Source organism: Capra hircus, chromosome 26 (assembly GCF_001704415.2).
Source record: "Capra hircus breed San Clemente chromosome 26, ASM170441v1, whole genome shotgun sequence".
In the NCBI taxonomy this organism is placed as follows: Eukaryota; Metazoa; Chordata; class Mammalia; order Artiodactyla; family Bovidae; genus Capra; species Capra hircus.
Window position 1 is genome coordinate 14,219,437 of NC_030833.1, and position 288,358 is coordinate 14,507,794.

The 288,358-nt window shown below is 45.0% G+C and overlaps 4 protein-coding genes across 4 annotated transcripts; 2 read left to right on the forward strand and 2 right to left on the reverse strand.

Moving 5' to 3' along the window:
* On the forward strand, positions 71,448 to 148,783 carry PDZD8 (PDZ domain containing 8). The gene is made up of 5 exons (XM_013975244.2): positions 71,448 to 72,588; positions 98,866 to 98,991; positions 113,376 to 113,478; positions 141,516 to 141,678; positions 145,845 to 148,783. Exons 1-5 carry the CDS (start codon positions 71,717 to 71,719, stop codon positions 148,037 to 148,039), a joined length of 3,459 nt encoding a protein of 1,152 aa, XP_013830698.2. The 5' UTR covers positions 71,448 to 71,716; the 3' UTR covers positions 148,040 to 148,783.
* SLC18A2 (solute carrier family 18 member A2) lies at positions 150,702 to 195,689 on the reverse strand. Its single transcript, XM_018041342.1, has 16 exons — positions 195,618 to 195,689; positions 195,016 to 195,151; positions 193,122 to 193,473; positions 183,973 to 184,031; positions 183,588 to 183,671; positions 183,211 to 183,303; positions 182,208 to 182,297; positions 182,055 to 182,098; positions 181,925 to 181,985; positions 175,080 to 175,175; positions 163,498 to 163,576; positions 163,253 to 163,304; positions 162,315 to 162,378; positions 160,085 to 160,204; positions 159,830 to 159,963; positions 150,702 to 154,023 (listed from the first exon to the last, which is right to left on the reverse strand). Exons 2-16 carry the CDS (start codon positions 195,134 to 195,136, stop codon positions 153,919 to 153,921), a joined length of 1,554 nt encoding a protein of 517 aa, XP_017896831.1. The 5' UTR covers positions 195,137 to 195,151; positions 195,618 to 195,689; the 3' UTR covers positions 150,702 to 153,918.
* On the reverse strand, positions 220,796 to 232,727 carry KCNK18 (potassium two pore domain channel subfamily K member 18). The gene is made up of 3 exons (XM_005698618.2): positions 232,508 to 232,727; positions 229,997 to 230,125; positions 220,796 to 221,589 (listed from the first exon to the last, which is right to left on the reverse strand). The coding sequence occupies exons 1-3, from the start codon at positions 232,725 to 232,727 to the stop codon at positions 220,796 to 220,798; spliced, it is 1,143 nt and encodes a 380-aa protein (XP_005698675.2).
* On the forward strand, positions 283,655 to 287,716 carry VAX1 (ventral anterior homeobox 1). The gene is made up of 3 exons (XM_018041137.1): positions 283,655 to 283,895; positions 285,049 to 285,236; positions 287,141 to 287,716. The coding sequence occupies exons 1-3, from the start codon at positions 283,655 to 283,657 to the stop codon at positions 287,714 to 287,716; spliced, it is 1,005 nt and encodes a 334-aa protein (XP_017896626.1).

Genomic DNA, 288,358 nt, shown 5'->3' on the forward strand with positions numbered 1-288,358 from the left:
CAGCGATGCTCTCCAGGTTATTCCTGATTTGATGCAGGAAGGTGCTGTTGTTTGCAAGTGTTTTTTCTGCCGGCCAAGCCCTGCCTTGTGATGCTCCTGCAGATCCAGCATGAGTGGCAGACAGTTTAATAAGGCTTATTAAAAAACAAAAACAAATCAGCTTATTCTCAGTGTGAAATGAGACGTGCGCGGCCTTAATCCCCTGTGGTCACTCTGAGCTTTGCAGCTAGCCACCTGTCCTAGTCCCCGCAGACCTCCTCAGTGAAGGTTACGTCCCCTTTCCAATGACGTGGGGCAGAAATCCAGTAATGCATTCAGCACAGTGAAAACTTAATCCCAAATATCATTTTTACTCGTCTGAGGAAAGTTAACCTGCTGAAGATTCAATTCAACAAACACTGCCTCCGAATTGAGGTCATCCATTTCCTTAATTGTAACACTGCTGCTTCTGACACAAGGTCTGATCAACACCCAGGTCAGGGCTCTCGGATGGATTTTACTCATCACGTTTTCTGCTTCCCTCTGAGCAAGTGAAGCCAAGATGGAGTCAGGATTGGCAGTGTCTTCTTGCTGATGCCAAGCAGAGCTCCCCAAACACATGGGCATTTATGGAACAGGAGGGGTCACAGGCCTAGGGGTATCAAATGACATGCCCCTTTGGGAGGGCTAGGAGCCTCTTCAGCAGGGGGGCTCCTGGGCCTCATGGGAGAAATGGGGAAGGGCTGTGGCACCTGGAAGGAAGGTCCCTGCACTACCGGAGCAGGGTGCTGTGGTTGTCAGGGTAATCCAGAAAATGAAACCAATAAGATGTGCATATACATAGAAAGGGGCATCCCAGGTGGCTCAGTGGTAAGGAATCCACCTGCCAAAGCAGGTCTCTCAGGAGATGTGGGTTCAGTCCCAGGGTTGGGAAGATCCTCTGAAGAAGGAAGTGGCAACCCACTCCAGTATTCTTACCTGTAAAATCCCAAGGACAGAGGAGCCTCACGGGCTACTGTCCAGGGGTTTGCACAGAGCTGGACATGACTGAGCAACAGCACACACAGATACATAGAAGGATTTATTCTACAAAATTGGCTCACATGACATGGAGGCTGGCAAGTCCCAGGATCTGCAGGGTGAGTTAGCAAGCTGGAGACCGAGGAGAGCAAATGGTGTAGCTCCAGTCTGAGTCTGCAGGCTTGAGAAGCAGAAGAGCCAATGGTATAAGTCCCGTCCCAAGAGCTGGCGGGCTCAAGTGCCAGGAAGAACCAGTACTTCAGTTCCTCTCAGAAGGTAGGGAAAAGCCACCGTCTCAGTCAGCAAGCAGTCAGACAAGAGGAATTCCATCTTACTCAGGAGACGGTCTGCCTTTTTGTTCTCTTCAGGCCTTCAACTGATTGGATGTGGCCTACCCATATAAGAAGAGCAATCTGCTTTATTTAAGCTATTGATTTACATGTTAGCCTTATCCAGAAACAACCTCACAAAAAAAAAAAAACACATAGAATAATGTATTACCAAATATCCAGGTGCCCTGGGGCCCAGGCAAGTTGACACTTGGAATTACTCAACACAGATACTCACAGAAAAAGGGAGACAAATCAAGTGGAAAAGATGGTGCTCACTCAGAAGCAAGGGAGAGCAGAGAAACTGGCTGCCCCAGGCCCCAGGTCAGGCTGGTGGTTGTGCCAGGGCTGGGGGTTCCCCTTTTGTGAGTCCTTCCTGGTCCTGCAGCAGTGGGGAGCATGCCGTAGAGGTAGGCTAGCTTTGAAAGGCCTGTGGGGCCTGGACCATTAGAAAGCCAGGCTTTTGGACAGTTATCTGGGGCCAAGGAGGACCTGGCCCCTTACATCTTAGACCAGGATGTCTCCCCTCTGATTACATTTCTGCAGGTTTATTGATTAAAGTTGAGTCTCCTACAACCAACAATGAAAGGAAAGGGCCTTCATCAAGGAGAAAAGGAAGGAAATAGAATTCAGAGAACTGGCCCAGGACCCTTGCAACACCTGGCAAGTACATCACCTCATTGAGCCATGAAGAAGGACGTGGTGGCCCTCCTATAATTAATCACAGTTCATTATGATGTCATAGTCAACATAACCAAGTGCTTATGATAAACCTGACTCTGAGCTTTATGGTCTTGACTCATTCAATCTGTTAATGACATTAACTGGAACAACTCCAAAAGGTGGGAGGAAGAAAGTGAGGCCCATAGGCATGTGCTGACATGGGGTCACACAGCTGCTGAGGGGAGAGCTGGGACTTGAACCCACATAGTCCTTCCATAATTATCTACTCCACTACCCACCTCCTCACTTGAGTGGATTCTGCCATGTGGGGTCTCCCAGGTTTAGGTTATGACCTGGGCACTGGAGAAACTGAACTGAGAATCAGCTGGGCACAGGCCCAACAGCACGGCTGAGTGGAGTGAAAAGCAAGCTTGCTGGGGTGAAGGAAGACCAGACCAGCTTCCTACCTAGATCCCTCTGTCTCCTGTCTTTCTCTCATCATGGCCACAGGCAGCCTCTGGAAGAGCATTACCAGAAAATCAGGAAAGAAACAGCCCCCTGTTAAAGAGAAACCCAAAGGCCCCAGATGACATCACCTGTACTAAAGCCTCTGCCGACAGGCCTGACAACTATAGTTTTGCCCTTCCCCAGGAAGGTAATGGCACTAAGCCAGTCTGGAATTTCCTGGTCAGCACCAGTGAGATCATCTATCATGGGGCGATCTCCATTTCCCCCACCAAGGGATGAAGAGGTAACTTGCATGATAGACCTTCGTCTCCTGCCTCTGCCCCCAAGAAGGTGGCCTTGTCTGAGACCATCCTTTCTTGTCTTTTGTGGAAGAGCTTCTTTGCCTTACCCTCCTCCTGCCTATAAAAACCATCCATTTTGTGTAATTCCTCTGAGCATCCCCTACTCACTAGGTGGGATGCTGCTGCATTCTTGAATCATTGAGTAAAACCAATTAGATCTTCAGTTTTACTCATTTGAATATTTTATTTTTAACACACTCAAACAAGGCTACCCTGGAGGAGGACATGGCAACCCACTTCAGTTTTCAAGCCTGGAGAATCCCCATGGATAGAGGAGCCTGGTGGGCTACAGTCCATAGGGTCACAAAGAGTCAGACATAACTGAAGTAACTGAGCATCCCCACACGCAAAGCAAAGCTAAGGGGGAGATGGCAGCTCCACAGACAGCAGTAGGGGTCCCCCCACCTACAGGGAGAGCTGACATTCTGGAAGAGCAAGACCAGCAGGCTGTTCCTGTCTGAGGGCCCGTCAGCCTCCTGTGCCCCTTCCAGGCTCCCCCACTACATCTGTAAACCCCCTGCTGACAGCACCTCTGTCTCCTCTCAACACACAGCAGACGATCCACCATCCCAGCTGCCCCTGGGCTCCAAACAACCATGACAGTGCTTCCCAAGCCAGCCTCAGGCCTCTCCTTATCCCTGAGGAAAACAGCTAAGTCTGCCCTTCGAGTCCAGAACAAGCTCTGAATTTTAATTCTGGATTTAATTCCATGTGGGTTGAGCCAGGAGCCATTCGGAGACGGATTAGCAGCCCTGACACTGAGCCTCTCATCTTTGGGAAAAGCGGCATAAATCAACACCCACTAAGCCCAGCCCTGTGGAGGTCTCCCTGTGACCCCCAGGAGTGCTTTTGGGAATGATCCCTCTGGGCCAGTTCACCATCTTTTTAGGATCACTCTGCCCAGCCCAGAGCAGGACTCAGCAACATGACAGGAAGCTGACCAGAGGGGAAGGACACAGCAGAAATAAGAGGTGTAATGCCAATCCCACAGATTCCTGGGGTGGGGGGATTTCCTCCTCATAACCCTTGATGGACGCCACACACACCAACACTGGGAGGACAGAAGGGAGCCGGAGGAACTGGGGCTGGTATTAGAGTCCGCAGAGAAACAGCACTAATTGGAGATGTGCGTGTAGTCTAAAGGCCTGCAAATCAAGAGACATGTATGTACACCTGATGGTGAATGTTCCAGTCTGAAAGCCAGCAGACTGAAGACCCAGGAAGAGCTGATGCTTCAGATCCTGTCCAAAAGCAGGGGAAGGCTGATGTCCATGCTCAACAGTCAGGCAGGAGGAGTTCTCTCTCACTTGCAGAAGAGTCAGTCTTTCATTTTACCCAGGTCTTTGACTATTTAGATGAGGCCCACCCACTGTAGGAGGGTAATCTGCTTTCCAGCATCTGTGGATTCAGATGTTTATCTCACTCAAAACCACCCTCACAGACACAACTGAAATAATTAATGTTTGACCACATATCTGGGCAACCTGTTGCCCAGTCAAGTTGACACATAAAATTAACCATCACAGGGCTCAATGTAGAAAAAGAGAGGATACTTAGCATAAAAACAGTTAAGCGCTATGCAAGAGAAGTCACCTTTGACTGAGGAAAGGCCTGATTGTCTTTAAGGTTCCCCACTCTGAGGTCAGAGCAGGTACAAAGCCAAGTGGGATTGATTGACTGCAGGACTGAAGAGGGACCCTGAGGAGAATCCCTGGGAGGAGCCCAGAGTAAGGGAATATGCAAAATATGTCCCACCTGGTCCTTCTGTAAATCCAAAACAGACTCCTACCTTCTGTCTCTAACTTAAAATTATTTATGCTGGCATTTTGTCTTACAAATAAATGTTGTAACACAAATCATTCATTCAGTCTCTCTAACAATTACCAGCTCATTTGTGAGTGATTTTTTCATTTGTTCTGGCTGCCACTAGCTGGGAGGTCCCTGTCTGAGGTCCCTGTCCCTCTGCCATGATTGACAGTGCCTGCATGTGTATCCGACTCTTTTGTGACCCCATGGGCTGTAGCCAGCAAGCCTCCTCTGTCCATGGAATTTTTCAGGCAAGTATACTGGAATGGGTTGCCATTTCCTACTCCAGGGAATCTTCCTGACCCAGGGTTCAAACCTGTGTCTCCTGCATTGGCAGGCAGATTCTTTACCATTGAGCTGCTGGGGAAGTTCCCAATTGACTATCTAGACTGCATCAATGTCTTTTTTGTTTTGTTTTTCAGAGAAAACTTTTATTTAAATACATTGTAAATATAGTGTGAGGTTTCCCTGGTGGCTGCAATACAGGAGACCTGGGTTCGATCCCTAGGTCGGGGAGTTCCTCTGGAGAAGGGAATGGCTATTCAATCCAGGATTCTTGCCTGGAGAATTTCATGGACAGAGCAGCCTGGCGGGCTACAGTCTATGGAAGCCGCAAAGAGCTGGGCACGACTGAGTGACTAACACACACAAGCGTAGCCTGAGTAGATGGTATATGAAAGTTGAAAAATCTCCAGTGCTACCCAGACCTTCAGCCTCCATGTGTCCTTTACCTCCCCGACATGGGCGGGAGGAGTGGGCAATGTTCAGATGCTGCCTCCACCCGGCCCTGGTGGACTTAAACAAACCTCAGAGTTGCCTAACTTCCCCTGACATATTCTTAGCTCTGCATTCACCTCCTGAATGTTTCTGAAATCTGTAGCTTATGCATCCCTCACGTTTCAAAGCCTTGAGTATAAAGTGCATAAGAGAGAAGGAAAGACTGCATCAAATTCTTCCAGGGATGTCGCCATCAGGGTGATGGTCACGAGGTCCCTGGCCCCTGGTGTCCTCTTACAGCCGGTGAAGCATGGCCTTGTGCCCACATGTCATGGCTAGGAACACACACACCTACCCCGTCGTCTGGAGGGGGAGAGCCTCTGCCACTGTGGCTGCCTGCCTTGCCGCCTGCTCTCTTACGCTGCTCTGGGGCAGTGGGCTGGCACGGCACTTACCCTCACTGCCCCCATCCACTTGGTGCCATCAAGGGCTGCCAGCCTACTCTCCAGTGTCTGGCCACCTGGTAACCTCTAGGCTGCCAGGGCCAATATCTGCCAGGGACTACAATGATGCTTTGTAGTCTCGTGAACTAGTACTTTTTAACCATCTGGTAGAGAAGGCAATGGCACCCCACTCCAGTACTCTTGCCTGGAAAACCATAAGGACGGAGGAGCCTGGTAGGCTGCAGTCCATGGGGATGCTAGGAGTCGGACACGACTGAGTAGCTTCACTTTCACTTTTCACTTTAATGCATTGGAGAAGGAAATGGCAACCCACTCCAGTGTTCTTGCCTGGAGAATCCCAGGGACGGCGAAGCCTGGTGGGCTGCCATCTATGGGGTCGCACAGAGTTGGACACGACTGAAGCGACTTAGCAGCAGCAGCAGCAGCATGAGAGGATTTCAGTATTTTAATCACCATGAGGAAATAACAGTGTGTCCTTAGCAAATCACAATCCTGAGTCAGAAGGACCTAGGGGCCATGAGAAAGAGGGGATGGGGATAGAGGGGCAACCAATGAGGAGGGGTTTCTCTATAGGCTAGACAGGAGCAGCTGAGGGAGGCAGCCCAGGAATCTAGTGTTAAGGCCCCAGTGTCCCTGAGGAGATGGAGAATGAGCTGAAAAGAGAAGCTAGAAGTATAGGTCTGCTTTGAACATCTGAACTTTGTTCCCTTAACCACTCAATGGTAAAAACTAAGGGTGAAGTGCTGGGTAGATGTACCATGGACCATGTACCCACACCATGCCAGGCTCTGTGGAAGGCATGCCCCTAATAGTTTTCTTTACATTTTTCAAAGAAACTATCTCTTTAAAGAACATATTGCATATTGTCTCACATTTTACATGAGGATAGTGAAGCTCGGAGAGTCGACTATTTATCTATTCATTCACCCTACAAATGAACATACCAAATACTGTGCCTCGCACTAGGTAAGGACTGACCCAAACACACATGGGCCCTGCCTTCATGGAGCTTACAGTCTGGTGAGGAAGACCCACATTAAAGAAATGAAGTGAAGATTTCTCAGTCGTGTCCGACTCTCTGCAACCCCATGGACTGTACTGTCCATGGAATTCTCCAGGCCAGAATCCTGGAGTGGGTAGCCTTTACCTTCTCCAGGAGATCTTGCCAACCCAGAAATTGAACCCAGGCCTCCCACATTGCAGGCAGATTCTTTACCAGCTGAGCCAGAAGGGAAGCCCATATTAAAAAATGAGCCCACAAATAAATATATGATTATATGTCACTGTAAAGTATAGTTAAAAAAAGGCCAAAGGTACCATGAGAGTGAATGATGTGGGGACCTAATGCAAACAGACCACTCAAAGAGAACTTCCATCTGCAGGAGCCCTCCATGACCCAGGCAGTGAGCTGCAGAACCAGGATTCTAACGCACAGCCTCGTTCTTCCCAGTGGTTCCCCATCACTAAGCAAATGGGAAGAGAGGGGCTGATCAATCTCCCCTTTGATATCTACAAGTCTTGGACATATCGTTGGCTGCTGTGGCCTAAGTTTCTCACTTCTACCTTCCCATCATCTATCTTACCTATCTCTCTTGATGTATGGGGTTGGGATAAGTCAGACATGGGAAGCTAGTGATGGGACCACTTAAATAAATATTGACCAGTAGCAAGAAGCTTAGAGGCCCATTCCTGACTTTGCCGCTTACCAAGGATGAGACTCAGACACTTTGCTTTGTCCAGACTCTAAGGGGTCATGCAATGATCATGGTTACCTTTCACTAAGCACCTACCACACGTCAGAAGCTGAATAGCTGCTTTCAGTGAGCACTGTCCTCTGTGGTTGCCTGAATTATCAATGCTGATTCTTCATTCCTCCCTGCACTCATGCCCTTGCCTTGGGCCAATTGTGGGCAGACTGTGCTTCCTGATCCCTGTCACCAAGCTCAGCCACGTGACTTACTTTAGACAGTGGCATGTTAGTAGAAAAGATGCAAGCAAGGACTTGAAATGTGCTTGAGCAGTCTTTTTCTTGTGTCTCTGCTCTGGCTATGAGAAGAGATTCCCCTAGGCAGCTGTTGCCACCTCAGCCTGGGCCTGCAGTAAGATTCATGGAGGAGACTGGAGTTATCCAGACACACAGCTTGAGCCAGAGCTGCCCAGCCTAGCCCAGCTCCAGCAGCTGGTCCCAGCCAACCCTTGGAAACATTAGAAGTAAACATTTTGTTATTGGATGTCACTGAGATGTACTGGTTGATTGTTACGCAGCAATAGCTAGCTAGCTGACACAGTATTTAAACCTCACAACAACTCTGTGAAGTTTTGTTTGCTATCATTTTCGAGATGGATAAACTAGAATTGAGGTTTATTCTTTGGCCTATGTCATAAAATTAGCATGTAGCAGAGTTGGGATTTAAAGCTAGGACTTTCTGGGGCTAAAGTCCTCCAAAAGGTTTGTATTGGTGCTGCTTCAATAAAACCTTTGCATTGATACTGATTCTGTGATAATCTGAATTTGGATGTGATGTACTGGACAACTGGCCCCTAGAGCCTGGAGCTGCTCAGTTGCACAAGTTTATTCTAGTTGTTTTATAGACTTATCAGCGATGCTATCCTAATTCATAAAAATCTAAGTGCCTGTTTAATAGCAGGTTTTGTGGTCCTGGGCTGTCCCTGGTATGCACGAGACCCCGGTTCAATTCCTGGGTCGGGAAGATCCACTGGAGAAGGGATAGTCTGCCCACTCCAGTATTTTTGGGCTTCCTTGGTGGCTCAGCTAGTAAAGAATCCACCCACAATGAGGGAGACTTGGATTCGATCCCTGGGTTAGGAAGATCCCCTGGAGAAGGGAACGGCTACCCACTCCAGTATTCTAGCCTGGAGAATTCCAACGACTGTATGGTCCATGGGGTTGCAAAAGAGTCAGACACGACTGAGCAACTTTCACTTCACTTTGTGGTATTACAGCAGGTTTTGTGGTATTAAAATTCAGTAGAAAGCAGGAGCAATTTTTAGAATAAAACTTAAGTGTCTTGGAAAGGGAGAAAGAGAAATGAAGGAGATGGATTGTATTTAAGAAGATAAAAATCCCAGTGAGGGAAAGAAGGAAAAAGAGATGATTACTATTATTCATTTCAAGAGGCTGGAGTGGAGCTAACACTCCAACCAGGAGATCCATGAGAAGGTGCTTGTGGTTATCATCAGGCAAGTGACAATGGTAACTTGAGCGAGGGTGAAAGGGTTAAGTGAGCTCCTGGAGAATGAACACACATGATGTGGCAAGCGTCCTAAAGCCACACTGTGAGGGACCTGGGCAAGTAGCCAACCTAAGGTCAATGGCATCCTCCAAGTTCCTCCTCCCCATCCAAACTTAAGAGCTACACAGCCCAACTCTAGGTCAGGGCTGGTTTCCGGTTAACTGGGCACCTCATCTCTTCTTCAGCCTGGGTTGGGGTCCCCAGTTAGCTGGAGTCCCCAGCAGGATCCCACGTCCTCATAGCAGGAGGGCAGCTGTGTGACCTGGGCTGAGGTGCGTCCCCACTCCCCACTCTGCCTGGGCCTGTTCCAGTCTCACAGGGAGGGTAGATTGCAGACCTGGGTCAAAGCTGAAAAGATGCTGGAGAAGCTTCCAGTTTTCATAGAGGCCAAGGTGGGGATGGGGAACAACGTGGAGGAATCCAGGCTTGAACTGCTTTGGATCAGAGACTGACCTTCTGTCTGCAGGGCATGAAATGAAAGCCAGGAAGGGGGTTGATTTATCTACCACAGGATGAACCAGACTTCTGCTCTTCACCCGGTCAGATTCAACTCACAAGGAAGGCCTCTGTCAGGGATCAGAAGCCTTTGTCAGGCAGTCTGTGGTGGTAGCTGACATCTGCTTCCTGCTCCCTTAAAACTCAGCAGTGGAAACTTGGGCAAATAAAGGACAACCATGTGGGTCACCGAAAAATACCAGGACCCCAGCCTCACTGCCTCCTGTATCCCTGGACTTGGTTCCAGAGGCCAGTTCTGCCAAGGGTGGAGAAGCCTTTCCCTGCTTAAGCATCTGGGTCATGGCTTTGCTAAATGTTTGTTTCTGAGCAGGCTGACTTCCTTAGGCAGTGACTAAGCTTCAAAGTCATAAAACCCGGTACTAAACCTGTCAGTGAGGCTGTCAACTGGGCCAGGATGCAGACAGTAGGTGTTGTTTGCAGCCAGGCAAGGCCCCATACTTCCAGTTCCTCCAAGTGCCCCAGGCAGTCCCTGTCTGACCTGCTCTGAAATCCACAGGCTCTCCAGGTCCTTTATGATGGGCCAGGAGGTCCAGCTGGCATCTACCTCAGATGCAGAACAGGGCTGTGCCTGGGTAGAAAGACGGGCCAAGATCAGTGTGACTTAGATGACCTACACTGAGTCATTCTCTGAAACCCTTTCTGAATCTGTGGTCAGAGAACCCTGGGATGTGACGGAGGGGGCTGTCTCCCAAGGGGTTTCCAACCCAGCTCATTGCAGCACCATGCACTTCCTGTGGATGGTTTTCACACACAGTGGTCGTGAAACCCACAATCTGGAGACTGACCTCAGCTCAGCTCAGCCACATGACTTGGGCAGGAGGCATCTTTGCTCTAAGCCTCAGTGTTTTTCAGCCATAAAGTGGGAACTAAAGACACTAAAGATAGTATCACCTGTCCAGCCTGCTCCACAGGCATTTGGAAAAGCTCAAGAGGAATAATATACTCAGAGGATTTGAATAAGGGCAGAGTGCCCCATAACAATGAAGAATAACAAGTCTTGAGTTCAACCCAGCAGACCTTTACCAAGTGCCTCTTCTCTGCCAGACGATGTCTGGGCATCAGAGATCAGAGACGAGGGAGGAGGATACAATTCCTGCCCCCATGGGCTTAGCACTCTGCTGTATGCTCGAGGGAGACAAAAATGTCTCCTAATGGTAGATTCCCAGATGGTGCTAGTGGTAAAGAACTCTCCTGCCAACGCAGGAGACTGAAGAGATGCAGGTTCAATCCTTGGCTTAGAAAGATCCCCTGGAGAAGGAAATGGCAACCCACTCCCGTATTCTTGCCTGGAGAAATCCATGGACAAAGGAGCCTTGTGGGCTACAGTCCATGGGGTCACAGAGTCGGACATGATTGAGCACACACACACAATGGTAGCACTCATTTATTTTAGTAATAACAGCTCATTCACTGAGCACTTGCTGTGGCCCAGGCTTGAGTTAAATACCTCACGTACATGTAATCCCTGGACAACTAGGCAAGGAAAGCATGGCTATTTTCATTTTACAGATGAGGAAACTGAAGTTCAGTGGAGTGCAGTCATTTGCCCAAGGTCACTCAGCTAAGCAGTGATTTCAAAATCTCTCTTCCCAAATGTGCATTCTTCTCTCCTGGACTCAGCCACCATGCACTAGTTTCCTTCTGCAACCTTTAGCAACAGGACTAAAGAGCTTTGAGCTTTATTGTATCAGTGTAGACAAGGATGTGGGTATAGAGTCTCTATATCAATAGAGCACCAGTGTGGAATGGATGCTTTTGAGCTGTGGTGTTGGAGAAGGCTCTTTTGAGTCCCTTGGACTGCAAGAGATCAAACCAGTCCATCCTAAAGGAAATCAGTCCTGAATATTCATTGGAAGGACTAAGGCTAAAGCTGAAATGCCAATACTTTGGCCACCTGATGTGAAGAACTGACTCTTTGGAGAAGACCCTGATGCTGGGAAAGATTGAAGGCAGGAGGAGAAGGGGACGACGGAGGATGAGGTGATTGGATGGCATCACTTGACTCGATGGACATGAGTTTGAACAAGCTCTGGGAGTTGGTGATGGACAGGAAAACCTGGCACGCTGCAATCCAAATCTGAATCACAGAGAGTCAGACACAACTGAGTGACTGAACTGAACTGAACTGGAAGCATCTTGTCTGTCTTCCTATTTAGACTGGACCCATCTCCCAGCAGGTGAGCAGCCTCTCTGTGCAGTGGGCCCACAAGTAGCAGTCACAGCATGCCCGGGCCCAAACTTCTGCTTATTTAAAAGCAAGCAAAAAAAAAAAAAAAAGAAAAAAGAAAAAAAAGAAAAAATAAAAGCAAGCAGATTGTCCCAAGCCAGGCCTCCTTTTCCTGCAGCAGAACCTTGGGCAAGCTGTCTCACTGACCTAGTGTTCTCTGTGACATGAGAGGAGAGTGACACCTGCTTTGAGGTGCTTTCATGGAGGTGACAGAGAAGACGCCACTACTAAGCCAGTGGATCCTGGAGAGCCTTCACCGCCCGCTCCTCCCCCACTCCTTACTGCCCCCGCCCCTCCATTTCCGGTCCCAGGCCCTCGAGGTAGACGCTGCGCTCAGGCTTCCGGGCAGGCCAGGCTCCAGCTCTGGAATCTTCTCCCACTTCTCAGAGGGCTCAGCCCAGCAGAGGTTGGCGGGTTTTTTTTTCTTGTCAGGATGAGAGGATTGTGGTGACTGGCTCGGGCACTCGGGAAGGTGGGGAGCGTTTCCCACAACACAGGCTGTCTTAGATGTGGCTCCAAACAGACATCTGGGCCAAACACCCATTTTCAATCAGCAAGCGTGGGGTGGGCTCCAGCTGGTCTGAAGGCTCAGAGAACAGAGAGAGAAAACTGCCCCCAGGGGCTCCCCAAGGCCAGGCGAGACACAGGCTCACGTCCATGCTATAAAGGGCTGCACGTGTTTCCATGATGTCTTCGGGAGCTCTGGGGGCCCAGCAGTGAGGCTGGGGATTCCTGCAGGGAGGAGAGAGATCAGGGCTGGCTTCCTGGATGGGCAACCCCATCGTCGGAACTGAAGATGCATTCAGGGGGAGGCAGGTGGAAGGAGAAGTGAAAGCAGTGGTGTGGAGTTTACAGGTTCAAGGAGCTCCCAGGCCTACCCTTCAGGAGTAGCAGCCCTTCCCTACCACAGCAGCCTACAATAGCCATGGGCAGTACCTAAGCAGAGGACTGTGTGCAATCTCTCAGTCCTGGCCAACTCTGGGACTCCATGAACTGTAGCCTGCCAGGCTCATCTGTCCATGGGACTCTCCAGGCAAGAATACTGGAGTGAGTTACCAGTTCCTTCTCCAAGGGATCTTCCCAACCCAGGAATCGAACCCAAGTCTTCTAGGTCTCCTGCCCTGGCAAACGGATTCTTTACTCCTGCACCATCAAGACATCTGCCTGGTCTCCCTGGGGCTCCAACCTTTAAACTTGCCTTTGCCAGCAGTCACAGGCTCACTCTGCTATTCAGCATAGCTAGCTCCGAAGGGTAGGATTAGATCAGAGGAGGAAGCTTTGTGGATATTTCACTTTAACCACATCTAGTTGAATTTGTTGTCATGCAAATATAGGATTTTAAATACATTTGGAGAGATCAGTCCTGGGTGTTGTTTGAAAGGAATGATGCTAAAGCTGAAACTCCAGTACTTTGGCCACCTCATGAGAAGTGTTGACTCATTGGAAAAGACTCTGATGCTGGGAGGGACTGAGGGCAGGAGGAAAAGGGGACGGCAGAGGATAAAATAGCTGGATGTCATCACCGACTCGATGGACGTGAGTTTGAGTGAACTCCGGGAGATGGTGATGGACAGGGAGGCCTGGCATGCTGCAATTCATGGGGTCGCAAAGAGTTGGACACGATTGAGCGACTGAACTGGACTGAACTGAAAATAAAAGTGGGGATTGGTGGAGAGCAGAGGTAGGTGGATTGGAAAAGAGAACTTTCCATGGCTTGTTTGCAATGAGAGATTCTGGTTGACCCATCCCAGACAGGGCCTGGGCAGAGTAGGGGAGAGAATGGTGCCAAGCTCTTGCCTTCTTCTTCCCTTCCTGCTCCCAAACACTGGGTTTGGTATCCACAGGCTGAACCCACCCTTACCCTTTCAAATCTTGCTCACTCTGTCCATTAAACTTATTCAGAGACAGCACTTAGACTCTCACGCCAAAGCTGATCTGAACCCAGACCTGGGGTGAAGCCTCAAATGGCCACCATTTGATTATTTTTCCATGTAGCTCATGGTCTTGCTTTGACACTATTTTTACCAATACATATAAAGAGATTTAATGTGTGACACTTAGATATACACCCAAAAGTTTAAAATTTAACATAAGTACCACCTGTATGCCCACCAGCCAGGTTAAGAAACAAACTTTTTACCGATAGAATTGAAACTTATCACACTCTCTCCTCCCTCTCTTCAAAAAAATCTGAATTTGGGGTCCATCCTGTATATCTATTGGGATTAAATTTGGCTACAAATCAGAGAAACCCCAAAACAGCTGCTTAAGCAGGATAGCAGTTTATTCACCTTTATAAAAAGAGAACTGGAGAAAACCAGTTCGAGGGTGCTGTGGGAGCTGCATGATACTCAAGGACCAACTGTGCTGTGTGCCAACATCCACAGCACGATTTCCACTTCCTGGACTGTGATAGCTGCAAAGATCCAGCCATTGCATCTACTTTCAAGCGAACAAGAAGGAGAAGGGAAGGAAAGAAGGTGACTTCTTAAAACTGCTTACTATGATTATCACATATCCCATTGCCCAGAACTTGGTCACAAGGCAACACTCAGTTGCAAGAGAAGGTGGAAGATGTACAGTAGTTTCATTCCAGCTAGCCCTGTGCCCAGTTAAAAATCAGGAGTCTCCTTATAAGGAGGAAGCAGAGTGAGATTGTGAGACACCCAGTGGTCTCTGCCACATCACATTCTTAATCAGAATACCATTTTAGCACCTTGAAATGTTGAAGATGCCCGCTTTTGTTTTTGTTTTTGTTTTTTTGGTAAAGAAAAGGCAAATATGAATAATAAAGCGCAATGAGTTTTCACAAATGGATCAAGATATAGAATGTTCCCAAAAGCCCAGAAAGCCCCCATTAAAAAAGAACTCAATTAGAAAATAAAACGCCAGGTTAGGAGCTAGCTCTTTCTGTGTTGGCTCACGAGAATTTCGTTTGCATTACTCCTTGGTCTTACAGTGGAGTATTCCTACTTTCCCTTCTGGAAGTCTGCCTCCTGATGAACAAGCTGAAGTTGCACTTCCCTTAAGAGAAATCCTGACCCACAGGGGCTATGTCCATGGATTTGGTTCTAAGCTGCGTTAGCTACAGAGAACTTTTATTGTGCAACTATTACGTGTCAGTGGATGTACTGAATGAAGATGCCACTTTTTAATTTAATTTAATTTATTTATGTTTGGCTGCTCTGGGTCTTCATTGCTGCACATGGGTTTTCTCTCGTTGTGGTAAGCGGGTGTTACTTTCTAGTTGTGGTGCGTGGGCTTCTCACTGAGTTGGCTGCTCTTTTGTGGGGCATGGGCCCGAGGGTGTGCGGGCAACTTTAGTAGTTGTGGCATGTGAGCTGGTAGTTTTTGGCACCCGGGCTTAGTTGCTCTGAAGCATGTGGGCGCTTCCTGGACTGGGGATCAAACCCTTGTCCTCTGTACTGGCAGGCAGATTCTTAACCACTGGACCAATAAGGAAGCCCAAGATGCTGCTTTTGATGCTGTCCACACTCCTGGATCTCCCACTGCCCAGGGTATGTGATGTCACCTGGGATAATATTGTGATGATTAAAAGAGAAAAAAGTGGCCCAAGTGGTCTGTAAATATGAAACGACTTAAAGACATTGCCACAGGCTTGCTGTTGGTCCTTTTCCAACGGGATCTGAGCTGTGAGCCCTCTGCTTCATGGAGCACAGCCTTCCTCTAGGTTTCTGGAACTCTCAGGCTGCCTACGTGCTCAACTTCCATGCTGCCTTCTTCCCTCCCTCCCTTTCATACTGTGCCAGCCCATAATAGACTTAGTTCTTTTAATCTTGCTTCATCAATCATTTCTGTAAGTCAAGTCCCTGAAAATGTTTCCCCTGAACTCCCTCCAAACCGTATCTAAAACATTTACCTTCTGGTAAATGCATCATAGCCAATTCAGTCTGCCACTGCGGTCGTCCTTAGAGAAAGAGGATGTGGAAACTGCAGAGGAGGAGAAAAGGCAGGCGCTGGCTCTCTGTGGACTGCTGTGTCTCTCTTTTATCGAGATGCTGAAACAGCATTGAAAAGCCCTGCATGTAATCTACATTTTGGTCTTTACCATAGCAGTATAATCTGGTGGTTAAGGGTTTGGACTCTAGCTTGAGTGCCTGGGTTAATATCCTGGCTTCATCACTTGTTTGCTGTGGCCAAGTCACTTAACTTCTTGGAGCTCTGACTTCCTCAGCTATAAAATGGGAATGATGAGTGTTTACCTCACTAGGCAGTTATGAAAATTAAATGAGATAATACATACATGGTATTTAACAAGTGCTCCAGAGCTGTTAGCTGTTGATTTATCCTGTGGCCCACCCAATATCCAGTCTCTCCTTGTCATTATTAGCAGAACGCCGATCTTATGCTGGGTGCCAATACACCTTGGTTTTAAAAAATGATGATACTAATGTTTCCTGGCTTCCTTTGCACCCAGTACTCATGTGAGACTGTTCTTGCCAAGGTGACATCAGCTGGAATCTCCAGTAATGCACCTGGGGAAACTTTTTAAAAGGAGCAGACTGAATTGGCAAATGTTGATCTGCCCTTCTTCCCTTTCACCTTTTTCATGTTAAAAATGTGAGTGTGATGTCTGGAGCTTCAGCAGGCATTTTCTAACCATGAGCCAACTTTGAGGATGGGAGCCATATGCTCAGAATAAAGGAATAGAAAAATAAAGGAATCTGGAACTCTTCTCCCACATGATGCTAGGGAGCTACCATACTAGTCGTGGAGTGCCTGCCTTCAGACTTCTCATTACCGAATGAATGAACAACCCTCCCAATCTGCTTAAACTTTTACTTATCAGGTTCCTGTGGTGGCTCAGAAGATAAAGAAACTGCCTGCAATGCAAGAGACCTGGGTTAGATCCCTGGGTTGGGAAGATCCCCTGGAGAAGGGAATGTTTACCCACTCCAGTATTCTTGCCTGGAGAAATTCACGGACAGAGGAACCTGGCAGATGACAGTCCATGAGGTCTCAAAGTGTCGGACATGACTGAGTGACTAACACTTTATTACTAGCAACCATGCACAACTCCTAGATACTACAGGCATTAGGCTTCTTCTGATGAGGAACAACTCCAATTAGAGCTGGGCAGGAGAGCATGAAGTGGTTTCCACACTGCATGCCACAGAAGCCGGGCAGTTCCGTGGATCCCGCTTCTTAGACTGGAGATTGGGAGCGGGGGCATAGGGGACCCCATTGCTTCTTCCTACCCCATCTTTTTTTTTTTCCAACTGTCATTTCAATGTGCTGGAGGGAAAGAGGAGACCCACTTAGCTTTCATTTAAAGAACACATTTCAGGGCAAAAAAAGTAAAAGGTTTAGAAACCAATGTTCTTTTCCAACCCCCTCATTTTACACACGAGTGATCTGAGGCCCCAAAAGGGAGGTCACTTGCCCAGTCAAGCTCAGCCAGGCAGAGCCAAGAGGAGAACCCAGGTTTTCTGCTCTTTCCGGGTGCCCTGCCAAGTGCTGGAACTGCCACAAAAAAAAAAAAAAAAAGAAAAAGAAAAAAACAAGCAGATCCAAAGAATTTACAATGTCTGACGAAGCCCCAACCCTCTGAGCCCTGATCAGCTGCCGGCTTGGGACAATGGACAGACCTCTCCAGTTTGAACTAATGAGGGCTGGGAATGCCCTTTCAACGATCTAGGCAGCCAGTGTGCCCTCCTGCTGAGAAAAATTTGGACCTGTTTCCTCTTCTAAGTAATTCATTAATTGTTTGTTTATTTTTTTTTTTAACACACACACTGGATGCAAAGGAGGTAAATGGATGGTGTGAAATCCTCAGGACATGGGGTTCTTTGTCCCCGTTCCTGTAGTTCTCCTTTTCAAAATGGTGGCTTGATCAATTCAAGATCAATGGCTGCTAAGTTGCAGCTGTAAACAGCACCTCTTTCAAGGTCAATTAGAGAGCAGCCCAGTGTTCTACAGCAGGAGGTTGGCTGTGGGAGGAGCAGCCTGGAGGGCCTGGGAGCACGGAGACTGCTATACCTGGCTGGAGGCCATGTCCTTGCAGGGTTTCCCAATTCAGGCACACTTGATCTACTCAGTAGAAAATAAATGACCGCTTGGGTGGAACTGGTGGCTCAGTAGTCAAGAATCTGCCTGCCAAGCAGGAGATTTCGATTCCTGAGTTGGGAAGTTCCCCTGGAGAAGGAAATGGCAACCCACTCCAGTACTTTTGCCTGGGAAATTCCATGGACAGAGGAGCCTGGTGGGCTGCAGTCCATGGGGTCACAACAGAGTCAGATACCACTTAGCAACTGAATGACAACACTGGGTGGTATAGTAACAATTCAGAATATCTCATTCTAGGACTTTAACTAGAAACTCTTTTCCTTCTCCCTCCAGGCCATCCAACCATCCATCTACCTAGCCAGTATATATTGAGCACCTTCTCATGGTCTAGCACTGGTCCTGAAGAAGACAGACAAGGTCCTCATTTGCAGCTAATTTTGTGGGCTACGGGGAGAGACTGAAAACCAGCACGTTAACAAGCAAACAAACAACAGAGCCTGTGGAAGCTGCCCAGAGGAGGCCACAGGGTGCCTCCTCTAGGGCAGCCAGGACAGTGCAGCTCTCCCCCCTCTCCCCCGGAACCAGCAGTTCAGGCAACCCAAGTTTGATCCCTGGGTCAGGAGGGTCCCCTGGAGAAGGGAATGGCGACCCACTCTAGTATTCCTGCCTGGAGAATCCCATGGACAGAGGAGTGGGCAGGCTACAGTCCATGAGGTCACAAGAGTCGAACATGACTTACCAAATAAACCACCACCATAACTGTCTTATAACTATCATATTATGCAGTCTTCAGTTCAGGCCAATTCAATTCAGTCGCGCAGTCGTGTCCAACTCTTTGTGACCCCATGAATCGCAGCACGCCAGGCCTCCATGTCCATCACCATCACCATCTCCCGGAGTTCACTCAAACTCACGTCCATCAAGTCAGTGATGCCATCCAGCCATCTCATCCTCTGTCGTCCCCTTTTCCTTCTGCCCCCAATTCCTCCCAGCATCAGAGTCTTTTCCAATGAGTCAACTCTTCGCATGAGGTGGCCAAAGTACTGGAGTTTCAGCTTTAGCATCATTCCTTCCAAAGAACACCCAGGGCTGATCTCCTTTAGAATGGTTGCATCTCCTTGCAGTCCAAGGGACTCTCAAGAGTATTCTCCAACACCACAGTTCAAAAGCATCAGTTCTTTGGCGCTCAACTTTCTTCACAGTCCAACTCTCACATCCAACATGACCACTGGGAAAACCATAGCCTTGACTAGATGGACCTTTGTTGGCAAAGTAATGTCTCTGCTTTTGAATATGCTATTAGGTTGGTCATAACTTTCCTTCCAGGGAGTAAGCATCTTTTAATTTCATTGCTGCAGTCACCATCTGCAGTGATTTTGGAGCCCAGAAAAATAAAGTCAGCCACTGTTTGCACCGTTTCCCCACCTATCTGCCATGAAGTGATGGGACCAGATGCCATGATCTTAGTTTTCTGAATGTTGAGCTTTAAGATAACTTTTTCACTCTCTTCTTTCACTTTAATCAAGAGGCTCTTTAGTGCTTCTTCACTTTCTGCCATAAGGGTGGTGTCATCTGCATATCTGAGGTTATTGATATTTCTCCCAGCAATCTTGATTCCAGCTTGTGCTTCCTCCAGCCCAGCATTTCTCATGATGTACTCTGCATATAAGTTAAATAAGCAGGGTGACAATGTACAACCTTGATGTACTCCTTTTCCTATTTGGAACCAGTCTGTTGTTCCATGTCCAGTTCTAACTGTTGCTTCCTAATCTGCATACAGATTTCTCAAGAGGCAGGTCAGGTGGTCTAGTATGCCCATCTCTTTCAGAATTTTCCACAGTTTATTGTGGTCCACACATTCAAAGGCCTTGGCATAGTCAATAAAGCAAAAATAAATGATTTTCTGAAACTCTCTTGCTTTTCTGATGATCCATTGGATGTTAGCAATTTGATCTCTGGTTCCTCTGCCTTTTTTAAAACCAGCTTGAACATCTGGAAGTTCATGGTTCACATATTGCTGAAGCCTGGCTTGCAGAATTTTAAGCATTACTTTACTACCATGTGAGATGAGTGCAATTGTGCAGTAGTTTGAGCATTCTTTGGCATTGCCTTTCTTTGGGATTGGAATGAAAACTGACCTTTTCCAGTCCTGTGGCCACTGCTGAGTTTTCCAAATTTGCTGGCATATTGAGTGCAGCACTTTCACAGCATCATCTTTCAGGATTTGAAATAGCTCAGCTGGAATTCCATCACCTCCACTGGCTTTGTTCGTAGTGATGCTTTCTAAGGCCCACTTGACTTCACATTCCAGGATGTCTGGCTCTAGGTAAGTGATCACACCATCATGATTATCTGGGTCATGAAGATCTTTTTTGTACAGTTCTTCTGTGTATTCTTGCCACCTCTTCTTAATATCTTCTGCTTCTGTTAGGTCCCTACCATTTCTGTCCTTTATCGAACCCATCTTTGCATGAAATGTTCCCTTGGTATCTCTAATTTTCTTGAAGAGATCTCTAGTCTTTCCCATTCTATTGTTTTCCTCTATTTCTTTGCATTGATTGCTGAGGAAGGCTTTCTCATCTCTCCTTGTGATTCTTCTCCTCCACCACCCCTGCCTCTTTCAGCAAGCCCTTAATTTACTAAAGCTCATTTTCCTAACCTATAAATCAGCGATAACACTATCTTACTCATGGAATTGTTATGAGGATTTTTTTTTAAGTGATGCTGAGCACATTTCTGGCATGGAGTAAGAGGCTCCATGGATGGTGGCTGAATCTGCCTTGAGGCAGGGAGTCTCACTAAGAGTTCAGGAGGGTGGATTGAGGCACAGGCACTGAGGGTCTTCCCTAGGCGGGGAGCCTTGGGGATGAGAACAAGGGTTGGGAACGATGTTGAAGTGCAAAGATAGGTGGGCCTGCACCACTACCTAGGCAGGAGTGGGAACAGCGATTCAATGGGGCAAGAAACTGGGAGAAGCTTGGGAGACTTGCTGAGAGGTGCCATTGACAAGACTGGGGACCCCAGAGATGCTCAGTTTGGGGATGCCAGTGGACTACCGGGTAGGCCTCAGGAGACATCTGGATAACTGGGAGTTAGCCACATGGTGGTAGTCATGGCAACAATGGCTGGCAGGCTCCTGAAGGAGACATCTGCTGTTTCTCACTGTCCAGCACATGCACACATACCTCTTCTAAGAGCTGCTCCCCCTTCATGCCCATTAGGGGCATCTGGCAGGACCGCTGAGCCCTGCCCCACAATATACGAGGATACCTAACACAATCCTAGCACACAACTCGCTTGGCCACGTGACTGCTCCAGTGATGAGGATATGACCCAACACAGGGTGCTCAGAGCCCTGCCTCGGGACAGTTAAGTTGCAGTTGGAGGAGAAGGGCTTGGTTTTTTAGTCCCAGAGTGGGAAGAAATTGAGGGCTGCTGGGTACCAGCCTCTGTGGTGTGTGAAAAAGTTAATTTTAAGGAGAGAATAAGCCAAGCAGAGTTGAAAAATAAAGAATTCTGACAGCAGCATGCTCTTGATTCCAGTTCACCCAAATCCACAAAGCTGCTGTGCTTCCTTGAGTTCTTTGAGCTACTCCAGGCATGTAAGTCTCTAAATTCCCTCTTTGTCCAACTTGGCTTAAGTTGGGTTTCTGTCACTTGCAACCCAGAGTTTTTTGGCAACCTCTCTTCTCAAAGGCAGAAAGATTACATAGCTGTGGCTTTTAACACTTTACTATTCATGGACCCATTTGAGAAGCAGCTGAAAGCTACAGATGCATGCACAAAAATGTTATCTACAATCTAAGGTCCCAGTGTGGGGTGTTAGAACCTCTGGGATACAGGAAACAGCAGAGAACCTAGGCTGACCATTGAGGGGCAGTTCCTTTCAGAAGGCCAGGGGAGAGACTAAGGCCAGAGGAGAAGCAAGAATGTAAGATGGAAGGAAAACCATGAAGGGGCATCATGGTGGAAGCCAAGGATGGAGTGGTCCAAGAGGGAGGTTGCTACCAGTGACTGATGGAGGCCATGAAAGGCCATGAAATTTGGAAGCAACTGAGTGGATAGTGACTGCAGCCATGAAACTAAAAGACGCTTACTCCTTGAAAGAAAAGTTATGACCAACCTAGATAGCATATTCAAAAGCAGAGACATTACTTTGCCAACAAAGGCCCCTCTAGTCAAGGCTATGGTTTTTCCAGTGGTCATGTATGGATGTCAGAGTTGGACTGTGAAGAAAGCTGAGTGCCAAAGAATTGATGCTTTTGAACTGTGGTGTTGGAGAAGACTCTTGAGAGTCCCTTGGACTGCAAGGAGATCCAACCAGTCCATTCTAAAGGAGATCAGTCCTGGGTGTTCTTTGGAAGGAATGATGCTAAAGCTGAAACTCCAGTACCTTGGCCACCTCATGCAAAGAGTTGACTCACTGGAAAAGACTCTGATGCTGGGAGGAATTGGGGGCAGGAGGAGAAGGGGACAACAGAGAATGAGATGGCTGGATGGCATCACCGACTTGATGGACGTGAGTTTGAGTGAACTCCAGGAGTTGGTGATGGACAGGGAAGCCTGGCGTGCTGCGATTCATGGGGTCACAAAGAGTCGGACACGACTGAGCAACTGAACTGAACTGAACTGAGCTGAGTGGATGTTACAGGGAGCTCAGCAAGTGAAGCATGGGGAAGGTTCATGGAAGCCAGGTTGGGAGATATGTAAGAATGAATGACACTTGGAAACACTATGAAGTGAAAGTCACTCAGTCGTGTCCGACTCTTTGCAACCCCATGGACTGTAGCCCGCCAGGCTCCTCTGTCCATGGAATTCTCCAGGCAAGAATACTGGAGTGGGTTATCATTCACTTCTCCAGGGGGTCTTCCAAACCAAGGAGTCGAACTGGGGTCTCCTGCAAGGCAGGTGGATTCTTTACCACCTGAGCTACCAGGGAATTTGGTGAAATGAGCCAGATACAAATGGCCACGTGTTCTATGATTACGTTTATATGAACTGTCCAGGCTAGTATAGGTGGATCCAGAGACAGAAGTTTAGCGGTTGCCGGAGACTGAGGAAGGGAGGACTTGGGAGTGACTGCTGATGGGTATAGGGTTTCTTTTTAGGGTAATGATAATGTTCTAGAATTAGATAGTGCTGATGGCTTCACACTATAGTGAACACACTAAAACCACTGAATTGTACACTTTAAAAGAGTGACTATTGTGGTATGTGAATCATATCTGAGTTTTTTTTTTTTTAAGGAGTGGGTAAAAAAGGATGGGAAACAGCAAGAGTAGAGCCTCCTCCAAGGAGCTCAGCATGGAATCCAGGAGAGCTGGGTAGCGCATGCACACAGGTAGCAGGACCAAAGAAATGGTTTTTCAGGAAGAGAAATCCTGACTGCGGCGAGAAAGTGAGTACGGAAGGCAAGATATGACGTGGGCATGCTCAGTCGCTCAGTCGTGTCCTGCTCTTTGCGACCCCATGGACCGTAGCCCGCCAGGCTCCTCTGTCCGTGGGATTTCCCAGGCAAGAATGCTGGAGTGGGTTGCCACTTCTTTCTCCGGGGGGGATCATCCCTACTCAGGGATCAAACCTGTGTCTCCTGCATCTCCTGCGTTAGCAGGCAGATTCTTTACCACTGAGCTACCCATTAAGCCCATGCAAAATAGGACACACACACACACACACACACACACACACACACAGACACACACACACACAGACACACACACAGACACACAGACACACAGACACAGACACACAGACACACACACACAGACACACAGACACACACACACACACACACACACACCCCCCACACACACACACACACAGACACACACACACACACACACACACACACACACACACACACACACACACACACACACACACACACACACACACACACACACACACACACACACACACACACACACACACACACCACACACACACACACACACACACACACACACACACACACACACACACACACACACACACACACACACACACACACACACACACCAAATGTTCCTGACTTAATCCCTGGAACCTGGAAATGTTACCTATCATGACAAAGGGGAATTAGGCTTCAAATGGAATTAAAGTTGGTAATGTGCTAACCTGAAAATTGAAAGATTATCCTGGATTATATGGATGGGACCAAAGTGATCACAAGGGTCCTTAAATGTAGAAGGAGGCAGAAAGAACAGTGAGTGATTCAATGGGAGAAAGACATAACCAGCTACTGCTGGCTTTGCAGGTGGACGAAGAGGGGGCCATGAGTCAAGGAATATGAGCAACTTCTAGAAGCCAGAAAAGATAAAGGAAATGGATTCTCCCCCAGACCCTCCAGAATGAAGAGCAGCCTGGCTGACACCTAGATTTTGGCCCAGTGAGACCTGTATAAGACATCTGACCTAAGAACTCTAAGATACATTCACATTGTTTAAGTTTGGGGTACTTTGTTGTTAATATTAGCCACAGAAAACTAATACTGTAAGATATTCCAGTAACAGAGATGATTAAAGTCAAGTCAAGTGGATGTGAGATGGTGGTGATATAGGAAGAATCTGCTGAGAGTCACCTGACATGTGAAACCCCAAGCTGGCACTTAACTGACAGAAAGAGAGAGAGAGAAATCAACCCTGGCCAACCTAAGAGAAAATACCAAATCCTTACTGAAAGTATTGTGCTAAGTCTCTCAGTCGTGTCTGATTCTGCAGCCCTGTGGATTGAAGCTGTCAGGCTCCTTTGTCCATGGTATTCCTCCGGGCAAGAATACTGGAGCGGGTTGCCATTTTTCTCCTCCAGGGGATCTTCCTGACCCAGGGATGAAAGCCTACCGCTAGCACCATCTGGGAAGCCATTGCTTAGAAAATTAAAGAAGAAGCAGAAAAAGAGGCAAGACCAAGTTAACAGAGAACACAGTCACGGTCATGCCACAAGAAAAGCTTGACTGAGACATCACCCTTGGCACCAGGGGACACTCCCGGTCACAGTCATTACACCAGCAACAGCGGCTACCAGCCGGAACAGCCTCTGCCTCTTTGGGTCACTCGAGATTCCAGGTCCCAGGGGAGAGAGCCAGTGGCGAGCACAGTTAAGTGCTGCCCCCTAGTGGACAAGAACGAAGAGACGCCCTCTGCTGGGCTTGGCCTTCCTCAGGGAACTGGAGACTCCGCCTCCCACCTTAACCCATCCTGTGGGAGAATGTCTCCTGGTACCAAACAGTTTCACACGCTGCTGCTGCTGCTGCTGCTGCTGCTGCTGCTGCTGCTGCTGCTAAGTCGCTTCAGTCGTGTCCGACTCTGTGCGACCCCATAGACGGCAGCCCGCTAGATCCCCTTGAAAAGGTCTAAGGTCCCTTGACTTCAGATAATTACCGTGGATGGGGGAATTCCTTGGCAGTCCAAGGGTTAGGACTTGGCACTTTGACTTGGCGTGCGTTCAGTCCCTGGTCGGGGAACCAAGATCCCGGAAGCGGTGCGAGGCAGTAAACATAGATCGAAATAAATGGATAGATAATTACTATGGAATGTTCCTGCTGGAAAAGACTTTTGAGATCTATAATGCAGCACTCCTCTTTGGGAAGCTCAGAGGAACTGGTCCCCAGCGGAGTTGGAGCTAGAACACAACCTCCCAGCTCCCTTTCCAGTGGTTCTCTGCCCCCACTGCACTATCCTGCAGCCTGCAACTAGCCTGCTCCAGGGTAGCTCCAGAGAGGAGGCGGGTGTTGCCATGGCAACCGAAAATCACAGCTTTTCCAAGACTGGATGGCTTTCTTGAACTGTCATACTTTTCTAAGCAGAGATGAGTAGTATTTCTATGTGGTTTACTCCTTCTACCTTTGTTAACATAACTTTCAAGTGATTACATTAACAGTTCAGCAAAACATCCCTTTGCCTGGTTCTGTATATTCTTTCCGAGAATCTGATTGCCCCAGGGACAGACAGGTTACAGAGCACCACTCAAGGGCCTCTGGGCAACAGGGGGCCACAGTGCCTGGAGTGAGAGGACGAAGAGGAAGCAAGAGGGAACCTGGGCAGGCAGGGAGGGAGCTGGGACTTCTAGTGAATTCATTACTTTTCAGCAAGCTGGCCAGGCAGCACTGCATCTTGGCTGGACAGGGCAATTAAACAGCTTCCCAAGCTCCTAATGAGTCGCTTTATTGAGATTTAAGCTGCCCTCGGAGTTTCCCAAGGGAATTTATTCTCAAAAGTGGCCTCCCCTGGATGCACCTGGTCCACTTCCACTGGGTTTGGCCAATTGGTTGGAAACCGGGAATTCTGGGTTCAGAGCCACAGCCTGTAATTTGCAAAGGGTGATCAGTTTGCACAGTTCAGCCCTAACTCCAGCACTCATAATCATGCCTGCCAAAGACTCTTCCCCTTGTGGGGGCAGCTCAGGGGTCTGCTTTCTCATAAACCTCTTCTAAGATGCCCATAGAGGGTCTACCATGCTTTGCACCTAGTTCACCAGGAGTTGGACACAGCCCCAAAGGCAGGATTTATGATTGACTTGGAGCCAAAGCTCTGTCCTAGAGCAGAAGCTAAACCAACCAGGCTCTCTCCTAGGGCACTGAGAGCTGCAGAAAATTGTTACTAAATATGAGCATGAGCAGTGGAACGATTTGCTGAGAGGAGGGGAATGATGTTGGAGGGAGAGGAGTCTTCCTGAGGCATGGCTGCTTGAGGAGGTGGAGCATTTCAGTTTCTGTTGTAATCTGGAACAACCTGAGTGCATCTCTGATCCTGTGACCCAAAAGATCCTCTTTCACCCAGTCACACACACATAGAGAACCAGGTGGACAATGGTTCACTTCCATCTGACTGACTCAAGCCAGAAATACTCCGCCTTTGACTCACACTAAGACACATGTGTGTCTAGTTGCTCAGTTGTGTCCAACTTTTTGTGACCCCAGGATTGTAGCCCAAAAGGCTCCTCTGTCCATGGGGATTCTGCAGGCAAGAATACTGGAGTGGGTAGCCATTCCCTTCTTCAGGGGATCTTCCCAACCCAGGGATTGAACTCAGGTCTCTGGCATTGCAGGCAGATTCTTTACCATCTGAGCCACCAGGGAAGCCCCGAGAAGACATATGGGACCTAGAAAAAGCCAAGAACTGTCCTCAGTTTCTCACTTTAGTTTTACCATGAAACATGGGCAGGGTCAAAATAGCCCCCTTTGAAACAGAGTGATCTTGTACATGTTTGGTTTCACCAAATTATGATTTGTGTGTTCATGGGTCCATCTCTCCCAAGAGGCTGCGCTTATGGATTGAAACTGGGTCTTACTCATCTCTGGAAGCCTAGTGTCAATGTCCCAGTTACATACTGCTACATAACTATCCCAAAACTTACTTAAAATAACACTCGTTTCACATCATGATTTTGTGAATCAGGAATTTATACAGGAGTCATCTTGGTGATTCTTTTGTTATACACAGTCTCCACTGGGGTGACTCAGTGACATTCAGCTGGCCACTAGCTGGGCTGGAGAGTCCAAGACGGCTTCCCATATCACTGGTGCTGCAGTGGGATGGCTGGAAGATTGGGCTCAGCTGGGACCCTCTCTCTAGTCCCAGAAGTGTAATCAAAAGCAAACACTTCAAGAAGACATAGGCTGAAAGAGGCTCTGAAGACCTATCCTTAGAAGTCCCCGAATATCATTTCAGCTGCATCTTATTAGTCAAGCACATCAGTAAGAGCAGGCCAGATGCTAGAAGGAAATTTGATTCTATTTCTTGTTGAGGGACAGCATTCGTGAACTGGAAGGGAAGACATTGGTGGTCATCCTCCTTATACATAATCTACCACAGCCTAGTACAGTAATTGCCAATAAATATTAATGGATAAATGAATTAATATGAAAACAGATTAGCCCTACTTAGTTCACACAGATGATGGAGTGGTTCAATGAATACAAAGCACATGAAAATGCTTTCCAAACCATCAAGTGCTACAAAGAAATAAAGGTTTGTCTTAGGAGAAAACTACGAAGCTTACTCTATTTACAAATGAGTGTTTGCAGGGTTCTCTCTGGGCTCTCCCTTCCCACGCAGAGTTTCATGACAGACATCACTAATCAACCACAGCTCTTGTCCACTGATGCTGTACACAGTCTCAGAATCCTTCTCAACTCAACACTCCAGTCACCCAATACAAATTGGTCAAAGTTATCATGGGAGTTGAAACCTCTTTACTATCAATTTTCTTGCCTAAGTTCCTACTGCTAACCCACCCCCAAAGAGTCCAGGCCCTTAGTTTCTTAAAACATACACACAAACTGCTCCCTTTTTAAATAGAAAAACATAAAGTTTAAGTCCTGAAGAAGGTGAAATAGCAGACACCATCACCTTCCAAAATTGGTTTTGTAATGGAAATTGAAACTGATTGATGGCAGTGAGCTCTGCCACTGTGAACTCTTTTAAAATAAATAACTGCATGTAAGAATAGTCATAAGACATTTCAAAAAGGAGAGAATTTGTCTACCTTGACAAATTTTCCCACATGGAAACTGCGTTTCAAGGTGAGGCAAGGCAAACCTTGCGCATCTGGATGAATGCAAGCTGAGCTGCCTGACCACCATCTGCCTCCATGCTCATCACCCACCCACTGATCCCCCTCACACCCACCCTGCTGGCTGTTCAGCCTTTCGGAAAATACATTTTGATGACTCAGCTAAAGTCATTGAGGAAAGATATAAAAATCCACAAAACAGCCTCTGGTTCTAACATGGCTTTCTGCCGTGTGATTGTTGATCCTGCAAGGCCAGCAGCAGGTCATGCCTCCCATGGGGTGAGTGGTCCTGAAAACTGCTTCTCTTCCCTCCCCAGCCTCCAGTCCTGCCCTGCTCTCAAGCAAGAAAACAAAAGGCTGAAAATCACTGATAGAATTTGGGGAGGCCAACTAGACAGCTGTAGGTCACAGGATTTGGAATAAGGAGACGGATTCTGGTCTCTGGGAGGTTGGGCTTCCAATGGCTCAGCAGATAAAGAATCCACCTGCAACAATGGGGACATGGGTTCCATCCCTGGGTCAGGAAGATCCTCTTGAGAAGGAAATGGCAACCCACTGTAGTATTCTTGCCAGGAGTATCCTGGGACAGAAGAGCCTGGTAGGCTACGGACCATGGGGTCACAAAAAGTCAGACCCGACTGAAGCAGCTGAGCATAGCACAGCTCACTTATTAATCGCAGGTCAGCTTTACATCCCTGAGCCCATCTGCTCATCTGTGCAATGGGGGCTATACTAAGACTGGCCTCGAGGGAGCTGGACAGTTCAAAGGCAGTGACAGATGGGAGCCGGGAGCCCTTTCTACACAACTGGGCCAGGAGCCACCAGCAGGATATGGAACCACAAATCGAAGAGTCAGCTTTCCATGTCAGCATCCCGGCTTTCCCAAATGTGGAAAATTGAGGTCTGTAAAGCTGCCCTCCCCTACAGAGAAGGAATCAGGCCAGTGACTGGGATGATGCTTCATGGAGCTACGTTCCATGTCCTCTGCTTAGAAACAACCCAAGTAGAGGAGTCCTAGCTGACCCTGCTGGAACCACACCTCGAGCTTCTTCGTGAAGTGTTCCCAAGGAGTCCTCTAAAGTAGGCATGAGGTGTTATTATTCTTGTGTTACAAATGAGGCAACAAGGCAGAGAGAGGTTAAGGAGCTTACCCGAGTTTCCCCAGATGGTAGACTTGGGATTTAAACCTACAGAATCCAGCTCCAGTGGCTTTAACCTCTAGGCTACACTACCTCCCCCAGAAGATGAGGGTGACTGGAAAGAAGTTGGGACCCAGCAGCTCACTCAGAAAGGGTCTCTTTCCCTCCACTTCTTATACTTTGGGAGCAGACTTTTTATTCTTATACTGCAGGGAAAATAAATGAGCCAGAGTCCCAGCAAAAAACACAGTTGACATCAAGCATCCTGTACAGTTAAAAAAAAAGCAGAAGGGATGATGTCATTTACCTAAATGTTTTAAAACATACAGAAAACATGATATTTTTTCTAGAGATTCAGACATACACAGCAGCACTGAGACATTCCTTAGAATGATAAACATCATCTGTAAGATTTACCTTGGGGGCAGGAGCATATTGGGTAGGGGTACCCAAAAGGCTCCAAATATATCTATAATTCTGCAAATCATTTTCAGTGATGGGAACATGAACATTCAGTAAATCCATATACTTTTCTGAATGTTTGAAATATTTCCTAATTTAAAAAATAACTTTCTGCCTTAGAATATTAACATCTCAATATTAACATCTGATTCATTTGTTGCCCCTTACGTTGTATATCAGCTCCCATTTCTTTGTCAGCTGATGATCAGATTGCCTTGAGCATCTGCTAATAATAACATTAATAACAACAGTAACTAACACTTATTGAGAGCTTAGTATGTACCAATACGTGCTTCCCTGGTGGCTCAAACAGTAAAGAATCTGCCTGCAGTGCAGGAGACCTGAGTTCAATCCCTGCAGAACTTCTGGAGTCAGGAAGTTCTCCTGGAGAATGGAACAGCTACCTCACTCCAGTATTCTTGCCTGGAGAATCCCATGGACAGAGGATCCAGGTGGGCTACAGTCCATGGGGTTGGCAAGATTCAAACACAACTGAGCAATTAATACACACACACACACACACACACACACACACACGCGTACCAATTTTGTTAAACACTTTTTAAATATCAACTCAGTATTCCCAGTGACTTTGTAAGGTAGGAACTGTTATTAGCCCCATTTCATAGGTGAGGAAGCTCAGGCTTAAAGGAATTGGAGCATGTCTATGGTTCCTCAGATAATATGCTACAGAGCTGAGATTTGAATCCATTACTGCCTGACTCCATAGCCCGATTTTGAACAAAACTCAGGTGCTAGGGGAGGGGAGAGGCAAGTAGGAAGAATGACGTGACCCCCAATTTCAAGGGGTTTCCGGTCCACAGTGGACGCCATGATGTCCTCATTTCCCTGAGTCACTGGAGGCGCTGCTAGCCGCACCCCTCAGCTGAGCCCCTCTCCAGGACTTGCCCTGGGCTGAAGAGAGACAAGTGGCCCAAGGTCACGCCTTCTTCTGGGACCAGCTGCCTCCAATGACTCAATGAGGGGGTGGAAACGCCCAGTCTTTGCCCAGCTCTGAAAGCGCTCCCATGGTAGCGCTCCTGGAGGTTGGCTGAGACCAAGGTTGCAGGGCTGCAGTTCATCTTCCCCCTCTGCCCACTCCTGCACCTGTTACTCCCCCATGAGCCTGGGCATGAGAGCATCTCCAGTAAACTTCTCGTGTGCAAGAGCCTGCTTCTCAGGGAACTGGCCTGGGACCCCATCTGACAAGAGAAGAAAGGACGCAGGGACAATTCCATACCACACTGAAAATATCCCAGGGAGAGGTCTAGAAGGGCACGAGGAACTACAGAGCCTTCCTGGAGGAGATGAAGATTCAGCTGAACTTTGAAAGATAGGGAGAATGAGAATATTTCTATTTGGCCATAGAAAGGAATGAAGTTCTGACACGCTACGATACCCAGAAACCTTGGGAACATTATGCTAAGTGAAAGAAGCCAGTCACAAAAGACCACATGTACCATTCCATTTATATGAAATGTCTGGAACAGGGAAATCTATTCAGAAAGGAAATAGACTATGGGTTGTCTAGGGCTGGTAGCCTGGGGCTGAGGGGACTGGGGAAGTGATGGCTAAAGCTTATCGGGTTCTTTTTAAGGTGATGAAAATGTTCTAAAATTAACTGTGAAACATTGCACATACCTGTGAATACACTAAAAACGATTTTACCTTACACTTTTGGTGGATTGTGTGGTATGTGAATTGTATCTCAATAAAGCTGTTTTTTCTTTTCTTTTTTAAGAGGAGAATCTGGAGGAGAGTGGGAGAATCGCAGATGGGCAAAACCACAGGCAAATACATGGAGACTTACATGAATGTGTGTGGGTGTGTGTAGGTGTGATGAGAAACAGCAAAAAAACAAAGGTGGCAGGAGGCGGTGGCCAAATAAGGAAGGTCAGAAGTCCCTCCAGAGAGGAAGTTCGTTTTGGAAGGTCTGGGAGTAGTGAGATGAACATGCTACCTTCCCCTCCTTCTACATTTTGTGACTGCTTTGTAACATTTTTTTTCCTTCCATTTTATTCAGACTACACGTTGCCATAATTTTAATTTAAAGAATCTCATAGGTCTCCAAGTCTTCTGATTTCTCCATCTCAAAGGCAGCCACTAAGGAGATCAGCCCTGGGATTTCTTTGGAAGGAATGATGCTGAAGCTGAAACTCCAATACTCTGGCCACCTCATGCGAAGAGTTGACTCACTGGAAAAGACTCTGATGCTGGGAGGGATTGGGGGCAGGAGGAGAAGGGGACGACAGAGGATGAGATGGCTGGATGGCATCACTGATTTTATGGACGTGAGTCAGTGAACTCCAGGAGTTGGTGATGGACAGGGAGGCCTGGCATGCTGCAGTTCATGGGGCTGCAAAGAGTCGGACATGACTGAGTGACTGAACTGAACTGAAATTCTTTGCTTGGTGATATTTTTGCTACATCTGAAGTTGTACCATCCTGGGAAAGGAAATTAACCAGCCAACAGAGATGTCTTCAGCTTTGCTTGGAATCTCAGTTGCTCTCTCTCCTGCTAGATCAGGTCCAGAACAGCTAAGCCAAACAACTTAGAGGGGGAATCCAAGAACAGCAGCCTTCAGAGATGGGGCTGCAGAAACCCAACTGTTTAATTAAAATATGAAGTCACGGTACACTTAGCTTTTGATCAACGTGCCTCTCCTATTCCATTTTAAATCCCAGTGCTGGTGGCTCTGCCCGGCTTGGGAAGAGGTTCTGCCATCTGGTGTAGATCAGTACTGACATCCAGTGGTCGCAGAGAATTCTCTGCCTGAAGCTCTCCATCTCTGTCTTCCCAGAATCCAGCGGGTGCTCACCCAAGGAAAGGAGGAGCTCTGGAAGCTGACAGCTACCAATACGTGCTGTTAACTTGGCAAATGGTGTGATCTGTAGCCAGAGGCCAAGCAACTCAGTCCAAAGCCTTGTCAGTTTACAAGATGCCCAGGGGTTATCTGAATGACGACCCTAGTGTCATAGGGAGAAAATGGGGCCATCACCGGCAATGCAGTAAGACCATACAAAGTTAAAATGTTAAAGAGCCACAGGGCCTTGAAAAACACACTGGCTTTTAAGAAAGCTTGGTTCAAGGGACTTCCCTGGTGGTCCAGTGGCTAAGACTTTACACTCTCAATGCAGAGCACCTGGGTTCAATCCCTGGTCAGGGAATTAGATCCCACATGCCACAGCTAAGAGTTCAAATGCTGCAGCTAAAGATCCTGCAGGGCACAGGGAAGATCGAAGGTCCCACATGCCGCAGGTAAGACCCAGCACAGCCAAGGAAAAAAACCTTGGTTCAAGACCTGCTGCTCTGTGTCACCTTGAGCAAGCCCCTTGAACTGTCTGTGCTTCGGCTTCCTCACCTTCAAAGTTGGGCTGGTGCTACCTTCTTAGCCAGCTTCATAGTTCTGTGGTAAGTGTCAGATGAGAATGTTTGCAAAGCATTTTGTAAGCTGCGAAATGCTGTGCAGCTGGGGCTTCTAGGATGAAATGGTGATGGACAGAGTAGGGCAAACAGGAGCTGGTAAATACATGTTGAGAAGTGACTCTGGAGGTTTGGACAAATGACAAATAACACTTCCAATTTCCAATTTCACTGATGCTTTGGAGACTCAGCCTTGGACCGCCAGGGTGACCTCATCAGAAAAGGGCATTCTACATTTTCCCCTGGACTCAGGTCTCTGAGAGTTGAGTAACTTCAGAGCCCAGCTAACTTCAAAAATCATATATCAAACAGGTTTTTAAAAATAGAATCATAACCCAAAGGAAAAACACAAAGCACCATTTCTTCTAATGTCGAAGGGAGCTACTGTTAACGCTAATTGCACTAGTAGACTACACCCTTGTACATTTCTTTTTTATTTTTTCTCTTGTTTTTCCATTTGTATTAGGACTAGGGTTTTGGCAAGGAAGACTAGTCTTGCAAAGTGGCTCTAAATGAAGTTATGAGATGACCAGAGATAGCGAAATGGGTTGTGCATAGGAGAGAAAATGTGGGGAGGTGACTTTGGAGACTCAAAGACCATTGTTCTGACTCTTTCAATGCCACCAGATTTCATAAATTACCAGAGCGGAATTTTTTAAAGCTTAGCCCAGTCTTTCTACTTGAGCTTAATTTGAAAGAACTATAAACCAATTATCCCCTGCTTCCTTGAGGTATCAGAGGGTGTCGAAGCCAAAGAAATAATTATGTTGCTGTGCAAGTCTATCTGTCAAGGAAAAAAATTCTATTCTTGCCCTGCACGTGCTGTGTGCTAAGTTGCTTCAGTTGCAACCTTATGGACTATAGCCCACCAGGCTCCTCTGTCCACGGAATTCTCCAAGCAAGGATACTGGAGTGGGTTGCCATGCCCTCCTCCAGGGGATCTTCCTGACCCAGAGATCAAACCCTGTCTCCTCCTGCTTTGCAGGTGGATTCTTTACCACTGAGCCACCCAGGAAGTCCATTCTATCCCTAGAAGGGTTGCTTTGTTCCGTTTTGTTTTTTTACAGCTTATAGAATTATAGGAAGGGCTGGAAAAGTATAATTTCCAGTCACACAGCAGAATCAGGCCACAGGGAGCAGGTGCCTCTTCTGTTACCAGGAAACCACTTACTGAGCTGGGCGGACTGGAAGCTTCCCTCCCTTTTTTTTGGTGCCTGGCAAAATCTATTGCCGTGACTGTAGATCCAATTCATTGGAATGAGGCAGGTGCAGTTCCTTGAAAAGGGGGAGCAAAGCTGAGAAAGAGAATAAGGGATGCTGACAAGTCATGATAAAAATGTCCATGACACCTCACAGAGCAATTGTGCAGATAAACTGATAATGGGTACAGAGCTCCCACAACATGGCATTGTTTAAAGCCTCCTATGGGATGCTTCCTGTCGTTTGTAGGCAGAGCCACTGGCAAAGCTCAGAAGCCAAGTGGCTGGGTGACCAACCCAGGACTGAGATTCAGGCGTGATTGGTTTGTAACTTGTGACCAAGGCTGAGTCATAAAACCTCACCAAGTTCAGTCCTATAAGAATTAAATGATGATATGTGCCTGCCATAATGTCTAAGGCTTTAGTACCTTCCTTCCAACAATTAGAATCATTATGGAAGAAGGATTTAGAAGCCCAATGGTGAAAGTCAGATTTCTAAAGATGTCAGCAGCTGGGCAAACTGAATGGGACACAATTGTCTAAGGTGGAGGGGGGGGAAACACTGATGCCAAATCAGCCTTAACCTGGAAAAGTTTTAAGTTACTATCATCCATAGCAAAGAAATGCCAAAGGAAGTGTGAGTTCAGATGGGCATTTTTTTCCTTACTCACGCCATTGTTCAGTTAATAACCTTTTTTTTTTTAAGCTGAGTCTGATATCAGTTCTTTGGGTTGCAGAGACCAAAACTGGGTAGGCAGTGTGCATGGGGATTTCTTCAACTGTTTATCCACATCCTTCATTGGCCATAGGCCCATCACTGCATGCTGGGTGTACAACCTAACAAGACAGGTTTATTAGCATGGTGCCTCATGCCCCAGGTCTTCTAGGACTGGCCCCATTTCAAATAGCCTGCCCTGCTCTCTTCAGGAGCTCACTCACTCACTCTGCATCCCATTTTGCTTTCTTCATAGCACTTCTCTTTCTTCAAAGTGTCCCTGTGTGTTCATTTCTTGGTTGACTTATTTATTTTTCTGTTGCCCCCAGTAGGACATCAGCTGCATAAGAATAGCCCTCATCTCCCCAGCTCATTACAACATCACCAGCTCTCCAAACAGAACTGGCTCAGGGGGGTGACTCAGCAATATTTATTGAACGGTACTGAACTGAATCAAATGACTGAAGAATTGTCAGACCAGGTGGTCTGTTTTTCGTTTCCCAAGAGATAGTCACAGCACTTAAATTTGGAACTTCAGTCCCATTTGGGCCTCCATTTTATAGATGAGGAAACATCCACAGAGGGTGAGTGGTTTGTTTGACATCAAGTGACAGAAAGGAACAGCATCAGGGCTCCCAGTCCAGTGCTCCTTCTACCCTAGAAACACATGGATGGTTAGATGCAGCCTAGCAGATCAGAGCATCGATGAGGAGCTACTGAGGTCAGAAGCAGTTAGGGAACACCAGAAGTTGTGCTTTGTTTATTTGTTTGGTTCTGAAAGCTCTCTCTGGGAGCCTAATGTAATTTCAATATAGATACTTCCAATTTATAGAACTCTCTTCTGACATCATCTCCTACAGATGCTATGATCTTTCTTAAGATCCAGATAGGGTTTTAAGGACAACCAGCTCTAAGCCTGTGAGTCAGGCTTTCTGTTTCTGTGAGTCAGGACACTTTGGGTTGCAAATACCAGAAATGCAACCAAAGTAGCTCAGACAAAAAGGTTTCTCATCCAACCACGGAAAGAGCAGCAGCAGGGCTACAGGAATGACTGAAGCCAGGAACTCCAGCACCACCTTTCCTCCGCCCGTTGAGTTAATCTCATGCAGCCCGGTTTTCTCCATGAGCTGAGAACACGCTCACTCATCTATCTCACATCTCGATGCTCCCACCTCCAAAGAGTTCCAAATTTTTTATCTTTTTTCCACTTTTTTAAAACTTTTTGTTCTGAATTGGGGTATAGCTGATTAACAATGTTGTGACAGTTTCAGGTGAACAGCGAAGAGGCTCAGCCATACATGTACATGTATCCATTCTCCCACAAACTCCCCTCCCATCCAGGCTGCTGCATAATGCTGAGCAGAGTTCCCTGTGCTCTACAGTAGTCCTTGTTGGTTACCCATTTTAAATATGGTAGCGTGTGCGTGTTCCTCCCAGGCTCCCTAACTCTCCCTTCCCCCATCCTCTCCCGGCCCCACCCCTGGAAACCGTAAGTTGGTTCTCTTAAGTTTGTGAGTCTCTTCCTGTTTTGTAAGTTCTTTTTTTTTTTTTTTTGACTTTTTTTAAAAATTTTAATTGGAGGCTAATTACTTTATAATATTGTGGTGGTTTTTGCCACACATTCACATGAATCAGCCATGGGTGTATATGTGTTCCCCATCCTGACCCTCCCTCCCACATCTCTCCCCATTCCATCCCTCAGGGTCGTCCCAGTACACCAGCCTTGAGCACCCTGTCTTATGTTCTAAATGGTTCCAAGTTTTTGAATTCCCAGGTAAGAACTCTGATCGGTCTAATCTGAGTCAGGTGCCAGCACTAAGCTAATCAATTGCTTGGTGTGGCATAGGATGAGACCGCTCAGCCCAGACTTGGTCCTATTTCTGTGAGTTTCCTTCAGGGTTGTGATCTACATATCCCCATCATGGGTATCTACCACAGTTTGGTGCTTGACGATTTTGACTACCATGTTGCCTCTTCAGTTACTTCATAGCACTAAATGGTTCGTGCCCTTCATAAGTTAAAACAAAATAAAACCCTCCAACTTGCTGCACTAAGTTTTAAGACACAAATGGGTTGACTGACTCTCAAGTCCCTGCCAGCTTCTACCCGTGAGTGGTTTCTGGATGACAGTTGCTCTATTGTCCCAACATTCTCCCCAAATGTGAACATCCCTCTGCTGTATCTCCTAGAACCAGAAAACCAGGTACCCAGGAAGAAAAGTTATGACCAACCTAGATAGCATATTCAAAAGCAGAGACATTACTTTGCCGATTAAGGTCCGTCTAGTCAAGGCTATGGTTTTCCCAGTAGTCGTGTATGGATATGAGAGTTGGACTGTGAAGAAGGCTGAGTGCCGAAGAATTGATGCTTTTGAACTGTGGTGTTAGAGAAGACTCTTGAGAGTCCCTTGGACTGCAAGGAGATCCAACCAGTCCATTCTGAAGGAGATCAGCCCTGGGATTTCTTTGGAAGGAATGATGCTAAAGCTGAAACTCCAGTACTTTGGCCACCTCATGCGAAGAGTTGACTCATTGGAAAAGACTCTGATGCTGGGAGGGATTGGGGGCAGGAGGAGAAGGGGACGGCAGAGGATGAGACTGCTGGATGGCATCACTGACTCGATGGACATGAGTCTGAATGAACTCCGGGAGTTTGTGATGGACAGGGAGGCCTGGCGTGCTTCGATTCATGGGGTTGCAAAGAGTCGGACACAACTGAGTGACTGAGCTGAGCTGAGCTGAGCTGAGAGAACCTAATGGGGCTGGAGAATAAGCCTGGTTGAAGAGGATGAAACTCTGTTGCACTGTGACCAGCAGGAAGAAACTCACGGCTTACAAGGGCAGAATTGGGCCGAAACCAGGTCTTCTAGCTCTCCGCCACTAGCCTGCCATCCCTGAGAGCCTGAAACCTCTGAGGCCTCACTGTCCTACAAGTGGACAATTGGGTGTGCCCTGCCCATGTCTCCCTGCAGAGATGTGGGTGTCCCCCTCCTGGTGGAGCCTAGGGGCTCCTGAAGACACAGGTCTGTGTGGATATGAGAGTCACACATCTAAAAGGCTCCAGCCCCACAATGGTGCTCTGCCCTTTGCCCTGTGACAAAGAGACAGTGAAAACCAAGGAAGCCAGCAGCACTTCCCATCCACAGGGATTAGCGCTCCTAGAAGTTACTGCTGAATCTTAAAATGAAAAGCAGTGCAAGCAACCTGATGCCTCTGATGGTGGCTCTCAGGCTCAGAAGACCTTCTGGATCGTAGAAGAAAACTGGGGGTCTGAGTCTGGTGCCTCTGTAGCAGGATTTCGAGGTTTGGAAATGGATCCAGTGCTTCTCACCCCTCTCACGTGCCTGCATTTTACGAAGTCGTGCCTGAGATGCCTCTCTTGGGTGTATTTCTTTGGGATGTGGCCCTGAACTTGGTTTAAGAAGTGGACAGCAGTTAACTGGGTGGCAATTACCTGCCATTTAGATGCAGACAAGATGTGGGGATACACGCAGGAGGAATAAGGCCTTCTAAGGACCAGGGAGGAGGTGATGCTGGAGCTAGGACTTCAATAGCCAAGTAGAGGCATGGAGAGAGAGCATGGAGAAGGTATAGAGCATGGGACATTCTGGAAGATTCTTGACTAGGATATAGGATGTGAGGTGAAGGGTAAGCTTATGATCATAAATGTTTTCTGACACATTTAAGCTGTACCTTCTAAGAACTGAACAAGCACAGACCACCTTCCAGGTGAGCTAACCATGACCAGAAAGAGGAGGGGACTTGTGAACCATACATGCCCAGAGCAGAGCACAGTTTGGGTTTCTCTGCCACCCCCAGCGGACACTGGCCCACTCACTTACCGGCTTCCTTACCACAGGCAGCTGCTGGGAGAAGGAGAAAGATAAGAACAGGGAAGGGCAACATGCACATGGTCCACTCAAGACCCGCCCAACCCAGGAGGTGACTGACAGCAGTATGCAGGCTGGCCATGATCCATCAGCCCCAAGTTAGAGCTGCTGGTGCCAGGTCAGTATTAGAAGGAGGGCGGTGTTGGCCCAGGAGACACCATGCTTTGCCATCAAGGCTTGAAGTGCAGGGTTCAGGACCTCAGAAGGTTTATCACACCTGGACCAGAGGAAGCCCCTCCTTCATAGGCAGAGAGATTCCCCATGGAGGAAGAGTGATGGTTTGGTCAGAGTTTCCACCTGCCAATGCAAGAGACCCAGGAGACTCAGGTTCAGTCCCTGGGTTGGGAAGATCCCCTGGAGAAGGGAATGGCAACCCACTCTAGTATTCATGCCTGGAGAATCCCATGGACAGAGAAGCCTGGCGGGCTACAGTCCATTGAGTCTCAAAGAGTCGGACACTGGAGCAACTTCACGTGTATGCATGCAAGCACTCGGGCAGCCCAGAGAGTCACCTGGCTGCTTCCTCAGCTCCTAGGAGCCACAGGGGCCCCAAAAGAAGCAGGCACAAAATCAACAGGAGTTGGTTATAACAGCTGCGCCCTCCTGTCTGCTCTCTCTCCCTCCCCCTCCCTTTAGTAAAAGACAACTCTCCTGGTTGGTTTCTGGTTGCCTGTCATTGTTCCTGACTTGTCATCAATCTCAAGGTGTGCTGGGATGCTTCATATTTACTTGGAGTTGCTTGCTTAGGCATGCTGAATCGGCAATCCTATTAGCGGAATTTTTCTTTTCATTGTGTTTGTGAAATGAAATAAAATAAACAGGCCCTGTCTCTAGGGAGCTGTGCCTGCCTCATTTCTCTGAACACTGCCAAGCTCTGGGGAGATCCTGTGAGGGCTTTCAATGCAGCCAAGGGTACACCTTTACCTTTGGTACTAAGAAGGCCTGGGAGGAAGGGTGGCTGGCTCCTCCAGCCAGGAAGAGAATGGTGGTGAAGAAGAGAGTCCTGACTGGCCACAGTGAAGGGGTCCTGCAACTGATCATGGCCCATGGCTGCGGTGCCGGACAGGGCAGGTAAGGTAGGGAGATGGGTCCTAGTCCCAGTTCTGCCCTTCCGACCTGGGAGCCTTGCATGCTAAGTCATTTCAGTCGTGTCTGACTCTTTGCAACCCTATGGACTGTAGCCTGCCAGGCTCCTCTGTCCTTGGAATTTTCCAAGCAAGAATACTCCAGTGGGTCACCATTTCCTTCTCCAGGGGATCTTCCCGACCCAGGGATCGAACCCATGTTTCTTCCATCTCCTGCACTGGCAGGCAGGTTCTTTACCACTAGCGCCACCTGGGAAGCCCTGGGAGCCTTAAGCATATAAGTCAAGCTCTGAGTGTCACTTCATTCATTTGCAAAGTGGGGAGAACAAGTCCTGCCTCATAAAGATTAAATGAAATCTCCTACACGTAATGCCTTGGCACAATGCCTGGTGCAGACACATCTGGTGAATATTTCCATCCTTCCTTTTGGGGCATTGCATTCTATAGGGCTGTACGTTAGAGAGTGCTTTCTGATGGTGCAGGGAGAGGAGGGGACATTTTGATGGGTCCTTTGGAGGGAATAATAAAGGTATGGGAAAGGCTCTGAGAACCTGAAATATACATATGATTAATGAGACAAGAGAGCAGTGAGCTCTCCTGAAAGCTCCAAGGAAGTGATTTATTGCCCAGAAGCAGCGGTGCTCCAGCACCACAAATTGGGGAGCACTTTTCTGGGCCACAGACCTTGACCATGCACTCGCCATGCTCCACATGAATAGTGTTTGTGTCAGAGAATCCCAGGGATGGGGGAGCCTGGTGGGCTGCTGTCTATGGGGTCACACAGGGTTGGACATGACTGAAGCGACGCAGCAGCAGCAGCAGCAGCAGCAGAATTTAAAAGAAGTTCTTTCCTAGCTGGCCTTTGGGGCTGCCTGCTCCATCACTGTGAGCACAGGCTCTGTGCAAAATGCAACCCTCTTGCTTCATGCTGGAAAGAGACAGAGGGGAGGGACCTCCCCACTCAGTGAAAGGTTGAAAGTGAAAGTCGCTCAGTTGTGTTCAACTCTTTGAGAGGCCATGGCTGTACAATCCATAGAATTCTCCAGGCCAGAATACTGGAGTGGGTAGCCTTTCCCTTCTCCAAGGGATCTTCCCAACTCAGGAATCAAACCCAGGTCTCCCACATTGCAGGCGGATTCTTTACCAGCTGAGCCACAAGGGAAGTCCAAGAACACTAGAGGGGGTAGCCTATTCTTTCTCCAGTGGATCTTCCCGACCCAGGAATTGAACCAGAGTCTCCTGCATTGCAGGTGGATTCTTTACTAACTGATTTATCAGGGAAACCCTCAGTGCAAGGTTAGGACACATTTTAAGCAATTTTCATAGAAAAAGAAAACCCTCCTGTAAACTCCCACTTGTAGGGAAATCTTGGTCCAGTATTGCAAAGGGATTTTACTTGATCAGTAAAAACATCATGTTGAAAAAAGATTGTGAAAAAAAGCAGAGTACAAAGTTGTACTACATGCTGTATGATCCAAGGTATGTTGAAATGCATTAAAAAATTTTTTTAAAGATGAAAACACCTTCTTGTGTCTAGCCAGTGGATGATGATTTTTTTTTGTCTTCTGCCTACTTTTTTTTTTAAGTCAGTTTTTAATTCATTACAATATTGCTTTTGTTTTATGCTTTGGTTTGTTGGCCAGGAAGTATGTGGGATCTTAGTTCCCCAACCAGGGATTGAACTTGAACCCCTGCACTGTGAAGTGAAGTCTTAATCACTGGACCACCAGGGAAGTTCCCTTCCTACTTTTCTGGGTTTTACTAATTTTTCCATGAGCATGTTGTTGTTGTTGTTTTAAATTTTTTGGCTATGCCACGTGGCATGTGGGATCTTAGTTCCTCAACCAGGGATCAACCCCTATCCCCTTGCAATGAAAGTGCAGAATCTTATCCACTGGACTACCAGAGAAGACCACAGCATGTAACTTTATAAAGATGATAAGGATGAGGGGAGAAAGGAAGAGGAGGAGGTGAGAAACCTTGAAAGGTCTCTCAAGCCTTTGTGTATTGCTGGTTTCCATTTAAAATCACACTTTCCCTCTCTGGATACCCAGAAGTCACTGGGGAGGTGGAGGCAGCATGGCAATAAGCCCATGGGCCTCAGGACAGAATTGACAGCTACAGGACCCAAGGCCACTTCCCAGGCCTGCCCAGTGCTGACAGCCTAGGGAATTACCTTAGTCGATAAAGAATCTGCCTGCAATACAGGAGACCTGGGTTCGGTCCCTGGGTTGGGAAGATCTCCTGGAGAAAGAAATGGCAACCCACTCCAGTATTCTTGCCTGGAGAATCCCATATGACAGAGGAACCTGGCAGGCTATAGTCCGTGGGGTCCCAAGAGTTGGACACGACTTAGCAACTAAACCACCACCATGTTGACTTACCTAGCATCTCACATGCTAGAGAAAGAAAAGGTCAATGAGGCCGGTTGTTCTCCAAAGGCCATCTTATACACAAGTGTTGTGTTTGTTGTTCAGTCATGTCTGACTCGGCAACCTCATGGACTATAGCCCACCAGGCTCCTCTGTCCATGGCTTTCCCAGGCAAGAATATTGGAGTGGGTTGCCATTTCCTTTTCTAGGGAATCTTCTCAACCCAGGGACTGAACCCGGATCTTCTGCCTTGCAGGCAAATCCTTTACTGTCTGAGCCTTGTACACAAGCTTAGTACGTAAAACAGGTTACAAAGGAGCCAGACAGCTATTTAAAAGGAAGGAAGGGAAGCAAGGAGGGAAGGAGGGAAAGATAGGGAGGCTCCACCCATCCCCACCTCCATCCCCTGGTCTATGAGGCCCCTCTTTTGATTTTTGTGGAAAGCAAACAGAGCTTGAAAACCTTGTAAGATGGGCTTGGGTTCAACGGGCCCATCATGTGGAGAATAGAGACTTGAAGAACGTGGGAGAGGAGGGAGGAGTCTATTTCTAAGGAATTGAGAAATATGTTTTTTGCTGAAAATCCATTTCCAATCAAGCAGGTCCATCCAGCTCTGTTTTGCTGCTGCTGCTGCTGCTAAGTCGCTTCAGTCGTGTCCGACTCTGTGCGGCCCCATAGACGGCAGCCATCAGGCTCCCCCGTCCCTGGGATTCTCCAGGCAAGAACACTGGAGTGGGTTGCCATTTCCTTCTCCAATGCATGAGAGTGAAAAGTGAAAGTGAATTCGCTCTGACTCTTCGAGACCCCATGGATTGCAGCCTACCAGGCTCCTCCATCCATGAGATTTTCCAGGCAAGAGTACTGGAGTGAGGTGCCATCGTCTTCTCCAAGCTCTGTTTTAGAAACAGGCAATAAAGATGTATTTACCAAACAATTCTGTCTCCTGGGAAAAGGGTAAGGTTTCATATGTGAATACATTTAAGTCTGAATTATCTACTTGCTTCATGAGCCCTACAATTTATGAGATTGAATAAAATCATGATTACTAGCAGTTCATCCAGGCTTACAACAAGTTGTTTCCAATAAGTTATGTGCTGGGCTTCCAGAGTGGGGAAAATATCCTTTTGGATTTCCTTCTACTAATACCTAATTGTCTCCTGGAAAACAGATTGCTGTGGGTGTTATTGATAGTTTCTTTTTTTAAATGAAAGGTGAGTTTGTGTATTATTGGAACTCATTTGCAAATATGATCTAAAATATCAGTATTAAAGGCAAGAAATGTATTTTTCTGCATTTGGACTGTCTCCGCACCTTTTTGAGGTCTAGATCCTGGTGAATGGGAAGCTCTGGGCAGCCTTCAAACACATCTGCCTTCTCAGTCTGTTCAGCCACTGGGGCGCTGAGTGTTTTCTTTCTTCTGTCTTTAAAGAGAGGCAGCCAGAGGCCACAGGCAACATTCTCAAAAGTGCTGGTGTGAGTGAGGGTATATGTGGGCGGATGCTCAAAGGGTCACTCTGAGTGCGTTTCTGGTCTGTCATGTGCTATGTACCAAGGGGACTCAGCTGAGAGGAATCACAAGAAAGGGTCTGCAGAGGGGCCAGCCTTGCATGTGCCCCAGAGAAGGCAAATACCTCCACAAGGACCCTTCACTGGGTTCACATCTGAGACTAGGGAGCCCTAAGTACAGGCTCTGGTGAACAACTGCCACCCCACCAGCTACTTCCAGGGTGACCTTGGGCAAGTTTTGCCTCCTCCCTGGGTCTGTGCTCTCACCTGTAAAATAGAGATAATCCCAGTAGCTTGTTGTGAAGACTTTTTACATAATTCCATTGGCATTACGATTATATAAGAAAATGCCCATAACTTTTAGAGAGACTCACAAAATATACAGAAAGGAAACAGCATGAGATCAGAGGTTTTAAAAAACTGAGTAAAAATATAGTGGGGGATGATTCCACATACATCAAGCTCAAGAAAGGGCAGAATGAATTTATGATGATAAAAATGAGAATGAGAATTGAAATGAAAATGAAAGAAAAGCAATGAAAACTGAGAAATGGAAAAGAGCACCAGGACGCCTTCTGGAGTGCTGGAAATATTTTATAATCGATTTCACTGATAATTGCTTAGATGGCAAAACTCACCAACCTGCAAATGGTTCAGAAAGACGATGACGATGACGATGACAATATGTGTATAAAGTACGATAAAGCTAATGTGGTAAAATTTTAACATGTAGGAAGTCACATTAAAGAGTATATGGGAATTCTTCATGTTATTTTTGTAACTTTCTACAATTATGAAATCGTTTCAAAATAATAAAAGTTCAAATAAAAAAAAAACCACATACGTGTACACTAAATATATCTGAATCTCACTAAATAGGAATTACATATCAAAGAAAAATTTTAAAGGAGGATTAGGAAGTATACACAACAAGGTCTTTAAATGTTGAGTCTGAGTGATAGGTGTATGGAGGTTCGTTGTACTAATCCTTTCTACTTTGGTATATGTTTGACTATTTTATTACATTAAAAAAATTAAGAACAGTCAAAATATCTGTCAAGCTCCTGGACTTGTGCCTGGCAGAGGGAGGCTTCCACCTCTGAGAATGGCCACCCTGTATATTCTTGCAGGGTTATGGGGAATCACACATCTGCTGTTACTGGCATTGCCTGTGACCATGTTGGACAAACAATGCGTCTGAAGCTGGTTTTCTCTGCTCTTCAGCTAAAGAAACAAATAACCAGACTACGTTGGGGATACATGTCCTTTCCTAACACCCACCGGGGTGAATCTCTTTGCCTGAGAGTCTTCCTCCTGCAGAAGCCACATTCACTCAGCTGCAGCCACAGCCAAGCCACAGGGAAGTCAGGGAGGACAAAGGCGGAGTCATGTAAACACCTTGTAAAACAAGCAGGAACCACTCAGGATCAAATTTCAGTTCTGCAAGGTAAACATTTGCCTTGGTAGAGACAGAGGGAAAAAGTGAGGGCTGATGACCTTTAAAGTGAAGCAAGCACATCTCTTAAGGAAGTCTCAGTTTTTATGAGGACAGGAGATTTGGGTACTTTCCCATCACAGATGACCTACGTGACCTTGGATGAGTCACCTCCCTCTCCCTGGGCCTCTTTCTTCCACCTCCGAATGAGCATTTGGACCAAAGTCTTTGACTACAATCCAGCTTTGTGATTCTTTATTAAAACATAGACCCAGGACTCTAGGTCAAGGAATGAGCAGCAACCCACCCATGGAATCTACCAGAAGTCTTTGCACGTTTCCCAAACCCAGACGGGAGACAAGTGAGGATGCAAACAGGACAGAGATTGTGGGAAAGATACCTGGTATGGTTAAATCATCTGAATTTTCCAGAGAAGCTGAAAATCTAGATGTTTATGTCTGATTTTCAAATGATAGTAATGATTTCAAATTTTTTTGTCAGTGCAGTGCTAGGCTACCAAAAATATCCATGAGCAGAATTGAGTCCCTTGCTGCTCAAGCGTGCTTTGGTGTGATGTCATAGCCTCCTGGCTGCAGGCTGGAGATAGGGTCTCTGATCTTATCAACATTAGGATTTGGTGTCTCCCTAGCTCTCAGAGATGATCACCTCAAAGCTGAACAAAAATTTTAATAAATATTTCAAACATTTTTTACCATAATCTACAGTAAAAAATCTATGCTCCATCAGTGGTGACACACAATTGCACCGAAATATATAAAGCTGAAAGAAAAGATTAGCAAAATAAGAGCGACCCCCCCCCCCACTACAAGTAATGCCCTCTGATATTTTCTATTCTATTTTTATCCTACTTTATTTTTTTAAATGCTGGTGGCAACCCACTAAACTGAGTTCAGGGTCATGTTAGAAAAACGTGGCTTTAAAATTCAGTTAATTTTCATTTAATTCTCCCTGTCACCTTATGAGGTAGGAATTATTGTCATCCCCATTTTACAGGAGAAAAATGAATCTCAGGCTTCACACACCAGATCTGATTTTTTTTTTTTATTTTATTACTAAAAAAAAAAAGAGAATGAGAGGAATTAGGAGACTCCAAAGGGCAAAGTCAGAGAAGAAGAAGTCCCAGAGATTAAGTAATCAAGAAGGACCTCGGGGAGAGGGGGAACATATGTATGCCTATGGCTGATTCAGGATATGTGGCAGAAACCAACACAATATTGTAAAGCAATGCAGTCTCTAATTAAAAGTAAATAAATTTTGAAAAATTTTTGAAAAGGGGGATCTTAGAGAAATAGAAAAATCAAGCAGAAAGAATAAGCTCTATGCTGTGGGGCATGCAACATAAAGGCTCCCCTTTGTCTACCCTGTGAAATCTGCCGTAAAATCTGGATGGCTCTTCACACCGTGGGTGAGTGATTTCTACCAGGAGGAACCAGATTTGTCATCCAGGTGACCCCAGAGGACTCAAAGAGGATGAGGAAGTTGTTAATCCCTAAAGTCACATTCATGAACTTGAAACTCCCGTTCTCCAGACTTGTAAGGAAGGGTAATTGGTGGGAGAAGGGGTAGGATTTCACATCCAGATCTATCTGACAATCAAGGCTGGCCTGGGAAACCTTGTCACTCACCTCTGCTACTTCCCAATTCATCATTAGTGAACTGACAAAAGCTCCGTATCTTCTCCATAGGTGATGATCAGAGAGGACAAGAGACAGAAGCCTAGCTTAGGGATGTCAGTGGGAGAGGTTTGGTGTTTTAAGACACTGATGAACTTTGCTCCTAATTGGACCAGTCAGCTAAGCCTGATAAAACTGCATCTAATCAAGCTTTGCAGCCATCTGGTCTGGAGCAGAGAGCCTGGCAGCTTTCTACACAGCCCGGCACAGTCCAGCATGGCCTGGCCTGCACTTGTAGCATGTCTGGGCTGCATTCTAGGATGGCTGAGTCTATCCCCATCTCTCTGCGTCTTTTCCTTGAGTCTTCCGCTTCCAGACTCCTAAAGAGAACCAGTGGAGTTGTGTCTGTTTATATAACCCAGAGGCAACGATTTCAAGCATTTGCATTGGGTGACTTTCTGCTTTCTCTAAAGTGTTTGGTGCAAGCCCAGTTGTTGAGTAATGTTTAAAGGCAAGGAGTCCTAGATTAGCATCACAAAAGTCAATTAACAAGTCAATTTCTTCCCTTGGTTTGTATTTGTATATTATTAATGAACTACAAAGCCTGCCAGTGCAGTAAATTAGCCTAGGTAACTGGGGATCAGAGTACAAACATTTTTTTCCCTTAATGGCCCCAAACTTTTATCTCATACTGAGAAAACTATATGCAAGTACAGTTAGAGCTCCTTGTTCTGGCAGCCGCTGTGGAAGCACATTGGAGCAGCTCTGATAAATATTGATGTCTGTTTATCCAAATGCCACAGACCATGCTGGCAAGTCGCCACCCCCTCCCACCCTTGCATGGCCCTAACTGGCAGGACTCATTATGCAAGGAGGAGACATAGGAGCTTCAGCTGCCTTTGCTGAAGGACTTTGAGCCTTTGTTTTCTGAACATGCACGTACACACACACACTCACAAATTAGGGGAACTAGTTGTCCTGATCTACCAAGGTCAAGAATAAGACACACAAAACAACAACGAAAGAAGCCTATGTCCTATCTTTAATGGAAGGGCAGAAATATATTCTCTCATGTAAAAAAAGAATGGTAATTGGAAGATTCTGCCTCACTGAAATAACTAGCTTAGGAATGTGTGAATCCTGCCCAAAAGTGGCACTTTGTTACAAAATCAATGCCTTTAAGAACTGAATTGTGCTGCATGTGTGTGTGAGTGTGTGTGTGTGTGTGTGTGCGTGCTCAGTCCCTCAGTCATGTCCAACTCTTTGAGATCCCATGGACTTTAGCCCTCCAGGCTCCTCTGTCCCTGGGATTCTCTAGGCACGAATACTGAAGTGGGTTGCCATGCCCTCCTCCAGGGATCTTTCTGACCCAGGGAACAAGCCCACATCTCTTGCATCTCTTTCACTGGCAGGGTTCTTTATCACTCCACCACCTGTACCAGAGCAGTAACATGGAGATGTTAGTAACCACCCACTCGGTATGTCACAACTGAGCAACGACTCTGTACAACAGTGTGAACCATATCCTTCATCCAGTCTCCTCTCATCTATTACTAAGCAACATGATTCAGCTTCAAAATGTTTGGTACTAAACAGAGTGTAAATTAATAAGGTCTGTGTATTCATTCAGAGAAGGCAATGGCACCCCACTTCAGTACTCTTGCCTGGAAAATCCCACGGACAGAAGAGCCTGGTAGGCTTCAGTCCATGGGGTCTCGAAGAGTCGGACACGACTGAGTGACTTCACTTTCACTTTTCACTTTCATGCATTGGAGAAGGAAATGGCAACCCACTCCAGTGTTCTTGCCTGGAGAATCCCAGGGACAGGGGAGCCTGGTGGACTGCCGTCTACAGGGTTGCACACAGTCGGACACGACTGAAGCGACTTAGCAGCAGTAGTAGAAGTATTCATTCCTTTAATGAATATTTATTGAATGCTTATCATGTGACTGCCAGGTGCCAGGCACAGAACAAAAAGTGAAAGACAGAGTCCCTCAAAGAGCCTGATAGCTAGCTAGGGAAGCAGACAGATAGGAAAACACTATAAAGTGGACCACAAGAGAGGCGTAGCCCAGGCTCCCGGGACAGGTGGGGAGAGGGCCATCAGGAGTGGCCAGTGAAGTTCAACGTCCAGGGGAGAAGGTAGACGCTCCTACTAACGTCGCCAGCATTGATTCCTTCTAGGGTGATAAACTGACTCCTCCAGGTAGCCTTCTCAGACAAGCACATCATCAAATAGAAAAATCTCAAGGGGACATCTCCCCATGCCCTAGGAATCCTACCTCCCTTTGTTGTTGTTGTTCAGTTACTAAGTTGTATCCAAGTCTTTGCGACCCCACAAAATGCAGCATGCCTTTCCCTCACCATCTCCCGGAGTTTGCTCAAATTCATATCCACTGAGTCAGTGATGCCATCTAACCGTCTCATCCTCTGTCATCACCTTCTCCTCCTGCCCTCAATCTTTCCCAGCATCAGGGTCTTTTCCAATGAGCTGGCTCTTCACATCAGGTGGCCAAAGTATTGGAGCTTTAGCTTCAGCATCAGTCCTTCCAATGAATATTCAGGGTTGATTTCCTTTAGAGACAAAATAAGACAAAACAGTTCCTCATTTCAGAATAAATTTTCTTTCTGACAAAATCTGTTTTCTGTCTGCCTAAAGCACCTTTATTTATTTTTTTAACCTTTTTATTTTGTATTGGGGTATAGCCAAGTGAAAATACTGTGACAGTTTCAGGTGAACAGTGAAGGAACTCAGCCATACATGGACATGTATTCATTCTCCCTCAAACTCCCCTCCCATCCAGGCTTGCCTAGTCTTCTTTAGACTGAGCTCCTTGACACACTTTAGGGGATGTCGACCCTGAGGGAGCCCTGGGGGGTCAGGCCAGGGATGCCAGAGGCTCTAGTGAGAGTTACCTGGAGTCAGAGGCCTGCTGGAAAGCCGCATGCAACCTCTTGTATCTGTGGATGTGCAGAAAAGCAGCACATGACTGCCTGATGTCTCATTCCTTCACACGTCAGTCGGTCTGTGTGTGTGTGAATGTCTCTACCTCTTATGACTTTCTACCTGGATGGCATAATGAGTATCCACATGCATTCCCTCTACCTGAAATACCCCTCATCTCCCCACCTCTATCAGCTTCATCTAGTTACACACCAACACACCTTCAGATCTCAGGGAAATGTGCCTTCTTCAGAGATGACTTCCCTGACTCCTCAGGCTAATGCCCAAGTTATTCATACTCTCTGTGCCAAGCCCTCTCCTCCATGACCTTAGCTGTAGCTTGCAATGATGCATTCATCTGGGTCATTTTCTTTTATCTCTGCCTGCCTCTCCCATGGTCACAGGCTCCATGTGGGAAGCACAGAGTCCAGCTTATTCCTCTTTGTAATCCCAGCTCTTACCTGGTGCAGGTTCAACCCCTATGTCAAGAAGATCCCCTGGAGAAGGAAATGCAAACCCCTCCACTATTCTTGCCTGGAAAATCCCATGGATAGAGGAGCCTGGTGGGCTACAGTCCATGGGGTCGCAAAGAGTCGGACACAACTGAGCGACTGAGCATGCATACATGCACAACCTAGCTCTATTTCTGTGCATATTATGCACTCAGAAAATTCTCCTTGGTTATTCAATGAATTTCAAGTAATGAGATTCTCTCCCAGAACTTGTTTCTCCTGTTTTGCCACACCACTGCTTGGCTTGGATTTCTGTTTGGTTTGAGGCTTTGTTTTGTGGATCAAAGGCATTATAGGCAAAAGCAAAGTCCTTCCACCTCTAAATATCTCCTGTGCCAGCTGGCCAAAAGGAGCCCTTCAAAGGAAGAATGCAAAAATAGTAAATAGGAATTTTAAAAAATTAAGATCTGAGTTCAAACAAGCCAAATATTTTGCCAAGAGTAGCATACACCGGTTGTTTCAGAAGGCTATCATAGACACAAATCAATAATGTTTTCCTTCCAGTAGATTAACTTCATGTTTAAAACAAGAATCTAATGGATAGCTCTTTGCTTTCTCCCCTCTATGATATGATGCGGTTATACCATAGCGAGGAGTTTGAGGACACAGAAGGTTAGAAAGCTAAGGACATTGTCTAAAGCAGGAAAGAAGACTTGGAAAGAAGGTCAGATTCTACCTGACCTGTCAAGTGGGATAGAATTGTTTATGCACTTGAAATGTGATGTGCAGACAAGTCACGTTGAAGGTGACTGTGTTGGCTGCACATATAAAGAACCAGAGAAGGCCAGCCTGCTGACAGGGAGGATGACAAGAGGTCAAGTGTCCATGAACAAGACAGCCACCCCATTCCCACCTTCCTGAATCCTGATCTTTGTCCCTTTTGAAGCCAGCCTGAACTTTCCATCCTTGGAATCCATGATACTCCTTGTGTCTCCTGAGAAAATGCCCGCTCCTCACATTTCTTGGTGTCAAAGTTAATTGGAGTGAGTAAGTGAGTGAGTGAAGTTGCTCAGTTGTGTCTGACTCTTTGTGACCCTGTGGACTGTAGCCTACCAGGCTCCTCCATCCATGGGATTCTCTAGGCAAGAATACTGGAGTGGGTTGCCATTTCCTTCTCCAGAGGATCTTCCCAACCCGGGGATCAAATCCAGGTCTCCGGCATTGTAGGCAGACGCTTTACCCTCTGAGCTTTGAGTGTGTTTCTGTTCCTTATGTATTAGTTTCCTGTGACTGCTGTAACAAATTACCACAAACTGGGTGACTTAGAACAACAGAAATTATTCTCTCACAGTTCTAGAGGTTAGAAGTCTGAAGTTAAGGTGTCAAGATGGCCAGACCCCTTCAGGCGCCTCTAGGGGGAGAATCCTTTGCTTTTTCCAGTTTCTGGTGGCTCCTGGCATTCCTTGGCTTGTAGCCACATCACTCCAATCTCTGCCTCCATTTTCACATGAACTTCTTTTCTGCCTCTCTCCCCATTTGTCACTTCTAAAGACGTTTGCCATTGGATTAAGAGCCCGCTTGGTTAATTCATGATCATCTCATCTCAAGATCTTTAACTTAATTACATCTGCAAAGATCCCTTTCCAAATGAAATCACGTGTATAGTCACTGTGGGTTAGGACTTGGACATAGCTTTTTGAGGGTCGCCATTCAGCTCATTATACCTTGCAACCCACTGAGCCCAGGGGTGAGTTGACCAAACATTCCTGATTAGGCTTGCAAAGTGTCAGTGACCAGTTGATGTATAGCCCACAACACAAACTGTTATAGATTCTAAAGAATGAATAAATGAAATAAAAGGCAATTTGTATTTTTTTTTTTGATAGGGGAAGTGCTTTTTGACCAGTTGTTCTTGAATATTCTGGGATGGAGTCAAGCCTTGGTCTGTCATATCTGAACTCACTGTCTTCTCTAGACCCTTCTGGATTTGTATTGATGATAATATAGTGTGGTGAATTGAGCACGTGCTAGGTATCAGACACTGTATTTGACTCTTTATGGGGCAACACCATGATCTTCTGAGGGTGGTTTTCATATCCCCAGGAGTCACACTCAAATTGGTCTGGTGCAAAGTCAGCATTTTCATCACCAGGAAGACCTTTTGGAGATTTGGCACCTTTGAGGGCTGTGGATATTAGAGAAAAGAGAAGGACCTAGTATGGGCAGCCCCTACTATGTGTCAGCTTCCCAGGTGGCACTAGCTAAAGAACCTGCCTGCCAATGTAGGAGACACAAGAGATGAAGGCTTGATCCTTGGGTCAGGAAGATCTCCTGGACGAGGGCATGACAACCCCACTCCAATATTCATGCCTGGAGAATCCCATGGACAAGAGAACCTAGTGGACTAGAGTCCATAGGGTCGCAAACAGTTGGACATGACTGAGGTGACCTAGCATACACACATTACCACGTGTCAAGCACTGCCTTTGGGTCATCACAGTTATCTCCTTTGATCTTTATAGATCCTCCATGAGAGAGATGGTACAGAAATTCACAGGAGGCCAATCAGGCTAACCAGGTCTTTCCCTGGACATAACCTGCTGAAGTCAGTAGGACAAAGTCCCATGTGCTCCTGCTCATCAGTGCCCAGGAGTTATCAGCCCCTACAGATCTATTTCTACCAACCTAAGGAAACACAACACAGGTAGACACCAGAGTGGTAGTTGTAAATTGAAGATGAGAAAGCACTTCCTGAATTAGAATACTCTTCTCGCTGCAGAAGCTGCTAATATCACCTCTCAAGTTGTGGGCTTGGATGAGAAGTGAAGCAGCGTTCAAGGTCATGCCCCAAAGGGACGGCTTCTCCTGGTACATGTTTTGTCTTGGTAGTTTTCTACCCCAACCCCAGGGAAAAATTTATTTCCAAAAGCCTATTCTCATAGTTTCCCTCTTTCTCCTTATTGTCAGTGGAATTTTTCCCAACACACGGTGCAGATCAAGATCATCACTGACCTCCCCCTTTATTCCTACTCACTAGCTCTACGCACACAGTCACCTAAGCCAGCCACCAGGACATCATCCTGAGCTCTCTCATGCCCAATCCGTCATCAAGTCCTGCTAGTGCTAAAGAACCTGCCTGCCAATGTAGGAGACATGGGAGATGAAGGTCGATCCCTGGTTTGGGAAGATCCCCTGGAGCAGGGAATAGCAACCCGCTCAAGTATTCTTGTCTGGAAAATCCCATGGACAAGATGAGCCTGGAGGGCTACAGTCCATGGGATCACAAAGAATCAGACACAACTGAGTGACTAATGCTTTCACTTTTCACGTTTTTGCTTACATATGACCTCTGAACATGAACAGTAGGGGAAGGGAATAATACAAGGCCTTTTGCAGTGGTTTTGTGGTTAAAATTAGTATGAAGTTCCTTGAAGGATCTTTTGCAGAGTAGAGAGTAGTTTCAAAGTAGAAGTTTCCTAACCTTCATAATACATTGGGAACATGTGTCAGATTTGTTCATTAGACAACATGGAGTATTAAGTGTTGGAGTAGGAATTTTTCCTTGGTGAAAGACATTTTGGTTCCTTTTCTTTAAGAATGAGACCCCACCCAAACCTACCCCCAGAGACCTTTGAGGTCACTAAAGAACGTGGAAGAAGAAAGTCTGCCCAGCTAAGCGATTTTATGGAAAAAATCTTACACTTGTCAGTCGAAGTCTTAATTACTCTCACTGTGATGGGAATAACCATAAAAAGTCATGTGGTCTAAACTGGACAGGATAGATGGTTTTGAATTGTCTTCAGTCCAAAGATATTTCGGTCTGAGCCAGGAAGTGAGACACTGAGGGTAAAAACGTCTGAAACCCATGAGCACCTTCCACCTATTGATCAAAGGTATTAGAGGATGTAATGAGTCCAAGCATGGTTTGAGGAAAGTAGCTTTAGCACAAATGAAAGCAGAATTTCCTGGGGCTGAATGAGCATCTCGGTCAATGTCTCTAGAGTTCCAAGAAAAGAGAAGTTTTGACAGTTTACCTGATCAATGCATTCTGGTCCTCAAATGGATTTCTTTTAAATATGTGTGTATAAAGCCTGATCAGGCTCTTAATAAACCATCTATTACTTGTCAATGAATCCAGTAACTGTCTAAGCTCCTGTTCAGTATGTATAAGAAACACGCCCACACATGTGACTGATAGTGTCAATAGTTGTACAATATCAGCGTGTGCTCATCTACCCACAGGAGTACGCATAAACCAAATGCATCCAAATCATTCATTCAACACACTTTGAATTCCTGGGCTAGAGTTACAAACACAGATAGAATGTAATCCTCCCTGCCTTCAAGAAGCACAGTCATGTGGGAGTGACAGGTATGTCAGCAAAATAAAAGTCCCTGTGGAGTGACTGAGTCAAGGATAGAAGTTTGTCCTGAGAAAAGGGAGGTCTGGAGGCAGGGGTGTCAGAAGGCTCGGAGAAGGAATTTCAAGAAAAAAGAGGGAAGCTGGCAGGAAGACAAGGGCATGCCATTATGAGAGAACTGCTTGTGCAAAGGCCCTGAGGTATAAAGTCGTAGTACTCAGGGGACTGCCGATGGTTAGGTATGCTGAGTATTGAAACAGGGATGTACGACAAAGGTGAAGAAATATAGGGAGAGATCTGATCTTTTTCAAAATCAATATTTTTATTGATGTACAGTTGATTTACAATGTTATATTAATTTTTGCTGTACAGCAAAATGATTATTATACATATATACATTCCTTTTCCATCAAAATCACAGAATTTTGAATACAGCTTCCCTGTGCTATACAATAGAACCTTGTTGCTTATCCACTATATATACATACATATACACATATCATCTGCTGCGTCTGTTAATCCCAAATTCCCGGTCCATCCCTCTCCCACCCCACTTCCCTTTGGCAACCTCTAGTCTATTTTCAATGTCCCTGATTCTGTTTCATAGACAGATTCATTTGTGCCATATTTTAGATTTCACATATAAGTGATATCATATGGTTTTGTGTTTCTCTTTCTTCACCTCGTATGATAATCCCTAGTTGCATCCCTGTTGCTGCCAATGGCATTATTTCATTCGTTCCTGTGGCTGAGTAGTAGTCCATTGTATATATGTAGCACACTTTCATTATCTATTACTAACCTCAATAGACATTTAGAGGTCTTTGGTATTGCGAATAGTGCTGCTATGAACATAGAACTGCATGTATCTTTTTGAGTTACAGTTTTGTCTGGATATATGCCCAGGAGCAGGATTGCTGGATCATATGGTAATTCTATTTTTAATTTTCTGAGGAACCACCATACCGTTTTCCACAATGGCTGCACCAACTTAAGTCTAAACAGTGTAGGAGGGTTCCCTTTTGTCCACACCAGGAGAGGTCAGATTTTTCACTCACTGCTTCAGATAGCATTGCAGACTCTACCATCTGAGCCACCAGGGAAGCCTCAGATAGCATTCTGTTCAGTTCAGTTCAGTTCAGTCTCTCAGTCGTGTCTGACTCTTTGTGACCCCATGAATTGCAGCACGCCAGGCCTCCCTATCAGATAGCATTACTGAATACCTATTACTTACCAGGCAGGTACTTCTTGATACATCACTAAACAAGACAGATGCAGTTCCTGAGCTCATGGAGTTTATGTTCTGATGGGCTGAGACAGGATAAACAAGCTAATAAACTTAATTTCACATAGTGATGAGTGCTGTGAAGGCAATAATCAGGAGGCGAGACAGAGTAATGGGTTTGGAAAGCAGCTTAGAAAACATGGTCTGGAAAGGCTATTCTGAGATGAAGGCTGTTAAATGAGGCCAAAGATGAAAAGGCCAGAAATGAGGACTAAGGACCCTAGCCTTTCCCTTCTCCAGGGGATCTTCCTAACCCAAGGATCAAACTGGGGTCTCCGGCATTGCAGGTGGATTCTTTACCGACTGAGCTATGAGGGAAGCCCCAGAAATGAGGACTAAGGACCCAAATGTGGAGGTTCTTATCATTTAGGGGACAGAGAAAGGAAGAAGAGGCAGCAAAGGAAACCAAAAGAAATAATCAGAGATTAAAGACAGGAGTTGGGAGAGGACAGCGTAATGGAATCCAAGGGAAAAACAGACTACAAGAAGAGGAAAGGCCTTCACTCCATCCTTCTCCCTTCACTTAGTTTTTTAAAAATAGATGGTTATCAGATTCCCAGGCAAAGACGGTGTATTAAGCCAAGCATCTGGTTTTCCTCCTCTTAAAAATCTCACTTAAAACTATATTAAAGAAAAAGTTTCTAATACCTAAATCCACAAGGACAGAGAAAGTTGGCTAAGAGACAATATCAAAATTCTGCAAAGCAGATGTGTGTGTGTGCTAAGTCACTTCAGTCATGTCTGACTCTGAGACCATATGAATTGTAGCCCACCAGGCTCCTCCGTCCATGGGATTCTCCAGGCAAGAATGCTGGAGTGGGTTGCCAGTGGGTCCTCCAGGGGACCTTCCTGACCCAGAGATCAAACAGGCATCGTTTATGTCTCCTGCATTGGCAGGTGGGTTCTTTACCACTAGCACCACCTGGGAAGCCCAGAGAGCAGACAGAGGAGTGTTAATTGACTTGACAAACACAAGGAAGCCAAATTCTAAATTGGCAATGGGGAATGTGGAGAAAATTCAAAAGACTTAGGAAATGGTGGCACCACATACCTTTAGAAATGAAAGTAAAGGTGGGAGATTAAAATTAGTTAAAACTGGGAGGACTTAGTTGAAAGCTGTGTGAGAAATAATTCCCTCCTCCCACTCCACATCACTACTCCTCTCTCACCCTGGCAGAGACTGGGATTATAATATTTGGAGAGAGTAAAACACAGCTGAGGGCATGAGTGCTATAGTAAAATAACTTAAAATTTGTAAATGGATGCAGCTGATCTCTGAATTCCTCCTGATTTCTGCCCTTACACAGTTCCCAGAACCCTGACATTCTGGTCTGTATCTTTAACCCAGGAGAATCAAAGAACATTCTCTAAGGAATCTAACTTGCCTGAGAGGAAATATCTAATGATACAGCATGAGAAATTACTCTAAGGGTGGCTGATTCAGATCATTCTACAGACAGTTCAAAATCTAGAAGCAGACTAACATACACAAAGTTCCTATCAGCTACCTGGCCCACCTCTCTTAAGTATATGCAACAAGCAGGATCACCTGACTCCTGAGAAATAAACACTCACATTTATGGTCAACTGATTATTGAAAAGGGCACAAGACAGTACAGTGGAGGAAAGGACAAAGTGTTTCCTACAGATGATTTGGGACAATTGGATATCTACATGAAAAAGAATGAAGCTGGACCCCTACCTCACACCATACACAAAAGTCTACTCAAGGTGGATTATGTACTACATACACGTAAGAGCTAAAACTATAATTCCTACAATAAAATATAGGGGCAAGTCTTCATGACCTTGGGTTAGGCAATGATTTCTTAAGTAATGATGCAAACTGCACAAGAAAACAGATAAATTTGACTTCATCCAAATTGAAAACTTTTATACGTCAATCAATGGACACTATCAAGGAAAAGTGAAAGTGAAAGTCGCTCAGTCGTGTCCAACTCTTTGCAACCCCATGGACTGTATAGTCCATGGAATTCTCCAGGCCAAAATACTGGAGTGGGTAGTGTTCCCTTCTCCAGGGGATCTTCCCAACCCAGGGACTGAACCCAGGTTTCCCACATTGCAGGCAGATTCTTTACCAGCTGAGCCACAAGGGAAGCCCAAGAATATTGGATTGGATAGCCTGTCCCTTCTCCAGCGGATCTTCCCAACCCAGGAATTGAACCAGGGTCTCCTGCGCTTCAGGCAGATTCTTTACCAGCTGAGCTATGAGGGAAGCCCAATCATCAGGGAAATGAAAAGACAACTCACAGAATGGGAGAAAATATTTGCAAATCATATATCTGAGAAGGCACTTATATCCAGAAATACAAAGAACTCTTGTAAATTAATAATAAACGACAAGTACCCCAATTTAAAAATAGACAAAGGATTTGAAAAGATATTTCTCCAAAGAAGATCATCATTAGATGTGAGGGAAATGCACATGAAAACCATAAAGAGATCCTACCTCACACTCACTAGGACGGCTAAAATCAAGAAAACAAGCAATGGCAAGCAAGTGGAGAAATTAGAACCCATATGCACTGCTGGTGGAATGTTAAATGGTGCAACTGCTTTGAAAAACAGCCTAGTAGTTTCTCAAAAGGTTAAACATAGAGCTACCATAAAATCCAGCAACTGTAGTCATAAGTATATATTCAAGAGAAATGGAAACATATGTCCACACAAGTATTTGTACACACTGTTTCATAGCAACATTATTTGTCATAGCCAAAAAAGCAGAGAAACCTAAATGTCTAACATCTGCTAAATGCATAAATAAATTGTATATTCATGCAAGGGAATATTATTTGGTCCTAAAAAAGAATAAAATACTCATAAATGCTATAGCATGGATGAATCTTAAAGGGATTATGCTGAATGCAAGTTGTTGTTATTCAGTCACTGATTCACTCCCAACTCTTTGTGACTCCATGGACTGCAACGTGCCAGGCTCCTCTGTCCTCCACTATCTCCCAGAGTTTGCGCAAATTCATGTCCATTGAGTCAGTGATGTTATCTAATCATCTCATCTTCTGCTGCCCTCTTCTCCTTTCACTTTCAATCTTTCCCAGCATCAGGGTCTTTTCCAATGAGTCAGCTCTTCACATCAGGTGGCCAAAGTGTAGCCAGGGACAAAAAAATCACATATTGTGTCCTTTCTTTTACATGACATATCCAGATTAAGCACACAGAGAGAAGATGATTCGTGGTTGCCTGGGGTTGGAGTGAGAGGAAAAGAAGAGTGATTGTTAATGGGCATGAGGTTCCTTCTTCAGGTAACAAAAATGTTCGAAAATTAGATTACGGTGATGGCATCACAACTCGAATATATTAAAACTAATCAACTGCACAGTTTAAACGGATGAATCTTACGGTATGTAAAAAATATTTCAACAAACCTATTAAAAATCTCACTAATCATAAAGATATCAACAAAATATAAAACGTAAAGATATGCCAATATCTTCCTAGTACTATAGTATGTTTCCCCAGCTTGTTACTCAAAACCCTCTTGGCACTTTTTCAACTTGTAATAACCTTGTAAAGCCGGTTGGTCTTCAAAAGATGAAGCAATTCAAAGTTTTGTAATTAGAGGGAAGAAGTACTTCTAAGTTCAGAGGTCAGGTTTTTACTCAATAGGAAAGGGTAGGTCAGAAAATATTGTTTTACAACATCTTAAAACTAACTTTTAACACATGCTTATTAACTGTTTGCATGGTGTTGATAAGCTTTATTTGTCTTTCTGAAGAATCTGAGGAGTAAGGAGAATAAAGATGCTTAGCTAGGGGTCCCACTGAATTTTTCTTCACTAATGTTGATTATTTGGTTCTCTGGATGTGAGATAGTAGGCAGCAAAGAGCCAGTATGTCAAGGTGGTCACCAGGTTGGAATCCAGACAAGTGAACCTGGATTCGTTTTCTTCCTTTGCCGCTTAGTGGCTGTGTGACCTTCTGCAAGTTGCTTAGCCTCTCTGTGCTTCCATTTCCTCTCTGTAAAATAGGAATTCTATCTCCATCCCATGAACAGAGGAGCCTGGTGGACCCCAGTCCATGGGGTCGTAAAGAGTCAGACATGACTGAAGCAACTTAGCACGCACGCGTCCTGATTCAGTTTTTATTTGAGGGCCTAGCCCATTGCAGTTACCTTTGTTTTTAAAAAGCTTTTAACAGGCGCTTATGAGCACTATATCTTGGTTACTTTGTCCTGATTTTAAAAATAGTGTTGGCATTTTCTGCAGATCAGTATCTTATTCCTGTTTCATTAGCTCTGTTTTATTTTGATGTGTTTATTGAGTTACTTGTCCAAGCTCTTCCTTGAAACTCTGCTATCAATCAGGAAATAAAGAATTAAAGCATTTGATTGCCGTGTATTTTGTTACTGAACAGTGGTGGCTCTACTGCTGCTTAGCTAAAAAATAGAGTATAGAGGGGGTGGGGGGCAGTAAGGGGCAGTAAGGGCAGGCGGCACTATACAAATTTCCTTTTAAAGGTCCCAGGTGGCAGCATTCATAAAGAACTCGCCTGCCAATGCAGGAGATGCAAGAGACACAAGTTCGATCTCTGGATTGGAGGATCCCTTGGAGTAGGAAATGGCAACCCACTCTAGTACTCTTGCTTGGGAAATCCTATGGACAGAGGAGCCTGGCAGGCTATAGTCCACGGGTTCACAACGAATTGGACATATAATGAACATATATACATTATGCATTCACTCCAGAAATTCTCTGGGGGTTGAGTAGGAATCTTTGTAACAATGCAAATATTTCTTGGCCATCAATAGCACATAAACAATAATAATAAAGTTCAGTTGTCCTTGATATTTTGCCAACTTTTAGCCACATAAAAACTAGAATGTGCAAATTTTTTTTAAAGCTTTGCCATTGTGAATCCATATTCATAATGCAGAAAGAGAAGACGAATCCTGTTTAACAGCCTGATTTATAATTTTCAAACATTTTCAGTATTCCTACTCTAGCCCTGAGTCCACATATTTTAAGACTGGGCCCCATTGCTTCAATCAGATAATCAGATGATTCTTTTCCTGAAGTTTAGCTAGTAATAACTTACTGACACTAAGCATGTGTCAGACTTCCTATTAAGCACTCTCCACATATTACCTTATTAAACCCTCTTAATAGTCTTGTGTCACCAGTAATTTTATTATCCTTGCTTTACAGAGAGGACTCTGAGGTTTGTAGAGTTTAAGTGACTTGCTCAAGGTCATATAACCTCTAAGTCCTGGAGCTGGGATCTGACTCCACGAGGCCAGAGTAGCTCTGGGAAGGGGTAGTTAGGAGAGGCAACCTTGATGTACAGTGCCGTGGGGAGCTTGGACAGAGGAAGGTGATGTGGGAGGGTCAAGGTATAGGGAGAAAGGGCTGCAAGGACATGTTCCATTGGACTTTGCAGTCAGACCGGAGATTTGAGGTCCCCTCCAGGGAGCATCCCCAAGCACCAAGGACTAACAGATATTTGAACAGGTGGGCAGGAGTGCCAGTGTTGCCAGCTTTTCATATTCTCCTGACTTTAACATACACAGGGAAGAACAATGTCCCATGTAACTGTGTTACTCTTAGACGCTCGTTCTGAGGTCTGATTTCTTCTTTCCTTCCTTTCTCTCCCTCTCTCCCACTGTCTCCTCTGTCTCTGTCTCTCTCTTTCAGGAAATACACACTGAGTTAACACTATGCACTAAGAACTATGCCTGGTTCAGGACAAAACAGACAGAACCTCACCCTTATGTCCAGCGGAGAGACAGAGAGCAAACTAACGAGAAAAGACTGAAAACCGCCATGATGATCCAAAATGCCGCAAAGGAGAGGTAGGTGCTCTGGAAAAGTGGGAACTAGGGGAATCTGGCCCAGTCTCAGGGCAAAGTGAAGGTTGCTCAGTCGTGTCTGCTCAGGCCAGAATACTGGAGTGGGAAGCCTTTCCCTTCTCCAGGGGATCTTCCCAACCCAGGGATGGAACCCAGGTCTCCTGCATTGCGGGGAGATTCTTTACCAGCTGAGCCACAAAGGAAGTAGGGACGAATTCCCTGAGGCAGTGACATGTCAGCAATGACCTAGGTGGTAGTAGGGGTTAACCATACAAAGGCTCGGGAGAATGTTTCAGGCTGGGAGCCCTTTAAGGAAAGAGCCCTGTGGATTAGAGCATGAAGATTCTGAGAGGAGGCTAGTGAGGCTGGATTGCGAATAGAGGGCAAAGTTCCAGATCTTCCAGACCAGGAAGTAGGCAAATTATGGCCCCCTGCTTAGTTTTGTAAATATAGCTTTCTTGGAATACAGCGACATTTGTTTTTCTACCGCCTGTGGCTGTATTTGGCTACAATGGCAGAGTTGAGTAGTTACAATAGACAACTCATGGCCCACGAAATCTAAAATATTTCCTTTCTGCTCCTTTACAGAAAAAGTTTGCAGACCCCTGATCCAGGGGGTGTTTCCAAATGAAACCAGTGCTGGGCAGACAAAAAAAATATCCAGTGACATAACTAGGCCTGCTATATCTATGCTGGCCAGGCCAGTACCAACATGCTTTGTAGAGGAAGCCGCTTCTGCTCCTGTGGCCAGAGCGGAGTAGACCAGAGATCGGTCCCAGAGCAGCCTGCAACAACATCAGTTGAACAAAAGAGAGGCTGAACAACACTGAGATGACTCAGCACAAATGCGGGGTGAGGGGGCTTGGGGAGCTAACCAATCAGACCTTCTCTTTTGGAAATATAAGTGCCGAGTCAGCAAAATAAGGAGGGCTATTTGCACTCAGATTGTCAAGGCCAACATTACTTAGAAAAGAGTCTTGGTTTCTAAATATGTAGCTCACCCTACATCCCAGGGTATAAACAGGAATCCACACAGTAAATACCTCCTTGACCACACTTGACTCTTCCTCCTAAGGAATTTGCCTGTCTTGATCACTATAGTCTGATGCCCTGGGAATATCTTCCTCTGCCTTTTCAAGAGAAAATGTTTCTGTTTTTGAGTTTTATTTATTTTATTAATTCGATTGCGCTGGGTCTTAATTTGGGCACACAGGATATTTAGTTGCAACATGTGGCATCTAGCTTCCTGACCAGGGGTTGAACCCCAACCCCTCTGCATTGGGAGCTCAGAGGCTTAGACACTAGACTACCAGGGAAGTCCCTATCTTTGAATTTTAGACAGCAAGAAACGAGCTACTTTTCTGGCAAGGAATATAGTCAAAAGAAAGACTCCCTTATTGAAAGAGAATTTAAACACTTCAGTAGGTGGTTAGGAAAATGTAACCATGTTATGCCCAAGTTGCGAAATCTCCCAAAGACCACCCGGGAGCCGATATCCGATGCAAAAGCAAGAGAGTTTTTATTACCAAGCTCAAGCTGGGGCTCCCACCGTTACTGACCCAGCAGCTAAGGAGAGGAGCCCCGAGTTTTGGGTTACACTGCTTATATAGGGAATATTCAGGTGAAAGGGTAACAAAGGGGGTGTTCAGGCTGAAGGACTACTGATTGGTTACCTCCCTCTTCCACTTTTAAGGACTCTAACAATCATACTGGACACAATTGGATAATCCAGAATAATATCCCTCTCTTAAAGGAAGCTGAATAGCAACCTTAGTTCCATCTGCAACATTAATTCCTTTTTGTTGTATGACATAACTTATGGAAGGGTCCTGTTGATCATGGCATCTGGTCCCATCACTTCATGGGAAATAGATGGGGAAACAGTGGAAACAGCGTCAGACTTAATTTTTCTGGGCTCCAAAATCACTGCAGATGGTGACTGCAGCCATGAAATTAAAAGACGCTTACTCCTTGGAAGAAAAGTTATGACCAACCTAGATAGCATATTCAAAAGCAGAGACATTACTTTGCCGATTAAGGTCCGTCTAGTCAAGGCTATGGTTTTTCCAGTAGTCGTGTATGGATGTGAGAGTTGGACTGTGAAGAAGGCTGAACACCAAAGAATTGATGCTTTTGAACTATGGTGTTGGAGAAGACTCTTGAGAGTCCCTTGGACTGCAAGGAGATCCAACCAGTCCATTCTGAAGGAGATCAGCCCTGGGATTTCTTTGGAAGGAATGATGCTAAAGCTGAAACTCCAGTACTTTGGCCACCTCATGCAAAGAGTTGACTCATTGGAAAAGACTCTGATGCTGGGAGGGATTGGGGGCAGGAGGAAAAGGGGACAACAGAGGATGAGATGGTTGGATGGCATCACTGACTCAATGGACATGAGTCTGAGTGAACTCCGGGAGTTGGTGATGGACAGGGAGGCCTGGCGTGCTGCAATTCATGGGGTCCCAAAGAGTCGGACATGACTGAGCGACTGAACTGAACTGAACTGGGGATTAGGATGTGGACATCTTTGAGGGGGTCACTATTCTGCCCACCAAGGCACCACTGGTGGTTTTGAGCACTTGAGTGAAACAATCAGACTTATGCTTTAATGCACAGGGGCATCTGTGTTTGAACTGACATCAGGGTGGCCAGGGAAGAAAGAGAGCGGCCAGTGAAGAGTCTGCTCTGAAAATCCAGGCCCAATATGGTGCCTGAACCAGGATGTTGAATTGGTAAAATTTCAAATATATATTGAAGATAGAACCAACAAGATTGATCAACAGAGCAGATGTAGATATATGCAAAAGAAAGGTGTCAAGGACAACATGGAGCTTTTGGCTTGAGTACCTGGAAGAACAGAGGCACCATTAATAGAGGGCTGCCTGAAGAACCAGTAGTGGTGAATATTAGCTTAGTTTTGCACAGTATTAATATGTGAAGCCATGTGGTTGAACTAGATCACCTAAGGAGTGAATCACTCACCTAGAGCCAGACATCCTGGAATGTGAAGTCAAGTGGGCCTTAGGAAGCATCACTACGAACAAAGCTAGTGGAGGTGATGGAATTCCAGTGGAGCTATTTCAAATCCTGAAAGATAATGCTGTGAAAGTGCTGTACTCAATATGCCAACAAATTTGGAAAACTCAGCAGTGGCCACAGGACTGGAAAAGGTCAGTTTTCATGCCAATCCCAAAGAAAGGCAATGCCAAAGAATGCTCAAACTACTGCACAATTGCACTCATCTCACATGGTAGTAAAGTAATGCTTAAAATTCTCCAAGCCAGGCTTCAGCAATACATGAACCGTGAACTTCCAGATGTTCAAGCTGGTTTTAAAAAAAGCAGAGGAGCCAGAGATCAAATTGCCAACATCTGCTGGATCATTGAAAAAGCAAGAGAGTTCCAGAAAAACATCTATTTCTGCTTTATTGACTATGCCAAAGCCTTTGACTGTGTGGATCACAAGAAACTGTGGAAAATTCTGAAAGAGATGGGAATACCAGACCACCTGACCTGCCTCTTGAGAAACCTGTTTGCAGATCAGGAAGCAACAGTTAGAACTGGACATGGAATAACAGACTGGTTCCAAATAGGAAAAGGAGTACGTCAAGGCTGTACATTGTCACTCTGCTTATTTAACTTATATGCAGAGTACATCATGAGAAACACTGGGCTGGAGGAAGCACAAGCTGGAATCAAGATTGCTGGGAGAAATATCAATAACCTCAGATATGGGGATGACACCACCCTTACGGCAGAAAGTGAAGAAGAACTAAAGAGCTTCTTGACGAAAGTGAAAGAGGAAAGTGAAAAAGTTATCTTAAAGCTCAACATTCAGAAAACTAAGATCATGGCATCCGGTCCCATCACTTCATGGCAAATAGATGGGGAAACAGTGGAAACAGTGGCTGACTTTATTTTTGGGGGCTCCAAAATCGCTGCAGATGGTGATTGCAGCAATGAAATGAAAAGATGCTTACTCCTTGGAAGGAAAGTTATGACCAACCTAGATAGCATATTGAAAAGCAGAGACAGTACTTTGCTAACAAAGGTCCGTCTAGTCAAGGCTATGGTTTTTCCAGTAGTCGTGTATGGATGTGAGAGTTGGACTGTGAAGAAAGCTGAGTGCTGAAGTATTGATGCTTTTGAACCCTGGTGTTAGAGAAGACTCTTGAGATTCCCTTGTACTGCAAGGAGATCCAACCAGTCCATCCTAAAGGAGATCAGTCCTGGGTGTTCACTGGAAGGACTGATGCTGAAGCTGAAACTCCAATACTTTGGCCACCTGATGCAAAGAACTGATTCATCTGAAAAGATCCTGATGCTGGGAAAGATTGAGGGCAGGAGGAGAAGGGGATGACAGAGGATGAGATGGTTGGATGGCATCATCAACTCGATGGTCATGGGTTTGGGTGAACTCCAGGAGTTGGTGATGGACAGGGAGGCCTGGCGTGCTGTGGTTCATGGGGTCCCAAAGAGACAGAGACGACTGAGCTACTGAACTGACTGGCTGAAGGAGCGGATATAAAAACAAAAGAGGTGAATGTGCCCTGGGACCCCATTGTTGCATTGATTCCCAGCAGTAGATCTGGATCCGCCAGTAGATCTCAGGGGCTTACAAACTTCAAGCCTCTTGCAGTTGCAGCCTATCATTCTCCCCCACAGTTACCTTCCTCTGCTTTGCAGGGGAGTACAGCCAGGAGCAGTGTCTCTCCTCTCAGTCTAATGGGGCATTCTGGTAACAGCGCTGCCTCTTCTCTAGCCTTTTCCTTCAAACAAGTGGTCTCAAAGTTTCAGAAAAACAGGGGTAGCTCTCTCTCACCAAAAGTGGAGAGGCTGACATGTGAATATATTCATTCATTTAATAAATATCAGTTGAGCACTTACTACATTCCAAGCTCTACATTGACTGGGAAACAGTGTGGTTTATAAGACACATTGTACAAGTGATGACAAAAAGACATGATGAACCTATATCAGGATTGAATCCCATGGGTTCGCAAAAGAGTTGAACACAACTTAGCAACTCAACAACAACAGAGACCTGAGAAATAGCTAGATAGCTTAAAGGATATATTTCTCTAAAGCAGAAGAGGTCCAGAGGTGGGACTGCAAGGTTGTATACAGGTTCAGTATCATCAGTGTTCCAAGATTCTTCTTTCTGTTTAATTATCTTCAATGCATTCTAAATCTATGGTTTTCTCCATATCTTGTGATATTTGCATTATTTTATATCATTTTTATAAATGGTTAGTAGGTTACTCACAAGTCTCCATATTCACATGCTTTGGCTTTCTCATCTTATTTGTTCCCTCACCAAGAGGAATTCAGAATTTAACAGCAGAAGTGGTTCATACCTCTATCTGGCTGGTGAGAATGCTGGTCTTATTTGTACCCCATCTTCCAGTATTCAACTGCCTTTCCCCTTGAAATGGATACTTCCCAGGAAGGCTGGTGGGGCAGATACATTCCAATGACATCATTTGAAACTCATTAAAAGGTCAGCAGGCTGGCTAAGTACTTCTTCCTTCAAAAATATACTCAGAATCATAAATGTTGAGAGCTGGGGGTCAAAGGTTCTCAGACTTTTGAGTTTCTGTGAACTAGCATTAATATTTTTAAAAGGTTGCTGAATTACTATTCTTCCAGAGAATGCCATTAAAAATAACAAGCTTCTAGGAACACAGTATCACCTCCCACAATGCACAGGACATCCCTCATAACAAAGAATTTTCCAGCTCCAAATGACAATAGTGCCCAGGTTCAGAAACCCTGGGTTAGCTGCCCTTAATGAAAGGCAAAAGAAGAGAAGCCCCCAACCTGGCAGACATCTGCATTGGCAGACTCTGTTGAAATGTGGGAGTGGGTTGGCCAGATGGGCTATGATGAGGTCAGCTAGACAGGGGGTGGACTGGCTATCCCAGGCCTGGGCAGGGTGGAGGGACAGGGCCAACGCTTATGGACATCTTGATTTTAAAATGGGATAAGGCACATAAAATCTGTAGCACTAAGCCTGACACATGGGCTTTCCTGATGGCTCAGCAGTAAAGAAACTGCCTGCAATGCAAGAGACACCCGTTCAATCCCTGGGTTGGGAAGATCCCCTGGAGAAGGAAATGGCAACCCATTCCATCATTCTTGCCTGGCAAGTCCCATAAACAGAGGAGCCTGGCAGGCTACAGTCCGTGGGGTAGCTACGATTAGAACATGACTGAGCATGAGCACGAATGAATGAACCTTAGGGGACAAACTCTGCTGGGCGCCTGATCAACCCTACATAATGGACTGAGAAGATTTGAGGTTCTCAGAGGTGATCTGAGGAGTAAGGATGAAGTAGGAGGGCAGAACAGGGAAGAGCCTGCAAGATGGAGTCTGAAACCGAGACTCCCAGGAAAATCATCAACTTGTGTGTGGGGGAGGGAAGTGGGCGAAGAATATTTTAAGATGCATAATGCATTAACGCACAATTTGAAGTATCTCAGTAATGTGAAGATTACTCAATCTTCCACCTCACCTCCAGCTTCTGTGATGTTTAATACAATGTGAATGTGTTATTGGCTCAGTCCTGTCTGACTCTTTGTGACCCCATGGACTGTAGCTCACCAGGCACTTCTTGTCCATGAAACTACCCAGGCAGGAATACTGCAGTGGGTTGACATTTCCTTCTCCAGGGGATCTTTCCTACCCAGGGATCGAACCCAGGTCCTCTGCATCGCAGGCAGATTCTTTACCCTCTGAGTCATCAGGGAAGCCTTACTACAATGGTGCAGGAGTATTACAAAGGTTTTTGGTGGATATTAAGGGTCTACATTTCCCACTGGGGTTGAAACAGTGTAGAACTGAGACAGTAGCCCAGAAGCAGAGGCAGGAGCCAGAGGTGATCACAGGAAAAGAGGCTGCTTGGAGCTCCCAAATATCCCTGCAGGGTTCTGGACTTCCACAGGATGTGGAATATGGTTTTGAGCCTAGTTCTCTCATCAGGATTACATTTTCATAGTAAAGGAGCCATTCTGGTCTCATACTTGGGCATGCTGCTGCTGCTGCTAAGTAGCTTCAGTCGTGTCTGACTCTGTGGGACCCCATAGATGGCAGCTTACCAGGCTCCTCAGTCCCTGGGATTCTCCAGGCAAGAACACTGGAGTGTGTTGCCATTTCCTTCTCCAATGCATGAAAGTGAAAAGTGAAAGGGAGGTCGCTCAGCTGTGTTAGACTCTTAGCAACCCCATGGACTGCAGCCTACCAGGCTCCTCCGTCCATGGGATTTTCCAGGCAAGAATACTGGAGTCGGTTGCCATTGCCTTCTCTGACTTGGGCATGAGTAAGTAAGATGAGATCAGCTTGGTTCCAAAGTTCTATACCTGCATCAGCTGGGTCAGAATTCTGTTTTCATTCTAGACTTGCCCAGACTCAGGACAGTCACTGGCTTGGGGATCTTCCAGGACTAGAGAGGAGCCCTGCCCTGGCCCCTTAAGGCTATCCAGAACCAACGAGACTTTTAGGTATGGAGTATTCTGACCTTTAGTTCAGAAAACTAAGATCATGGCATCTGGTCCCATAACTTCATGGCAAATAGATGGGTAAACAGTGGAAACAGTGACAGACTATTTTGGGGGGCTCCAAAATCACTGCAGATGGTGACTGCAGCCATGAAATTAAAAGATGCTTGCTCCTTGGAAGAAAAGCATGACCAACCTAGACAGCTTAAAAAGCAGAGACATTACTTTGCTAACAAAGTCCATCTAGTCAAAGCTATGGTTTTTCCAGTAGTCATGTATGGATGTGAGAGTTGGACTATAAAGAAAGCTGAGTGCCGAAGAATTGATGCCTTTGAACTGTGGTGTCGGAGAAGACTCTTGAGAGTCCCTTGGACTGCAAGGAGATCCAACCAGTCCATCCTAAAGGAAATCAGTCCTGAATATTCATTGGAAGGACTGATGCTGAAGCTGAAACTCCAATACTTTGGCCACCTGATGCAAAGAACTTGACTCATTTGAAAAGACCCTGATTCTGGCAAAGATTGAAGGCAGGAGGAGAAGGGGACAACAGAGGATTAGATGGTTGGATGGCATCACAGACTCGATGGACATGAGTTTGAGTAAACTCCGGGAGTTGGTGATGAACAGGGAGGCGTGGCATGCTGCAGTCCATAGGGTCCCAAAGAGTCGGACACGACTGAGCGACTGAACTGAACTGAACTGAACTGATCTGATCCGTGTGGGAGTAGGGGCAGATCTTTGTGTTGTCCCTGTGGTTGGAGCACAAAAGCATTTATGATGTAACCAGACGGCAGGGGGAGTAACACTGTTGCTGGGCAACCTGGCTTCATTAACTCTATGGCTTTCCTCAAGGGGCTACCCTGTGCAAAATTTCCTAAAGTCTTTCCTCATCTCCCCCTCCCTCTTTCCCAACTCCCCCTTCCTGTGCCCCAGGGAACCAAACAGCCCCCTTCCAACTCTAGCAATCTTGTTATCCTAGTGCAGAGTGGTGACCGAGGACTTAGGGTTTAGTTTTAGACAAACCAGGATCCATTGTGTAACCCAGCAACTTCCTTTGCCTCTGTGCCAGCGTTTGCATTTGTAAAACGGATGCTGGCTAACTAAAACTGGTGGCTAACTAAAACTGTCTCTTAAATGAACTAAATGTGGCAATACACTCAGGGGCTTAACGCACTCCAAGAGCTTGACGGTGACTATTCATCTTCCAATCATCTAGCAAGTTCATCTCACTCCTCATTCATTCCTTGTAGCGGTTCTTTTCTGGCCTTCTGGTTTAAATCTCAAATATCTATCTAGGTTAGTTCGCATCTGAAGCTTTTTTTTTTTGTTTGTCCCTCCTTCCCAGGGCCCACCCTCTGCGGACGCAGAGCGTCTGTTGGTCAGGCTGATGGTCGGTTACGGCAGTCTCCGAGGCAATGCAATCTTGTCCTCGGCTTGGAAAGTCTCCGAACCGCTAGCTCAGATCTTCTGCGGCGCGGCCCTGCATGGAAAGCCGCCAGCCCATTCTCAGGGGCGCGAGTGGAAGAATCACACTGCAGCAGAGGTAACAGACAGGGACCGAGGCCATTGAAGGGGGATGGGCGCATTAGAAGATAACGGGATGACCGGGATCAAGAACACGCCGCCACGCCCTCTCCGCCCGGCCTCTTCTCCTCCAGCCGGTGGCCCCCGTTATCCCCCTAGATCCGGACAGCGGCTTCCGAAGTGACAGCCACGTGGACTGCCGGGGACTAGAATGTTGCCGTGGGGGGCGGGGCTGGAAGGGCGCCTGAGAGGTGAAGAAGGACCCGCGTACGCATGCTCGGGCGCCGGCTGCCAGGCGACGCCGCCGGGAGCGAGTACGCTCCTGACGTCACGCGCCGCTCGTCCAATGAGCGGCGGTCGGAGGGAGGCGCCGTTCCGCCCCCTCCCGCCTCCGCCGCCGCCTCCGCCGCCACCACGGCAGCCGCCTCCGGGAGTGTCTGAGGGGGCGCGGGGCCGCCGCAGGCTCGGGCGCCGCATCGCGCGGTCCGGAGCCGCGGGACGAGGCCCAGCGTGCCGCTTGCTCCGACCCCCGCCGCCCGATGTCCTCAAGATGGAGGCAGCGGGGAGGGCGGCGTGAAGAAAGCGGCGCTGTGGGCGCTGGGGCAAGGGCCCGGGCGTCCCGGGCGGAGGCGGAGGCGGCGGCGGCGGCGGGATGGGGCTGCTTCTCATGATCCTGGCGTCGGCCGTGCTGGGCTCCTTCCTCACGCTCCTCACCCAGTTCCTGCTACTCTACCGCAAACAGCCCGAGCCGCCGCCGGACGAGGCCGCCCGCGCGGCCGACGGCTTCCGCTACATCAAGCCGGTGCCGGGCCTGCCCCTGAGAGAGTACCTTTATGGCGGCGGCGGCGGGGCTGAGGAGCCCTCTGGCGGGCCTCCCGAGGGCGGGGCGACCCCTGCCCCGGAGACCCCCGCCCCGCCGACGCGGGAGACCTGCTACTTCCTCAACGCCATCATCCTGTTCTTGTTCCGGGAGCTGCGGGACACCGCACTGGCCCGCCGCTGGGTCACCAAGAAGATCAAGGTGGAGTTCGAGGAGCTGCTGCAGACCAAGACGGCTGGGCGCCTGCTGGAGGGACTGAGCCTGCGGGAGGTGTTCCTGGGCGAGACCGTGCCCTTCATCAAGACCATCCGGCTCCTCCGGCCCGTGGCGCCCTCGGCCACCGGGGAGCCCGACGGCCCCGAGGGGGAGGCGCTGCCCCCCGCCACCACCCCCGAGGAGCTGGCCTTCGAAGCGGAGGTGGAGTACAACGGGGGCTTCCACCTGGCCATCGACGTGGACTTGGTCTTCGGCAAGTCCGCTTACCTGTTCGTCAAGCTCTCACGGGTAGTGGGGAGGCTGCGCTTCGTCCTCACCCGCGTGCCCTTCACCCACTGGTTCTTCTCCTTCGTGGAGGACCCGTTGATCGACTTCGAGGTGCGCTCCCAGTTCGAAGGGCGGCCCCTGCCCCAGCTCACCTCCTTCATCGTCAACCAGCTCAAGAAGATCATCAAGCGCAAGCACACCCTCCCGAGTTACAAGATCAGGTGAGAGGAAGGTTGCGGGGGAAGGTCGCCCGGGCGCTAGGGCCCCCTGGCTGCTGGGACCCTGAGCCTGGCAGGGCACTGCCTCCGTCGTTGGGTGGGAAGGGCAAAGACTTATACAGCCCCTGCTTTCCAGGGCTCTTCCCCACCCTGGACGGGGCCCTCGATTAAGTGCCCAAATTCTTTGCTTCCGAAGGGCATTAATAAGGAGCTGGAAGCCTTTCCGTGTGCTCTTGGTCATCCACGGTGCTGTCAGCGGGGGTCGAAGCAGCATATTGAAAATGGAAGGGAAGTCCCTCCTTCCCCGGACGGCTCTGGGACTGTTGAGAAACTATTTCTCCAGGTGGTTGCTGCATTGAGGGCAGCCTTGCAGCATCGCCTCGGCCATACTGAGAAATTGTTCGTGGATACCAAGTACAGGCATGAGGAGTGTGCTGGGAGCCCAGAGCTGTTGTATTTTGCAACCGCAGGCCAGTTTTGCCGTGGTGCTTTGGCAACTTTCAAGGCAGAGGCAGCATATATCGGAAAGGAATACTTTTCCACTGCAAATTGGAAACGAGTTGGGAGCCTATACATCTTGTACTTCTCTGTACCTTTTGTGTTAATGTCGTCTAGGGTAAATTCTGTAGCACAACCCCAGGCTGCCCCGTGACCTTTCAACTCTACTTGGCTGTAGGCTCCTCCCACAGTACCTGAAATTGCCCAACAGGTAGTATTTTAAGATGGGTAGTGATTTTAACTTTGTAAAGCCTACCTATATTTGGCGGCTTGATTTTTGTATAGTATACTATTTTGATTAATGTGCAAGGGTTTGGTTTTTTATCTATTTATTTTTAATATCGTAAATTGGAAGGGGGAAAAGAAGTTTTGTGGGGCTAGAGTTGGTGTTGAAGGGTCATATGTGGTTATTCTAAAACAGATACGTTTTTAATTTTACTTGAAGTGTTTAACCCTTTTGGATTTTGTTCTTTACCATAAAATTATGTCAGCCTGGTATTTGGCTTACCTAGTTCCCTTTAGTGGAAGTTACATGTTTCTAGATCACTAACTTGCTACCACAGTTTAAAACATCAATGACCCAGGTAATTCAGGAATGTTTTATGTTTGGGACAGAGTATTCACTTGTGTTATGTGGCAGGTTTACCTTAGTAATTGTGTTTGTTTAGGCTAATAGCACAGTGACAGCTTAAAACTGTCAGGTGGCAGAAATTTATAATGGAAAAGTTCCATAGATTTGCAGAAGATGGTGAACTGGTCACTGTCTTGATTTCCTGTTCTGTGAAGTAGAACATACTTTATGAAGCCTACTCTTTCAGCTCTGGAATATGTGACTAAATTCTCAATGAATTGCAGTGTTTAAGCAGTGAGGTGTTTATAGCAGTGTGTGGCTGAGAAAGTCATGAGAGAAAGTTGTTACAGATTTTGATATGTTTTCACAACTTCAGTTCTAATATTTTCTAAGTGGCTTTAAGATGCCAAAGACTTGACTAAGCTGTTACTAATATTTGGGGGTTATTTGCAGGATAGCCAGTGGTAACGGAGAAGGCAATGGCGCCCCACTCCAGTACTCTTGCCTGAAAACCCCATGGATGGAGGAGCCTGGTAGGCTGCAGTCCATGGGGTTGCTAAGAGTCTAACACAGCTGAGCGACTTTACTTTCACCCATTGGAAAAGGAAATGGCAACCCACTCCAGTGTTCTTGCCTGGAGAATCCCAGGGATGGCGGAGTCTGGTGTGCTGCCGTCTGTGGGACACGACTGAAGTGACTTAGCAGCGGCAATGAGATTACATGTCATTTGAGTTGTTTGGTTGTTTGTTTTCAATGTTGACTTGAAATTCAGTTAAATCTGAAGGAAATTACGATTTTAGGACTTATGGAGCCATTAATAGGTTTATTCCCTTTGAAGGAACTTTAGCACTGTTAAATTGAATAGCATCATCATTTAAAATATAGTCAAATTGCTTTTATTTATTGTATCCAAAAGGATTTTTAGAAAACCTAAAAATCTTGGGTGTGTTTGGGTGTTTATGATATTTCAACTTTTAAACCTTAAACGTTAAATGGTCACCTCCAGAAGTCTACACACTTGTGCTCTATATTCCAAAGCATTTAGGTAGTCAGTGAGTACTGCACGGAATATATCACTCAATTTGTAAATATTTACTGTGCATCTGCTATGTGCTTACCATTTTTCTGGGTACAGAGTTTCAATACAGTCTCAACCCTAATGGAGGTTGGAGTTTAGTGAGGATTGGATTAGCTGTACTTCATAAGATTTAGCTAGAATGTCATTGATGGGGTAACATTGAAGTAACTAGGAAGCTGATTTTAGTTTAGTAAAAGAAAATGATAGAAGTATGAGGATGGATAGTGCTGCTTCAGAAAGTGTTGAGTTCTCTTATCTGTGTGTAGCTTTTCTGCCAGGAATATTTTAAACTACTGATGTGGAGCAAATTCAAGTTTTAGCAAAGAGAATAAATTAAAATACATTTAAGATGTGTCACAATTCTCATAATGAGAATTTAAATAGCTATGGTTTCTCCTTTTTTATAGATGGGGGAAGAGTGCTCAGAGTAATTAAATAACTTGCTTAAAGTCACACAACTGTCAGATGGTGAAATGCAGCTCAGATAAAGCCAGACTACCCTTTTTTCTTAAACTATACTGTGTTGTCCTTAAGGGATTTTTAAAGTATGCCATCAAAATGATGTATGTGGGGGGGTATCCTTCCAAATTAACTGAGAACTCTTAAGAGGCATATGACAGTACAGCTTTTTTTCCCCCTTAAATTAGAAGTTTTGCGAAAGATTCCTTTTAAATTTAAATCATAAGGTTAAATCTTTGGGTGCTGCTCTATTTAGCGTTTCATTTTTAATCCAGCAGATTTTGTTTCCAAATAGAAGGTCTTGCTAGTTCATCCTTATTAGCTGTTTACTCTATTTAGTAGAGCTAAAGCAGTAAAGAAAACTGTTTTGAGTCTTAGGATCTTTTCGCACTTGGAATTATTATAAAGCAGAACTATCTTGGCCTTGTTGTCACTTCTTCCCCCTCCTCATTTGTTTTTCCATTTTCATGTTGCTAAAGTAAAAGTGTAAAGTGGCCCATCAGGGCTACCAGTTTTCATCAGATGAGAGGGCAGCTTAAGCGGTTGGCTGCTTTCTAAGGACCTAGCTGATAGACACTTCATTTTACCCAGCTAACATAGTTGGTAAAGGTTGTAGTATTTTTTTAATGAGTATACTTTTTTTACATATTATTCTAATTTTATTAATATTCCAATGTCACTATCTCAGTGTTAATTTTTTTGATTTTTTTCTTGAAATGTACACTTTAAAATAGTAAAGCCATAATTTTAAAAATTATTATTAACCAAAAATTAGTCTTCAAGAGAAAAAGATTACCATCAGTGTTCTATTCTTTTTTTTTTTTTCTCAAAAATTTTTTTTAAAATTCAATTTCCTATTAGCAGAGAATTGTGGGTTACCAGTGATCTTGACTCTGTGGAGAACCCATCTTCAACATGAAATCTGAGTCATAGTCCTGAGGAGTTTAGGGTTTGCAAGTCAGATATTTAAGATTCTTACTGATGCTCCTCTTCTTAGGGTATCATTGCTGAATAGTCAGCAGTGGTTGCATACTGAAAGGCCAGATCTGGTTCGTAGGTACTTTCAGTTTGGCCTGCACTATAGTTCTTTTGTTTCTTCATTGCCAGCATTTAAAAATGGGAAATATTGCATGATTTGGATTTCTGGCTTTTCTTGGGAAAATCTGGACGATCTTAAAGCACTAGGCCTGCATTTGTCCTAGCAATAATAAGATGGGAGAGATGGAGTCTAGTCACAGCTGCAGGAAGCTGGTACGTAGAGTGAGTCCCCACCCACTTGCTACATTTACTGATGACACTTGCCTGGCCTGGCATTATATACATTTGAAATTGCTTACTAAATGAAGAACATTACTCTTGCTCTTCACTGCAAGTGGGAAGAGTGTCAGTAGCTGGGTAGTAGAGGGTGATCATTTTTAATCCCTTTTTAAACATTATATCTTTGAAAAGCCTTTCACTGAACAACTTTATTTTATAAAAGATATTATCATTATAATGTTGAATGTTAAAAACATCATTCTATTGGAAATCTTTTTAAAATCCCTTGAAATGTTTTTCATTTATCTGATGTATAGTGATAGTAAGTAGACAGTGGCTGCTTTTCTCTTGAGTGCTGGACTTTTGCTTTAGTGCAAAGTGTGGGTCATCAATTAACTATGTATAAGTGTTTACTTCTCTGAGTTACAAATAAGGGGGCATCTACTTATTGACACTTTGAATTTAATAAATGAGTATGGAACAAATATTGGAAAACTTCACTTTTCAAGTTCATGGAATGTCTTCTGAACATGACTGTATTGTCAAAACTGTTTCATTCAATGTTCTGATACATATTTGTAGAAAGTTTTCACATATTCTTAATGACTGGAGATTGAGGATAGGTTTGTATTTAGTTCGATAGGTTCTTTTAGCATAATTATCTGTATCTTCTCTAATATATGATTAATTTCAGAGAACTAAATTAGGCTTGGTCTGGAAAGCTTCATACTCTATAATGTAGCTTGTAATTGTGTTATTTCTTCCTTGGTCTGAGATGAGAAAGAAAAGCATTTATTCTTAATGTTAATTATAACTTTTAAAAATGTTATTGAATATTGGAAGTAAAGATAGTTTTTGGTAATCAATGCCTTCTTAAAAATTTTCAAAGTGAATTCTCTGAAAGCTGACAAAATCATTTGTAAAGTTAAATGTATTCTACTGTGTTTATTCACTTACACTTTCATACTTTTCTTTCTGTATATGGACCGCTTTTAAAAGATGTCTTTGCTTAGGCTGGAAAGTACTTTAAAATAGTTACTAATCATAATTTTACTTACTCATATTGGTAGGAAATAAAGTTCACCTTTGGTTCTTTGGGATAGTGAAGACAAAGACATTGGGATATCACTCTAGCTATTCTAGAGTAATGATGTAATGTATTAGCTAATTTTTCATTTGTTATTTCTTGTACTTCTGCTCAGATGAGTATCTTACATAAATGGAATTGTAAGATAACATTGTCTTAGATAAATAATTGTCATTTTTAAAATAGTCACTTATTTTTAGTAACTATTTCCTGAAGACTACCATACCAGGTGGAGAAGGAAATGGCAACCCACTCCAGTATTCTTGCCTGGACAATTCCATGGACAGAGGAGCCTGGTGGGCTAAGTCCATGGGGTCGCAAACAGTTGGACAATACTGAGTGACTAACACACACACACACACACACACACACACACACACCCACCCCATACCTAGTGTTGTGGTTGGACAATACTGAGTGACTAACACACACACACACCGTACCTAGTGTTGTGGTTGGATAATACTGAGTGACTAACACACACACACGCACACACACACACACACCCATACCTAGTGTTGTGGTAAGAGTATGATGATAAAAATGGTTATAGCGTAGTTCATGCTTTCAAGCTGGTTACTCTTCCTAGGAAAAACAGAACAGTTAAAGATCATTATACTGGCTTTTGTATATATCTGAGACCTTCAGTTTTGTGAGAAATAAAGAGAAGCAATCAGTGTCTGCTAGGCAAACACTTGATTACTTTGTGCTGTGTAATGTTATGTGACCTTGAAATACCTGAGTATGCTCCACTTTAGTGGTGGTTTTAACTTCTTGCAAATTGGGTTTTCTTCAGCTATTTTGAATTATTATGATTTAGACATTTAAAACTCTTTAGATGGAAAATAGTATATTGAACATTAAATCTTTGCTATAAAAATTTGACTTACATATTGAAAAGAGAAGAATAATAATGAGAAAGCTGTTGGTGTCTAATCAGTAGTGTAAAGATCTGTTGGCTTCTGAGAAAGCCCTACTGTGTTACTGGAAATAACCAAAGCAGATCACTATAAAGTAGATTGCCTAAGAAGGAGCATGCCTGATCAAACACTTAATATTGACTTATAAATATTACTAGTCTATCATATGAGATAGAGTCACAGGTAATAAAATCAGTTTGCTAACTAGATGCAAAGCACTGTGTGTGTACTTCCATATACTTGCTATCTTTTTTCATAGTTCCAGGAACTGTGTAGGAAAAGTTGGTATCTCATTTTTGCAGAGATGTTGGAAACTGGAGACTTCCAGGGGGTTAGGGACTTTCTCAGAGTCCTTTTAAAAAGTCCTGGACTCCCAAAGCCATGCTGTGTTTTTTCTACGGAGGTAAATCAATGGTTACTCTAAATACACCAGGAGTTTGCAAACAGACTGGTGCCAGACTCACAAGTTAAGAATGGCTTTTGCATTTTTTAACTTTACATTTTAAAGTTGTTCAAACAAAAAGAAGAATGTGCAACAGAACATATTCGCCCATGGATTCTAAAATATTTCCTTTCTGGTCCATTATGAAAAAAAGGACTGCTAATCTCTGGTCTAAACCCTGAAACAGAAAGCCCTTAAAAAAAAAAAGTTGTGCTTAAGTGTATACAAAAAGGAACATGTGTGCATATACAGTACGTTGAAAGGTACTTTTAAACCTTTTTTTGAGGGTCCTATCTTTTTGGAAAGCTAATGATAACTGTGGTACTTTGCAGAAAAATGCATGAACAGTTTAATTTCATGGGATTTTTGGTCCCCTGGAGACCTGTTTGGGATTCTTAGCCCAGGTTGCATAGTAAACACAAAGGAGTACAATTTTGTTCCCATAAATACAACTAGAACTAATCTTCTGAAGTAAATATTAAGCACTTCATACTTTTGCTGGCCTTCTTATATGGCTTCTATGGCTCACTGACCCAGCATTTCTTCCCTTCTCATTCTCCGTACCCTCCGAACATTGTCACCAGGAAACAAGTGCTGTTAAATCCCTTTGTTTCTTTCTAGGACCTACCAACACTTTTGTCATGACATTAGAGCATATCACACTTCGTTGGAAAGTTGTAAAGCACCTACCTAGTCATTAGCAGAAGTTTTACAGAGTAGTTTCAAAATCTCTCTTGCCAAATTGCTGCTGCTGCTAAGTCACTTCAGTCATGTCCGACTCTGTGCGACCCCATGGACTGCAGCCTACTAGGCTCCTCCATCCATGGGATTTTCCAGGCAAGAGTACTGGAGTGGGGTGCCATTGCCTTCTCTGTGCCAAACTGCTAGGACTCCGATAAACCCACATACTTTGTAAGGAAAAATGAGGTGTTAAGTGTTAATTATTTACCTTCAAATGAGTAGAACTGCAGGTGTTACAGCGAGGCTGCCAGTACTGTGGAATTATTTCATCCTTTTGTTTGAGGCTACAGAGAAGTACTTCAGTTATCTATTCCAATATATAGAGTTTTGGATTACCATATACCTTAATTCAGCACTCTGCTGCTCAAAATGACCTTGGACAAAAGGCTTTTATCTTCTCTTAGTCTCAGTTTCCATATTTGTAAAATGGAGATGAAATAATATCTATCTAATTAGAGATAGTAAATGTCATATATGATACCTACTGAATAAATATATCTTTGCTTTAGTAACTAATTGAATGTACACATTTATTGATTATCCTACATTTGTCACGTTTTGCTAGAGATATGTCAGAAATTTGTTAGGTGATACCGTAAAAAAAATTTCTCTTTTCAAATGAGTGGTAAGCTCATTGTAAAAAAAATAGAAACAGGGGAAACCTAACTGTTAGAGAAAATCACAGTGGAAAATCTCCTGTAATATGTTTTCTTAAAGAAAACTGTTAAAGTCAGGGACTATTCTTGCATATTTTTTTCTAAATGTATTCTAATTTGTTGTTGTTCAGTCACTAAGTCATGTCAGATTTAGTGTGACCCTGTGGATTGCAGCACCACGGGCTTCCCTGTCCTTTACTGTCTCCCGGAGTTTGCTTAAATTCATGTCCATTGAGTTGGTGATGCTGTCTAACCATCTGATTCTCTGCCACCCTCTTCTTCTCCTGCCTTTAATCTTTCCCAGCAGCAGGGTCTTTTCCAGTGAGTTGGCTCTTCACATCAGGTGGCCAGAGTATTGGAGCTTCCCTCTGTCCATGGGATCCTCCCAGCAAGAACACTAGAACAGGTTGCCATTTCCTCCTCCAGGGGATCTTACCTACCCAGGGAATCCAGCCAATGTCTCCTGCATTGGCAGGTGGATTCTTTACCCCCTAGTGCCACCTTGGAAGCCCCTGTAATTTGTTGCTAGTTTATAAAAACAGTTGGTATCCCACTGTTAGCATCTTGCTTTCTTTGTTTGTTTTACTCACTGTATCTTAGGCTTTTAAATCTTAGGTTTTATCTTGCTTTATTTTCTTTTTAAAGGTGCTTGGAATTACACTGATTGCAAGTACCACAAGTTAACCAATTTCTTGTTGATTTTTTTCCCCCAGTTTTTCACTAATATATATAATGGTACCACAGACATTTCTCTATCTATATAACTTTGAGTAGAAACTAGTTTTTTTTCTTGTGATTTGTTTTTTTGAAGGAGTATGTTTTGTTTTGTTTTGTTTTGTTTTTCCCCCATTTTTTTTTTTTGCCAGTGTTCAAGTAGTAGTTAGAAGCATTAAGGAGTTGAAAATATACTCCTCTCCCTTTTAATTTCATTCCTCGATAAACCCATTGTTAAGTTTGTGGTGTACACCCAGCTCTGTGCTCAATCACAGGTACATCAATACAAGCCTTTGAGGCGTACACCAAACTCTTATGCTCAAACACACATATACAAGCCTCATATACTGAAGAGGTGCCTGTCTCCTCTCTTTCCCTCCCTCTCCATGTCCCCATCCTTTTCTCCTTAATAAAAAAATGGGGAGTGTAATATAAATGTGACCCTGAAAATTGGTTTGTAGGTGTAACACGAACATCCCTCCACGTAGTATGTATAGGTCTAATTCACTGATTTATTCCACTCACGGCCATACCTTATTTTCTCTATCTCTTATTTTCTCTGGCTCTGACCTTATATTCTATACCTCTTGCTCTTACTTAGTTTGTTCCAGCCTCCTGAGGGTTCTCACACTCCGCTCTTGCAGCCATCCCGAGGCCTTGGCTAGTTGTTCTCCAGGAATATATTTCCCACAGATAGCCAAAGAGCTCACCCTGTCACTTTTCAGGTCCTTGCCTCCTTATCACCTTTTAGTTATCCTATATAAAAAGTACATTAGCATGTTATATGGAATTATTATTTTTTTTGCACAGACTTTTTACTGACACATTGTGTGTATGTTTCTGTGTGTGATATAGAAACTGCCCAAATCCTAAGGATACACTTAAATTCTCACAAAGTGAACTCAGCCTTGTAACTGAAGTGTTGGAATTTTGAATTTAGTCTGAAGAATACCTGTTCATTGACTTTCTTTAAATGGAATGTATAGAATATATTAACTTTTTTTTTTTAATGGTTGAAGGTTGTCGTTATAAACACAGACTGATGATGTAATCCAATTCTGATTCTAAAATCGGTACTGAAGAGGAATGCCTTCTCTCCCAACACACATACATGCACACAAATGATGCTAATTGAGGTTTCCAAAAGTTCGCAGTGCTGACTTCAAGGTCTGTCAGGCACCTTATGGACACCATCTCTCTTCCTCTGATTCTTACAAAGACAAAACATGAATCCATTTGCACCCTTCTCTAACACTCTAGAAACCTTGGTTTTTGATTTCACATTCTTTGGAAAGGTCAGTATTGATAAACTAGATTATCATCCTTCCCTTGGACTGATACAGAATAACAATAATACTTTTTTTCACATAATTACCAGTTTTCTTAAAACCAGCTGAATGCTTCAGAACATGTATTTCTTCTGTAATCAGCACATTGGGTCTTATTTTATGCCCATGAATTCTTTATATATTGTAGGGGGAATGGAGCTGATGATATGCTAGGGGAATTACTGAAATATCTGTGCTTTGATTTGCATAACTTTGATTAAAAAGCTGCACAATTTCCCCCTCCCCAGCATAATTAGTTTTTCTTGATATGTACTTAAAACAAACATGCTGATTAGCAAGCACAACAGTAAAGATCTTTTAGAAGAGTTTAATCTTTTGTATCTGGCTTTCCAGGTGGCTCAGTACTAAAGAATCTGCCTGTAGTGCAGGAGACGCTGGGGAGACAGGTTTGATCCCCCGGGGTGGGGAAGAGCCCCTGGAGTAGAACATGGCAACCCACTCCCAGTATTCTTGCATGGAGAATCCCATGACAGAGGCCTGCTCGCAGAGTCGGACACAACTGAAGCGACTGAGCATGTGCGCACTGTTTTGTGTTGAGTACCTGTTAATGTTTACTTGTTTCATTGGGTGAGGTATGTGGCTGTTATTGAATAGGTGTTTGTTTAGAAATGGTGTTTCTGCTAGAATCAACTCCATATCCTCCTAGATAATCTGCAGTTATAAGTGACTATTGTTTTTAGTTTAGTTTTTTTTTTTTTTTTTTTTCTGTAAAATCTTCAGTAGCAATATGGGGAGATAGTATTTCTGTTTAGTAGCTGGCTATAAGAATGTCTGTTTTGAAAATGACTGTGTTCTTAGTACAGCTGTTTCATGCAGGCATCAGTATCTACTAAACAGAGTATCTGGTGGTGTGTGCTAACTCATTGTCCTCCTCACACAATAGCCTTTCATGCATGTAAGATTATACTCATACTCATTACTAAGGATGGATGTGGTTGCTGACTGCACAGTCTCTGCATTAGTTATTTGGTCAAGCAAGTAAATTATTCAAAGCTTTTAGTTCTGTGAAACTTCGTACAGCTGAAGTTGAGTCATTCTTCTATAGCTAATTTTATCATATGATAATTATTTTTATAACACACTGAAATTTTTGTTTTATTCTCACCATTATTCAGTACAATATTCTGTAAAATTCAGGAGATGACATCTGGTCTATTTTAATATTTGGGAAGGTTATTAGTTCTCAATACTTAAGTTTGGATTTTAATCAGGACTAGAATTGCAGACTCTTAACATGGGAAGAATTTAAGTAAATGTTTGTAACGAAATATGGTAGCTTTTGTTTACTCATTCTGGAATGGTAGATAGCACAGATTTAGTTCAGGTATTTTGAAATTCGTGAAGTATAAGGAGACAAATCTTGGCAATCTTAGTCTGTAGTAAAGCCCATGAATATAGTTTATCTAAATGAAAGGCCATTTTAGGGATCAATTGCTTACCTTTATTTTAAGCTTCATGAAAGGTTAGAGTTTCAATGTAATTGGTCATAGGCCATGGTAAGAGACCTTCACGTTGTAGGTCGTGATGAACATAAAAAGATAGATTTATTAGATGTGGTCAAGAGAATTGTTTTAGTTTCCTGAGCAACTCATCTCTATTGATACTTTATCTCTTATGCATAGGATATCAGTTAACACTGACTCACCTTTGAGTCACCAGCTATTGAGTTCTTTAGTGAGAGACTTGCAGCCTCTGTTATCACTCTTATCAGCCTATATATAAAACCACTTCAGAAAATTTTGTAACATTTTAGACCTTGATTAGTCTATGCAGAATTAGGAGTTTGGATAAAAGTGAACCCCTCATATTAGGTAGAGGGTGTATGGATGAATGAGCAGGAGAGAAAGCTTTTTTGTAATATTATTTGTTATCCTTGTTTTTATTAGTTTCATTACCACTTAGAAGTACTTTTTTCTCCCCAGGAGTACAGAAATTAAAATCATTTTCCCAAGTATGAACTTTATCCACCTAGTGTGCCCCAAGGAATTCCATAAATAGAACAATTCTGTGTGGGTTTCTTAAGGAAACCCATATCATAATATATTCAATTTAATATAAGCCTTTGTTTAAAAAGCTTAATGACACAGAAGTATAAAGGTGACACCTGAGGTAGGGAAGCATACTGGCTATTATTAACTTGTTTCTTTGCACTTGCAAGTTTATATCCACATAATGGACACAGTTTTTAAAAGGTCAGCTAGTAGAGTGACTGAAATCATGGTCATGTGAAATCTGAAGTCCAAGGAAGACAGACAGCTACAATCTTGAACATCATCCGTGGTGAATGCTAAGTCATGAGATGGTTCCTTGTGGAAGGGAAGAAGTTTGCTGTCTGACATGTCTCTAGGAGACCAGCCTTCAAATAAATAAAGTTTGACAGGAAATATTTCTAGAGCATCTCCCTATGCCAAGTGCTTTATGTGAACTTTCTCATCTAATCCTGAGTAACCCTATAAGATAGGTTCTAATTATTTTTTTAATATAAATTGATTTATTTTAATAGGAGGCTAATTACTTTACAATATTATATTGGTTTTGCCATACATCAACATGAATCCGCCACGGGTAGGTTCTATTATACTACGTTTACAGATGGAGAGCCTGAGGCTCTCAAAGTTGAAATAGCTTGCCCAGGTCTCAAAGCTAATAAGTGTTGGGCCTGAAATTCAAAACTAAGTCTTAACTAAAACCTGTGTCCTTACCACTGCTTTGAAACTGAGAAGTGAGGGATGCTAAGTGCTTTATATTATTTCTTGTAATCCTTATAACAGCACTGTGAGATAGTTGTTATTATTGTCCTCCTTCTGATATGAGGAAACTGAGGCTTAAAGGCAAGAGTGGACTCAGGGTCATGTTGCTGCAAAGTGGCAGAACAGGACCCCAAGCCCCCCTGTCTGGCTCCAGAGTCAGCTCGTAACCGCTCTTCTGTACTACCTGCGATAGATGTTTCCTCTCTTCAGGCAGCTCCCTGTCTAGCTTGGGGGGGCGGGGGTGGGAGGGGTGGGAGAACCACAGAGAGACAGACATGCAAACGGGGTGATTAGTGCCAGAACAGAAGTGTGTGTAAAGTGCTTTTAGAGTACAGTTGAGGAAGCTGTGACCAGACGGTGGGGGTGGGGAGGGGGCTGCTGGTTAGACAGGAGGTGACCTTGAAGGAGAACTTGAATAGTGTAAATTAGGAACTTACCATCTGGGGCTAGTTACAAGATCAGAGTGATTAGCAGGCAGACAAGTCTCTCAGGAGAAATAAATAATATGGCTGTGCTAACCTTGCTCAGTGGAGGAGCTTGATGTATGAATTGTCTTTTTAGTGTACTAACAGGTGAATTGTCTACATAAAATAGAAGATTTGAAATTTAGCTCCATAGTTTACCAATATAGAAAATAAAGAGTGTTTCGAACTACTTGTACTTGTTTTCTTTCTCATTACACACGGTTTTGTATGTGTACCATACTTTGCGTAATAATGGGCACCATACGAGTTATGACTAGTAGAGGTTTGTGATGATGTTTAAATGCACCAGGAGAACTCTTTCTTTAAATGACTACTGAGGTGCCTCTGAAGAACAATGAATTTGAATGGAGACATATTTTGAAACGATCACCACTGATTTATCTAGTTTATATATTTGGTCTAGGAGATTTGGGAGCACATTTAAGTTTGCTAGTTCCTAATGTGAGAAAGTCAAGACTGTCAGACTAAAAGGCAAAAACCACTCAGAACTCCCAGTGGCCTGCTCATGTCTGCTTGTTCTGCTGTTCATTAGGCAAGATGTAGTGCTGTTTATATTCCTGAGCCTGAGATAAGACTGGTCTCTGAGAGCCTGACTGTAATTGGTCTCTCCATTCTTGAACACAGTAAACCTTTGTTGAAGGGATGAGATGACATTTAAGCTGATTGTTGATGGATGGTGTGGCTTTAGACCTAGGGAGATGGGATGGAAGTTTAGTGTGGGTAGAAGAAATAGCAAAGGAACAGAATCAGGACACTGTGTACTATCTTTAGGGACATTAAGAAAGCCAGTTTGGTGAGACTCAAGCACAGAGAAGGGAGAAAACGAGCATCTGTATACCTGTTACCTGCTGAGAACTCTATGAGGTGCTTCGCATGTGTGAACTCTCTAATTAATAGTCCTGTGAAGTAGCTTTTTATTTAAAGAAAATAAAGGACATAGGCTCTTGTTTTGGGCTCAGAAAATAGTCTTTTTTAAGAAGAGGAAACATAATTTTAGAAGTCACAAAATTCTGAGTAATCATTGATAACCTGAACCAAGCTAGTGGGGAACACAGAAGAATAGTAGAAGAGACAGTTTAGCAGTATGAAATTAGGGGAGCGGAGGTGGAACTGGATGGTCGTGAGGAGGAGGTACAAGTTAACTTCAGATTTATAAGAGTTCATGAAATCAATGATGCCAATAAGAGAAAACAGGAGAGGAGGAGCAAGTTTGAAGCAAAGGTATTCCATTTACTTTTAAGCATAAATATATGGAATTCATAGATGCAGTGAGAGCAAATGATGTTGCTAAGGAAAGTATAGAAGAGAAAGGAAAGAAAAAGAATCCAAGTTGTTTTAGTATACGGAATAAACTTCTAATTCTCCATTATGGGAAATTTCAAGCTTACTCAAAAGTTAAGAGAAATAGTTTGATAAACCCCATTATCTGTAGCCAGACAGTCATTAACTTGTAGTTACTTTTGATCAACTGTATCTTCCCATGCTCCCTTCCTTTGATTATTTTGAAACAAATATCTAGGAACTGGGGCCATAATCTGTGTTTGTATGACTCTAAATCATGTTTACACAACACCTTGCCTCCTTGACAAGGCCTCATCCAATCTCTACATGAATATTTTGAGAAATAGAAGGCAAGCAATGTTTCGAGACAGTTGTGCCTTTTTTATTGTTATTATTATCTCTTAATTGGTAAAAAGTTTTCCATTTTATTGAGTTGAAAATTCTAGCTGATTTATTATTATGGCAAGGATGCAAGAACCCATGGTGAAGTCCAGAGTAGATTTAGGCCTGAGAATATTTTTACATTGGGTTTGTAGTAAAGCCTTTTCTCTAAAGATCACAGTGTTTGCAAACAGTTCTACTGCTGCCATGTGATGGAGATGTCACCAGCTGGCATTCAGGGTGCTTATAGAACAGTCTTGAAACATCTTAGAGCAAAAACATATTTTAGATGTTAAAAAAGATTCTCTCGGATCCACAAATGAGAAAAAGGCTTGGCATTTCTCGTAAGTGTAAAATTTTAAATATGTATTTTTAAAATGTTATCAAAGTAACATATTTTAAAATTAAACATGGTTTTTCTTTTAAACTTTTCCTGCAGTATAACTCACTGCTTAAAAAGCATACTAACTGTAAAAGTTCAGTGAATTTTTACAAAATGAACAAAACAGTGTTCAGAACAAGGAATAGAATATTACCAGCAATTAGGAGGTCCCTCATATGCTACCTTCCCTGCTCTGCTTAGGAGTAACTACTGTCCTGCCATCTACCACCATTGCTTTTTGTGGGGGTGGGGGGGCAGGGGGGCCTGTCTTTTAACTTGTATAAATTGAGCCATAGTGTTTACACTCATTGTTTTTCTGGTTCTTTGACTCAACAGTACATTTGTGAGATTGTTTCCATGTTATTGTGTATAGATATAGTTTGTTCATTGTATTTGCTGTGGTGTCTTCCACACGTACCTCGATTTATCCCTTCTGTTGATAGACAGTTGGATGTTGCTGTTATGAGTATTCTTATACATGTTTTTGGTGAACAGTTATGCACATTTTATTGGGTATCTGGGATTGCTGAGTCGCAGGTTAAGCGTCTGTCCTGGTGTAGTAGATATAGCCACACAGTTTCACAGTAGTTACAGTAGCACACTCGCAGTTTCACATCCTTTTCCGCATTTGATATCATCTGTCTTTTCATTTGGAGAACCTGTCTGCCAGTGTAGGAGACTTAAAGACACGGGTTTGATTCCTGGGTCGGGAAGATCCCCCGGAGTGGGGCCTGGTAACCCACTGCTGTATTCTTGCCTGGATAATTCTGCGGACAGAGGAGCCTGGTGGGCTACAGTCCATAGCGTTGCAAAGAGTTGGACACGACTGAAGTGATTTACCATGTATGCACGCATGTCTTTTCATTTGAGTTAATGTACATAATTTTAAAATCAAACATAATAGAAGGACTGATAATTAAAACCAATGATTACTTCCGTAAACCCTCTACTTTCCTCCCGTAAGTCACAGTCTTCAGTACCATTTATATTTCTGTTTTTAGCAACTTTTAATTTAAGAGGCAGTGATAAATAGCATAGATTTTGAAGCCAGACTGCTTAGATTCTCTTCTTGGCTTTATCACTTACTAATTGTGTAACCTTGAGCAAGTGTTTTAAACCTCTCTGTGTCTCAGTTTCTTCATCTACAGAATGGGGATTAATTATAGTATCTGTCTTAGAAAATTGCGAGAATTAATAAATGACTTATGTAGTACGTACTCAGTAAACGTTAGCTGTACTAATTAATTATGACATTACCTTTATTGTTCAACAGAGTCATACAGTCAGTTGTCTTGCTTCAGCATCTTTAAATATTTTCTATTGATTGACTTCCTCCTAAGATAGATGAAGATTTAGCTAAATGATACCTTCTCACCTTCCTTTCGGAGAAGGAAATGGCAACCCACCCCAGTATTCTTGCCTGGGGAATCCCGTGGACAGAGGAGCCTGGTGGTCTGCTGTCCATGGGGTCACATAGAGTCAGACACGACTGAAGCGACTTAGCATGCATGCATACATTGAGTCGGACACGACTGAAGCAACTTAGCAGCAGCAGCATGCATTGGAGAAGGAAATGGCAACCCACTCCAGTATTCTTGCCTGGAGAATCCCAGGGACATGGAAGCCTGGTGGGCTGCCCTCTGTGGGGTTGCACAGAGGCGGACACGACTGAAGCGACTTAGCAGCAGCAGCAGCAGCAGCAGCTGCAGCGCGTTCCTTTCTGTCTTTTCCAGTCCAGTTATGTCGCTATTTTCAGCTCATTCACTGAACTGCACCCTTCATTATATATGATAACAATTATGTTCTATTCAGACTTAAATCTTCCTTGATTGCTATATATACCTTATTGCTAGGTCTGTACAATTTTTTTTTAATTGCAGAACTGCCAAATATGCCGGTTTATGCTTCCTTTTCTATACTACAGTTTAAAAATCTTTGAGCCATTTTGAATTCTTTTTTAATCCTCTTACCAAATTGTCTTAACCAAATCCTCAAGATTTAATTGAAAAATGAACCTCTTCCTTATTTCTTCTTTCTTTCCCTGTTTTCTGGAGATTTCCTTCTCGGAGTTTTCATCACCTTCCCCAAACTGGACTTGTCCCTTGGTTTGCCACAGTCCTGTCATCTGGGTTTAGGACATCATTGCCTTCTTGACTTGGATCCCCTGTTTCCTGGATTACGTTCTTTTTTCTTGCTTTAGACCCTCATTTTGTTGGCATGTATTTCATGTAACTTTTTAATAAAGGATACAGTCTCCAGCAAGGCTCTTTGTTCTCTCTGAACCTATTGTGTGAAATGGGGAAATGATCTGCAGCTGTGCCTCACCCTGTTGTTGCTGAGTGAGAATCAAGCACAGTAGTACATGTGAAACCATGCCCATCCTTGTCAGATCACTGCAGACCAGGTTTAGAGCATATGTTCCAGCAGAAATCAGGGTGGTCATCAAGTCAGCCTCAGGAACTGTAGACCAGGTTCTGGAGTTATGTTGGGGTTCTTTTATGGACAAATTGTGTCCCCAAAATGTTAAAGCCCTAACCTTCAGTGTAACTATTTGAGATAATAGGGCCTTTAAGGAGGTAATTAACATTAAAGAGTTCATAAGGATGGAGTTCTAATCCTAGTGAGACTGGCTCCTTACAAGAAAAGGAAGAGATACCAGAAGTGTGTGTGCAGAGTGTGTGTGAGCAGGATACAGCAGGAAGGCCGTGAGAGGATACAGCAAGAAGGTGGCTGACTGTGAGCCAGGAGAGAGCTTTTATCAGAAACCAGCTCTCCTGGCATCTTGATCTTTGACTTCCACTGTGAGAAAACAAGTTTCTGTTTTTCATGCCACCCAGTCTATGGGATTCTGTTGTGGCAGTGCTAGGAAACTAAGATAGGTTCCAGTTTTGGCTCCAGTGTGTAGTGTTTGTGAGGCATCTAGGACTGTTTCCTTATGTACAGTGTACTAATGCCTGGTTTGGGGGAGTTAAGTGAACAAACAAGTGCTTTATACAGTCAGTCCCTGGTATGGTAGCCATTCAGTAACTCTTTCTCATAACCCTTAAAACAACCTGTAAGTTACTTTATTTTATTTTAGTTGGGAAAGGAGAGATTTATTGTTTTGTCAGGCAAAGGGGGACACACTGGGCTTCTGCCTTGAAAAACTGTGTGTCCCCTATAAGTTATTTTAATGGAAACTGTCGTGTATGGTTTTGTTTCTTTAATCAGATAATTCTAACCAAACATTTACATATCAAAACAATGACAAGAGCAATTATCTCTGGGTAACTGGGTTAGATTTTTTTAAAGTAGCTTTATTGAGATAAAATTCATACTCCAAATTCATCTATTTAAACCTACAATTCAGTGGTTTTTAGTATATTCACAGAAATGTACTACTGTCACTATCGTCATTTTAAACCATTTTTTATCACCTCAAAAACAAAACCCCATACCCTCAACCATCATCCTCCTTACCCATCTATCACCCTAAACCCTAAGCAACCACTAATTACTTTGTCTCTGTAGATGTTTTTATTCTCGATTTTCGTATGATTGAAATCATGTAATTTGTGGCTTTGGAGCTTATTAGCTACCTCTGTTTTAGAGAAGGAAATGGCAACCCACTCCATTATTCTTGCCTAGAGAATCCCATGGACAGAGGAGGCTGGTGGGCTGCTGTCCATAGGGTCGCCCAGAGTTGGACATGACTGAGCGATTTAGCATGCATGCATGCATTGGAGAAGGAAATGGCAACCCACTCCAGTATTCTTGCCTGGAGAGTCCCAGGGACGGAGGAGCCTAGGGGGCTGCCGGATGTGGGGTCGCACAGAGTCGGACACGACTGAAGCAGCTTAGCAGTAGCAGCTACCTCTATTTGAATATTTTTTTTCTGCTTTTCTCTCTCTCTCCTCCCCTCCCACTGGCACTCCCATTATGTTTATGTTGGTATACTCAATGGTATCATTTATCTAAGGCTCAGTTTGTTTTTCTTCATCCACGCCCCCACCCCACCCCACCCCCTGTTCTTTGACTTGGCAACCTCTGTTGCTCTGTCTTCCAGTTCACTACTTTTTTTTCTTCTACAAGTTCATAGCTACTGTTCAGAGCCCTTTTGTTGAACTTCAAATTTTCTCTGTACTTTAAATTTTATTGTATTTTTCAAGTCCAGAATTCACATTTTTTTAATATATATTTTAAAAAATATGTCAATGTATCCATTGATATTAAAGATTTCATGTGACGTTGTCATAATACCTCCTTTTACTTCTTTAATCATGCTTTAAACATTTTTTGCGCAAACATATTTTTAAGAGCTATTTTAAAGTCTTTTTCTGTTAAGTCCAACACCTGGTCATTTAAGCTGGCAGGTTGTAGTTTGTGTTGCCTGCTTTCTTTCTGCTTTACAGATCATGCATTCCTGTTGCTTTATAATCTTCATATTTTTTGTTGGAAACCAAATATTTTAGATAATATATTATAGTAACTGGATACTGTCCCCCCTCTCCCAGGGTTTAGTGTGTGTTTGTTTAATGATTGTTTTAGTGACTTGCTTGGATTATTTTAGTGGCATGTTAAGCCTCTGACATGACTTTTGTTTTCAACAATGCCCTGGAATGTTCCCTGGCTCTAGCTGTTGGATGTTAGATGGAAGTGAGATGCGGGGGTGGCAGAAGCCTCGCGGGGTGGCAGAAGCCTGAGGTCCTCTTGGGTTGCCTCTCTTGGCAGAGAACCACTGTGTCATGAACCAGGGCAAGGACAATCCAAGATGTGTTATGCCCAAGATAGAGTCTGAGTTTCTGAAGTGGGGACAGGATCAATGAAAGGAGCTCCCAATTTCTTGAGCACTCTTGCCCTGAACTTAACCTCATCATAGGTAGTTGAGGGCCAGATGAGAAACACTGATGACCTGTTCTTTCCTCTGACAGGGAATTGGAGTTGGGGCGGTGGTGATGGCAAGGCAGCCTGTGTTCTTGGCTTCAGCAGTCCAGAGTGAAATCTCTTTCTTGCTGAGCCTATTGGTGGGAGCAGTCTTGACTTCAACACCACAGATTGTTATCTTTCTTACCACGTCTTTATAGGTTTTCTTGATTAGAAATTTCTTTACTTGCTGTTTGCCCTTGGAACCATTTCCAGAGGCCTTAATATTTGTTTTAATAGTTTCCCCAGTTTTACTGGGAGCAAGTCAATGGAGTATCTCATGCTGTTGTTATGAAAGACCATCTTCCCAGATTGGTTTTTAAAGTTTTCTACAAGAGTAAATACAGAGAGCTTGTAAAAGGTTTGTCTTCTGGGAACTTGAGTGAGAAAACTGACAGTTTTAAGTTGATAGGTTAACAAGAGATAAAGGCTAATGAAAGGATTTTGTGATAGGGTGGGAAGACAAAGTTCAGTTCAGTCGCTCAGTCTGCTCTGACTGTTTGCAACCCCATGGACTGCAGCACACCAGGCCTCCCTGTCCATCACCAACTTCCGGAGCTTACTCAAACTCATGTCCATTGAGTCTGTGATGCCATCCAACCATCTCATCCTCTGTTGTCCCCTTCTCCTGCCTTCAATCTTTCCCAGCATCAGGATCTTTTCTAGTGAGTCAATTCTTTGCATCACGTGCCAAAGTATTGGAGTTTCAGCTTCAGCATCAGTCCTTCCAATGAATATTCAGACTCATTTCCTTTAGAATGGACTAGTTGGATCTCCTTGCTGTCCAGGGGTCTCTCAAGAGTCTTATCCAACACCACAGTTCAAAAGCATCAATTCTTCGGGGCTCAGCTTCCTTTATGGTCCAACTCTCACATCCATACATGACTACTGAAAGAACCATACCTTTGACTATACAGACCTTTGTTGGTAAAGTAACGTCTCTGCTTTTTAATATGCTGTCTAGGTTGGTCATAACTTTTCTTCCAAGGAGCAAGCGTCTTTTAATTTCATGGCTGCAGTCACCATCTGCAGTGATTTTGGAGCCCCCCAAAATAAAGTCTGTCACTGTTTCCCCATCTGTTTGTCATGAAGTGATAGGACCGCATGCCATGATATTAGTTTTCTGAATGTTGAGCTTTAAGCCAACTTTTTCACTCTCCTCTTTCCCTTTCATCAAGAGGCTCTTTAGTTCTTAGCTTTCTGCCATAAGTGTGGTGTCGTCTGCATATCTGAGGTTATTGATATTTCTCCCGGCAATCTTGATTCCAGCTTGTGCTTCCTCCAGCTCAGCATTTCTCATGATGTACTCTGCATATAAGTTAAATAAGCAGGGTGACAATATACAGCATTGACGTCCTCCTTTTCCTATTTGGAACCAGTCTGTTGTTCCATGTCCAGTTCTAACTGTTGCTTCTTGACTTGCATCCAGATTTCTCAGGAGGCAGTTCAGGTGGTCTGGTATTTTCCATGGTTTGTTTGGATCCACACAGTCAAAGGCTTTGGCATAGTCAATAAAACAGGTAGATGTTTTTCTGGAACTCGCTTTTCCCATGATCCAACGGATGTTGGCAATTTGATCTCTGGTTCCTCTGCGTTTTCTAAATCCAGCTTGAACATCTGGAAGTTCACGTACTGTTGAAGTCTGGCTTGGAGAATTTTGAGCATTACTTTACTAGCATGTGAGATGAGTGCAGTTGTGCAGTAGTTTTAGCATTCTTTGGCATTGCCTTTCTTTGGGATTGGAATGAACCCTAATCTTTTCCAATCCTGTGGCCACTGCTGAGTTTTCCAAATTTGTTGGCATATTGAGTGCAGCACTTTCACAGCATCATCTTTTAGGATTTGAAATAGCTCAAGTGAAATTCCATCACCTCCACTAGCTTTGTTTGTAGGGATGCTTCCTAAGGCCCACTTGACTGTGCATTTCAGGATGTCTGGCTCTAGGTGAGTGATCACACCATTGTGATTATCTGGGTCATGAAGATCTTTTTTTATAGTTCTTCTGTGTATTGTTGCCACCTCTTCTTAATTAATATCTTCTGCTTCTGTTAGGTCCATACCATTTCTGTTCTTTATTGTGCCTGTCTTTGCATGAAATGTTCGCTTGGGAAGACAAAAGGAAGGTATAGAAGTAGCCTGCTTCATTGTTTAGATTCCTTTATGAGCTTGAGATACTAAAGACTTGAACTAAAAGTTTTGAAAACCAAGTGTTCTTTGAAAGTGTGTGGATTCTGTTTATTAACTTGTGAACAAGTGGCTTTTGTTTTGTTTTGTTGAAGTATAGTTTAATTTGCAGTGTTGTGTTAATTACTGCTATACAGCAAATTGACTCAGTTATACACACATATATTAATACGTTCTTTTTCATATTCTTTCCCATTATGGTTTATCACAGAATGTTGAATATAGTTCCCTGTGCTATACAGTAGGACCTAGATGTTTATCCATTCTATATGTTAAAACTTACATGTGTTAACCCCAACCTCCAACTTTATCCCTCTCCCAAATCCCTCCCCCTTGGCAACCACCAGGCTGTTCTCTGTGTCCTTGATTTTTCATGGATAGGTTCATTTGTGTCATATTTTAGATTCTTCAGGGACTTCCCAGGTGGTTCAGTGGTTAATGCAGGGGTCCCTGGTTCAAGACTTGGTTGGGAAACTAAGATCCCACATGCTGTGTGACTTGGCCTTAAAAAAGAAACAGTGGAAACAGTGGCTGACTTTATTTTGGGGGGCTCCAAAATCACTGCAGATGTTGACTGGAGCCATGAAATTAAGACGCTTACTCCTTAGAAGGAAAGTTATGACCAACCTAGACAGCATATTAAAAAGCAGAGAGACGTTACTTTGTCAACAAAGGTCCCTCTAGTCAAGGCTATGGTTTTCCAGAGGTCATGTATGGATGTGAGAGTTGGATTATAAAGAAAGCTGAGTGCCAAAGAATTGATGCTTTGAACTGTGCTGTTGGAGAAGACTCTTGAGAGTCCCTTGGACTGCAAGGAGATCTAGCCAGTCCATCTAAAGGAAATCAGTCCTGGGTGTTCATTGGTTGGACTGATGTTGAAGCTGAAACTCCAATACTTTGGCCACCTAATGCGAAGAGTTGACTCATTTGAAAGGACCCTGACGCTGGGAAAGATTGAGGGCAGGAGGAGAAGGGGACGACAGAGGATGAGATGGTTGGATGGCATCACTAACTCAATGAACATGGGTTTGGGTGGACTCCAGGAGTTAGTGATGGACAGGGAGGCCTGGCGTGCTGCAGTTCATGGAGTCGCAAAGAGTCAGACACGATTCAGCAACTGAACTGAGCTGATAAGTTATATTGCATGGTATCTGTCTTTCTCTTTCTGACTTACTTCACTTAGTACGATAATCTCTAGCTGCATCTGTTGACCTGTGCTGCTGCATATGGCATTATTTTGTTCTTTTTTATGGCTGAATAATATTTCATTGTGTGTGTGTAGCACATCGTCTTTATTCATTCATCTGTCTGTGGACATGTAGAGATTGTTTCCCTGTCTTGGCTGTTGTGAATAGTGCTACTGTGAACATAGGGGTGCATGTATTTTTCTGAATTATAGTTTTGTCTGGATATATACCCAAGAGTATAATTGCTGGATCATACGGTAATTCTGTTTTTAGTTTTCTGAGGAACCTCTCTGTTGTTTTCTAGAGTGACTATGACCACACCAACTTACATTACCACCAACCAGGTAGGAGGGTTCCCTTTTCTCCATACCCTCCCCAGCATTTTTCGTTTGTAGACTCTTTAATAATGGCTATTCTGACCAGTTTGAGGTAGTACCTCATTGTAATAATTTTTATTTGCATTTCTTTGATAATTAGTGATGTTGAGCATCTTTTCATGTGCTTACTGGCCGTCTGTATTTATTCTTTGGAGAAACGTCTTTTTAGATCTTCTGCCCATTTTTATTTTGGGCTATTTTCTTGTTCAGTTATATGAATTGTTGGTATATTTCAGAAATTAAGCCCATGTCAGTTGCATCATTTGCAAATATTTTCCCCCGATCTGTAGGTCATCTTTTTGTTTTGTTTATTTATTTATTTATTTTTGCTGTACAAAAGCTTATAAGTGTGATTAGGTTCTATTTGTTTATATTTATTTCTGTTGCCTTGGGAGGTTGACCTATGAAAATACTGGTATGATTTATGTCAGAGAATGTTTTGCCTGTGTTCTCTTCTCGGAGTTTTACAGTGTCATGTCTTAAAGTCTTTAAGCCATTTTGATTCTGTTTTTGTGAATGATGAGAGGGTGTTGAACAAGTAGCTTTATCCCACTGTTTAGTGTGCTATTTTTAAATGGAATACATTTTTAAAATTTTGGTTTATTTTTGTGCAGAAATCCTTTCAGCAACACCCCTAGAAGTATTAATAAACCCAAATTAGATTTTACTGCTTGTAACATTGAAGTCACACACCTGTGAGAAATTTCTTAATTGAATTTTAGCTTTATATTTGACAAGAGAAGGTAATTCATAGAGCAGCTGTGATTTAGCACCTGGATTATTCACAGTTGCTAGTGTATGTAGTGCTTTTTGCGAATTTTTTGTTTTTAATGGAGTGACTGTAACATGTTCTTCAGGAGTCATAACGCTTATTAAAAACACTCAGCTACCACATCATCTGTCATTTCTATGATAGATGTAGTTTCTAACTTTTTTTCCTCTCAGAAATTTGGCGCCAGTCTGTCTGAATCAAATAACTTCAGTGGAAATTAAGAAACTAAAGGGGCCTTTCTGCTTTCCATCCATTTCAGAAACAGAAGAGCACTGAGCGTTGTCTGTGTGCCTGCTCACCTTTCCCTGAGAAGTGCCTTTCTTTACTCCTGTTTTAGCGGGCAACCGTAAAATAGTATTTCTCTCCCTCTAACAATCTTTTTCAGTATAAAATGTTGAGGGCCATTCATATTTTCTTAATATTTGTTTCATTTTTAATGTTGGATTTTTATAAACCAGATCAATACATGCTTCAGTCCTGATGGTATGTGTGAGGGGTTAGATAATTGTGAGACCAGATTATATCTGAGACTTCAAGGCATAAATGCCCAGCAATTTTTAAATCACCATAAGATAAAGAAGAATGAAAGCAGTGTGTGTGGTCTACCATGATTGAGGACCTAAATCTGGTTGTTTAGGGTTTGAGTAGGCTTTGAGGGATAGGGGAAACCTTCACTTTGTGCAAAAGGCTTGAAAGCAGGAATACACATGCCATCTTCTGGGTTCATGAGGTGACTACTCTTCGAGATTGGAAAGTTTCTATTAAGGAAAAATGCTATTGGAAAGATTGGTTTTGGTAGACCTTGAATATGAAACCAAGAACTTTTGACTATCTTTTATATTGTATGGTTAGTGAGAAGGCATAAAACTTTTGAGCAGGCAGATGTTATACCTAGTGACAGCAAGTAGGGTTAATTGAAAACTATAGACCCTCACCTCCAATTTTCTCTTATTTTCTTTGTCCTTTGCTTAAATGGAGAAGTACGAATTATGTGTCAAAGTAAAGATTTTTAAAGCTGCAGTTTGTAACTCACCACAAGCATCTCCATAAAAACCTAGAGTATTAACAACGAACACATAAAGACCTGAATAATTCATAGGTAATGGAAGTGTTTGTTTATAAACACTACATAATGGAAGTGTTACGTAGTTTGAGCTTTGATGAAGTCAGAATAGCTTGAATTCTGGTTGTGCTACTCACCATGTAATGTTGAACAAATTCTTTAACCTTTCTAACCCTCACTTCATCTGGAAAGGGAAGCTAGTAATATTGCCCACTCAGGATTGTGAGCATGAATAAGATATAAAGCATGTAAAGCTCTTAGCACACTGCCTGGCAAATAGTAAACATCTCTGTTAAATACCTTTGCTGCTGTTAATTGTTGTTGTGTTATTATTTATCATTATCTAGTACTAATCACTATCCAGTTATATTATTTCCATGGAACAGTGCATTCTGAATTTTGATCTTGTTACTGTAGGAACAAGATCCCATCTGGTCCAGAAGGAATCTCTCTCCTCCCCACTCAAGTTTCAGAGCCCACTGGTTGGCCTTAGATTTTCTTTAACTTTCTTCCCGGAGTCCTGCCTGGTCAGTGAGGTCATGCCAGAAAAACCAGGAAGTTTTGACTGCCGCAAAGAAAGCACCATTTGCAGCCAGTTATGCGGGAGAGTGGTAAACTTTGGTTTTATAATTTAAGTATTAGGTGTTTTGCTTTGTGTTGTTTCCTACAGGTAGGTTTTGTTACTGTGCTTTAAAGTGTGGTGTTTATTATTCAGAAATTTAGACTTATCTTTACTTTTGTCAGGTATAAGCCTTTTTTCCCGTTCCAAACCTTGCAAGGATTTGAAGACGACGACGAAGAGCTTATCCATATACAACAATGGGCACTTACTGAAGGCCGCCTTAAAGTTACATTGCTAGAATGTAGCAGGTATGTTCTTTGTTATTATTACTACCTTAGAGGAAAGAAGGTATACCAAAAGTGCACTTGAGCAGTATTTGTGCTTGTTCCCCTCTGTGTTAATTTATATTATATTATCTGTAAATTCTTTAGTGGTAAATTTCATAAGAGTAGTCCTTTCCAACTTATAGAAAATATAAACTATATTTTAGAAAGCATGCTAATGGGGGAAGTCATTTATCCTGCACTAATTTCCAGACTTCTTAGATACATAATGCTCTGTTAGCATATTTCTTACTACCTGTTAGAAAGCTGTTCATAGCATAACAGTTTGGAAAATTGTTTTTGATAATTAAAAATACCCTGGAAAGTTGCAAAACCAGACTTGTAAACCCTTGTGATTCTTAAATTTTAAGCTGGAAGGGAATCTCAGAAATAATCTGGCCCAGCCTCTTTATTTTTCCGTCCCTATAGTCTAAGCTGTGTTTATACGTTGCTTGAACTACTTACTACATTAGCCTCCTTCCTTATCTCCTAACACTGGTTACCAATATGACAAGCAGAATAAGCTTTTCAAAATGCATATCTGATTGTCCTTTTCCTACTTAAAATTCTCTTAATGGCTTCCCCATTCCCCTTAGACTATAGACCCAAATCATTACCATGACATGCATGCCCCTCTTTACCTGTCTAGTTTCTTTTTGTACTCAGCCCCTCACTCACAGTCCTTCAGCCAAATAGGCCTTCCTAAGAGAAGAGGATGGCAGATTTTTCCTCTAAAGTGCCAGATAAGTAAATAGTCTAGGCTTTGGCATTCACATGGTTTCTTTTGCAATTACTCAACTCTGCCTTGTAGTAAGAAAGCAGTCATAGATATGACAGTAGGCAAATGAATGAGCCTGACTTGACTGTGTAAGCATAAAGCTGTATTATATGAATTTTATAATTTTTGTGTGTCATAAAGTTCTTTTGATTTTTTTTTTTAACCATTTAAAAATGTGGAAACCATTGGTAGCCCACAGGCCATAGAAAAACAAACAGTGGACTGGATTTGGTCCATGGGCCATAGTTCGCCATTCCCAGCCTTATATTTAAACATACCAAGCTCCTTGTGTCTATTGCTTGTGGCTTTTAACCACTAGCTATTGTTGCCTCCTTTGCTCACGATTCTCTTACTGCATCTGAGATACTGCTCACCTAAAGCCTTGGGTCAGTCTTGGACCCAAGACTATGAAGGCATCAAGAGAGTATGATAAGGCATTATTTAGGTCATGTTGAATTGAGATCAATGATACGAAGAAAAACATGACAATTGTGAAGTATATGTATCCTACTTTACTTTAATAAGGACCTGTATAACAAAGAATATATAAGAAACCAATAAAGATTTTTATGGGAAAAAGGTGAAGGAAACTGGGTTAATGATGCTGGACAGGGGTGAAGGTGGGAGCCAAACTTCTCACTATAAACTTTTTTTGTACTGTTTGTTTTTTGTGACTGTTATCACCTTGTCAAAAAATAAAAATAAAGACCAGTATTTCTGGAGAGTTGAAGGACAAAGCCTGGACAGTGGTTCATGTGCTTATGTTAGTCCTTGTAGGCTTGGGTTATATAGTGCCAGCACCTTTTCCCGGCTGACAGCTTAATCGTGGAAACAAGCACGCTGTCTCAATAGTTTTTAGTCACTGTGGTTACACACCTGACCATGTAAAGTTACTTAGTGTTGTGGTGCTGTGTATTATTCACATAGTTTAAGGCATACGTAAAATTGTTAATGGAGGAGAGAATAAATTATTGTTTTCAACTCATCCTTGCTTTTTTGTCTTTGTGTTGAGAAGTTGAAACATTCATCTCATTTTTATTAAAATCTTTTTTACGTTATTTTCCTCTAAACATTTTTGTTACTATAAAAAAAGAACTCTCAATTCATATAGCGTCCAAGTTTCTAGAATTCACACTAAAGGAAATATACTATTATAATCTCAGTATTTTAAGTTTTCCCCCTACTGAATATAAATTCATCTTGTGTGGTTTATTGTAATTTCTAAAACAGAAAATGACACTCTAGAAAAAACAGAAGAACAAATAATAATGCCCCCCTTTTTGGAGGAAGAACAAAAAAATGCTTTTCGTTTATTTCAATTTTGGAAGCTTAAGGCTTAAGAACTCTTAAGATATTTTTACCATGACTGCTTCACTTAGTGATGTGAAAAGTTGTTGTTCAGTTGCTAAGTAGCATCCGACTCTTTGTGACCTCATGGACTGTAGCATGCCAGGCTCCTCTGTCCTCCACTATCTCTTGGAGTTTGCTCAGATTCAGGTCCATTGAGTCGGTAATGCTATCTAACCATCTCATCTTTTGCCACCCACTTCGCCTTTTGGCTTCAATCTTTCCCAGCTTTAGGGTTTTTTCCAATGAGTCAGCTCTTTACATCAGATGGCCAAAGTATTAGAGCTTCAACTTCATCAGTCCTTCCAATGAGTATTTAGTGTTGATTTCCTTTAGGATTGACTGGTTTGATCTCCTTGCAGTCCAAGGGACTCTCAAGAGTCTTCAACACCACAGTTCAAAAGCATCAATTCTTTGGCACACAGCCTTCTTTATGGTCCAACTCTCACATCCATACATGACTACTGGAAAAACCGTAGTTTTGACTACATGGACCTTTGTCGGCAAAGTGATATCTTTGCTTTTTATTTTTTATTTAATATAAATTTATTTATTTTAATTGGAGGCTAATTACTTTACAGTATTGTATTGGTTTTGCCATACATCAACATGACTCTTTGCTTTTTAATCTTTGGTTTATAATATGGTGTCTAGGTTTGTCATAATTTTCCTTCCAAAGAGCAAGCGTCTTTTAATTTCATAGCTGCAGTCACCGTCAGCAGTGATTTTGGAGCCCAAGAAAATAAAATCTGTCACTACTACTCTTCCCTTTCTGCTTGCCATGACATGATGGGACCTGATGCCTTGATTTTAGTTTTTTTGAATGTTGAGTTTCAAGACAGCCTTTTCACTCTCCTCTTTCACCCCCATGAAGAGTCTTTAGTTCCTCCTTACTTTCTGCCATTAGAATAGTATCATCTGCATATCTGAGGTTGTTGACATTTCTCCTGGCAGTCTTGATTCCAGCCTGTGATTCATCCAGCCCAGCATTTCACATGGTGTACTCTGCACAGAAGTTGACAATATACAGCCTTGTTGTACTACTTTTCCAATTTTGAACCAGTGAGTTCCATGTCTAGTTGTAATTGTTACTTCTTGACCTGCCTACAGGTTTCTCAGGAAACAGGTTAAGATAGTCTGGTACTCCTCTCTCTTAAAGAATTTTCCACAGTTTGTTGTGATCCGCACAGTCAGAGGCTTTAGCACAGTCAATGAAGCAAAAGTAGATATTTTTCTGGAACTCCCTTGCTCTCTCCATGGTCCAGCAAATGTTGGCAATTTAATCTCTGGTTCCTCTGCCTCTTTGAAACCCAGCTTCATGTGAAAATATTTGAAACAAATAGAAGAACGTTTTAGAATGATCAAATTTTTGAAAGAGTATAAACCAGTTAGGATTAGAACATATCTGTAGACCACTTGTATGTGTATAAAATTGTTCTAAATTAGCATGCTATCATTATTCGAAGTTTCTTGGGTTTTTAACGTTTAGGCATGCATGTTCACACATCTCCTTGAGACCTATTTAAACATGTCCAAGTTGTTACAGTGTCATAGGGATCACTTAGTATTGTCATGTTCGTACATGCTTAGTCTCTCAAGTTGTGTCAGCCCATGGACTGCAGTCTGCCAGGGTCCTCTGTCCATGCGCTTCTCTAGGCAAAAACACTAGAGTGGTTTGCCATTTCCTCCTGCAGAGGATCTTCCCAATCCAGGGGTCAAACCTGCATCTGCTGCGTCTCCTGCATTGGCAGGCAGATTCTTTACCACTGAGCTACCTGGGAAGCCCAATGTTGTTGTAGTTTTAATTTAATATAATATATTTTTAAAATTTTTATCTTTTGGTTGCCCTGGGTCTTTATTGCTGCACACGTGCTTTCTCTAGCTCCTGTGAGAGGGGCTACTCTTTGTGGCAGTGCAAAGGCTTCTGATTGTGGTGGTTTTTGTTGTGGAACACAGGCTCTGGGCACGTGGGCTTCAGTAGTTGTGGCCTGTGGGATCTAGAGCACAGACTCAGAAGTTGTGGCACATGGGCTTCCGTAGCGTGTGGAATCCTCCTGGACCAGGGATTGAACCCATGTCCCCTGCATTGGCAGGTAGATTCTTATCCACTCTGCCACCAGGGAAATCCCCTAGCTTAATATTCTTTTAAATGTTTGTTTCTTAAGCATTTTTGAACTTGATCTTGAATCAAGTAAAATATAACTTTAATAATGCTTTCCCGAAATCCAGGAAAGGATCATACTCGTCACCCACAGACAGTGATGGCTTTCTGCAAGGATTTCTTTTTTTTTAACTTTATTTTGAAATAATAAAATGGTTGGTTCTCTGTGAGGATTTTTTTCTTTCTTAACTTTATTTTGAATTTCAGACTGCCAGAAGTCTGTGTGAAGATTTACCAAACTTAGCTGTTGTAATTTAAGAGTAAAGTTTGCCAAAGAGGAAACAAGTTAGAAGTATTCATAGACAACCGTTTACTGAAAATAGTGGAGTTGTACAGCTTTATGCTTCAGAAGGCAACGCGAAGTAGAAATAATCCTGACTTTTGAGTTACAAGTGCTATGTTCACATCCTGGCCTTATGGTTTTACTGTTAGTTACATGTTCTTGGGCAAGTTACACATCTGTAAAAATGGACAAGCGCGCTGCTTTGCTGGTAATTGTGATCAGAGATAGGTAAATAAACTGTAGTGCCTGTTGCTGCTGCTAAGTCGCTTCAGTTGTGTCTGACTCTGGGCAACCCTATGGACAGCAGCCCACCAGGCTCCTCTGTCCACGGGATTCTCCAGGCAAGAGTACTGGAGTGGGTTGCCATTACTACACACTAAGGCTTCAGTAGATGTAACTTCTGTTATTATGCCTTGATATAATCATTCTCATATTTATCAAGAAAAAAGTAAATCTTTATAGAAAACTGGGTTTTTTGGACATTTAGTTGTGAGAACTGGAATTTGAATTTCATTAATTTGAAAGGATCTTGCACCGTGAAGGGAAGTTGTTTTCTAATTATATGAAATACAGTTTTGAATTTCCCAAATAAAGCTTGGGAATGGAAACATAGTTGTGTTTGTAAAAATTGGTTTTTATACCTTGCTTTAATCAAATGTTTTAGAAAGCAAACACAGTCATTCTGAAGTTGCCTTTTTTTTTTTTTTGCATTGACTAAAGTTAGTTTTTTAATCACAGAAGATCTCAACTGCTGTGTTTGTAGTACTGCTATTAGAAGACTAAATTATTTCACATTAGTGTTGCAGTCACTAAGATTATTAAGATTATTTTTATAGTTCAGCTTTTAAGAGGATTTTAGATACTTTGCAAAAGAAAATAATATTCCCATGTGCAATTAAATAGAAGATAAATTAGATTAAAAAAAACAGCCTTGTAGAAAAGAGGTCAGTTTTCTGGAGAAGGAAACTTGATAGGTTTCTTAGTTTTTAATCTCTTGATAAACCGTGCCTGCTTTTCAGGGGAGGAGAGAATCTGATGTCAAATTCTAGAAGGGATTTGCCTCTACATCTTTATACATTAAACAGTGTAGTGGGCCTCTTCTCATCTCATCTCTTCTGTTTTTCTGGTTTTAGCAACCAGTGATATTTTTAAGAAACGAGCTAAGATTACAGTCAGTGAAAGCAAAGCCTGTAAAGTTTTGTCGTGTGAGAGTTCTGTACTCTAAAGCAGTATATTTAGGATAGCCTGTCCTTATTATAGATAAAAGTTCTAATTAAGGTCAGTTCTTCACTGAGTCATACTTACAGTGTTGTAAAGCTTCTGTTTTCTCAGCACCTTTTAGAGTGTTGTTTTGTTTTACTGGGTTCCAAAAATACATCATTTAAAAAAATTTTTTAATGTTAACACAAATACAGAAAAACCATAGCCCTTGGCATTCTACTTTTATTATCAAGAGTTCTCCCTTATCCCATAATTATCTGTTATCAGCATGCACTCATGGATTCCTGTTTTTTTCAATGGTTATAATTCTTTACCATGCTTAATTATTCGGTGCCTAAATTTTCTCAGATGTAGCTTCTTGGAGCCTCTTCAGACTGGCTCCTATATGCTTGTGACATGACCTTGTCTTTTTTCTTTGCTTTTCTTTTTCTTGCTGCTGCTTCTTGAAAACTGGACATTGGAAATAATGAGTTGTGGAAACTCTGGATTCTGTTATATTCTGGAATGATTGATGTTATATTCTAGAGGGCAGTTGGCTTTCCTGTCCTCGTCTCCTTACCCTTCCCGCCTTTCCATCTTCCCAGCAGCAGCGTGTTTCCGCTCTCTGTTTTGTCTTCCCACTGCTGCCGTGTTAGACTGGTGTCCCAGAGTATCCTCCTGTATATAGCAGTCAGCCAAGGATTTGAGCAGAGATGGAACTTACCCTCTCAGTGGTTTCTTTCCTCCTAGGGGTCACCCCATAATTTCTAGCTGCTCTGTCGGCTTTGCACTCCATCCTCTGATAGTTAAAACCCATAAAGCTTCAACTTTCTGCTGCATGAACTATACCACCATTTTCCTGCAGCTCTAGCCCTGAGCTATGTAAACCCCAAGCTAGTAATTTGTACTTCTTGAAATTTTTTAAAATTAGACTGTCCTCTGGCTTCTCTCTGCTTTGGGAAGGTTTTCATTGCCTTTAAATGTGTTTTTACAATTCTTTTTATCCACTTTTTATACTGCAGTCTGTTGGAGAGTTTGTGTGACCACTTTACCACTATCACCTGAAGTACTGTTCACCTGGTTTTGTGGTAGATGTTGTTGACAGGTTTTGCCTTTGTTTTCCTGATTGTTCTCTGTGCTTTTATGGAAAGATTTTGGAACCATGCTATCACTACCACCATTCTTCTAGAACCAGAAATACATATATTTACTTAGATTTTTATAAGGCAAAGGGAAGGGTTTAATCATGTGATTAAACAATTTTGAAATAAAATTAGCTGATCTTGTTTCTTTTATTAGAGGCAGCTGAAATAAAAATTTGGCAGAAGTAATTAATACTTTTAAGTAGCATTATATCCATATTATATAGTGAAGTACTTAGTTCTTCCATGGAGAAGGCTATTAACATGGAGCTTTGAAATTCATTTCAAATTCATGAGCTATTTAAAAAGTTAAAACCAAAGATATAATTCTAGCTTACATTTGTCTGTAATCTTCCATTTATTTTAGGATTGAGTTTGAGTACATTCACTTGTTTATTTTTGACTCAAGTGGTAACTTAAAAAAAATTATCTGCAGTAAATAATTTTAAATATTAACTTTCCCCTTCTGAGTAGTTGGTAAATAGATGTACCTTATAGTCTGTATTTACTTTAATATTTGACAGTTTTATCTTTTTTCAAAAGAGAAAATATCTAGCTAAATTTGAATATATTTGGGGGCATGATACCTTTATTGTTGTTAATAGCATTTACTTATTATCTGCAATATACATATATATATATAGTAGGCACTTTGCATTCATTATTTCAGTCCTCAGAACATCTTCATGAGATTAGTAATATATCTATTTTATAGATGAAGAACTGAGATCCACAAGTTACTTGCTTAAAATCACATAGCTGGAATTTGAAGCTAAGTTTGTTTGACTTCAAAATCCTTCACTCATTCTATCTTCGTAGTCTTTTTTTTTCTTTAGCTTGCTGAAGAAAGTTTTGATTCTTAAATTTTTCATATTGTGTTAGAAGTATATAAATTTTGGAATTTTTTTTTAAATCTGTTTGAAGGCAAGTCATTTTTTAAATTACCTTTTCAGGAAGATCTTGAGATATAGAAATGTGTGTTAATAATGAAGCATCATTTATATAAAGGCTGAAGGAGAGATAAAAGGAAATTAGCTCAAACATGAGATATTTAATTTTGTTTAAAGGAAAACTTCCACTCAAAGTGAGCTGTTGAAAAACAGAAGAATTACTTGGCACTGTTGCTGAATATAATTCCTCGAGTTTTTTTTTAAAAGCTATGTAGATCTGTAACAATAATGGTCTGTAACTCTGAATTTGGACATATAACTCTACAAGATGAACTGAATTCCTAGAGATCTTATGCCTATGCCTGTATTTATTTAACTGTTTAAGTTCCTCTAGCAGTAAGAGATAAATAAAATAAAATAATTGAATGATTTCCCTTTGTTTCTGTACACTTCTCTGGGGCATAATTAAGTAATCTTCTGTAGTTAGGTTGTTTTTGACTAGAAGCAGGCTTCTCAGGAGATGCTAAATTTGGAGTTCACTTGCCCTAGGTTTATGTAGGTATTCTTTTCTCCCCCCGCTTCCTCTTCCCTAAGATTATTGTGTTGGAAATAGTATTGTTTCTTTTGTAATTGTATAGGCATAGTTCCAGAGCACCACAACATGACGATAAAGCAAATCACATGAATGTTTTGGTTCCCCAATACATATAAAAGTTATGTTTACACTAGACTGTAGTCTGTTAAGTGTGTGATAGTATTATGTCTAGAAAAATGTACATACCTTAATTATAAAAGACTTGACTACCAAACGATGTTCACCATCATATGAGCCTTCAGCGAGTCATAAACTCTTTGCTGGTGGATAATCTTGCCTTCATGTTGATGGCTCCCGTGACTTACCAAGTGTGGTGGTTGCTGAAGGATGAGATGGCATGGTAATTTCTTAAAGTAAGACAACAGAGAAATTGGCTGCATTGATCGACTCTTCCTTTCATAGACGATTTCTCTGTAGCATGCAGTTCTGCTTGATAGTATTTTACTCACAGCAGAACTTTTTTCAAAACTGGAGTCAGTGCTCTCAAATCCTGCCACTGTTTTATCAGTGAAGTTTATGTAATAATCTAAATCCTTTGTTGTTATTTTCAAAAGTCAATTGAGTTTGAAACAGTAAATGCTAGAGAGGATGTGGAGAGAAGGGAATTCTCCTACACTGTTGGTGGGAATGTAAATTGGTATAGTCACTATGGAGAACAGAATGGAGGTTCCTTAAAAAACTAAAAATAGAGCTACCATATGACCCCGCAATCCCACTCGCCGACATAAACTTGGAGAAAAACATGATGTGAAAGGATACATTCACCCCCATGTTCAGCGCAGCACTATTTACAGTAGCCAAGACATGGAAGCAACTTAAATGTCCATTGACAGAGGAATGAAATAAGATGTAGTACGTATAATCAGTGGAATATTACTCAGCCATTAAAAAGAATGAAATCATGCCATTCGCATCAACATGGATGGACCTCGAGATTGTCATACTGAGTGAAGTAAGTCAGAGAAGGAAAAATATCATGTGACATTCCTTATATGTGGAATCTAAAAAGAAATGAGACATGAACTTAACAAAACAGAGACTCGCAGAATGAACTTAGGGTTGCCAGGGGGAAGGGATACTTAGGGAGTTTGGGATGAACCCGAACACACTGCTATGTTTAAAGTAGATAATCAACAACTACCTACTGTGTTTAGCACATGGAACTCTGCTCAGTGTTAGGTGGCAGCCTGGATGGGAGGGGAGTTTGGGGAAGAATGGATACATGTATATGTATGGCTGAGTCCCTTCTCTGTCCACCTGAAACTATCACTGCATTGTTCAACTGAAATAAAAGGTACATTAACAGACTTTTTTAAAGTCAAACAAGTTTGCCTTCTTCATGGTGCTCCAAAATAATTACATAATAGCATCAAGGATCATTCATCATAGATCACCATAACAAATATAATGATAATGAAAAATTTGAGATACTCTGAGAATTAACAAAACGTGACACAGACACAGAGTGAGCAAATGCTGTAGGAAAAATGGTATTGATAGACTTTCTTGCTCAATGCAAGGTTGTCACAAACCCTCAATTTCTAAAAATTGTAATATTTATAAAATAAAGCAAAGAGCAGTAAAGCAAGGCGTGGTAAAACAGGTTTGCTTGTATATCCCTCTACTGCTATTTCATGTAGTAAAACAACGATTTTCATGCTTCTGATATCTGAATAGCAAAAGAACTTCAGAAAATTAAGTACAAACCCAGATGACACAAAGCCAACACTGTTAAAATGCCAGACCCCAAAATATTTCAGTGTGCTGTTGGCATGCTATATACTTAAATATGATACTTTCAGCAAAAGTGAACTGTGAAATGAACTGTGGTCAGAAAAATAAAAATCCAAGGGTATTATATCTGAATTTTCCCTCTCTTTGCACCATGATGCCATAACTGTCAATCAAGTGCTTCTGATGAACTTACTAAAGATACCTGAAGGTGACATTAAGATAACACTTGTTTTCAGAAATTGCTGTTTATAGTATGGATTGCATAGTAAGAGAAATTGAAGGCCCAGAAACAAATTAAGAGGTATTATAGGTTAAAAGTGAGGAAGTAAGTTCTTGAAATACATGTATTAGTAGAAACGAAAAGGGACAAATAGTATAACTAGGACAGGATTTAGTGAGTGACAGAATATGTGGGTGGGTGTAGGTAGAAGAAGCCAAGGAATGTTAAGAATTTGAGTCTAGGTGAGTTATGATCTCATTGAACTTTGATTTGGTCAAGTATTGGTTATTTTCTAATATTAGAGGTTATAAAGTTCAAGACAAAGTTTCTCTCTCCAGGACTAGTAGGGGAAATAGTGACACTTGTTTCAGAGGGAGAAGAAGGTACAGCCATCCTCACAGTCTGATTTTAGAACATTTTTGTCCCTGTCACAGAAGCTCCACACTCATTAGCAGTCAATTCCTATTCCCTCTAGTTCTCTTCCCCCAGACCTTATGTAACCAATAGTCTTTTGAATTCTTATTTTTCTGACCACGGTTCATTTCACAGTTCACTTTTGTGGAAGGTATCATATGTAAGTGTATAGCATGCCAACATCACACTGAAATGTTTTGGAGTCTGGCATTTTAACACAGTGTTGGCTTTATGTCATCTGGGTTTGTACTTAATTTTCTCAAATTCTTTTACTATTCAGATATCAGAAGCATGAAAATCGTTTTACTACATGAAATAGCAGTAGAGATACACAAGTATACCTGTTTACTGCACCTTGCTTTACTGTATTTCATAAATATTACATTTAGAAATTGAGGGTTTGTGACAACCCTACACTGAGTGACAACCCTACACTGAGTGACAACCCTACATTGAGCAAGTCTGTCAACACCATTTTTTCCAACAGCATTTGCTCACTTTGTGTCTACATCATATTTTGTTAATTCTCAGAGTATTTCAAACTTTTTCATTATTATTACATTTGTTATGGTGATCTATGATCAGTGATCTTTGATGCTACTTTTGCCTCTATAAATTTGCTTATTTCCAGACATTCCATCAGAGAAGGCAATGGCACCCCACTCCAGTACTCTTTTGCCTGGAAAATCCCATGGAGGAGCCTGGTGGGCTGCAGCCCATGGGGTCGCTAAGAGTCGGACACGGCTGAGTGACTTCCCTTTCACTTTTCACTTTCATGCGTTGGAGAAGGAAATGGCAACCCACTCCAGTGTTCTTGGCTGGAGAATCCCAGGGACGGGGGAGCCTGGTGGGCTGCCATCTATGGGGTTGCACAGAGTCAAACACAACTGAAGCGCCTTAGCAGCAGCACCAGCAGACATTGCATACAGTATGAGGTCTCTTGTGACTGGCTTTTTTCACTTAGCTTGTTTTCAGAGTTTATCCTTATTGTAGCATGTATAATCACTTCATTGCCTTTTGTTACCAAATAATATTCCATTGTGTATATATGCCATATGCCATATCTTATTTACCTGTTCATGACCTCATGGACATATGGGTTTTTTTCACTTTTTCGCTGTTGTGACTAATGCTATATGGACATTCATGTCAAGTTTTTATGTGAATATATGCTTTTATTTTTCTTGATTATATATCTAGGAGTAGAATTTCTGGGTCATGTGTTAATTCTATGTTAACTTTTTAAGAAGCAAGTGACTACATCATTTTCCAACCCCTCCAGCAATGTGTGAGGATTCTAGGTTCTCCATATCCTCACCCATACTTCTCTCTTTTTAAATTAGCCATCTAGTGGGTATGAAGTATATCTCATTGTGGTTTTAATTTGTATTTCCCTGATGACTAATGATGTTGAGCATATTTTCATGTGCTGATTGGCTCTTTGCATACCTTCTTTGGATAAATGTCGATTCATATTCTTTGTCCATTTTTCAGTTGGGTTATACTAGGTCCTTATGAGACACCTGATTTGCACATTCTGTGGATTATCTTTGCTTACTTGGTGGTATCCTTTGAAGGAGAAAAATTTTAATTTCAGTTAAGTTCCATTCACCTATTTTGTTGTTGTTGTTCTCCTGTTTTAAGAAATTGTTGCCTGATTAAGGTCACAAATGTTTGCTTTTATGTTTTCTTATCAGAAATTTATTTTGTGAAACAAAAAAGAAATTTATTTCTTATCAGATATTTAGTTCTGTGGCTTACTTTTTGGTTACTTTTTATTACATGTTTTTACAATTAAAAACAAGTGTTGTCAAAAATATAGAATGATTTATGGTTTTAGGGAAGGATTGCAAGAATTACGCTTTCTCATTCCTGAATCCTGTAATACCTGTTGAGAATTTGGGAGTACTAGATGGTGCATTGGAAAAGGCAGTGGCACCCCACTCCAGTACTCTTGCCTGGAAAATCCCATGGACGGAGGAGCCTGGTGGGCTGCAGTCCATGGGGTCGCTAAGAGTCGGACACGACTGAGCGACTTCACTTTCACTTTTCACTTTCATGCTTTGGAGAAGGAGATGGCAACCCACTCCAGTATTCTTGCCCAGAGAATCCCAGGGATGGGGGAGCCTGGTGGGCTGCCATCTGTGGGGTCGCACAGAGTCAGAGACGACTGAAGCGACTTAGCAGCAGCAGCAGCAGCAGCAGATGGTGCAGAGCCTTCTCTGGATTGACAGTAAATCCTTCAGGTAGTTTGCTCTTTTGAACAGATGGTGGCAGCAGAGCTTTGCTGAATGAAAATTCTCAACTTTTAAGCCTAGTATTTTTGAATTATGAAGATTTTTAATGCTCTTGGCAATAAATTATTGGGCAGTAAGTTTAAATTTCCATTTAAGATTAAAAATTATTTAAATTTAGGGACTTTTTTGCTATGAGTTTATTCTGGCTTTTCAGTTTATGAAACTAGTTTGTGAGGTATGAGCATGGTTTTCTTCAGTTCTCCAACCTTAGGACATAATTTTCTCTTAATACTCTAAGGTCTTTTACCCACTTTTCTTCCATTATCTCACTCCTATCCCTATGATCTTTGTATAGAGATAAAGTAATAGAGTAATAGTCAAAATGGTGATTAATGCTAAAGCTATTTGCAAACTTACTCCTAAAACACATTGGCAGACTCACATTCTGACTTAGGAAATATGTAATATAGAAGTTGAACATGTGGGTAACAGTTTTTTCTCCTTCAATAAGAAAAACTGCTTTATATCATCTCAAGATTGGATTAAAGATTTCCTTTTTAGATCTAAATATTAAACAGTAAAATTAAGTGGTGCAGTTATTCTGTGACAGTTGTTTTCAAGGTAATAGAAATAGTAAACATATATTGCGCACTGACTGTTCGCTAAGTGTTAGTCACTCAGTCGTGTCTGACTCTTTGAGATCCCATGGACTATAGCCAACAGGCTCCTCTGTCCATGGAATTCTCTAGGCAAGAATACTGGAGTGGGCTGCCATTTCCTTCTCCAGACTGTTTGCTGAACACTATGCTAAATGCCTTATGTGCATTGTCTCTTATTCTCACAACAGCTGCTTCTGAGAGGTAAGTTACTGTTCTTGGCCTGAAGTTTCCAGAGGAAGACAGGAGTTTAGAGAAATTAAATAATTTGCCCAAGTCACATTAGTGGATGGAGAGGTGTGTGTATGTGTTCATAAGCAAGTATATTATACTATTTTATGTGTGTTTAATTTTTACAGAGATGGTATCATACTGTATATATGCATCACTTTGCAACTTATTTTTGAAATTCAACAGCCTGATTTGAAAATCTGTAGCATTTGCTACTATGTATAGATGTCTGATCAATTTTTTTACCTCATGAATAGATACTACTTTCTTTGAATAAGCTGCTTAAAAACAGCTTGTCCTAGAGTTTCATCTGATTCTTCATTTTATTTCGCTTTTCCACTAGAGCATGTACCAAGTGTTTAATTAAATTTTTTCCTCTGTTAACAGAGTAATTTATTAGTTTTTGGTATAATGATCAGGAAGAAAAAGTTTAATACATATAATTGGTATAATAGTCCCTATATTTTATTTTATACTTCAGATTACTTATTTTTGGATCATATGACACTGAAGCAAATATTCATTGCACACTTGAACTGAGTACTGGTGTTTGGGAAGAAAAGCAAAGGAGTTCTATTAAGACGGTAAGATATATTTGCTTAGTTTTACATCTGTATAAAGTTTATATTCTATAAGTGTTTTTTTAATATTTCTGTATCCTTGAGTTATTTTTAGTCATTTGCAAATAATTATGAACAGCTCTTATTTGTTTTGTTGTAATGTATCCATAATAAAGTGAGTCACGTAAAACTATAATATTAATTGCTTACTTGCATCAAAAACCTTGTCTGACTAATTTTCTTTTTATAACTTCAGTTGTTTCATAGTTGTGGGATCAGAGGGAAATAATTCTGAAAACATTGAAAAGTATGTACATTCAGAGCATTCATTCACTCATTCATCGGATATGTTGTGAGCACTTACTTGGTACCAGGCACTGTGTTAGCTGCTGGGAAAACAGTCTTTTGTCTCTCAAGACAAGAGATCCTGTTTTTGTTGTGCTGTCCTACGGGACAGGTTTGATACTCATCTGCCTGCACAGAGAAAGAATTACAAGAGGACGGGGTAAACCTGCAGAGAGATCAGATCAGTTAAGAGGCATTTAGGGGAGGCATTGGCTACTTTAACTAGGTGGTAGCCAAGGAAATGGAAAGAAGAGAATGGATTTGGGACCTAACTTTTGGTGTGTGAAGGACTTGGAGTTCTGGTTCCTTTTTTGATCTCTCTCAAAAGAAGCTGTCACTTAAATTGCAAAGAGTTTGAAAAAACTGTAAAAGCATTTAAAAAATATTTTAAGTGCTATAATTAAAAAAAACAACAACAGTGCTTTAATCTCATTATGTTTTATTTGGACTTGTCTGTGTTCTTTGGGTTCATAAATGAGTAAAAATTGTCACTAGTTATTAGCTAATTTGTTTTCAAAGTTGAGTTGGTGTTTTTGAATGTTCTGCATAGCAGTTTTAGTAGCAGTTATGTCTTGCTTCTTGGACTTTGCATGAATCTAGTAGTCTATTAAAGATTTTAGAGCATTTATTCAAGATATTGTCTACAAAATTTCATTAAGCCCATGAAGTTACACAATGAAAATAGAATACCAGAATTTTATGGCTGAAATAGAGAAGAAAAAAAAGTCAGTGTCCTAAAGGGACCCTCAGACTGTGAAAAAAAAAAAAAAAGGTTTATTTAGTTTACTGCATATACTGAGATATTATGGATTTAGTAATAATAAAATTCCAAGAGTGCTTTTGGAACCCCAGACCTCTCCAAAGTTACTTTTAGTCTGTTTTAAGGTAAGATCTGTTTAGTACATCAGTAGTTTTTTGCAGGAATAAATTATTGTGTTTTTAAAGTTGTGTTTAATAAGTTAGATATTTAGCTGTTCACATTTAACTCTTGGTGGCGGTATAACTAATCCTGTGATTATTAATTTTTAGCCAGTATTTAAGAAAGCTCTCTCTTTTGTCTTCATTATACTGGTGAATAAGTACTTTTGAACTGTACTACCTAGCTGTTTCACAGTAGTAGTAAAGGTACTTTTTGGAATCTCTAGAATAATCTGTTATTCTTCATAGCATTTTAAAAAAGACAGTTCTCAATTTTTTAAACAGGTATGTAAACATATTACCATGCTTTCAAAAATTTTGACTTTTAACGGGTATGTGGTATTTTTATAGATGTCCCTTTGGCTTTTGAATTGTTGCCAGCCTCTCTGTGTAGTAATTGTTGTGAACGTTCTTATGTAAAAAAGTCGAGCACTGTGAAATTCTTTTGGAACAGAGTAATTTCAAAGAGTATGGGAAAGGAGGGAGAAATAAAGCTGAAAAGGGAGGATGGGCTGACCCCCGGAGTTTGAATATGTGAAAGTAATTGGGAGCATAGGATTTGGGACATGGGAATGCAGTCCATAGGGCTGCAAAGAGCTGGGCACGACTGAACGACTGAACTGAACTGAACTGAGTGACAGGGTCAAAATAGTTTTTTATAGGAAAACCTCCCCTTTCTCTTGTGGTTGTTCATGCCACCTTTCCTTTGTTACATCTCAAACAATCTGAAGCAACTTCTCAGAGAAAATAGCCAGGTTTACAGTTTGTTCTCAAATAAATAAATATGTGAAAACCAGCATTGTTTTGTCTAGATATGAAAGGGTCCTAATTTGCCATTGCTGTTGGCATTTTCAGTTTCCTTTATTATACTTGCAAAGATATGAGATTAGACAGCTTTAATATTTTGTAGCAAAGGTTACTGAGACTTTAATCTTGAGTCATAATTTTAGATCTTAGCATATGTCATAGGTAGTTTTGGGGATGGAATTCTAGGTTAGTAATTACATCTGGTGTCAAAAATGGCAGCAGCACTGAAGTGTCTGCAGGCATTAAATCACATGTGTCTGAATTTAATAACTCTAGGGAGGAGAATCACAGTGTTTCTCAAGACTACATAAAGCATTACAGAATAGGATTTGATAATTTGAGATACATTGCAAATTTGGCTAGAAAAAAGTCTATCATTTCAAAATAAGTGTGCTAAAAAAAGTATTTGAAAGAAACTTAATTACATGTTTTAAATACGCCTTTGAGTTTTTCAAACCTTTTTAAAAGTGTAATGTACCTTATGCTCTTAAGTTGGGTAAGATCAATAATAAATGGAACGTTTTGAATTTGTGGTATTTGCACAGATGTTGGAGCTGGGAGTAGAAGTGGAACAGTTGTAATGCAATAGCTGTAAGGCCTAGCTAAATCTAATGACTAGTGGCTTAAGCAAGAAAAGAACTTAATTGTCTTGTGAAATTCTTCTTAAATTGGGATGTCAGAGAATAATTGAAAAGAATAATTTAATAAATACCCTGCATAGAACCTACTTTCTACCTTATTAGAAATCTGAGGAAAGTTTGGATCAAACTCAGACACTCAGTTTGGTGCCGTTTGTTAGCTTATTTGCACAATAAAAGAGCTCATAGGGTAAATGAAGTTCTCTATGGTAGTGTTTGTTCTTTAAAAATAATAAGTAAAGATTCCTCATGAGATAGAATGAGGAATAAATTGGAAATTAGGCTTAAACATAAATTACAGGATCATCTTGCAAGTGATGACAGTGTCGGACACGACTAGCACTAAAAATTTATTTACTTGCACAAAAGAGACAGGACACTTTATGATTTATTTCAGTCTGTTGCACTATACAGGTTTGGTGATGATAGTTTGCTTTTTTACTAAGGAACAAATTTAAGGAGGTTTCAGATTTTAAAAAAGTTTCAGGCGATGATATTTCAGTAGGAAGCGATGAAGACAACAGTATAGCTCAGCTCTATTGACAATACGGTTAACCTGACATCTATTAAACATGGGACTTCGCAGGTGGTGCTAGTGATAAAGAACCCACCTGCCAGTGCAGGAAACCTAAGGCACACTGGTTCGATCCCTGGGTCGGGAAGATCCCCGGGAGAAGGGCATGGCAACCCACCCCGGTATTCTTGCCTGCAGAATCCCATGGACAGAGGAGCTAAGCAGGCTATGGTCCATAGGGTTGCAAAGAGTCAGACATGACTGAAGCAACTTAACATATACACATATTAAACATATTGATCACAGTCATTATTGTGTGCATGGTAAAGCAAACAGATCTCATAAATGTCGCTTAGACACACATGGTTTTAAAGAAGGAGCGATCTTGAGTGCTACCCTCCCAGAATTGGAGTTCAGTCATCCTTGACCACCCACTTGCTTTACCCTTGCTGCTGCTGCTGCTAAGTCATTTCAGTCGTGTCTGACTCTGTGCAGCCCCATGGACGGCAGCCCACTAGGCTCCTCTGTCTCTGGGATTCTCCAGGCAGGAACACTGGAGTGGGTTGCCATTTCCTTCTCCAATGCATGAAAGTGAAAAGTGAAAGTGAAGTCGCTCAGTCGTGTCTGACTCTTAGCGACCCCATGGACTGCAGCCTACCAGGCTCCTCCATCCATGGGATTTTCCAGGCAAGAGTACTGGAGTGGGGTACCATTGCCTTCTCCGCTTTACCCTTACTGCTGGACATAAGATAGGTTATCTGTAAATGCTCTTTTACTCTCTCTCAGCTATCCTGTCTGTGCCATCCATGTCTTCTCTTCCATCAGTTATCCAAACTGCCACTGGAGTCTTCAAACATTGTTTTATTCTTGGTGCAACGTGAAATTCTTGAGGCCAATTTGGGGAGAAGAGAAGGCACCATGAAAATGAGCTGTGGAACCTCTGAATGTGGAAATTCCGGGGTTGAGGGAAAAGCAGTGTGGGCCTTTTGGCACCCGGCTGTTCAGTCTAGCTTTCCCTTGTTCTCCATTTTGAATAAAAATATAAAAGGAGTTTTAATTTTGAAAAACAAGCTTTTTAATGTACATTTTTGATACTAGCCCTATTCCCTCTCCTTCCAGCCAACCAGACTGTGCCCGGAGACCCTTTATAGCAATTGTCCCTTGTAAGATTTAAGTTTTCCCTTCTCTAATTAGATATAGAAGGCTAAAAATCTAAATAACTGTTAAGGCAGTCCATCCACATAAATATGTTACTATCAAACAGGAAGAAAGAATATCGATTTCCTTTGAGGTGATGAAGAATTAGCACGGAATCTTCTCTGGATATATAGTAGGTGGACAAAAGAGAGCTACTGTTACAGTCACGTGTTCAGTATGAAAAGCAAAAGCACTTAATGTCTTATTAAGCACTTATGTAGCCCAGTATGTAGATGCCAGAGAGAACCGTTAAAGACATTAGGAGATGTCATGACATTTCAGATTTGTCTGAAAAATAAGAAGTAATAAATTCCTGTAAAGCGTTCGGCTAACCACTTGGGGGAGAGTCCATAAGTAATAATTTGAAACTCTTAACCAGAACGAATGTATTCCTTTTAGAGGGTTATGTGTTGTCAGCTGGCAACTTGAAACTGGCCACTGCTCTAAGAAGGGCTTTAGATAGGATCAGGCACCTCCAAAATCATGAAGTCAGAAGAAGTCATCTAGAATCTAGACTTTTATCTTTTTGTTTTACTTGATTGGTACTTTTCCTTCTCTCTACTACCGCTTCCCTATCAAAACCTCATTTTTTGAAAGGATTTGATTCTGAGGGAGAAATAATTTATATCAGATTCCCTTCCATTTTCTTTTAACGTACCCTCAGAATTAGACCCCCAGTTTGATTCCTAGGTCAAGAAGATCCACTGGAGAAGGAATAGGCTACCCACTCCAGTATTCTGGCCTAGAGAATTCCATGGACTGTATAGTCCATAGGGTCTCAAAAAGTTGGACACGACTGAGCAACTTTGACTTTGACTAGAATTAGAGAAACATTTGATGAGATGATGCCTACTTTCTAAGAACTGTCAGTGTAGGAAAAGAAACATGTAAACCAAATATGTCACATAAATAATACTTAAGAGTCTACGAAATACTAGATTCTTTTACCATATATAAAGAACCAAAGTGTTTTTGCCCATAGGATCTGTTCTTGTTCCCTCAAATCCTACTACCTCTTAACAAAAATTAGACTATGTGTGGTAGTCTGATAATTAGGAGACAGTTTGGGAGTGGTGTTAGTGGGATTATTTTAGACCAGAGGCAAGGAGAGCTTTGAGACTGTGGGGAGATGGAAATTGAGTGGAAGAGCCTTCATAATAAGGTCAGCCATGTTTAATTGCCAAAGATCGAGCTTGATAATCTGCCTTAATATAGAGTCCAATGAGTCTGCTACTGGAGATCAGTGGAGAAATATCTCAAGAAAGAATGAAGAGACAGAGCCAAAGCAAAAACAACACCCAGTTGGGGATGTGACTGGTGATAGAAGCAAAGTCCAATGCTGTAAAGAGCAATATTGCATAGGAATCTGGAATGTTAGTTCCATGAATCAACGCAAATTAAAAGTGGTCAAACAGGAGATGGTGAGAGTGAACGTCAACATTCTAGGAATCAGTGAACTAAGATGGACTGGAATGGGTGAATTTAACTCAGACGCCCATTATATCTACTACTATGGGCAAGAATCCCTTAGAAGAAATGGAGTAGCCATCATAGTCAACAAAAGAGCCCAAAATGCAGTACTTGGATGTAATCTCAAAAACAACAGAATGATCTCTGTTCGTTTCCAAGGCAAACCATTCAATATCACGGTTATCCAAGTCTGTCCCCTGAGTAGTAATGCTGAAGAAGCTGAAGTTGAACAATTCTATGAAGACCTTCAAGACCTTTTAGATCTAACACCCAAAAAAGATGTCCTTTTTTATCATGGGGGACTGGAATGCAAAAGTAGGAAGTTAAGGGATACCTGGAGTAACAGGCAAATTTGGCCTTGGAGTACAGAATGAAGCAGGGCAAAGGCTAATAGAGTTTTGCCAAGAGAACCCACTGGTCATAGCAAACTTCCTCTTCTGACAACACAAGAGAAGACTCTACACATGGATATCACCAGATGGTCAACACTGATATCAGATTATATTATTTGCAGCCAAAGATGGAGAGGCTCTATACAGTCAGCAAAAACAAGACCGGGAGCTGACTGTGGCTCAGATCATGAACTCCTAAATGCCAAATTCAGACTTAAATTGAAGAAAGTAGGGAAAACCACTAGACCATTCAGGTATGACCTGAATCAAATCCCTTACGATTATACAGTGGAAGTGACAAATAGATTCAAGGGATTAAATCTGATACAGTGCCTGAAGAACTATGGATGGAAGTTTGTGACATTATACAGGAGACAGTGATCAAGACTATCTCCAAGAAAAAGAAATGCAAAAAAGCAAAATGGCTGTCTGAGGAGGCCTTACAAATAGCTATGAAAAGAAGAGAAGCAAAAAACAAAGGAGAGAAGGAAAGATATACCCATTTGATAGCACAGTTTCAAAGAAGAGCAAGGAGAGATAAGAAAGCCTTCCTCAGTGATCAGTGCAAAGAAATAGAGGAAAGCAATAGAATGGGAAAACTAGAGATCTCTTCAAGAAAATTAGAGATACCAAGGGAACATTTCATGCAAAGATGGGCACAATAAAGGACAGAAATGTATGGACCTAACAGAAGCAAGGAGATCCAACCAGTCCATCCTAAAGGAGATCAGTCCTGGGTGTTCATTGGAAGGACTGATGCTGAAGCTGAGACTCCAATACTTTGGCCACCTCATGTGAAGTGTTGACTGATTGGAAAAGACCCTGATACTGGGAGGGATTGGGGGCAGGAGGAGAAGGGGATGACAGAGGATGAGATGGCTGGATGGCATCACCAACTCAATGGACATGAGTTTGAGTGAACTCCGGGAGTTGGTGATGGACAGGGAGGCCTGGCGTGCTATTAGTCATGGGGTCACAAAGAGTCGGACATGACTGAGTGATTGAACTGAACTGAACTGAACAGAAGCATAAGATTAAGAAGTGGTGGCAAGAATACACAGAAGAACTGTACAAAAAAGATCTTCATGACTCAGATAACCACAAAGGTGTGATCACTCACCTAGAGCCAGACATCCTGGAATGTGAAGTCAAGTGGGCCTTAGGAAGCATCACTACGAACAAAGCTAGTGGAGGTGATGGAATACCAGTTGAGCTATTTCAAATCCTAAAAGATGATGCTGTGAAAGTGCTGCACTCAATATGCCAGCAAATTTGGAAATCTCAGCAGTGGCCACAGGACTGGAAACGGTCAGTATTCATTCCAATCCCAAAGAAAGGCAGTGCCAAGGAATGCTCAAACTACTGCACAGTTGCACTCATCTCACACGCTAGTAAAGTAATGCTCAAATTTCTCCAAGCCGGACTTCAGCAGTACGTGAACTGTGAACTTACAGATACTCAAGCTGGATTTAGAAAACGCAGAGGAACCAGAGATCAAATTGCCAACATCTGTTGGATTATTGGAAAAGCAAGAGAGTTCCAGAAAAACATCTATTTCTGCTTTATTGACTATGCCAAAGCCTTTGACTGTGTGGATCACAATAAACTATGGAAAATTCTGAAAGAGATGGGAATACCAGACCACCTGATCTGGCTCTTGAGAAATCTGTATGCAGGTCAGGAAGCAATAGTTAGAACTGAACGTGGAACAACAGACTGGTTCCAAATAGGGAAAGGAGTATGTCAAGGCTGTATATTGTCACCCTGCTTATTTAACTTATATGCAGAGTACATCATGAGAAACGCTGGGCTGGATGAAGCACCAGCTGGAATTAAGATTGGTGGGAGAGACATCAATAACCTCAGATATGCAGATGATACCACCCTTATGGCAGAAAGTGAAGAAGCACTAAAGAGCCTCTTGATGAAAGTGAAAGAGGAGAGTGAAAAAATTGGCTTAAAACTCACCATTCAGAAAACGAAAATCATGGGATCTGGTCCCATCACTTTATGGCAAATAGATGGGGAAACTGTCCTAGACCTTACTTTGAGGGGCTCCAAAATCACTGCAGATGGTGACTGCAGCCATGAAATTAAGAGTCTTACTCCTTGGAAGAAAAGTAATGATCAACCTAGACAGCATATTAAAAAGCAGAGACATTACTTTGCCAACAAAGGTCCATCTAGTCAAGACTATGGTTTTTCCAGTAGTCATGTGCAGATGTGAGAGTTGAACTGTAAAGAAAACTGAGCACTGAAGAATTGATGCTTTTCAACTGTGGTGTTGGAGAAGACTCTTGAGAGTCCGTTGGACAGCAAGGAGATCCAACCAGTCCATCCTAAAGGAAATCAGTCCTGAATATTCATTGGAAGGACTGATGTTGAAGCTTAAACTCCAATACTTTGGCCACCTGATGCGAAGAATTGACTCATTAGAAAAGACCCTGATGCTGGGAAAGATTGAAGGAGGGAGGAAAAGTGGATGACAAAGGATGAGATGGTTGGATGGCATCACCAACTCTGTTGACATGAGTTTGAAGAAATTCCGGGAGTTGGTGATGGACAGGGACGCCTGGTGTGCTGCAATCCATGGAGACGCAAAGAGTCGAACACGACTGAGCAACTGAACTGAATGATTCTTCCTCTACTTCCAGAGTGAAGGTTAGGCCCAGAAGCATTTGGAGAAGGAAGCTAGTCATTTGGGAGAAAATCAATGTATATGGAGATCTTTCCTGTCTAGTGTGAAGATGTTAAACATGTAAAAGGAATGGAAATAGTAAATGTATTCTCAACTTTCAAAAAGCTTTTGATGAATATCCATACTGTAGGTTCCCAAATCATCTAATTACTAGGAGAATATTTTGTCACAGATTTGCCTTAAGGATAAGGGGAAACAGGGTAAAAATGACCAGATGTAACATCCTGGATGATTGAGTTCAGGACTTTGATGAGTTTTCACAAACACTCTAAAATAAAATAGCACTCTCCAATAGAAATAAAATGTGTGCCACTTAAGTAATTTTAAATGTTCTTGTAGTCACGTTTGACAAAGTAGAAATTAGCCAGTAAACAATTTTAGTAATCTTTTATTGGACCCATAAACCTAAAACATTGTCATTTCCGCATAACATAAAATTTAAGGAGACTGATTTTTTATAGTCTTTGAAATGTGGTGCGTATTTTACAATTACAACAGATCACAATTCATCCTAGCCACATTTCACGTGCTCAACCACATGTGACCATATCCAACAACACAAATGTAGAGAAAGCAACTCAGCCTTGCACATATCATTAAACTTCTAGAATGTGCCCTGTTAAGAGGTACAAAATTGAGAATGCACTCTCAGGACAAATGTGTAAGAAAGAATTCCAAACTGTGCCTCAAATATGTGAAATCTAGGTTCCCTAAGGAAATAGACAGTTATATCATTGTATCTCCAAAACAAGACAGCTTTTCATTAGAGTGAGTGTCACAAAGTGAATATGCTTATTTTAAAGCTATGAAATTCTCAGAATAAGTTGTTTGTACATTTCTGTTTTCTATAATACTACAAATTTATATTTGCTAGATAAGCTAGGGAGAAAGAACTAAAGTTTACATGGAAGTGAGGTAGCCATATAAAGATAAATGGATGAGAAAAAATTAATGTTCTTCAGCTGAAAAGACAAATGTGGGCAAATGATTAATGGAAGAATATAAATATAAAAAGTAAACAATAGAATGATCAAATTTACGGAGTCAAGGAACTAAGTCTATAGGTCTGTGAAGGCAATCTCATAGCCCTGATGATAATAAGATGATAAATGCTAAAAGAAGGGTGCTTAAAAGGTCTTTGGTAATACTGCACACTGCGTACTTGCTGGTAGACCTTGCAGGAGCACAAATTTATTCTGTTCTATTTACGCTATGTGTCCTACTCCTATTAGAATTCCTGGCATGTCCTGGGAGGGGACGAGGAGGATTGGTGGCCTTCATGGCTCCATACTTCTCACAGGACACAAACTCACTACACTTGTACCTTCTGGTGGAAAAATCTGCCTGATGCTCCAGCCTCTAGCCTCTGCTAATAATATTATAATTCCTCCCTATGTTCAGCAAGAGCTTCTAAAACTCTCCACAACTTAAAGGGAAGTAAGGCTAGTAAAATTTAGATCCCACAGTGTTTCTTCCAAACTTTCAGCATGGCTTAGTCACATTTCTGTCCCCTTTCTCCCTTCAAGTCTATCTCTGATGTATGTTTTAAGCAAATAAAAATATTTAGGTTAAGGATAACCACAAAATGAGATTTACGGCTCAGTATTCAAGAGGCCTAGTTTTTAGAGTGAGGAATTTACACATGTGGCACATAAAAGCATAATGGCATTATTGAAAATATCAGAACTTCTTACCCAACGTGTGTAATTCAACATATCCTGAAATAAAATGACTGCGACCTAAAATTTTACTTGCCTCACTTCTTTCTTAGTTTTGGAGAGTTTTAGAAGTTCATGCTGAATAGTATTCGTCCATGAATTGTGTGTACACACAAACTGTCGAAAAGAGCTCCCTAAAGAACTGTGATTTTAAGTAACATCAGAGACAAATTTATAAGCACATTAAGCTAGATACTTCAGCGTTGGCATTTTGGTGTGTTTGTTTAAGGCCAGATGCCTTGCAGATGGTATTTTTTGGTGCTCCTGTTTAACCATTTGCCATTTACAGTCTTAATCTTGTTGAAAGGGAGAGAAAGATTAAAACAAATAAAGCTTTTTTGAAAATGTCAGTTTTTATGAAAACTCTGCTTTAGTTCCATTTTATAATATTTATGAATTCAATAGGGACTCAAAAATTTTAACCATATATAACCCTCTGTAATTTGGCTTCTTAAATAAACTAAATACCTTTGAGCTTTAGGAGTAAATCCTATTTAGCATTTCCACTCTTAAGTTCATCTTGGTTAGAAATGAAGGATGCAGTTTTCTGTCTCATGTTTTCTGTGTTTAATATGATTGTGAAGTCCTGTGAAAAGAATAGAACTTAGGTTAAAATACAGAAGTATCTCCAAATCAAGTCAGTATAAAGCATTGAGTATGAGAAAGAGGAAACTGAGCATGAGGTGCAAGGCGATGAGAATGTGGTCCTTTCCTTCAAGGAGGAGGAAATAAGATCAGCAATATAATGAGCATACCTGAACGTTCATTGGAAGGACTGATGCTAAAGCTCCAGTACTTTAGCCACCTGGTGCAAAGAGCCGACTCATTGGGAAAGACCCTGATGCTAGGAAAGATGGAAGGCAAAAAGAGAAGGGGGCAGCAGAGAATGACATGGTTAGATATCATCACTGACTTAATGGACATGAATTTGAGCAAACTCTAGAAGATAGTGAAGGACAGGGGAGCCTGGTTGCTGCAGTCCATGAGGTCACAAAGAGTCGGATGCGACTTAGCAACTGAACAACAACAGCATGATGAGCATCAATATTCCTGTTAGCACATGAGTGCTCTAAGAGAGTTTCATGATAAGGTTCCATTGGAGGGTAGATAGCTTTCTTTTGGGAAAACCAGGAAAGAATATTTTCAGGTGACATTTGAGCCAAGCCTCACAGTATATGTAGGATTTTGAAATGTAATAGGGAGGGCATTTAAGGGTGGAAAACATGGGGTAAATTCAAATAAATAGTATGAATGTTTGAGCATGTTTAGGATACATTGTGGAGAAGGAAATGGCAACCCACTCCAGTGTTCTTGCCTGGAGAATCCCAGGGACGGCAGAGCCTGGTGGGCTGCCGTCTATGGGGTCGCACAGAGTTGGACACGACTGAAGCGACTTAGCAGCAGCAGCAGCAGCAGGATACATTGGGGGCTTCCCAGATAGCACAGTGGTTAAAAAAAAAAAAAAGAAAAACCCGCCTGCCACTGCAGGAGACATAAAAAGACTTGGTTCAATCCCTGGATCAGGAAGATCCCCTGGAGGAGAGCATGGCAATCCACTCCAGTGTTCTTGCAACCCACTCCGAGTATTCATGGGAGAATCCCATGGACAGAGGAGCCTTGTGGGTTACAGTCCATAGGGTCACAGAGAGTTGGACACAGCTGAAGCAACTGAGTGAGTGAGCATGCATTGAGTCATCCATTGAGGCTAAAGAATTTGGTAATGCAGGTAGATCATGCAAAACAAGAGTAAAAGCAGTGGGATCATGTTAAATTTGACTTAACTCCCAGACAGCAGTTACGGAGGCTTTTAGAATGAAACTGATGTCAGCGCAATCTTGATTTAAACAGACTTGGCTCTCACTTTGAGTCTTAGCTGTTTCACTTATTGGCAGGAGGATCTTAGAGTCCCCAAACCTATCTCATTCACAAGTATTTTGTCTCTCAAATACTGCTCAGTCGTTTCCAACTCTTTGTGATCCCATGGACTGTAGGCTGCCCAGCTCCTCTGTCTGTGGGATTCTCCAGGCAAGAATACTGAAGTGGGTTACCATTTCCTTCTCCAGGGGAACTTAGCTACCCGGGGATCGAACCCAGGTTTCTTGCAATTGCAGACAGATTCTTTACCAACTGAACCAGTAGATAAATGAGATTATGTATATTAAAATGCCTAGTACCATATCTGGCATATAGTAGGTAATAAAATGTTCACTAAACCTGGCAGCAAATGGGTAAAAGCGAGGATGATTTGACAAGGGAAAGACTTGAAATAGAAGAGGTGAAGGGTAATGGAAGTCTAAAACAGAACAATGGTGAATGTGGAAAATAGAATCAGTGTGGCTCAGATACCACTGGAAATGGAGGGTTTTGGAGAATGAGAGAGAAAATCAGAAAGACAAGAGCCGTGAGGAGGGTAAAGGAAGAGGAGAAAAGAGGTCTCATTCTGGATGTGCTGAGTACGCACACATCACTGTCCCTGTAACATGTTAGGGTACAGTGATGGTCAGAGGTCAGTCCGGAGATAATTTTTTTTTTAACGTGCTGCTTTTATTGTTTTGTGTCCATTTGTTTTTAATGTTTTCAGTGCTGTTGTTCAAAGTTTTTTTTTTTTTTTAATATTTATATCTTTATTTGGCTACACTGGGTCTTAGTTGTGGCATGGGCTTAGTTGCAACATGTGAGCTCTTAATTGGCAGCATGCAGTTAGTTGCGGCATGTGGGATCTGGTTCCCTGATCAGGGATCGAACCCATCCCCCCTGCATGGGGAGTGCAGAGTCTCAACCACTGGACCACCAGGGACACCCTCAAAGTTTTAATATCTGGTAAGTTGAACACTTTATTTGGAATATCTCTTGTGGTTCAGCTGGTAAAGAATCCGCCTGCAGTGCAGGAGACCTGGGTTCGATCACCGGTTGGGCAGATCCTCTGAAGAAGGGAAAGGCTACCCACTCCAGTATTCTGGCCTGGAGAATTCCATGGACTATACAGTCCATGGGGTCGCAAAGAACTGGACACGACTGAGCAACTTTCACTTCACTTCACTCTATTTTTAGATTTCTTTATTTAAGGATAAAAAGAAGCAGAATGGTTTTGCAAAAGAATAGTAAGAATCTAAATTTTTTCTTTTTAAGAGCCTTTGAGAAATAATACTAATGAGACCTAAACACTGGTTTGGGGTTTTTTTAAATAAGAACTCTCCAGTTCACTGCAGTCCAAGTAAAACTGATTCCCTAAGTCCTTACTTTGTCATGAACTGAAACATTCTGTTCAAGGCACAGTAGCACCTTCCCATAGAAATCCACTTAGCCAGATAGCTCATTTTCTGACTCATACACTCAGATGCAGGATACAGAACTAGGAAATAGACAGATTAGAAAAGTGTTAGGTTTTATCAGAGATCTTGCAGTGTATTACAGCTCCTTGCCCACATGTGTTCATTCAGTCCGGTGGTATTTAAGAGCAATAACAAGATAGCAGTGATTTCTCTGTGCCTCTTGGGATTTTAAGACACATGCATTAAATTCTTATAACAACTCCTTGAGGACAGGCACTTTATCATCTCCATTTTATGTATGAGGAAACTGAGGCACAGAGAGAAAGTAACTGACTCAGACCATCCAGCTAAGCAGATGGTAAGACAGTTTGCATACCCAGGCAGTGTGACTCCAGAGCTGGGGTTCTGCATTACTATGCCATCTCCATGAATGGTGGCTTCAAGTCTGGTTCTTCCACTCTAGTTCTATGCCAGTGAACAAGTTATTTCATAATTCTAAGAAAGAAATACTAGTAACGGTTGGACACTTAGCCCAGTGTCATGGTAACTATAACAGTAACTATTATTATTGAACTTGACCCAAATGCTGCCTCTTTTGCACCAGTGTTTTTAGTGCTATCTGATATTTTGTACATTCTTATAAATCCCCCTTTCCCTTTTAAATCCTTCCTATAACAAGGTGAGGAGGACAAGGAAATAGCTTCCTGAAGGGATAGTATTAAGAGTTTCAGATGGTTACTTTTAAAAACATCTACAAGGTTATTAAAAGCTGTTAGAGGAGAGATAGAGATCAACTAGCTACTGCTCATCACAGCTGATGATTATCTTTTGTAAACTGATCAGAACTTTGGGCTTCCCTGGTGGTGCTCGTGGTAAAGAACCCTCCTGCCAATGCAGGAACCACAATGAGATACAGATTCGATCCCTGGGTTGGAAAGATCCCCTGGAGGAAGGTATGGCAACCCACTGCAGTATTCTTGCCTGGAGAATCCCTTGGACAGAGGAGCCTGGCAGGCCACAGTCCATGGGGTCACAAAAAGTTGGACATGACTGATGTGACTTAGCACATGTATGAGAATGTTGTCACAAGTCTAAGTAGGAAACCATTGAGCATGAGGAAGTAGGTATCATGAAGCAGAGTTTTAGTTTTTGTTACACTCATTTGTGAAATTGGAGGATATTTGTGTATTTTAACAATAAAATTAGTAATTTATATAAGATTAAAATGATATATGTTTGGAAATTGGTATGAGCTTTCTTTTTTTGCCCATACTAAAAAAAAGAGAGAGAAGGCTATAAATAAAACTGTAAAAGCCAGCCATATTACTACTTTCCAGAGAAACCACTAATAACTTTTAAGAACTTTATAGATACAAGCATATACACACAGGTATGTATATGGTTCTGTAAATAAGAATAAAATGAGATTGTATATTTTATAGCCTACTTTTTTTCCAACTTAGCAGTATACCAAGGGCATATTTTTATCTCAATACATATGTTATTGTTTTTATGTCTGCACGATAGTCCATGTACCATGATCTATTTAACCAATCATTTATTGGTAAACATTTGGACTTTTTCCAATTTTTTGATGTGGAAAAATATATAATGGCTATGTGTGTATATATATGTATGTATTCACACACATTAATTAAGTCATAGTTTGGCACACTTTTCCTATAAAGGGCCAGATAGGAAATATTTTAAGCTTTGTGGGCAAGATGATAAGTCTCAGAACTACTCAACTCACCTGTTTAATTCTAAAGCAGCCAGAGACAATACATAAATTAGTGTGGCTGTTTTCCAATACAACTTTTTTAGAAATAACTGTAGTTTGCTGACCCCTGATCTAAATGATTCCTTGATCAAAGATTATGCCCTCCCCAAAAAAAGCATTTAGTAGGTATTTCAGAGTTGCATCCCAGCTAGAATCAAGGCTATAAATTAGATAATAGTATTATATCAGTGTTAATCTTCTGACCTTGATAACTGTGCTGTGGTTATATAACAAAATGTCCTCTTTAGGAAATACACAGTCAAATATTTAATGGTGAGGGGACATCATGCCTGCAACTCATTTTCAAATGGTTCATGAAAAAATATGAGAGAGGAAAAAAGTAGGAAAATGTTAATAATTGGTAAATTTGGATTTAGGATAAATGGAAACCCTTAGTACAATGTTTCTGTATAATTTGAAATTATTTCAAAATAAAAAATGGTCCAGCTCTAAAGCTCTCATACTTTCTTAGTGAGGTGTAAATCACCCAGCAGAAAGATGGTTGACAATACATGGAGCTGCGAGTTGACTTGGTGATTCAGAATCAGCTGTTTCTGTTTGACAAAGGAATTAAAAAGGGCGAAAGTGTTCCACTGTGTTGTTTCCACAACAGCTCAGACTTAATGTACTTTTCAGAGCTTTTTATTTCACTGGAGATCAAAATATTAATGCAGACTTCAGTCGCATTTAAAAAGAGAGAGAGAAGAAACCTAGGGTATGGCAAGGTAATCATTTGGCTCAGCTTACTTTCCTAAGAGCCTTTGAACCTGGGCAAAGGGTCATTATTATTCTTTGGCTCTCTTAGGTCAATGGTATTTTTATAATGGACTTTTTTTCTCAGCATATCTGTACATCTTTGTTGTCTCTCAGATGAGGCAATGAAAGGATGCAGCCCTAATTTACCATCCAGTTGCTTTAGAGACAAGATTATCAGGTGGCCAAGCTGGCATTCCGTTTTAACACTTCAGGGTCTCACTTGTATTTTTATCCCAGAAAGAGGTCTTCCTCATCCACCTGAACAGAGATAATTAAAGTGCCTGAATTGTACTGGAGTTTATTCCTGGAGTTCATTTAATCTTGACAACACCCTAGTGTGGTAGATATTAGTGTCCCCTTTTCACAAAGAAGACCCATAGAGGTTAACTCACTTGCCTGAGACCACAAAACTAGTACATGTTACAGCTAAATTCAAATCCAATACTGAATACAGGCCATCTCAGACACTGCAGTTTTTCTTCAAAGAAGAATTTTGAATTGGTCCTAGTACTGAGGAGTTTATTTCAGTATTTTTGTTGTTCCTTTTGTTGTTTTTTTGTACCTATTCATTAAGATGTGATGAGTGAAAATTCAGACATTCTGCTAACAAAAAAGATGTGTACTTGTCTTTGTGAGAGAATTTACGGTTTATCCCCTGTACTATTAATATATGCCTTTTTAAGAAACACCCATCTCTTTTAAAAATAATTTTTGTCATCATTTGGGACAGGGCATGAAAATTTACTTCTGTGGTGGCACTTCTCTATCTGACAGATTCTTTTATTTTTTATTTATCTGGCTTATGAGTTTAAGATCTGTTATGATTTAAACCTTTATGAAGTGGTTAACTTTAATGCCAGGTCTTTGAAAAAGTTTACTGAGTTGATAGTTGTTTGCCAAGCGATAAAAACAGGACATTTGCCATATGTATGTTTTAAGAGTTACACTTTCTTGTGAAAAAGACAGTAAATTGTGAATTTTCCTTGCTGATAAGAGTTTGAAAGAAGACAGCTAATAAACATAGTATCTTCTTTTTTCTGGTCAAGTGATAAACTTTAGTGGAAGACAGTTGAGAATTTAGTTGAATCTTTGGAAGCAGCATAGTTACCCAATAGTCTAGAGCCCCATGACTAACTAATGAAGTTAGTGGAATCATTAGTTATGGTTTTGCTTTTTAAAGGTGATAGACGGTAAAATACACAGTGGGTGAAGGTGATTGTGGGAGGAATTGAGAGTAACGTTGGCATATATACACTGCCGTGTGTAAAATCGCTAACCAGCAGGAAGCTGCTCTATAGCACAGGAAGTTCAGCTCCTCAGTTCGATGCTCTGTGATGACAGTGGTGGAATAGGGGTATGGGAAGGAGGCTCAAGAGGGAGGGGATATATGTATGCTGCTGCTGCTGCTAAGTCACTTCTGTCGTGTCCGACTCTGTGCAACCCCACAGACGGCAGCCCACCAGGCTCCCCCGTCCCTGGGATTCTCCAGGCAAGAACACTGGAGTGGGTTGCCATTTCCTTCTCCAATGCGTGAAAGTGAAAAGTGAAAGTGAAGTCACTCAGTCATGTCCAACTTTTCGAGACCCCATGGACTGAGCCTACCAGGCTCCTCTGTCCATGGGATTCTCCAGGCAAGAGTACTGGAGTGGGTTGCATCGCCTTCTCTGGGATATATGTATACATATGGCTAATTCACGTTGTTGTACAGCAGAAACTAACACAGCATTGTAAAGCAATTATGTTCCAATTAAAAAAAAAGATCACACCCACAAAAAATGTGAAAGCTGGCTCTAGCTCTTCAACAGCCTCATTGCTGCTTCTAATTGAGATGGACCATAAACTGTTGGACCCAAGCCTGGCTGTATTCTGTGCCCTATAGCCATAAACAGATTGATCTGACATCTGGAATTCAAGCAAATGACCGGAAAGTTACACCTCTAAGACACTCTGTGCCAAGTATGTTGTACTTCAAAGTTTCCCTTGCAAACAGCTCAGAAACTTATATTTAATATAAAAGTTGTTCTAGTTTTAGAAATCTTGACCTCTCAAATATAAATCAGAGTTTGGGGATAAATCTTTAATCATAATTGATTGGGCCCCAAATATTCAGAATTTAAATGCCACATCCCAAAGTAAGCCAAGTAAAGGTGATCTGTTAAAAAGTTCAGTTTTATACAGGTGCTGTGTACGTATGTGTACAGGCTGTTGTGTCATTTCTCCTCCTTTTCCCCTACTCTACTGAAAAAGCTAGGAAATAGTCCTCATGATGTCTTTTTCAGAAGCTTTTTTTGATGAAAGAATACTCAGAAGTGTACATGGTCACAGTAGTTCAAGGGTCTTTCACATAGACCCTTTTATTCTTTCTTGCATTTCTGGTTTTTTGCTCAATGTTACAAGCTCAAGTAAGAGAACAGTTTGTGAAGGAGTTATATTGATGTGTTATTAAAATAAATCCTCTTCTTATCAATTATATAAAATTATGTCCCCATTAGGAAGGGATTTAAAAATCAATATGTTGTTTCCCAACCTCTTAGGTGAAAATAAGGCATCACAGCTGGGTCCAGGAAAGGCTAAAATTATGTCAGAGTGTGAGAGCTCTTAAAGGCTATCTTGGTGTTTTTACTAAATCGCTGTCCACCAGATAGGTACCCATACAGTTAGAATTTTTTAACCTGAGTCCAACATTATTGGTGAAGTTAAATGCAGGCTGTCTGCAATCTTGTATGTATTGACTAGTGATTTAGCTCAGGTAATTGCATTTAGTTTGTATGTGTCAGCAGTTCTTGACAATTGATAAACTTTATTTTTGGTATATCATGCAAAAAAATACTGGAAATAGTATTTCTATTCCAGTAGAAATTTATCTTTTGGTTTCGGCAAAATTCAGGCCAAGTGATACATACTAAGCCACAGAGAAAACACTTTTCCATCCTACATTTTTTTTTTCTGTTCCTAGTAGAGGTTGGTATATTGATTATGTTTACAGCACAGTTAAAGAATTTCTTCATAACAGTTCAGAGTATAATCAACTACTAAGATACAAGTTACAGATGTTAAAGCCCACTTTACTTAGCACATGAGGGTACTACAAGGGCGGGGAGCAGGGGTGTACTCCTGCCCAACAAGGATGTCTTCTAGCAGTTCCCTGCTCCTCCCAGACTCTCTGAAGCCACTGTGCTTCTCCTGGGGGCTGGGGACAGCAGCTCAAGCCTCATGGAGACCCTGGAGACACAGCTTATGAGTTTGGAGATGCCTAGACCTGCACCCTTCCAAGAGCCTCTCTGTCGCTGACACTCCAGGACCTGGAGCTGCCAGCCTGGGGGTCCTCTTGTTATGGAGCAGGGCTTGTGTACCCGAGATGTAGCAGCCCAACATTGACAACAGGGGCATGAATCAAAGCGAGGCTTTGTTTGTAGGGTGCCGAGCAAGGGAGTGGGGGACGGATCTCAGATCCACTCCGATTTGGTCTTTGATTCAGGGGCTATTTTAAAGGGTAAAAAAGTCACAAGATTAATCATCACCTTGTGATTTAATTGAGGCATAGCTGATGTATTATAAAACTTTCAGGGGAACAACATAATGAGTCACCATTCTATAGGTCGTATACCCTTTATAGTTATTCTAAAACACTGGCAACCTTCCTTGTGTGTGTGTCAGTCACTCAGTCATGTCCCACTGTTTGCGATCCCATGGACTGTGGCCTACCAGAAATCCTCTGTCCATGGGATTTCCCAGGCAAGAATACTTGAGCGAGTTGCTATTTCCTGCTCCAGGGGACCTTCCCGACCCAGGGATTGAACCCAGGTCTCCTGCTGGGACTTCCCTGGTGGCTCAGACGGTTAAGTGTCTGCCTACAATGCAGGAGACCAGGGTTTGATCCCTGGGTCGGGAAGATTCCCTGGAGAAGGAAATGGCAACCCACTCCGGTACTCTTACCTGGAAAATCCCATAGACAGAGAAGCCTGGTAGGCCACAGCCCATGGGGTCGCAAAGAGTCAGACATGACTGAGAGTCTTCACTTTGTTTCTTTCTCCTGCATTGCAGGCAGATTCATCTTCCTTGTGCTGCATGTCTAATACATCTTTGTAGCTTACTTATTTTGTACATAGTAGTTTGCTGTTTTTTAACCCCTGGTGGTGGTGGTGGTAGTCACTCAGTCGTGTCTGACTCTTTGCAACCCCATAGACCATAGCCTGCCAGGCTCCTTTGTCTATGAAATTCTTCACACGAGAATACTGGAGTGGGTTGCCATTTCCTTCTGCAGTGCCTTTTCCTGACCCAGAGATTGAACCCAGGTCTCCTGCATTGCAGGCAGATTCTTTACCATCTGAGCCACCAGAGAAGACCTTTTAACCCCTACTCCTGTCTTGTCTCTTCCCACTTCCCTCCCCCCACTGGTAACCACTAGGTTGTTCTACATGACATTTCTTTTTTTAAACTATAATTGATTTACAGTGTGTGTTAGTTTCAGGTATACAGCACAGTGATTCAGTTTTATATATGTATTTTTTCAGATTATTTTTCATTATAGGTTATTATACAGTATTGAATATATAGCTCCCTGTGCTATAGAGTAAATCTTTGTTGCTTTGGTGTTTATCTTTTGTCTACAGTAATTTATATCTATTAATCACATAGTGTATGTCAGTCAGTCAGTTCAGTCGCTCAGTCATGTCCAACTCTTTGGGACCCTGTGGAGTGCAGCACACCAGGCTTCCCTGTCCATCACCATCTCCTGGAGCTTGCTCAAACTCATGTCCATTGAGTTAGTGATGCCGTCCAACCATCTCACCCTCTGTTGTCCCCTTCTCCTCTTTCCCCCCTTCAATCTTTCCCAGCATCAGGGTCTTTTCCAGTTCTCCACATCAGGTGGCCAAAGTATTGGAGTTTCAGCTTCAGCATCAGTCCTTCCATTGAATATTCAGGACTGGTTTCCTTTAGGATAGACTAGTTTGTTCTCCTTGCAGTCCAAGGGATTCTTAAGAGTCTTCTCCAACACCGCAGTTCAGAAGCATCAATTCTTCAGCGCTCAGCTTTGTTTATAAGTCCAACTCTCACATCCAGACATGACTACTGGAAAAGCCATAGCTTTGACTAGACAGACCTTTGTTGGCAAAATAATGTCTTTGCTTTTTGTATGCTGTCTAGGTTGGTTATAGCTTTCCTTCCATGGAGCAAGCGTCTTTTAATTTCATGGCTGCAGTCACCATTTGCAATGATTTTGGAGCCTCAAAAAATAAAGTCTATCACAGTTTCCACTGTTTCCCCATCTGTTTGCCATGAAGTGATGGGACCAGATGCCATGATCTTAGTTTTCTAAATGTTGAGTTTTAAGCCAACTTCTTCACTCTCTTTCACTTTCATCAAGAGACTCTTTAGTTCTTCTTCACTTACTGTATATGACATGTCTTAATCATAATTTTAGGAGTCAGGGTATCTCTGGTTTATGATTCTCAGGCCAGGTGTTCCCCAGGGAGTTGTTAGCTAAACTTGCCCTGGAGAAACAACTTGAGTTTGTACTTTAAAGATGATATCTACAATAGCAATTTTGATACATTAATGATGTTAGCAGTAATCTTAGCTATGACTCTAGTTGATTGCTGTTCAGTTAGCACAGGATTGGAGTAAGAGGTGACAAAGAAAGGAAATAAAGCTTTAGATAGAATAACCACAAACTCAGTAAGGGAACTCTGCTTTGGGGGGACTTGGTTTTAGTGAGGATAGCACCCCACTTCTGAAGGCTCGAGTCCCCTTGAGCTGCTAGACAGGCCCCTGTCTGTGGAAGAGGCAGCCTGTGTTGTCAGGAGCTGCTGGTACAGTGCCGGTCCTCATGCTCCTCCCTTCTCTGACCCATCTCGCAGGCCCCAAGTCCCTGCAGGGGCAGGCAGCAGAGGCCCCTGGCTAGGTACAAGCAGATTTCCCCCCTACACTCATAATGTATTTGTAGCTGTGTAGTTAATAAATATAGCAATTCGAGTTTATGACATATTGTATATCATGATTTCTAAAACAGGGCCTGGTCAGCCTGAACATGTTTAAAACAGATACCTACTAAAACTTGCTTAAGCACAAAACGGGTACTTATTCTGAGGATTCCATGGTGTTTCATGCCACAGTCAGGTGTCCCGGTCACTGTTCAGGGTTGTATGGGCTAGGTTCTGCATCGCTTTTAGTAGGAATCCAGCTAGGCTTTAGCCGCAAACTGGAACCCAAAACTAAACCACTCTTTTTCCTCCCTGCTCCTGGCTGTTCAGTGCTGTATTCTTCACTCTGTAGACTTGCTTTCTCCCCTTCCCAGCCCATAAGAAGATACACAGACACCTATAGCCATGTTTATTTTTATTCCATTCAAGGAATCTCTGAATCTGAATACCTACCAGCCAGGAAAGGACTCTGATTGATACAGCTTGGGCCAGGTTTGTGCCCCTGGACCATCCAATGAGGCAAGGCAGTAGAAGCATGTTATATAAGCATGGCTGTTCCCACTGTAACTGTAGGAAGGACTAAAGGGTTGCAGACATAGTCCCAGAGAGGAGAATTTGGCAAACATTAGTGTTTATTTTACCAAGCCTGTGGTAAGTATTAATTTCATTTCTTATTTCTCTTATAAAATATCTGCCATGCTACAAAGTGCTCGTTCAGGAACATGTTTATAGCAACTAGATATTACTTTCTGTATTCTTTATACATTTATACTCTTTATACATTAATTGCAAACTCTTTATACATTTACCAAACAACTTCCTATAGGACTTATTCTCTGTAGGATAATCAGAATATGTAGGATTCTATGACAGGTAATGAAATGTTCTCTGAAAGGCTATTTCTTTTTCCCAGTAAAAGGTGTTTTACTGTAATTCAGTTTAGTTCAATTCAGTCACTCAGTTGTGTCCGACTCTTTGCGACCCCGTGGACTGCAGCATGCCAGGCTTCCCTGTCCGTCACCAACTCCCGGAGCTTGCTCAAACTCATGTCCATCGAGTCAGTGATGCCATCCAACCATCTCACCCTCTGTCATCCCCTTCTCTTCTTTCCCCTCTTCAATCTTTCCCAGCATCAGGGTCTTTCCCAGTGAGTCAGTTCTTCGCATCAGGTGGCCAGAGTATTGGAGCTTTAGCTTCAACCTAAGTCCTTCCAATGAAATCAGGACTGATTTCCTTTAGGATGGACTGGTTTGTTCTCCTTGCAGTCCAAGGGACTCTCAGGAGTCTTCTCCAGCACCATAGTTCAAAAGCATCAATTCTTTGGTGCTCACCTTCCTAAAAGTCCAGCTCTCACATCCATACATGACTGCTGGAAAAACATAGCTTTGACTAGACGGACCTTTGTTGGCAAAGTAGTGTCTCTACTTTTTAATATGCTGCCTAAGTTTGTCATAGCTTTCTTCCAAGGAGCAAGCGTCTTTTAATTTCATGACTGCAGTCACCATCTGCCATGATGCAGTGATTTTGGCGTCCAAAAAAATAAAGTCTGTCACTGTTTCCATTGTTTCCCCATCTATTTGCCATGCAGTGATGGGACCAGGTGCCGATCTTTGTTTTTTGAATGTTGAGTTTTAAGCCAACTTTTTCACTCTCCTCATTCAAAATATATGTTCTTATTTGTCCATAAGAAATATAATTTTTTTTATCTTCCTGCTATTGCTTTTCTTGACTCCTTCCCCTTTTATTTGATATGTCTTCAGTCTTCTATAGAGGAAACTTTCCAGTGGGATAGAAACATAATTTAGATAGAAACACGAAAACATTATTTTGTGAAAAGGTAGATATTTATCATCACTGCGCTGGTTTCTAGATTTCAGAAATACTAATAAAGACCATGCTTGAGCCCATTCTTCTCCTAGTGGGTTTGAACCAGCTGCTGTTCTCTTATTGAATATTGACATCAGTCACCATCTTTGTCTTTTCTAATGAGACAGTTTTTAAATTTTTAAATTTTATGTGATCATAAAATTATTTTTAGCTTCTCAGTCTTGATCCTATAAAAGTAAATTAACATTTGTATGATATAAAATAGTTTAACTGTTCTAATGTCCTGAATTAATGTTTGTTTCATGATATGTTTGCCTTGTTTGTTGAGCAGTGTATTAAGTTCACAGGACTTCCCTGGTGGCTCAAGATGGTAAAGTGTCTGCCTACAATGCGGGAGACCTGGGTTCAATCCCTGGGTCGGGAAGATCTTCTGGAGAAGGAAATGGCAACCCACTCCAGTATTCTTGCCTGGAAAATCCCATGGATGGAGGAGCCTAGTAGGCTATAGTCGATGGGGTAGCAAAGAGTCGGACACAACTGCGCGACTTCACTCACTCACTCACTCATGATATGTTTGCCTTGTTTGTTGAGCAGTATATTAAGTTCATTTACAGCAGATTGGTTTTTAAATTTGCTTTTGTATCCCATTTTGACTAGTGATGCCAAGTCTTACTAATAGGAATAATAATAAATGCTGAAACTTCTCACAGCTCCATATATGAAAAAGACGTCATTTTGTCAGTGACATTCACAGAACTTAATATTTGCTTAAAGTCATAGGCAAGGGTTGTTGAAGACATTGTATTTCACCTCTAAGTATTTCAGTATGAATCTTCTAAAAATAGAACATTTTACTACATGTTCTATTGGTAGATAGATGCTACAATAACCATCATCACACATAAAAAATTAATTCCTTAATTTGTCTATATTAAAATGCTCCCAATGGCCCATAAATGTTTTTGTGAGTTTTTCCCCCCCCCCAAGCTTACATCTTACCAAGACTCACACATTGCATTGTGTTGTTTACATCTCTTTAGTCTTTGTCTCTCTCTTTTTTAATCTAAATGCTTCTCTCCCCTTTTGGGAGATTATAAAAGAGTGATTTTTCAAATATAATCATTCTTTCTGTATTTATTAACTGGCTTCTTTTAGGCAGGAATGAGGGAGAGGTAAAGAAAAACTTCCCTTTGACCAAATGCTAAATAATTTAATATGTAAACAAATGGATGGGTGCATTTAAGAGCTAATTACAGAAACAGTACTTATTACATAAATCCTGCATTTAAAGTGAAAGCTGTTGTTTTAAGAAAAACCTCCAAGAAAAGCAAGAACAGAAAATGTAAAGATGTCCAGATCTCAATGAATAATATTTATATAGTTATAAAGTTTTAAACATAGCTGACTTTCAGTCAACCTTGATGGCTTAAAATAGTTTAAAAATGAATATAATAGTTATCAACTTTGATGATAGAGTTTAGAAAGTAGAAAGTGACTTATACTGTTGACTCCTGGCTGCTTGAATCAGCCTTGAATTCCTGAATCAACTCTACTTGATTGTGATTATTATCCTCATCTACTAATAAAATTCCCTAAAATTTTGCTACCAGATGTAAGGAAAATATTTAGGATTTCTATTTTCACTTCATCATTTAAAAGTTTATCTATTTTGTCGTATGTTTTATAGTACATGGTATATCCAATAATCATATAAAAATTTAAAATATAGATACATGTATATAGGGGAGAATTATATAATTATTTTGCTATTTTTAATTTAACAATAGTTTCACCCCAATGGACATGTCAGTTTTGTTTTAAAAGTATGGGATATTTGAATGGTCTTGTAAACATTATCTTAAATTTTCATTAAAATAAAAATGTTTTGTGATATTCATCTTTAAATATTTTCTTTAAAATTTTTCTTAGGTTTTTTTATACTTTAAAACTTTTGAACCATTGTCACAACTTAATTTTAAGTTTTTGAATCATTGTCACAATTTAATTGTAAGTTTTACATTTGTGTTTCAGAGAAGCCTGGAACTAATTCTGAAAGTAGATGGGTCAGCAGTATTAGCTTAAAAGGAAATAAGCTTTTAATAAGAAAGGAGATGAAATAAATAGTATCTTAAGCTCTGTACCCAATGTATGAAATTAAGAGCATTTACTAATAATCAGAAAAGTTGGGAGAAGGAAGTAATTTAGTATTTGCCCTTATTAATTATTCCTACTAAAAACCTTTTTTCCATCTGGAATGTTTACTTCAAGGATCATTGGAAATAAGAAAAGCAAAGGAAATAATATGATTGGTTGGGAGAAAATAAATTAAGAAACTGAATTGTGCAGAAGCCTATATTAGACTTAATTCCCTTCTCAACCCCACCATCCTCCCATCTCTGTTACACTTTAGGAGCAAGGAGTAGGTCACAAAAAAGCACATTCTAAATGTTAATTTGTAAAATTTCCAGTTCTCAGACTCATACAGTTTAGCGTTTTTTTATCCATTTGCCATCGTTAACTTTTTGAAAGTAGAAGAATTTGGATTCTTTTTAAGCTTTGGTACTCTGTATATTAAGAATACATACAGGTTCATGGATTTGAGAGAAAGTTTTCTTTAGGGCTTTTATTAACTGAAAAATGTTTTTAACATTATAAGGTGATTATTTACTATATCATGAGGCAAGAATTGGACCAGTATTTCTGGAGGTTTAAACAGAAATGATGTTTTATGGAAGGATTGTTTTGGTAGATTTTTTGGTAAACTTTTAAATAGTCAAAAACTTGACTACATTTTCCATTTCTTGAACATATTATTAATATTGGTAAGATTTTTCTTAATATAAAAATAACTTGTCAATATCTATTAACACCCATATTAAAGAACAACATTCAATAACATCATTAGGCCAGCATCATTAGGTAGGAGAATTGAATTTTTGGCTTTTAAATGGGATTTATCAATTAAAGCACTACAGACAGTGATATATGTGGATATTAGCAGATTATTTGGCAGAGTCCTTCATGAGATAGCTTGAAGAATAGACATGGCCTGAGTGATAATACAATTAGACTGATTTATAATTTAGCTTAATAAACACAGATTAAATTCTTGTCATCTAGAGGGTTGTGGTAGTCTATCCATTTTTTAAATCAGTGATTCAAATGAGGACAGATAGCATATGTTGTTTTTCTTAATTTATAGATGATATGAGTCTGAGACACATACCCCTAATAAATTGGATGGTATTTCTTTAGAAAACAGAATGATCTTGATGAGTTAGAACAGGATATTTCACAAGATAATTCTTAATAAAACATGAGCATAAACTCCCCCCCCAAAAAATTTAACAATATATTATAAAAAATGGAAGTTCCTAAGCACATCTTAATAGATATTAATAGAAGATTATTCCCATTTTATTTCAAAAAAGCAAGATTCAGGATTATATTCACAACGGGGTCTCAACCTTACACACACACACATGCACAAGAAAGTACGAAATGCAGCAGTTCTAGATTAGCAGTGATTTTCTTTTCATTTTGCCTTATTTTCAAATTTTCTGCAGCAAGCATGCATCTTTCCTAACATATGTGAGATAAGGTGTTTCATGTTCCAGTGGCCCAGATGTGCAATCCAAGCGTAGGTTAGTCTCTGTTGTCACAGTAGAGATTTCCTGCCTTGTATCGGTCTGTAATAATCACCAGGTGCAAAAGCATCAGCTGTAGTGCTCTGTGTGTTCGTGTTTTCTCACTCCACCACTATGGACCCACTGAATCTGTTTCCATTTTTTTCTCTTTATCAAAGGTTGAATTAATAAAGGGGAATTTACAAAGTGTCGGACTTACACTTCGTCTTGTCCAGTCAGCTGACGGCTATGCTGGGCACGTCATAATTGAGACTGTGGCCCCAAATTCACCTGCTGCAATTGCTAACCTTCAGCGGGGAGATCGACTGATTGCTATTGGAGGTAATTATGCTGATGTGCAGTATACTTGACATTTACTGAGAAAACCAGAGAGTGGATGTGGGGCTTTTTTCCTCTTCCTTCTTTGTTTCTATAAGCACATTACGTTTATAATGGGAAAAAATTCATTACTATAAGTAAAAATCTGAAGGAAGCCTTAAAAAATTTGAAACAGGTATCATTTTAGTTCTAATGTATAAATCTTTAAAATACTTCCTCTTTGGACCACTTTCCTCCTTTTACTTCTCTATTTTTTACTGAATATAAAAGGGCAGGTCAACAGTTATCTTATCTTTCTGTATGTTCACCACCATTACTAGTCTGAGCCTAAAACTGACAGAATTAGCACGGCTACCCCCTCACTTAGGACTAGATAATGAACAGGAGAGAGATTCCTTGTCTAACAGGGCATGCGTGATCTATCCTGTGACCCCCATATTGCTGGCCTATATTGTTCCTTATTGGCCAGCCTTTTGTTGATAGACTGTCATTCAGAGTGCAGCCCAAGTCACTGTCACTAGCAGAAGAATGTGTCACCTGCATGCCTTCCTGTCAGTTGCATTGATATAACAAAAACTGCAAATCTGTTGATTGGCAGATTATTTGCTTGCATGTGTATAAATTATCAATAAGGCTAACTTACGGACACCAGTGGGGAAAAGTCTAAACCTTTTCAGATCTTTGTAGTACCTGGCCCACCCATTCTAGACTTGTCAAGAGATTTTTTAAACACATGGTTGGTTATAGCTGAGCTTTTAAAGGCAAAGTGGAATATTCTCTCACAGCTAAGACAATAAATAACCAGGTAGCTTAGTTCCTAAATTAAGGAGCAGTTGTCTTTGGTTATATGTCAAAGAAACTCTGCCTTTATTTTAATTCATATCCATCATGACAATAAAATAATGAAAAATTTTTTTAAGTTTCAAAATATTGAAAAATTAGAATTTGAAAATTTTGAAACAGTGCTTTTCAAAGTCTTTTGTGTATTTCAGTCACCCAGGCATGGTGTTAAAGTGTGAGTTCTGACATAGTAGATCTGGGGTGGGGCTCCAGGTTCTACATTTCTAACAAGCTCCCAGATGATGACTCTGGTTCACAAACACCTAGGATAATAAGGCTATAAAATAGGCCTCATCTGTTACATAGTCATTTAACATAAACATAACACTTATCCCTCAGCCAAAAATCACAGTTCAGTATAAATTTTTTATATTTATATATATCCTGTTTTTATTTTACCTACAGCATAAAATTTTCCTTTTTAGGCCCTTTTACGGGAGATATTTGTTTTCAGTTACATAAGTCATAAATATCTATTATCAAAAGTAAATCCAAGCAATATAAATATAGATGGGGTGAAAAAACAAAAGTCACCTCTTCATGTCTAACATTTGTTACAAATTATAATATTGAGATAAGGGGCAGGTATAATACACATTCTTTTTTTTTAATCACTATACTTCATTTATGCAGGTATGTATCATTTAAAAAATACTTTAAAAATTAACAGGATTGGTGATAGTTGAAATAAGACTGACAAAATATTATATTTAAGCTCAATGATGGAGTTCATTTTACTATTTCCTCTGCTCTTGTGTATATTTGAAATATTCCAAAAGGAAAATAATCCAGATTTGGCTGGCTGGTTCTGAAGGATGAGTTTAGATTGATGTGACGTTCTGCCTACCTCAGATCTTCAGATGGACTTATTTTTTTATGTCAGACTTCAGTTTTGCTGGAAAATAGTATGGTTAGAGGGAGGCAGTAGAGCTTAAGGCTGGATGAATCATGAAGTCAGGTTAGCTCTCGATTTCCGTATGACTGAGTTTAGCTAAAGGGTTTTGAACCAATGTTTTAGGGAAGTTGGGAAGCAGCATATGTTTGGCGATTAAAATAAGGATGCTCCAAGTGAGGGATCATAGTAAAAAGCTGTTTATTACTGTAGTTGAAACAAGTGGTCAGGAGGATCTGAGCCAGGAAGGAAAATGGACTGGAACTCTTGGATTCACAGCAGAATGAACCTTGAGTCCACCATCTTCACGATTCAAATCAGATTAACTGGGAGGGCAGCAGATTGATTCATGTACTAGTGAGGACAGCAAGATGAGAATGTCAAAGAGAAGTTTTAACTTTATCAACAGAACATCCAGGTGGTGATATCCAGAAGCCTTTGGGAATGTATGACTAGATTGAAGAAGAGGGGTCACCACCCAGAGAAAAAGTTGATGGTTGAAACTACTGAATGGGTGTAATCTAAGGAGAGGACCAAAAGGTCAAGGAAACTAGTGACAAAACCATGGGAATGTTTGCATACAAGGGACTGATATAGGTGGGGGGAGAAAGAAAGGAAAGGAAAGGTGATCAGAGCTAAATTACCACAGCATTGTAAAAAACAAGGGGAAGGAAGGTTTTAAAGGAAAAGAAGGACGGGAATTTACATTTCAGCAAGAATAATTGACAGAGCAAAGTCCTGAAGGAGATGGGGAACAGAATCCAGAGTACAGGTGAAGGGCGGCTTCCCGCTCTCAGACAGCTCAGTCCGGAAAATGATTGGCAGGGAGAAAAGGCAGCAGTTTGTTGGTCTTTTCAGTAAATAAAGTGATGTCATCTATAGAATAAAAGAGTAGGAACGGTGGGCTTCAGGGGAATAAGAAAGGTTTGAAGCTGGTGTTTGGAGACTTAGTTGTTTAGAGACCAATTCAAAGAATGCTAAAGCATCACTGAGAAACACGCTGGAGACAGATGGCATAACTTGATGCTGTCTCCAGGTAGGAAGTTCAGCAGCAGGAAAGGGCAGGGAAGGGGCTAGCCCAGCTAGGGATCATCGGGACAGGCAGATGGTAGAAGAGGAGAGGGCTGGAGCAGAAGCATAAAAAAGCTTGTTGTGAACACCATTATGGTGAAGAGGACAGGCTAGGGCAAAAGCATAAAAGAGCTTGATGTGAACACCATTAAGGTCTTGAGACTGAGCCTGGGGAGGGAAGCAAGTGGACCAGCTGGACCATGAGAGCAAAAGGAGGAATGACCGGGCATGGACACTACCTCAAAACAGATTCAGTTAGCAGACAGGCTTGTTAGAGGTGGAAATGGGAGACTGTGATCAGAAGTTCATTTCCAAGTAGAAGATCTTTGATGTGGAAAAGTTCCAAGTGATGACCAGATCTAAAGCATGCTCTTGCCTGGGCAGCTGAAGTTGGAGAATATAGAGGTTGGGGAACTCTGAAGTCAGGTTATTAGATGGGGCTGATACTCTTTTGATCTATTGAGGATGGCTGTAGGATCTTTGGAAAGCCAAGACTCACCTTTCTCTTAAGTCCCATAGCAGCGGATTGCTTAGGTAAGTACTGTTTGAGGGAGGGCAGAAAGACCTTTTAAAGTTACACCTGGAATGTCCCTAGAAGAATGCATCAGAAGCTGCTGGCTTTGCTTGCCTCAGGGAAGGGAGACTTTCCACTGTGCTGCTTTTTGTGCCTTTTGAATTTTGAATTAATATAGCACCTATCAGAAAATAGAATGAAAACTTAAGATAGGTATTATTGATACAAATACAGGTAATAAACAACTTGGTTAACTTTAAAGCCCTCCTATCCCTTCCTTATTCTTTCTTGTCCTGAAAAAGATTTGTTTCATGGGTAGGGCTAATAGAATCTGTAAGCGTCCACTATTCACAGCATAGTATTTTGCTAAGTTTAGTTCAAGCACCAGTCTCTTAATTTGAATCATTCATCTCCTAGCTTATAATCCGTGAAGCGCTGTAGAATTTCCTTCAGTAGAATCACAGTTTCCCATCATTTTTAAGCCTGGTTTAACCATTAATAAAATCCTTTTCAATAGGTTTCACTCGGTTCACTTCAATTCAAACTGAGAAAAAATGTCATTTAAACCTAGGAAGGAATGGGAAGCAGTTGGGAGTTAGCAGCTTGACACCCTCCTAAGATTTTCATGGCACCATTTGGTTTGGAAAGGTAAACCGTTCCAGGACGTTGAAGCAGTCAGAGTTTAAGAATCAGCACACTGATGTATCCGTAAGCCCATAACAGATTTTAGAGTTTCCACTATTGCTTTTCTGTTAGTTAACTGATCATGAATTAATGGCAGTTATACTTCGTGAATGTAGGTAATTTTTACTGCAGTAATTTTCTGTTTTCCCTTTTAAAATCTTGAAACAGGTGTGAAAATCACATCTACACTGCAGGTGCTGAAGCTCATCAAGCAGGCTGGTGACCGAGTGCTGGTATATTATGAGAGGCCTGTTGGCCGGAGTAATCAGGGTACAGTGCTGCAGGATAACTTTGGACAGCTGGAAGAAAACTTTCTGACAGGCTCCTGCCAACCGAACTTTGAAGAGGAAGCCACTGGGTTGGCAGTAGATGCTGAAAATAGAGACCTGGATTCTGAATTTGAAGACTTAGCAAGTGATGTCAGAGCACAAGCTGAAGCCAGAGAGGAGGCACAGTCGCTAAGTCACAGCCCCAAGCGAACTCCAACAACGCTTTCTGTGAAACCCCTTGGAACAATATCACCTGTTTTAAACCGTAAATTAGTTGCAGGAAGTTACCCACCACCACCAAAACTTCCATCCAAAGAAGGAAATAAGCCCTTAGCCCTAAAATCTTCTGAGGTAACAGAACCAGCACCAGTGTCAAAACCCACCCAAGGATCCACTTTCAAACCACCTGTGCCACCACGACCGCAAGTCAAAGTTCCTTTGCCTTCTACTGATGCCCCGACTCAGGCTGAACCAGATATTTCTGTTGAAAAGCCAGAGAAGGTGCTGCCACTGCCTCCTGCAGATAAACCTGCTGAAAAGCAAGTGAAGAATGTGGATCACATAGAAGAAGCGACTGCAGCTAAGCAGTTTTTAGCCAAGCAAGAAGTGGCAAAAGATCTGATTTCTGAAAGCACCTGCGCCCCTAAGGACAGTTCAGATGACCATCAAACGTGGGAATCATCAGAAATTCCTTATCGCAAGAAGCTGGGAAAATGGACAAGAACCAGAGCCAGCTGTTTCTTTGACATAGAAGCCTGCCACAGGTACTTAAACATTGCCCTGTGGTGCAGGGACCCTTTCAAACTAGGGGGTCTCATCTGCTTGGGGCACGTGAGCTTGAAACTTGAAGAGGTGGCGTTAGGATGCTTAGCTACTTCGAACATGGAGTACCTTTCCAAGTTCAGACTGGAAGCCCCGTCACCTAAGGCCATGGTCACGAGAACCGCACTGCGCAATTTGAGTATGCAGAAGGGGTTCAACGACAAGTTCTGCTACGGCGACATTACTGTTCACTTCAAATATTTGAAAGAAGGAGAGCCAGACCACGCAGTTACTAACTTAGAGAAAGAAAAAGAACTCCATTTGGTCGAAGAGGTTTCTGCCCTGCCTAAAGAGGAGCATTTTGTTGGACAAATGGGTTTAACAGAAAATAAACACAGTTTCCAGGACACTCAGTTCCAGAACCCGACTTGGTGTGATTACTGTAAGAAAAAAGTCTGGACTAAAGCTGCTTCCCAGTGTATGGTCTGTGCTTATGTCTGCCATAAAAAATGTCAGGAAAAGTGTCTAGCCGAGACTCCTCTTTGTGGAGCGACGGATCAGCGGATAGACCGGGCCCTGAAAAATCTCAGGCTGGAAGGACAAGAAACCCTCTTAGGCCTGCCCCCTCGTGTTGATGCTGAAGCTGGGAAGTCAGTCAACAGAACAACAGGTTTGACAAGACATATTATCAATACTAGCTCTCGTTTGTTAAACCTGCGTCAAGTCTCCAAAACTCGCCTGTCTGAGCCAGGAACTGACCTAGTAGAACCTTCACCAAAACAGACACCCAACACATCAGACAATGAAGGCAGTGACACAGAGGTCTGTGGTTCAAATAGCCCTTCTAAACGGGGCAACAGCGCAGGAATAAAGTTAGTGAAAAAGGAGGGTGGTCTGGATGATAGCGTTTTCATTGCCGTTAAAGAGATCGGTCGTGATCTGTACAGGGGCTTGCCTACAGAGGAGAGGATTCAGAAACTAGAGTTCATGCTAGATAAACTGCAGAATGAAATTGATCAGGAGTTGGAACATAATAATTCCCTTGTTAGAGAAGAAAAGGAGACAACGGACACAAGGAAAAAGTTACTTCTCTCTGCTGCTTTGGCTAAATCTGGTGAAAGACTGCAAGCTCTTACACTTCTTATGATCCACTACAGAGCAGGCATTGAAGACATTGAATCTTCAGAAAGTCCAGACCAGCACTCCAAGAAAATCAGCAAGTACACAGATGACACAGAAGAAGACCTCGACAGTGAGATAACCCAACTCATAGACTCTCAGCCATTCAGTAGCATATCAGATGACTTATTTGGCCCATCTGAGTCTGTGTAACAGTCCATATTTAAACTTTCAAGTGATTGAGGAGAAGTTGCATCTAAAGTACCATAGATACAACCACGTTTAAACCCTCTCATTATGCACTTTGGCCTGCTTCTTCACAGTTATTTACTTGTGTGAGAACTAGAGTGGAAAAGGTGGTTTTCCAGCTAAAACATGACCAGCCCACTAAATTGGTTGCGTTTATAGCTATGCTTTTTTGGGTTTATACTGGGAATTTATTTTTACTAATTTATTTTTAACTTTTTCTAATTATGTAATTATGTAAGCTAACTTTTTGTGTTTATGTATGTGTGATGTCTCATCGTGTTTTTTTCCCCCTCCTCTTCCTAGTTTTTGAATTAGTGTTAAATAGCATACTGTCCAGATTCTTGAAATATTTTCACTTCCATCACGGTTGTAACAACAAATTTGCTGCATGCCCAACTTGACAACAGCAATCATTGAGGGAACAGGTTTTGAATCTTACTTTGTGTTATGAAGTTTGTAATTTCTACTTGCTTGAGATTTTTGTTATTTTGGGGTTTGGAGGTTATGCTTTCTGTTTTGATTTTGCCAAATGTAATACGAAAGCAGATGCTGCAGCTTTAGTTAGTTATGCTGATTTAGTAAAAAAAAAAAAAAAATTACATATATTGCTTGTTTTTTATGCTTCTGTGAAATTTTTTTCTAAAGCTTCTGTGCAGTTTAAATATAGTAAGAATATAGTGATTAATTTGAAGAGCTTGCATTGAAAAACAAAATGTAATAGGGAATAAATATAGAATATAGTTGGTTAAGAATTTTGAGAGGATAACAAGATTACTTTAAAAAAAAACAGTAACCATAGGATTTTGAAGTATAATCTTTCAAAATATTGATACTTTCCTTTCAAATAGAAGTTTTAAACATATTATGATTATTTTTCAGCTTCAGTTCTCCCATAGGAAATAAAGCATGTGCAAGGATATTTGAAGTTTCAGAGGACTGTTCTTAAAATGACCTTGTTGATATCTGGTTTGGCTGTTTTGTTTTAGAAATTTTATCATGCATGAGAATGTTGTGAACAAGAGGAATCATGCAAAATACATTTATTGTTTTATCTGACATCTGCAGACTTAGAGGAATGATCACTCTGAATGCTTCTATAGTTCGGACTGTCTTTTATTCATTAAAAAAAAATTGGACAGTGTAGATACCTAGGAATTGGAACCAGGTATCTTAAAAGGAAGGTCTACTGTAATAGTTCATTGTGTGGAGCCTCGGTAACACCTGACTGAGGGAAAACGTGTGAGCATGACCTTTGTTGGTATACCATAAAAGTTTTGGCCTTTTATATGTCTATAAAAGATATGTACATGTTTTTCCCTTTCGTAGGTAGCTACTATGATAATTGCTATATAGTGAAACTGACATGAATTTAAAACTAGATAGCACAGCTTTTATAACTGGCAGGAAAAGGCATCGTATAATGGTAAGGATTCTGGCCCAGGTCCATAACCCAGGATTCCATACAAGAGTTTAAGTTGAAGCTCTTCTGTTGGCCATTAGCAAACTGTGTAAGCATAAGCAAGCCACAAAAGGGCTCCATGCTGCAGTCTCCCCGGCTCTAAATTAGAAATAAACCAAAACTTCCTCTTAACTACCTCACAGAATTGTTGTGAGGATAACAACAGCATAACTGTGGAAGTTCTCTGAATAGTAAAAAGCTGTTCAAATAAAAGGGATGACTTACATGGATGGTAAAACATTTTTATGGGTAGAAAAGCTATTCCAGTTTTAAAATCAATAGCCAGTTCTCATTCTTGCTGTTTTATTATCAAGTAAAATATAAGGAAACTAAATACCTTTCTTGGCCAAGTTTATAACAAAAATATATCTCTATATGCCCCCCTTTTTTGTTTAAGCATGCTTGCATTTTAAAAGAACACTGCTATAGAAGTCTCTATACACCAAATTCACTGAAAGCTAAAATACTGTTCTGTAAACAATAGTTTAAAGTAATCTGCCAGTGTGATCACAAACTTTCATCTTAACGTAAAAAAATCACTCACCAATGACAACCTGGAAGGCAGAGTAAGTGACTGGTGGTTTTGGATTATACCATGGAAGTTTTAGTGACATCCAAGCATGCTGCTGAAATGGATGCCTTTGAAACAGCTGTAGAAATAATGCAGAACTTCACTTTCATAAAAATCTGCTCATGTTTTTAAAGTATCTAACTCTGTAGAACCACAATTAAGGAAAGCTCAGAGATGCTGCTAATGATAATTGTGAAATGTACCTTCAGTGTAGTATGATATTTTTCTATTCACTGGTGAGAGGCGATGGAGGCATCACAGTTGTATTTTAGGGCAAGGGAGGGGAACCCTCCCAGCCACCTAGGGAATAGTAAGGTCGAAAGCTTCAACGAAAACAGTTGTATTATATCACATTCCTGATGTAATCTTTCTGCCATGCTATGTTATCAATAGCTTAAAAATAATAATAAATAAAAACTACCAAGAAAACAAGAATATCTTCATTTAATGACATCTGAAAAAAAGTGATTACTGCATCTTTGTGGAATTATTGCCTGTATAATTGGGCCGTGAAAACAAGCTTAACAAAGTCCACTTTTGCTAAACAAAATTGCTATTCTGAAAACTGCTTAAAAGCATTAAATTTGGTTTTACTCTTTTTTTATGCTGTGAAATATCAGATTTATCTAATTGCCTCTGCTATCTAGGAGTAACAAGACTAAAATGTATTTTCCACATTTCGGTATTCAGATGAATGTTTAGACAGTCAAGTTGAGCAACGTTTTATTATTATTTTAAAATCAATTCATATGCTACATTTCTTAATATCAAGCCTTACATTCTTCAGTATCAGAACTAGCTAAAATATTCTGTGGCCATTTGTGATTTTGAGAGGAAAAAACACATGGTAGTGAAAATTTGAGGGTTACTGTCAATTCTAAATTTAAGTATATCTGAATTTTTTGAAAGGTAGTTTGAAGACATTTGGCTCTTACTAATAGTAAGATAATAAAATCTTAAGTTCCCATAAAAGTGAGTAACTTCAAAATCACTTCAATTTTAAAATAAATTGAGTTTATTTCTAAACTGAGAGATAAAATAGCTTTTCTTTAAAAATGGGATTGGGGGAGGTTCCCTTAATCCTTTTTAAGCCATGGATCCACTTTAAATCTGTTTAAAACCACTGGATTCTCCCCCTGAAAGATGCACACCAGCACATCCTAGACTTCGTGGTACTGCCATGGGCGTGGACCTACTGTGTCAAGTGGCTGCATATCACAGTTATTTTTTATCAACCACAGTTATTTGTTCATAGCAATCAGGAAAACAGTACAACTTTAGAGATGCAAGGATAACTTACTAGTTGGTTCCACATTGACACCATGTGGCTAGTTACATATTTCAATTTAAAACAAATTTTGCAAAGCCAGAAAATATGGTTCAAACTAGTCTGGAGTAGATTTTACCTGACGCCTGCAAGCAAAAAAGAATAGTTTTTAATTGAATATCCACAGTTAATATGTTCTCACATATTTTATTCTGATGATATTATCTGGTTAACAAAGGAAAACAACAGGCACAGTAGTGTTCAGAAGATTTATTAGGTAAAGGAGCTAAAACAGAATGTAGGTAGATACACTTAGCAGTCAAAATAAAGAACTGAATATTCATTGCTGCCTCATTACATTTTTTGTATCTGTTTGGCTAGGTACAAACATAAAAACCACCTCTGCTCAAAACATTAACAGTTCAGAGAGCTGTGTGTTCTTTGTTCTGATACACACATTAAAAAACAGCCCCTCTTTTCATAGTTTTGCCAACCCCAGAATATTACTCATATGAAAGACCATATAGTTGTTTTTCCTCATCAGATAGTTTTTCCCCTTTTGCCCTCAATACACATCTGAAAAACATTTCTCTTTTATATGATCTCTAGGGATCACTAGCAGACATGGCTGCCAGTCATTCTTGAAGAGACTGAAGCCTTACAGGCAAAAATTTTAAAAGCTATATAGTATTAGGAGTGGGGAGAACCACAAACCCTCCAAGAGAACTGATTTGCAGCACACTGTTTTTTAAGGGTCTCCCCTACAGAAGTAGAGAACAATCCCGCTTTTTTACTTGAGCCATAGAAGCTCCTCCAGCAAAGCAGAGGCCTTGTGTGAGTCGCCCAGCGCAAATACACGAGTAGGAAGCCAATTTGCTTCCAACACACGCACTTAAAAAACCAGACTTCAGATCAAAGCCCCACGAAAAAGCTTCATGAAGAAAATGGAAAGGAAGTATTAGCTACTTTCTTAGGGAAGTAAAAGAGTCTTTCCAAATTAACAGAAACAATTTTAGCTTAAAAAAACTGACATTCGGTAGTTTTTGCTTACAGAACTACAGAATGGACAAGTGTTTTTGAGACATTCCACACTATCTTCATGTCATACAAAATGATGTAAACGGACAGTGTTCACTAGCAGTACTTACATCGAAAAGGCACAGCAATGTTCACGCTCAGAAAAACACACAGCACTAGTTGATAACAGTATTGCACAGACATGTTTAGATGTTTGGGTTTTTTCCTGCATGTGAAAAGGGAGTGTGCCCTGACCACCCTATTATTTTTACCTGTTTTCCTAACACGATTCAAGACTTCCTCCTCCATCTTCATCTAAAGTAATAGTATAAAAAAAATTAACAGATCCCTAGAAAACACTTGACTTCCAGGTAAAAGAAAATTATAGTCTGATTTTTTCCACATCACAGCAGCTATTCGCTTTTCAAATTTCTTTTCTAAAACTTCAGGTAGATGTTGATATATCTCATCAGGCTTAAACAACCCTAATAGTATAAGGTGTTTCTGTTCTCAGTCTTTTGTCATCTGGTAAGACAAGTACGTATCTGAAAGGGAAAGCTTCTAGTTGTTCATAACTATATATTTGGGTGCTTTTCTCTGCTTTCAGAACATTCACTTGTTTTACCCTTATTGGCTTTAAAGTTTGCTGCCAACCACAAGACATGTAAACATATAATTTACAACCATCTGCTTCCAGGTAGGTTATTACATAGAAAACTAATGCCAACTGAGATTCATGGATTAAATCCGAAAGATGACTGACTCAAGTTCTTCTGCATTTGAGATAACTAGCTTTTACCTCATGAATATATTATATTGATAGTACAGTTGACCCCTGAACAACATCATTTGAACTGCATGGGTCCACTTATATGCAGAGTTTTGCAACAAATACAGACTGCAGTACTACGTGGCCCGTGGTTGGTTGAATCCAACCACGAGTGGAATCGCGGATACAAAGGGCTGATTGTTTTTGGCTGTGTGGGGTGTTGGCATTCCCAAACCCTGTGTTGTTCCAGGTCAACTGTAATTCCAAGTTCAGTAACATTCAGTGTCACTACATAATATATGCCGTCTGACTTGACTGTTTTTCAGACTTCCTTCTAGTTTCTCATTGTTGGAAGTGTCTCGGAGATATTGTATGCTTTAAACACTCATTACCAATATTCAGAAAAAAATATAAGACTTTTTTTTTGCCCAGGTGTTTGTGAATGTAAGTTAAAAAATTATATTTGATTTGGATTCAGATATTTATAGATTTACATTATATTTCGTCAAAATATATTGTATAATATTTAATAAAATCAAATACATAAAATAAAGTTTTCAACACTATTTATACAAACCCCTAGAAAAGCTGCTTTTTCTTTATAAGGCCGTTGGCAATCGATCATAACCGTGGAAAAGAAAGAACCTTTGGTTGTATGACTTTCACCAGGGATGAATGGTATGACTAAGACAGTTCTGGATGAGTCATTTCACTGGAAACACTTTTATACAATTAGGTACTTGGAGGACTTTTGCGGGTCTCAGTCGCTTTCAGAATCTTCATCCTCACCTATTGGATGCGACTGGCTGCTGTTCTGCGTGTACATTTTTGTTTTAATGGGGCAGTTGTGATCCATGAGGATAGCCTAAGAGAGAGCAGGCGCAGATACATTAACTCACTGGTTCACAAAGAGAAGGCAGAGACTGCTTAAGATGAAGGATTAGTAGCTTGACAGCTTCCTACAGTACCACCCAGTATTACCCAACCAGTAATCTGGTGCAACTGCCAGGTGCCTGGCCTAGAAGACCTGGAGTTCCACAGTGAAAATTCCAGGCAGTAGGAGGCAGCAGAAGCAGTCTCTACAGTGTTCCTATTACATCTGCCAGGGACCCTAAGTCGATTTGGAGGAACCTGTAAGCTATGAAGAAAGGGGTATTCAGGTTAGGTTTAGTTTATACTTAGGGTGGGGGGATCCTCCTTAGTTAAGCCCACAGGTATGGCCCCTTTGATTTCCCTGGATTAAGCATCACAGGGCCCTTATCTTTTAAATATGGCATCTCGGAAGGATGTCTTGTCTTCCCGAGTCCTGGCTGGCCTCTTCTTCATTAATATTTTATTAATAAAAAGTATGTTTCTCTCATACACATAAAAATTCTGTGTGCTCCCTTATTGTAACAGAAACTTTTTAAAGATCAACTGATCCTCAGTTGATAAGCGCTACAGTCATTATTCCTCCTGGAAGTATACAGACCAAGCACGTAGTCTTGAATATACAGCTGGGGTTTATCATGCTGAGACTGTGCTAGGCATGTTCAATATATCTCTACTCCACAACAGCCCTATGTGATAGCTTGATCACCCTCTGTGTAGGCACAGGGGTCAAAGACCTAGACCAAGAGATGTATGGCTAAATGGTGTGGATTGAGCCCAAGCAGCATCCTGTGCCAGCATCCGCTCTGGCTGCGCCCCACAGGACAGCCAGGGGTGCCGAGCATGACACGGTGCAACTGCAGTGAACTCTCTCACCAGGCATGTCTTTCAGTTTTTCTCCACGTAAGCTATCCCGCCAGTGCCTTTCTGTGCATTTGAAAATCTAAATGGCAACATTTATCTGGATTAAATTAATCTTCTGTTGGCCTATTGCAACCTATCTTGGCACTTGTCAGCTGCTCCTCCCAGTTCTTGTCCCACAGATTTGATAAGCTGCTGTGTCTCCAGTCAGCCCGTAACCCATTTATCATTTCCCAAAAAATTCTAAAATGATCTGCCATGTGGTCTGTGATGATAAGGATTTCCGTGACTGTCTAAGTTAGGCTGCCAGCTCAAATTGTTAGCTGCAAATTCAACTCTAGTTTTTTTTTTTCATTATTATGCTGCTTGCCAAGCGAATTGATACATGGACTTCAAGAAGAGCTCAATTTTTTCAAAAGTAACTGAAGTGATAGACAGCAGGACCCTTCTTGCCACATGGGTGTGTGCTTGTAACACAAAAGCTTTAGCCATCAAGAGCTCCATGTCTTGCCTCTGGAGTCACAATCCTCAAACGTGCCCGAGAATCACTCAATGGGGCAGGTTAAACATCGAATCCCAGGTTCCTACCCTTAGTGACACTGGTGTCAACATGCTGTGAGAAGCACCACCCAACTTATGTGTGGCATATTCTGGGACAAAGCAGTGTTGCACGGCTGATGACAGCTTACTGGGCACTTATCAGATGTGTGTTTCAGTGCCCTTAAGGTCCTCTCCCAGCAACTGAGGAACCTCATTGCACACAAGTGATGGTTCCACAGGGTTCGTGGACAGAGTGCTTACTAGGAGTTAAGTGCTTGGGGAAAGCACATGGAGAAGATGGGGTGGACTTGAAGCTTGCAGGACATTAAAGCAGCCTGCTTTTTCCCCCACCCTCCTGCCAACCCCGAGATCTGATGTTGAGGCACAGTGAGACCATCACAGGAAAGACCAACCAGACCCAGACTGTAGGGCCCTGAATGCCAGGCAAGAGGCCGTATTAACCCCAGGCCCACAGGCGGAGAGCCAGCCTTGGAAAGGATGGCCATCCTTCTTCCTTACCACAAAGGCCTCTCCCCTGGCTGCTGCTGCTAAGTCACTATGAACTACACAGACTTAAGGACTTTTGGAACCTAGCACTGGGCACATAACAGGAACCCAAGTTAAAAACTGCATTGCAAGGGAAGATGTTCAGTCAGACCAATTATTTGGCACTGTACAGAACTTATCAGTTAACCAAACTGCATTTGCTGACACTACCTATACCAGGTAAAGGCGTTTTCTTTCTTAAAAAATCATTTGTAACTTTTAAAACCTAGCTTACTGGCTTTTGAACACTTTTTTTTTAAGATTTATTGTGCCATCTTTTTTTTTTTTTTAAGTTATACAAGAGTAAGCCAGATGGCATGTAATAGTCCAAAAGTGCCATGAAAAGAGAGGCATGAGCAGCAGCAAGTGGGTAAGTCACGGGCATGAGGGACGAGTACAGAGGGACCTGGGGAGCAGCCTGGTAACTAGAGCAGTCCTCCATGCACTGCTGTGGGGAGAAAGGTGTGTTTGACCCTCAAGTGAAGTATAAAAGCGGAGGGTGCAGGGGATTGTCATTTGTATTCAGAGCAAAGCCCGTTCCTGAGAGTTGAGCTCCAGTCCTGCCAAATGCCTGGTTTCATATCAGACACCATAGAGTCAGGATTTCCAAAGCAGTGAAAACACGCTGGACCAAGTGAAGTGTAAAAATAATATAAATATGAAGCTAGGACAGTGAAACCATCAAAGGATTAAAATGTAAGAGTTCCAGGCTTCAAGACATTGAAAGATACCAGGGCTCCTGTGTGCTAGAAAAGACTTATTTACCATGTTATCTTTTTTTTTTTTAAGTGATGGTTTTGCATCAGGATCAGCAAGCTACAGTCTTCAAATCGCCTCCTTTGCTGTCTGAGCAACAATTATAAACTTGAAGAGTAAGACCTAAATTGTTTAGTCGCTAAGTCGTGATTCTTTGCAACTCTAAGGACTGCAGCACGCCAGGCTCCCTGTCCTTCACCATCTCCTGGAGTTTGCTCAAACTCATGTCCATTGAGACCTAAGAAATGTGCCCTATCTTTAAAAAAAAATTAACCTGAAAAAATAAAAAGTCCATTCCAGAACCCAGTTTCCTCACTGGCTACTCTAAGAGCCAGAGGCTACAATCATGGAACGCAGTTCCTCAAATGACAGAGCTGGTGTTTCTTATACCTGCAGAGGGACTACAGTAACAGGCTTTTTTCTCTGCCTGTATTGATAACACTGATTTCAAACAAACAAACAGAATCCCAGAAATCCAATAAACCAAATGAAAGCAAAACTCAGGTGCTCACAAACTGGTTCATGATCAGATGACTTGGGAACCATAAAATGGCACTCGAACTTTCCATTTCGAGCTTAAGTCCACACACCACTTAATCAGAATGTTTCCTAATGAAGGAATGACTTGCTAAGGCTTGTACGCCTTCAGGCCCTCCTGTCCCCTGTGCTTGGTAACTGCTGATCCTGAATGCAGGCACTTGGCGGTATTGGATTTTCTCAAGTGGATGGTAATCGATCGTGTCTCCGCCCTGGCACACACCGCTTCCTGCCCTCGCTCCCTCTCATCACTCAGTGCCAGCGGCTGCTTCCTGCCTGCATAGTGAGTAGGCAGCGGCTGTTGGCTGCCACCTTCCCCTGTCACCATCATGCCCCTCAAATGGATCTGACATGATGCCTTCAATTACATGCATCAATTATGGGCAGGGAGACACACATTCTCTCTGGTTTTCAATGATTCATCTTGCTAGGCACTTATTAAGGGACATTTTACAGTGGAAGTAGCTTCTGGAAGCCTAGCCCTTCTTATCGTTTTGCCTTCCAGGACTGTCTCTTCCACTTCCTTCAGCACTTTTCTTTTTAAATGAAAAAAAGCCTTGATTTAAATGTGGGAAGAGGCACAGAGGCCTTCTGCCCATCATGTGTGGACTCCAGAATGGGAACTGGTCCCCTGACCTCACCCACTTCCTCCAGGACCTCAGATAAGCCCTCAAAGCTGTTACTGACAAACGGATAAGACAGTAGCCACTAACGTCTGCTGCTCAGCAAGGGAAGCCCACTGGGCAGTGCTGGGTTATGAGAGTTCTCATCTCACAGAGAGAAGTGAGGGAGGGACCTGAGGGACCGCTGGGCTGACAGAGTGTGTCAGAGTTAGGTAAGAGCAAGAAAGGAGGGTGGGGTTATGTGGAAACTAGTGACAACTTACTGAGCAGTCACTGTGTGCAGACATGGGGGTCACACTCTGCTGGGATTCCTTCACTGAATCCTCAAACCACCCTGTGAGGTCAAGGCTAAATCGTCTTCCTATGAGAGAGACAGCTTGGCTCCAGGGCCCTGCACTACCTTCTGAGTCTTACACAGTCTCCTGGGTGACAGAATCATTTGTAGGTGATTTTTTTTTTTTAGTCAAATAGGGTTGGGAGTAATCTTCATTCAGCCTTAATCAGATTGATATGGTGGCAACAGAACAAGAACTATTTTCTGTGATTGCACAGAGAATTTCCTGACCCTGATGGGGGCCAAGGAACTCTGCTGGGGTCAGACAAAGGTGGCCAGGGAACTCAGATGACCAGGCTGGAAAACAGGAAGTGCCCTGAGAGAGATGGGAAAGTTGTTCGGAGCTGGGGAGGCGTCAGCAAGAGGAAGAGTCAGATGGGTGTGAGTAATTCAAAGATACCTACTTAAATCCTATATAATAAAGGACACAAGACCAGTGCTCAGTGCTGGATCCACTTCTTAAATACACTGAACAAATTAATAAATGCCCCAAATGCCCCAAACAAAGACTACACATGACCCAACTTCAGGGTCTGTGTCTGTCTTTAAACCTACTCTTTGGGGAAGATCATGAAGAGGGCAATTAAGAAATGCCAAAGCCTTAAAACCCATTTCAGTTCAAAAGTCATGGAGAACTTCTGACGTACTCCCAAGAGCACAGTGCAAGGGAACCTCACATCCATTACTAAACAAAAAAATACCATCTCCCCCGGCCTTGCTTCTCTCATTCACTCTTAATCTAAGGCCCTCTTCTTTCAACCAGATGAATGTCCATTAGCATCGGACTTTTAAAAAAAGTCAGCAGCAGCAGCACCAGGTATGAACACTTATTGGAAAGGGTAAAATGACTGATGCATTTCAAAATTCAAATTTAGAATTGATAAGTTTGAATTTGTTCAAAAGGGGAAAACTTTATATTCAATACTGTATCTTGCCTATAGCTAGGATTCTGGTCATGAAATTGTTAACTTAAACATTATGAAGATGTGCTCACATGTGCCCAAAAGTACATAAAACAATGTTTTTCCATAAGTGTCTATTACCTACATTAAAACCATCTCCAGAGTCTTATGCAGAAAGACTTGGGACACTACTACTGAAAACCATCAGGGTTAGGAGAAAAGCAAACAGGACCAAAAATGGTTGATCTTAGGAGTGAGCACAGGAGGTAAAAAAGTTATGTTCAAGATTTCAAGAAGCTTTGAAAATTAAATTGTTTAATTTTCAATATGCTGCTGCTAAGCCGTGTCAGTCGTGTCCGACTCTGTGTGACCCCATAGATGGCAGCCCACCAGGCTCCCCCATCGCTGGGATTCTCCAGGCAATCTATGTTTATATTTGGTTGACAGAGAGGTATATTGACAGCTAATCTATATATGAAAATTATTTCACTCTTCAAGTGTATAAACATAATGCTTGATACAGTCAAAGAAGTATCTGCTCCATGTGGTATAAACTAAAAAGGAACTCTTACAATTTATATTTGGGGAGTTCTGTTCAAAAGGAGTAGAAATATATTTTAGAACCAAGCCATAAGATGCTAGCCAGAAGACCATGCTAAAATGATCAAGAAATACTTAATTGCATCCTAAAACTTTTCTTACCATTTTTTCTTCCTTGGCAGGTGGACTTCGAAGAAAAAAGCAGAGAGGAGCAAAAAGAATATCAATTATTCCAATAATTGTCATGAGCCATGGAAATCCAATTGCCTTTGCGATAGCCCCACCAGCAGAAGGACCTTTCAGGAAACAGAGAATTAGATGTAGGCAGAAAGATGCAAAGGTTTAAATAATTTTCAGTAGGCATTATCAATCATGTACTAAGAAAAAAAAGTTCTCTTGGAAACCCAATGTCCTTACCTATGGCATATCCCATACAAAACGCTACATCAGCAATGGCATACACGCTCCCATAGACCGACACGTGCCGCAGGTCGACCAGGTAACCCATGATGGGCATCATTGATGAATCCACCATGCCTGTGGACAGTCAGGGAACACAGTCTACAGAAAACTGATGGAAACCAACAGTGGGCTGAACGTCAATGACTGTGTCCTAACCTCACAACCCTGCCAAGATTCTTCACTGCTATCTGCCAAGTCTTGAGGCAAACTCCCTACAACAGACCTTTCACTGAAGACAGACTAAAGGTGCCTGAGGCTGGGACTGGAACTCAGACTACTATTTGCCTGTTCCCTGCCTTGCCTCATCTTGTCCTCCACTGTCTGGTAGACAGCACCCAGTCCTCTAGGGGGCTTGCCTGCCATTCTGCAGACCCAGAGCGATGCTGGTTACTGGCTGTGTGAACCCTGAGCCTGCTTCCTGTGGGTGCTTTCCTGATTCACTAGTTTCTGGTCCACATCATCCTCTGCCCTCAAAGAGGGCATACATGCCTCACCCAGCCTCCTCCCCACCCACAGCTTGGCCTCACTCCTAGATTATGAGAGTTAAAGTCAGAAAGCATAGAGAGAATCAGAAGGAACCAGAACAGGAAAGAGCCTAAGGGATTGTCTGGCCCTACTCAGGAAACTAAAATCAAAAGAGGTTTGCTCATTTAGTTGGCTAAAACACCAAAAACCATCACCACTGCCAAGACCTGTATTAGGACCTCTGGTCTCTAAAATAGTCAGAGAACAGGAAGCATAAAGAAAGGATATGTGTATTCGGAGTTCTAAATCCAAACCCCTGGCTGGTTAAGCATCGTCATGCTTTATCTCTCTGAACGTCACTCTCCCCATCAATAAAATGGAGATGATAATGACTGGCTGAATGAGATGATGGCTATGAACACACCTGGCAGGGCATTCAAACGTCAGATCCCTCACCCGCACCCCTACAGAGGCAGGAGGGTAAGGGAAATTTCTTGCATTCAACTAGTATGTGCTGATCACCTGAAATGTGCAAGGTGCTGGGATAAGGGTGAACAGAGCAAAGAGTTGAAAACTAAATTATGATTGTGAGTGATGCTCTGAAGGCACTGTGAGAAGCTATGTGTATGGATTCCCATATGTATGTGTATGTGTATGAGCGACTGAAGTTGCTCAGTCATGTCCGACTCTTTGCGACCCCATAGACTGTAGCCTACCAGGCTCCTCTGTCCATGGGATTTTCCAGACAATAGTATTGGAGTGGGTTGCCATTTCCTTCTCCAGGGGATCTTCCCAATCCAGGGCTCGAACTTGGGTCTCCCGCATTGTAGACAGACGCTTTACCATCTAAGCCACCAAAGCTCAACAAAGTTGGGTTAGTGAGTGAGTGAAGTCGCTCAGTCGTATATATATGCACGTAAGCTGGGATAACCTAGCCTGGTCTAAGGGGTCAGCAAAGGCTCCATCCTCGCTGCTGTACCAAAGATCCAACTTCTGCCTTTACCCTGCGACAGATTCACCTTTATCATGATTAATCTGTATATTATAAATGAGAAACAAGCATGTGCTATTTATCTAACATATGAACGAGATTTTTCCTAACACATTTCTTACTGTGCCTCACATTGCTACAAAGATTTATCCCCTTTGCTTGTGAAAATTCCCACAGTACAGCTGGTCATCAATACATCAGTCTACCTTTTCTGTACCAAACCTTATTGAAAACTACATGTGAAGCCTTTGTCCCCCAGCCTCATATGAGAAGGTCTGTGCACAGATATGAGCCCAAACAGATGGGTTCTGAGTAAGCAGTTCTCCTGTTTGCCCAGGCTCAGCAGTGGAGTGTCAGTTTGCTTCTGTAAATATCAGGCTTTTACAATACTGGTTTTCAGGAAATAAATGACTAGTTCATGAAAGCCAGTACCTGTGGACAGTCTACAAACTGTACATGAGCTAAGGTGCCACAGCCTCCTGTCAAGCATCTAGAAATTTTAAACCGAGTAACTATAAGTCTGCCTAAGCAAGAACTCTTTTTGTTTGTTTGTTTTGGCCACACAGTGCACCATGCAAGATCTTAGTTCCCCAACCAGGAATTGAACCCAAGCCCTTGCTGTAAAAGTGCAGAGTCCTAACCACTGGACTGCCAGGGAAGTTGAGGAACTCTTTCTTGGTACTGGGAAAACAAACTTTTAAATTTAGGCACAAGGCTCCAATGACTTACCAATTGCAAAACCAACTCCGAAGTTGGGAGCTATGAGTCCATAGATGTTTTTTGCAAGAGGAATCTGTAAGAGGAAATACATGTTATGCCAAAAGAACATGCTATTCAACTCTGAATTATCACAGAAAATCTTAAAAATAGGTTTTCTCAGGCCTGTTATGTGTGTTCCCTTCTGAAAGAAGTAGGAGGAGGGAGCAAGACGGGGTTTGGGCAGAAGAGGACCCTCCAAATCTTTAATAGAGTTGAAATAGGTTTTGTGACCACCACGAAAAGCTAGTTCACTTTCATATGTGAAAGTTAAGCCTAGCCTATACTCCATTTTTTTAATAGTTATTTTTATTTATTTGGCTGCACTGGGTCTTAGTTGCAACATGCGGGATCTTTAGCTGCAGCATTCGAACGCTTAGTTGCTACATGTGGGATCTAGTTCCCTGACGAGGGATCAAACCCAGGCCCACTGCACTGGGACGGCAAAGTCTTAGCCACTGGACCACCAGGGAAGTGACCATACTCCATTTTTGAAAAGAACCAGAAGGTCTCATTTGGGGTAGATATTAGCCTTTGGTAGACGATGTTTTATTCTAGAAAAACATCTTGCTACTGTTTCTGGCTAGTTGCCCTAAAGTGTTCAAGCCACTGTGATATTTTAGAGGCACAGGGAGAGTGGAACAAGGTGAAATAAAAACAATGTAATAAAACATTCTAAATAATTTCCAACTGACATAAAGATAAACCCTTTGGAGACTCTTGTCCGAAGTTTTTAACATGATAACAAATGAGAAGAAAATGGAAGATTAATAAAACTAAGTGTCAACAAACTTCAAACTGCCATATTTGTTGGTGACTCTTGCCCAAAGCAAAAGTTTCATTTACAGGTTATTTCCACCTGTCAAATGTCATCTTCCCCTCCACCCCCCGCAATGTCCTCTTTTACTCACACATAAAATGCTCATTCCGACAATTATCATTCCTAGAAGAGCACAAAGCCATCTGTCAAAAAACAAAAAAGCACCATTAGGAAATGATTCTACCCCCCCCAACCCAGGTTTTCAGTGGAAACAACAGTTTATAGCAGTGAAAGTTTCTAACAGTTATAGTAGTGAAACTAGAAACACTTGGAATTTTTTAAAGTAAGTTCGTTACTGTAACAGAGTGAGTGTTGGGTTGTTTCATTTCATCTTACCTCCCCATTTTGTGTGCGAGGATCCCAAAAACATTGGTTCCAATGAGATAAGAGATGCTAGCTGGCAAGAAAGCCACGCCTGTAAATTTATGAAAGGGACACCTTATCAGTACAGATATCAGTCACGTGTGAGAAAAACTAATAATTGTGAGGCACCACGCTTGTGATGAGAGCTGAGGAAATGAAGCCCTGGGACCTGCACCCAAGCAGCTAATATCCGGTGTCTGATGGAGCTAGTCTGGACTCCACACGGCTTATCCGTCCACACGAAGCTGCCAGCCGCCTCGCCACTCCAGAAATGAGATTCCTCCCTCTATCGTGCGCTTCATCTCGCCCCCACCTCTGCCTGGTGGCGGGTTTTACCAGGCGAGTTGGGGTGGATGACAGTGACGGCCCCTGGCTGTGGAGCTGCCAGCTGCCACCCCACACAGGCAGTGAGCAGTGGTGGTCATCCGCTCCCAGGTGCCTCCGTTCGTATGTGTACAGCAGAACAAAGACATGGGAACTGACAACAGTCAGGAACACTGAGATGAGCACAAGGCAAAAAACATTAAAACTCTCCCACGCTCCATCACTCAGATAATCCCACAGTTGTTTTCCCTTGCAAGTTCTATGTACATAAATAAATGCGTAAGCACAGGAGTTTTGTCTTTAAAAAAAAAATAGTATTATACCTACAGTTCTACATCTGCTTTTTTTTTTTAAGATTTATTTCTTTATTTTTGGCTGTGCTGGGTCTTCATTGCTGGTCAGGCTTTTCCCTAGTTGCAGCGAGCGGAGCTACTCTTCCTTGCAGTGGCTCTCTTGTTGGGCCCACAGGCTTCAGCAGTTGCAGTTCCTGGGCTCTAGAGCACAGGCTCAGGAGTGGCACACGGGCTTAGTTGTCCTGTGGCATGTGGGATCCTCCAGGGATCGAACCAGGGATCAAACCCGTGTCTCCTAAAATGGCAGGCGGATTCCCTACCACTGAGCCACTCGAGAAGCCCCATCCTGCTTTCAATTCCCTTTATGAACATCTGTGCATGCCAGATAAATAAATAAATACGTGGTCATTTTTTTGTGGCCAAATCCTATGTGACTGACAGTTTCATGTTTTCCCAGGAGAGGAACTTTGCAAGCCCCAAGCTAAGTTCACAGCTGACGAGGGCGATGGTTGCCTTGAACATGCCTCTCTGCCTTGAATAGGAAAGCCTACTCAAGCCAGCCCACGCTTGGTGGCCAGGGCATTTGTCCACATCAGCTCCATCTGGCCTCCATCCATCCTTAGGACAACAGGACAATCTCTTTTCCAAAGATGGCTTTTCAAACTTCTCACACTTTTGGTGTTTTCCCTTGAAATCCAGAAATACCAGGCTGGTTCCTAAGCCTTGCCCACAAGTGGTAAACGTTGCTTTGTTGCCAATCATCTGACTGCATAAATGGTCAGCAGCTCCCCACTCACTCCAAAGGCCCAGGGCCAGAGTCCTCCTCGTACAGGCAGCTCACTAGCACACGAGCAGCAAGTGTGATCTTACCTCTCCAAAGACACACTGGCTTCCACTACTCCCCCACAGGCACTAACACAAGTCATCAAACTCTCAGATACACAGTATTGAAGGAAATCAAAAAAGGGGATATATGTAAACATACAGCAGATTGCATTTTGCTGTACAGTAGAAACTAAAACAACATTGTAAAGCAACTATGATCCAATAAAAATTAATTAAAAAAAAAAAAACTCCAGAAAGGCCAAGCTTCCCAGAACAGAAGGGACTTCAACAGTGATTGCTTACAGGAGCTAAATCTAAAACCAAATCATTCTAGATTTGATAATCTGGAAAATAACAATTAAGTGCAATCTCATTTCACGTTCCAGGAAACCATTTCCATCACACTTAGCAACATACAGTGGCCACATAATTGCTAGAGGTGGCAGGATACAGCAAACATCACCGGCAGCTCATGCCCAGCTCAGTGCTGGGCTGCGGCAAAGACAACGGGCACAACATGGTCCTGATCACCATGAGAGTCACTTCAAAGGATCAGAGGACATCTGAACCACGACATGGCTGAGCTGGGGTTGCACACAGGTACCAGTGCCGTGATCAGGGAACCAGAGTCTGCAGCTGGCAAAGCTCCCCAAAGTAGCTGGTGTTTAAACCTGACCCTGGCAGGGGCATAGCAGAGAACTAAATTAGTCTGGAGATGTAAGAAATCATGAGGGCCTTTGTCTGAGGATGAGTGTCAGGAGGCATTAATGAATGAAGCACACAAACTATCGGAAAAGTGACAGCATGGATACTGTGATAAAGAGCCGCTGACATTCAGCTTCAGCATCAGAGAAACAAAAGGAAAACAGAATGGGGGGCCCAGGCCCACCTGACGGCGCAGCTGCCATTCTGCCCAGACAGTGACCGCCCTGGGGACTGAAGTCCCAAATGAGATGATCTGGTTTTTCTAGAGAAGTTGGAACTCCAGATTCTTACACGAAGTCGCCTGATTTTTACATGCTGGCAATTCGTATTTTAAAAACAAAGACCTCATGCCAACACCTGTGCCAGCCAAATAAAACATACTTCTAGGCTGCATTTGGCCCAGAACCTGAGCAGAGGTTGGAGAAAGTGGTTGGTACAGCATCTGGCCAGAATGCCTTGCTGGTGACTCCTGACTCCCCAGGTGGAACATGGGAAGCATCACTGAAGCCGAAACATCAAAGCAGGGATGCAGACAAGCTCAGGGGATGCCCCAGATGAGCTACGTCTTCCCAGGCAAACCAGCTGGGATGCTGAGTGCACAGGAGTAACCCAGGAGCCAGCACAGATTGTTTTCCGCGGACGGCAAACAGAGCTGACCCTTGAACAATATGAGTTTGAACTGCTCAGATTCATTTGCGTGTAGATTTTTTTCAATAGTAAATACTACAGCTCTACACGCCCCACGTTGGGTAAACCCACACCTGTGGAACCACAGACACCAAGGCAACTATAAACTATAGCCAATTTCCAACTGTGAGGAGGGTCAGTGCTTCTAACCACCCCCCATTGTTCAAAGGTCAGCTGTACTCTCAGATGGCAAACACCAACTTCATGATTCTCTAGCCAGAAGCATGGAATTAGGAGGGGGGCAACAAGGTGTTCATTTCAGCTGGGGATTTACCAGCTGAGGCTTGAATGGGTCACTTGAACTTCGAGACAGAGACGGCAACAGCTCCCACTGCACACACCTCACAGGGAGGCTTTGAGGATCACGTGGCAAAGTGAGCACCAAGGGCCTTGGCACCTGCCCTCCCAGCCTGATCCCTGTGCCCTGTCACTCCACACTCACCCCACCTGACCCACCATTCACCCTGGCACGCTGACCTTCCCCACACTGCAGCAAGCTGCTGTGGGCGGGGACCACTTCATCTGTCTCCCTGCAGCCTTGCTCCGCAGCGGCACACAGGAGGTGCCCAGAAGCAGAAGCAGCTGACCATTCAGAGGAAAGACCCTGAGCAAGGGCGTTCACTTCACAGAGCTGAAGGCCGTCCCTCGAAGGCACCCCCACTGGTCCAGCAGCCTGCCCCATGGGGAAACAGGCAGGGTGCGTGTTCGGGAGCCCAGAGGGCCCCCTTCTCCCTACAAGGTGCAGACAGGGCCACACACGTTCTTTGGACCTCAGGCTCCAAGCTCCCGATTCGTGTTCTGACACAGCCTCTGCATCCTCGGCCTTCTGGGACCTCCACTGCCTACATCATCGACGGAGCCAGCCTCTCGGAACTCAGAGAGACCTCAGTGGGCCTCACGGAGGAACTGCTCCAGTGTTCCAAGAGGGGGCCATCCATCTCTGCTTTAGAGACCAAGGCTGGCAACCTACTACCTTTCCAGACAGCCTTTCAGGGGCACCTCCTAGGACAGGGCGGGCACCCTGACACCAAGCCCTAAGCCTTCCCATCATCTCCACCCACCAGCCCTGGTTCACATTCCAGAGCCAAGAGCAGCAGGCTTCAACCCCCACCTCATGAGACCCTAGACCAGAGGGGCAGAGCTGCCAGGTCTCCAGGAAACAGCTGTACGGCCTCCTGGCACTGGATCCTCGGGGACAGGCCCAGCCTAGGGGCTCCTCACCTGGCTGGGAGGGGCCCAAGGGGCTCGGGAGAGGTGGGCAGCAAGGTGCCAAGGGCCCACAAGGTGGGGAGTGGGGGGAGATCCCCCCTATACAGGAGATGACACTGTAAATGGGAACAGAAATCTGATTCTCTAGAAGTCTAGCTCTGGGGTAAGGAAGAAGCCAGGTCACTGGTGGAAAGGTATGGGGTTGGGGCACCATCTGGCCAGAGAGATAAGCCCTGCAAGAGGTCCTCCTGATGAAATCTAGGCAGCCTGTGGCCAGCTATCTAATCAGGATGGCCTGGGTCCCTGACTGACGTGAAAGACTTGACTGTGTTTACGTGTCTGGAGAGGAAGGAGGCGAGGCCGCTGAAGAGCCCTGCGTACGGCCAGGACGTGGTCAATTAGGGCGATGAGTCAGTTAATTGGAGAAAACAGAAACACCACAGCAGCATCTCTGCCCAGGAGCACGTGCAAAGCGAACACGTAGCTCCACTCATAGCCACGCGCCACCCCCCAACACACACACAGACACACACACAGACACACGCACACACACACAAACACACACACACAGACACACACACACACACACACACACACACCCACTGCCTGAGGACCCCTGCAGGCCCCAGTCAGCACAGGCCAGAGGGAAAGAGCCCGAGAAAAACACCTTCCATGGTGTCATCCACTGGTATCAGCACTGAGACGGAAGCTGTCTGATCCTTTGCAAAACTGCTATTCGCTAACTTGAGGACAGAAGCCCATGCCTTCTGTGAAGCGCTAAGCTCGCCTTAGGACCCTGGGGAGCCTCCACAGTTCCTCAGTCACCTCCATAGCCAGGAAGTTCAGAGTGAGATTTCTGCTGAGAACTGGCCTTAGTTGAGCTCCCAGAATCTTTCCTCCTTCACTGAATGACTCTTTGTTGTTGAGGGTTTGGTTTTGTGGCATAATCCACAGACCAGACAATTCTGCGTACCCTTTTAAAGGACACAGTTCACTGGTTTGTAGTATATCCACAGGGCTGTGAAACCACCATTAAGATTTAATTTCATAATGCTTTCATCACCCACAAAAGAAATCTCACACCCTTTAGCAGTCTCTCCACATCCGGCCCAGCTTCTAGCCATTTGGGGCTTTTTAATGAAGGATTTTTTTTTTTTTAATAAAAGAACACAGAAATTCACTGCAGACCCCCAAAGGACTAGTCCCCAGGCCAGGCCAACTGGAATAAGTCTGGAAGATGAGGGACCAGCCCCAATCAGAGGGCAGCATTTGTGAAGACGCCTCTGCAAGGGCCACGCAAGCTCACCCAAGGAAGGTAGTGCTGTGCGGTGCTGTGCTCAGTTGCTCAGCTGTGTCTGACCCTTTGCGACCCCATGGACTGCAGCCCGCCAGGCTCCTCTGTCCATGGGGATTCTCAAGCCAGAATACTGGAGTGGGTTGCCATGCCCTCCTCCAGGGAATCTTCCTGACCCAGGGATCAAACCCAGGTCTCCCACATTGCAGGCAGATTCTTTACCAGCTGAGTCACCAGGGAAGACCAAGAATACTGGAGTGGGTAGCCTATCCCTTCTCCAGGGGGTCTTCCCAACCCAGGAATCAAACTGGGATCTCCTGCATTGCAGGCAGATTCTTTACCAGCTGAGCTACCAGAGAAGGTTGGGGGGCTCTAAAAATGTGGGCTTATTCAGAACTGAGAGTCTCCATCTGAAGATGTCAGTACGTAACGTGAAAGAACTGTGAAAAGAAACTAAACTTCTAGGAAGGACAACTGATAAATTCTTAAAGAAATGTGTACATGCAAGACCTAGTCTTCAGATATCAAGCAAGATTCTCAGGCTACAGTAATTAAATAGTAAGGTATTGACAAGGGGATACAGGCAGACAAATGGAACACAAGAGAGAAACCCAGAAACAGACCCAAGAACGAAATGGTCGTTTCGAGCAAGTTGGACATGGGAAATATCAGATGGATTCCAGGGCGCCTGGCTCTAGGGCTGGCTGGCTACAAAGAGAACAGTAACATCAGGTCCTTCTCACACTCTTTTACAGCAAAAGGCATTCTCTGTAAAACCAAGAGCTAAATGCAAAAAAAAAAAAAAAAAAAAAAAGGGCAACTCATACATTTATTGAAGGAAACTCAGTGAAACCATAATCTTGACATAGGAAAGGCCTTCCTGAACCTGACTTGAAATGATGGAAAAGCCTGCTAAATCTGACTCATGGCATTTTAAATGTTCCAAGTGACAAAAAGGAAAACAAAAACACCTGAGAATACCTATTAAGTCAAAAGACATAAAACAAAGGGCTATATTTGCAAAAGATCTGATAAAGATTAATATCTGAACATACAAAGAACACAAATTTTTTAAAAAGGATCAAACAATAGAAAAAATGGGCAAAGGATATTAATCAGAAATCCACAGTAAAGGGAATAGATATGGATAATAAACATATGAAAAGGTGCTCAATTTCACTCACAAAGCAGAAATAAATCAATATGAGATCCCCTTTCTCACATACACTCAATGGGGAAAGGCTGATAACACCTGTTTTAGTGCAAGGCCACCAAATATCAAAACACAATTTAAGTTTAGGAATTTGCCCTATAGACACAGGTACTTTCACACTTGAGCAGGAATACATGGAAAGGATATTTCACTGCAGTGTGGTTTCTAATGGCAAAAACTGGGATGAAACCAAATGTCCAGCTAAGGACAGGTAGGAAATGTATGGTATAATCATAACACAGAACAGAAAGAAATCACTAGTAGGAATGATGGGGATGTCCCTAGTGGTCCAGTGGCTAAGATGCCACACTCCCAGTGCAGGGGGCCCAGGTTCGATCCCTGGTCAGGGATCCAGATTCCACATGCAGCAACTAAGTGTTTGCATGCCACAACTAAAGATCCTGCTCAGCCAAATAAATAAATATTTAAATTTTAAAAAGGAATGATGTTGTTTAGTTGCCGAGTCATTTCTGACAATTTTGCGACCCCCCTGAACAGTAGCCCTTCAAGCTCCTCTGTCCATGGAATTCTCTTGGCAAGAACGCTGGAGTGGGTTGCCATTTCCTTCTCCAGGAGATCTTCCTGACCCAGGGATTGAACCTGCATCTCCTGTATTACAGGCAGATTCTTTACCACTGAGCCATCTGGGAAGCCAGATTCAGTTAAACAGGGCAGACTGAATCTATAGGGTTTTCTAAATTCCACTCAAATTTTAGTAAAGGAATAAAAGAAAACTATACACCCTCCGCTGTCTGCTCAAGGAGAAACAAAATGAAAAAGCAAAATGCAGTGAGAAGGAGGATCAACCAGAGGGAGAGAAGTGAGGTACATGGCAGAGAGCTCCGGAACCTTCCACCCTCACACAGAGTGAGCAGAAGCAGTGAGACCTTCGTGCCTCAGAACCAAGGATGTTCAGGAGCTGAAGGCTGCAGGTGCTGTGAATGTAAGGCTGAGAGTGGAGGCTGTCAACCAGAAAGAGGCTGAACCGCCCCCTCACCCGCCCCGTCCTCAGTGGTTCAACTGGCAGGAGACAGTTTCTTGAGAGAGACTGAACTGAAGAGGTTCAAAGACCCCAGGTAATGACACGGGAGGCTGAAACAAGGTGGGGGAGAGAGTCTTGCTACTAAATAGTAAGAGGATATTCTTTCAACAACCCCATCACCACTCCCTAACACATACACAAAACCACTCAGAGAAAATATGAAAAGACTCTTCAAATGTATGATATGATGACATCAATTATAAAAGCTCAGTTGAGTCCAGAGGATGAAGATGAAGAAATCAGTGGAAACAGGAAAGGCAAGATAAGAAATTAAAGCATAAAATGTAGGGTCCAACATCTGACCAACCAGAGCACCAGAAAAAAACAGACAGAAAATGGAAGAGGGGTAGGATTAAAGAAATAATATAAAAAGATTTCCCAGAACTGAAAGAAGGGGTTTCCTAAGTGTTGAGGAGGCTGACCATGCGACTGCCCAGCAGAGTGGAGGAAAACAAGACTCCTGTCAGTCACCATCACGGATGCTCAAAACCTAGAGACAAACAGAAGACCCTTCAAGCTTCTATAGAAGGTGGGGAATGAGGACACTGGCCTCCTCAACAGCGACCCTGGCTGCCAGAACAGGGCAGTGGCCTCAAAACTCTGAAGGAGGACTTCCCTGGTGGTGAAGTGGTTAGGGCTCCATGCTTCCAAGGCAGGGAGAGTGGGTTTGATCCCTGGTTGGGGAACTAAGATCCCACATGCCACACAGTGTGGTCCAAAAAAATATTTTTTTAATAAGATTCTGAAGGAAAAGCATTTCCAACCAAGAATTACATACCCAAACAGACTAAGTCAATCAAACTCAGGATAAAATTGAGGCAAGGATGCGTGTGTGTGTGCTAAGTTGCTTCAGTCATGACCAACTCTTTGCAACCCTATGGACTGTAGCCCAGCAGGCTCCTCTGTCCATGGGATTCTCCAGGCAAGAACACTGTAGTGGGGTACCATGCCCTCCTCTGTAGAGACACTTTCAGATATGCAGGATCCCAGAGGACTTTTACCTCAGGAAGCTGCTGGAGGATGCGTTCCAGCATAATGAGAATGCAAACCAAAGAGACGAGTGCAGGAGAGGAGGGTACAGGAAACAGCAGAGAGGCAAAGAAAATGCCCAGATATTAGAAGAGAAAAGTCTCAGGATGGCCTAGAGCACACGTCTGGACTGGAGACAGATTGATGTGGAACAGATGTCCACAAACAAGCAAAAACACAGAAAGGATAGGTCTGTGGTGCACTTGGCTGTATTTAGAGGGTCTCTCATCTCTGCAGGAGAGTTTGAGGGATATATTCACAAATGCTACACAGGAATCTAAGGAAATGGAAAGACAGCAATTACTACCTACAGGAAAAACAGGCAGCTTGTAAAAGAGAAAGAAACCACTAGTAGTCTACTAGTTAAGACTCCACGCTTCCACTGCAGGGGCCCTGGGTTCAACCCCTGGCTGGGGAACGAGATTCCACACACACTAAAAGGAAATAATCACAGAACCCTATACAGCTCATCTTTGAACAATATTTACACAGAGTAATGTCAACACTGAAAGCCAACGTTAAACAAAATCTGTTAGAGAATTGTTTTAGGAAAACAGAGGATGAGAAAACATGTGAGTTGTTTGTTTGATATGCTCAGGTAGAGCAATAATGGCATTAAAGCTTCATCTATTATATTAGGAAGCTGGTGGACAAGTCAGAAATTGGAAAATAAAAAAAATAAGAGTGTACCTGTTATTGAGAGACAACAAGGAATTAGCAGAAGAAACAACTAAAAGAGTTGAGGGTGAACAAAATTTGAGGAAGGGATTGGAGATGAGAAGGCATTGAGAAAAGACTGCTGTCTTTTCACTACGACTTGTATAATATTTTACTTAAAAATTAAGTACATGTGTAATTTTGATAAAAATTAAAATTTAACTGTGAAAAGTAAATCTATGCATTCTGACAAAGAAACAGGAAAAAACAAGAGGTCACACAGTGATGTACATGACAAGATTTCACATGGGTTGGGTTTTCAAGCATTGCACACAGATGGCACAGAACCAGAAAAGACACAAAATTGTTAACAGAGGACTGGGCTGGGAGAAGGGGAAAGATGCATATGAGATTTTTTTTTAAAATGTTACTTCCTCATTCCCTGTACTTCGGTTTTGAACAATAAGCATGAAAGCAAAAGTGAAAGTCTCTTAGTTGTGTCTGACTCTTTGCGAGCCCATGGGCTATACAGTCCATGGAATTCTCCAGACCAGAATGCTGGACTGGATAGCCGTTCCCTTCTCCAGGGGATCTTCCCAATCCAGGGATCGAACCCAGGATTGCTGCATTGCAGGCGGATTCTTTACCAGCTGACTTACCAAGGAAGCCACCAGTAAGCATGAATTACTCTATAAATAAAAAACACTCTAAAAAAATTCATCCTCTTAAAAACTAAGTTTGTAATGGATAAAGATGATGTGGTATATATATAAAATGGAATACTACTCAGCCATAAAAAGAATGAAATAATGCCGTTCCAGCAACATGGATGGACCTAGAGATTATCATACTAAGGGAAGTAACTCAAACAGAGAAAGACAAATAGCTTGTGATACCACTTATATGCAGAATCTAAAATTTGACACAAATGAACTTATTTAGGAAACAGAAACAGATTTAGACATGGAAGACAAAATATATAGTTGCCAAACAGGGAAGGTGGGGGAGGGATAAATTAGGAGCTTGGTATTAGCAGATACAAATTACTACATGCTGCTGCTGCTGCTGCTAAGATGCTTCAGTCGTGTCCAACTCTGTGCGACCCCATAGACAGCAGCCCGCCAGGCTCCCCCATCCCTGTGATTCTCCAGGCAAGAACACTGGAGTGGGTTGCCATTTCCTTCTCCAATGCATGAAAGTGAAAAGTGAAAGTGAAGTCTCTCAGTCTTGCCTGACTCTTAGCGACCCCATGGGCTGCAGCCCACCAAGCTCCTCCATCCATGGGATTTTCCAGGCAAGAGTACTAGAGTGGGGTGCCATTGCCTTCTCCACAAATTACTACATACAAAATAAATAAACAACAAGAGCCTACTCTACAGCACAGAGAACTATACTCAATATCCTGTAATAAACCATAATGTAAAAGAATATGTAAATATAAGCTTGGGCCTTCCCAGGAGGCACAGTGGTAAAGAATCTGTCTGCCAATACAGGAGACACAGAGACTCAGGTTTGATCCCTGGGTCAGAAAGATCTGGGGGATGAAATTTTCCTGGAAAACTCTGACAGAGGAGCCTGGTGGGCTACAGTTTGCAGAGTTGTGAAGAGTCAAACACGACTGAGTGACTGAGCAGGCACGCATGCATAACTGGATCACTCTGCTTCACACCAGAAACTAACAAAAAAGTATAAATCAACTATACTTAAATGTTTTGAAAAATTGTTTAGTTGCTAAGTCCTGTCTGACTCTTTAGCAGCCCCATCGACTATAGCCTGCCAGGTTCCTCTGTCCATGGGATTTGCCCGGCAAGAATACAAGAATGGGTTGCCATTTCCTTCTCCGGGGGATCTTCCTGACCCAGGGACCAACTCGCATCTCCTGCAACACAAGTGGATTCTTTACCACTGAGCCACTAGGGAAGCCCCCTTGAAAAAATAAAACTAAGTTTCTCGTTATTCTCTTTTCCATAAACTTGATTGCTGTCCACATACATTTAATACAATAGTTCAGCTGCAGAAACATGAGGAAATACTGAATGCATCTTTTCTCTCTCATTTCTGGTCTTTGTATTAACTGCACCTCTATCAGGCATGATGCAAAATCTGGAGTTGAAAGAAACCCCAAAGCTCATTGCTAATCTAAGCACTGATCCCCTTAAGTGTCAAACAGAAACAATCACTTTATCATCCTGCCACCAGCCGCTCAGCAGGGCTACAATGATGAGACCTACCCTGGGGAAACAGTTCTAGAATCAGAAGTGCCCAGCCCAGTCTTACCCAGCTGCCACTTGTGGGAACACATGGTCTCCATCATCCAGATCGGCAGGGCTGGCTCCAGCATGGCAATCCCCATGTTTGCGAAGCAGATGGACCCTTTAAGGAAGGAAGAGGGTTAGTGTCCTTCTGTTTGGGGTCTCCAGTGTCCCCTACCATTGCCAAATACAGCTAAATCCCATGTGCCCACAGCCAGAACAATCAGCTCAGAAACCCAGAACTTCTACTTTTGTAAGAATAACAGATCAAGGGGATGGTGGGGAGGGTTGTTTCTTTTTAGTATTGTTATTACTTAAGACAACTAGCAGCTCAGAGTCATAAAGTTTGGAACTGGAGAAAGGCTTAGAGATCACTAGGTTTAAATTTTCCCAATTTATTAGGGAAGTAATGTGCTTGAGGCCACTCAGCAGCTCAGACTGATCACACACAGACTCAGGCAACCTGAGGCTCCTACACTTTGTGCAATCACACAGATATTTCTAATGATGCCCCTGGTTGCTTGAAATTCCGGTGCATTTGGTACAAATATCCTGATGAGGAATTTTTCTTTTTAAACAACTATACCTATAGGGTAAGTATACATCATCACTGTGTTAACCAGAACCTTTTGTAAATGCAGAACCTTTGGGGAAAAAAAAACACACACACACACACCCTGCTGTCCCCATTATTCTGAAAGCTTCCTCTGCTGTGCGCTGTGAATCCTCTAATTTTCTAGACTTCTGATTCAAAGAACATCGTGCAACCATAATTAAGGTGCTTACAGATGAAGAAAGATTTTTTTTTCATTCTTTGTAAATTTAAAGACAGAACATAAAAATGATATTGAAATGGCTGGACTACCTTCACTCACCTACTTTGTGTTTCCTTAGATTTTTGTATTTGTCTATTTGACATTAACTATAGGGCCAAACTAACCAGGGTTGTTCATGTCTCCCCTGTGATCCAGAGCCCATATTCTGAGCTCCCTCTTTATCAGCTCTGACCCATGGCACCAGTGACCCCTCCCCACCCTAAATTCACCCAGGGAACTGGGGAGAGCACCCAGACTGGGATTATTGAAACTAGCCAACCCTAAGCTGCTTACCCTGCCCTGATATTCACACAGAAGCCCCTAGGATCTGGCCTGGGCTTTCCCCAGCCCCTTTCTGCCTGTTGACCAAACCAGCTCCCCATGTGGCCCTGAGCAGTGTGGCATGCTCCCTTTTCTTGGGAAACACAACTAACAAAATCTTCCTCCAGGATAGATCACATCCTGGGCCATAAATCTAAACTTGATAAATTCAAAAAAATCGAAATCATTCCAAGCATCTTTTCTGACCATAATGCATTAAGATTAGATCTCAATTACAGGAGAAAAACTATTAAAAATTCCAACATATGGAGGTTGAACAACACACTTCTGAATAACCAACAAATCACAGAAGAAATCAAAAAAGAAATCAAAATATGCATAGAAACTAATGAAAATGAAAACACAACAACCCAAAACCTGTGGGACACTATAAAAGCAGTGCTAAGAGGAAAGTTCATAGCAATACAGGCATACCTCAAGAAACAAGGAAAAAGTCAAATAAATAACCTAACTCTGCAACTAAAGCAACTAGAAAAGGAAGAGTTGGAGAACCCCAGAGTTAGTAGAAGGAAAGAAATCTTAAAAATTAGGGCAGAAATAAATGCAAAAGAAACAAAAGAGACCATAGCAAAAATCAACAAAGCCAAAAGCTGGTTCTTTGAAAGGATAAATAAAATTGACAAACCATTAGCCAGACTCATCAAGAAGCAAAGAGAGAAAAATCAAATCAATAAAATTAGAAATGAAAATGGAGAGATCACAACAGACAACACAGAAATACAAAGGATCATAAGAGACTACTATCAGCAGTTGTATGCCAATAAAATGGACAACGTGGAAGAAATGGACAAATTCTTAGAAAAGTACAATTTTCCAAAACTGAACCAGGAAGAAATAGAAAATCTTAACAGACCCATCACAAGCATGGAAATTGAAACGGTAATCAGAAATCTTCCAGCAAACAAAAGCCCAGGTCCAGACGGCTTCACAGCTGAATTCTACCAAAAATTTCGAGAAGAGCTAACACCTATCCTCCTCAAACTCTTCCAGAAAATTGCAGAGGAAGGTAAACTTCCAAACTCATTCTATGAGGCCACCATCACCCTAATACCAAAACCTGACAAAGATGTCACAAAAAAAGAAAACTACAGGCCAATATCACTGATGAACATAGATGCAAAAATCCTCAACAAAATTCTAGCAATCAGAATCCAACAACACATTAAAAAGATCATACACCATGACCAAGTGGGCTTTATCCCAGGGATGCAAGGATTCTTCAATATCCGCAAATCAATCAATGTAATTCACCACATTAACAAATTGAAAAATAAAAACCATATGACTATCTCAATAGATGCAGAGAAGGCCTTTGAAAAAATTCAACATCCATTTATGATAAAAACTCTCCAGAAAGCAGGAATAGAAGGAACATACCTCAACATAATAAAAGCTATATATGACAAACCCACAGCAAACATTATCCTCAATGGTGAAAAATTGAAAGCATTTCCCCTAACGTCAGGAACAAGACAAGGGTGTCCACTTTCACCGCTACTATTCAACATAGTTCTGGAAGTTTTGGCCACAGCAATCAGAGCAGAAAAAGAAATAAAAGGAATCCAAATTGGAAAAGAAGAAGTAAAACTCTCACTGTTTGCAGATGACATGATCCTCTACATGGAAAACCCTAAAGACACCACCAGAAAATTACTAGAGCTAATCAATGAATATAGAAAAGTTGCAGGATATAAAATCAACACACAGAAATCCCTTGCATTCCTATACACGAATAATGAGAAAGTAGAAAAAGAAATTAAGGAAACAATTCCATTCACCATTGCAACGAAAAGAATAAAATACTTCGGAATATATCTACCTAAAGAAACTAAAGACCTATATATAGAAAACTATAAAACACTGATGAAAGAAATCAAAGAGGACACTAATAGATGGAGAAATATACCATGTTCATGGATCGGAAAAATCAATATAGTGAAAATGAGTATACTACCCAAAGCAATTTACAAATTCAATGCAATCCCTGTCAAGCTACCAGCCACATTTTTCACAGAACTAGAACAAATAATTTCAAGATTTGTATGGAAATACAAAAAACCTCGAATAGCCAAAGCAATCTTGAGAAAGAAGAATGGAACTGGAGGAATCAACTTGCCTGACTTCAGGCTCTACTACAAAGCCACAGTCATCAAGACAGTATGGTACTGGCACAAAGACAGACATATAGATCAATGGAACAAAACAGAAAGCCCAGAGATAAATCCACACACATATGGACACCTTATCTTTGACAAAGGAGGCAAGAATATACAATGGAGTAAAGACAATCTCTTTAACAAGTGGTGCTGGGAAAACTGGTCAACCACTTGTAAAAGAATGAAACTAGATCACTTTCTAACACCGTACACAAAAATAAACTCAAAATGGATTAAAGATCTAAATGTAAGATCAGAAACTATAAAACTCCTAGAGGAGACCATAGGCAAAACACTCTCAGACATAAATCACAGCAGGATCCTCTATGATCCACCTCCCAGAATTCTGGAAATAAAAGCAAAAATAAACAAATGGGATCTAATTAAAATTAAAAGCTTCTGCACAACAAAGGAAAATATAAGCAAGGTGAAAAGACAGCCTTCTGAATGGGAGAAAATAATAGCAAATGAAGCAACTGACAAACAACTAATCTCAAAAATATACAAGCAACTTATGCAGCTCAATTCCAGAAAAATAAACGACCCAATCAAAAAATGGGCCAAAGAACTAAATAGACATTTCTCCAAAGAAGACATACGGATGGCTAACAAACACATGAAAAGATGCTCAACATCACTCATTAGAGAAATGCAAATCAAAACCACAATGAGGTACCACTTCACACCAGCCAGAATGGCTGCGATCCAAAAATCTGCAAGCAATAAATGCTGGAGAGGGTGTGGAGAAAAGGGAACCCTCCTACACTGTTGGTGGGAATGCAAACTAGTACAGCCACTATGGAGAACAGTGTGGAGATTCCTTAAAAAATTGCAAATAGAACTACCTTATGACCCAGCAATCCCACTGCTGGGCATACACAGTGAGGAAACCAGAATTGAAAGAGACACATGTATCCCAATGTTCATCGCAGCACTGTTTATAATAGCCAGGACATGGAAACAACCTAGATGTCCATCAGCAGATGAACGGATAAGAAAGCTGTGGTACATATACACAATGGAGTATTATTCAGCCGTTAAAAAGAATTCATTTGAATCAGTTCTGATGAGATGGATGAAACTGGAGCCAATTATACAGAGTGAAGTAAGCCAGAAAGAAAAACACCAATACAGTATACTAACACATATATATGGAATTTAGGAAGATGGCAATGATGACCCTGTATGCAAGACAGGAAAAAAGACACAGATGTGTATAAGGGACTTTTGGACTCACAGGGAGAGGGAGAGGGTGGGATGATTTGGGAGAATGGGAATTCTAACATGTATACTATCATGTAAGAATTGAATCGCCAGTCCACGTCTGACGTAGGGTGCAGCATGCTTGGGGCTGGTGCATGGGGATGACCCAGAGAGATGTTGTGGGGAGGGAGGTGGGAGGGGGGTTCATGTTTGGGAACGCATGTAAAAATTGAAGATTTTAAAATTTAAAAAATAAAAATAAAAATTATTAAAAAAAAAAAACAAAAAACAAAATCTTCCTTCAGCGGTGTTGACCTCTCTGGGTCATCACTCACTCATCTCCATAAACTGACAAATGAGATACACCAGGCTCCCAACTAACCCCTCCCCATGGCCAGGCTTCCCGGACCTCCGACAGCCTGACACTGAGTGCGGGCTGGGTCTCTGTACTTCCTCCATGGCGGGTAGGGGGGCACGTAGGAACAAGACAGGTCAGAGAAGGTCAGAGAAAGGCAGGGGCAGGAAGGTCACAGGCAACAACGCCTGCCCACACATCTGCCCCAAGGTGCAAGGTGGCGTCTCTGGGCCCCCACCTCTCACCACACATGTCCTCACCCCCAGTTCGGACAGCCAGGGCTCCAGGGGAATCCCAGTTCTGGAATGTTCCCTGTGTCTTGCAGGGGGCACACAGAGCGGCCCCTCCAGGAGGCGGTCATCACACTAGGTTTACTACCCTTTGGTCAACGGGTATGACAGACAAGGTCTAGACCAGGATCACATGCGTGCCACCTGAACCAGACCCAGTGGCAGATGGCTTAACAAAGTCTGCCTGGGTATATAGGTCAATCCCAATCTCATAATTCATCCCACCTGCTCCTCCCCAACTTGGTAACAAAACGTTCATTCTCTATGTCTATGTCTCTATTTCTGCTTTGTAAATAAGATCCTCTGTACCAACTTTTTCAGATTCCACAGGGATGTATACACACTATTGATACTATGTATAAAATAGATAACTAAGGAGAACCTACTGTATACCACAGGGAACTCTACTCAATGCTCTGTGATGACATAAATGGCAAGAAAAATTCAAAAAAGGAGGGATGTGCTTAGTCTCCCAGTCATGTTTTAATTTTTGTGACCCCATGGACTGTAGCCTGCCAGGCTCCTCTGTCCATGGGGATTCTCCAGGCAAGAATACTGGAGTGGGTTGCCAAGCCTGATTCAAAAAAGGAGGAATATATATATATATGTGTGTGTGTGTATATATATATAGTTGATTGCTTTGTAACACAGCAAAAACTAATACAACACTAGAAAACAACTATACTCCAATAAAATTTTTTAATATTAAAAAAAAATCAGCCTTCATGTCTGTGACCCCTGCTTAAACATACTTAACCCTAACAGGAGGGAACCCACACTGCACGGCTCCCCTGACCTCAAGGGCTGCTGCTGACCACTGTGTCCAGGCCCAGGCCACATAAGACTAGTTCCTCACGAGGCAGTTCCAGGCCCAGGTCACAGGGATGGTCCTGGGAGGATGGTCACTTGGATGGATACAGCCCATTATCCCCCACAAGAGCCACAGCACCCCAGGGCATCCTTTGAGCCTCTCTCTGCTAAGAACACAAAGGATGTCTTCTGGCCGCCACACAGGATACCCTCTGCAGAAAGGGGGCACCCCTGCGCCCTCCAGATGCCAAGGTGAAATCAGACCACCCACCTAAGATGCCTTCAGGGAGCCCATGGACCCATTCCGGAAGCTCAAGGCCAAACAGTGATGCCTGCTGACACAAACACAGCGAACAAGCTTGGCCCCAAACAATGCTCGTGGACGTCATCTCTCTGACTCAGACATCTTTGCCCCAAATGCAAAACAACAAAGGATCTTGGCTGTGTCAGAAATCAACGACGGAAGAAAAACATTTCTTCTGACGCGTGACCTCTTTGTGACTTTTATGTTTTTCTACAGCCCAAGGTTTCCAGCACAGAGAAGGCAATGGCACCCCACTCCAGTACTCTTGCCTGGAAAATCCCATGGACGGAGGAGCCTGGTAGGCTGCAGCCCATGGGGTCGCTAAGAGTCGGACACGACTGAGTGACTTCACTTTCACTTTTCACTTTCATGCATTGGAGAAGGAAATGGCAACCCACTCCAGTGTTCTTGCCTGGAGAATCCCATGGACGGAGGAGCCTGGTGGGCTGCCATCTATGGGGTCACACAGAGTCGGACAGGACTGAATCGACTTAGCAGCAGCAGTAATGTTTCCAGCAGCAAAACCAACACTGGTCCTCGTCACCCACCCCCACCCGCTTGATGGGGAAGTGCCGGGGTGCTGGGGGAGCCCCACCTGCAGCGATGAGGATGTATGGGTCCCTCAGCAGGGTGGTGAGCGGCGTCCCCTTCTGGCTCTGTCAGGAAAACAGGAGTTAGAAGAGGCCACGTGGCCACCACAGTGCCCACCTGGCCCTGCTGCTCACCTCTGGCTGCACCCGGGATGGCTGGAGCACAAAGAGCTGAATAGCTATGGGAGGAAAAAGAACAGGCGTGGCCCCAAGCACCTGCTCACAAGGATGCTGAGCCCGAGGTCCCCGAGATCACAGGCAGGGGTCCCAGGGGACTCACTCACTCACCTCCATCCAACAGCACCAGGGCAGCCAAGACTAGGAATGGAGCTGTCTTCCCCACAAACTCGTACAGCACACTCCCAAAGGGGGGGCCCACTGCGAGGAAGACAGAGCGGGGCTGGTACCGGGCCCAGGACTGCCGACCACCCGCTCGACCAGAACCATCTTCTTTGTGCTTCTCCCTCTATGCATGCTCAGTTGTGTCTGACTCTTCGTGTCCCCATGGACTGTAGCCCACCAGGCTCCTCTATCCATGGGATTTCCCAGGCAAGAATGCTGAAGTGGATTGCCATTTCCTACTCCAGGGGATCTTCCTGACCCTGAGAGCAAACCCTCCTCTCCTGCATCTCCTACGTTGGCAGGCAGATTCTTTACCACGAGCGTCACCTGGGAAGCACCTCTACTTGGTTCCAGACAGTATGTGAAAGGACCACCCTATATTCTGTTCAGGAGTGTTAAACCACCCTGGCAACTCCTCTAAGTGGTTTTACACCTGAGATATGGGCAAAAGCCTATGAGGGAAACCCCACAAGCAAAGGTCGGAGAGAAATAAGACCCAGGCACAGACATGCATAGGAAAATGGGCCAGGGAGGACTGCAGGGTCCTTACGAAGCAGCAGATAGGGGGGACTGTGGGCCCCCAGATGAAGGTCAGGAGTGTACAGAGAAGGCAGACGACCTGGATCTGTCAGGGAAGGTGCCTGTTCCTGGTCTGGGAGCTCAACCAGGGCAAGTCGGGGAGGCAGGCTCAGAAAGTGGGAAGGTCCTCAGGCGGGATGGAAACTCAGAGAATGTTCTAGGGCAGGGACCTTGGCAGAGCATCCTGTTCAAGACTCGTTTTCATCTGGATCGGGGAGAGAGGACTAGGGAGCCCAGGACCGCCCAGGTCAGGACACGTCCCATTTTTCAAAGCCTCCATGAAAGCAGGGAGGAAACAGAGGACACAGTGAAAAGGGGCTCAGTGTCCAACACAGGATAGACCCTTCCCTGTACGGCGGCCCTTACCCACCTAGGACCCCCATGGCCAGGCCTCCCAGGGCGATCCCCATGGCGTTGCCTCTCTCCTCGTCATCTGTGTACACGCTGGCCAGCATGCCCATCCCTAATCAGGGAAAGAAACGGTGACAGCCAAGCTCTGGAAGCAACAGAATTATCTTCATGACTCACAACCCCACCCACCCACAGCCCAGACTGTGCTCTTCCCACACCTGCCAGACCAATAAAACAAGGTCAAACAACATCCAAAAACCCAGCACCCACCACCACCGATACCGATTGCCTGAATTATTCCAGCTCATTCTGTAAAGGGTCGCCAGCTAAGGCAGGGCCCGGTCCTCCCATAGACCAAAGCCTCCAGGGCACAGACTTAGTCAGTTCCACACCTACCAGCTACAGAGGAGCAGGAGGAACCGATGCCCTGCAGGGACCTGGCGAACAGCAGGAAGGCGTAGCTGCGGGAGAAGGCGAACACTGCGGAGAGAGTGGCCAGGCCACGGTCAGTGTAGACCCGGCTGGCACGGTGACCAAAATCTGCTCAAACAGGACCTTTCTAAAGGCCTCCCATAACCTGATGGGGGTACTTCTGGATTAACCACATCATGCTTTGGTTCCCTGAAGACCTCACCCACCGTGAAGACCCTCACTGCTTTCTGCAGTTGTTGCCAACATACCTACCCCCACCCCCATCCCAGCTGTGTTCTCAATTCCCAGCTGGTGGTGGTCAGAGCCCACCCGGTGACCCAAACTCGGAAGGCAAACGTCAGACACTTACTAACTGTTGAGATGAACATGATGCAGAATCCTGTAAACATGGGAATTGGGTAGCCAATTCTGCAAAACAGAACCACAGAGAGAACCTAGTGACTGCTCGTATTTTGTTTAAGCCTTTCTATTGAGTTTCTCCTGTTAGCCTTTGGGATCGGGTGGATAAGCGTCTGGTCAACTTTTCTAAAAATTCATATAGTTGGTGCTTCCTCTGTGACCTTTTGGTGTTTGACTGTCTTGGAACGTGAATACATTTAGGGACTGCCACTCTGAAGGGAAATTTCTCTGGCATAAATGTTAATAAAATCTTGGCAAGTAACCCAGAACACATTCAAATACACAGCCCCTGTTCCCAGCATTCTGTAAAACTTTCTTTAATTAGAGTCTTGGCTAGAGCTTCCCCAGAGGGATGGCTGCAATCAAATGATTCTAGTAAAAGGTCATCAAGAGATTCCATGAGCAGCAGACACAACTGCAGTACGTCTAAGAGGCATCGGGAAATGAGGACATTTCCAAATCTATCTTCACCTTGACCCTGATACAGGCCTTGTTTTCTGTACAAAACTTTCAACATCCTAATTGCTCCACAAGACCACAAAGCACAGGGGTCTGCCACCAGGGAGACAGGAGAGGTGGGGAGACCTCAACGTCTGGGTATCACACCCTTGGCTGGATACCTGGCCTTGCCATTTAACTCAAATAGATCTCCCTCGAGGCTCAAAGAGAGACCACCACCCACTTCCCATAGATGGAATGTTAAGTCCCTTCAGTCATGTCCAACTCTTTTCAACCCCATGGACTGTAGCCCGTCAGGCTCCTCTGTCCATGTGATTCTCCAGGCAAGAATACTGGAGTGGGTTGCCATTCCCTTCTCTAGGGGATCTTCCTGACCTGGGGAGTGAACCCACATCTCTTCTGCCTTCTGCACTGGTGGGTGGGTTCTTTACCACTGGTACCACCCGGGAGGTGGAGTGGGTATGATATGACATGGCTATTAAACTGCTACCAGGGCACCTGGAACATGACAGATGTTTCAGAAATTTTGCTTCATCCCTCATTCTCTTCCTGTTTTCCCTACCTGTTTCTGCAGATTAAGCAAGCAGGTTGGTCCCTGTCATATAGATGGCACATGACAGTGAAGCAGCTTCCTGCCCCCTGGCCTCCTTTCTTCCAGGAACAAATCACAAAAAAGCAGGGGCCAGGACTGGCTGAGCTATAGCCCTAGAGAAGATCTGTGTCACAGCCCAGAATAGCCCTGAGCATCTCCAGGCCTCATCTTCCTCCAGCCCCAGACACTCAAGACCCTGGAGAGAAACCCAACGAGGAACAAGGAGCCCTGAGCACCAGTCATACAGCCTGGGAGGGCTCTTCTACTCAAGGCTGGAATGAAAAATCATAACAATATCTTCACCTAAGGTTGCACTCCATTCTCCAAGCACTTCCACCCATGAGCTCCCTGATGTGATAAGAGCAGATGGACCACTTCCACATGTTACAGATGAGGTATGAAAAACTGACTTGTCTGATGTCCTAGAGCTAATTCCATCCAGGGCCATTCCATCCAGTCCTTCTCCTTGCAGACTTACTTTACTAACCTCCCCAGGTAGCCAAAAGGCATATGTGGTTTTGAACAGAACCTTCTAAAAGTTCTGGTCCCACTTACATAATTTTTAACTGTTTCATGTGCATCCAGGAAACAAACAGCATCATAAAATCCTCGCATTCTCAGGCCATCACCACCCCACTAACTGATGCAAAGACTCCTCTACTGTGACCTGAAGTGAGCTTGTAACTCACAAAGCAGGCTTTGAAGCCAATTTGGTGAACTAGGGAAGATACCAAGGTGCTGAACTGCAGTTCTGATACCATCAAATGACAGCTGCTCGTCTCCACCAGCCCCGAGCCGACTGCTCTGTGCTCTCACTTCTGCAGGCAAAAGAAACCTGCTCACAACACCAGATCCAACATGGCACTAATGGAAACTGATGAAGGAAACTTCCAGGGGGCTCAGAGAGAAGTCACAGGCAGTTTATTTTCTCAGCAACAATTACATGTCCATAAAGAAGGCTGAGCGCCAAAGAATTGATGCTTTTGAACTGCGGTGCCGAAGAAGACTTTTGAGAGTCTCCTGGACTGCAAAGAGATCAAACCAGTCAACCCTAAAGGAAATCAACCATAAATATTCATTGGAAGGAGAAGCTCCAATACTTTGGCCACCTGCTGCAAAAGGCTGACTCATTGGAAAAGACCCTGATGCTGGGAAAAATTGAGGGCAGGAGGAGAAAGGGACAACAGAGGATGAGATGGTTGGATGGCATCACCAACTCAATGGACATGAGTCTGAGCAAACCCCGGGAGCTGGTGAAGGACAGGGATGCCTGGCACTTGCAGTCCATGGGGTCACAGAGTCGGACACGACTGAGCAACTGAACAACAACATTGCATGTCTGGGGGAAGAACAAACACACAACTACCCTGGAATGAACAGAGGCTTCTTATCCCTTTCAACATCCAGCTTGGAAAACCACTGACTTAAGTCAAAGCTATTGCAAAACCAGTAATATTACATCCAGTCGACAGCCCAGCCACTGACCAAGGTCACCTGGCAGGGCACAGCTGGTGTGAGTGCCTTCTTACCAGGAGGCTCCAGCACTCCCGGAGATAACAAGCATGCAGAGTCACCTGTGACCATCACAATTCCACGTGATAGCTGACTGCAACCCTATTTTCAGATGGCCACATGGAGGCTCAAGAGATTTAAGTAACTTGCCCCAAATTCAGGGCAGAAGGCATAATCTTGAGTGTCAATGAGGCCGGGTCCTGCTAGTATACACTTTGGTGGGGACACCAGTCGCAGGAGCAGTGGTCCACATGGGGTGCGTGGAACGTGGGTCCACAGCACCTGTTAATACCAGGTGGCTTGGTACCCAGAGGGCTGCACACTTATGGACGATTCTTTTAACCAAGACCAGGTGTTGTGTTTTTCTCTAAAAATGCAGCAGCTACTGTTGTGTTTCTCAGTTGCTTTCAGATTTTAATAAAGCATGACTGGAAAACCAAATGGCAAAGCTAGAAGGAAACTCAAAGGCTGGCCAGTCCAATCCCCTATCTTAGATGAGAAAGTCAAGGTTCAAAGGTGGAGCCTGTGACTCAGCCACAACTGCAGAGCAAGCCAGGTGCTTTGGGTATCACTGGGATCCTGCTGCTTCCTTCTCCTTACCAGACTCGTGTGCCCTATGCTTTCAACACTGGCCAAGCCACTGGCAGGGTTGCCCCGTGGCAAGTGCTGGGCAGCATCCTTCTCTGGAGCTCAGCCCCAAGGCAAATGCAGCCCAATGGGCAGCTCCTGGCTCTCCACCCTCAGACTGCCCTGTCCCCCTGAACACCTGCCTCAGGACAGCTGCCCAAGGCCCCAGGGTCACTGAGTGGTGGCCAGATGGCCACTGTCCTTTCTCCCTCCCCACAATGTCTCCTAAATGGTCAGAACCTCAACTGACATAGTCATAAATGTCTGATTTGGCCTCCTGCACCAATTCAATGCCATCTCAATTAAAGTGATACTGAGCTGAGCCATGTCTGATGCAGCAAACCTTTACCCAAGCATCCCATTATCACCCCCTCGTGAGACATCCTGGCCCACTGTCATCTCCACAGGGCATCAGGGAGCAGCTAATCCAATTGGAATAAGAGTAAAATTCGTATATTTGATTCCTAGAAGAGTGCAAAGCAATAAAAGTTATATGCATTATGTATCCATACACAGTCAGTGGAGAAACCCTATTATGTTCCTAAATTATCACTGGCAATCAATACTTGTTCTCTATGCTATGGACTAGTTTATCTTTACCTTATGTAAGCTCTTGTCCCAGGCTTGCTAAGATCTGCCTCGGTTCCCTCTTCTGGGTAAGTGACAAAAGCAAGGATGCAGAATAGGGGACAGAGAAGGGACAAACTGCCCCAGAGGAGACAAGAGGTGACATCTCCCTTTCCAACTATCTCCACACACTCCTCAACAGTGAACAGCAGTAAACAGAGAGGTATTTTACATTTCCTAGAGGCTCAGCGGTATGCAGGAGACAAAGGGTCCATCCCTGGAGCGGGGAGATCCCCTGGAGAAGGGAATGGCAACCCACTCCAGGATTCTTGCCTGGAAAATGCCACGGGCAGAGGAACTTGGCCGGCTATGGTCCACGGGGTCACAAAAAGTCCGACAGGGCTTGGAAGCTTGTGGTCAACCATTTCATAAATAAAAGAAAATCCTTAGGTTTAGCCCCTGGGTCTGTCTCTTTCAGTTATAACATGTGTGGAGCGAGCTACATGAGCCTTGAATTTCTTACTCTCCCGGGTGTTCCTTGATGCACAGATCACATGAGGGCTCTGCTCCCATGGGAAGGACCCAAATCCACACCCAGCTTGTTCTGATTTCAAAGCAAAGACTCTGTCACACCCTCTCCATCCTCACGATGTCCGGGATGGGAGATCCCTTCCCAGAATGGCTGATTTCCCTGTCCATGGAGATGCTTTTTGAAAAGGTCACTGCTTATTGCTACAGAACCCACTTCAGACCAACTGCCTGAAGCTAGAGAAAAAAAAAACAACACAAAAACACACAGTCGATTTGGTGGGGATTTCATGCCCTGTGGCTTTCTCCCTGTCGTTCAGATGTGAGCTAAGATTTGTGAGGAAGAATACCTGGCTTTCAAATATACTAGGTAACTATGGAAATAAATTAAGCCACTGACGCTGGTTTGATAAAAAGCAGACCACTGAGAGCGACAAGCTGAGGAGGGAGCTCTCTCCACCCCCCGTCCTCGGAGTTAACCCTTTCCCAAGCCGTCGGGTTCATTTGGCATATCTTGGGTCTAAAGATACAACTACTACGGAAGCCTTATGTTAAGCAAGTGAAGACCATGGTGCCATGTTCTTGACTTACGGAAGAGAGAAATGTAAAGATGCTTTTCACATTGTGTACCTCCCTGGAACATGCTTTTTATGTGTGGGTACCTCTAAAATCCACTTACTGGGCCAAATGACAACAGCTGTTGCTCACATTCATTTCACTCACAAGTGCAATCATGAAATGAACAGTTAAATTGGAATTAGAAAAGAAGTCACACAAGCCTCAAAGATGGCAATCAAGTCAAGACACACACCCACAGGCTTTGGAAAGTGTGTTACTGGACCTGTGATCACCACCCTCACCATAGTCAAAATGTCCTTTGTTCCCTATCTGGTCACAAATTATTCAGTGAAAATATACTACCTACAGAGGAAATGAAATGGGAATTACTTGTATCATCTAGCAGCCACGTGAGCATTTAAATACTTCCCAAGAATCGTCATATTTTATTTTCATGGTTCGACATGAGATCTTACCCAATATTTAAAACAAAAGACAGGAGGCTGCTTCCTGTTGTCACCCACTCACAAAAGCCACTCACACGGCAGCATCATGACCACAAACAATGGGGCGCTGGACTGTAACATGGGGGTTCAACGGGTTATGATGGGTGTGACATTGGGTGTCTCATTTCAGAGGGGGTGCTGCTTACAGCAAGAAGCTTTAGAAATGAGTGGCTCCAAGCTCCCTACTACATCTCTGGAGATGCCAGAGATCTCTTTTGTCCCCACTGTCAGAAGCACTGCAGAGACACGGGGAGGCTAGGCCAGCGTGCATCGTGGGATGGAAAAAGATAATTTTCTAGGCCAGGGAGGTGGGTGAGGATCGAGGTCCCTCACATCAGGCTGATTTTTCCTAGACTCCCTCCCACTGAATAAAAATAGCATCCAACAACTCACTGTTTGGACTTTTCCTCATTCAGCCTGGGGCACCGAGGGAGAGCCCAAGGAGATGCAAAAAAGGCAGATTTTACTTGTATTATTTATATTCCGTAACTAAAGGTACAACCTGGGTTAACAGTAAGCTGGTGGAAAGAACCAGAAGAGAGGAAGACATCAGCCAGAGTCTGGACAAATGCTTTCTCCTCCTGAGTTATTGTTCTAGTCGCTAAGTTGTGTCTGATTGTTTTGCGAGCCCATGGACTATAGCTAGCCAGGCTCCTCTGTCCATGGGATTTCACAGGCAAGAATACTGGAGTGGTTGCAATTTCATTCCACAGAGTCACTGAGGAATCCTATCCTTCAGGATCTAATGCCTGGTGATCTGAGCTGGAGCTGATGTAATAATAACAGAAGTAAAGTGCACAATAAATGTTACGTCACTGAATCATCCTCAAAGCACCCCTCACCCCCCACCTGTGGAAAAACTGTCTTCCACAAAACTGGTCCCTGGTGCCAAAAAGGTTGGGGACCACTACTATAAAAATACTGAGACAGCCCCCAAAGCTTTTGCTCAAGCTTCCTCAAGATCTGATGCTTCATGTTTTAACTACTCTTTAATCAAAAACATATTAACCAAGTGTAAAATGCTATTTTAAACTCAGTTCTTTACAACCCTGAAAATGTGAGTCACATATCTCGTTGGTAATTGCGGATGTGATTGGCACAAATTACATCAAAAGGCTATTTGCAATGGCTCACAAGGGAAGAGTCTGTAAACGGAAATATATTTATCACTTCTCTGAGCAGAGCCACAGAGTGCCCAGAAATGCTGCAAGTCCCCAAATTCATATCTACTGGGCTTGGAAAATATTGGAAAACATTACTTATCATGACCATGTTGGAGGGACAACTGAGTTTGTTCAATTGTTTTGCCTGCCTGCATTGATATTAAAATTTGTTTCAATTTCCACATTACAAGGCAGTGCTAGAAGATGAAGATTGTTTTGAAATTTGCTGGAGAGCTGGGAGAAATCAGCTAGGGAGGAAAATTTTGTTCTTGACAAGTTCCACCATACAAATAGACTAAATTTCACAGGTCACTAAAGGAAATTAGTTTTCTCTTGGAAGATAATTTTTTTTTACGAGGCCCAAACACAAGCCTTGCATGCATGCGTGCTAAGTCGCATCCAACTCTTTGCAACCCCATGGACTGTAAGACTGCCAGGCTCCTCTGTCCATGGGATTCTCCAGGCAAGAACACTTGAGTGAGTTGCCATGCCCTCTTCCAGGGGATCTTCCCAACCCAGGGATCGAACCTGCATCTCTTGCGGCTCCCGCATTTCAGGCAGATTCTTTACTGCTGAGGTGGCTACAATGTCAAAGTATTTGGAGTATATAATAGGGCAAAAGTCTCTCTGGTTTTAAACAAGCTCCTGCCCCTTGGCATAAGCAAAGCATTAGAAATGAGAATGGGATTTTTTTTTAAAGCTTTTCATTTGCCATTTACATTTGGAAGATTAGAACGCTCACATCATTTCCGCCGAGTTTCTAAGTATTGCGCTGTACAGCTAGTGACATTCATGTCCAAGTGATTGGCAAGGTGTTATTACAATAATGTCCTCAATTTTCCCATATAGTATTTGAGCTGTTTGCTTTCTCAGAATACAAAACCCTGAGCTGTTTTCTGTAATTATACCAGATGCATTTTAAGGAGCGCTCTTAGGGGTGAGAAAAGAAAGAAAACCCTGTAAACCACGGAGGTCTGCTTGGTTTTCCTCCCGAAGAACAGAAGAAATGCTGAACGCTACCTTAATAATGGTGCCTCTTGGTGGGCTCCCAGTGGGCCCAGCGTCCTGCACTCATTTGCTTACCATTTTATGCAGTAGCCTGATAACACTGCCACACAGCCTGCAGGCTGGATGTGGCCTGGGAGGGTTAAAATGGATTCAATGGCACACCCCGTCCGGAAAATCACATCACAGAGGTAGAAAAGGTACTTCCATCTGACTCACCATGGGGACCCTACCAGAAATCTTTGCTTCAGGGGATCGCTTGTGTGGAGGAAGGCAGGCCTGCTGTGGCCGCTTTGAGCCCTTGCCACCACCCCAGGCCTCGTTGCCTCATAGAGCCCCCAACCCTCCAGAGTTGGCCCCACTCTCAGCCACACAGGGCCCCTCTCTATTGTCACCATCTTGATATGATTAGCAATATTTTAATAGAAGACTGGGCCTTGGAGGAGGAAATGGCAACCCACTCCAGTATTCTTGTCTGGGAAATATCATGGACAGAAATAGCCTGGTGGGCTACAGTCCATGGGGTTGCAAAGAGTCAGACATGACCGAGTGACTAACACTTTTTTTTCCCTTTCCTGACTCTTCAACTTAGCTTTGGAATCTCTAGTGGCTCCCAAATGCTCCTGCAACAAGCGCCTACTCCTCTGTCATCTAGCACGTGGGGCTCCTCATAGCCCAGCCCCGCCCAGTCCCCCCAGACCCGCCCTCCTCAGTCCTCTGGACCCCTCTTTTGCTCTCTTTCCCACCTCTGGTCCTTGTCTCTGTTTGTGCGTCTAAGCCTGTTTCACAGGTAGGACTCTGGGAACCGCCCCCCTCCACCGTTTTTCACATCTCTGCTTTTGGGGTCACACTGTTTAGATGGTAGCCCACCACCACTGCTCACTCTACGAGCTCCCACTCTTTGCAACAGACACCTCCTCCCCTCTTTTGCAAGCCCCCTGTCCTGTGCTTGCAGCCCCCAAGACCTGGGCAGAGCCGGACCACCTCAGCTGGAGAAGAATAAATAGTAGCTGGATGGCCAGCTACAATGGAAATGTGAACCATTATTCAGAAAAAATGGGTCTCAAAAGACTCCAGAACATCCGGATTAATATAAAGCTCATGTGGGCAGCTTGAATTATCTGGGGAAAAAGATTCTCTTCGTTGGTGTGCACGTGGACACAGCTCAGCACGTGGCAGGGGAAGGTCCACTGCCCAGGGCCTCGGTGTCAGCGAGCTGCTTCCTCTATCAGCAGGACTATGGATCACATGCCACGTTCCCCATCTGGCCATCCACACGAGCCTTGACCACACCAGCCTGAAGGAAACCGCTTCGGCTGTCTATTGGGAAGTCCATGACCAGAAATGGAAGAGAAGAGAAAGCCACGTGGCACGTACAATCCCACGATGATGGCCACGGTGGCAATGAAAAGGAGCACCAAATGGGAAATCGTGACTGCCTCAAGATGGAAACGTAAGGTGAAGGAGACTGGATTTCCCCTCCAGCTTTGGATCTCCAGACTCTGATCAATGAATGAGAAACAAAAAGATCTGGAACAATATTACGAATATTTAGCTCCTTGACCGAAACAATATAACCTACCTGTTGGTCAACAGTCCTATGAACGGGTTGGTGAGGAGCTGGACAGTGGCTTTCGAGGCAAACAGCAGGCCGACCTGCACATTCTCATTCAGGAGGTCTTTGTCTTCACTGGGACAGTCGGAAGGGGCCGAGGACGAGTTAGTGACCATGCGCTGTGTGGTGGCCTCGTGCACCAGCGCCCCCTGAAGGTGGTCAGTGTTGTTCCCCGTGACCATGGTGGAGTTGTCATAATATGAGAAGATGTTCTGAAAGCTTCCGGGGGCGGAGGCTGTGAGCCCAGGCTTGGCGGTCTGGATTTCTAGAGCATCTTTCTCATGCTCAATGCTGTACAAGTAACTCGGGATGATGGGGACTGGGGATGAGAGCAGGACAACGGTGATTACACTGAAAGCCTCCCTGGAACCAAAGCCAGCAAACCTGTGGTCTTGTCAAATGCTAAATGAGACCCAGAGAAGTGGCGTGTCTGCCTCAGGAAAGGGAACCTCTGCACCAACACTGAACAATTTCATGCTGTTCAGCTCTGGGAAAGATTGAGGGCAGAAAGAGAAAGGGGTGACAGAGGATGAGATGATTAGAGGGTATCACTGACTCAGTAGACTTAAGTTTTAGCAAATTCCAGGAGATGGTGAAGGACAGGGAAGGCTGGTGGGCTGCAGTCCAAGGGGCTGCAAAGAGTCGGACACGACTGTGGGACTAAACAACAACAAGCTCTGAGAACAAAGCCCCAGAGGCTGTGAGAGCTCTCAGGGCCAGCAGACCTGACCAGCCCCAGAGTTCCCTGTGCTTCTTACAGGGCTCCTTCATAGGAATATTTTAGGAAAGGAAAGCAAGATGCAATCTGAAATCTAGTCTGTGCTGACCTGGGGTCAACCAGGGCTTCTCAGAAAGAGGCTAGAAAGACCTTTAAGTGAATGAATCAGGAAAACAGAAACCTAAATTTCATTATGTGTCTTAGAGAAAAAAAAAAAAATTAACCCGCAGGAAGTAATAATTCGGAAATTCTGCACTAGACTCACTTTATCTTTCTATTACTTGAGGGGGAAGCAGCAATGTTTCATACAACTTGGCAAATTTAAGACTTCCTGAGACTTTCACAAAGGAAAAGAAAGCTGATGTAATCGAAGCTTTGGGCATGTGTATAACAGAGGATTCAAGACAAAGGAGGACACAGGCCCTTGTTACTCTACTGGGATGAGCCCCAAAGCTCCCATATTCCTGGAAGTGAAAACCTGACTCTCTGATGCTCTGAAAACTGTCCAAAGAGAAAAACTTAGACAGGGGAAATGACCCTTTAAAAAGTCATTTTTCATTCATTAAAAATTGGGATATTTTTCAGGAAAATATGCGTGCCAAACCTGTTGTTCATGGGGCTAATTAAGAGACCTGGATTTCAATTATGTAGCTGTTTAAAAATCTATTACAGCAAAAAAGATGAAAACCAACAGTTAAAACTGCTCTTGATAGGAGTCCTGACGTGTCCATGTCCCTTCCTTCTATGGAGGGAGGTATGCTGACCTGTTCCTTTAGGTGACAGACCACATTATTAACCCACCTTTTTCGGGGCGGCGTAATAATTATTATAATATTATTGTGAATCCTGGAAATGGCTCTTCCTTCGTAGAATATTAAAAAAAATTTTTTTTAATCGCGTTGAAAGTGACAAGGGGAAGCAGGAAATTATCAGGAGGAAACATAAGTTCTTAGTTTTATCTGATGTCACGTTTTTTTGACCAGACCTCCAGGAAAACGAAGCCGCGAACGCGGCCACTAGCCTAAGCTAGGCGGTCTTGGGCGGGGAACGTCTTTATGAAAAACGTATTCTCTCCAACCTGCCCGCACCGCGCCGGGGTAAGCGGGGCGCGCCGCGGGACTGGGACGCCGGGTCTGTACGTACCCACAACCGTGAGCAGCATGTTGTCCAGCAGCAGCGCGAGGAACACGATGAACAGGATGAGCTTCCGCGAGTGCCGGCTCTCCTGCAGCCGGCGGAGCAGCGCCAGCTCGCTCAGGGCCATGGCTCCCGGGCTCGGCTGCGGGCGCGGCGCGCGGTCAGGGGCCGTGCGGGGCCGCCGGCTCCCCCGACCCCAGGGCTCGCCCGGCCCGGCCCGCCGGAGGGGCGCTCGGGGAGCGGGGCTCACCGGCGGCACCAGACGGTCCCCGGCGTCCCCCCTCGGCTCACGTGCGGCGAGCGCGTTCTCACCGGCACCTGCGCTCCGGAGGTAAAACGCCCGCGAGCGCCGTCGGGGCGCGATCCCCCGCCACGGCCGGCGCTCCGCCGCCCGCGCCCACCTCACCCTCCGCGCGCTCGGAAAGGGCCGCGCGCCACCCGCGCGCCAGGCGTCCTGCACCTCGCTGTCCCGGGACCCCTCGGAACCCCGCGCGTGGCGCCCCCGGGGGCTTCCCCTGTCCTCGGCCGGGCCCCTCTCTCCCGCGCGTCCGGGCGGCGATCAGTCCCCAGCGCCGAGTCCCGCGGGCGGGGAGCGGGGTCGGCCTTACCTCGGGGTGGTCTGCGGCTGCCCGCCCTGGCCGCCGTGGGCTCCGTCTGGCCGGCCGGCTCCGGTCGCAGTCTCCACCCCAGCGCCCGGCCGCCGCCGCTCAGTTTACCCGGTCCGGCTCTGACGTCACGGCCGGCGCGGAGCGGGGGCGGGGGGCTGGGGCGCCCCGGCCTCCGCCCTCCCAGCGCAGTAGCTTTCCTGTCCCCGCCCCGTCCCGGACCCGGCTTTGCGCCTGGACTCTGGAGTCGCCCCGTCCCGAGCAGACCCTCGCCCCTGTCTGGGCACTTCGCCGTGAACCCTGGGGACACCGGCCAGGGTGAAGCGGATGGGTCTCAAAGGGAGGACGTCAGGAACCCCAGGGCGAGGGCCAGGATGAGGAGCAGGGGATTAGTGCTCTTATCTGGCCTCAGTTAGGAGCTAACGCTCTCGTTGAGCCTCCGTGTTCCTGAGGACGTGAAGCCTCTTCAGTGAGTGTGCCCGGGACGGAGGTTGGGGTTGGGCGGCCGCGGACAGACCTGTTTCCTGGAGAAGCCACCCAGTACCCCAGCACCCCTCCCCTCTCCCGCCTCCGGATCTTGGTGCAAAATGCCCCTCGGCCTCTTTGACCATTGGGTCCTTGGATACCCTCCAGATGATGATGTGGCAACGCGGGGGGTGGGGGGAGAGAAGAGGACATCCCTCAGCATCACCCCCACAGTGAGAGTGAGGAAATGAGGGCCCCAGGCCGCTGAGTTCAGGTCCCAGAAAGGAGGACCATGTCCCTGAGCAGGGGGCACTGGAGACTAGGTGAGTGCCTGGTGCCCGAACAAAAGGACCCCGTGGGCAGCTGCCCAAGCCCTGTGCGCCCTAGTGCTCTCCGCTCAATGTTTTCGGGGGATTCTGGAAAAGGGCCTGTTTGTGGCTGACCTGGAGCTGTCATCCTCACTACCAAAGGACAGGAGCCCTCTTTGATGTCCAAGTCCCTCTATTTTATAAAGAGAAACAGACAGACTTCCCTCCTGACACGGCTGGAGCCTTGGAGACCCTTTAGGGGGCGGGAGGAGCAGAAGGTGTTTTCTTGGAAAGCCACTTAGAATAAACGTTATCTGCTGCGACTGCAGCGGTAGAGTCTGGCCATGTTTTATTAATGTTTGCTTGTCAGCTGGAGGCTGCTGAGAGCGGCCGGGTGCTGTGTGGGGCTCCCCTCTCTCTGTACCTCCTGCCTTCCTTCCAGACACCCCCTGTGCCATCCCCAATGTGAGAGAAATGGTTGGATAAGTAAGTAGGTCAGTAACATGGGGACTCTGGGATGTCCCAGGATGTGGGCAACTTAAATATTAAACGGGGAGGAGGGGAGGAAAACTACTTAGGAGAGAACAGCTGGCAGGGAGCTGTTTGAGATGGCTGAGAAGGGTGTCACGTTCATGGGGTGGCCCAAAGTGCCTGGAGTTTCAGAACCAAGACACAGGACCTGTCCCTCTGCTCCCTGGGCCAGAGAGGTGTCATGGTTATAAGGATGCCTGGGGCCAGTCCGCTGTGTCCTTGATTGGTGACCTCGGGCACATTATGTATCTTCTCTGTGCCTTAGTTTCCTCATCTCTGAAACGGGGATGCCAACTGGACATGATGCCAACTGGACATAAGGCAGTGTTGTTGTGGGGATCCACAGGGATTCCTTAACACAGTGCCTGGCACAAAGTAAAAGTCAGCATCCACCGTTCATCCACCCAACAAATATTTATTGAGCATTGACCACAACCAGGCACTGTTGTTGATACTGGACAGATATTAATGAACCAAAGAGATAAAATCCCCATCCTTGGGGGGCTTATACATTCTGGTGGCAACACCACAATGGTGCACAGAGGAAGCCACACCAACTCCAGCCTAGCCATCTGGAAGAATATGGTGCTAGGGGAAAATGCCAATCCCTGGGTCCCTTCTCCTGATCTCTGCCACCCCTCCTAGAGCACCATAGCCTATATTAGCATCTTCAGATTTTTTGTTGACATGCCCAAAAGTGTTTTTAAAAAGATACGTGCACCTCAAACATTTCTCAGTTGGCATCTAAAATATTCTTTCATCATAAATTTAAATAGTTTAGGGGTATATCATGTATGTGTGTGTATGTTAGTCACTTGAAGTGAAGTTCCTCAGTCGTGTCCAACTCTTTGCGACCCCATGGACTGTAGCCTACCAGGCTTCATCCATGAGATTTTCCAGGCAAGAATTATTGGAGTGGGTTGCCATTTCCTTCTCTAATGTTAGTCACTTAGTTGTGTCTAAATCTTTTCGACCGCATGGACTGTAGCTCACCAGGCTCCTCTGTCCATGGAATTCTCTAGGCAAGAATACTGGAGTAGGTTGCCATTCCCCTCTCCAGGGGATCTTCCCAACCCAGGGATCGAACCCAGGTTTCCTGTGTTGCAGGCAGACTCTTGACTGTCTGAGCCACCAGGGAAGCCCCATATCCTGTATCAGTTCAGTGCAGTTCAATTGCTCAGTCCTGTCTGCAACCCCATGGACTGCAGCACGCCTTTATATATAAAGGCTATATTCACCTTTATATATAAAACCATTACAACTCTCTCTTAAATGTACCCAATGGATTATAAAATTATCATATTTTATTTAAAAATACAAACAACTTTTTCTTTAATACTGTAAATTTTACATTCTCTTTAACAATGTAAAAATTTTACATTGTTTCCTTTATGCTCTCAAAGTATATTTTCTAGCCACTTTCAACAGAATTTTATCTAACTGTAATGTTTTTATTACTTAAATTCTGTGTTTACCACCTTATCTATTATATGAACTGCAACAGATATATGAACATGTATTAGCATTTTAAAATTTACTTATGGCCATAAGGTCCTAAGTTCAAAAATTCTTTTTTAAGATTGTGTTATTATAGCAATTATTCAGTTCAGTTCAGTTCAGCTCAGTTCAGTGGCTCAGTCGTGTCCGACTGTTTGCGACCCCATGAATCGCAGCACACCAGGCCTCCCTGTTAATCACCAACTCCCGGAGTTCACTCAGACTCACGTCCATTGGGTCCGTGATGCCATCCAGCCATCTCATCCTCTGTCGTCCCCTTCTCCTCCTGCCCTCACTCCCTCCCAGCATCAGGGTCTTTTCCAATGAGTCAACTCTTCACATGAGGTGGCCAAAGTACTGGAGTTTCAGATTTAGCATCATTCCTTCCAAAGAAATCCCAGGGCTGATCTCCTTTAGAATGGACTGGTTGGATCTCCTTGCAGTCCAAGGGACTCTCAAGAGTCTTCTCCAACAACACAGCTCAAAAGCATCAATTCTTTGGCGCTCAGCTTTCTTCACAGTCCAACTCTCACATCCATACATGACTACTGGAAAAACCATAGCGTTGACTAGATGGACCTTTGTTGGCAAAGTAATGTCTCTGCTTTTTGATATGCTATCTAGGTTGCTGTCTAACTTTTCTTCCAAGGAGTAATTGTCTTTTAATTTCATGGCTGCAGTCACCATCTGCAGTGATTTTGGAGCCCCCCAAAAAATAAAGTCTGACACTGCTCCACTGTTTCAATTATTAGTAGTATATAAATGATAAAGCTGCAAATGTATAATATGAATTTTGATAAATATTAAACACAGAGAGAAACATATTAGACATGTATTACCTAATGAGATGAGTAGAGAGAGGATTTTTGGAGCCTTAACAGTAAAGAAACCATATTGTCTCTGGATGTTTCTATGCCTCAGAACAATGTAACACAGTAAAACAGTACGTCAGGTTGGGTGGGAGGTAAGCCTTTCTTTGTCCAGTGGGAGACAGGAGAGTGTTGAAAGGGGAAGTGATAAAAGAGAATCCTCATGTCTCTATCTGGGTGGGTCCGTGTCAGCCAGATTAATTTTTAAGCACAGGACATATGGAATGAGCATCTGCTATGGCCTGGGAAACCTTCATATATACCCAGTATCCTGAAGTAGCAGATTGAAGAGCCAACCTGGAAAGCCCTGCCTGATCTGGGACTTTGGGACTCCATAGCCTTTTAATTGACTCAGCCCCTACCTCCCCTCTCCAGCCACACTTGCTCCTCTTGGTCCTTCTCTGCCACAGGGCCTCTGCACATTCTCTGCCCAGGAAGTTCTGCTTCTAGTTATCACCTTCTCATTCTTGGTTACCAGTCCTAATACCACTTCTTAAGGGGAGCCATCCTTTCATGGACACCCCAGCCCCAAGTATCAGACAGGTCCCCTTCTCTTGTAAATCCTCATGGAACAGTTACTTCCTCCAGAATATGTCTGTCCAAGAGGAGCTGTTCTCCCACAGGTGTGATCAGTTATCTCTGTCTCCCCAGGTATCAGGACCAGGGAGACCCTTCTTGGTCATCACTGAGGTTCCAGAACACAGATGAAGCTCATTGAATACCTGCAAGGAGGATGTGCTCTGGGTAGGTCTGGTTCCCTTCTGAAGCAGAACAGTGGGGACCTGAAAGAGAGGCACCTTTGCTGGAAGGTCAAGGTTACACCCCTGTCTCTCTCCCCCACTCCTCCAGGACCAGGCTTTGAGGAAGCCCCGTAGTGAACACTGGTGGCTCAGATGGTAAAGAATTAGCCTGCAATGCAGGAGGGGTCAGGAAAATCCCTTAGAGAAGGGAATGGCAGCCGACTCCAGTATTCTTGCCTGGAGAATTCCACGGGCAGAGGAGCCTTGCAGGCTACAGTCCAGGGGGTCACAAAGAGTTGGACACAACTGAGTGACTAATACTTTCACTTTCATTTTCACACATTTATTTAGCATGTTAAGGAAAAACTCAAACGAACTTCCTGGCCAACCCAGTATTTACTCTTCCTGGGAACTCAGACTGGTGAGCTCAGCCACTCAAACCCCTGCCTCTGCCCACTCCCACCCTTTTCAAACACTAGGGACTGGGAAGGTACAAAGGTCCCACCAGGGTTGACTTTTTTTTTTTCCCACTAAATTCCAGTATTTAGGAAAGACAAGGCATGGAGCTTTTTGGAACATGGCAGTTATTTGAAACAGGCTCTATGGGAGATACACTAACAAGAGTTTAAGCTATGGATAGCTTCTAATTGGGTCGCTTTTACAATTCTGTGAATTTGAGCGAGTCGGTAAACTTTTACGTGCCTCAATTTCGCATCTGTCACTCAAGCATGATAGGAGCCCCCCTCCCCACCCCCCCCACACCGACCCAGCAAAGCTGTTCGGGGATGGAGGGAGATGATCCTGGCATAGTGCCTGGCGCAGAGCAGAGGCTCACACTTGAAGGGTTTCTTGGCCTCAGAAAAGTGAAAGTGCTGATACGTGGGAGGTGTGAGTGGTCCATGGGAAAATCCCCAGGCACTCCCCCGACCAGCGACCTTGGAAATAAGGAAAACAGATTTGTGACCTGGGCATTAAGCTGTGACATGCAGACAAGGGATCAGAGCAGAAATGAACGATGGCATCCTGAAGAGACACAGTGGTTCATGGGCCAGCAAAACCAATACACTGGTTAACGTATGGGCAGAGTAAGGAGTGGAGTACCCAGGCGCAGGGTGAAGCAGGCTGTTCCTAGAAGAGGGAGCCCCAATGGCTCCCAAGCTCATGAAGAGATGCTCAGACACACTAGTGATCAGAGAAATGCCGATGATAATGGGAGGAAGAGGCAGCGCTATACCCATCAGACTGGCAACAACTAGGAAGCTGGGTAAATGCCAGATGTTGGTGAAGATGTAAGGAAATAGGGACCCTTTCCTTGGGGGTGGTGTGGGGACTGGGGCAGCCTTTCCAGAGAGCTTGGTGGAATTAAGTCAGCATGCACCCTCTGATCAAGTCCACATCTCAGGGAAATCCCAAGGGGGGGAGAACAAGGGAAGGCATTACAGTGTTGGTCGCAGTAGGGAGTTGGAGGCAACCTCGGTCTCCATCACTAGGGAATAAATAGTTGAAATGTGGAGGATGCTCAGAATGGAGTGCCATGGATGTGGGATTATCCACGTGTCTGTGCACAGTTTCTACTAAGCCTTGAGTGTAAAGGCAGAAGGAGGCGAGCAGGCTCTAAAGATTCCATGTTGGAAAAGCACTCAGAGCACCACTTATTTTGGAGGCTTCATTCCTATTCAAGTGTCCATATTAAGTTCTTCGGAGTGCGTGCCTTCATAGGGGAGGGGCCCAGGAGTGAGCATCTGGGATGTTGGAAAAAAAGTGGAAATAAACCAAGAAATGGGCCTTACAAGGACCAATGATGATAGTATGCTCAGAGATGAGACAGATGATCAACTCAACTCTCTGTGCACATGGTTACCTCCAAAGGGATGCCTAGAGAAGTCGAAGCCTTTCAGTACGGAGTAGCTGTTCTGAACGCATAGCCTGCACATGGCCTTTATCTCCCAGATCAGGCAGGGCTGTGCTCCGTCCTAACCCAGACTGACAGGAAGTGGGAGCAGATGGAAATCCAGGTCCAGGAAAGAGCAGAGAACATCAGAAAGAGTAAGCTGTCTGGCTAAATGCAAAAGATACAGCTGGTGTTTTGGTCTTATTTTGTTTTGTTTTGCCTTTTCCCTCTTGTTTTCTTTATAAGTCTTTAACTGTTTATAACATTTAAAACTACAACAATTGAGGAATTGATGACGAGTAGAGGTACTACTTTCCACAGTTTATTGTGATCCACACAGTCAAAGGCTCTGGCATAGTCAATAAAGCAGAAATAGATGTTTTTCTGGAACTCTCTTGCTTTTTCCATAATCCAGCAGATGTTGGAAATTTGATCTCTGGTTCCTCTGCTTTTTTTAAAACCAGCTTGAACATCAGGAAGTCCATGGTTCACATACTGCTAAAGCCTGGCTTGGAGAATTTTGAGCATTACTTTACTAGCGTGTGAGATGAGTGCAATTGTGCGATAGTTTGAGCATTCTTTGGCATTGCCTTTCTTTGGGATTGGAATGAAAACTGACCTTTCCCAGTCCTGTGGCCACTGCTGAGTTTCCCAAATTTGCTGGCATATTGAGTGCAACACTTTCACAGCATCATCTTTCAGGATTTGAAATAGCTCAACTGAAATGCCATCACCTCCACTAGCTTTGTTTGTAGTGATGCTTTCTAAGGCCCACTTGACTTCACATTCCAGGATGTCTGGCTGTAGGTGAGTGATCGACACCATCGTGATTATCTTGGTCATGAAGATCTTTTTTGTATAGTTCTTCTGTGTATTCTTGCCACCTCTTCTTAATATCTTCTGCTTCTGTTAGGTCCATACCATTTCTGTCCTTTATCAAGCCCATCTTTGCATGAAATGTTCCCTTGGTTTCTCTAATTTTCTTGAAGAGATCTCTAGTCTTTCCCGTTTTGAAAGAGATGGGAATACCAGACCACCTGACCTGCCTCTTGAGAAATCTGTATGCAGGTCAGGAAGCAACAGTTAGAACTGGACATGGAACAACAGACTGGTTCCAAATAGGAAAAGGAGTATGTCAAGGCTGTATATTGTCACCCTGCTTATTTAACTTCTATGCAGAGTACATCATGAGAAATGCTGGGCTGGAAGAAGCACAAGCTGGAATCAAGATTGCCGGGAGAAATATCAATAACCTGAGATATGCAGATGACACCACCCTTACGGCAGAAAGTGAAGAGGAACTAAAAGCCTCTTGATGAAAGTAAAAGAGGAGAGTGAAAAAGTTGGCTTAAAGCTCAACATTCAGAAAATGAAGATCATGGCATCTGGTCCCATCACTTCATGGGAAATAGATGGGGAAACAGTGGAAGCAGTGTCTGACTTTATTTTGGGGGGCTCCAAAATCACTGCAGATGGTGACTGCAGCCATGAAATTAAAAGACGCTTACTCCTTGGAAGGAAAGTTATGACCAACCTAGATAGCATATTCAAAAGCAGAGAAATTACTTTGCCAACAAAGGTCCATCTGGTCAAGGCTATGGTTTTTCCAGTGGTCATGTATGGATGTGAGAGTTGGACTGTGAAGAAAGCTGAGCACCGAAGAATTGATGCTTTTGAACTGTGTTGTTGGAGAAGACTCTTGAGAGTCCCTTGGACTGCAAGGAGATCCAACCAGTCCATTCTAAAGGAGATCAGCCCTGGGATTTCTTTGGAGGGAATGATGCTGAAGCTGAAACTCCAGTACTTTGGCCACCTCGTGTGAAGAGTTGACTCATTGGAAAAGACTCTGATGCTGGGAGGGATTAGGGGCAGGAGGAGAGGGGATGACAGAGGATGAGATGGCTGGATGGCATCACTGACTCAATGGACATGAGTCTGAGTGAACTCCGGGAGTTGGTGATGGACAGGGAGGCCTGGCATGCTGCGATTCATGGGGTTGCAAAGAGTCGGACACAACTGAGTGACTGAACTGAACTGAACTGAGAGGTACTACTTAAAACAACTATAACTTAAAGGATGAGGGTGGTTGTGGGGATATCAAGCAGCCAGATATCTGTATTTCATGTGAAGTGGTATATTATTCACTGTCAATGGACTGTAAGAAGTCAAGAGTGTGTATTGTAATCTCTAGCACAACCACTGTAAAAGTAATAAAAAGGAGAATAAATAGCTAACAGGAAAATTAAATGGCATTCCGTAAAGTATTCAAATACTTGTAAAAGGCAGGAAGGAGAACAGATGAGCAAGAAAAAAAAAGAAGAAGAAGAAATCAAACAAACAAACAAAACCTAGAGGAGTCAAGTAGAAAACAAAAAATAAAATGATGGATTGGGGGCTTCCCCAGTGGCTCTGTGGTAAAGAATCCGCCTGCCAATGTAGGAAACACAGTTTTGATCCTTTATCCAGGAAGAATCTACATGCCACGGAGCAACGAAGCCTGTGCACCACAACCATTGCGCCTGCGCCCTAGAGTCTGGGAGTCAGCACTGCTGAAGCCCGCATGCCTAGAGCCCACGCTCTGAAACAGGAGAAGCCGCCTCAGTGAGAGGCCCACACACCACAAGAGAGTACCCCCTGCTCGCTGCAGCTAGAGAAAAGCTCCTGCAGCAACAGAGACCCAGCACAGCCAAAAATAAGTCAATAAAGAAATTTAAAAAAATTTTAATGAGATTGAAATCTAGCTATATTAACAATTACATTGTGTATGGGAACACACAATTAAAAGACAGAAATTGTCAGAATAGATTTTTTTAAAAAAATAGTCCTGCCTCTATGATGTCTGTAGGAGACCATTTAAATATAGACACAGGTAGGTGGAAAGCAAATGGATGAAAAAAAAAAAAATACAGCATGCAAACTGTAAGCATAAGTGCTGAAATGACTACATTAATATCATGGTAAAAGCGATCAATTCAGTAGAAGACGTAAGACTCAATATGTACACACCCGAGGAGAACTTCAAAATGTATGAAACAAACCAGACAGAATTAAATAAGAGAAAAAGACAATTTCACAATCCAACCTAGGGAATCTAAACACCTAGACCAAAAAATCCACAGACATAGAAGATCCAAACCACTCCATCAACCACCTTGGTTTAATTGATATTTATTCACCCTGAACAAACGACTTCACATTCTTTTCAAGTGCTCTTGGAAGGACTTGGCCAAGATCGGTCTCATTCAGAGAGCTTTTTTCCTTCTTGAAGCCAGCTCTATCTGTTGTTGACCACGTATATAAAGACTGAGAATACAAGTAGGAAAAAAATGCATTTTGTTTTCATTCTTTTCTGAGTTCTTCTGCACAGTGCAGAGGCACATTTTCTGTACAAAGTTTAACCAAATCTACTGTTCTGGTTTTAAGACAGAATGGCAAAGCAAATGTCAATTTACTTGAAGGAGGCCTTGCTGACGGCCAATGAAATTAAGTCATAGATGCTCTAACTTAATAATTCAATCACTGAATTAACTGGCTTCATGCAGCATTATCTGTAAAATGTGGGTCTCCAGGTTTGGCCACTTTAATAGAATCACTAACCTGTCTGAGGACATTTGCTGTAATTAGAGGCTGCAGAGGAGCCAGGCAGCTGTGAAGGGCAGCATTTCATCAGCTTTAAGCCTTGATCCTCCACTGTCACCTGGACTTTTGCAATCGTCTCCAGTGGCTCCGCTGACGGTCACCCAGGCCTTCTGCAGCTCACCCTCCTCACCTGTTCTAGAGAGCTCCAAAACACCAGAATGGTGATACCACTCCCTCTCTAAACCTTCAGTGGCCTTGCACTTGGGATAATGTCAAACATCTTCGATGTGGCCCAACAGGAAGTGCCTGTTCTGGCCTCGACCACTCCTCCATCCTCATTTACCACATTGTTCCTGCCGCTGACATAAAATCAGATTCCCTTCTAATTAGCGGGGCTCTCACGTGGCATCAGATGTCTGTGTGTATCACGGGGGTCCTAGCATTGCAGCTGGAGGAACCCCGGCCCAGAGGCCGTGCCCCTCCTGGGTCATGCAGCCTCCGCACTTCTTATGGCCCCTGCCTTCCCCCTGCAGCCACAGAGGGCTCCTTGCACTGAGCTTCTCTGCCTCAGGGCCTTTGCATGCTCCATTCCTTCTGCCTGTGAAGTTCTTCTCTGCCTCTTTGCTTCTCTTTCTCATTCCTAGTCTTCCATCTGTTCATTCATCTTGTGCTCCTTCCCACCCAGAGCCTTTGCTCAGGCCATTTCTGCTTGCAGGGAATGTCCTTCCCTCTCGCTCCTTTTAACTTGGTTAGTTCCCCCTTAGCCTTTATGCCTCGGGGCCAAGACCAGGCAGGCTGAAAGCAAATGGATGGAAAGGTGTTTCTTCTCAGGGAAGTCTTCCCAACAGCTTTGCCTTTGTTGCTCGTACTATTTTGATTGGTTCTTTCGTTCCTGCTATTTCTCGATTATAATCTGTGACTGTGAGACTGTGATTAATGTCTGACTTCTCCATCCCTCCTTCACACAATCTGAGGCCAGGGCAAGGCCGCTGGGGTCTTGCTCCCCACGTCTTCCCCCTAGAGCCTCACGCTGCCTGGCACAGAGTAAGTATCCATAAACGCAGTGGTTGACGCAGGCTTGGAGATCACTTTGGCAGTGAGCGCCCTCTGAGGGTGACTCGTGGAATTGACCTCTGTTCTCCCAGGCTGTCTAGAAACAGAAACAAGCTGCTTCGCCCGGTCCAGCTCATAGGCCATTGCAAGAGTGATGTCCCTCCACCACCCGTCTCCTACCTGCCCAGGCCCCGACCCCCTCCTACCTGGTTGGGTTTGAAAAACCTTTTTCCTGTCATTCCACCAACTCACTAAAGTTCAGTTCAGTCACTCAGTCGTGTCCGACTCTTTGCGACCCCATGAATTGCAGCACGCCAGGCCTCCCTGTTCATCACCAACTCCCAGAGTTTACTCAAACTCACGTCCACTGAGTCGGTGATGCCATCCAACCATCTGATCCTCTGTCGTCCCCTTCTCCTCCTGCCTTCAATTTTTCCCAGCATCAGGGTCTTTTCAAATGAAGTCAGCTCTTCACATCAGGTGGCCAAAGTATTGGAGTTTCAGCTTCAACATCAGTCCTTCCAATGAATATTCAGGACTGATCTCCTTTAGAATGGACTGGTTGGATCTCCTTGCAGTCCAAGGGACTCTCAAGAGTCTTCTCCAACACCACAGCTCAAAAGTATCAACTCTTCGGTGCTCAGCTTTCTTTATAGTCCAACTCTCACGTAACTACTGGAAAAACTGTAGCCTTGACTAGACAGACTTTGTTAGCAAAGTAATGTCTCTGCTTTTTAATATAGTGTCTAGGTTGGTCATAACTTTCCTTCCAATTTTAATTTCATGGCTGCAGTCATCATCTGCAGTGATTTTGAAGCCCCCCAAAATAAAGTCAGCCAGTTTCCACTGTTTCCCCATCTATTTGTCATGAAGTGATGGGACCATCATGATCGTGCCATGATCTACTCACTAAAAACTTTGCTCAATTTATGGTGCCAAAGCTTAGTGGCTCAGATGGTAAAGAATCTGCCTGCAATGCAAGAGACACAGGTTCGATCCTCGAGTTGGAAAGATTCCCTGGAGAAAGGAATGGCTACCCACTCCAGTATTCTTGCCTGGAGAATTCCATGGACAGAGAAGCCTGACAGGCTATAGTCCTTGGGGTCACAAAGAGTCGGACATGACTGAGCAACTAAGCACACAAGCAAGGAATTTCTGTCTCTGCTTGTTAGAGCCTCAAGTAATTGATTCTTTCATGCCCCTCCCTCCCCAGCAGTTACTTGCAGCCAACCTACTCCCAACACCCCAACCTCTGTTTCTTCCTGACTGAGTCTTTGCTTAAGCAGGACCACCCGCATAGTATGGCCCTCCTGCCCTTAGGAAGGGGAGCCAGGCAGGAAACAAAATGCCCAGATGTGATCACACTGTCACGGTTTCACCATCAAAGCTGAAGACCCAGGGGACTGGCATCCTCTCATTCTGTAGATGGCTCCTCTTACCCCCAACTCCGGTCACCACCTCCTGCTCCAGCAGTCCCCTCACCCGCTCCCTGGCACCAGGTTCTGCCTCCAATCCATCAGTGACTGAGCGGATCTCACTGAACCACTGCTTCCAGCGAACCCTTGCCCAGCTCAAGAGCCAAAGGTGGCTTCCTATACTCCTGTCCAAACACTTCTGTGTTTCAAGCTCAGTCGTGTCTGACTCTTTGTGGCCCCGTGGACTGCAGCACGCCAGGCTTCCTTGTCCATCACCAGCTCCCGGTGCTTGCTCAAACTCATGTCCATCAAGTCGGTGATGCCATCCAACCATCTCATCCTCTGTTGTGCCCTTCTCCTCCTGCCTTCAATCTTTCCTAGCATCTATGTTTCAAGGTTGTCCACAATCCACCCCCACCCCTGCCCCAAGTTCCCACCTTCGGCTCTAATCACACTGGCCTCCACAGTTCCCCAGCAATGAACATTATTCATATTTTCCACATCTTTCTGAGTTTTCGAATCTTTTTCCTACCCTGGGTGCCCAACTCAAGTCCTCCGTTCACACGAAGTCAAGTCTGGGATGACCCATAGCCGCCCTGGGTCTCTACCTCCAAGAGCACATGAAGCCCTGATTGCCTATTCCCCCTAAAATTTTACCAGCCAGCACTGGTCCCCAGTAGGTGCCTCTGGGCTCATTCTTTTTCTTTTCTCCAACTGGATTATTAGCTCCTTGATGGCAAAGGGATTCCTTCCTCCTCTGTCTCCCCCAGAGTGGCTTGTACAGTGCACTGTAAAGAGTAAATCCTGCAACCAGCATCAGATCACAGGCAGGAGCCTGGGGCTAGAGCCATCTGTCCCAGTCAGTCTGCTTCAGTGTCTTCATCTGTATAGACAAGGAATGGACCAGGGACACCTGAGATGTCCAGTCCAGTAGCCATTCACCACCCGTGGCCATGGAGCACTAAGATGTCAGAGGCCAAAGTTAGATGTGCTGTTAAGTATAAAATGCACACTGAATTCCAAAGACTTCAGTTCAGTTCAGTTGCTCAGTCGTGTCCGACTCTGCGACCCCATGAATTGCAGCACGCCAGGCCTCCCTGTCCATCACTAACTCCCGGAGTTCACTCAAACTCACGTCCATCGAGTTGGTGATGCCATCCAGCCATCTCATCCTCTGTCATCCCCTTCTCCTCCTGCCCCCAATCCCTCCCAGCATCAGAGTCTTTTCCAATGAGTCAACCCTTTGCATGAGGTGGCCAAAATACTAGAGTTTCAGCTTCAGCATCATTCCTTCCAAAGAACACCCAGGACTGATCTCCTTTAGAATGGACTGGTTGGATCTCCTTGCAGTCCAAGGGACTCTCAAGAGTCTTCTCCAACACCACAGTTCAAAAGCATCAATTCTTTGGCACTCAGCTTTCTTCACAGTCCAACTCTCACATCCATACATGACCACTGGAAAAACCATAGCCTTGACTAGATGGACCTTTGTTGGCAAAGTAATTTCTCTGCTTTTGAATATGCTATCTAGGTTGGTCATAACTTTTCTTCCAAGGAGTAAGCGTCTTTTAATTTCATGGCTGCAATCACCATCTGCAGTATAAAAAAATGTAAGGAATTTCATTAATGTTTATTATTCTTATATGCTGAAACAATAATGTCTTAGATACTTAGATAAGATCTTCATATCTTAGATCTTAGCATCTTAGGTACTTAGAATTGGCTTAAATAAAATATTAAAAACTAATTTCACCTCTTGCTTTTTACTTTTTTAAACATGGCTGCTAGACATGCAATGATCTCTGTGACTGGTGTTTGTGGCTCATGTTATATTTCTACCGGATAGTGCGGGGCTGGAATATCAGTGCCGGAGGGGCCTCAGAGGTTGTTGTGTCTAATGGCTGCCTTTCCACGTGGGAAAGCAGACTCAGAGACAGACAGAGCCCTGCCCGAGGCCACACAGCAGTGAGAGCTGCAACTCTGCTTCCTGGGCCTTTGTGGTCTGGGGACGGCTGATGTGAGACACTGGAGGGGCTGACAGGTGCGTGCCCACAGACGGTCCTCGGCCACAGAGGAAGCTGGGAGGGACTTGGGGTGCAGCTGTGTGGAGGCTTCTGCCTCCACCCCTCACCCCCTGCCCAGATCTGTCTTCGCCCACTTGCTATGCTGACTGCACACCCGGATGTCCGCAGGGCAGGAGATTTTAGTGGATAATCAATAGTCCAATAGGGCAGACTGCAAAGCCCCAAACCTAATTATTTTGTTCAGAAACTTGTCCGTAACTAAAAGGCATCTGAGCAATCACAGTCACCATGTCTGAGGGGGGGAGAGAAATCCAGTCATTGCGGCCAATTGGATTTATATTGACTGTTGTTGTCTTGTTGTCAAAGATGTTGTCTCCCTGCAAAACCAGTGTTCGGGTGTCACAGGGACACACACACACACACACACAGACACCCATGTTTATACACGCTCACACACATACATTTCCAGGAACACATAAGCATGCACATGGACACACGCACATATATAACCATACTGATGCACACACACATAAACACACATACACACATAAACACACATGCTCATATACACTCACACACATATGCATAAACATATACACACGTGCACAGGCACACACATACACATAAACACACACATACACACACACACACATGATAGAGTTATCCCTTTTCTAGGAGACTTTGGGAAGGTTCTGATCCACCCTTTCCACACAGGTGACCAGAGCTGCTTTTACATAGCTGACTCTCTGGGTCTAATTTTTGAAGTTCCAGATGTTGCTAATTCCTAATTCCTCAGAGAAGAACAGAGAACGAATCCCTTTAAAGTGGCAGCATGGAGAGACTGCGTACCTTCTGCAAGTGCAGGAATGTACCAATGCCCCCCACCGCCATGAGACCAAATACTTAGAATGAGAAATCTTTTGAAAATTAGTTAAGACATTTGTATGTCAAGTCACTTGTGTGACTTTAAAATTGCAATAGGGAAGAACTGGAAGCCTCCTGAGTGTCTGCATGCTGGGGCCTGTGAAAGTAAGTGGCTGCCATCCTGACAGTGAAATGCCCAGGGGCCACTTGAGAGGATGAGGCAGCGCAAGGTTCACCATGGGAAAGCATCCAGGACGTTCTCCACTCTGTATTTTCCATTCTTTGATTTGTGAAATCAAAGCTCACAGGACAGTGTGTCTGCTGTGATTCATGTAGGAAAGCAAGTTAACTTGTCGAAAAGGCTTTACATACACGTCCTAATGCAAACTGCAGAAAACAGATTAGCTCTGATGGCTGGTGGCCAGCCCACAACGGTATTGAATGTATTTAGTTCCAGGGACTGAAAATAATGGGGGAAGAGGAGAGTAGGAGGGTGCAGATTTTTACTCTCCATGGGTAATTTTATGTTCATCCAATTTCTTTAAAGTATTATTTAGCTCAGCTTCTATTGCTTCTTTCTCATATCTCCATTATGGGATATATCGTATATTCAAAGGAGACCACAAGACATGTTTACAAAGTAAAACATAATTGTTGGGTGAGCCACATGCTACCCCACCCATGCCACGCTCAGTCGTGTCTGACTTTTTGCTACCCTGTGGACTGGAGCCCACCAGGCTCCTCTGTCCTTGGGGATTCTCCAGGCAAGAATACTGGAGTGGGTGGTCATGCCCTCCTCCAGGGGATCTTCCCAGCCCAGGGATCGAACCAGGTCTCCCACACTGCAAGCAGATTTTTTTTTTTTTTTTTGCCGACTGAGCCACCAGGGAAGCCAGTGTTTACAGAGTGAAAAACAATTGTTCATTGAGCTGCACATGGCCTCACCCAGGTCAGGACATGAAACCCGTCTGGAGGCCCGGAGCTCCCAGGGGCCTCTCCTCCATCACAGTCACCCCCTTTCCTGTAGACTTCCTGACTTGTTAGATTTTCTGTTCCTTGTTCTTTTTTTATAATTCTACCTCCTATGGTCTGCTAAGTCACTTCAGTCGTGTCCGACCCTCAGCAGCCCCATAGACGGCAGCCCACCAGGCTCTGCCGTCCCTGGGATTCTCCAGGCAAGAACACTGGAGTGGGTTGCCATTTCCTTCTCCAATGCATCAAAGTGAAAATGAAGTTGCTCAATCATGCCCGACCCTCAGCGACCCCATGGACTGCAGCCCACCAGGCTCCTCCGTCCATGGGATTTTCCAGGTAAGAGTACTGGAGCGGGGTGCCATTGCCCTCTCCGACACCTATGGTGCTTCCCTACAAATATAATTGAGGTTTGTGTGTTTTTTATCTTTTTATAAGTGGAATCCTTCTGTGGATGTTCTTTCTTTCTCTGGTTCCTCTTCCATGTCACCAGTATCACTGGTGAGGTTCATCCATTTCATGAATACCTAAAGGCCACTCCTGTTCGCTGCTGTATAGTATTCCACTGCAAAGCTATATCACAGTGTCTTCATTCATTCTGTGGATGGACACTGGTGTGTTCCACATTCAGGGCTGGTTTTTAGCAACCCTGCTGTGGAGACTGTGATCTGAGTTTCTTTAGGGTCCGTGCCTGGGATTGAAACTGCTGCCTCGTGGGATACCCAAGCTTCATCCTTCCCAGCAAGTGTCAAATGCTTTCCAAAATGGCATGAATACATATTTGGCATGATTACATATTGCTAATTTTAAAAGTTTTTTTAAGGTCTTTATGCAAATAAAAAATGAGATGGTGAAATGAGTTGTGCATTGTGTGCTGATCGACCAGCCTGCTTCAGATCCTGTCATTGCCCTCTACTCCCCACAGCTCACCTCTCCCCAAAGATGAAGGAGGGGCTGGTTAGCAGGATTGCTGGTGACGCTGAACCCCACACATACCCAGAAAGAAAGGATTCCCCAAAGCTGAGAGTTCACTGAGCCTATACGCCCAGTGACAGGCAGTCCATTCCATTTCAGGTGTTTGTTGGCCCTGCCAGGTGGCTTGCAGGATTTTAGGTCCCCAACCAGGGATCAAACCTGTGCCCTCTGCAGTGGAATCAAGGAGTCCTAACCACTGGACTGCCAAGGAAATCCTTTTTTTTTTAATGGACTTCTTTCTTCAAATGAAATGTTCTAGGGAAGTGGAATATATAACATGGAGCAAAGTAAGTGACTGAGATCTTCACCTGGGTTTCAGAAACCTCGGTATGAAAACCCCTAGGCTCCTTCAGCCCCCTTGTACTCTGGGAAACAGGCCTGGAGTGGTAGTCTTGACCATAAGCTCTGAGAAAGCAGAGACCTGGTTGGTTTTTTACCATGCTGAAACCCCAGCACCCAACCCACCCTGAGTCCTAGCATTAGTAAATATTTATTGGATACTGACATACAAGCAAGGCTGACTCTGTGAGGTCAACTCTTGTTCCACCCATGAGATTACTTTCCAAAGAGACTAAAGGAGGGAGCTTGAACCTCAGAGAGGCCCCCTTAATTGCCTGTGTCTTGAATTTATAGCATTTGAAAGGGTTTCATTCTCTGATCTAAATGGCAAGAAAAAAAGCAAAACAGTTAAGAGCCCAGGAGGATGAAAAGAAGCTGTAATTTGCATCCAAGATGGAGGTGCCCTTTGTTGTCCTCGCATCCAAGTCAACTTCAAAGTTATCTGCTGAGCAGACAGATGCGCATCAGTCACCATGGCAACAGCAAAGCCGCCCAGCCCGCCCAATCCTGACAGCCCAGCTCCAGGAAGTTACAGGGTGTGGGGAGTCTGATGACCTGCTCAGCTTGGCCCCTCCATCATCCAGCCATCTTGCTCCTTCTCTGTTGGGGGAGGGCAGGTCTGGGTCACCACCTCCACTTCAACACACAGGAGCACCTGCTGTGTGCCAGGGCATCAGAAGTGTTCTCCTTCAGAGCTGTTGCCTCGGTGCCTGGCACACAGCTATTGGACAAAAGCTTGTGATGAGTAAGTGCATGAAGACAGCCAGAGCCACCTGGGAGCTTTTAAATATACAAATGCTGAGCCCCTCCTGAAATCAGTGACAGCAGAATCTCTCAAGACTGGAGTGGGGGGCTTCATAAACTCTGCACACATGCCTCTCAAGTCACAGCGAGCAAGAGAAGAAAGCAGGGTCAAGACAGCCTCCCAGTCATGTGGCTTGGGCAGCTAGCAGGCTGGAGCTGCCACTCCCAGGGTGGATGGGAGGGAGCAGGACTTGGGGAGAGGTTTGAGCTGTGTCTTGGACTTGTCTAGGGAGAGGCTGCGAAAGAAGCTGTGAGTCTGCAGTCCCGGAGAGAAGCCAGGACTGGAGATGTTTGTATCCACTAGCATGGATGAGACAGAAGGGAGGGAGTGGAGACAGGGAAGAAACAATTGGTCCAAGGTGTAAGCCCTAGAGCCCCATGAGGAGGGCGCAGCGGAAACAGGAGCCATCAGAAAGAGAGCATCAGGCAATGTGGTGTGAGGGAAGCCACAAGAAAGGATAAACGCAGGCTGGAGGAGGATCTAGTCATGTCTGGGGACCTCAGGGTACCCAGTGGGGAGCCAAGGAAGAGGTGCGCTGGGGTGCTAGCCACTGAAGGTGCCCCATCTGGCTGGGGGTTGCCTATTCTGCCTGGGCCCGCAGGAATTAGACCGCCCTAGAATCGGCCAGGGATGACTAATGCGCCCTTTCTCCTAATCAGTGAGGCGGTGCTGGAGACAGAGGAAACCTGGCGTTTTTTGCCTCCTAATCACAGTAGTGGGGACAGCTAGGATTTTTTTAGGCACTAGAAAAGGTGGGCATGGGTGTCCCCAGTGACTTGGTGGTAAACAGTCTGCTTGCCATTCAGGAGACGCAGGAGACATGGGTTTGATCTCTGGGTCAGGAAGATCCCCTGGAGGAGGAAATGGCAACCCACTCTAATACTGTTGCCTGGAGAATCCCATGGACAGAGGAGCCTGGCGGGCTACAGTCCACAGGGCTGCAAAGACTCGGACACGACTGAAGTGACTGAGCATGCATGCAAGGGTGGGCACAGGGCTACAGCGCTTCAGGCGGATTAGCTTGTTTGACCCTCACAACAGCCCTCTGAGGTCAGTACTATTGTTGCGTCAACTGGCCAGGGTTCGTTGTTAGGGAGCTGGTCATTCCTATTTTCCACCCTTCAAAGCAGCAGGACACAGGGGCGATCCTCTGCTCTCTGGAGAACTCAGAAGCAGGGGCACACCCAGGACAGGTGCGCTGCCCAGGTTTTCTGATTCCTTGTCTCTCCATCCCCAGCAGCCCTTCCAGGAAGCGCTAGGTCTCCCCAAGCCCCTTTCGATGAGAGCTGGCCTGGCCCTGTCTCTTCCTGGTCAGCACATTGAAGGTGCTCCCAGGGAAGTTTCTGGGCTGGCATTTGAGGTCTTTCCTCCTGACTCTTTCTATCAGTCACCTTCTTTTGGGGGCATCTCTGGACAGTGGGCAGTCTTACCATATGGCAGAAACCAGGGCATAAATCCTGTTAGTTCCTGGCTCCTCCTAAGGGTATTAACCTGTGTGCGCGGAGGCTGATGTGGCCAGAGGGGACCTTGTGGCCAGTGGCAAAGTGGCTGGACCTCTGTCTGGGGGAGGACATTGGATCAGCAGGAGGCTGGCCAAAGGGGCTGTCCCCTTGGACGGCATTTCCTTCTGTCGAGTACCTGTCAGCAGGGGCGGGTTTGTGGATGTTGATTCAATTTAAGGGGCTTCTGTAAGAAAACAATACAAAATTGCCCATTCAAAAGTGGAATAATTTTCTAGAGTGTTTAACATTTAACAACAAATTAAAATGCCAACGAATACAAAATACAACTGAGGGACTTCACTGTCAGGGGATCTCCCAGCCAAAGGAGGTCCCAGGTGAGCCGCAGGACCCTGAGCTTAAGCTTCATTGGTTTCCAGGTAGATCATCTCTGCTTTTAACACACTGACCTTCATCAGAGTCACTGGGAGTTTCTGATCCTGTGTTGCAAGCACCACCTTCTGCTATTTGGCCTGATCCACTCAAACTGGAGAGGGGATAGTGTTAGGGAGGACCCTGCTCTCCAGTGAGGCTGGTGGATCAGAAAAACATCCAGGGTGAAAGGGAGCTAAGGGCGGGAGTACTAACAGGACACCACGTGTCGAGTGGCTGAGACTCAAGTAGTAACATTTCAGGCACTGACTTGAGCTGGGCAAGACGTGTGATTTCGGAGATGCGGGACAGACGTCCGAGGCGCCCATGTGTTGCTCCCCTCGGTGTCCGCGGCAAGAAGTCCGAGGCGTGTCTTCTCAGAGGGCCACAGAGGATAACGGGAGCCTGACTCTCCCCTTTGTGGGGGCGGACCAAGGGGTGGGGTTGCGGGGAGACAAACACTCCTGAAGCCCCTTCTTCCGAGGCGCCGGGCGGCAGGCGCGCCACCTGCTGGCCCCGGGAGCGCGGAGCCCGCGCGGTCTGGCGGCGCCACCTGGTGGCCACTCGGGGAAGGACTCAGCTTGGGGTCTGGAGGTGGCAGGTGAGCGGTAAGGGGTGCTCTCCTTTGGTGCTCTCCTTGGCATTCATGCACCGAAGTTCTGGCCAGAGTTCTCCCGTCTGTGGTAGACACGGAGATGTATGGGTGGGAGGAGTCAAAGAACAATGATAATGAAAAAGACACAATCATTTTACTCGGGGAGAGGACCTAGTTACAATCCTGTCACAGAGGAAAGAGTTACGATGGGTGCAGTGGGAGCCTGGGGGAGACCAGAAGTCAGGGGACACTACCCAGAGGAGGGGACGTGTGGGCTGAGGCAGAACTTTAGTCATCAGTCCTAGAAGGGAGAAGGGCATTCAGGTGAGAGAGCAGCTAGTGCATGGTCCTTAACTCTTGACCACACGCTGGGGTCAACTCGGGGAACTTTTACAAAGCCCGAGTGGCATCTAGACCAATGACTTCTGAATCTCAAGGGGAGGGACATGGGGAGACACGTGAATTTTCTGAGCCCCCAGGTGTCAGTGTTGTGAAACGGAATCAGTTCAGTTCAGCCGCTCAGTCGTGTCTGACTCTTTGTGACCCCAAGGACTGCAGCATGCCAGGCTTCCCTATCCATCACTATCTCCCAGAGCTTGCTCAAACTCATGTCCATCGAGTCAGTGATGCCATCCAACCATCTCAGCCTCTGTCATCCCCTTCCCCTGCCATCAATCTTTCCCAGCATATCAGGGTCTTTTTCAATGAGTCAGTTCTTCACATCAGGTGGCCAAAGTATTGGAGTTTCAGCTTCAGCATCAGTCCTTCCAATGAATATTCAGGACTGATTTCCTTTAGGATGAACTGGTTGGATCTCCTTGCAGTCCAAGGGACTCTCAAGAGTCTTCTCCAACTCCACAGTTCAAAAGCATCAATGCTTCGGCACTCAGCTTTCCTTATAGTCCAACTCTCACATCCATACATGACTGGAATATCATGAAATGGAATGTCTCCTGCCATATCAATAAACAAGGATGTCACAGCTATCTGTCATTCTAGCCCTCTAATTTCAGGTTGTGACTCTATTTTTTTCAGTCAACAGAGTATAGGCAAAGTTGAGAACCACCAAGCAAAGTCTTGGAAAAGAATTTCTATTTTCTCAGAACCACAGAAGAGCACCCACTAGCAAATGAAATAACCAAATGTTTAATTTGTATAAAACTTACCCCTGACAAACTCTTTTTGCATTTGAACAGGACTCCCCTTACGAAGGAAGGGACTGAGAGATTCAGTGGAAGTGGAAGTGTGAAAGTGTTAGCCACTCGGTCATGTCTGACTCTTTGCAACTCCATGGACTATAGCCCTCTAGGATCCTCTGTCCATGGAGAGATTGAATATCACCAGTAATTACCTCCACATTTCTGAGAATATGCCTGATTATCTTTGGAATCCTCTATGATCCTGGAAAACAGCAAGCACTCAATGAATGTTTGCTGAACTGGACTTTGAATCCAATCATGGGCTCGCACATGAGTGGCTAGTGTTGATCACCTTTGGATTTGAGCAGCTTTGCTGCAGAGAAACTGGGTGACTGTGACTTCAGGGATGTGGGGAGACTTCACAAAAACGTAGTCCCAGTGGCTGCTGCCTGAAATTCCATGTCTTTCAGTGGTTCCTGTTCACACCGTATGATTTCCTTCCCTGAGATAGGTCTTAAAGAATTAAAGGGGCAAAAAGCCAAACAGTGTAACCAAGCAGGACCCTTTGGGACCTTCCAGGGACAGACCTTCCCCCATATCCTCTGCTTTAGCTCCTCTGAAGTACCCAGATAATAGTATTTGATGCACACTTCCTGAGTGTTAAGCATGGACTTCCCTGGTAGCTCAGATGGTAAAGCATCTGCTTACAATTCGGGAGACCCAGGTTCAATCCCTGGGTTGGGAAGATCCTCTGGAGAAGGAAATGGCAACCCACTCCAGTACTCTTGCCTGGAAAATCCCATAGACAGAGAAGTGTGATAGGCTACAGTCTATGGGGTTGCAAAGAGTCAGATATGACTGAGCTACTTCACTTTCTTTCCTGAGTAGTTTGGGAAACGTAAAAAAAAAAAAAAAAACAAAACAAACAAACAAAAAAAAACCTCCGCCTCACCAACAAATGGAAGATGTTAACTATTTGATAACCCTGAGCACCTAGCCCCAGGCCTCGGAATCTTGGGCACTGATAATGTTAACCCCTGTGACACCACCCTGCTACCTCACCATCAGCCAGAGTATTGCTCACGAACTGATCACAGACCCTGCAACCCCTCTCATCTGGTTTCTAAAAGTTTTTTGCTGAAATCCTTTGGGGAGCTCAGGGCTTTCTAGGGCAACATCTACTTGCATGGCCCTGCAGTAAACCTTCCTCTGGGCTTCCCTGGTGGCTCAGACAGTAAAGAATCCACCTGCAATGCAGGAGACCCAGGTTCGATCCCTGAGTCAGGAAAGATAGCCTGGAGAAGGGAATGGCAACCTACTCCAGGATTCTTGCCTGGAGAATCCCATGGATGGAGGACCGTTGTGGGCTACAGTCCATGGGATCACAAAGAATCGAGGACATGACTAAGCAACGAACACAAACCTTGTCACGCTGTGTCTGGCACAGAAATTGGCAGCCTGTCCCTGGTGGCTCAGAGGTTAAAGCGTCTACCTACGATGTGGGAGACCTGGGTTCGATCCCTGGGTCGGGAAGATCCCCTGGAGAAGGAAATGGCAACCCACCCCAGTACTCTTGCCTAGAGAATTCCATGGACGGAGGAGCCTGGTGGGCTAGAGCCCACAGGGTCGCAAAGAGTCAGACACGACTGAGAGACTTCACTTCACTTCACTTTAACTTGCATTAACAACAGTAGTAGTGTAGACAAGGAAAGATCCAGAAAGGAAGGCCTGCACCCCCCACTGGGAGCTGACTTCCTTTCCCTTCAAACTGGAGCCCGCTGGCAGTTTTCATTGGTTCTTGTGACTTTTGTTCTATCTGTGCACTCAGGCGCTCAGTCGTGTCCGACTCTTTACGACCCCATGGACTGTACCCCACCAGGCTCCTCCGTCCACGGGGTTTCCCAAGAGAGAATACTGGAGTGGGTAGCCATTTCCTCTTCCAGGGGATCTTCCTGACTCAGGGATTTTGTTCTATACCCTGGAACAAAATTCACTGGTTACGCAATTTGGCCAATTCACAGGACACAAGTTCATTTTTCCAAGATTCTCTCGAAGCATTCAGGAAACTTTGCTTCTCTCCAATAAGACACTTCCAATAAGTGACTAGGGAAGCAGTGTGGCTCATGTTATTCCATGCATGAGCCAACCGGTTTTCTATACGGATTTGGTACTTCCCCTCCCGGGCTGGGGCCCCCAGGAGTGACTCTGAGACAAGGCTTTGTGGTCAAGTGGGCTGGGGTGATCTCAAGAGGAGTGGAGACATGAGACAGAGAAATGGAGACTCGATTGCACTGGGGAACTCGGGGAGACAGTGTTGAATGTGGTCCAAAGTTACCCCATGGGAGGGGCAAGAAGCTGGGGCCATACGTCCACCCACTCCCCCGGGGCATCAGTTCAGGGATGTACCCAGGAGTGTTAACCCCTTGGCACTTCTAGCCTGCCCTGCATATATGCCTGTGCTTTGGTGGTCAGAGAAAGTCCTCCGGCAAAGGGAGCTGGAGTACCAGGCCACATGCCACACAGACCCCCCCTCCTTCACATGCCAGTCATTCATGAACAGCTCACATCCACCAGATAAGCACCAGCCCTTTTACGTACCCATCCGTAAACATCAACATGTTCACATGCCAGCTCACTCAGGAGACGCGATTCTGCGCCACTTGGTGAGAGCCCTAGTCTACACTGAATCGGGCAATCAGGAAATCTGCCAGGCCCCTGTGAACACAGGTGACAATTTCTCTTAGTGCTGTCGGTGTAAGTTACAAGGGCAGGGATTGGGCTGATTCGACTCATGCAGTCATTCAAGAAAAGAATGCTCGCTCTGCTTCACCAAGGGTAAACGGGGAGTGGCTCAGGAAGGCTTTAATTTAGCTGAAAGTACAAATAACAAAATCAAAGGTAACTTTTTTCCTCCTGTTGCAAGAAACCCAGTGACATCTGTGAGGTGGTTTGATCGACATCAGGGGAAGCTTTTGAAAAATGGAGATGGCAATTCATTGGACTTCAGAGGATGGTGAGTTTTTTCTAATGTCCTGATTCCGACATTGGCCACTTTTCTGCAGGGCCTCAAGACTGTAATCAGATGTCATGTCGGAATGTGACTCCAAGGCCTCAGGCGACACCAGTTCTAACTAGAGCACCCCCAAACACAGGACAAGACAACCAGCTTGGCTGGCGGCGTCTCCTGAGAGTCAACAGAGCCTTCCCTCTTCAACAAGATGGGAAAACCGAGGTCAATGGAGCCTTCTTTCACTTTTGGACAGAACTGGAAAGCCTCCCATTTGCAAAGAAGAGTATGAGGGTTTTATAGAGGTGAAGCAGCCTGTTCTGCACCAGCTTGAAAGCAATGCACACAATCTCCATCCCAACGATGATGTAAATGGAGAAGAACAGGAAGAAGTGAGGGTGTTCCAGCATAATATCCCCGAAGCCAATGGTGGTCAGCGTGACGAAGCAGAAGTAGAAGGCGTTTTCGAAGTTCAGCTGCTTCTCCCAGATGGGAAGGACGGCAGCCGCGCAGGAAATGTAGGCGAAGACCACGAGGGCGATGAGGAGGAGGGGGACGTCCAGCCTCTCCACCTGCCGCCCCACCTCATCCAGGTTGCTGATGATGGAACTGGAGAGCCGCCCAGACCCCAGCTCGGGACACGACGTGCTCCTCTCCATGGCCTGAGGGGGCACCTGGAGGGCGTTGTCTTTCTCCCGTGCCAGAAGTCTCTCGAACAGCTCCATGTTGCTGCTTGGGGCCGCGGGGGCAGGTTTGGGGGCCGGGAGCTCCGGATCGTGGATGACCACGTGCGGGACGGCTTCGTCTGTGGGACGGGAGTCGGGTCGTCTTTTGCTGGAGCGTCCGGAGCACCACTTGGGAAGGGGAGGAGGGAGGAAGGGAAATCTTCGGAATTGATTGTAGGACGTGGATAAGATGGTGGCCAGGATGTCGCCCGTGTCCGTGAGGACCAGGAACATCAGCGGGATGCCAAAGAGAGCGTACAGCATGCACAGACACTTGCCGAGCCTGGTGACGGGGTAGACGTGGCTGTAACCTGAAAAAGAAGACGACCCCCGATGGTCGGCGGCTCCTCCCCATCTCCCGCAAAAAAAAAAAAAAAAAACACTTTAAAGAGACCTTCTGCCATTTCCTTTCCTTGGCATGACATTTTGCACCACATATTTTTAAACTGTTCATCTTAAAACAATCATCAGCTTGTCTGATGTTACCTCTGCTTTGGTTGAGGCAGTAGGAGGTGAAACCCAGCTTATCTTTAGGGTAAGGGAAGACTCATGTCCTTGGCAGGAGACAAGCCCACGTGTGGGAGTGAGCTGACTGCCCTGCCTTTTGCCATCTCTGAGCATCTGAAAGAGGACAGGGCGGGCGCACCTGGAGAAATGCGATGAGGTCAGGTGACAGGGTGTGGTGGCTTTGCAAGCAAATCCATCACCTCCGTCATCCTCCACTAAGGTTCCTAAGAAGTCACGCCCATCCTTTCTGGGATGTCTGGGCCTCTATATGAGGTTTGTTTCTATATAAGAGGCAATTGCGTGCCAGTGGCGTGTAAGCAGTGCACACGGTTCTTGGGATGGCAGAAGGAGGGACAGTGAATGACATACCACTGCTGCCCTCAGAGCCAGCTGTGGCTGAGTGGGTCAGACGACTGTTCATGAACAACAGTGAAGAGTTGAGGACCCCAGCGTCTAGAGTCCTGCCAGCCTCATTTCCAGTTCCAGCTCTACCATTTACTAGAAAGTGATGTGACTGCCCACATTTTCAGCTCTCTTACCTCTAAAGTGGGGAGGACCACCCCTGCTTTGCATACTGACCAGCTGGAGGGATTACAAGAGACCAGTGCCTCACACGCAGTGGGTGTGTCATTCCCAGGCGGTTGATGTCCTCAATCTAATAACAATAGCTGGCTTTTTGAGCACTTAATGGGGGCCAGGTATTAACCAGCCTTCATTGGTAGCTATGGTGATCACCATCACAGAGGGGGAAACTGAGGCTCAGAGAAGTGAAGCGACTTAGCCAAGAGTATACGTGTGATAAACTGTGAAGCTGGAGGTCAAAGCATTGAAACCTAGCCTACAGTAGGTACTCAATAAATGCCACTCTAGGATGGATGCCTGGAAATCCCATCTGGCTCCCAAGGCAGCTCCCTCCGCTGGAGGAGCAACAAGGGGGCTGGACATGCCAACCATCAAGGACAGGTGAGCCAGGCAAAGAGAGGGCGAGGTTGCAGTCTTCCTTCTCTTCACGAGCTGCCTCCTTCCATCACCCCAGCCTCCTCTCTTGTGGACAGAGGCCCAGGAGCAGAGGGATGTCAAATCCCACACCGCGAGTCGCCGGATCTTCTGGAGTGGGCAAGCTCAGTGCCTCCCACAAAGAGGGAGAAGCTTCTGTATTTAATGCCTGTGTTTAATTTTTGATGTCCTAAAGGATGTTAATACAGAAAGCCTCAGCCCAATTATGTAAATTAATTGAAAGGCAATTGACAAGCTGGCTAAGCCGCAACCTCCTCCAGGGCCACCATTTCCTCTGCAAACTCTGGCCTCAGCGTCTGCCCTCCAGGCACATGCAGGTGGTCAGGCTGCCCATCTTCACTGGGGTCCCGGGGGAGGCCCTCAGAGGGTTTCCTCTGTGTGCATCCCTCCCAGGGCACCCCACGCCACCCTGCTGCTTCCGCAAGGTACCATGTGATGGCAGGAGCAGCGAACTCTACATTCATATTGTCTAGGCACATAAGCACTCGCTACATGCACTGGGGCATAGCGGTGAGCAAAACAGACATGGGATCCAACCTCAGCGAGCTTCTGGTCTAGCGGAGGAGGCAAAGATGAATCAAACAACCACCCCAGTGAGTATGCTTCCCTGGTGGCTCAGAAGGTAAAGAATCTGCCTGCAGTGCAGGAGACCTGGGTTCAATCCCTGGGTTAGGAAGATCCCCTGGAGGAGGGCAGGACAATCCACTCCAGTATTCTTGCCTGGAGAATCCCCATGGACAGAGGAGCCTGGTGGGCTACAGTCCATGGGGTTGCAAAGAGTCGGACGCGACTGAGCGACTAAGCACAGCGAGTATGCAATTGCACGTGGCGAAAGGTAACAAGTCATCAAAGAGGAAACCATGGCCACCCGACTGGAAGAGCTGACTCATTGGAAAAGACCCTGACGGGGGAAAGACTGAGGGCAAAAGGAGACGGGGGTACAGAGGATGAGATGGTTAGAGAGCATCATCAGCTCAGTGGATACGAATTTGAACCAACTCCAGGAGAAAGTGAAGGACAGGGAGGCCTGGCGTGCTGCAGTCCATGGGGTTGCAGAGTCAGACACAACTTAGCGAGTGAAAGTGAAAGTCGCTCAGTTGTGTCCAACTCTTTGCGACCCTATGAACTATACGGTCCAAGGCATTCTCTAGGCCAGAATACAGAAGTGGGTAGCCTTTCCTTTCTCTAAGGGATCTTCCCAACCGAGGGATCGAACCCAGGTCTCCTGCATTGCAGGTGGATTCTTTACCAGCTGAGCCACCAGAGAAGCCCAAGCGAGTGAACAACAACAAATTAGATCAGAACAAAGGCATCCAAGCTGTTTTCACATTTATTGAGGACCTACTCGGTGCCAGGCTTTTGTGGGGAGTATTGAGGGTGCAGTGAGGAACAGGCAGAGGTCACGCCCTCCGGGAGCTCCTAGTCGAGAGGGAAGCAAAGCCATGACTTCAGCTCCCTCAGGGCCCAGCAGGATTGACAGCACCAGGGTCAGAGTGAGCTCTCCCTGGCTAACCCTCCCATCAGACACTGGGGTTGCTCAGTGGGGCCGGCCATGCTGAGGGAGCCCAGGGTTTCTCTGTTCACTGCAGGGCTCCAGCAGCTCAGCCCTCCCCTCGGGGAGAAGAGGTGGCAGAAGGAACCTCAGGACAGTGTCTCGTCCATACTTCAGTGACAATGACCTCCTAGGAGCACCGAGGAGGTGGAGGTGCAGTGGGATCTCAGGGAGAGGGAGGGGTTGGGGAATAGAGGAGGCCCTGGATAGGAGGACCAACTGCCCGATGTGCCCAGGACTCAGGGTTTCCTGTTCTGGTAAGACCCTTAAGTGCTAAAGCCAGGGCAGCCTCAGGCATGCCAGGGAGCTGCTCTCTGGAGCCAGGGTGAGTGTGGAGCGGGTAGAGAGATTCTCCAGGGCATGGAAAAGGAGAAAGGAGGGCGACCAGAGCTCCTCATGGGGACAGGCGTTCAGAGAGGCCATGGAGTCTTGGAGGGGTCCAGGCCCGGGTGTGAGCAGATTCCCGTGCCCGAGCTTGTCACAGGCCCTGCAGGGCCGGCAGTCCTTAAAAGATGTCAGCAGTGGGACCCGTTAAGCAGGGAGTCATCCCGTTTCCAGACGTTGCATAAGTCCCCAGCTTTCGTGCACCCATAGGAAAATCAGGAAAAGCTCCCAGTGGAAGCCCCCAGCCTCCAGGATGGGATCTTAAGGTGAGATCTACATAAAGAGAAGAATATCACATTTCTTACCAGATTTATGGAGTAAAGTGCCTTTTAGAGTCAGAATTTCCTGCATAGCAGAATCCCTAATGCTGGCAACCACCCCTATTACTGCATGTCAATAGGCAAGGAAGAGGAAAGTCAGGTGACTTGTCTGGGGCCCCCAGCCCATAGCCAACAAGCGTTGCCCAAAGACCTCCACCCCCCCACCCACATGCTGTCCTTGGCAAAGGTGGGTTCAGTGGATCATAAACAAAGTCATTGTGGCTGCCTCTGAGTGGAATATGATTACAATCCAGAGGATGGGCCATATGGCAGGGAGGCAAGTCTCAGAGCACAGGCCCCTCTGAAGGAAATGGATTGCCTCCCCAGTTACTGAATGCTAGAATGCAGAGTGGAAAAATCCTATCATTTCTTATAATGCAGGCATATATTCTAATGCCATCAGTTCACCTCACTTCGTCTCTGAGGATTTAACAGCCCATGCACTCTCAAATCCCAGGGGGCTGATTTGTTTGGAAATGACTGGAGACTGATCAGCCTCGTACCTGCCCAGGGTCCCTTCCTCAGCATCAAGGTCAGCTGCATTTAAAGTGACCCAGAGATGCAGGGCAGCAAGCAGCATTATCAGCAGGGCCATTATTGATTACGGGCAGTGCAGAAACTGCCCCAACATCCCCTTCCGGTAGTAATTACTGGATGACCTGATGTCCTAATGGACCTGGACGTGAGTGGGAGCATTGTTTTCTTGGGATATAAACCAAGCTAATGCATTTCCATTAGATCAGTGGTTCGTCGCCTGGACTACCATTAGAATCACCTAGAGGGCTCTGAAAAACACTGATGCCTGGGCCTGTCCCGAGTAAGTCTGACTTGATTGGGGTGGGGTCCAGGCATGGCGGCTGGGGGGCAGGGTGCCTGTAAATGATAACCCGGTGATTCTGACGTGCAGCCTGGCCTGAAAACAGTTGTCCCAGGAGAGTGTTTCTCAAATGTCTTGTGCATCAAAATCACATGTAGAGCTGGTTACAACACAGTTCACTGGCCCCACATCCATAGCTTCTGACTCAGTAGGTCTAGGATGGCGCCTGAGAATTAATTTGTATTTCTAACAGGTTCTTTGGTAATAGTCATCCCACTGGTCCAGAGACCACAATTTGATAACCATGACATCACATCAGTGGTTCTCAACAGGGGGCAGCTTTGCTCCCTGAGGGATATCTGGCAATGTCTGGAGACATTCTGGGCTGTCACAAACTGATGGAGACATCAGGGGAAAAGTTGGGTTTCCATAGTGGGCAGAGGCCAGGGATACTTCTAAACATCCCACGATGCGTGCACAGAACAGCCCCCACCGTAGAGAATCCTTTAGTTTAAGACATCGGCCGTGCCAAAGTCCAAGGTCACTCCCAAAAGGGACAGTCACAGCGCCTACCTTGTAGAGCTGCTGTGAGAATTAAATAAAATTGTGCATATAAAACATGCTGACACCATGCCTGACAAGTTGCTGCTACTCCTTTAGCGACTAAAAAACTACCCCACTTTCTGCCCCTTACCTGTCCCTGCCTGAATAAGCATTCAGGTGAATGAGAGCTGTTCTGAAAGAAGCCACACGGGGGCGCCCTTCGACACAAGCACGTGCACATTTATACGCGCTCCTACAGTAGACACTGGCTGTCCATCCAGCAGCCATTCCCCCCTCTTTCCCTGGAATGCCGCTGCTCCCTCATCTGATTCAGCGATAGAGCCAGTTAGTCTAAATCATCCCGATAATCCCACCCCCTTCGCCAGGAACTGGCTTGGGGTAGGAGGTTTCTCGGAAGCCGGCCCTTCCTCTGCCTATGAGATGTGACTACATCCAGAGTGGGAGTGGACCTTGGTGGTCATCTTATGACCCGCGGAGCCGGATGGAGAGAACCTGATGGTCAGTGCACAAGTGAGCTGCCCAGCAAGCGGCCTGAGAGCTGTCCCCCACTGGCCTTCTTACTTGCAAGGTGACACATTTTCCTTGCAGTTTAAGCCAGTTGGGTTGGGTTTTCTGTTAATGGCAGCTGGCTTATATAGGTGCTTGTCACTGATCCTTACACAGACCCTGAAGGCAGGTCTGGGAGGAGTTAGAAATTAGTCAACAAGGCTCAGACCGGCTGCATTGCTCACTGGAGGTCACACAGCTCTGACCCCAGGTGGCTGGCCCCCAGAGTCCACAGTAGCCACTGTGTTCCACTTCCAGGATGAGTGCCCAGCCGTGATCCTTGTGAGCCCAGGTTTACTGCCCCCGCCCCGAATTGGTACTCTCTTGAATTGATGTCCTCCTGAATGAAGATGGAGCCCCAGTCCTTTGTGCTGACCAAAAGGGGCAGGGGCTAATCAATGTGCCTGGTGGGAACGCTGAGCCAGGATCTCCTGCCTTGTGGCTGAGGGCTGCTCCATCACCTGCACTACGGTGACCCCCACACCCAGCAGGGGAGGTTCCTGCCATCCTGGCTTGACTGCTCTCACCCAGCCCTTCCTACTGCTGCACCACTGAAGGAAGCTTCTTGTTGTTCAGCCGTTCAGTTGTGTCCAACTCTGTGACCCCGTGGACTGCAGCACACCAGGCTTCCCTGTCCCCCACCATCTCCCAGAGTTTGCTCAAACTTACATCTATAGAGTCAGTGAAGCCATCCAACAATCTCATCCATTGTCATCCCCTTCTCCTCCTGCCCTCAATCTTTCCCAGTATCAGGGTCTTTTCCAGTGAGTTGGTTCTTTGCATCAGGTGGCCAGTGTATGGGCCCAGATGCTAGGAGGCCCTCCAACACTGACCTAGGGATATGGTGCTTGAATGCAAGACCAGCCTCGTCCCTCACAGCCCGCCAGCCTCGGTGGCCTCTCCCTCAGAGTTCTGCCCTGCTGTCTGGCTGGAAAGCTCTCTCAGCCGTCTTTGCCTGGTTAATTTCCACAGATCCTTCAGCTCCAATGTCACTTTCACTGACAAGCCTCTCCCTGCTCCCCACCCATCAGGGCCACCCCCACATCCTGTTTCACCCACTTTCACAGTCCAAGCGTCTCTTCTGAGCTCATCTGCATGCTCAGCTGTTCATTGTTCCTCCCTCTGTTAGACTCTGAGCCCCACTGGGGTGGGAGGCGTCCACCTAGCTTAGTCCCGTGCTGGGCACAGAGAAAGTCAGGTCCGGACAAAAGCAGCAGGGTCTCAGGTTAAGACCCAGACAGCCTGAACCCAGACACACATGAGCGATGTCACCTTGCAAACAGAGTGGGCCTGACCTGCCTCACTTTCCCCATCCAGAGAGTGGGACGCACACCAGCAGCTACCTCAGGGCTGCTGCGAGGGCTCAACAGGCTAATCATGGCAAAGAACTCAGAATGGAGCCTGGTCAGTGGTAAATCCACATGTGTTAGCCAGCGCAGCGGCTGCTGTTGCAGTCATAGGTGTTCAGTATGTGTCAATTAAGGAAAGAAGCGAGGCAGCAAAGGCTATCTCCACGGCCCAGCTCCAGTGTCTTCTGTCACCCAGGAAAATGAAAAGTGAAAATGTTACTCACTCTGTTGTGTCAGGCTTGTTGCGACCTCATGGACTATAGCCTGTCAGGCTCCTCTGTCCATGGAGTTCTCCAGGCAAGAATCCTGGAGTGGGTTACCATTCCCTGAGCCCACCCTTTGCACAGCCATCGAGAGGAGAGTCTGTGGCTTTGAGGGTCAACAAGTCCATCTTTAAACATGCAAGTGGTCACTGTGGGGTGGGGGCAGGTCTGTACCCACACCCTCTCCTCCACTGGGGCTCTAAGAGGGAGATTCTCAGGACAAGGACTCACACGGAAGTCTCTCCCTTGCGCCGAGGCTGGAGACACATATACAGCAAGTACAGGGAGCAGGGTGGAGGCCAGCTCCCTCCTCTCTGCAAGCCCCTTCCTTGCAGGCACCATCATCCATTCCAGTTGGACACAGGAATCTGAGGGGTCCCTGCTTCCCAGGAACAGCCAGGCCCTCCCAGGAGCTCCCTATGCAGCGGGAGGCAGAGTCCCCATGGCACTCCCACAGACCTGCAAACCAGCAGCCTCCTTTGGGGAAGGAGCACTGGACTTGGAGTCTCCGTGGTTGTCACGGGCAACAGCTCCACTCTCTGCGTGACCTTGGCCCCTGACATCCGCCCTCTGGGCTCGGGCTCCCTGACCTGATTCCCTGTGGGCCTTAGCACAGCTGGCTTAGCACAGCCCCTGCAGGCAGCTGTTAGCTCTCATTAGCCCTGCAGCTCCTGCTCCTCCTCCTCTGTCTCATGGCTAGTGCTCCTGTCCTGCTCTGGCATGCCCTCCTCCCTCTCCACGAGGAGCCCTCCTCGAGCACCTTCCTCCATTCCTTCGGAGTCAGCTGCCATCAGTGTGCCGGTGACTCTGAAACCCCAAGGCTAGAGTGACGGTGCTCTTGCGTTACCCTGAGCGCATCACACTGACCACATTTGGTTGCCCCTGAGTCCAAGAACCTGGGCAGGCAGGTACATGGCAGGTTATGTTTTGTACAAGAGCACTCACCCGGAGGGAGACGAAGAAGCTGAAGTGCAGCCTGCACCTTGCTTACTGGGACCTCCGCATGGGGCTGCCCCCACCCGAAGGAAAGGTTGTTTAGTCGCTCAGTCATGTCAGACTCTTGTGACCCCCTGGACCATAGCCCGCCAGGCTCCTCTGCCCGTGGGATTCTCCAGGCAAGAATACTGGAGTGTGTTGCCATTCCCTTCTCCAGAGGATTACAGGCAGATTCTTTACCATCTGAGCCACCAGGGAAGCCTGAACTGAAAGGGTATGCTTTCCTGATTCACACAAATGGGCCAGTGGCAGCCTCACTCATGCCATCTTTCTGAGCACAGGGTAGGCACACCACACCCATTTCTTGCCTAAATGAAGTAAACATTTCACATCCCTACCAAGGGCTTCCCCCACCCCCCACCTCTGCTTTCTCTCGCAGGCCCGCCCTTGCCCTTGGACTTACCCACTGTGCTGATGACCGTGCAGCAGAAAAAGAGCGAGCTGAGGAAGGACCAGTCGGCAGACCCGCTAAACCACTGGGGCTTCACCTTCTGCAGCAGCTTCTCCAGGTCCCGCTTCCGGCCTTCCTCAACTCCAGAGAGACAGGACGGAGTGAGAGAGAAGGTCCCACCCTCTAAAACAGGTCCCGCCCAGGTGAAGGGGTGTCTTCTCCCGGGACCACGCCCCCTGCCTCGTGGCCCTCATCAACACGAGATGGGGGCTCTCGGAGCCTTTTGCTCAACGTCTCTGCAGTTTAGGTCCTGCTCCGGCAGCTGCGGAGATCAGGAGCCCACGTAAACTTGCGTGACAAGCACCCGAGAGAGATGCCCACCAGCCTGAGGTCAGTCCTGGAAGCGCCCTGGGAGCTTTCTGAACGTTCTGAGCCTTGCAAAGGGGCTTACTAACTTCTGCTCTGTCTCTTTCACCCGGGTCTTAAGAACTGAAAGGAAAAGCATTTCATGAAATGAGAGGAGTTGCGTGATTGCAAACCATCCCCACTCCCAGAGACCATTAAGCCTGATCGAGCATGGGGACCAGGCTGGCATCAGCTGCCTGAGAATGTCTAGCAAGCCTGGGTGGGGGCCAGCTTGGGGGCCCTGGTTTCTCAAGGAGGTTCCCAAATGTTTCCCTTGGCCCAGCACTCAGGGGGTTTGGGGATCCCAGAAAATGCCTGCCAGCTGGCACTGTTATAAGAGGAGATCACACAGCCAGGCACACAGCAGAAAACCCTTATTTTTGTAAAATATTACACAATCCCTTAATTTTATGAAAGAAAATCCATCCTTATTTGAATGAGCACTAAACTGGGAGTCCAGACACCTGCAGTCTAGACCCAGTTCTGCCCTTGACTAGTTCCCGTAGCTGTGGACATGAGGCTTCTTTCTGAGCCTCAGTTTCCCCATGGAGGAGGAAGCGTGACAAGGTGAAAAGTTCTGGCTTAGGAATCTAAATGCCCCGGATTGAATCCCTGGCTCCTTTTTCTCATGGGTAACCTTGGGCAAGTTGTTTCACTCCCATTGCCTCAGTTTCCTGATCTGTAAAAGGGGGACAATTCATACTTCATAGGGTTGGTGGGAGGATTAAATGAGATAGTGCATGAAAAACACTCAGCACAGGGGCTACACGAATCCAGTACTTACCAAGCATTTTCTCCAGTGAAAATCAGGGGATGGGCCAGCTCTGTGCCCCGTACCATTCTGTGCATCAGAATCACCCAGGAAACTTTTTAAAAATAAGATTCCCAGCCCAGCCCTGGAGATCCTGCTTCAGTGAGTTTGGGGAAGAGCCTGGGAGTGTGTATTTGAGATAAGCTCCTTTGATGATTCTGGTGTGTGGCCAGGTTTGGAAAGCCCTGAACTTGTTGACAGTCTGGATCCAGTGACCAGACAGTGTCTGATGGCATCTCGTGGGTCATCTGCGTGGCCCAGAGGCAGAGAGAAGGACCCTCCACCAAGGAGGGACTCTGCCACCTGTGAGCAGCCTCTGGTCTGCCCCCACTGAAGGGACCTCCCGCAGGTCAGACGAGTCATTAACAGCCTGGCTGAGGACCTGTCGTACCGTGGGACCCTGTTATTCCTCTGAACTTTAAAGTCTGTGTTTCCTTTGTCTTTTATTCACCCTCTATTATTTTATCTTGTTCTGTTGAATACATCTCTGCAAGTTTTAGGGGACAGCACAGAATAGAAATAATGGACAAATACCAATGAAAAGCAATAAGGATAGACATATAGCGCCCTGTGCCTTCCAAGAGGCTTCATGTCTATTATCTCATCTGCTTCCCACAGGGTCCCTGGGGTTGTCAGGCCTGAGACTGTGGGCCTTCTTCTCCCTGGCAGACTGAGGCCTAGAGAGGGTAATTACTCTGCCGCAGATCACATAGCAAGCTGGGAGAGCACCTGGCCTGGAACCAGGACCCAAGTTCTTCTCAGGACCCTTCTTATCTCCCCTGAGTCGGACCACACACACACACACAAAAAAAAGGCCTTTGGAAACAAAAAGTAGACCACAGGCGCAGGCTGGGGCCGAACCAGTTTGGATGGTTCCTTGAATTCTAGTCCCTGTAAACTGAATCAGGGTGGGGCAGGCAGTTCTGAGGACCAGCCTAGGAATCCCTGGCTCCAGATCTGGCCAGCCATCCATGCCACCCCATCCCATCAAATCTCCAGCAATCGGTCCTCCATGGAGCACGCCAGTCTGGGTGGGGCTGGAGCTGAAGCAAAGGGGTGCAAACACCTACTGGGTACACAGTGCTTTTCCTACATTCTTTTATAACAACCCTGAGAGGCCATCCACTCTCCTCTCCCATTTTACAGAAGGGAAAACCGAGATTCAGAGAGCACTTGCCTAAGTTTGCCCAGGGATGGGGAGGAGGCAGGCAGAGGGCTCCCAGATCAAGCTTCCTCCAAACCCGCTGTTCTCTGGGGGCTGCTTCCACCAACAGAGAAAAGACCTGCCCATCAGGTGAGCCACCTACCTGTGCTGTTACATTTCAGGATGTCACAGAGCTTCTTCAAGAACTCCTCGAACTCCGGGTCCTCTGCCCTCAGGTCCTGGCTGCCCTCGATGGCTGAGAAGACCGCAGCTCCCACCAATGCGTAGGTCACCAGGGAGCACAGGAAACAAAGACGAGGGAAGAGCTTCTCCAGGGCCTCCCAGAAGCACCTCTTCGCCTGGGGAAGCCCCTCAGCCTCCATCCTCCCCGCAGTGGGCAGGACAGGAAATGCTGGAGAGGCCGGAGTCCAGAGGCTGGGAGGAGGTGCGGGGTGGGGGCGGGGTGGGTGGAGGGAAGCGCCCTGAGAATGGCCCGGCTCCAGGGCTCCAGCGTTAAGTGGTTGGTGCCAGGGTTCCCCCCCCCCTCCCCCCGAGGACTCGGGAAGCAGCAGGCACTCATAGCATTCAGTTCCTGAGAGTTTCTCGGAAAGCGCACCCCTCTCCCCGGCCCACCCCTACTTAGTACCCCAAATCGCTACTGATCCAACCGGCCAGTGCACGCCCAGCAGCCTGGCCAGCCCCTGAGCTGCCCTTCAGGGGTTTTGGAAAGACTGTCTGGTGGTTGCTTTGTGCTTTGGCCTTTCCCATTTCGAAGCTGCACTTTTGACTTCCAGGTACCGAATGTGACATTTGCTTTTTAGCCAAGTGGTGGTCCCTCCTGGGTAAGTGTGGTACCCTGACTCTTGGACAGGAAGAAATAATCGTAATTAGTGTGGCCAGAGCTCTATGGTTTACAAAGGGCCTTCATCCTGTGTGGATCTCATTGTCAGTCCCAATTCTTCTTTCCTCAGTAGCGTACCCCTAGCCTTGCCTTGGCCTCAGGTGGGCGGAGCATACTTCCGGGCTTCTTAGTGTTGGACTAAGCCACGTGACTTTCTCCAGCCAATCAAGTATTAGCAGGTATGACGTAAGCAAGTGCCTGAACCGTGAATGTGAAGTGCAACTTGCCCTGTGCCGTGTCTCTGCTAGGAGGGTAAAAACGTGCCCTAGATGGCAGACGTGGAGATGTGTGTGCCTTTAGATCCCCCTTCACGAAAGGATTCTCTGTGCAGCTCCAAGGAGCATAGGTCCTGAAAGCCGCCAACTGTTCGTTCTTTCGGGCTTTGCCTCAGCTTTCAGGCCGTGTTCTCTGGGAAGACCCTGTCCATTGGCTGAGCAAGGTGGGGGGAACAAGAGCTTAACCATTTCTGTCACCTGCCAAACTCCTCTGACCTGAAATCTTTGCTCTCTGTTGGTCTATCAGAGATTTTGTCAGGTCTGCATTGTGATCTCAAGGCTCCCCATGTCCCATCCTGCTTCCTCCCCTCTCCCTTACTTCCTAATAAATAGAGCTTTTGCATATTATGTTGTTATCCAGTCGCTAAGTCATGTCTGACTCTTTGCAACCCCATGGACGGCAGCACGCCAGGCTTCCCTGTCCTTCACTATCTCCTGGAGTTTGCTCAAACTCATGTCCATTGAGTCAGTGATGCCATCCAACCAACTCATTCTCTGTTGTCCCCTTCTCCTCTTGCCCTCCATCTTTCCCAGCATCAGGGTCTTTTCTAATGAGTCAGCTCTTCACATCAGGTGGCCAAAGTATTGGAGCTTCAGCATCAGTCCTTCTAATGAATATGCAGGGTCGATCCTCATCCCTTCTCCTTTACTTGCTAATAAATAGAGTTTTTGCATGCCTTACTCTATCTGTGTCTGCTTCACAAGGGATCCAGTCTGCAGTAGTGGGCACTGGGGGTGATCTGAGAGGGCAGGATGGCTCAATACTCATCGGTAAGGAGACGGTACACAGAAAGTTCTTGGCTCAAGATTGCCATGCAGTTGTTAAACTTTTGTCAATGGTGAGCTGGTATGGTATACAAGTGCAACAACCCAGGCATTTAAAACAGGAGAGGGATGATAAATATAAGGATAAGTGTAGGTTCAGCTTCCCTGGTGGCTCAGACAGTAAAGAATCTGCCTGCAATGCAGGAGACCCAAGTTCAATCTCTGGGTCAGAAAGCTACCCTGGAGAAGGGAATGGCAACCCACTCCAGTATTCTTGCCTGGAGAATCCCATGGACAGAGGAGCCAGGTGGGCTACAGTCCATGGGGTCACAAAGAATTGGACATGACTGAGCAACTAAGGCTACTACTAAGTTTAGAAAGTTATTAGACAGTTCCATTGATCCCCTGAAGGCAAACCTAGAAAGGGAAGTTTAGTAGGGCAAAGCACAGCTTCCACTGTGGTTGGACTCAGGACAACAACTGATATTCGTGGCCTCCTTAGTTCACTATTCATTCTAAATTCTCCTTGCCCTCTGCCACCTCTTTTGCTGCTTTCAGTGGATTTCCCAATGGCATGACCCAAATCCTCGTTCCTGAAAGGTTTGAGCCTTTCCAGGTCAGACTTGCTTGTGTTTGCCCATTCACAGACACGGATAAGAAGTGGGTCCCCTGGTTACTACCCTTATTCTCCCTGCCCCTGCAGTGTGAATACCTTCATATCAGGCAGGTATAATGATTCCTCTCACCTTGTTCTTCTTTTTCAAGATTGTTTTAGCTATTTTAAGGCCTTTCTACTTCAAAGGCGTACTATATAGCACAGGTAGCTATCTTCAGTATCTTGTAATAATCTACACTGATGCGTGGACTTTTCTCTAGTTGTGGGAAGCAGAGGCTACCCTTCATTGCAGTGGCTTCTCATTGCAGCGGCTTCTCTTGTTGCGGGCTCTTGGGCTCACGGGCTTCAGTAGTGGTTCGTGGGCTCAGCAGTTGTGGTTTCTGGTCTCTAGAGCACAGACTCAGTAGCTGTGGTACATGGGTTTAGTTCCTCTTCAGCATGTGGGTTCTTCCAGGACCAGGGGTCGAACCCATGCCTCTTCCACTGGCAGGTGGATTGTTTACTGAGCCACCACCGAGGCCCTATGCTTCAATTTAAAAAGAAGGCAGAAAAGGCCCTTTATGTAAGTTTTTGAATTATCTTACCTATGTCTACAGAAAACCTCACTGGGATTTTGATAGGAATTGCATAAACCCACATAACAATGTGGGGAGACTCGACACCAAACTATGTTGAACCCCCCGGTCCATGAGCACAGTATGTCACTCCTGGCCATTGGTTTTGAATACTGCCTTAGTGTGCTCCCATCATCCTTTAATCAAGTCAAGAATCAACATCTTAAGATGAGAAGGCATGAGTCGTTTGCTATTTATTATGTAGTGCATTCTGAGTGTTATTTTATGTGTTTGGGGGCAACGTTAATGGATGAAAATGTTAGATGGTAGAGGTCAAAAAGTGTATTTGTACTCCTCTTTGTAAGTCTTTCCAGAAGACATAGTCCAAACGTCTAGAACAGTGTAGAGGATAACAGAGCCTGTGTGCTCGTCATCCTTCGTGCCAAGTATCACGCTGCTGTGCGCCTTCCGCAGGTAGACAGACTGCTGGCTAGAGAAGGGTCCTGGGATCGGCCCCAAACTGACAGTAAGTGAGCTCCAGCTCATTGGCCAGACCCAGCCCCACCCCAAGGAGCAGCCACACCACTCTAGCCACGTGCATTCTCCTACCACAGGCTGCCCTGGAGAGAAACATGGCCTCAGGGTTCCTCCCTATGTGTGTGTCTCTGTGTGCATGTGTCTATTTCTCACTCTTTTTGTTTGTTTCTGTTTTATGTTTTGGTTTCTTGGCAGAGAGGCATGTGGGATCTTAGCTGCCTGACCAGGGTTCGAACCTGCGCCCCCTGCACTGGGAGGTAAAATCTTAACCACTGAATTACCAGGGAAGTCCTGATTTCTCACTCTTAAGAAAGGATGAGCAATCAAGGAGTGCGCTTCTCAATCACAAAGAACCCACCGGTTCTTGTAGAAATAATGAGAAGCTGATTACACTTTTACATTAAACATGACATTGGTTCCCAAAATCAAATTGCTATGTTACAATCAACATGTATGGCGTTGGCATGGAAATAGGGACATGTGACGCGCTGTCCACATCGCAGGGCCTATGGGAAAAGGATGATTCCTTCAGAAGAAGTCATAGGCCGAGAGAGGAAATTAAACGTTAAGGACATCATTGACCAAAGCCCTGGCCGCAGACCACTATTCCCTTCTTGGTCATTACCCTATGTCCTAGATGGGAATAAAGGTGAAGTTGCTTTAATGAGAGGACCAAAAAATATGTATAGTGGCTTAAAAGAAATGGAGGTATACCGACCTCTTACATAACAGGCTGGAAGCAGGAGCTCCTTGCTGTTGGAGCAGCTCCACTCCATCCAGTTGATCTCAGGTGGCCTTGGCCTGCAGCGGCTTGAAGCAGAGATTTCCCACACAGAGACTGGTGTTAGGTCGAGGCAGTGAGAGCTCTGAATCCCAGCCACCAAGGCCCTGGCCCAACAGCTTTGTAGAAATAAATGTCCACAAAGACACAGAAAGTCATGAGACAAGTTAAGTGTTTATTACGAGGGAAAGGAATACATGTGGATAGATGCAAGGGTGGACTCGGAGAGAGAGTTGTGTCCACGTGGTAATTTGAATCACTTACATGGGGCATTTCTTCCGGGTTTCCTTTGGCCAATTATCTTGCTTTGCCTGGTTCTGAGCTTGTTCTTAATTTATCTCAGGGTCCTCCCATGTGTAGGTGTGTATGTCTTGGCCAAGATGGATTCTAGTGAAGAGGCTGACATTGCTTACTGTGAGGTGACGCCCCCTCCCTTTTGATCCCCAAGGAGCCTCTCTGCACAGATGTAGTTGGGAAGGTCTCCATGACCTTGAGAATGAGAGAAATGTGGTCTCTTATCTGGGCAGGGCTTGCTGAGCTCCTCCTCTTCATCTTGGAGTAACTGTCCACAGGGGACAAACTCCAGCTGCTCAGGCTGGGGCATATCTATCTCCTACCTCACAGTCATTAGGCACCAGAGTCTTTCCATCTTGTTGCCCCATCGTATCCTAGGGCAGCAGTTTTCAAAATGTGGCCCTTAGTCAAGCGGCATGACCATTGTTTGGGGACTTGTAGGAAATGGAAGTTCTTGAGCCCCATCCCAGACCTACTGAATTCAGAACTCTGGGGGTGGGACCCAGCGTTGTGATCAAGCCCCTCAGGTGATGCTGAAGCACATTAAAGTTTGAGAAGCACTGCCCTAAGCCATCAACCGCAGCTGCACGCTTAAAACTAGACTCTTGGGCTCGCCTGGTGGCTCAGTGGTAAAGAATCTGCTTGCCAAAGCGGGACACATAGGTTCAATCCCTGATCCAGGAAGACCCCACGTGCTGCAGAGCAACTAGGCCCATGCACCACAGCTATTGAACCTGTGCTCCAAAGCCCAGGAGCCCCAACTACTGAGCCTACGTGACCCCACTACTGAAGCCCCTGCTCCCTAGAGCCTGTGCTACGAAACGAGAGATGCCACCACAGTGAGAAGCCTGTGCATCACAACTAGAGAGTAGCATCCACTCTCCACAGCTAGAGGAAAGCCCATTCAGCAACAAAGACCCAGCACAGCCGAACATAAATTTAAAAATACCCTTGATTCTTCGCTGACCACTTTATTTAAAAAAAAAAAAAAAAAAACACTAGACTCTTAAGCTCATCCCTGTCCTATCTCAAGGGAAGGAAGTCAGGATGAGAACTTTTTTTTTAAACATCAGTGAGATGGAAATTGCACACATTGCTTGTACTCACACTCAGCTGATGAGGACTTCCTCACACTGAGTCACCAGGTCATCCAGAAGATGTAAGCAAAGCATCTGGCAGGTGGCAACTGCCCAAAAAGAAGGGGGTATTGAGTAGGAGCACAGAATTGACCACAACCACACTCATGGGGCAAGATATACTGAGACTGTGGCTAAGTCGCCACTCCTCTGGATGGAGGCACACGAATCTTAAGTCTTTGACAAGCGCTTTCATAAAATCTCCTTGTAAAGATGACTTCTTATTACCACTTGCAGTTAATTATCCTGGTTGGTGAGGGAAGAATGAGAAAAGCCAAAAGATGAAAAGTTTTGAAAGTGCTTTGGGAACTCTAAGAGTGATAAGTCGCTTCAGTCATGTCTTTGCGACACCACGGGCTGTAGCCTGCCAGGCTCCTCTCTCCATGGGATTTTCTAGGCAAGAATACTGGAGTGGGTTACTATTTCCTCCTCCAGGGGATCTTCCCAACCCGGGGATAAAACCCGCATCTAAAGCACTGTAAATTCAAGAAATGATGTTCTTATTTGGGGATTTTGCTTTTTCGTGTGTGATTTTTGTGATTTTTATTATTTTAGGATATTCCCTAGTGGCTCAGTTGGTAGAGAATCCACCTGCAATGCAGGAAACCTGGGTTCGACCCCTGGCTTGGGAAGATACCCTGGAGGAGGGCATGGCAACCCACTCCAGCATTCTTGCCTGGAGAATCCCCATGGATAGAGGAGCCTGGTAGGCTACAGTCCATGGGGTCTCAAAGAGTCAGACATAACTGAAGCGAGTTAGCACACAGCACAGATGTTGAGGTATGGAGGTTCCCACCCTTTCATTCTGCCTGTTCAGCACTACCCCCAAAAAGACACAATAGACACATTGACAAGAAATTGTGAACATAATCAAGTGGGGAAAAAAAACAAAGGTGGACGCACTTGTGATCCAGATGTTAGAATAAGGAGATAAGTACTTTAACATAACTGTAGCTAACACGATCAAGAAAATAAGAGAAAAGGTTGACAAATGGATGAATGAGTAATGTTAACAGAGACTCTCTAAAAGACCATCAAGAGGATATTCTAGACTTTAAAATTTTAAAATATGAAATTTATTTATTTATTTATCTTTTCAGGTGCCAAAGTGAACATTTTATTTATTTATTTATTTAAAAATATGAAATTTAAAACTAACTGAAAAGGCACAGAGTGAGAGAAGATATTTGCAAAAGAAATGCCTGATCAAGGATTCATCTAAAATCTATAAAGAACTCTTAAAACTCAATAAAAAGAACAACCTCACTTTGCGATGTATTATATAAGAGCATCAAATCACCATGCTGTATAGCTTAAACTTACCCAGTGCTGCATGTCAACTACATCTAATAAAGCTGGAAAATAAAATAGTTTTAATTTTTAACAAGAAAAAGCTTCCTTGGTGGTCCAGTGGTTAAGAATCTGCCTGCCATTGCAGGGGGACACAAGTCAGATTTCTGGTCCAGGAAGATTCCAAAGGCTGCTAGGCAACCCAGCCTCTTCGCCACAACTACTGAGCCAGGATTCTATTGCTCGGGCACCACAACTCCTGAAGCCCATGCTCCCGAGAGCCCATGCTCAGCAGCAAAAGAAGCCACGGCACTGAGAAACCCGAGCACTGCAAGGAGGACCCAGCACAGCCACAAGTAAATTAAAATTTAAAAAATTTTTAAATGGGTGAGAGATCTGAACAGACACTTCAAATGACATATATAAATGATATATATAAATGATATATATACATATACGGGTACAAATAAGCATATGAAAAGGTGCTCATCATCATACATCATGGGGCTTCCCAGATGGCTGAGGACTAAACAATCCTCATCCCAAAGCAGAAGACACAAGAAATGCAAGACCCAGATCCCTGGGTCCGGAAGATCCCCTGGAGTAGGAAATGGCAACCCACTCTAGTACTCTTGCCTGGGAAATTCCATGGACAAAGGAGCCTGGTGGGCTACAGTCCGAGGGGTCACAAAGAGTCAGACACAGCTGAGCATGAACGCAAGTATGCAATCATACATCATTCAGTTCAGTTCAGTTCAGCCACTCAGTCGTGTCCGACTCTCTGCGACCCCATGAATCGCAGCACGCCAGGCCTCCCTGTCCATCACCAACTCCCGGAGTTCACTCAAACTCATGTCCATTGAGTCGGTGATGCCATCCAGCCATCTCATCCTCTGTCGTCCCCTTCTCCTCCTGCCTCCAATCCCTCCCAGCATCAGAGTCTTTTCCAATGAGTCGACTCTTCGCGTGAGACAGTGGCCAAAGTACTGGAGTTTCAGCTTCATTCCTTCAGTTTCATCATTCCTTCCCAAGAACACCCAGGACTGATCTCCTTTAGTAGGGAACTGCAAATTAAAATAACAATGACATACAACTACACATCTCTTAGAATGGCCAAAATCTGAAACAACTGCCAACACCAAATGCTGGTGAGCAACAAAAATGCTTATCTACTGCTGGTGGAAATGCAAAATGGTATGGCTGATGTAGGAGATAGATGGGCTGCAGGTTAGACATTTACAATTGGCCTCCTGTTTGCATTTCATGGGGCATGAAGACGTGGGCTTCAGGTTGGATACTTAAAATAGTTGGCATTTCTTGAGCCAAGAGATAGGTGAGCTCCAGTTAAGGCATTTACAATCAGCTTCCTGTTTGCCTTCCCAAATGGAAGTAACAACAATAACAGGGTAAATAGCCGCATCTGTCTCTTGTAAACACCAGGCTTCTCTGGTGGCTCAGATGGTAAATAACCCACCTGCAATACAGGAGACCTGGGTTCTATCCCTGAGTCAGGAAGATCCCCTGGAGGAGGAAATGGCAACCCACTCCAGTATTCTTACCTGGAAAATTCCATAGAAAAAGGAGTCTGTCAGGTTACAGTCCATGAGGTCACAAAGAGTCAGACACGACTGATCGAAAAACAAACAAACAAAAACACCTTAAGGTAACAGTCATGGCAAGGACAAAGAGGGGCAAAACTCTGAGTAAAAGATTGAGGGATTTCCGCTCCCCCCTTCTTTGGAAACAAGGGAGATATTACTACTGCACAGAAAGTCTCCTTGTGGATCAGAAGTAAAAGGATAACACCAGGCCATAATGAGTCTTGCTCCTCCCAGAAGCCTTCACTTCAAGATCCATCTTGGCCGAGGGGTGGATGCGCGCTCAGGGGAGGGTCTCAGAACAGGTCGGTTCAGTTCAATTCAGTCGCTCAATCATGTCTGACTCTTTGTGACCCCATGGACTGCAGTGCACAGGGTAGGTCAGGTAAGGAAAAAGAAACCAGATAATTGGCCTGAAGGAAGATCCAGAAGAACTGACCTATATAAATGACTTAGTCACCTGTTTACTGTGCTCCTTCTCACTAGAAGTGATGCCCACATGCTTTCTTTCTGGGTGTGCCTCTCTGCCTTGCTTCTGTCTTAACCAAACAAGCCATTTCTCTGTGTGCTCTCCCACTTGTGTGCTGTGTCTCTGATAATAAACTTTGTACCTGCACTTACAGTTTCTGCCTCCGTGATAAATGCATTTTTCACTGGGGGCAAAGATCCAGGGAAAGATAACTTCTGGCCCTTGCTGATCCGGTGACTAGGATTCCTGGTTCTCATCCAGGCTACCCACGTTCAATTCCTGGGCAGGGAATTAAGATCTCCTTTCCCGCCACCACTCACTGCTGCCTTGGTGAGATTATAATCACTTTGGAAGACAGTTTGATGTTTTTGTTTTCATAAGATTCAATACACCCTTACCATATGATGTAGTGATCACACTCCTCAGTGCTTCTCCAAAGGAGCTGAAAACTTACACAAAACCTATGTGTGAATGTTACAGCAGCTTGATTCAGAATTGCCAAAAGTTGGAAGTAACCAAGATGTGTTTCACTGAAGAGTGGCAGATTTTGAAAGAGAAAGATCAACATATCAGTTTTGTTCAAAGTAAGTTTGGAGTTCCTCTAAGACATGCTGCTGCTGCTGCTGCTAAGTCGCTTCAGTCATGTCCGACTCTATGCGACCCCATAGACGGCAGCCCATAAGGCTCCCCTGTCCCTGGGATTCTTCAGGCAAGAACACTGGAGTGGGTTGCCATTTCCTTCTCCAATGCATGAAAGTAAAAAGTGAAAGTGAAGTCGCTCAGCCGCATCCGACTCTTAGCGACCCCATGGACTGCAGCCCACCAGGCTCCTCCATCCATGGGATTTTCCAGGCAAGAGTGCTGGAGTGGGGTGCCATTTCCCTCTCCGCCTCTAAGACATACTAGTGACAAATGTCAGAAAGCAGTTGGGTACTTAAGTCAGGGCTCAGAAGAGAGAAAAAGGCTGGGGATCCATAATTGGGCAGATAGTATATGATGGGACTGGAATGAACAAGACTTCCCAACACATATAGAATGGGTAGAGAAGATGGTCCATGGCTGAGCACTGAGAAGCCTCAACAAGGAGCAGAGAAACCTATAGAAACCAGAGATCAGGCAGCCAGAGCAGTAAGTGGGAAATAGGGGGATTCCATCTCTGAAGCTGAGACAGCACAATGTCATCAACCCCATCAAGTGCTGCTAATGGATCAAAGTGAAAGTCACTCAGTCTTGGCCAACTCTTTGAGACCCCATAGACTGTAGCCTGCCGGGGCTCCTCTGTCCGTGGAATTCTCCAGGCAAGAATATTGGAGTGGATAGCCATTCTTTTCTCCAGGGGATCTTCCCAACCCAAGGATCCCACATTGCAGGCAGATTCATTACTGTCTGACCCACAAGGGAAACCCAGAATACTGGAGTGGATAGCCTATCCCTTCTCCAGGCGATCTTCCCGACCCAGGAATCAAACTGGGGTCCCCTGCATTGCAGGTAGATTCTTTACCAGCTGAGCTACCAGGAAAGCCTGCTGATGGGTCAAGTGAGATGCAAATACATGTGAATATATAGAGCATAAATAAAATCCTGGAGGGTTATAACACTGCACCATTGCCAGAGATTGTCTCTGAGGGCTGGAATGCAGAGACTCTTCCATTTAAAAAAAAACTTTCCCAGTATTACATATTTCTGTGAGATATTCATTATTTAAAAGGAAAATCTAATAAAACAATCTGCTAAGCATATCTATCTTGTGGGTGAGGATTCATCCACATTTTAGATGTCTGATAAATGTTAATTTTCCTTCCCTTCCCTCCTGTGGTTTTACATTCTGAAAGGAGTCTTCCAAAGAGGCAAATCCCTCAGAATGGTTTTTAATGTGTTTTGTTTTAGGTATTTTTGGGGCCACACCACGTGGCATGTGGAATTTTAGCTCCCCAACCAGAGACTGAGGGCTTCCCTTGTGGCTCAGATGGTAAAGAATCTGCCTTCAATGCGGGAGACCTGGGTTCAGTCCCTGGGTTGGGAAGATCCCCTGGAGAATGGAACAGCTACCCACTCCAGTATGGAGAATTCCAGCCTGGAGAATTCCATGAACTTTATAGTCCATGGAGTCGCAGGGTATTGGACACGACTGAGCGACTTTCACTTCACACCAAGGATCGAACCTGCACTCCCTGTATTGGCAGGGCAATGTCTTAACCACTGAACTACCAGGGGAATGAATTTCTGCTATCTTGGCAGACAGGTAGCAAAGACCTTGCTGAACAGAGGATAGACCCTTTCTGCAGCCTTGACGTCACATCACAGAGGGGCCTGTGGCATCTCCCAGGAACAAGATGCTCCTACATGCTCATTTCCCTGACCCTGCAGAAGAAGTAGAAAAGGAACCTCAGGGTCGCCTTGACATCTCAGCACAATGTAGAGTCATTCTATTCTGAAATCTGAATTTTTAATAGTTTAGAAATGCCCAGTCTTTCAGAAGGTGAACAGAGGTCCAAACACTGAAAAGCATGAATACCCTGCTGGCGATTTCTGCAGGCTGCCGTTCATTTCTGATAATGTACCTGGAGGTGAATAATTGATGCCACTTATTGATGCCCGTTCCTTAAGAGGCCCATCTTAAAGGAGGCTGGAGGTTTCCACCCAGACCAAGCCCAGCTTCCCAGAGGCATTTCCAGCAATCAGGATGCTCCACAGCTGTGGTTGGCTATAAACATCCCACAGTGCAAATATTTGCATCAAAACCATGAATGTCCTTGATACAATGTAAATATGATGTAGAAAAAGTAAGTTAAGTATTGAAAATCACCCCAGTACAAAGAGAAACAAATCTTATCAGAGATGTTGAGGAGGGTAATTTCTCCCATTCCTTACTCTGTGCCTCTAATACCACAATTCAGCCACACCCTCTGCCCTGTGACTTTGCAAATACCTCCCACAGTTACATCCCTTCTCCATTAAAGTTGGGCTCCGCTATGTGACTTTAGACAAAGAAAGGGCAGCAGCTATGATGACAGAGAAGGCTTTTTAATGTGTTTGCATGGATGGGTTAGGTTTCTGCTATGCATGGTAAGAAGAGCATCTCTGAGAGCTATTTGTTCCAGACACACAGAGCCAACCAGAACCCCCCTACTCCCACCCAAGCCAGGGCATGCTGGCCAGCTGGCAAACCTGCAGCAGATGCAGGAGAACAGATGAGCAGGTGGCAGGAATTGTTAGATGCTAGAACATGTCTTCTACCTGAAGACCCGGCTCATCAAGAAGTGAAACAGAATTATTATATGACCCAGAAAGTCCACTCCTAGATACATACCCCGCATAATTGAAAATAGGGACTCAAACACATACTTGTACACGAATGTTCATAGGAGCACTATTCACAATAGCCACAAGGTGGGAACAACCCAAATGGCCATCAGTGGATGAGTGGCACCATATGTAATAGAATATTATTCAGCCATTAAAAGGAATGAAATTCTGTTTTGTGCTACAACTTGTATGAATGTCAAAAACCTTATACTAGGTGAAAGAAGCCAGATGCAAAAGGACAAATATTGTACGATTCCATTTCACTTACTAGAGTAAGGTAAACACATACGGACAGAAAGTGAATTGGTGGTTTCCAGCTACCAGAGAAATGGGGACTAACTGCATAGGTACAGGGATTTCCTTTTGAGATGATGACAGTGTTTGGGAACTAGCACATTCACAGAACATTCACATAACATAATAGTCACATAATATTTTGTATGTGCTGAATGTCACTGAATTGTTCACATTAAAATGATTGATTTTATAAACTATAATGCAGAAGAATATGAAAAAGACTATATGTGTGTGAATCACTTTATTGTACACGGTAACTAAGGCAACAATGTTAATCAACTATACTTCAGTTTGCAAAAATGGCTGATTTTATGTTCTGTAAACCTTATCTCAAGGCTTCCCTGGTGGTTCAGCAGGAAAGAATCCACCTGCAATGCAGGAGACATGGGTTTGACCCTTGGGTCAGGAAGATCTCCTGGAGAAGGAAATGGCAACCCACTCCAGTATTCTTGCCTAGGAAGTCCCATGGACAGAGGAGCCTGTCGGGCTACAGTCCATGAGGTCACAAGAGTCGGACACAACGTTGCGACTAATCAACAGTTTAAAAAAATCTTTCTCCAAAAAGAGTAAAAGTTGTCTTCATACAAATGAGATGTTTAATAACTACAAGTGTTTACCAGGGCTTAGTGTCATTTCTCTTTTCAGTGACTCCACTGTGAAACAGGAGTGTACCAGGTCTCAGAAGCTTGCAAATTTTAATCCACAAGTCGATTTACGAGTGGATTTAAATAATCTGGCTGTAAATCCACTTAATGATTGCCTCTAAATTACCAGCTTGAAGTAAAGCCAAGGCGTTAAGGGGACGAATGACCTAAGCACCTCATCTAGTTACAAGTATGCGTTCCTTCCAGGGATGAGTAAAGTTTGGGGGGCAATCTCCAGCCCCCTTTATTAATCCAAGTTTGTGTGTCTGTGTTTGTGTGTGTGCTCGTGGGCGTGCTCAGTCGCTCAATCTTGTCCAACTCTTTGCAAGTCCAAGGAATGTAGTCTTCCTGGCTTCTGTGTCCATGGAATTTTCCAGGCAGGAATACTGGCGCAGGTTGTCATTTCCTACTCCAGGGGATCTTCCTGATTCAGGGATCAAACTCGCGTCTCTTATGTCTACCTGCATTGTCAGGAGGATTCTTTACCAGTAGCTCCACCTGAGAAGCTCATCCAATTTAAGCTTATAAGGCTTTATAAAATTGTCTTTACCACCCTACAAGATTAGATTCATTGCCACAAGGGGGCAGTGGTGTTCAGGAAATGCCCCACCTGTTAAGAGGAGGACAAATTAGAATTCTTGAGCTACAGATTCCAGCTGTCATCATTGAAAGTAGCAAATATCCCCAGGTCACTGAAAACACCATCAGCTATTTGAAAATACATAGTATAGGGCTTCCTAGGTGGCGCAGCGGTAAAGAATCTACCTGTCAATGCAGAAGACTTGGGTTCAATCCCTGGTTCAGGAAGATCTCCTACAGAAGGAAATGGCAATCCACTCCAGTATTCTTGCCTAGAAAATCCCACGGACAGAGGAGCCTGGCGGGCTATAGTCCATGGGGTCACGAAGAGTCAGACTTGCCTTAGCAACAGCGCACATGGAGAGTGGCTGTTCTAATAGTGCGGAAGGACGAAAGCACAGAATGGTATCCCAGCCAACCCGCGATGATCGCACACTATGAGTGAAAAATAAACCTTGCTTTTTTGTGTGTGTGTGTTTTTTAACATAGTAGGTTTGTTGAAAAGCATATTGGATCTGGAAAAGAATCTTTGGAAAACATGTTCTATCGAGTTTATAGAAAGATAGAAACTGGCCTGCGTGAGCGGCCTAGAACCACAGAACCAGGCCTGGAACGCAGGTCTAGTGTTTTCTGAGGCTCTCGGTGCCACAGCTTCCTGCTCTTGAGCTTTCAGAGCAAGTCGTGTCTGCGCGTTGACAGGCGCACTTTTCACTGATTCTTGCAGCAAGTCTCTTCCAATGCTACAGGCTGCCTTCGAATTCCCACCATGCTGCCCGCGGCCCCCATCTCCTGGAGCAAAAGCATTAGCTGAAAAGCCCAGCTCTTGGAATCAGAGCTGGCGGTCAGAGAGCAGCGACTGGGGACCAGCGTTCACACGAGGCTGATGACCTGTCAAAGCCGCCACCGTCTGTCAAGACCTATGAGATCGCAGCCAGCACAGGGCAGGCAAGCAGCTAATGCGCTTGGTCACTCAGCATTAGCCTCAGAGGCGCATGGCAGTTCACCTTGTGACTGGCCCAGGCTCCAGCCTCTCCCAGGAAGTCCTCCCATCGGCAAAGTCACCTGCTAGATGCTAGAGGGAGGGAGGCATCCTGCACGGGTGATTAAGATGTCATCTCGGCACTAGAGAAACTGCTGATCTGCTTGAGAAATGGGAACCAATATAGGAAAGCTCTAGAGATAGGAACCTGCCCACCAATGCAGGAGACATGAGACTCCAGTTTGATTCCTGGGTCAAGGAGATCCCTGGAGGAGGAAATGGCCACACACTCCAGTATTCTTTTCTGGAGAATCCCATGGACAGAGGAGCCTGGCGGGCTACAGTCCATGGGGTCGCACAGAGCTGGACACGTCTGAAGCAACTTAGCATGCATAAATGAGAAGACAAGCACCAAAGTGGTCCAGAGAAGCTTTCCAAGTTCCCTGCAAGAATCATTCACGCCAGGATACACATGCATCAACAGGACTAGACATCCAGAGGAATTTCAACTTCTCAGACTCTGAATGGCAGCCCCTTACAGAAGGGGATGGTGGACTTTTTGCCATGCCACTGAAAGGGTAGAGGACCTTCCTCCTACAGCTTCTTACTGAAAACTCGGGTGACCTCTGTGCCACTGTACTCAGTCACGTCTAACTCTTTGCGAACCCATGGACTGTAGCCCACCAGGTTCCTCTGTCCATGGAATTATCCCTGCAAGAATAGTGGAGCGGGTTGTCATTTTCTTCTCCAGGGGGTCTTCCTGACCCAGTGATGGAACTTGCATCTCCTATACCTCCTGCTTTGCAGGCGGACCTTTTACCTGCTGAGGCCTTAGGAAGCCCCTCTGTGCCTCTTGTTATTGTTCAGTTTCTCAACTGTGTCCAACTCTTTGCGACCCCATAGACTGCAGCGTGCCAGGATTCCCTGTCCTTCAACATCTCCCGGAGCTTGCTCAAACTCATGTCCTTTGAGTCAGTGATGCCATCCAACCATCTCATCCTCTGTCATCTGCTTCTCCTCCTGTATTCAATTTTTTCCAGCATCAGGATCTTTTCTAGTGAGTTGGCTGTTCACATCAGGTGGTCAAAGTATTGGAGCTTCAGCTTCAGCATCAGTCCTTCCAATGAATATTTAAGACTGATTTACTTTAGGATTGACTGTTTGATCTTGCAGTCCAATGGACTCTCAAGAATCTTCTCCCACACCACAGTTCAAAAGCATCAATTCAAAGAAAGCGTTCAGCCTTCTTTATGGTCCAACTCTCACATCCATACATGACTACCGGAAAAAAACCATATACAGATCTTTGTTGGCAAGGTAATGTCTCTGCTTTTTAATACACTGTCTAGGTTTGTCATAGCTTTTCTTCCAAGGAGCAAGGGTCTTTTAATTCAATGGCTGCGGTCATCATCTGTAGTGATTTTGGAGCCACTCCTGTCTGACTCTATATAGTCCATGGAATTCTCCAGGCCAGAAGCTGGAGTGGGTAACCTTTCCCTTCTCCAGGGGATCTTCCCAACCCATGGATTGAACCCAGGTCTCCCACATTGCAGGAGGATTCTTTACCAGCTGAGCCACCATGGAAGCCCAAGAGTACTGGAGTGGGTAGCCTATCCCTTCTCCAGCGGATCTTCCTGACTCAGGAATCAAACTGGGGTCTCCTGCATTGTAGGTGGATTCTTTACCAACTGAGCTATCAAGGAAGCACCCCCTCCCCAACCCCCAAGCACGCCCACTAAAAAAAACCAAACAAACCAGAAACCACCCTCAGAGCTGGATTTTTTGTAATTGCCACCAGAGGGAGCTCTAAGAACAAGTCTGAATTCTGCTTTCTTGGTGTTTATGAAGGAAGAGGGGGAAAAGCTCCCCTCTGCTCTCAGCAAGTCCAAGGACCAGTGAAAACTCTCTAATGGTTTTACTTCACTATGAATTTATGACAGGTACACACTGCAAAATGAATCTGGATCTTTAGATTTACAGAACAGTTGCCTTCCCCCATGGGTTTCCCAAGAATATTTCAGACACAAATGATCCCCAAAGCACAAGTCCTGCCTTGATACTCTGCCGGAGTGCACTGTCCAGAGGATCAGATGCTAGCATTCTCCCTGTCTGGATTCACAGCCTTTGGAACCGCTCTCCCAACCAGAATCAAACCCAGATCCTGTCTCCAACAGCAACAGGAGGGCCAGCCCCACCCCTCGGGGGCCCTCTTTAACAAGCTACTCCCGCGAACATATGATAACACTGATGTGACAGACTGTGTTAGCCAGGCCTTGGAACTAAAGTGGACGTGGCTTCCAGCTACTTGATTCCATGTGCCTCCGTTTTTACTGCAGGTCCGCCTCTCGGCTGGGATGGGGACACAGCAGCGTGGTGTTCTGCTTCCAGGAAGAAGTGAGGAGACTCCCCAAGGAAGAGAGGCAGCAGCCACATCCAGCAGCATGATAAACCCCAACTGAGATCACGTGTTGATTAGAACAGTTGGTGTTCATGAGGTTATCATCCATATTACCACCTGAGGATGCTGCGCCTGCTTTTTTTTTCTCAAGATTATTTTGCACCTGCAGAAAGTTCCCTTTTTTAAAATGTATTTGGAGACAGAACTGTGAAGAGGGCTGATGCTCCTGTGGTTATCGTGCAGAAAGAACATAAGGGGCAACCAGAAGGGCAGGCAGGGGTAGGGGGCGGCAGAGGGAAATGGCCCTGACACTCGGGTTTGGGGGTTCAGCACAGATTGCTGTTGTGAGCGCCACACTTGAAGGAGGCCGTAGGCCAACAGGGAAGTGGGTTTGTCGACATGATCAGACTGCTCCTGCTCTCAGAAGACGTTAGAGGAGTGTGTGACCACTCCGTGTGGCTTCCCTGGTGGCTCAGATGGTAAAGAATCTGCACGCAATTCAGGAGACCCAGGTTCAGTCCCTGAGTCGGGACGATCCCCTGTAGAAGGGAATGGCTACCTACTCTTGTATTCTTGCCTGGAGAGTTCCACGGACAGAGCAGTGGCAGCTGCTCCTGGAGACATCTGGAAAGGCTTCCAAGGACAGATGTCACCTGGGTTTCTCCTGGAAGGCTGATAGCTAACTGTCACCACCACTCTAGGTTCAACCCCAGCCGCCCCCCTGGCCTGCCCCAGCACGTGTTCCCCAAGAAGCACCTTCTGCATGCTTGCCAAGTCCGGCGACAGGACCAACAGGGGGCTGCTGCTGTCCTGGGTCTTATTCCTTCCCCCAGCCCTCAGGTGATATTCACGACTCACACCAGAGGTGTGACACTCTTGCCCTCTGGGGTTCTGTGAATAAAGAATGCATTTGAGTTCCTTTTCTTTCTTACGCATGGTCAAAAGCCCAGACTCTCTTTGAGACAGTGTACCCAGGGTTTTGGTTCAGAGATGAATAGATCCCTTAACTATAGTGTTCATCCACAGATCAGCGTGCCCCTCATCTGAAAAGGCCGAGAACATCCATGCTTTTGGCTTTGTAGACATGGAATCCCGACTTTCCCAGCCATCCTCATGTCCTCTGAATGGTATTTTATGGTTTGCAAAATGCTTTCACTTTCATTGTATTATCCCCATTAGACAGATGTGGAAACTGCGGCTTGCCAGCCTCCAAAAGTCTGGTGAATCAGGAACCATATTACAAATCTACAGAAGTGAAAGTCCTGAAATCAAAGTATTGATTTTACAAGCTTACCTCATGGAGGAGATAATGCTAATCGGAGATACTTTATACTGATCAAGGAGCTGTGCTTGACTTTGCAAGACTCTCTGGGTAAGTATCCGGATTCCAGAAGCCACATAACCTGGTGCTGCCACTAGAAGGCCGATGCTCTAAGGAATACCTTGTGTTCAATTTCACATCTATGGTGGATGTCTTAGGTTTTGCTGTCCATCACCCTGTCTGCTTCCTGATACCTCGATTTTTCTAGGAGACACCACTCTTTCTTTATTCAGAATGATGTTTCACCTGTGTCCAGAATGAGCATGCGATTCAGACTTGAGCACTCGGAGCCTTGCTTTCTCTCGGCCCAAGTGATTGGTTAAGGCATAAGCACACGGCCCAGTCAGAAGCTCTGAGACTCCGGCTGTGGGTCATTAAGGGACAGGCACTCTCTTTCACAGCACTTAAACCTGGTAGGATGCAGACTTGGAGTATCTGGCAGCAATCTTGTCACCATGAGGGACCCAAGAAATAGACAGTACCATTGGTCTCTGGAGATAACTATGTCTGAAATGAGTATTTTTCTAGACTTTTTTGTTATGTGGTCCAATCAAGTCCTTTCATTTCTTAGGTCAGCTTTGAGTTGGCTCGAAGGTCCTATCCAATATCACATCTCTTCTACGACGACTAGCAGTCACCCCATTTTAATCGCACTCATTCCTTTTCTAGACAATGGGCTTTGTCTCTGTCCTTCTTGTCAAGTCACATGGAAGTTAGTTGAGGACTCTGGCTACTCATCCCTTGGCCCAATGAGTTGATTCATGGAATGAGGGCAAACTGTAGTACCCGGTGAAACCAGCCAGGCATCTTGCTTGATCCTCGTTTATTTGCGTAAGGATCCATTGTGTTTTCTTCACAGCAAGGCCTGTCGTGTCTTCCAGTCTGCACCTGGAGCCGGATGCCCTGTTTACAAAATGAAAGGGACACACCAAATACTTTCTTAAAAGGTCCACTGCAGCTAATATTCTGTTGCCCACTTAAACATTCTTTAAGAAAACATGGAAAACAGTCCTTATCAAGGAAGTGTGGCCTGTGATCAGAGAGCTTTGGCATTTGGGAAAAGCCTGAGGTTTCTGGAAAATGTCACTGACAAGGATGTGCTTACAGACTCTCCATTTACAGTAACCTTTGACCCTAGAAATGTCTCAATTTGGGGGAAAATAAATGAGAATAAGCATTGAGGTGGGTCTGTGTGGGGCATATTCTTCTTTGTCTGAGGCCTCAGATCTGTAAGCAATCGCTATCCAGAGAGCAGCAGAGGCAGGTCCCTTTCAGGGAAAACTTCTTATACCGAGGTTCCCAGAAAATTGCGTTTGGAGAGCTAAGAAGCTTGGCCGTGAGTAACTTGTTTTTAAATAGCGCTGTTAGTTGGCCTACATTGTGTTTTTCATTCCACCAGAGCCGAAGGCGGCGCTCCTTTTGTTTATAGTATTAGTGTTATATTATTGGTGATCTCATTGTTCTTGTTTGTGACATGTTTACCTCGGTGGGACAGTTATTGTAGGAGGCACGTCGGGGGCCAATCTACCCACCAAACCTGCAGAACTAAAGAAAAAGACGCCAATCTGTCCTGCGGGGTGCACATTACTCCTCTCTTGGATTGTTAAAGTCTAATTATAGGCTGCTGATCCCAGTTAGAACCATTTATAAGCCTAAACACTGTTCTGCAGTGTCTTTTGCCAAAAGGTGTGTTTCGTTCTTATTGTCGTGTAAAACGTAACATTTGCGCATTTGGGAACAGGTTAGTGTTCCCTTGGAAAGTCAAAGGGAAAACAGGCTAAGTATGACTCACAAGTGGGATGAGGGAAAGCAATAGACCTTGATGTTTATTTATCAGGAATTTCAGAAATCTCAGGACTATGGCGCCCTCCTTGCAGATCTAAGCTCAAGTGCTATCTCCTCTGGGAAGCTCTCCCTGACTGCTCATCTCATGTCCTTGGGACAGCAGATCTCTGCAACCTTCCCCCGGCCCAGCTGCCTGGCATTTGTCCCTTTCCATATGACTGTGTGGACTGATTGTATCTTTCCACTAACTAGAAGGCTGCCTGGCCTGATGCTTAGCATTTAGTACACATACTGTGCAATATGTGTGTGCTGTGTTATTTGAGAATACTGAATCGTGTTCCAGAAGACAGCAAAAAGAAATGGATGGATGAAACTCATAGGAAGTGTGATTGTAAGCAAGTCAGTAGACAATGAAATATAAGCAAAATTCATAGGAAGTGTTCATTCTAGAGCAGGGGTCACAAGTATCTTGTGGGACATGGCAGAATTCACCTGCAGGTAAATCAGCAATATGCAGGATATGGTAAAGATGGAGAGAAAAAAAAATAGTGTAGAACAAACCAGAGTCCTAAGTACAAATAGAGATGAAAAGACCAAGTAATAAGGTACGATCATGCCACCTTAGAGCTGGCAGCTATGTAATCCTCTAAACCAGCCACTCACTGGTGACATCCATTGTGGTCCCGGCTGTGTTCTGCCCATGACGCACAGCTAAACCTGAAGATGAGTAGAGCTCCTGCTGTTAGCCAGGCGAACTTGACCGTGAAAGTGTGTGTCACTGCCTTGGGCACCTTCTGTCTGTTATCTCAGTACCCACCCCCAACTCTAGTCCCTGTAACCACATCATCAAGGGGGAACCTGAGAAATCTATGTGCCGGTCAAGAAGCAACAGTTAGAATTAGACATGAAACAATGGACTGGTTCCAAATTGGGAAAGGAGTATGTCAAGGCTGTGTATTGTCACTCTGCTTATTTAACTTATATGCAGAGTACATCATGCAAAATGCCTGGCTGGATGAAGCACAAGCTGGAATCAAGATTGCCAGGAGAAATATCTATAACCTCAGATATGCAGATGACTCCACCCTCATGGCAGAAAGTGAAGAGGAACTATAGAGCCTCTTGATGAAAGTGAAAGAGGAGAGTGAAAAAGTTGGCTTGAACATTGAAAAAACTAAGATCATGGCATCCAGTCCCATCAGTTCAGTTCAGTTCATTTCAGTCACTCAGTCGTGTCTGACTCTTTGTGACCCCATGAATCGCAGCACGCCAGGCCTCCCTGTCCATCACCAACTCCCAGAGTTCACTCAGACTCACATCCATTGAGTCAGTGATGCTATCCAGCCATCTCATCCTCAGTCGTCCCCTTCTTCTCCTGCCCCCAATCCCTCCCAGCATCAAAGTCTTTTCCAATGAGTCAATTCTTCGCATGAGGTGGCCAAAGTACTGGAGTTTCAGCTTTAGCATCATTCCTTCCAAAGAAATCCCACGGTTGATCTCCTTCAGAATGGACTGGTTGGATCTCCTTGCAGTCCAAGGGACTCTCAAGAGTCTTCTCCAACACCACAGTTCAAACGCATCAATTCTTCAGCATTCAGCTTTCTTTATAGTCCAACTCTCAGATCCATACATGACTACTGGAAAAAACATAGCCTTGACTAGATGGACCTTAGTCGGCAAAGTAATGTCTCTGCTTTTGAATATACTATCTAGGTTGCTCATAACTTCTCTTCCAAGGAGTAAGCGTCAGTCCCATCACTTCATGGTAAATACATGGGCAAACAATGGAAACAGTGACAGACTTTATTTTGAGGGGCCTCAAAATCACTGCAGATGGTGATGCAGCCATGAAATTAAAAGACGCTTCCTCCTTGGAAGGAACGCTATGACCAACCTAGACAGTATATTAAAAAGCAGAGACATTACTTTGCTGACAAAGGTCTGTATAGCCAAAGCTATGGTTTTTCCAGTAGTTATGTATGGATGTGACAGCTGAACCTTAAAGAAGGCTGAATGCAGAAGAATTGATGCTTTTGAACTGTGGTGTTGGAGAAGACTCTTGAGAGTCCTTTGGACCACAAGGAAGTCAAACCAGTCAATCCTAAAGGAAATCAGTCCTGAATATTCATTGGAAGGACTGATGCTGAAGTTGAAGCTTCAATACTTTGGCCACCTAATGCGAAGACCTGACTCATTGCAAAAGACCCTGATGCTGGGAAAGATTGAAGGCAGGAGGAGAAGGGGATGACAGAGAATGAGACAGGTGGATGGCATCACTGACTTGATGGACGTGAGTTTGAGCAAGTTTCGGAGTTAGTGACGGACAGGGAGGCCTGGCATGCTGCGTTCCATGTGGTCGCAAAAAGTTGAACATGACTTAGCAACTGAGCTGAACTGAACTTAGTATGGGGGCAGGGAGAAGGGGACATGAACATGATATATTTACATAATCCACGATTCTGCAAGTGCTCCTCCCCACCTTCGTATATTTGATCAAATTGTTGCTAACCTACCCCATCTCTTTTTATCTTCCTTCTCCCTGTGTGTTTTCAATTTATCCAATAATCTGTGAGATTAAAGCATCTTAACTTGGTCTGTGTGCCTTTCTATTCTGTCACCTCTAGAATAGCTTGCCTGGTAGTGCATTTGGAGGCTAATTTCTTTACAACATATTGAAAGAGTGTATTGTGAATTACCTACCATGACTGCTAATTAGGGTGAGGGGTAGGGTTAAACTACTTTCTGAATCTAGCTACAAAAAAAGCCATTTCGTTGCCATTCAACCGTTCTCCATTGTATTAACTGTTAAGAACAACTCAGGGACAGGAAAACAGCCATGGAGCTCACAGCAAAAGGAAGACAATCTGATGATTGCACAAATAAATGTGAAGTTTTAACAGTGATGAGTCGTCATGAAGAGAAAGTGTATGGTCCTCTGAGAGCATATGCCAGGGGAATCTGGCCTGTTCAGAGAAGGCAGGAGTTAACAAAGCAAAGGGAAAGATGACTTGTGTAAGACCACATTTGGGACGACCAAATCCACTCACTCAGCAGCCAGCATGGACCCTGAGTAACTGGCCACCTCTTGGGTGCAAGAGTACAAAGGACAAAGGCCAGCTCTGCCCCAAGGCAGGTATAAGAAAACACTTAGGATTGGGAAGGTCCTTGGAGAGCCCTACGGTCCCAACTCCCAGCCTTATTAATTCTCATTGATGCAAGCGATTCCACCCCACCGAATGGTCATTTGTGAGTTCAGCCCTCCCAGGATTAAAAACTCACCTTGTAACAGTATCTCTGCCCCCAGTCTCATCCTTGAGTCCAAGTGAAATCCAGTTTTCAAACCTTCACTAGCTAAAGTCTCATTGAACTCTTGGGCTTCCCAGGTGGCGCTAATGGTAAAGAATCCACCTGCAAAGGCAGGATGGGTAAGAGACATAGGTTCCATCCTTGGGTAGGCAGATTCCCTGGAGGAGGGCATGGCAACCCACTCTAGCAGTCTTGCCTAGAGAATCCCATGCACAGAGAAGCCTGGTGGGCTACAGTCCATAGGGTTGCAGAGTCGGACCTGACTGCACCTGAAGAGACTTAGCAAGCATGGAACTCTGGCTTTAGGGGAAATAATCAAGATACAGTTACCTGCCTAGTCTAAACTTTACACGTATGATTTTTTAATCTTTATGACAGCCTGTGAGGTAACTCTACTGTAACAGAGAAAACTAGTACTTAGAAGGTAATTTGCCCAAGTCAGCTATTAAGTGACAAAATCAAGATTGAAATTCAGGTCATTCTGACACCAGACCTGAAACCCACAGGAAACCCAGGGAGCTCTAACCAGGATTTTCGGCTAAAATGCAGCTTGCTGAGTTTTTGGACGCTCTCAGGGCGTTTTCTCCAGATTCTTGTTCGAATGAGTCATCTCTCGCCATCGCGTCTTTCCGGTGGGATTTCGAGGGAGGGAAACTGCTTCACACAGAGATGTGGACAGATAGCATCGGGGACATTCATGTGACCGGCGAGAAGGCCGTGGAATATGTGCCTTTTTGGTTCACAGGATCCGGGCAAGGGGCGGTGGACACGAGGTTGTTGAGCGGGGACGTTTTCTTTTTGAAAATCCAGATGAATACGGTTTTCCTTCACCCGTGAATTAGGTGGATGGATGGAGTTTTTTTCTTTTCTTTTCTCAACCATAGCGCTGGCCTCCGAGGGGCCTAGCGTCCAGTGAAGCCCGGCAGTGGGGTGGGGGTTACCTGGCATCGGTGGTTTCTATTCGGGGAGGACCAGGCCCGCTGCTGGGGAACGTGGAGGGGGCCTGGGCCAAGGGCGCGCCCGGGCCAGTCAAGGAAAGCCGCGAGCGTCTCTCGGACCGTCTCTGGGGACAAGGTAGCCACCTCCGTGAGAGATGGAAGAGTGGGACAGGCGGGCGAGGGCGCCCGGGTGGTCGGGCGGCGGAGGGGACCGGGAGCTCGGAGGGATCAGCCCGGAGCCACCAGGGAGACCAGTGCGCGCGGCTTCCTGCCGCCAGGGGGCGCCTCGCTCAGCGCGGCCGACGCCGGGGCTGCGCGCCGAGCAGAACAGTTGCGGAAAGGGTGGGCGGGGTGCGTGCGATCCAACGAAGCCTGGACCCACCAGAAAACTCACTCCGACGAGCGCTGGTGGCGCCCTCAACTCGGCCCCACGGGAGGGCGGGGCTTAGGACAGAGAGTCGGGGGCCTTGGGGGCGGCCTGGAAATTGACCGTGACTGGGGCGTGGAGGGTGGGGAGAGGGGTGGATGCCGGGCGTGGCTCCCAGGAGGCAATCATCGGATATTTACCGACTGGGGAGCTCGGGGACTCCCGTCGCAGGGAGCCGCTGGCCCGGGAACCTCATAGTCAAGTGCACTCCATAGCTGACTGCCGGTGCCCTGCGCCACGACACCCGGTTACACGCAGTACATTCCCCGCACCAACCCCTGGTCCTCGAGACCTTGGTTTAGGGTGAGGGAGCCAGGGAGGTTTCGCGCGGCGTGGGTACCTGGAAGCATCCCAGGGGACGCAACAGGCGTGGCCTCTCCTGTTTTCTGGACCGTCTGGACCGCTTGATCTCAGTTTCCAGAGAGGGAAGAGGTTTCTTCCCCGAACTTTTGTCCGGATGCTCGGGTGGGTCACTCTGATCTGAGATCGCCTAAGGTACTAGAGACCGAAGCAGACTCGATCAAAGGGTCTGAGGACACCCCAGAACTAATTAATTGAGTGAAAATTCGCGTCAAGGCCTGAGATTCCCGGGAGCCCGCCTCAGCTTCCGTAGGTGCCAACGCAGGGAAAAGGAAACTGCAGTTTAAAGAACATAGCCACTCCAGTGTCCTTGCCTAGAGAATCCCAGGGACGGCAGAGCCTGGTGGGCTGCCGTCTATGGGGTCACACAGAGTCCGACACGACTGAAGCGACTTAGCAGCAGCAGCAGCAGCAGCAGCATGAGTGGAAACGGAAGAGCGAAAGCCTATGCTTTCTAATGTCACACCAGAAAGGGCTTAGCCTCTGAAAAACACAGCTGTGTGATCTTGAGCAAGTTACCCCACCTCTCTGAGCTCAGTTTCCTGCTCTGTAAAATGGAGATTTGAAAACTTACCTACCTCTGTCCCATCACTGTGAAGATGAAGTGGGATAGTGAACGCGAAGCTCTTAGCCCTGTGTCTGATGCAGGTTAAGGCTGGGTGTGTGACATGTATTAGGCCAAGGTTCTCAACACTAGAAGCTGTCATAAACGGGGATGACTAGCTTCCCAGAGCCGAGAGGAGTGAGCTAAGACCTCCCTTCGAGCAAAGCCTGGGCCCTGGTGGAAGACACCCAGGAAGCGTGGGGACCCAGGGCACAGCCTTCAGGGCTATCACTGCTCTGTATCCACTTCTCCTGAAAACCAGAGTTAGCACCACTGTGGTGCTGCAGGGCACCCCCCCCCCCTTATGGGATGCTCTCTGGGGCACCTTCCTGCAGGGAACACCCACTGTCACCAATGGTGACGCTGACTGAGCACATACTTGAAGAACATTATCTCAATTCTCACAACCTCCCTAAAAAAGTAGCAAGGAAAGAGATGTACAGAGAGGCTGAAGGTCTCAAGGTCACACCGTCTGCAGGTGACCAAGCTGGAACCCAGAGCGGACCTGGTTTGGAATCTGAACTCCTTCTCTGTGTCGAGTGATTTAAACACCTACCTCTCCCCAAGCCCTAGCCTCAAGCAGCGGCCCAGTCGTCCAGTTGGTGGTGGGTGTCTTGAGGCTGGTACCCACACCGGGCACTAGATGCCCAGTATGGGTTGGAGAAGAGGGTAGTCTTCCTCCAGGCACCTGCAGGAAGGCAGGGCTGTTGGGGACCCATAGGAAGGGGGCAAACTGGGCAGGACTCTGGGCCCTCCTGAGCCACGCCCTGGGGTTCTGAATGGGTCACCTGATACCCACCCATCTCTCCCACTTCGGGGTGCCGAGAAGACCTTGACCCTACCTCCCCTTTCTTTCTTCTCCAGAAAGCCCAGATGCAAAAAAAAAAAAAAAAAAAAAAAAGCCCAGGGAACTGGTGTTCATTAAAAGAATGAACCTTCCCAATACTAAGTGAGTCTCCGTATACACAAGTCTTCCCCAATCACACAGGCCTGCAGTGAGGCCTCCTGGCAGCCCTCACATCTCAGCTGACACTTGGGTGCCAGAGTCACACCGGGGGCCTGGTTTGGGCAGCCTGGTTTTGGGAGTCCTCTTTGGGAAGGTGAGTGCTTGCGGCGGTACGGGAAGGAAGGCTTTAGAGCTCCGCAGGAGAGCTCTCTCGAGGCCTCCCGGGGAGCTTCTAGAAGAGGGCTTGTGGTCTAAAAAAGGAGAAGGTTAGCCCCAGCCACGGAGCAGGGAGATTGCCACCGCCTAGTGGGGCAGTTTTGGCGAGGGATACCAGGGGGCAGTGCTGCGCAGCAAATGTGGCCGAACCCCAGCTTGCCTCCGGTTCTCCGACTCCCCTCTGGTCTCTCAAATCCGCGGCAAAGTTGCACCTAGAGTGCTCCTGACCCCAAAAGGCCTCTGGCCCCAACACGCTAAAGAGGGCGCGCTCCTCTCCCTCCTCGCGGGGCGCTCGGTGCGGCAGTCCTGAATGTCTTCTCGGTAAAGACACTGCCACCTGGTTGGTTTTCCACCACTGATTTGGTCCCCAAGAAGCGTAAGCTGCGGCAGCGGGGTGCCCCATCGGGTTTTTTTCAGGCCTTGCAGGTCAACAAAGGAGGTTGGAGTTTGGGGGGGGGCCAGCCCGCAAAAATGCAGATGCCACTTTGAGAGCAAGGAAAGGGCCGATAGCTTTCTATCGCCTCCCGGATTAGGTAGAAATTGGTCTGAGTAAAGGTCAGCTGAAAGGTGGAGTCCCACCCTTGGTCATGTTGGAGCCAACCCAGGGGGATGAGGGTGGTAGGGAGGATCTTTAGCCCAGGACCCAGCCCCCAGGCCCACCCCACCCCCAGATTCTGTGCTGTATGGAAAAAATGTCTTTCCTTCTAGCCTAGAGGAGGCCGTTTGGATTTAAACCTGCAAATGTAGGGGGTAGACAGGACCCAGTGACACTCTCGGGGCTCTTCCTACTCCGGAGGCTATGAATTCCACTCCGTGTCCCATGGAGGAGGACAAGTTCTCACCAGGGAGCTCCCTGGCCAAGTGTGCACCCAGGGAGCTTGGTGAAATACAACGTGAACATGGTTTTCTCTTTGGGCTCGGCCTGCTCTTGCTGGGATTTTTGTTTTTGTGTTTCTCTCTCTCTTTTTTACTAATAGCCGTTTTCCAATAAATAAAATTAAAAGGCAGCTGCATGTCAGCGTTTGAATGCTGTTTGTTCTTTGAAGAATTCACACTTTAAAATTGCTTTCTGTGAGCCCAGAGGAAGAACTTATAAACCACCGTTATGTAATTTGAAACCATCAATAGCCCCTCTTTAAGGTTGTCTTTATTGTGGGAAGTCAAGGTAATGATTTTGTCACTGTCTAATTTCATCCCAATGTACAGCATCGCTTTTATAGCCTTTCAAAGGTAAGTGAAAGGCGTCAATCTGGGACCCTTTTTGTGGCCGATTAACAGTTTAAAATGGTTTTCTAACCCTGTCACAACTATTGGGCTGATAAACAGGATTTCTGCAGAGGCATTAGCAAGTCTGTAAATAGATCATTTTTAAAAAACTCAGGCAATTCTGCCGTTCCTCTGGCAAAAATAAAACAGAAGTCCACAGGGTGGTGTGCTTGTGTCTCACCTCCTAGAAGAGGTAGTTATAAGCAACTTCTCAGGAGCTGTTTGTGTCCTGGTTATTATAATGATGATGATTGCTGCCATAATCTTAAAAGAAAGTGAACAACAAGCTGAGGACACAGGGGTGGAAATCAATGGCTTGGGCGCACCGCATTGACTCTACCTTATTGTAGGAAATGTCCTTCCGTTAATCACGGGCAGAGCCGGGTGCCGTTGCAGACCGTCTTTGACGTAGAAACATCCAAATAGAAAATCCGATTTTGTTGCAAGGGTTCGACAGAAGAAAATGTTTTACGTGGACACTGCTGGGACAACTGCGGGAGAAACGAAGAAAATGAAGGCAAACTAGACGCACGGGGTGACCCATCGGTCACCTTTCATTCCCCTAATATTTTCAGTAGAAGCAAAAAGACAAACTGGACAATTTGAGACCTTTTAAAAAAATTAAGTTTAGGCCCAGTCCTACTATAAGTTTATTCCCCCTGACGCCGTTGTGTTTCTCAGCTGCATCAGAAATCTCCAACTCCTGGCCCCTGGTCGCACACCCAGGCAGACAGCCTCACTCCCCCGGGTCACCTGAGGATTCCCTTTGGGTGCGGGCGCGGCCTCCTTCTCCAAGAGGAGGGGCTAGCTCCCCGAATTCAAAGCGAAGGAGACATTAGAAGTAGCGATGAAACTGTCAAGAGGCCCAGCCTGGCACCCACTCCAGCAAGTCACCAGGGGAGGCGACACCCCCGAACCTGGAGCGCACCCCCCAAGAAGTTTCTTTGGCGCCGCTGGCGGAAAACTTGGACTGTTTTGTCTTCCCCGCGGCCCCCCGCTGCCCCCTGCACGGGGTTTGTGGAGTTTAGGTCCCTGGGGAGGAAAGGGCGAGAAGGAGCCTCTGGGCTGCCTAGGGATGCGGCCGCCGCGGAACCGGTGCCCGGCCTCTATCCTCGCGGCCCGAGGCAGGGCCCGACGCCGAGGTGAGGTCGCGGGGAGGGCGGAAGAGCGAGCACCACTCGCCCGCGAGGGGTCCCCCGGCGCTCCGAGCCGTCGGCGCGCAGGGAAAGTCGAGGCGCGCAGAGCGCCTCCCTCTCCGCTCGGCTCCCGGGTTCCGCGTGGCGATCTGCACCAGGTCCCAGAGGGCGTCGCGACTCAGAACCCGGGGAGGTGGGGGGGGGGCACCTCCCCCGGGCCGGGACCGAGACCGAGGAGGGCAGTTCACGCATAATCTGGAGTTCGACTTGCATCTTCATTCCCGGCTCCCTGGCCCGGCCCGTAGGGGTCAGGGAGGCCCCAAGTGGCCTTGCCTCCTCCCCTCCTGCAAATACCAGCGCCTGGTAAAACGGGCCACCCCATCCAGCCTTGAAAGCCACCCGGCCGCGGGCTGCCCCCGCCGCGGCTCAGTCTCCGCGGCTGGTGCAGATCCCCGATCGAGCCTGCGAGGAAGACGGACAGAGCTCAGTATCCCGACGGCTCCTGCCTCCGGGAGGCCGCCACCTGGGAGGGGAGGGGGCGGGCAGTGGGCCGTGGGCGGAGGCCGAGCCCGGTGACCCAGTTCGGCTGCCGAGGGCGCGGCCCCGGGCTGAGCGGCGCGCTCAAACGGAGCCAGGTCCAGGCCCTCTGTTTCCGGACGCAGCTCGAGTGCCGCACTGCCTCTTCCCTGGCCCTCTTCTGGCTGCGTTCTCCGCCTTGGGCATTTCCTTTCCCTCCTGGGGTTTCCACCCCCCTGCTTCTTCTCTCTCTTACTCTCTTCTTCCCTGACTCCTTTCCTCCCCACCTTGTCCCCCGCCCCCCACTCTGCAGCAGATCGCAGAGAGAGCCCCCAAATACCCTCATAAAACCAATAAACTAAAAATGTAAGCCCTGCCCAGATCCTTGTGCGCATCCTGTTGCTTCTAGAAGGCAAATTGACACCGGGAGGATTCGGGTCGGCTTCCTCCGAGAGGCCAGAAAGCTTTGAAACACACTAAGTCTGGAGATAGTTGGCTGTTTTCTTAGCATCTCTGCAGCGGCTGAGGATTTCTTTCTTCGTCCTCAGGCACCCCCAGCCCAGGGACGTTAGCCCATTGCACAGATGGAGGACTTGGAGCTGGGAGGTAACCCCAACTATTATCCACTTAATGTTTCCTGTGATGGATTTCAGTCCTCTGAATATGATCTCTACCTCCTGTTTTCCGTTCCTTTTGGTTTCTTGACATTTTCTTGGCCGATTTAAGCAGCAGAAGGAAGAGAGGGCAAAGACAGCCCTGAATCGTTCAATAGAATGAAACAGCAGCCTTGAATTTCAGCCACATAACTACCACAAATGAAACTGTGTTTGTGAAAATCTGTAACACTAGCTATGTAATCTGGACACAGTCATGGGGAAAAAAAAAAAGGATATTGCACAGGTTAAAGTGATTTTACACTTGCTTCCATATTTTTTAAATATTTGTCAGAATTGCTGAGAGGACTTTTCCCAAATACAAGGATGAATGTTTCAACTTGGAAACTTCAGCCTATCCCTTAGGCATCGGCAGGCAGGCTACAGTTACCAGAAATCGCTTTTAAAATGTATATTAAAGTGATCGAAATTTGTTTCCTTTTTTCAAAAAGTCTCTGAAGTTAAAAACTTTCCGCCTTTACCAAACACGCTTTCCTAAAACTCTAAAACAATTTTCATAAACTTTTTCTTAGGGAAATTTCACCTTAAATATAATATTTCTGGCAACACTCTTTAAGAAACAGGAGTTGGAGCACGGCATTCACAACCATCAATTTCCTGCCAGATTCTTTGAATTGAGCATGTCTGGGTGCCTGGATCTTCCTCTTCTGGAAGCAGAATTATCAGGCGGGAAGTTTTGCTTTCCTGGAGAACTCTGCTTTATGGCAAGTCCAGAAGAAATGCAAGTTTTTGCATGCCTATTAGGGTGGACAAGATTTTGGACTTGGCATCAGTATAAAATCCAGCAGATATTTTGGACATGCTGACAAAATGAGGAAGATGCAAAATCCAGCCAGATGCATGGAGGATGAAGACAAAATTCCAATAATCCCTTGTTTTACAGGATGCACTCAGATACTGAAGAGGCAGTGAGATCAGCCTTGTCCTCAGTGTTTTTGTATCTTTCTGTTTATTACCAATTTTCATTCCTTTTCCAGAGCTCGTTTTGTTTAGCCAGCTCTGAGCACCTAGGATTTACCGGAAAACTGTTTGCTTTGGTTTCTCCCTATATTGTTAGTAACAATTTGAACTGAGTCTGCCTAATCCAAATGCTTATACTCTAATTTTGTTCTTTAACAACTAGATCTTCAAATTAAAGAGTTTTTCTGTCCTTACAAATTTTCACTTTTCCCCTTTTTATTCCTGTATTTCAGACTAGCTGTCCTTGCTTGTTATTCTTCCCCATTTATTCTTTTCTCACTTGAGGTTTCTATGACGGTGATTTATGTTACTGAACACATTTTCAAAACACTTTCAAAATTAACTGATTTCTCACCCACTGGAGTATCATTTAACCAAGGAGCCGTAGTCAACCCAGAAGGTAGAAAAATGAGAATATCATAAACAAGTGATTGAGGGCAAAAACATCTTCTCCTTCAGGTTTTTTAACAAGATGTCTTTAAATTAGAAATGTTGGATTAATTACTGTAAGACAAATGTAAATTGTCATTGCTAATGGATATTCACGTCCAGAGTTCTTTTCTACTAGCAACATTATAAAACACAAATAGTGGCCGTACAAAACATCAAAATGTTGTGTGTCTAACCCCAAATGCCTCGTTCCTGTAACTGACAATCTCTGGCATCCTTCTTTGTAGGAAAACCTGTGCATAGAGGAAAAAGAAGACTTGGAAGGACACCCTGACAGCTGATACAAAATAATTCTCTTGTTGAAACACTTGAAGGGAACTCCAGCAGAACAAATTAGTATTTCCATGATCTGTGTCTGCCCCAAGGAGAGGGAATTTGGGATGGGAGTGGAAATGGCAGTTATCAGGAAATGAAATGCTTGCTCAGAATTCTAAGCAAGTCAATCACCAGACCAGGCAGGAGTTGTTCCTTTTAAAAAAAAAATATCCACTTCCCATTTGTTTTACCCAATTTAAAATTTTTTCCCAAGAAAAAAATACGCTTGTAAAATGTCTCAGTAACAGCGAAGATGAATTGGACCACGGGTTTTGAATGCCACGCAGCTTTAATGGAGATTGTAGAAGTTTGTGGATTGAAAGAATAGTGCCAGCTTGCATTCAGACAGACTATTTTCCATCTGTGTGGTAGAGTTTGAACTGTATTTGCTACAAAAGCTTCAGTTGGCTGAGGGACGACTTTGACGCTGAATTTTCATTAATTTTTTTGGTTTCGAATGTGCAAGGATATTTGTTATTTTCCAAAATGTCCAATTTTCCATCATTTCCACTTTTTATCCATTTTAAATTATGTTTTGAGATGCACATTAGAGATTCTCTACATTTAATATTATTTTACAGGGAAAAAAAAAGAGAGAGAAAAGGAAGGTTCTGACTTTCTATGCCAGAGAAATGAGCTATTGGTTTTTGTCTTCAGACATCTCTGATTAATACTCAAAAAATAAAGGTGTTCTCACATGTGGAACTTTGGTAGCACAAAGTCCACCGGTGTGATCAGCAGCCCTGAAATGGGAGGTGGTGAGGGTGGGATGTGGGGGCAGGGATGACTCATCTGGTACCGACGTGCGACGCAGGGATTGTTTTTTATGGAAAGCCTGTTTTGTCCAGCAGCTGGTGAGATTCAAAATGGTCCCCAAAGCCTGTCTCAGAAGCCAGGAATTCAGAAGCAGGAGAGCCAGTTAGCCTCCGAAGCTTGCTTCCCCACTCAGCGACACCCCAGCCCAGAGAGCCTCCAAAAGCAAGACTTTTCTAACCAAAGGGAAGCTGCTGGGAGGGGCTGGGTGCCAGGATCAACAGTTTTTTGCGCTAAAAAGAAGGTAGCCGTTCAGCCCCTTGTTTGTTTTTGCTGAGCACCTCGGTTTAGCCTCCGCGGTTCCCCAGCAGCAGGAGACCATTACCAGGGACAAAGTCCTATTCCATTGTCATGGTCTCCTACAGAACTAAAACAATGCTCTGTTTGGCCTCCCAGGCGAGAGGGATTTGCTCTGCTCTTCCTGAAGCAAAGTTTCCGACTGAGTTTCTGACCTAGTCACTTGATATTCTGCAGGGATACCTGGGGACACATTTTTTAAAAATCTGCTGTCTTGTGTTTTGTAATTTCATTCTCTGAGAACAGCCCAGAAACTCGATTCTCAATCAAGAGGAATCACACCGTGGCTAAAGGAAGATTTGCTCAAGCTGCATGGGCTCTATCATTTAAATCAGCTAGATAGGATTTATTTATAGTTGTCTCATTTTTTTTTGTTGTTTTGTATTATTGAATAGCAAACCCCTAAAAGATTTTCTAATATTGTATTATTGAATATCAAACCGCAAAAGGTTAGAAACTACAGAATCTCAAATATTTTCCACTGGGCCATAGTGTTTCCTGCCTGTTCACTTTATACATATAGACACACAGATACATATATGTCTGTGTGTGTACATATATATATATAATATTATGATATGTCAAGATTTCTAACATTCATGACAAACATTGATAAATATTAATCCTTTGGAGCTATTTTGTCATACTTGATATCTTCTATGAAAGTGAAACAAGTCCACAGACTGGAAAGAAACCCTCTGCCATAGGCATCTCTCTTTTCACATATCCCCACACAGGTCTATCGCCCTAAGTGTTTTCACCTGGAAGATGTTATGAAACTTAAGGCAGTTCTAGTGGCAGAAAGACTTGTTTGTCCTGGAGCTAAAGAGTCAGTAGGACACTTAAGACCGTTTTGCCCTTGGACCTGAGGCAAGCTAATTGTCGGCATCACTCCAGTAGTTGTTATCCATTTATTACGTGAGTATTTATTACTCATACATTTTTGCTATGAGTAACCTGGGAAGCGCAAAACATAACAGCTGCTTATAATAAAAGTATAATTGGCCAAGACAGGCAACCTGAGGAGATTGAACCTCATGCTAATGAGGCCAAGGTCGTATGCTTATTTACTTTGCTCTGAGATGATAATGAGTAGTCCCTGTCTCCAGCAACCCCAGGCTGGATCTGTGCAAACCTACCTTCACATGGCTAGCACAGAAACAGCTCAGAGCCTAGGTCTTACTGGAAAGCGAGAGAGCCATTGAAGGAGACGAGATGGCAAAACGCTTAAGAGTTGGGGCTCCAGAGACGGATAGACTTGTGTTTGCATCGTGACTCCCCTGTTTGCTTTTTTGGTGACTGTGAATCAGTTACTAACCACTCTTGAGCTTCTGTTGCCTTGTTTTTAAGAATAGACAAAATAAGAATAATAGTGCTCTATTATTTGTTGGAAAGCTTAAATGACAAGTTGCATGTAAAGCATTCAGCACTCAGTGTTAGTGATCATCAGTATTATCTGTGTATATACTGAGCATCCGAGACCCAACCCTATAGTTCTTTCTAGTCTTGTCCCTGTCACTAGAAAAATTGTCAATTCCAAGGATATTGTGGTCACATGTTTTACTCCTAGACCGTAAGAGACTTGTCATATACAAATAAAACTTCACTAATTGGCCTATACATTTATGGACACATTCTGCAAACACAGTAGTCTTCCCAGTCTTGATTCTTGTATTTTTATGAGAGTTGAGAAATCCAAGATTTTCTAGTTTTTATAGATAGGAACCTTGAAGCAGGGATAAATTGGAGTATTCAAGTGGAGTATATCAAGACTGACCAAGAGGTGAGATAATTGAAATCAACATATTTTCCTTAAAATACCAGTCTTGTAACAAAATTTACCCTTCATAAGGGCCATTTTTCAAGTAACTTCTGCTATATGAGCTGATTGGTGACATATAAGTTTTCATTTCCCTACTGATGGGCTGAGACTCTGAGAAGCCTATGAACAAAAGAAATACCTTCCAGCTTTTTGGGAGATAATTTTTGTAAGGTTATGGTTATCTTTTATATCCTTCTCCATGGCAGTCCCTAGTCCCAAATTTACTGATTCTGAAATGTTATACTTAGAAGGTCACGCTTTCCTGACTACACTGGTTGGTTTGTAATATGATCCCGTTGCATTTTACTAGACATATGTTACATTTGCAGGAAGCCCAGGATTATGCCAACAAGCACACTGGATAACCCCTATGGTTTCTTATAACTATTCTGAAAACTTCTTTAGTTTGCTTTTTAAGCAAAACTCTGCCTAGAATGCAGTCATGGGTTCTGATCTCTTAAGCGCTTTCTTGATTACTGGTTTGGGGCTCACTGGTTCTGTTCTCTTTAGATCCAATTCTACATCTTTTCTCCTATGTTACCCGTGAAACCACCCCATCACATGAGCTGCTTTCCCATCATCATTGTTTCTTTGACTAAAGCCTGAGTCCCATAATCTCACTGCACTGGCCACAGCTTCAGGGAAGAGATCCCTGCTCTCAAGAACTTATAGCCTAGTTATGGGGTCACATGTGCTTGAAAAGATAACTAGCAGCAGAAAGCAAGGCAAGAATGGGATGAAAATATAGTCAAGATGATAAGTACTATGGAATACTGCACTTGGAACCTCACTTTGCTCATTTGAAAAACTGGAGCTAATCCTCAAAGGTCAGCCCCTCTCATGGGATTTCAGTGAAAACCAGAGGACATGTCTATATAGGAAGCTTTCCGTCAACCACAAATCAAATGTACAGAAGAAGAGTGAGCATTGTTAAAGTGTAAGATGCAGGAAAATAACAGAATTCTTATTAAACAGTAAAAGGTTTAATGACAAATGCCAGATTCAACAGCATGGCAGTATGGTTCTATCTGGAGTAGGGATAAGGGTAGGGAGTACAATTCAAAAGGCTGTGCAAAGAGTTTTTTATCTTTTTTGCAAAGAGTTTTAAGTTATGTTGGTGTGCTATGTGTTATGTTGGAGGTGGTCACATGAATGTTCACTGTCTCAGTTTTATAAATGTTGGTATATATGAAATATTTACATACATCATACATATATTCTTATTTATATACTATATGTATATACATACATAAAGAACTTTAGTTATTGGGTCTAAATAGTTTCATTTTACAAATGGGAAAACTGAGACCTGGAGAAAGAAATGCTTGCTTGGAATCAAATAGCCTCTCAGTAGCTAAACTGGTGCTATGCAATATCTTAACTGTTTCCCTTCCCCCTCCACCTTTATTTCCTTGATCTTCTGTAAATCTCGTTATCCTTCATTCCTCTCTTTCACTTATCCTTACACCCCACCCAGCAGCAGGTCCTGCCAGTTCAACCTTCTCACTATGTCCTGAGTCCTCCCACTTGTCCCTGTGGCCATTGCCCACGCATGTGCTCGTGCATTTCCCCAGCAGCTCTGAACTGATGGTAGAGCAGGGCAGTGTAGCAGTGGGCAGAGCTGGGGTTCCAGGTTTCCTGACTGGCTCTTGACTAAGAAAGCACTGCATTTATGCACATGGAAAATAGAAGTCACCATCCCTCCTGTTGTGCATGCTTAACAAAGTCACTTCTGTGGATAAATGCGAAGGCACTTTGGAAGTATAAATTGTTCTTTGTATATGCATGTATAGATAGGGAGGCACGCACACAAGTCTCTACGGCTACTGTTATACACAAAAGGCAGATCCCCTCCTCTCATGTCCCTCAGTGTTTTCCCCAGCTCTCTAATAGACCATCTTACTTTCTCGGGTATAATGTGTCATCAGGGGCCTCCCTTATCCTTGCCAGATGGAAATACCTGGAAGGCAGGAGCCTGGGGCCTCACAGGGACAGAGCATGTGCTGAATAGGTATTGAGTGAAAGTTCATTCAGAATAACCTGTTGCTGCTACTGCTGTTTCCATTCCACCATGCCCCTTTCCTTATATCTCTTTAGACAGAAACCACACACCCCCAACCCCGCCACGCATCCATCCTTTGATGCCTGTTGAGTCCCACGTCTTCAAAAAGCCATGCTCCACACTCTAGCTCTCACTGTGGTTGGCCTTTCCTTTCCTCTGAATTCCTTCCTTGCTCACAGTGTGGGCCACAGAGTTCAGCCCTCAGAGATGTCTTAACGTGACATTTTAATGGAAGACTGGAAGCATCCTGGGCTGGGACCATAATGTCTTAGAGTCTCCTCTCTATAACACATTCACCAGTAAATTTCTTGAGGACGAGGACTTGATCCGTCTTGTTCACCACTGTGTTTCCAGCATCAGTACATTATCCCACAGAATAGATACTCAGTAAATATTTGTTGAGTAGATAAATAGATTTTACACATAATACATGCTTAATAGATACTTAATCGTTCCCGACCAAGTTAGTCCAATAACACACCTAATTATTACTTCTTCATAGCACTTATCATCATTTGAAATTATCTAGTTGGTTAATGAGTTCTCATGTTCCTCGTTTGTTGCCACCCCAGGGGTCCCCAATCTCTCTTTTCTAATGCTTGCTGATCTGAGGTGGAGATGATGTAATCATAATAGAAATAAAGTGCACAATAAAAGTAATGCACTTGACTCACCCCAAAACCATCCTCACACCTCTGGTCCATGGAAAAATTGTCTTCCACAAAACTGGTCCCTGGTGCCAAAGAGATTGGGGACTGTTGAAAGGGAGATTAAATTTTAACAAGCAAGGCCCTTGTTTGCCTTTTTCTTTTTTTAAACTTCTCTCTTAAAAAAAAAAAAAAAGATTATTTATTTATTTATGTATGGCTTTGCTGGGTCTTTGTTGGGGTTTCCCTCATAGCTCAGTTGATAAAGAATCTGCCTGTGATGCCAGAGACCCTGGTTCGATTCCTGGGTCAGGAAGACCGCCTAGGGAAGGGATAGGCTACCCACTCCAGTATTCTTGGGTTTCCCTTGTGGCTCAGCTGGTAAAGAATCCACCCGAAATGCAGGAGATCCGGGTTCAATCCCTGGATTGGGAAGATCCCCTGGAGAAGGGAAAGGCTACCCACTCCAATATCCTGGCCTGGAGAATTCCATGGACTGTATAGTCCATGGGGTCACAGAGAGTCAGACACAACTTTCACTCTCGCTTTCTTTGGGTCTTTGTTGCTGGGCGGCTTTTTTCTCCAGTTGCATCGAGTGGAGGCTGCTCTCTAGTTGTGGCTCACGGGCTTCTCCTGTTGCAGGGCACAGGCTGTAAGTACACAGGCTTCAGGAGTTGCGGCGCATGGACTTAGTTGCTCCATGGCACGCGGGATTCTCCCGGCTCAGGGATCCAATCCATGTCTCTTGCATTGGCAGGTGAATTCTTCACCACTGAGTCACCAGGGAAAGCCCTGCCTTCTTCACCGCTCTGTCTCTAGATACTTGGACTGTTTGGCAACTGGTAAATGAATGAATGAATGAAAAAAGTCACATCACACTATTAGGCTGAATTCTGGCCCTCCCAAATTTGTATGTCATAGCCCTAATGCCTACTGCGGCTCTGTTTGGAGACAGAGACTTTAGGCAGGCAATGAAGGTTAAATGAGGTGATAAGGTAGGGCCCTAATCCAAAAGGATTGGTGTCCTTATAAGAAGAGGAAGAGACACCAGATCTCTCTCTCCCCACATAAACACAGAAGTCAGGCCATGTGAGGACACAGTGAGAAAGTGGCTGTCTACAAATCAGGAAGAGAGGTCTCATCAGAACCAACCTAGACAGCACCTTGATCTCAGACTTCCGGTTTACAGCACTATGAAAAATTAAATTTCTGTTGTTTAAGTCACCTGTTCTATGCTATTTTGCCATGAAAGCCCTAATAAACTGAAATATACACAGTTACTAACTAGTTGGCTGGCCTTGGACCAGTCTTTTATCCTCTGTGTACCTTAGTTTCCTCACCTGTAAAATGGAGCTAATGATAGTTTCTTCCTGGTAGAACTGTGATGAAGATTAAATGAGTTAATATATGTAAGGGATGGTAAAGAATCTTCCTGCAACATGAGACCTGAGTTCGATTCCTGGGTCGGGAAGATCTCTGGAGAAGGAAATGGTAAACTGCTCCAGTATTCTTGCTGGGGAAATCCCATGGACAGAGAAGCCTGGTGGGCTAGAGTCCATGGGGTCACAAAAGAGTCAGACATGACTTTGCAACTGAGCATATAGGATACTATGTTAATAGTAGCTATGTGAATTAGTCATAGCAGGTCCAGTCAATTTCGTGAATGACAGCAATCATGCAAAATTTTATAGGACAAAGAAAATGTCATCTGGAGAAATAAGTGACTTGGAAAGGTCCCAGACAAACAGGCAGATGTGAAGGGGCAGAGGAGGAAGAGAAGAAACTCTGGGGAGCCAGGGATGGGAAGTGGCACTGAGTGGTGTGTCCTGGGGCGGCAAACAGGGTAGCGTGGCTTGGGCAGAGAGTCTGTAGAGAAGAGAGGTCCGTTTTTATTTGCACAAAAACACCAGTGTTTCAAAGCAAAGGAGAAGCCAGCAGACGTTCTGAGAGTGTTTTGCATCACTGGTGATTCCGTTCCATTTACCGACCTTCTCGGGTTTGTCAGCAGGCCCTGCTGGCCTGCCCGTCACCAGCTGTCACTTCTCACCCTTCTTGGCACCGTGCTCTTTCTTACTCAGCACACTCTGCTTCTCCTGTTTTCCTCCAAACACCCACCAGAGTCAATGTCCTGGTACAGTGAGACATTAGCCACTGGGCCACACAGTCCCCACTCTGACTCTCCCTCCCCTTCTGGCATGTGAAGATTTGCCCTGTAAAGAGAATTTAACTAGAATGTTTTTTTTTTTTTTCACTGTCAAGTGAGTTGATCTGTGTAGACAGCTGGAATCCTTTTGGGTTTGGTTTTATTGTTTTTAATCCTCAGAACCTGGGGCAGGGTGGGGGTCTGAACCTCTGGGTCTCACATTGCCTTTCTGTTTCTTTCTTTCCTCTTCTAGAGCTAAAGGACCAGCCTTGGCATCCACAGACATGTGCCCATGTTTTCTCCTGCTCCGTGTCTGGCAGGGTAAACACCAGCCTGCGGTCTCTGACACGAACTCTTCGGGTGCAGGAGAGGGAACGTGGATCCTGGAGTGAAAAACATAGGCTGGTCATCCTGACTCTGTTTCTGCTTCCTCTAGGCTTGTCATTCCGGGAAACCTGAGCCTCAGTTTTCCCGTCTGTAAAATGGCACAGACAGTGGGGGAAGATTGATGTGAAGGCCCCTGTGGAGGTGTCGCACTCCAGGAGGATGTGGTTGTTCTCACTGTTTTCACCAGCTGCCTGTCATTTGTTCTCTCATTTTCTCCAGCCTCATGGTGGCTGGACCTCTGGACTGGGGAGGAGGAAGGGAGGGCCCCAGTCAGCCTTAGGGCCATTCACCTGATGGAGGACTTCCCTGATGTGACTTGGGGTTCTAAGTACTCCGTGGATGGTGCAAACCCCAATGGGCAGTTTTGTGAGATGTGTTTTAGGACCAGCAAGCAGGGAGAACCCGACAGACGCTGAGGCTCTCCCGCTTTGTCTGCTGCTCAGAGCGATGGCAGCCTGCACTGCCAGCTTCTTGCGAAAACTGGCTGGGCAGAGATGTCTACAGTACCTACTCTCTGCAGCATTTCTTAGACTCAGATGCCTCCAGGCCCAAGCAAGGAATTTGATTCAAGAGCCCACCTGGTGAGGAACTGGGGAGCCCATGTCCTTTCCAGGAAAGGTAGTCACTTCTTACCTCCAGCTGACTGTTGACATGGAAAAATGAGCCCAGTGCAAGCCAGTCATCTAATTTTTCAAGAGAAATGGGGAGTTCAGGTTTTAAGATGAAATTGCTTATCTTTTAAATATTGGAAGTTAACTTTAAAAATGTGAACAAAACACAAAATCACAGACTGGATTTGGCTCAGGTCTCAAGCCTCTGCTTTCAAGTAATCCATGTGAGCATATTGGTAAATGCTTGGTGGAGCTGTTCTGTGACTTATCTGTGTTTTTATTTGGAGTAGGACATGGCAACCCACTCCGGTACTCTTGCCTGGAAAATCCCACGGACAGAGGAGCCTGATGAGCTACAGTCCATGGAATTGCAAGGAGTCAGACATGACTGAGCGCACACACTGCGTTTTTATTTGGCCTGGTCTAAATACCCAGCAGCGGTCAAATTTGGATAGCCTGATGATTCTGCCATGAGTCAAGTAGCCTCTGCCTAAGTACCCAGTTCCCGTAGGGTTACATGTGTAACTACGGAGTCTGAGAATGTGAGAGCTGGGATCACCAGCTCTCCTTGGGCCACTGATCGTGTCTTGCTTCTTCATTAAAAAAAAAGAAAGAAAGAAAGTTAAGGTTAGATGGAGTGGGGTCTTGCCTGGGATCACTCAGATTTTTAGTGAACTAGTTGGAGCAGCCCAACCCCTGGTCCTATTTCCTTCCTTTTTCCCTAGAGCTTCCATTTCCTGCTATAAAATAATTGCCTCTGCTTCAACCCCAAACTTGGGCTTCCCTGGTGGATTTAAAGAATCCACTTGTAAAGCAGGAGGCAGCAGGAGCTGCAGGTTTGATCCCTGTGTTGGGAAGATCTGCTGGAGGAGGACATGGCAACCCACTCCAGTTTCTTGCCTGGAGAATCCCATGGACAGAGGAGCCTGGTGGGCTACAATCCATGGGGTCACTAAGATTTGGACCTAATTGAATAACTTAGCACACACACAATCCCAAACAACAGCCTCCTGAGAACTAGCATTCCTCTGAGCCACTGGGATTTCAAGCCACTGTAGAATGAAAGGCAGGTTGAGTGAGCTGCCAGCACTGTGGTCTGTTCTTTATGGCTGAAGTCAAAATCAGGGCGAGTGGGATGCAGAATCCCGGGGACTCTAATTTGGCAAATCAGAATGCTCCGATGTGCCTTTCCATTTGATTGCCGCCGAATTTCTTCGCCAAAAGTAACAACATCCCCCTTTTATGAAAAGCATGGCGACATGCAAAAAAAGGCAAAAGAACTTGTCCAGATTAAGAATGTAGTGGGGGAAGACGCTGTAGAATCGCAAAGCTGTGACTATTTTAAAGCATTTGTGTATTGGGCAGCAGGGATCAAATATTTGAACAGGGTGAGGGTAGGGCTGAGTATCTTACTCTGCACCAGATATTTGGCCCATGGCTGGTGTAGGGCTTCTTGAGAGTGTCTGCTCCCCACACCTCTTTATGAGGCCTTTTCTGCAGAGATGGTGGGTGGAGCTTGATTTACCCAGGAGTCAGGCTTCCTCCTCCTTCCATGTACCCAGGGCTCAGACAAGCCCTTCACAGAAAGAACTGTAAGGAGAGGGGACCACAGCCAGCCACAGACAATCAGGCTGCTTCCGTGTTTGGACTTGGTCTTCTGTTGGTGGCGTCCTGGTAGTGACACATTGTTGCCATAAACAGCCTCTGAGAGTATTAAATGCCACCATGACACCTCCATATTTAATCCCTTACAAAAGCTGTTTACAGTTCTGTGTACTCCTCTTCATGAACATTACACCTTAATTTTATTAGCTTTTTCAGAGAACTCAGGCAGATTACAGAGGCTCAATTTTCCCTTCCAGAAGTCATGCTGGTTTGATTAGTGAATGTTTGTAAAGCACTTTTGAAGAAGGAAAGTGCTGGAGAAGGGCTAAGTATAAGTAGTATTAGAAATTACTCAATTCACTTTATGATAACATCTCCTGGTTATAAATGTCATCCTTTCCAGCTCTTTGGGTGTGTGTTAGTTCTGACCATTACACAATTCATTCCTGGAGAGTGTTTCTGTCTCCTTCTGGGGTCACCTTGGGGTCCCAGGCCAGTTACAGCCCCCTGAGACCCCCCTGAGTTCTCTCCTTCTGACACAGCTGAGAGTCTTGGCAAACTCTTAGAACAAACGTCTCTCAAAAACAGCCAACAGTCCCCTCATTTTCTTTTCCTCTCTTTGCAAATACTAAGTGCCCACCTTGTACCAGGCACTCCCTCCCTTTGGGTCCTCTTTGCTTGTCTGGGTTAATGATTTTTGCTGGGTGACCTTGGGCGAGTCAATTCATCTTGCCGCTTCTCTTGATTCCTTTGGCTCTGTTGCAGAGATCTAACACAAAACATCTTGGAATAAAACTATGCTCAATTCTGTCTTCCTATGTAAATGCTCTCACCTCTGTCAGCTTTAAGTTAAGAATGAAGGGAAGTCTTCGGTGCTTGCACTGCTTTCATACCGATATAATTTTTTCTTTCAAACTTACAGTGATTTCTCCCTTATATAAATGAATACAGTGTGACATGTATGTAATTTTCTGAGTTTATTTTATAATAAAATGTTTCTCAGAGGTTTCATGTGCTTCTCTGCCCTCTTAAACAAAAACACAATTTAATCTTTTGAGGGTCATTTCCCTGGATATCCATTGTCACGTTGCATTCTACTGTTTTCATGCCCTCAAGAGCACTTGAGGTTGTAGTTACTTGTGTCCAAGCAAAGTCACCCCAGTCTGTGATATTTTTGAAGTTACTTGGTCTGTTTTCTCACTCTCTCCAAGCAGTATTTTCCCTTCCCATTTGCTGCCTCTAATCGTCTATAGACTAGAAAATAGGGGAGTTGGGTTTGTTAGAATTGGGTCTAAAATGAAAGTAAATTGGCTTTGAATGAGGGACTGAGAAGGTCTCCTGTAAGCCAAGAACCCAGGTTGTAATCTACATTCTTTGATACACACCTTTTAACGACTCCATGGCTTTGCCTTCTTTCTTTTCCAGTTGTGGCTCTCTTCTAGAGGGAGTGAGGTTTATAATATAAGTGACTCCTGGGCAAGCATTCCTGCACACTGAAATAAAAACACTTTACAGTTCTGATACAGGAAGTTCTTAGAGATTTGCACAGAGTAGGTGTCAGTACCTGCTTGTTGAATAAATGGCTCCAGCAGCTATTCAGGCAGCCAAGACATTTTAGAAAATGATGGGTTTAAAGATGCTTTGAAACACAAATGTACTCCTGTTAGAAAGATACAGATTTATAAGCCAGGTTTCCTGGAAAACCTCAAAGTTCTCCCTGACCCAGAAAATGTAATAAAATCAACCTTTCTTTTTCTTCTCCCAGAATGCTTCACTTAGAGAATGTCACAGCCAGCGAGCACCTGTTGCCATTCTCCACTTACCACCCTAAGTGCAAATGGGTCTCTGATTTCCTAAAGGTGAGAACAGAAGATGTTCATTTGTATCTTTATTTTTTAAAGTAATTTAGGGCTCTGCACCCTGAGGTACATCCCAGTGAAGTAGCCCCACACAATTCACAAGAAGTGATGAAGAACTTGGCAAAGGCCACAATTATTCGTCCATTTCTAGCTCTAACACTTTTATCCTCTTTGGTGTTTAGAGTGATGTGCTATGTCATTTACTAGTCCAGTGTTTAAGATCTGAAATAGAGAAATTACAAAAATAAATAAATAAATATTTAGAAGTTGGTTATTTCCTAGGAAGTACAACATAGTTCATTGGTCAAGGTCATGAATTTGTGTATAGGATGGCCCTGGGTTTAAATCCAGGCTATACCACTGCCTACTTGTGACACCAAGTAGCTTAACTTCTCTGAACCTCAGTTTCTCATCCAAAATATGGGTATTTCTGTTACCAATTACTGCATAACAAACCCACCCAAGGCACAGTTTAAAACAACAGCAACTGTAATTTAATTCAAGATTATGTTATTTGGACAGGGCTCAGCATGGACGGCTCATCCCTGCCTCGCATGATACCGTGAAAATGTGAAAGTACTAGTCACTCAGTCATGTCTGACTCTTTGCAACCACATGGACAGAGGAGCCTAAGGCTCCTAAGGCTCCTAAGGCTCCTCTGTCCATGGAATTCTGTAAGCAAGAATACTAGAGTGGGTAGACATTTCCAGGGGATCTTCCCGATGCAAGGATCAAATCCAGGTCTCTTGCATTGCAGGTGGATAGGTACTAGGGCTAACCTCACTACGCAGACAGGCTGCTGAGTTACAGAGTAGCAAACTAATCAGCCTAAAGCTACATACCTAGTAAGTAGTAGAGCTAAGAACATATGAATCTAACAGCGTGGTTGACCCGAGAACCCTGTTTATTACACAAATTTAAGACCCCCTCCAACTCAAAAATTGTATGTTGCTTCTACCTACAAAATATATAAAGTAGTTGAAAGAACTTGGTTTCTTGTTACAAAACACAAAATTGAGAAATGGAGTCTCCTGGGAATATTTGCTGGAAATGTGGTCAGAATAATTCAGAACTTAACTCTCTGCCTTTCGGCTAATAGTCTATCTTTAGCTAAAATGGGGAAGAAATATCTGGATATAAGGTTGTATTTTTCACCTTGGATATTCAGCACCAGTTCTCAATTCAATTGCTTCTCCAGTGCCCTGACTGCCTGCATGCAAGCTAAGTCATTTCAGTTGTGTCCGACTCTTTGAGACCCTATAGACTGTACCCACCTGGCTCCTCTGTCCGTGGGATTCTCCAGACAAGAATACTGGAGTGGGTTGCCCTGCCCTCCTCCAGGGGATCTTCCCCACTCAGGGATCAAACCCACATCTCCTATGGCTCCTGCTTTTCAGGTGGATTATTTACCACTGAGCAACCAGGGAAGCCCAGTGCCCTGACTACTTTCTGTGAAATGAGGATAATGACAATTAGATGATACTGCAACTTTGATAGGTGTTCTTGTTTTTAATTAGTCATTATTAGCAGGTACTCTGATTTATTGTTACAGAAACTTAATTTCTGGTGGGATCATCTCCTCTGGTGCGGTTCTTTTTAAAAGGATGTCTCAGACATTGTTATGCTATCCCTAAGTCACTCATAACCTAAGAAGATCTCAGATTTTTCTGCCAGCTTGCTTTTCCCTCCTACTTCTTTCTGAAATAAAAATATGAAGATGGGAAAAGGAAGCAATGTATAGTACGTCTGATCCTGCTTTCTGTTGCAGTGACAAGGTGGAGGCAGGAAATATGAAAAGCACCTCCAAGGCCCAGATTATGATGGAATTAATTTAAATGCCATTGTTTCATCAATTCCAGAGAGCACATTCATCTTGTTCAGGTTCTGGGCAGTCTGGATGGTGGTGGGAGTGCAGTTTTAAGTCAGGAGACAAGGATTGTAGCACAGATGCCCCACTAACTAGTTTCCTAATCCTTAACAAGTCACTTTGTCTTTCCAGGCTCATTTTTCTCATCTGTCAAGTTAGATGAAGGTTATGGAATAGATGATCTCTAAAAATTCTTCCAGCTCTACAGTTCTATTCTGGGTCTGTCTGCACCTGCAGACAGTGATGTGGTGGCAGGAAGGGTACTGAGGAGGGAGGCACATTTAGTCAAGAGAATAAAACACTTTTTACCTGGGGCAGCCCTGCATCCTCATGTGTTGTGTAGACAGGCTTGTCTCAGATTAACCAAATAATTGACTGGATTCTCTCCTTCCGTTGCCAATGGACACACAGCTTTAGTTTTTCTGGGAGCAGCAGCTGCTTTTCTGAAATTTCCATCCCAGGGCTTCTGTCTCCCTGTGTTCTCTCAGAAACCTGTCATGGTTTTTCTGGATGGATGCCCATAGAATTTTAATCCAGTCACAAAAAAGTGCTATACATAACAAAAAGCAAAAAACAGGTTATGGGTTGACTGTTTCTTTATTGAATTTTTTTTTTTTCCAAGGACTTGGAACATAGCTGGGCATCGTTCAACAGCACCATCTGAGCTGCCAGCTCAGAGCCATGGCTAGGGCCAGTAGTTAAGGGTTTGTCCTTGAAGCTGTGGAGAGAAGCCCTATATGATTTAGTAGCAACCCTGGACTCTTGGTAACTGGCTGCTTAATTTAAATTGGTTGTTTCCCCAAAATACCCCCATTTTCTTCCCTTTCCCAATAAGTATTACATTTCCAATAAGGGGGAGGGGGAACCCTGTTCTCAAGAAGCTTAGCAGAGTCTCCCAACTTAAGCTAACTTTAAAAGGTGTAGTTCTCCAACTTTAACTTGTGGAAAGTTTCCCTGGGGAGGCAACTAGAAATGTACATTCTAGGACCCTGCTCTCAGATATTCATTCAGTAGGTTCTGAGCCAATAAAACTACATTTCATTCAATCCAGGGCAGCTTGATGTAGGAGGGTGATGGACTACTAAGAAATGTTCATGGTTAGAAACAAACAGCATTATCAGAAACAAGGATTTCATGTTTGCATTTGTATTTTATGCAATCACTATAAAATTCATGAAAATTGATGCCTAATACTCAGGATATCAGGCATTAACATGAAGGTCCTTGCACTGTAGCTCACCATCACTGGCAGATTTTGAAAACTCAAAGCAGGCATATTATTGTCTCTCTGATGGGAAGGTTAAAAAAATTAATTTATGCACCTGGTTGGTAAGTGACTGCCCAATGAATAGTTGCCACTTTTATCCCCTACAAGAAGAAGGAGGGGAAGACTGTCTGAGGCCCAACTTCAAGCTGTGACTTGGCTGCAGCTGGGTGTATTCTTTGGTGCTAGGGAAATGTGGCCATGGATCTCGGGGACCACCGCCCTGGGACACCCACCGTGGTGCCCTTACTACCGGCAGTAGCTCTGTCCCTTTGCCAGTTCAACCTCCTAGACCTAAAACAAGAGGGGTGGTATTGTGTGTTAATTGCTCAGTCGTGTAAGACTCTGTGATCCCATGGACTCTAGCCCGCCAGGCTCCTCGGTCCATGGAATTCTCCAGGCAAGAATACTGGAGTGGATAGTCATTCCCTTCTCCGGCGGGTTTTCCCAACCCAGGGATCAAACCTGGGACACTCGCATTGCAGGTAGACTCTTTACCGTCTTAGCCATCGGGGAAGTTAAGAGGTGACGGGTAGGGCATTTTTATTTTTAAAGATTTCCCTCTGGGCTTTTGACAAGGTTTTCGCGGGCTTTGGAAGTGGGTGTGGCCGGGGAGGGTCCCTGCGATCTTGACTCTCCGCTGCCCCGAGGTTTCCTGAGGGAAAAAGGCCCCTAATCCTCTGGAGCAAGGGACCCAGAGCGGTCGGGGTGGGAAACTCTGCCTAGAGCCAGGAGCCGGAGGGTTCGAGGCCCACCCCCAAGTGGCGGGAAAGGGCGGGTAGGCAGGGATTGGGACCACGCCATCTCCCAGCCCGCAGAGGCCCCAAGAATTGACTGGTTGAGCTCTTCAGGAAAACAAGGACCCCATCCACCGCCCGAATCCTCATTAGGAGGACCCAGATCCCGGAACCGCCAAGTCCCGGCCGCGGCGCCACGCGTCGGCTCGGCCCGCTAGGGAGCGAAGCCCTCGGGGGGTCTCGGAGGGCCAACCCAGGGGTTTACTGAGCGTTGCCGCAGGTCCCTGGAAGGTTAGCTGGATTTTTGTCTCAAGCCTGCTCTGCGTCTTCAGGACGGGGCCGCCGCAAGGACCGTTCTCCCCTCTCTCCACGCCCACCCGCCTCTACCAGGCCACCCGCCTCTACCAGGCCACCCGCGAGACGCGGACTCGAAGGCACCGTCCACCTGAGGCCGGGCTGGTGTCGAGTGTGGAGGGTCGCGCCGGTGCAGAAGGGGACCGACGGTCCACCGGTCGGCTGGGGACCCGGGAAACCAGCCGCCCAGCGGAGAGGAGCTCGGGACAATCGCGCGTACACACACACACACACACACGCACTCGTACACACAACCCCCAACCAATGAAATAAAGTAAAAGCCCAGGGTCTGCCTCCGGAGACAGAGGAGGCTGTCCGATTCCTTTAGGTCGGAATCGGACAGAGCGTGAATTCTCCCTGGGGGCCAGAGGGTCTAGGGGACGAAGGGGCCGGGGGTGGGGGTGGTGCGGAGAGAGCGAAGGTCCGGGCTCCGGGCCCCTCGCCATCCCCGCCCCCGACTTTAGCCAGAGTCCGGCTGGGCGGCGACCGTGGCGGCGGGAGGGTGGAGCGGGCAGAGCCCGCCTCGCTGTCAGCCCGAGCCCCGCCGAGCCCACGGTACACACTCGCACCCCTGCCTTCCCCCTCTCCCACCCGCTCGCCGTGACCCCCGCCCCAGCCCCCTCCCCTTCCCCGCCCGCCCGCCTGCCTGCCTGCCTCCGCCCCCATTCTAGGAATTGTGTGGAAAAATTCTCAGCCAAACCTCCCACCTCTCCTCTCCCCCCGCCCCACTCCCTTTAAAAAACCCCCTTTCCTCCCTGGCCCCTGCACTCTTTGTGAATGAGGGCAGGAACACGGCCCTTCCCCCGCCCAGGAGCCACGCCAGACCGCCGCACTCAGAGGACTGTTTGTTAATAGTCCAATTAGATAATTGCCATCTTTCACTCCTTTTGCTCCGTATTTCCCATAAAGGAATGAATGGGGAGAGCGGCGTGGAGAGGGCTTCTGCCCCGGCAAGGTGACGAGAAGGGCTGGAGCATGCTCCTTGCACAAGGCCATGCGCTTGAATTGAATCATTGTGGCCTAATCAATGCTCTTATTGGATTACTGGCTGTTGCTTTTCTCAAAGATATTGTAGCAGAGACAATGAAATAGCTAGGGGAAAACTTTTTTTTTTGAAGCAGATCTCACAGTTGAGATTTTCGCGGCTCTCTCTCCCTCTCCCCCTCTCTCTCTCCTGCTGGACTCTCCGAGTACAAAGCTGCCCTTTGAATGGGCTGCCTCAGGGCTGTTGGAGGTGCAGGCATGAAAAAATCCGACTGGAACTAAATGAAGAGAGGTGGCAGTTTAAGATGGCTGTCAGCGTCGAGGTGTGTTAAGGAGTTGTTTGGGAGGAAAGCTTGGCTTTTTAGAGTGTGGGGGAGATACTTTTGGGGAAAACTTTTTCTTTTCCCCCCTTCTTTTTTTCCCCCCTCCTAGAGACGACTGCTTTCTTCTGCTGAGGGTGTGTAAGGGGTTTTGTTTCTCCTCCCCCCGCCCCCCCAATTCAGCTCTATCTGTCGAGTGTGGAGAAAGCCCCTCTAGCCGGTATGTGAGCAGGAGGGTCAAAGGCAAAGGGAAAGTTAATAATGCCTGCTAATGGTACTAACAATTCAGGATGAATCTTGTCAGAAGTTTTTCTGGAAGTATGGGTCTTTGATTGTGTGTTTCCTGAAAGCAAGACCAATCATTTCCGTTTATTCACTGGCTAAACCCCTACTTGATTGGGGACAAGGACAGAAACCATCCATTACGATCTGATATATTATCCAAACAATTTAGTGTATTCATGAGGTAACCGAAACTTGGGGGCTGCGAAATTACCCGTAATCAATGGCAACAGCGAGTGCGCGTCCCCCCCGGGTGTCGGACAACTGCAGCTCCGCGTCTCAGTAATAGGCGGGAGCCACAGCAATTCGGAGTTGCGCCGCTCGCTACCTGATCGCCAAGCTGGGGACACTGGACGTGCTCAGAAGACGCGGGCGCTGACGAGGCGGCCTCGCCGCTGCTCCGCCGGGATCCTGGACCAGACTCGCCGCCTCTCGGCGAGCGCGCCACTCGGCGGTCGCCGCTGACCCGCCCGCGGCCGCCCCGCGGGGACATTCATTCGTGCCGCTTGCCTCTCTCCGGGCCGGGCTTAAGGGCTGTATTGTAGGGGTTTTTTTCCCCCTGTTTTTTTTTTTTTCTCGCCTTTTTTTTTGTTGTTGTTGTTGCCCGTGCCTCTCCTATGTTCGGGAAACCAGACAAAATGGACGTTCGGTGCCACTCGGACACAGAGGCCGCCCGGGTCTCCAAGAACGCGCACAAGGAGAGCCGGGAGAGCAAGGGCGCGGAGGGGAACCTCCCCGCCGCCTTCCTCAAGGAGCCGCAGGGCGCCTTCGCTGCGTCGGGCGCCCCGGAAGACTGTAACAAAAGTAAAGCCAATTCAGCAGCTGACCCGGATTACTGCCGCCGGATCCTGGTCCGAGGTAGGAACGGGGCAGGGCTGCTGCGGGGGGCGTTGTTTAGGGGCGACTCCGAGACCCGAGAGGCACGCCGCCACCTACCCCGGCCGGCGGGGTGGGTCTGCCGCCCGGGACTTAGGTGAAAGTTGCTGGCCCTCCCCGGGCCGGGGTCCCGCCCGCCGCTAGGGACTCCCACCTGGGACGCACGCTCTCCAGGAGCCTCGATCCCTCCAAGCTTCGAGGGGCCCCGCCGGCTGGGCTGCCGGGGGAGAGCCGAGGGACTGGGCGGACGGGCCTAGGCTCCAGGCTGCGGCCTCCGACCCGGGAAGGCAGCAGGAAACTCTGGAGGACGTGTTTGCCTCCGGCGGATCCGAGGAACTCCGGGGAGCCTGCTTGGGGGCTCCCGCGCCCTGCGAGTCGAGCGCACCCAAGGGGACGCGGGCGCTGGAGAAGAGCCGCGGACCGCCAGCAGTGGCCCGGCCAGTTGGCGCTCTGGGCCAAGGGGGCCCGGCGCCGTGCTCCAGGCTGGCCGCCGCCGCCGCTGGGAGAAGCAGCCAGGCGGGCTTGCCGGGCCGCGTATGCCGTTTTAGTGCTGGGCTCGGCCCCGCTCTGCTGCGCGGGGTGCGCTCGGCTCCGGCGGTGGCGGTGGGGAGGACCGGCTCCGGCCCTAGCCGGGCGCCGCCTCCGCCAACCGATCGCCAGGCCCTGCAGGCTCCACTCGATCCCTCCTCCTTCCGCCGCCTGGCTTCGGGAGGGAAGGAGACCCCGGGATGGGGGTGGGGACCGCTGGAGCACGGTCTGGTCAGCCTGCTCTAGAGCTGGGGCTGGCAGGACCTGGGCTGGTCAGTGCGGGGACCCTCAAACTACAGGGGATCCTGTCCATGCATCCGAGGCTCCCGGGCTAAAAGGAACGTCAGCCCACTTGTTTTTTCTCCCCTGTCCGGAGGGCTCTACAAAGGTCAACACCGATTCCCCCTACCATCAGCTATGTGGAGTTAGTCCCCTCGCCCCCCAAACACACATAGGGTCCTTACTTCCCGGCTGTGGCTGCACCCCCACTACTCCCACCACCCCCACCATCCACCTCCGGACTGTGGTTCAGAAGCCAGCTCTGGCTTGGGGAGGTGGAGGAAACCAGGAGGGTGGGTTCTGATGCTTGACATCTCCCCTTCCCCAGATGCCAAGGGGTCCATCCGAGAGATCATCCTCCCCAAAGGCCTGGACCTGGATAGGCCCAAGAGGACACGCACGTCCTTCACCGCCGAGCAGCTCTACCGCCTGGAGATGGAGTTCCAGCGCTGCCAGTATGTGGTGGGCCGAGAGAGAACGGAGCTCGCCCGGCAGCTCAACCTCTCCGAGACGCAGGTATTCAGAGACCAGGCCGCAGACAGCTCTCTGCATCAGCCTCCCTCCCCGTCAGCCCCAGCCAGCTCTAGCAGCTCTTCCTGACCACCTAGCTTGACTCTGGACCGAGCCTCCCACAAGAGGCAGAGGAATTGGGGAGGATGGAAAAGAAGGGCTGAAGGCTTTCTCCCTTCGCTAAGTCATCCCTTTCCCCCTACATCCCACATCTTCCAGGCCCATGTTCTGCCCACCTTGGCCTAGCTCAGGAGGACCCCAAACCCTGTCCTTTTGGTTTCTTTTTAGACCCTAGTCTTGAGAATTCCCTGCTTGCCTTCTCCTCTTCTATATTTGCCCCTGTTTTGGCCACCCCATTTTGGCCAGATTTCCTGGCACCACCCTCTCTGGAGATGGTAACCTTCCCTAGCACCCAGGCTCACTCAGCAAGAATGGGGCTAGGACCAAAGACCCCTGTTTCAGAATGGTGGGTGACAACCAGGGATTAAAAAGGTTCACATTCTGGAGATCTGCTTTTGCCTACCAGGCTGCCCTGATCCTTAATTCTTTTCCTGGCCTTGAACTGGACTCAGCCCCATTCCCAGCCCCAAGCATCCACTCTGGGCACCTTCAGTGCCAGTGATGTGTGAGGTATGAGATAGGAACCAAATCTGGGCCCTTGGGAGCCAGCAATGACAATTGTGCTATAGGTCTTCTCCTTTACTCAAAATCCATATTCTACTGGGACTTTGGGCCCAAGAGGTCTTTGGGGCCCAAGAGCTTTGCCTTGTGGAGGTCATTTAAGGACCTGCCCAGGGCATGGCTTCAGCTTGGCCTAGGTAAGGCGTATTTCTTTCTGAGGACCAGTCCCTTTTACCGTGTCCAGCTGTGAAACAGATGGGGAGCATTTTAGATATAGGATCTGGGCAGAGCTGAGACCCAAGGACAGAGCATACTGGCTATCCATTTTGAATTGGAGTTGGCATGTAGCTTTACCCCTAGTCTTTGTGCTACCATCCTCTTAGTTTACAAAATCTGGACAGAATAACCTTTCCCTAGAGCTGCCAAATGCCATTCTGGGCCACCAGTTAGGCCTGAAGAGGGACAGAGTGAGATGAGGAAGTAAGAGTGGAGATTGATGGAGAGGACTTAGTCTACCCCAGCCTCCTGACTTCCTCCCATGACTCCAAAGTCCATGAGAGAGAGCAGCAGAGTTAGGTTATAAATTGAGGACATCACTCAGACCCTCCAGTCCAGCGGCTGGTGAGGAGGTGGAGAAAGCTTGGCTTAGAAAATGCATCCTGCACAGATTCTATGTGTAGCCATCTTCCCTGCTTGCTATTAGTTGATAGTCCATCTGACCCTAAAAAGCAAGAAATAGCCTCTTGCAGCCTTCAACAGAATTAGTGCTGCTAGGGCTAAATTCGAGCCGGTTATGGCCAGGGGTTTGGGTCCTGAAAGGCAGGGCAGTACTCCTTCCCATGCACGCTCACTTCCTACTTCCCTTTAGGCCTTACACCTCCTGGAAAAATGGGCCTTTACGCAGCAATGATCCACAGTCCCCCTGCGAGTAGTGCGGTGGCCCAGTGAAGTAACTTATGATCTTCCCAGTTAGGGTCATGGGCATTTTTATTTCTTTGTTGTTTGTAACCGAGGTCGGCCTAGGCCTGCTTCCATGACCCACCCGGAAACGCAGCCTATGGGAGCTGTGTTCCCCTCTTGGCAGCCCTTGTCCCCCCAGGCCCCCAACTCCCGCCGCCCTTGCCCCGCTGCTCCCGGGCCCGACTTCTCCGGCTCCAGCTTGGGGTTGGGATCGGGGCTTTGGCTGGAGTTGGGGGAAGCCCCTCTTCCTGGAGCCCTTGTGCCCCGGGAGCTCGCTCCCCTTGACGCTCGTCTCCCTCTCTCCCACCCTCCCCGGGGCCGGCGCGCAGGTGAAGGTCTGGTTCCAGAACCGGCGCACGAAGCAGAAGAAGGACCAGGGCAAGGACTCGGAGCTGCGTTCGGTGGTGTCAGAGACCGCGGCCACGTGCAGCGTGCTGCGGCTCCTGGAGCAGGGCCGCCTGCTGTCGCCGCCAGGCCTGCCAGCGCTGCTGCCGCCCTGCGCCACGGGCGCGCTCGGCTCCGCGCTCCGCGGGCCCAGTCTGCCGGCCCTGGGCGCCGGCGCCGCCGCGGGCTCGGCCGCCGCCGCAGCCGCCGCCGCCCCGGGTCCTGCCGGCGCCGCATCCCCGCACCCGCCAGCCGTGGGCGGCGCTCCGGGCCCGGGGCCCACTGGGCCCGGGGGACTGCACGCGGGCGCACCGGCCGCCGGCCACGGCCTCTTCAGCCTGCCCGTGCCCTCGCTGCTCGGCTCCGTCGCCAGCCGTCTTTCCTCCGCCCCGTTGACAATGGCCGGTTCGCTGGCCGGAAATTTACAAGAACTCTCCGCCCGATACCTGAGTTCCTCGGCCTTCGAACCTTATTCCCGGACCAACAATAAAGAAGGGGCCGAGAAAAAAGCGCTGGACTGATTTGAAGTGTTTCCCTGTATTTATATTTATAGTATCTATTGTGGTGATATTTATGGACTCAACGCGCGTTAGGCGCCGGGGCTCCTGAGCTGGGCATCCGGCTCCCAAGAGGCCTCTGACAGCTCTCCTTCCGCGCCAGTTTCTGCCATTTGGGATACCCCCGCCCCCTCCTCTGTGTTCTCCCACATCCACCCTCCGGCGCCAACTTCCTTCTGAATCCAGGAGAATCCAAAGAATTGGAGGGGGGAAAACCAACCTGATTCCCCAACCAGTGCCTGGCCCTGGAGGGAAAGACTGGTTCTAAGTCCAAAGCACAGGACATCTGCTTTAGATGGAGCTGCTGCTGCCGTTCATTATGCTTATGAATATTTGAAAAAGGGAAGCTGCAAGCAGACCCCAGCTGAAAAGGCTGACAGGTTTCATTAGACCAAAAAGGAGGAGGCTCCTTCCTCTCGCCAGAGAAACCAGGGCTTTTGGAAGCCGCTGGGCCCCACTTTGCGGACATCTCCGGAGAGCCGGCGCACACTCAGCTTTCTGGCTGGACAAATCGTGCCGAATCTTCTCCCCTTTTAGAAAAACTCCCATCACCACCAACCCCGATCCCAGGAGACAACCAAACATCATGATAAACGACTGTGGTAA

Excerpts from the sequence above, each read along its gene's own strand:
- PDZD8 (XM_013975244.2), top strand. The coding sequence starts at position 71,717 with ATGGGGCTGCTTCTCATGATCCTGGCGTCGGCCGTGCTGGGCTCCTTC. Across the intron at positions 72,589-98,865 it reads CTCCCGAGTTACAAGATCAG|GTATAAGCCTTTTTTCCCGT; the intron begins GTGAGAGGAAGG and ends TACTTTTGTCAG. Across the intron at positions 113,479-141,515 it reads AAAGGAGTTCTATTAAGACG|GTTGAATTAATAAAGGGGAA; the intron begins GTAAGATATATT and ends TCTTTATCAAAG.
- SLC18A2 (XM_018041342.1), bottom strand. The coding sequence starts at position 195,136 with ATGGCCCTGAGCGAGCTGGCGCTGCTCCGCCGGCTGCAGGAGAGCCGG. Across the intron at positions 183,672-183,972 it reads CATGTTCATCTCAACAGTTA|TGTTCGCCTTCTCCCGCAGC; the intron begins GTAAGTGTCTGA and ends CTCTCTCCGCAG. Across the intron at positions 183,304-183,587 it reads CTCCTGCTCCTCTGTAGCTG|GGATGGGCATGCTGGCCAGC; the intron begins GTAGGTGTGGAA and ends TTCCCTGATTAG.
- KCNK18 (XM_005698618.2), bottom strand. The coding sequence starts at position 232,727 with ATGGAGGCTGAGGGGCTTCCCCAGGCGAAGAGGTGCTTCTGGGAGGCC. Across the intron at positions 230,126-232,507 it reads CCTGAAATGTAACAGCACAG|TTGAGGAAGGCCGGAAGCGG; the intron begins GTAGGTGGCTCA and ends GTCTCTCTGGAG. Across the intron at positions 221,590-229,996 it reads CACGGTCATCAGCACAGTGG|GTTACAGCCACGTCTACCCC; the intron begins GTAAGTCCAAGG and ends CTTCTTTTTCAG.
- VAX1 (XM_018041137.1), top strand. The coding sequence starts at position 283,655 with ATGTTCGGGAAACCAGACAAAATGGACGTTCGGTGCCACTCGGACACA. Across the intron at positions 283,896-285,048 it reads CCGCCGGATCCTGGTCCGAG|ATGCCAAGGGGTCCATCCGA; the intron begins GTAGGAACGGGG and ends CCCCTTCCCCAG. Across the intron at positions 285,237-287,140 it reads TCAACCTCTCCGAGACGCAG|GTGAAGGTCTGGTTCCAGAA; the intron begins GTATTCAGAGAC and ends GCCGGCGCGCAG.